The 267136-nt window shown below is 48.3% G+C and overlaps 8 protein-coding genes, 1 long non-coding RNA gene and 89 other non-coding genes across 99 annotated transcripts; 96 read left to right on the top strand and 2 right to left on the bottom strand.

Annotated features, from left to right (window-relative positions):
• Positions 1–18045: 18045 nt before the first annotated feature.
• Positions 18046–19669, bottom strand: LOC144139458 (uncharacterized). Its single transcript, XM_077671794.1, has 2 exons — positions 19255–19669; positions 18046–18868 (listed from the first exon to the last, which is right to left on the bottom strand). Exons 1-2 carry the CDS (start codon positions 19600–19602, stop codon positions 18200–18202), a joined length of 1017 nt encoding a protein of 338 aa, XP_077527920.1. The 5' UTR covers positions 19603–19669; the 3' UTR covers positions 18046–18199.
• A 36004-nt stretch (positions 19670–55673) lies between these two features.
• On the bottom strand, positions 55674–58821 carry LOC144138750 (uncharacterized). Its single transcript, XR_013315959.1, has 2 exons — positions 58453–58821; positions 55674–57052 (listed from the first exon to the last, which is right to left on the bottom strand). It is a non-coding gene; the product is annotated as an uncharacterized LOC144138750 (long non-coding RNA).
• A 40432-nt stretch (positions 58822–99253) lies between these two features.
• On the top strand, positions 99254–110207 carry LOC144139940 (uncharacterized). Its single transcript, XM_077672164.1, has 7 exons — positions 99254–99358; positions 101550–101622; positions 103643–103731; positions 104825–104929; positions 105825–105863; positions 105942–105992; positions 110076–110207. The coding sequence occupies exons 1-7, from the start codon at positions 99299–99301 to the stop codon at positions 110205–110207; spliced, it is 549 nt and encodes a 182-aa protein (XP_077528290.1). The 5' UTR covers positions 99254–99298.
• Positions 110208–125465: 15258 nt separating this feature from the next.
• Positions 125466–178620, top strand: LOC144139457 (putative sodium-dependent multivitamin transporter). Of its 2 annotated transcripts, XM_077671792.1 has the most exons (16): positions 125466–126059; positions 127984–128247; positions 131156–131221; positions 133578–133629; positions 145895–145962; positions 150903–151060; positions 151699–151839; positions 151905–152034; positions 155604–155692; positions 156310–156419; positions 158724–158791; positions 158867–158953; positions 164805–164983; positions 168730–168836; positions 172861–172955; positions 178464–178620. In XM_077671792.1, exons 1-16 carry the CDS (start codon positions 125940–125942, stop codon positions 178599–178601), a joined length of 1872 nt encoding a protein of 623 aa, XP_077527918.1. In that variant the 5' UTR covers positions 125466–125939; the 3' UTR covers positions 178602–178620. The 2 variants fall into 2 exon arrangements, with proteins under 2 accessions (XP_077527918.1, XP_077527919.1); XM_077671793.1 differs by lacking the exon at positions 131156–131221.
• Positions 178621–189309: 10689 nt separating this feature from the next.
• On the top strand, positions 189310–189383 carry Trnai-aau (transfer RNA isoleucine (anticodon AAU)). Its single transcript has one exon. It is a non-coding gene; the product is annotated as a tRNA-Ile (tRNA).
• A 1348-nt stretch (positions 189384–190731) lies between these two features.
• Trnai-aau (transfer RNA isoleucine (anticodon AAU)) lies at positions 190732–190805 on the top strand. The gene has a single exon. It is a non-coding gene; the product is annotated as a tRNA-Ile (tRNA).
• Positions 190806–190983: 178 nt separating this feature from the next.
• Positions 190984–191057, top strand: Trnai-aau (transfer RNA isoleucine (anticodon AAU)). The gene has a single exon. It is a non-coding gene; the product is annotated as a tRNA-Ile (tRNA).
• A 175-nt stretch (positions 191058–191232) lies between these two features.
• Positions 191233–191306, top strand: Trnai-aau (transfer RNA isoleucine (anticodon AAU)). The gene has a single exon. It is a non-coding gene; the product is annotated as a tRNA-Ile (tRNA).
• A 175-nt stretch (positions 191307–191481) lies between these two features.
• On the top strand, positions 191482–191555 carry Trnai-aau (transfer RNA isoleucine (anticodon AAU)). The gene has a single exon. It is a non-coding gene; the product is annotated as a tRNA-Ile (tRNA).
• A 175-nt stretch (positions 191556–191730) lies between these two features.
• Positions 191731–191804, top strand: Trnai-aau (transfer RNA isoleucine (anticodon AAU)). The gene has a single exon. It is a non-coding gene; the product is annotated as a tRNA-Ile (tRNA).
• Positions 191805–191979: 175 nt separating this feature from the next.
• Positions 191980–192053, top strand: Trnai-aau (transfer RNA isoleucine (anticodon AAU)). The gene has a single exon. It is a non-coding gene; the product is annotated as a tRNA-Ile (tRNA).
• A 175-nt stretch (positions 192054–192228) lies between these two features.
• Trnai-aau (transfer RNA isoleucine (anticodon AAU)) lies at positions 192229–192302 on the top strand. Its single transcript has one exon. It is a non-coding gene; the product is annotated as a tRNA-Ile (tRNA).
• Positions 192303–192477: 175 nt separating this feature from the next.
• Positions 192478–192551, top strand: Trnai-aau (transfer RNA isoleucine (anticodon AAU)). Its single transcript has one exon. It is a non-coding gene; the product is annotated as a tRNA-Ile (tRNA).
• Positions 192552–192726: 175 nt separating this feature from the next.
• Trnai-aau (transfer RNA isoleucine (anticodon AAU)) lies at positions 192727–192800 on the top strand. Its single transcript has one exon. It is a non-coding gene; the product is annotated as a tRNA-Ile (tRNA).
• A 175-nt stretch (positions 192801–192975) lies between these two features.
• On the top strand, positions 192976–193049 carry Trnai-aau (transfer RNA isoleucine (anticodon AAU)). Its single transcript has one exon. It is a non-coding gene; the product is annotated as a tRNA-Ile (tRNA).
• Positions 193050–193224: 175 nt separating this feature from the next.
• Trnai-aau (transfer RNA isoleucine (anticodon AAU)) lies at positions 193225–193298 on the top strand. Its single transcript has one exon. It is a non-coding gene; the product is annotated as a tRNA-Ile (tRNA).
• Positions 193299–193473: 175 nt separating this feature from the next.
• Positions 193474–193547, top strand: Trnai-aau (transfer RNA isoleucine (anticodon AAU)). The gene has a single exon. It is a non-coding gene; the product is annotated as a tRNA-Ile (tRNA).
• Positions 193548–193722: 175 nt separating this feature from the next.
• On the top strand, positions 193723–193796 carry Trnai-aau (transfer RNA isoleucine (anticodon AAU)). Its single transcript has one exon. It is a non-coding gene; the product is annotated as a tRNA-Ile (tRNA).
• A 175-nt stretch (positions 193797–193971) lies between these two features.
• Positions 193972–194045, top strand: Trnai-aau (transfer RNA isoleucine (anticodon AAU)). Its single transcript has one exon. It is a non-coding gene; the product is annotated as a tRNA-Ile (tRNA).
• A 175-nt stretch (positions 194046–194220) lies between these two features.
• Positions 194221–194294, top strand: Trnai-aau (transfer RNA isoleucine (anticodon AAU)). Its single transcript has one exon. It is a non-coding gene; the product is annotated as a tRNA-Ile (tRNA).
• A 228-nt stretch (positions 194295–194522) lies between these two features.
• Positions 194523–196385, top strand: LOC144139939 (uncharacterized). The gene is made up of 2 exons (XM_077672163.1): positions 194523–195654; positions 196379–196385. Exons 1-2 carry the CDS (start codon positions 194543–194545, stop codon positions 196383–196385), a joined length of 1119 nt encoding a protein of 372 aa, XP_077528289.1. The 5' UTR covers positions 194523–194542.
• Positions 196386–197808: 1423 nt separating this feature from the next.
• Positions 197809–199375, top strand: LOC144139456 (uncharacterized). The gene has a single exon (XM_077671790.1). The coding sequence runs from the start codon at positions 197978–197980 to the stop codon at positions 199250–199252; it is 1275 nt and encodes a 424-aa protein (XP_077527916.1). The 5' UTR covers positions 197809–197977; the 3' UTR covers positions 199253–199375.
• A 33-nt stretch (positions 199376–199408) lies between these two features.
• Positions 199409–199482, top strand: Trnai-aau (transfer RNA isoleucine (anticodon AAU)). Its single transcript has one exon. It is a non-coding gene; the product is annotated as a tRNA-Ile (tRNA).
• A 175-nt stretch (positions 199483–199657) lies between these two features.
• Positions 199658–199731, top strand: Trnai-aau (transfer RNA isoleucine (anticodon AAU)). Its single transcript has one exon. It is a non-coding gene; the product is annotated as a tRNA-Ile (tRNA).
• Positions 199732–199906: 175 nt separating this feature from the next.
• Positions 199907–199980, top strand: Trnai-aau (transfer RNA isoleucine (anticodon AAU)). Its single transcript has one exon. It is a non-coding gene; the product is annotated as a tRNA-Ile (tRNA).
• Positions 199981–200155: 175 nt separating this feature from the next.
• Positions 200156–200229, top strand: Trnai-aau (transfer RNA isoleucine (anticodon AAU)). The gene has a single exon. It is a non-coding gene; the product is annotated as a tRNA-Ile (tRNA).
• Positions 200230–200404: 175 nt separating this feature from the next.
• On the top strand, positions 200405–200478 carry Trnai-aau (transfer RNA isoleucine (anticodon AAU)). The gene has a single exon. It is a non-coding gene; the product is annotated as a tRNA-Ile (tRNA).
• A 175-nt stretch (positions 200479–200653) lies between these two features.
• Trnai-aau (transfer RNA isoleucine (anticodon AAU)) lies at positions 200654–200727 on the top strand. The gene has a single exon. It is a non-coding gene; the product is annotated as a tRNA-Ile (tRNA).
• A 175-nt stretch (positions 200728–200902) lies between these two features.
• Trnai-aau (transfer RNA isoleucine (anticodon AAU)) lies at positions 200903–200976 on the top strand. The gene has a single exon. It is a non-coding gene; the product is annotated as a tRNA-Ile (tRNA).
• A 5538-nt stretch (positions 200977–206514) lies between these two features.
• Positions 206515–206588, top strand: Trnai-aau (transfer RNA isoleucine (anticodon AAU)). Its single transcript has one exon. It is a non-coding gene; the product is annotated as a tRNA-Ile (tRNA).
• A 175-nt stretch (positions 206589–206763) lies between these two features.
• Trnai-aau (transfer RNA isoleucine (anticodon AAU)) lies at positions 206764–206837 on the top strand. Its single transcript has one exon. It is a non-coding gene; the product is annotated as a tRNA-Ile (tRNA).
• Positions 206838–207065: 228 nt separating this feature from the next.
• On the top strand, positions 207066–209993 carry LOC144139938 (uncharacterized). The gene is made up of 2 exons (XM_077672162.1): positions 207066–207983; positions 209986–209993. The coding sequence occupies exons 1-2, from the start codon at positions 207086–207088 to the stop codon at positions 209991–209993; spliced, it is 906 nt and encodes a 301-aa protein (XP_077528288.1). The 5' UTR covers positions 207066–207085.
• A 1945-nt stretch (positions 209994–211938) lies between these two features.
• Trnai-aau (transfer RNA isoleucine (anticodon AAU)) lies at positions 211939–212012 on the top strand. The gene has a single exon. It is a non-coding gene; the product is annotated as a tRNA-Ile (tRNA).
• Positions 212013–212187: 175 nt separating this feature from the next.
• Trnai-aau (transfer RNA isoleucine (anticodon AAU)) lies at positions 212188–212261 on the top strand. The gene has a single exon. It is a non-coding gene; the product is annotated as a tRNA-Ile (tRNA).
• A 175-nt stretch (positions 212262–212436) lies between these two features.
• Trnai-aau (transfer RNA isoleucine (anticodon AAU)) lies at positions 212437–212510 on the top strand. The gene has a single exon. It is a non-coding gene; the product is annotated as a tRNA-Ile (tRNA).
• Positions 212511–212685: 175 nt separating this feature from the next.
• On the top strand, positions 212686–212759 carry Trnai-aau (transfer RNA isoleucine (anticodon AAU)). Its single transcript has one exon. It is a non-coding gene; the product is annotated as a tRNA-Ile (tRNA).
• Positions 212760–212934: 175 nt separating this feature from the next.
• On the top strand, positions 212935–213008 carry Trnai-aau (transfer RNA isoleucine (anticodon AAU)). Its single transcript has one exon. It is a non-coding gene; the product is annotated as a tRNA-Ile (tRNA).
• Positions 213009–213183: 175 nt separating this feature from the next.
• On the top strand, positions 213184–213257 carry Trnai-aau (transfer RNA isoleucine (anticodon AAU)). Its single transcript has one exon. It is a non-coding gene; the product is annotated as a tRNA-Ile (tRNA).
• Positions 213258–213432: 175 nt separating this feature from the next.
• Positions 213433–213506, top strand: Trnai-aau (transfer RNA isoleucine (anticodon AAU)). Its single transcript has one exon. It is a non-coding gene; the product is annotated as a tRNA-Ile (tRNA).
• A 175-nt stretch (positions 213507–213681) lies between these two features.
• Trnai-aau (transfer RNA isoleucine (anticodon AAU)) lies at positions 213682–213755 on the top strand. Its single transcript has one exon. It is a non-coding gene; the product is annotated as a tRNA-Ile (tRNA).
• A 175-nt stretch (positions 213756–213930) lies between these two features.
• Positions 213931–214004, top strand: Trnai-aau (transfer RNA isoleucine (anticodon AAU)). Its single transcript has one exon. It is a non-coding gene; the product is annotated as a tRNA-Ile (tRNA).
• Positions 214005–214179: 175 nt separating this feature from the next.
• Trnai-aau (transfer RNA isoleucine (anticodon AAU)) lies at positions 214180–214253 on the top strand. The gene has a single exon. It is a non-coding gene; the product is annotated as a tRNA-Ile (tRNA).
• A 175-nt stretch (positions 214254–214428) lies between these two features.
• Positions 214429–214502, top strand: Trnai-aau (transfer RNA isoleucine (anticodon AAU)). Its single transcript has one exon. It is a non-coding gene; the product is annotated as a tRNA-Ile (tRNA).
• A 175-nt stretch (positions 214503–214677) lies between these two features.
• On the top strand, positions 214678–214751 carry Trnai-aau (transfer RNA isoleucine (anticodon AAU)). Its single transcript has one exon. It is a non-coding gene; the product is annotated as a tRNA-Ile (tRNA).
• Positions 214752–214926: 175 nt separating this feature from the next.
• On the top strand, positions 214927–215000 carry Trnai-aau (transfer RNA isoleucine (anticodon AAU)). The gene has a single exon. It is a non-coding gene; the product is annotated as a tRNA-Ile (tRNA).
• Positions 215001–215175: 175 nt separating this feature from the next.
• Positions 215176–215249, top strand: Trnai-aau (transfer RNA isoleucine (anticodon AAU)). Its single transcript has one exon. It is a non-coding gene; the product is annotated as a tRNA-Ile (tRNA).
• A 175-nt stretch (positions 215250–215424) lies between these two features.
• Trnai-aau (transfer RNA isoleucine (anticodon AAU)) lies at positions 215425–215498 on the top strand. The gene has a single exon. It is a non-coding gene; the product is annotated as a tRNA-Ile (tRNA).
• A 175-nt stretch (positions 215499–215673) lies between these two features.
• On the top strand, positions 215674–215747 carry Trnai-aau (transfer RNA isoleucine (anticodon AAU)). Its single transcript has one exon. It is a non-coding gene; the product is annotated as a tRNA-Ile (tRNA).
• A 175-nt stretch (positions 215748–215922) lies between these two features.
• Positions 215923–215996, top strand: Trnai-aau (transfer RNA isoleucine (anticodon AAU)). Its single transcript has one exon. It is a non-coding gene; the product is annotated as a tRNA-Ile (tRNA).
• Positions 215997–216171: 175 nt separating this feature from the next.
• Trnai-aau (transfer RNA isoleucine (anticodon AAU)) lies at positions 216172–216245 on the top strand. Its single transcript has one exon. It is a non-coding gene; the product is annotated as a tRNA-Ile (tRNA).
• A 175-nt stretch (positions 216246–216420) lies between these two features.
• On the top strand, positions 216421–216494 carry Trnai-aau (transfer RNA isoleucine (anticodon AAU)). Its single transcript has one exon. It is a non-coding gene; the product is annotated as a tRNA-Ile (tRNA).
• Positions 216495–216669: 175 nt separating this feature from the next.
• Positions 216670–216743, top strand: Trnai-aau (transfer RNA isoleucine (anticodon AAU)). The gene has a single exon. It is a non-coding gene; the product is annotated as a tRNA-Ile (tRNA).
• A 175-nt stretch (positions 216744–216918) lies between these two features.
• Positions 216919–216992, top strand: Trnai-aau (transfer RNA isoleucine (anticodon AAU)). The gene has a single exon. It is a non-coding gene; the product is annotated as a tRNA-Ile (tRNA).
• A 175-nt stretch (positions 216993–217167) lies between these two features.
• Trnai-aau (transfer RNA isoleucine (anticodon AAU)) lies at positions 217168–217241 on the top strand. Its single transcript has one exon. It is a non-coding gene; the product is annotated as a tRNA-Ile (tRNA).
• Positions 217242–217416: 175 nt separating this feature from the next.
• On the top strand, positions 217417–217490 carry Trnai-aau (transfer RNA isoleucine (anticodon AAU)). The gene has a single exon. It is a non-coding gene; the product is annotated as a tRNA-Ile (tRNA).
• Positions 217491–217665: 175 nt separating this feature from the next.
• Positions 217666–217739, top strand: Trnai-aau (transfer RNA isoleucine (anticodon AAU)). Its single transcript has one exon. It is a non-coding gene; the product is annotated as a tRNA-Ile (tRNA).
• Positions 217740–217914: 175 nt separating this feature from the next.
• Trnai-aau (transfer RNA isoleucine (anticodon AAU)) lies at positions 217915–217988 on the top strand. The gene has a single exon. It is a non-coding gene; the product is annotated as a tRNA-Ile (tRNA).
• A 240-nt stretch (positions 217989–218228) lies between these two features.
• Positions 218229–219839, top strand: LOC144139455 (uncharacterized). Its single transcript, XM_077671789.1, has one exon. It carries the CDS (start codon positions 218243–218245, stop codon positions 219455–219457), a length of 1215 nt encoding a protein of 404 aa, XP_077527915.1. The 5' UTR covers positions 218229–218242; the 3' UTR covers positions 219458–219839.
• A 3335-nt stretch (positions 219840–223174) lies between these two features.
• Positions 223175–223248, top strand: Trnai-aau (transfer RNA isoleucine (anticodon AAU)). Its single transcript has one exon. It is a non-coding gene; the product is annotated as a tRNA-Ile (tRNA).
• A 175-nt stretch (positions 223249–223423) lies between these two features.
• Positions 223424–223497, top strand: Trnai-aau (transfer RNA isoleucine (anticodon AAU)). Its single transcript has one exon. It is a non-coding gene; the product is annotated as a tRNA-Ile (tRNA).
• A 175-nt stretch (positions 223498–223672) lies between these two features.
• Positions 223673–223746, top strand: Trnai-aau (transfer RNA isoleucine (anticodon AAU)). Its single transcript has one exon. It is a non-coding gene; the product is annotated as a tRNA-Ile (tRNA).
• Positions 223747–223921: 175 nt separating this feature from the next.
• Trnai-aau (transfer RNA isoleucine (anticodon AAU)) lies at positions 223922–223995 on the top strand. Its single transcript has one exon. It is a non-coding gene; the product is annotated as a tRNA-Ile (tRNA).
• A 175-nt stretch (positions 223996–224170) lies between these two features.
• On the top strand, positions 224171–224244 carry Trnai-aau (transfer RNA isoleucine (anticodon AAU)). Its single transcript has one exon. It is a non-coding gene; the product is annotated as a tRNA-Ile (tRNA).
• Positions 224245–224419: 175 nt separating this feature from the next.
• Trnai-aau (transfer RNA isoleucine (anticodon AAU)) lies at positions 224420–224493 on the top strand. Its single transcript has one exon. It is a non-coding gene; the product is annotated as a tRNA-Ile (tRNA).
• Positions 224494–224668: 175 nt separating this feature from the next.
• Positions 224669–224742, top strand: Trnai-aau (transfer RNA isoleucine (anticodon AAU)). The gene has a single exon. It is a non-coding gene; the product is annotated as a tRNA-Ile (tRNA).
• Positions 224743–224917: 175 nt separating this feature from the next.
• Trnai-aau (transfer RNA isoleucine (anticodon AAU)) lies at positions 224918–224991 on the top strand. Its single transcript has one exon. It is a non-coding gene; the product is annotated as a tRNA-Ile (tRNA).
• Positions 224992–225166: 175 nt separating this feature from the next.
• Positions 225167–225240, top strand: Trnai-aau (transfer RNA isoleucine (anticodon AAU)). The gene has a single exon. It is a non-coding gene; the product is annotated as a tRNA-Ile (tRNA).
• Positions 225241–225415: 175 nt separating this feature from the next.
• Trnai-aau (transfer RNA isoleucine (anticodon AAU)) lies at positions 225416–225489 on the top strand. Its single transcript has one exon. It is a non-coding gene; the product is annotated as a tRNA-Ile (tRNA).
• Positions 225490–225664: 175 nt separating this feature from the next.
• Positions 225665–225738, top strand: Trnai-aau (transfer RNA isoleucine (anticodon AAU)). Its single transcript has one exon. It is a non-coding gene; the product is annotated as a tRNA-Ile (tRNA).
• A 175-nt stretch (positions 225739–225913) lies between these two features.
• Positions 225914–225987, top strand: Trnai-aau (transfer RNA isoleucine (anticodon AAU)). Its single transcript has one exon. It is a non-coding gene; the product is annotated as a tRNA-Ile (tRNA).
• Positions 225988–226162: 175 nt separating this feature from the next.
• Positions 226163–226236, top strand: Trnai-aau (transfer RNA isoleucine (anticodon AAU)). Its single transcript has one exon. It is a non-coding gene; the product is annotated as a tRNA-Ile (tRNA).
• A 175-nt stretch (positions 226237–226411) lies between these two features.
• On the top strand, positions 226412–226485 carry Trnai-aau (transfer RNA isoleucine (anticodon AAU)). Its single transcript has one exon. It is a non-coding gene; the product is annotated as a tRNA-Ile (tRNA).
• Positions 226486–226660: 175 nt separating this feature from the next.
• Positions 226661–226734, top strand: Trnai-aau (transfer RNA isoleucine (anticodon AAU)). The gene has a single exon. It is a non-coding gene; the product is annotated as a tRNA-Ile (tRNA).
• A 175-nt stretch (positions 226735–226909) lies between these two features.
• Trnai-aau (transfer RNA isoleucine (anticodon AAU)) lies at positions 226910–226983 on the top strand. Its single transcript has one exon. It is a non-coding gene; the product is annotated as a tRNA-Ile (tRNA).
• A 5109-nt stretch (positions 226984–232092) lies between these two features.
• On the top strand, positions 232093–232166 carry Trnai-aau (transfer RNA isoleucine (anticodon AAU)). Its single transcript has one exon. It is a non-coding gene; the product is annotated as a tRNA-Ile (tRNA).
• Positions 232167–232341: 175 nt separating this feature from the next.
• Positions 232342–232415, top strand: Trnai-aau (transfer RNA isoleucine (anticodon AAU)). Its single transcript has one exon. It is a non-coding gene; the product is annotated as a tRNA-Ile (tRNA).
• Positions 232416–232590: 175 nt separating this feature from the next.
• On the top strand, positions 232591–232664 carry Trnai-aau (transfer RNA isoleucine (anticodon AAU)). Its single transcript has one exon. It is a non-coding gene; the product is annotated as a tRNA-Ile (tRNA).
• Positions 232665–232839: 175 nt separating this feature from the next.
• Positions 232840–232913, top strand: Trnan-auu (transfer RNA asparagine (anticodon AUU)). The gene has a single exon. It is a non-coding gene; the product is annotated as a tRNA-Asn (tRNA).
• A 175-nt stretch (positions 232914–233088) lies between these two features.
• Trnai-aau (transfer RNA isoleucine (anticodon AAU)) lies at positions 233089–233162 on the top strand. Its single transcript has one exon. It is a non-coding gene; the product is annotated as a tRNA-Ile (tRNA).
• A 175-nt stretch (positions 233163–233337) lies between these two features.
• On the top strand, positions 233338–233411 carry Trnai-aau (transfer RNA isoleucine (anticodon AAU)). The gene has a single exon. It is a non-coding gene; the product is annotated as a tRNA-Ile (tRNA).
• Positions 233412–238683: 5272 nt separating this feature from the next.
• On the top strand, positions 238684–238757 carry Trnai-aau (transfer RNA isoleucine (anticodon AAU)). Its single transcript has one exon. It is a non-coding gene; the product is annotated as a tRNA-Ile (tRNA).
• Positions 238758–238932: 175 nt separating this feature from the next.
• Trnai-aau (transfer RNA isoleucine (anticodon AAU)) lies at positions 238933–239006 on the top strand. Its single transcript has one exon. It is a non-coding gene; the product is annotated as a tRNA-Ile (tRNA).
• A 2378-nt stretch (positions 239007–241384) lies between these two features.
• On the top strand, positions 241385–241458 carry Trnai-aau (transfer RNA isoleucine (anticodon AAU)). The gene has a single exon. It is a non-coding gene; the product is annotated as a tRNA-Ile (tRNA).
• A 175-nt stretch (positions 241459–241633) lies between these two features.
• Positions 241634–241707, top strand: Trnai-aau (transfer RNA isoleucine (anticodon AAU)). Its single transcript has one exon. It is a non-coding gene; the product is annotated as a tRNA-Ile (tRNA).
• Positions 241708–241882: 175 nt separating this feature from the next.
• On the top strand, positions 241883–241956 carry Trnai-aau (transfer RNA isoleucine (anticodon AAU)). Its single transcript has one exon. It is a non-coding gene; the product is annotated as a tRNA-Ile (tRNA).
• A 175-nt stretch (positions 241957–242131) lies between these two features.
• Positions 242132–242205, top strand: Trnai-aau (transfer RNA isoleucine (anticodon AAU)). Its single transcript has one exon. It is a non-coding gene; the product is annotated as a tRNA-Ile (tRNA).
• Positions 242206–242380: 175 nt separating this feature from the next.
• On the top strand, positions 242381–242454 carry Trnai-aau (transfer RNA isoleucine (anticodon AAU)). The gene has a single exon. It is a non-coding gene; the product is annotated as a tRNA-Ile (tRNA).
• Positions 242455–242629: 175 nt separating this feature from the next.
• Trnai-aau (transfer RNA isoleucine (anticodon AAU)) lies at positions 242630–242703 on the top strand. The gene has a single exon. It is a non-coding gene; the product is annotated as a tRNA-Ile (tRNA).
• A 175-nt stretch (positions 242704–242878) lies between these two features.
• On the top strand, positions 242879–242952 carry Trnai-aau (transfer RNA isoleucine (anticodon AAU)). The gene has a single exon. It is a non-coding gene; the product is annotated as a tRNA-Ile (tRNA).
• Positions 242953–243127: 175 nt separating this feature from the next.
• Trnai-aau (transfer RNA isoleucine (anticodon AAU)) lies at positions 243128–243201 on the top strand. The gene has a single exon. It is a non-coding gene; the product is annotated as a tRNA-Ile (tRNA).
• A 175-nt stretch (positions 243202–243376) lies between these two features.
• Positions 243377–243450, top strand: Trnai-aau (transfer RNA isoleucine (anticodon AAU)). The gene has a single exon. It is a non-coding gene; the product is annotated as a tRNA-Ile (tRNA).
• A 216-nt stretch (positions 243451–243666) lies between these two features.
• Positions 243667–248567, top strand: LOC144138749 (uncharacterized). The gene has a single exon (XM_077671163.1). It carries the CDS (start codon positions 243681–243683, stop codon positions 244881–244883), a length of 1203 nt encoding a protein of 400 aa, XP_077527289.1. The 5' UTR covers positions 243667–243680; the 3' UTR covers positions 244884–248567.
• Positions 248568–248573: 6 nt separating this feature from the next.
• Trnai-aau (transfer RNA isoleucine (anticodon AAU)) lies at positions 248574–248647 on the top strand. The gene has a single exon. It is a non-coding gene; the product is annotated as a tRNA-Ile (tRNA).
• Positions 248648–248670: 23 nt separating this feature from the next.
• On the top strand, positions 248671–248744 carry Trnai-aau (transfer RNA isoleucine (anticodon AAU)). Its single transcript has one exon. It is a non-coding gene; the product is annotated as a tRNA-Ile (tRNA).
• A 175-nt stretch (positions 248745–248919) lies between these two features.
• Trnai-aau (transfer RNA isoleucine (anticodon AAU)) lies at positions 248920–248993 on the top strand. Its single transcript has one exon. It is a non-coding gene; the product is annotated as a tRNA-Ile (tRNA).
• Positions 248994–249168: 175 nt separating this feature from the next.
• Trnai-aau (transfer RNA isoleucine (anticodon AAU)) lies at positions 249169–249242 on the top strand. Its single transcript has one exon. It is a non-coding gene; the product is annotated as a tRNA-Ile (tRNA).
• Positions 249243–249265: 23 nt separating this feature from the next.
• On the top strand, positions 249266–249339 carry Trnai-aau (transfer RNA isoleucine (anticodon AAU)). The gene has a single exon. It is a non-coding gene; the product is annotated as a tRNA-Ile (tRNA).
• A 175-nt stretch (positions 249340–249514) lies between these two features.
• Trnai-aau (transfer RNA isoleucine (anticodon AAU)) lies at positions 249515–249588 on the top strand. The gene has a single exon. It is a non-coding gene; the product is annotated as a tRNA-Ile (tRNA).
• The last annotated feature ends 17548 nt before the right edge of the window (positions 249589–267136 follow it).

Raw genomic sequence — 267136 nt, 5'->3', positions numbered from 1 at the left:
TTGCAGGCACCTCATCCATAGGGTATGACCTATCCTGTTCCTTTGTTCCAGGCGGGTGAAACAGCGGAGGAAAACGCCCTAACACCATCAAAAACTGCGCGCTTACATCATTCTCTCGATTAAAACTGTCATGATGCCATTTGCAAAGGTATTCATAATGCCGAGTTGCGAACTTGCAAAACTCCCCGCGCGTACAGTCCGATTCTCTATGCGTAGAGTCCGACCGGCCCGTGGATGCATGGCCCCCACCTGGAAGCAGACAGGGAACAAATTTGTTGAAAATCCCACAATGTCCGTTAAAGGCAGATCTGGTGTATATGTCCACAGAAAGTTGAAGCAATAAACAGCTGTTTGCGGCTAATGCCAGCAAAACGTTCACCCAAGGCGATGCCGCGGCGTTGCCCTGGGACCCTGGGTGAACTCTTCGTGCCGTCAGTATCCACCGTTCCAATTTGTGTTGGTTGCCACCAATGGAACTTGCAGATGCGTGAATATCGTGGACGCTGGTATTGGTGCGAGCTCTTTATCTGATGAAGCATGTACCTACTGCGACATTTCCGAGAGAGACTTTCAGCACGGGCTGAGCCATGCCGGTCTCTAGCGCTTGCTGTCACACACCGAAGAGTGGGAAAGAGGTTTACCTTTGCCCACATTTTCCCTGCGTGGTCAGTAACTCCGTTATTTTATGTTTGTTCTCGTTTGTTGTAGTTTTGTTTTACGCCACTGTACCTTGCGCATGAAGCTCCGTGAATTAGTTTTGGTTTCGTGGCCGCCCCGACCTCCTGAATTCCCGTACCCGATCAAATTGATTAAATGTTCCCGCACACTCCGGTCGCTATTTCCAAGCGTTTAATGAAGTCTCTCTCTCTCTCTCTCTCTCTTTTTTTTTTTGCCTTCTCAGAGCCGCTCTGAGCAGCTCCAAGCAGCCCAAAACTGCTCCCGACATATGGGCAAATAAAATACGGAGCTGCTTGGAGCTGCTCAGAACCGCTTTGAGCAGACAAAAAAAAAAAAGAGACCAATTGTTCCTCTTGTGCAGGAGCAAGGCTGATTGAACCGGTAGCATATACTTCCCGAGGCGTATGGGATGTGTGGGATGCAGCGGTTTGTCACAAATAAATTGTGTGCACGGATCGGAGTTCTAGCTTTTCATGGAAGGGCCAACTGCCCTCAAATTTCAGCTCGGTCAAATTTACTTTGAACGTGCAGTACGTACCACCATACCAACTGGGACATGATTTGTCGCCCCGTGGAATGCGTTGTTGCGAATCGGCCCGCCGCCATACTTTCCTGCAACCCTCCTCGGCTGTGCGGCGAAGCCTCCACTACGTGCGCCTTTCAGACAAGCCCCACCGTGTCGGTGACTCGTGTTTTCACGTCTCGGTTGGGGGTAGTGACGATCTCGTTACTGAGCAAGCCGATTTCGTCCTGCCACCAGCTCAGGTAACCGACCTGGAGCAACGGTCACCGGAGCTCGTTGAGATTCCGGTGATGCGGGCAAATGAGCCGTCTTTTGAGACAGGGCAGCTTGGATGTAGTGTAGTCCTGGCAGCGAGAAAGGAGAACGGGAACACGCTTCGGTCTTCGCCTGCTGAGGCTGTCGCCGAAAGCGCAAGGGACGACGAGGTAGTGACTGTTGGGAACTACAAGGTGTCTAACAGACTAGTCATGCCCTTGTCACTCTGATGCTCCCGACGATAGGCCAACATCGGCTGAGCTAGTTGAGAATCCGATGTCGCCTGCGCCTGAGCCGAAGTCGGGAACCAACCAGCTTAGAGGAGAGAATGTAAACGCGTTCCGACGTTTGCTTGCCCAACGCGTTCGTGAAAAGGCGAGCAAGAAGGATAGAGGGAAAACTTCCGCGCGCACTTGTGGCGCGTGTTTCAGTGCGGGCACGTCAAGGGGCAAGGCCATCAGCTCACATCGCGCCAAGGGAACGCCGCCTCCACGAAGGAGTGCGCGCCTCTCGTTCGAATGCTGGGAAATCCCGCTCGCTCCTCGCGCTCGACCTTTGTCGAAAACGGCCGGTGTCCTTTCACGCGGTCGCAGCAGCTTTCAGCGAACGGGCGCACCTAAAGTGCGGTACAAAAAGGGGAACCTGAATGGCAATGCTGATGGCTTAAGGTAGACGCCTGACTTTCTCAATTCCATTGTTTTTCCTGGAGCAGGTTTCGCCCTTTACGATTACGTTTCTTTTTGTGTGGGACATTTCCAATCACGCGAAATGTCACCTTTCAGGTTTGTGCACTTGTCTAAAGTACTGCTGGGCTAAAATATAACTAGTGCAGTTAGTTATTAGCGTATTTTATCGCAACTAAAAGCCTGGTAGAGCTTCCGTGTGGATTTGTCTTCGCACTTGCTGGCGATGCTGTTGTGTCTTCCTGTGTTGTTCTGTTGCTTGCCTGACCAAGCCAGAGACGTTCTTGGGGCGTCCAGTGCCCGGCCCGGAGAAGCTCCAGCACGGTGTCGTATAGCCCAGGCCTGGAGTCGAGCGTCTGCCGAGCACTTCACTGTTACGGATCGGCCCGCCGCCGTACTTTCCTGCAACCCTCCTCGGCTGTGCGGCGAAGCCTCCACTACGTGCGCCTTTCAGACAAGCCCCACCGTGTCGGTGACTCATGTTTTCACGTCTCGACAAGCCCGGGTCAGACGCTTCGCTTTCGGCGCGTTTCAAACTTCGACGGTTACCGGCGAAGCACGTCTCAACGCGCTTCAAGGACACAGGCCCCGCGATCGCAGCGGAGTCCTCCTCTCTCCCCTCTCTCGGGCTCAGCGTGCGCCGGTACTACTGACTGCTCACGAACTCTGGAAAGAGTGTTGTGTGTGTGTCTGTGACGTTCGTGGCGTGTGCACTATCTAGAGGGAACGCTGTTTTGACCGTTAATGCTTTTGGGTATAAATATGACCCCCGCAAGCGCTATAACCCATTCCTGCTTGAGCAGTGGATCATTGCTGTCACTCTGCTCGAGTCCTGTACTGTTACCTCGCCCGTCGGGGCATTGTTCTTTGGCTTCGGCTCACCTCTCGCTATGAAGTAAGCAGTTACGTTAGCCCACGGCTTCTGGACTTCTTCACGGCTACAACAGCGGCTGGCCGCTCGCTTCACACCACGCTACCAAACGTATGTCGGAGGCGACGGAGCTCGGCTCGGGTCGGCCCACACGGTCGCAACAACGGGTTGTCAGCGGTGGGATGACAACGACGTCGCAACAGCGTCATTAATTAGTTATAAGTGTTTAAAATAGCCCCGCCGCAGGTGAAACTGCACCTGCCGGCGAATCGCGCAAACAGCCAGAAGTGACACTGCGGCTGGCCCTGCGTTTTCCTACGGCCAGCCAGGAGAACCGGTCGAGCTCCGCTGGGCGCGCTTCTAGGGCTGCGGCGAGGGGCGAAGCGTATCGCGCAGGATTTCCCCGGCCGGTCGGCCGCGTGCCCCCGCTCGCTTGCCGGCTGGGCAGGCTGGAACGTCACTTCGGCCCTCTCCTCAGTTTCGCTTTCAAGATCTCCCATTCTTGATGGTCGTTTGCGCCACATGTACGCGTATTTCTGCTGGCATATTTTATATCTTACAGTATTTTTAGGCAGCCTATACGGAAATTACGCTTTCAGGAAGCTAAAATTTTGAGTGCAGTTTACATTTAAGTTGCATTGCGTGGAAGGTGAATGGGAAATGATGTAGCTTTGCACAAAGAGCATTAATGTTGGAAACCGGTTTCTAAAATTAAGCGTATAACGGCAAAGAGAAACGCAAGATAGAAAATGGTCCTGTAAAACCGTAAGCCCTTCCTCAAAAAGGAAGAGAGAGAGAGAGAGAGAGAGAGAGAGAGAGAGAGAGCCGAGCAAATGACGGTGCCAAGAGGGGTTTCAAATGATCGCGTCCGAGGGACTGTGAAGGTTACACGGCATTTTAGGCACGCAATGAAAAGGCTCCAGGAGCGATTGCCAGTAAAGCGTATACGTTTAAGGTGAAGGGAAGAAGCTGCACATGGGACAAATAGTATGTGGCACGACATTACCCCAAAGGTTGTACGACAGAAAAGAAATAAATAGCACTCAGCAGAAACAGCAATCGATCGTGCAGAAAAACAGAAAAAATGAGATACAACTGTACAGAGAGATGTCACCCTTACACAAGAGCTATATATGGCGTTCATCAAAAAGCGACAAGGTTTCTTTTCAATAGGTATTATTATGACTTTCCCGGGAGGTTTTTATTTAGGCAGGTCTTCCATTCAAGTACTTGATGACTTCTTGTCAATGATGCTCTTTCAAGTGACATGGTAATACCGGTGTACGACTTACATTCCTTTTTTTTACTTTGCGCAAGCAGTAAATAAAAAACTGAAATTCCTGCCTGAAGACAGGGTCACCTGCTCCTCTGTCGAAACCTTTATGTAGCTTGTTTTTGATAAGGTCTGGCAAAAATAATTCACCGAACTTAAGCGGTCATCTCCTGTCAGCTGTATTGTGTAAACTTGTGTTTTTCTACTTTCATCGTCGGCAGTAATGCTCAAGTTGGGCTGCCTGTAACTCATAAATTATACCTTACAGGCTCCACTACGGGACATTGAATAAGGGGGCATGCACATGGAATAAACGATCCCCATGGGTGAACCAATACATTGGGAGTACCAAAAGGCTGCATTGTAAATAACTGTATAGCGGTATAACACGGTGTTTTACAGTTTCATTGCCTGTTTTAAGGAGAAATGTATGCAAAATTTTGAGAAAAGCTGGAGTTTGCGGTGTTTGTGTTTAAATTTAGAAAGTTTTGCAGAAATGTGCCATTTTATAATTTTATAAACCGTGCTAGAGGAAACTTAATTTGTAGGTGCAGTTGGAACATGTATTTCATATTATGTATTGTTTTTAATCCTCTTGGTCAATGTAATCTTGAGATAAGAGGCTCCGAAGAAAACAGCAGTATAGTGCCTGGCCAGTTTTAGAAACTATCTTTTTTATACTTTTCAGTGACGGAGGCCTTGGCAAGCATCTTCTCGCACTAGCTACGTGAATATGCTGGGCACAATTCTAATACCCGTCATCTTCTATCGCTGTGAAATTTGGAATAAACAAGACTGGAAACTGTTTTTTTTTACATTTCGAAAACAAAATAGGGCTGGAGCATGGCAAGGAATAATTGGGAGGACGATATACGAGCACAGTTATCTTCCCCTGTCACTCATCTGGTTTTTGTCATCATCATCATCATCACCATCCTATCCATGCCCACTGCAGGGCAAAGTCCTCTCCCATGGATCTCCAAGTATCCCGGTTCTGTGCTAACTGCGACCAATTTATCCCCGCAAAATTCTTGGTCTCATCTGCCCATCTAACCTTCTGCCGCGTTTGCCTTCTCTAGGGATCCACTCTGTTACCCTTAATGACCAACGGTTATCTTGCCTTCGCATTACATGCCCTGCCCACGTCCATTTCTTCTTTTTAACTTCTACTAATATGTCCTTAACACGCGTTTGTTCTCTGATCCACTACGCTCTCTTCTTGTCCCTTAATGTTACTTCTATCATCTTCCGTTGCATTGCACGCTGAGTCGTCCTCAATTTAAGTTCAGCCCTCTTAGTGAGCCTCCAAGTTCCTGCCCCGTAGGTGAGTACCGGTAAGATGCAGCTTTCATACACTTTCTTCTTCAGGGACAATGGTAGGCTGCCATTCATTATCTGAGAATGCCTGCCGAATGCACTCCAATCTTTTTAAAGGGACCCTGCAACACTTGCCATCGACTACTAGTAATGTACTTTGGGATAAAGTCTATTGTCCCAGAAATCTCCTCCCGCAAGAATTATGAAAATCCGTTCACAATTAACGAAACTACGCGCGATGAGAAATCGCGCATAATCGTTCCCTCTCAACTCGACCGCGGGCAACGCGACGAAAGCTGCGCGCTCTCTCCCGGAGAGGGGGGTGGCTCGCGGCGTTCTTTTCGGCGGCCTTCGATATATCCCATGCCGGGTAGTTTTCTCCTTTTCTCCGCAACGCGGAGGGGCCTATTTCCGGTCTGGTGCCACAAAAAAGCAGGCATGGGTGCCTGCTCGCAAGTGCGCGCTCGGGCTGGTAGGGCGTTTTTGAAGCAATAAACGTTTGTAGTCGAGTGGTCCCGTTGAAAGGGAAGTATTGAGCTCATCACTAAAACTCCGCGCGCACTCAAAACACAAAAGAAACGGCAAAACTGTGCCTACAGGTTCAGGCATAGAAGAGGTTCGTACACAGCGATGACGACGACGGAAATGGGAGAATCTCCCCGCGAAGTTGACCAGTGACAGCCGATCGGGCAGCCGTGGCCTATGTGACGTCCCTCGGGCCATGCATAATGAGGACAACTGAAGAGAGAGCGGTTTGTTTTTCCGCGTCTTTCACATCGATTTGCGCGCTCACCGCTTCACGTGCACGTGTAATATTTGGCTCAGGTATTCCTGGCAGTGTAATCTAAACGTTGCACAGGTTTACTTGCACTGTTCAAAGAGTGTTGCAGGGTCCCTTTAAAGCAAAGCTTTACTACTTTCCTCCATCGAAGGCGAAGATACTTTTGCGTGCTTGGCAAACTGTGCATTGAAGGAATTTTCCCTCTCGTCAATCAGCTTAATTACCCCTTTGTTCCGCGCCGATGCTTAAATTCTAACGGATGCGGTTCGTGGAATGGATCTGGAAAGTCCGCGAGGCATCGCTCCGCCACCTCCACAAGGAAATGGCAAATGTAAGTTAAGATGAACAAACGAACGGTGTGTAGCGGACATAAGTATTACGAATCACCCGCGTGTTCATGCAAGGCAATTCGTACTGTAAGATAGGCCAACGCCGTTTGTGTACTAACTTTTCTCTGAACTGCACACTCACTGGACGTCTTCGAGGAGGCTCGTAGCGGAGCTTGTCGACGGTGGGCGCCTGGCAGCCATCGAGAGGGAAAAGTCCTTACCGGAAGACCCAGCACTCCGCTGATGGCGACGACGAAGATGGTGGCCTCGGACGTGGTGGTGGTTTCAGTCAAATGGCCCTTACCGACTCAGGGGGATTGCCCAGGAAATAGGTGCTTTACCGAGAGAAACTATACCGGTTTTGGGGGGAGAATAAAAATGTTTAAATATTAGAATGCATTAAAGGTACACGTCTACAGAAATAAAATTGAGGAGAGTGTAAACAAAAGTAAAAAGGCGTTAAAAAACACAACTGCGAAACATTCACCCCTCCGTCTAACGACGACGATGGTTGAACGCGAAGCTTCCTCCTGATAAATTCTTTGGTTGGCCAATCCCACACAGCGCATATGTGCTACTCTGGAGGTAATACCCACAGCAACCCTGCAGGGTGTGCACTCCGTAGGCCTAACGTTTGGGTTTGGGGCGTGCGGCGCGAATCGGTACCTGCTGCTTGTCGAAATGGAGCCATCCGATAGACGCAGGCTTCATAACGCGAAAGACCCAGGTTTTACTCCGGCCACGGGAAGAGCCTTTTCCTTTCGCTTCACCCACGATCATTCATCACCAGCGTCAGAGAAAGTTGGATTTCCTGCAGTACATATTGGCGTGCAACAGCGCCAGTGAGGACACGTACTAAAGCTTCGCTTTGAAGAAATTAGAATAATAATACTTTATTAGCATACATATGTTCCGGGAGACCCAAGCCTGCAAGGGCCGCAGAAGGCAGTGTGCCCTTACCAATAGGCCTGCGGGCCCAGCCTGGATCCCAAGAAAGTATGCATGACGGAGCGAGAATGTAGTGCAGACGAAGCAGTAAGCAAAACTTGCGTAGGTTTGAAAGGGAAATCCGGCAGGGCTAGACGACAGCTACGACAAAGATCCCCGTGGTCAACTTTCGCCCCGAAGGACAAAATTAGTGTAGAATACAGTAGCATGTTTAGCCGGTTGCATGTGCATATGGAGGAGAACCGTTGGCAGGAGAGGAAAAAAAGATAGATAGTTTCTGGTTCATTGTACAATGCACGTAGAAGCGAAGGGGCCAGCCGCGCGCGGTTTAGTCGCGCCCTCCTCGCCATCGAAATTCGGCAAGACAAGCGGGGTGATTTATTGATCAAACTTCCGATTATGCCGTTCTTATTCCATTGAAGATTTTGTTTTCTAAAAAATTGCGCCCACCTCCCCGCCAGGGGAACCCTGTGTAGATGCGACGCATCGTGGGGTTCACTTGGTGTTTCCGTTAAATTGATTCTGAAATCGCGTGAAACGTGTCGGGAACGCGTATGATTAATATGTTTTATGATTATTATTATGTTTTATTGGCCAATCTTGGTCAATCTCTCTAAGTGGTATGCTTGGGGCTTCGCTGTCGCAACGACCTTTACTCCATCATCATCATCATCAGCCTATCTACGCCCACTGCAGGGCAAAGGCCTCTCCCATTATTCTACAATTACCTCGGTCATGTGCCAACTGTGACAAATTTATCCCCGCAAACTTCTTAATCTCATCTGCCCATCTAACTTTCTGCCGCCCCCTGCAACGCTTGCCTTCTCTAGGGATCCACTCTGTTACCCTTAATGACCAGCGGTTATCTTGCCTTCGCATTACATGCCCTGCCCACGTCCATTTCTTCTTTTTAACTTCTACTAATATGTCCTTAACACGTGTTTGTTCCCTGACCCACTCCGCTCTCTTCTTGTCCCTAAATGTTACAGCTATCATTTTACGCTCCATTGCCCGCTGAGTCGTTCTCAATTTAAGTTGAACCTTCTTAGTGAGCCTCCAAGTTTCTGCCCCGTAGGGGAGTACCGGTAAGATGCAGCTGTCATACACTTTCTTCTTCAGCGACAATGGTAGGCTGCTATTCATTATCTGAGAATGTCTGCCATATGCACCCCACCCCATTCTGATCCTTCTAATTATCTCTGCCTCATGGTTGGGATCTCGGGTCACAACTTGGCCTAAGTAGATATATTCGCTTACCACTTCCACTGCCTCGCCACCTATCTCAAACTGCTGTGCTGTCCCGAGGTTATTGATCATTACTTTAGTTTTCTGCATATTAATTTTCAGGCCCACGGTTCTACTCTGTTCGGCCAGTGCGGAAAGCATGCTTTGCAATTCGTCCCCCGAGTTACTTAGCAAGGCAACGTCATCAGCAAATTTGAGGTTACTGAGGTATTCTCCATTAACCCTTACTCCCACCTGTTCCCAATCCAACCATTTGAATACTTCTTGTAAACACGCTGTGAATAAAATTGGAGCGATTGTGTCTCCTTGTCTGACGCCCTTCCTTATAGGTATTTTACTGCTCTCCTTATGGAGGATGATGGTAGCTGTGGACCCACTGTAGATATCCTCTAGTATTCTTACATAATGCTCATCTACCCCCATGGTTCCGTAATGCCTGAATGACTGCTAGGGTTTCGACCGAGTCAAATGCTTTCTCATAATCTATGAAGGCTATATATAGGGGTTCAGCATACTCAGCGCACTTTCTATCATCGTTGCTCCATCATTGTTGCTGTAAGTGGGAGCTTCTTTTCTTTTATTTCAAGTGTTAATCATTGCCCCATCATGCGTTGTATCAGTAGCATCTTGACGTAGTTTGAATGAGTCAAGGATATAAGGCGCGTTCGTATCATTTAATTCTGTCTCGGTTTTGTGGCGCAGTGGGAAAAGAACCCTAACCTCGCGTTCCGCCCACAGGGTCGTGGGATTGAAACCGGGCGCCGCCAACTATTTTTTTTTTATAGTGTAGGGGGAGGGGCGGACGACAACAACGCCGACGACGCTGCATGGACAAGGCGAGTGAATGAGATGCAGTCGCATCTAAAATTAATCATATAGGTTGGGCTCCCTTGAGCTAAATGAACCAACGGTATTCTCTTTAAGTTATGCGGGGTCTTGCCTAGGATACTCTTGGCGTGTTAAAGTGACCCCACCTAACATCGCAGCAGAAAAACAGCATGCCCACCCCGTATACCCACAATCAAGCGTTTGCTACGCGGACCCACAACGAAGCCTTTTTCCTGGATTGGGCTCTAGTCCCGCATTCCTTGCGTTTGCCCCGTGTGCATATTTCTCTCATGCTCCACGCCTATTTTCGCGCTTGGAAAATGTGCGTAACTTGTCAAAGTATCAGCGCCAACCAGTAAACCCGCAGCTTGACGTGTTTGGCAGGTGCTTAGACTTAACGTATGCCGTATTTTCGCGCGCATGACCCGCCCCTGCTGTTTAATACGACTTCGACTGGTGTACACAGAGGCAAACAGACGGGTGACTCCAGCTACAGCGAACACGGTTTATTACTACTCAGCGTTTTTTTCTTCTTCCTTCTCCAGCCGCGCGGTAGCAGCGCCGCGGCGGCCGGCCGTACAACATCTCCTTCCGAAAGAAACGAGGCTATGTAGAAATAGGAGCCATCTCTCCAGTCGAAGAGCCAACCAAATGGAGCGCGCCAATGGTGGTCGTGCCCAAGCCCTCAGGAGACGTGCGAATTTGCGTTGACTTCGCAGAGCTCAACCGCTTTGTTCTCCGAGAATGGCATCCGCTTCCATCTGTAGAACACACACTTGGGCTTCTCTCTGGGGCGAAAGTGTTTTCAAAGCTGGACGCCAACTCCGGATTTTGGCAATTCAGCTCGCGGAAGAGAGCAAGGAGTTTACGACGTTCATAACGCCATTTCGAAGGTTCAAGTTTAACCGGCTCCCATTTGGTATCGCCTCGGCGCCAGAACTGTTCCAGAGGCAGATGGCTACCATCCTGCAAGGTACGAGTCGTGTCATATGTCACATGGACGACATCCTTGTATGGGGAGCCACACAAGAGGAGCACAACGAGTCTCTTCGTCAAGTACTGCGGAGGCTCGCGGGAGCTGGCGTCACACTCAACGAGAGCAAATGCACGTTCTGCGCTACAGAATTGACATACCTGGGACACAAGATTGGACAGCAAGGTATCAGGCCTCATGAGTCCAAAATCACAGCAGTTACGCAAATGACACCACCCACAAACAGAACAGAGCTACAGAGGATACTTGGTAGGGCCACATATCTTGCTCGGTTCGTTCCGAATCTCGCAGACATCTTGCAGCCCCTCACGCTGCTGCTGTCGAAGAAACAGGAGTTTTTGTGGGGTGCGCCGCAACAAGTAGCGTTCGACAACTGGAAGAAGCTTCTGTCTAGTAGACCAGTTCTTGCCGTCTACGACCCCGCAAAAGAGACAGTAGTCACGGCAGATGCTTCCTCTTTCGGACTCGGCGCCGTTCTTCGCCAGCGGCAGACAACAGGGAACTATGCAGTAATCGCTTACGCATCTCGACTTTTGACAGACACTGAAAAACGCTACGCACAGATCGAGAAAGAGGCGCTTGCACTTGTGTGGGGATGCGAGAAATTATCGGACTACCTCGTTGGAAAGCAATTTCTCCTAGAAACTGACCACAAGCCTCTCGTGCCTATTTTCAACTCGAAGAATCTTGATGACCTCACACCAAGGCTACAGAGACTCCGCATGCGCATGATGCGTTACAGTTACATCGTGACCTCCGTACCTGGCAAGGAGCTTTTGGCTGTCGATGCTCTCTCTCGCTCACCGCTCCAATCCACCGTCCCATCCGCAGAATCCCGTGAGCTGGTTGAGGAAATAGATGCCTTTGTCAGGCAGCTCACGGCAAACGTTCCAATCAAGCCAGCCTGTCTCGAGCTGCTTCGGAATAGTCGGAGAGCTGACCAACTGTGCTGTCAACTGCAGAAATTCTGCAGCAAGGGGTGGCCTCCCCAGAGAGATCTACACCAAGAGGTGAAGCAATTTCGCCATCAACTAAATGTTGAAAATGACCTCCTCTTGTGCGGAACAAGAGTAGTAGTCCCAGTCGCCTGCCAGGCTCACATTTTGCGCCTGCTACACGAAGGACACTTCGGAATATCAAAAACCCTTGCAAAGGCCAACGATACGGTTTGGTGGCCGGGCATATCAAGGGACATCGAACAAACTGTCCTTACTTGTCGGAAATGCGTGGAGACAACAATAAACCGGAAAATGCCGCTTCAACCTACACCTTTCCCGGAAAGGCCCTGGCAGCGGGTGGCTATGGACCTGTTCTACCAAAGCAACAAAGGGTGGTTGATAATCGTCGACTACTACTCCAGGCACCCTGAAATCGCGCTGCTGAACAAGCTTACTGCAGCTGAGGTGATCAACAAGTCAGTCTTTTCACGCCATGGGATTCCTGAGGTAGTTGTCTCAGACAACGGCCCGCAGTTTTCCCGCGTAAGAGGATCCGAGTTCGCAGACTCTGCGCGAGACTATGGTTTTCAACTCATAACCTCCAGTCCCCACTACCCACAGAGCAATGGATTGGCGGAAGCTGCCGTCAAGATCATCAAGACATCTATGTCCAAGACGCAGGACCCGTATATTACCTTGCTGGCCTACAGGACTACACCATTAAAGAACGGCTACAGCCCTTCCCAACTCCTCATGGGTCGCCGCTTGCGCACCAAGTTCTCTGAGGCAACCAGAGCATTACTTCCTACAACGCACGATACGCTCGCAGTCCGGAAGTTCGAAACAGAAAGCCGGGAGAACCAACGCGAATATTACAACAGTCGTCACGGTGTCCGGGATCTATAGTTGATCTTCTGAACGGCGAAGAAGTTTGGGTGAGCGACATGCAGAAGAAAGGCAAGGTAGTGGACACCGCCTCTGAACCAAGGTCTTACATCGTGGACACTGGGGATAGCGTTGTGCGTCGCAACCGCACTCACTTGGTACCCTTGCCACGAATGCAAGAGTTTACGCCACCTGCGGAGCAAGCACAAGAAGAAGCCGGTGCAGTGACGCATTGCCAAGACACATCGCATGGCCACACCTGAAGCGGTCACTGCACCATCCCGCCGAAAAAATACATAGCCTATGTTCTTTCTAAAGAAGAACCTACATAGCCTCGTTTCTTTCGGAAGGAGATGTTGTACGGCCGGCCGCCGCGGCGCTGCTACCGCGCGGCTGGAGAAGGAAGAAGAAGAAAACGCTGAGTGGTAATAAACCGTGTTCGCTGTAGCTGGAGTCACCCGTCTGTTCGCCTCTGTGTACACCAGTCGAAGTCGTATTAAACACCTGCATATAATCCTCACCCCCACTTTCAGCACGCCGGAAGAGAAAGAATAAAATCCTCGCGTATTGCCCGCACATTTGATACAGGAAGGGCTGCACCAAAGCTACCGCTCAAGCAACACATCACATACTATGTAGACAGAAAAGGCGTAAAATTCACTTGTTAAAGTGCGCTCGTTCATGTTTTTTCTTCCTTGTCCCTGTATGTTTCGCGCAATCGCTGACATGGAAGGCTTAGTCAGTGTTACTGCATGGGAGCTTCACGGCATAACTCGCATTGCCATGAAGCTGCACTAAAGAAAAAATTCCCGCGTTTTATCCGCATTTCCTACCCCCCCCCCCGTCTTTCCTACTTTGCCACCGATATTTTCGCATTTTTGGTGCGTGTTATACGCGCGAAAATACGGTAGGTATTTGATCAGACATCCCGTTTTGGCCGGGCAGGTCCCGTTTTTCCAGTCAGCTTCTGCCGTCCGGTCTTTTGTCCAAGTAAATAATCATGCCCCGTTTTCGCAAAGCTGCATAGTTTCAAAATTGGCGCCCAGCAAGTTTGAAAACCAAAAGTGTTCCTGCCCGTTACGAGTATATTTTACAAATATGACCCCAGATGTTTTAAAATATTTACCAAGAGAGTAAAATTTAGATTTATTCTTACCGAAGAACGCTTTGAAGTTTCTTCCAGAAGACAACTTTGAAGAGGCATTATTTCACCAGTGCACCATTTTTAAGTGGTAAATAATTGAAAAGAAACTAGAATTTCTGACCTCTTCATGTATCTTGGTCTCTGAGAGATGGGTGTAAGCCTTTAAAAAGGTGGCGACATGAGGAGTACGCTGCGCGGAGATTTCTCGCGTCGCGGAAATGGGCCTGCGTTTCCCTGGAACCACTGCTCTAGTATAATGCGCGTTTTATTGTTTTTTTTTTTTTGCATTGTGAAGTAGACGTGGACTTCAACCGGCTGTCAACACTGCGTGCAGTTTTACTTTGCGGCTGGACGATCTGTACAAGTGCGAAGCACTTTACCACCGAGTCTTGCGGTATAAAAAATTAAATCGTCGGCAAAATACAGCAACGAAGGATCCGCAACGGGACCTTCGAACTGAATGCATGTAATTGAAATGTGGGTGGGCTTGTTCCCTCGGCCTGAATGAGGGCTTAGTTCAAAACGCAAGGTTTTAAATGAGAGCAGTTCTCGCATCAAAATGTTTTCTCCCTATCTCAACCTTTTGTGTTTTGTACGCTCCCCCCGCTGTGTGTCCTGTTTTCTACCTCCAGGAATACGGTCACCCTACGTATAGGGCTTAACGTATAAGCAGATTAAGCCCGAAGTATCACGAGAAAGACTCGTGCTACGTGTACAATACTCGCAGTGACGCCTTCCGCGCCAAGAGGAGGATCAGCCGACTGCATGATGATGCACAGGGACAAATTCCGCTCTCTCTCTAGTTGTACCACCCGAGCGAAATGGACAGCATACTGCCGTTCTAGTTACGTTGGCCGTGCCCACTGTTGCGTACGGGAAGGCCGACCCGAGCCGAGCTCCGTCACCCCTGACATACGTGTGGTAGCGTGGTGTGAAGCGAGCGGCCATCCGCTGTAGCAGCCGTGAAGAAGTCCAGAAGCTGTAGGCTAACGTAACTGTTTACTTTATAGCGAGAGGTGAGCCGAAGCCAAAGAACAATGCCCCAACGGGAGAGGTTACAGTACAGGACTCGAGCAGAGTGACAGCATTGATTCACTGCTCAAACAGGAATGAAACTACAGCGCTTGGGAGGGGTCTATTTATACTCAAAGCGCTAACGGTCAAAACAAGCGTTCCCTCTAGATTGTGCACACGCCACGAATTCACAAACACACACAACACTCTTTCCAGAGTTCGTGAGCAGTCGGTAGTAGCCGCGCACGCTGAGTCCGAGAGAGGGGAAAGAGGAGGACTCCGCTAAGGACGCGGGGCCAGCGGGGCTTCCGTGTCCTTGGGGTGCGGTGAAGCCTGCCTCGTCGGCGACCGCCGAAGTTTTGAAACGCGCCGAAAGATAGGCGCCAGAGAACCAGGCTTGTGGAGACTCGAAAGCATGAGTCACCGACACGGGGGGACTCGCTTGAAAGGCGTACGTCGTGGAGGCTTCGCCGCACAGCCGAGGAGTGTTGAAACAAAGCCCAACGGCGGGCTCAATCGTAACACTACCTATTAAACCGAGCTCTTTTTTGGGAATAAGCGCGAAAACGACGACACAGAAAAGAACGCCGTTTTGTGCCCCTTGGGCGCCGTCCTGTGTTCCTTTCTACGTGTCGTCGTTTTTCGCGCTTATTCCCCAAAAGTATCACCAACTCTCCCAACTTTTAATTTTGTTAAACCGAGCTCTCCTGTTTAGGTCCCATGGTACCTGTTGGAACTTTCTATGAAGACAAGGACGAAGCAGGCGCCGAGCTCGACAGATGAATAGGCGATGAAGAAGACGACGACTGGGCGAGGCATCAAAATGGTTTTTTGGAAGACGGTTCTCTCTAAATAGTGCAAATATATCTGCTTTTCCCAGATGACGGCCTCCTCCCTTGCCTCCCTGGACGTTCTTGCAAAGTACCGATTACTCTGAACTCTAGTACCGATTATTGGCGCAAGCAGAGGAAGGGATGTGGCGCGGGAGTCCGGTTTTATGCCCCAAAATCCGTGGTTTACGGAAATCTGGGCACAGGAGGAAAAGGAGGGGGGCTGCAGATGGACGAGGCCTTTTTTATACTAACAAGAGACGATGCATCAAGTTTACGCGGCATCGACGTCTGCTCTCACCACGACGATTGGCCAGTTTCCAATATCCCCGAACCAGAAGCTTAATGAAGAAAACAAGAATCGTGCGCCGATATTTCTGCACGCACAAAGGATCCACAAGTTGACAGCATTAATTCGGCGCCCCACACGACGGTGCGCCTCATAGCCGAAGTGTTGCTTCGGGGCCAAAATTTCGAAAAAAAAAAAATGAAGCGAAGAAAGCAACCGGAAGGGCATTGAGTACCTGGTGCATCGCAGTTTTTGATTGTTTCTCTATTCCGAATTCATTTTTTTTTTCGTTTTGTTTTTTCTCAATATCACGTTCTCCTTCTCTACCGCCGGTGTATACGGTTCACCAATACTTTCAGCCTTGCGTGGATACTTGGGTAAAAAGAAAGCCGGGTGCAGCGGCCATTGCCTACATTATTTCGAGATTATACTGAATAGCAGCGCTCTTAAGACATCGTTAGTCAATTTACCGTAGTTAGCGCCCCTAGTGTCCAGCATTACTTTTCGCTCCAAACCACGCAAAGCTACACGGCTTGATTTGCAAACCGCGCCGCTTGGTAAACCTCGCGCTGGGATGAAAAAAACGGCTTCGCCGCAACACACATGGCTGTTAGCGGAAAAATACCATTGCAATGACTTTTGGAGGAGTATCGACAGAGTATATATATGGTTTAAATTATTTGCCTCGTAATTAGGAGCGTTTAATGGTACACATTGAGGACGTCAACACATTAAAAAACCGTGGTTTTTCCCTCACCCCCTTTCTTTGTGCCTTCATTGCGCAGACAGACGATACACAAGACGAGGACACCACGAGCGCTTTGTGTATCGTCTGTCTGCGCCTTAAACATGAATCAGATCCGAAAGCTCAACTTTCCGTTCTACCACTCTTTCATTACTTGGGATCGCGCGATTTTTATATGTATATAATGATGCGAACAGCTCCGCACCGTCGGTGTCGTGAGGAATCAGAAGCAATTAAGTGATCCCAATTTCGCTGCTTCGGTTGAGGCCCGGAATCAGGGGGTCTCACCAGAGCTCCCGCATCGCTTTGAACACAAACCAAACTGGTAAATAATACGTGTGTAACTTTGCTCACACCTTTCGGGCACCGGTTCAGGGCGAGAGTATTTCGCTCGAGTTTAGTTCGTTTTCTAATGACCAGAAAAATGTAACGTTTCACAACGTGGTTCACATCGTTCGAATAGGTCTGCTAACCATTTCGGCATTCCACGCTTATTCATGCCGGAATATTTCGATATGGTAACAGGCAAGGTACGGTGCCAAACAATTGGTATTGTTCCGAGTTAAAATCACAGCAAACGGGAGTTTCATTTTCTACCATACTCGCGCCGAAAATGCGCGTCAGCTTTAAAGCGCTCTGGACACCTGGCTGGGCCCGCCGGAGATGCTAGGCGGCTGATAGTTGTCGTGATAGTTTTTGCCCACATTATTGTCAGCTCCTTTCAAGACACTTCGTCTTTGTCTTAAGTGTCATTTTGACAGTGGCAGCTACCCGAACCGTTCTGCTATTTCACTAACTACGCGGCCGCCATGTTTCTTTGTACCATTTGTACCAAATTTACGGTTACTATAACTGACCAAATTTTGACAGCTTAGTATCATACTTCGAGTCGGAATCGCTATCTGAAGGTGAAAAGCGCGTTGGTGGCACGCGCTCAGCACTAACGTAAGGGGAAAGGGTATTTTTCATGTGGAATAGGGGCCCTTGAAAGGAGATTTACTGACAGAATCAAGACGTCGAGGAAAACAGTGGTGCCGCCATGTTTATCGTCGCCGTGAACAGTGAAATGGACCCTTTTCCAGTAGCAGCGCGCTGGCTGCCGGTCAGCCATTCTTGGCAGGCGCAGGCTATGTTGTCTAGCATTGCTACGTTATATTTTCTCTTTCGGCAGCTAGTGGCGGGTTCGTAAGTGTAGAGAGGCTAGAAGGCTTCCTCTATAGTAAGTTCACACGAAATTGGCTGTCCGAAGAAAGCGGCAAAAGGCTTTTGAGGCTGACTACGCTGCGACAACATACATAGCTGCGACAACTACGCCGAGCCCTGGCGGCCGCAAAGACCGGTGCTAGAAAAAGGTGAATAACTACGTCCCACATGCAGAAAGGAGGAGTTTAGCGGGTCACTCTCAGCTCAGGGCGAGAAGCGACTTCCGCCGATGTGAACAGAGAGCCACGTGTTCAGGTCATCACCATCGTCGTTTATTTACACAATATATGTACAGCGCCAGCACATGTTGCGGCATCGGAGGAAACTATTTACATGACTAGATTGCGAATATTGCGGACGAAGGGGTCCGGTCGTCGTGTAGAATAAATAACAAACACTTTTAGGACAAAGACTGGGGCAGGTCTTTTACAGGACCTGGCTGAGCTGCGAGCTGCCAAGCTGGGCCAGGTACTTGGGGTTGACCTGGCACGAGGCGTAGTGAGACCGGCACGAACCGCCGCTGCGTCCGACACGAGAAGCCTCCTTGTACGGCGCCACGGGCGAAGAGGAGGTCGGCCGGAGGCCGTCGAAGAACTGCACCACCTTGCGCCCGTACAGGCCGTACTCGCGCGGCGACGCCGACATGGCGCAGACCATGAGTGCGATGCAGTGGCCCTCGTCGTTGGAGCGGATGAACTGGAAGTAGCGGCCCATCACGCCGGAGTCCAGGGACCGCTGGGGACGAGGGTGCGCCGCCGGGACGGTGGTCGCGTTCTGCACTGGCGCGGCGCCGCCAAGATCGCCGGAAGATTCGAATGAAACTCCGGAGTCCTTGCCGTGGCCGACGCGGATGCCGCCCTTGATGAAGCCGGTGGCGTACTTGGGGCCGGTCAAGATTGAGCCGGGCTTGCTGAGCGAGTTGAGGAAGGCCATCTTGGAATGGATCAGGTCCGGGACGACGATCTTGGGCATGATGATCTGGGGCACGACCACCTTCGGGACCACGACGCTGGGGACGACCACCTTGGGGAACGGGGGCAGCGTGGGGAGGCGAATCGCGGGCTTGGTCACTCCTGGCAGCCATTCCACCTTAACCTGCGAAGAGGGTTGAGAACGACGTTGAGAAAAAGCAATGCTCAAAGATTGTGAACTAAAAACGGAGCGCAGAACATATCTTATACACAATGCAGAGAGAAATGGGCCAGCCAGCACACCAAAAAGAAGTTCACGGGGATTAAGTTTACGGCCCCTAAGAATTATGCCGCGGGAGAGGAACAAATACAGCGCAAAAGGGTCAACAGCATACTGACACTACGAGAAGCTTGCTTCCTGGCTAGGCGGTAACTTTATACTGAGAACGAACAAACCTCTCATGTGCACTGCTGCAAATTTTCAAATACGAGAAACTCGGCAGTTCAATTGAAGCTTAGCTGAGAGCAAAGCAAAAAAGCAAGGACTGGAGGTAAAATGGAGAGACTTACGTCGTTGTCGATCTCGACCGGGTTGGGAGCGGCGGTGACGGCCACGGCCCTCTCCAGGCCCGTCCAATCGTGTCCCTCCCGAGCAGGCGCGGCGGGCTGTTCGTAGCGGTCGAGCTGCGAGTCGTAGGCCAGCGTGGCCCGGAAGGAGCGGTTGCCGGTGATCATGGCGAGCGCTTTGGTGGCCAGGGACAGCTTGTAGGCGACCAGGCTCTGGGCGGCGTCCTTGGCCAGGTTGCCGGCCCAGATGAAGGGCGCGAACATGAGGCCCAGCTTGGCCTCGGAACCCGGCGGAGTCGTGCAGAGCAGCATGGCGGCGAGGACGACGAACATGGCGCAGACCAGCTTCATGGTGACGGGAGATGAGCAGGTACTGGAGCTGGCGATGAGACGAAGACGAGGTGATCTCCGTGGTCCGCGCAGCTGCTTATAAAGGCCCTGCTGGTCGCCTATTGGCTGGCTTGGACAGTGGGGACAGGGGAAAGGGTGACCACCTTCTCAAGCTAAGTTTCTCTTTACTCTATGCATCCTCACTCTCTGCACCGGATCACGCCACCTTCTTTTACCCGGCGGCAAAAGCAGGTGTCATGCCCGGCTTATCACTCCCTCACCAGGAACAACCAATCACGGCTCCCCTTCCCTCCCTCTCTTAGTCGTGCTGCCTGAACGAAGCCTGAACTGACCTTCATCCCTCGGGGAAAAGGAGGGAAGGGGAATGACGTTGCTCCCCGGCCTGTGAGGGGGAGGGAGCCGGACGTTTTGCGCACGCACGGACCCAGTTTGAACCGGTTATGCCAAGGACCATCGAAAAGCTGCATGTTCGAAATTAAAACACGTGTTTCATTAGTGAACCACAACCAACAAGGATAATTAAACTCACTGGGAATTAAGAAATGCGTCTCTGAGGATTCATAAGGCACGCAGAAGTATCGCAGGGTCTTCCAATGCAATCTGATCTAAACAAACACGAAGTGAATATTATTAGCGCTAGTAACGTTTTGCCGAAACAATGCGTGTGGTTTTATTTGTGCTTTCGTTTTAAGCATGGCGGTAAAAAGAATGTGCCCTTATACGTAACACCACTTGCGGGCGTCAACGCGTGGGGGCAAGTGGGTTGACTACGACCAGGAAGAAAAACACGTGGACCTTTGTTCATCCTTTTTGTCAGCTCGTATACACGGGCACCATTAAAATTGTGTACACAACGAAAAAAAGAAACGTAAACGCATATTAGCCTGATGTTTCCGGTGACTCGTAACCATTTTTTTTTCGGGGTTACAAGGACAATTGGTTATGGCATAATGATGGTGCGCGCAAGCCTGACTCCTGTGAACATCGCAGCTGTTGGGTTAAATTTTGTAGGGGTTCGAACAGTTTACCGAACGCTGTTTTATCGAACGCCGTTTTATCGTATTTTGTATTTATTCGACGATATACTCAACTATTAAAAAGGTAATGTTTCGGTGCCTAACCCTGTTTATTTATTTCTATCGACTGTAAGCGTCACAGGCAAGATGCAGCAGGTGTCGTTTCAGGCAAACATGTGCTTTTTCTTTATTGAGACAATACTGCAGGCCAGGATTAGGCCCAAGCAGGAGTGGGAAAGTGGTTACATATTATGTCAGCCAAAAGTAATTATACAATCTCTAAGAAGCATGGACAAAAATGACAGACAGAATATTACTACACACGAAAAAGCTGCTCAATTAGTTTTATTCGGTTACAAGGGTTATTTAAAAGCTGTTCTTGATTACCATAACCTTAACTAGCGCCGCATACGTGCCTTTGTCTGTCCAGCTTGTCGGCGATCGGTGACGTGGCAGTAATATTGCAAAATAATGAACAGACAAAGCAAAAATTACGCCATGTGCAACTATTAGCGTGGCATAACTGTTTACGGCGCTGCCTCACCAGTGCTACAGACTATAAATGCGGCCTTTCTAATCCCATCGCTTATTGGGGAAAATTGGGAGCGAATTAAGAAATTTGTGTTAAAAAAAAAAAAAAAACACGGTGGCCTCCTTCTTGCGACCCCTTCAAAATAACGACGGCGTTCTCGTTGAGGACGCTGAATTTTATGAAAACGTGACTGGGGGAAATAGCAGCAGGTGGTTAGAAGAAGACGCTTGTATAAGCAGCAACGACACAACAAAAAAGCGCACCGGCCATTCGATCACAACGCCAACCGTTGAAGCTCCAAGACAAAGAAACAATGGTGTTTATATGTATATAACTAAGCTACAGCAAATGCAAAGTTATTGAGGTGGGCGCACAACGTAACAAAAAAAAAAGACTTCTGGGGTGGTGGGGCGGTTGCTCTTATACTAAAAAAACAAGGGGACATTTTTACGTTTGGCAGTTATATTAACAATACCGGCTTGGAGTGGGCAGGCGTGATCGGCGGTTTCATCATCCCTCATTACGACGGGATTAGTGTCCGCGCACCGACGCAAGGAGGGATGCACAGTGGTCCTGAAAATAAGTGAAGAAGAGGCTAAGAAGTTGGTATCGGATAAAAACCAACAAGGATTTGAGGTTGCACACAACGTAATAGTATTTGTGTCACAGCTATGGCTTTGTCCTAAAATGCGCCGAGACTGAACAGAGGAAGCAGTGCTATGCAGAAATTAAGCGCGGGGAATTCGAATAAAAGGCATAGAGGGGAAAAGACGTGCAGTCGCATTCAGAGCAACTTGCCCGTAGAAAGGGTTGCGCTTTACTTCGGTTTGTAGCAAAAGACGTTTATATTAAACGTTGAACGGTACGCAAGTACCCCAAGCGTAAGAAATCCTCCCCGCTGTGCTTTTTATAGCACAAGTGGCCGCCTAGTTGACCATAGAGCATTACCCCGAGTAATGAAGACAAAGTGGCCTTCCCTCAACGTGTTTTTCTTTTCCTTTTTGAGCGCGATCGATCACCCTCGAAACCTCCGGGCTTGAAAGGGGCCTGGGTTACCACATTGTGCATTTTGTTCATATTCATATTGAGGGAATTGAATGTGAATGTTACCAGGATTAACATTAATCACCGTAAAAGGTATGACATTGGATGCGACGTGTGGATGGACCAACAACAGCCATAACGTGCTTCAATTCAGAATGTAACCGGAGTAGTGAGTGCGTTTTATTGTTTAGATGTTGCATAAAGAATTCGGTTTCATGCACGTTAGAAACTAGGAATACGTCAGTAATTTTTATTGCACGGGAATAAAGGAGGGTGTTTTAAGGCTGAAGGCGCAGCGATACATGTTCTACTGAACGCCAAACATCTCAGTAGAAAAAATTCAATCGTTGCAATGCAGCAGGCGAGTTCAAATTTATTGCACGGTGTTTCGTTTGGTTAGCCAAAAATATTTGCGGTGTCAATATGGCCTTTGGGGTCAAGTATCGCCGTCAAGCCAACGGCCATTTTTTTGCTGCCGCACATTTTTGTCGGGAGGGAAGACGTCAGCGGTGATTCACCTACCACCTACCAACCCAGACAGCTGTGAACAATTAGGAACGTTCTTGAAGGCCAAATTGTGTCCCCCCTTCCCCCATCCTTCTACTCTTGAGGTTGAGAAGAAACAACCACAAAGTAAAAAAAAGTATTTCGGGTGTCCTCCCTTTGTTCGCTTATCACCAGTATCAGGAGGGTTCTGCCTTGGAACCGATTGTGGGGCGCGGCCTGCAGTGGAAGCCAGTCTGCGGGAAGTTTCGGAGGGCACGTCGTTTCAGTTTTGAAGGGACGATAACCCCTGTGTCTTTGTTCACTAGTCGGAAGGCCCTGAGGATACGTTAAAAGTCCTGGAAATAGCAATTATCGGTGGTCATACGGATACCACGTGTAGCTGGTGGGCTTCTTCACAGCTTTCGTTCTTGTCACCTGCACACAGCAAAGAAAAGGAATAAATAAAGAAAAACCAAAAAGGGGTGTGGGGAGGCAGCTGAGGTTGTGTTTTTTTCCCCTTGCAGACGATTTTCCCCTTGCAGGCGCGCCGGAAATGGAGATAACCAAAGTAGGCAGGAGTTTGCTATTTCTAGGAAACAGTACGTCTTCTTTCGTGACCTTTCCATGCGCGACCCGTCGGTGGGGAGATATGAATCGCAGGAATTTTGATGATACACCAACGCTAAATGAACAACACACTCGTTGTAGCGATTGCATACACGCGTGCGAATACTACGCGCCCCAAATGTAGGCGTCTTGATTTATTAATGAAGGGTTCAGTAGTAACCATTTGGCCCATAATCTGCAGTGAGAGGCCAAGAATTTCCGTAAACGAAAAAAAAAAAAACGGAAATACCGAGCAAACCTTCGGCCCTTGACACTTTTTTTGAGCTGCCTTTTTTCCCCAAGAAACCTCGAAGAAATGCGATTTAATGGAGAACCATTTGATCGAACCTCTGTTTATCAAACCAGCAAAAGTGCACCCTTGGTCAAAATTTTCTAGGCGGATCCTAAGCCTTCTGGACAGCAAATAACTCAAAGAATAAGCTTTACCTTTAAATGTGACAACAAAATTTCATTAAAGTGAGAAAGAACGTTTTCTCAACCTTTCCTGCATAAAAAGTTTCAGCCTCACTCGGGCCGTAAGCTTGTACATTGGATTTTTTGCGGCCTGCGCGTTTCCTGTTTGGCATAGAAAAGTTTGACAAGGATTTAACGTTTGATCGAAATTGTAATTGCTAGAAGAGACAGCTAAATCTGTATGCTCCGGTCTACTAATTTTTTATTCTTTTAGTCATCTTGCAAAGGCTTCCTATTAGGGGTCCGGACAGTTTATGGAACACCGTTTTATCGAACGCCGTTTTATCGACGGGCATTTTATCGAAGCCGTTTGTGTTATTGATAATCTCAGCAGAGCGTTTTGTATGTAACTGCACTTCCAAAGTTTCGCTTGCCTTTTAAATTTTCCAATTGTAACCGCGGTGATAAATTTAAGACCTTACAGCGAGATAAAATAAGTAAGAGAAATTAAGGTCAGGTGAAATATGAAACATGAAAATTATAAGTAGGCCAATTAACATGCAAGTTGCAATAACCAAAATGCGAAAATATCAGATCTGCTCGAAGAAACGCATGTTTTAGAAGGCGAAGAATTGAGGGAATGCAGAGTTGCTTTTTAGTCTCAGAAATAAGCACGAAAGAAATAAGCACGCAACAAGTTTTTTTTATAAAAATTCCCCGCATTTCCCCGAGGGGAAGAATGTGAAAGTGCGAATGCACGAGTTGAATTTGCGCGGTTCGGTAATGTTCGCGAAAGAGAGATCACACACACACACACAAGTACAAAGAAAGAAAGATGCATTTATTCACAGACACCTATTTGTGTTGTCGTTGTACTTGATTGCTAGAGCGGATCTCAGCTTTGAAATTTCGTGTCAGTACTCCTTTAAGCGGGTGCATTAGCCCTTCTCACGCCCGATTCCTGGCCAATCCCCCACGTGGGTATGTGCCATGTCAGCAGGAACAACAACAAGAATGAGCCATGGGGACGCTGCCAGGCAGCGCGCGCACATCTGCCCCCGTTGCTAGGGAAGACGAGGAGCGCGCGCACCCGCAGCTGTTGCTATGCGGACTACGGCGGCTGACGCTTCAGGCTCGCTTAAGAAGTGCATTCGCACTTAAAAGGCCTTGGTATACCGTCTTCGATTAGAAATCTTCAATGAAACTAAACGTCCGTACATGAAAGTTCTTCCGAGAAGCTGTTCACCTCCCAACCAACGAAACGTTACAAATGAATCTCAACGCAGATATGGAACACAAAAAAACCCGTCATATTTGCGCGGAGCCTAGGGTCAGCAAGTTATCAATCGCTGTTTTATCGTACTGCGGTTCACCGAAGGACATTTCATCAAAATCGTTTCATCAAACGCGCTTCTCCGAAGCCTGTTTATTTTTTTTTTTTCACAATGCAACAGTTCTTTTTTAAAAAAATAATTTCTGTGTATTTTCTTTATGTTTCTCTGCCAACAAAACTTCCCTCCCCAAATTTTGTTATTCTTTTAATTGCGCGGCTGCAACTGTTATGAAGAATCTTCGTCTCGGTCGAGCTCCCCTTTTGCCGGTGTAGCACATCACGGCACTCAACTTACCCCTTTAATTCTTCTACTCCCGGTTTATTTCCTCACAATTACCGTTAGTGAACAGTTCAGCGAGAAAATAGACAAGTACTAGAAAAGACACAACACAAGACCGCTTTTCTTTACTTTGTTTATTTTCTAGTCCCTGTCTTTTCCGCCCTGAATGTACATAATGGAACAATACCTAGGCCTCTCAATCACGTTACTGTTAATGAAGCTTGAAAAATTTCGTGTTCTTCCTTTCCCAACTAAAAAAAGGGAAGAAATAAAGACCGGGAGACTACCCGCTCCAACAACGCTGTGGAATGTTTAACGCCAATATAAAATAAACAAACAGGGCTAAAAGTTACTACTCATTTTCGAAGAAAATCCTATTTGCATGGTAAAAAACAAAATTAAAGTGGGCTCACCAACCCACATCTCTCCTCAAACCTCAGCCATGGTTGAGAATTTGGGCAGATATCACCAAGAGCTTTTACAAGAAGCGATAAAGGCCCTCGTTTTTCTTTCTCTTGCAATTACTGCTGATTCATTTGTCAACCACGTTCTACGCGCGTACGTCACTCGTTAACGCTTCTGCACCCAGAGTGAATAAAGCCAGCTCGAAAGCTTTCGCTTTTTTTATCGGCCCTAGCGATTACCCTAGTTGCTAGGGGTTACCAATACTTGTACTACCATTTTCAACAGCTTCTTTACGAGGTGGAGGGAAGTCAGTTGTTAGTCACAAAGTGAGTCACCATAACCCATCCAATTTGACCCGCCTTTATCTCACGCTCTCCTTCCGTCTCACTCTGTACCTACGAATATGGCGTGGTTTGTACTCCCACGGGATCCGGACAGTTTATCGAACGCCGTTTTATCGAACGCCGTTTTTTCGAAGCCCTTTTATCGAAGCCGTTTTATCGAAAGTGTTTTTCCCGGCATTGTTGTGTAACAAAACTTGCAGTACATTTTTAGTTTTCTCTTCGCTATGTAATTTGCAAATCTTTCCACCGCGAGTCTATGTAACTGAATTTGTAGTCTTTTATTTCCTTCCTTTGTGATGCGCGAAATTTGTCTCCACAAATTTTGTTCTGTTCATTGCGCTGGTAATACTATACCATAAGGAATCCTCCTGTATCTCTATTTCACCCTCTGATCCGAAGCATATCACGGCATTGTGGCGTATGGACTAGGATGCCTCGATATCCTTCGTACTTTTTTGTACACGCCGCTTTTGTATCTAATCTAATTTAATTATTTCGCCGCGTATGTTCTACATAATTAAGGCACTTCTTGGTGCTTGTGAGTCCAATGTCAGAAACCTAACTGGAAAGCTAGCAAAAGTCTCTCCCGATTTCTGCATTCCTAATTATTAATGGGCACTGAGTTCAGTTGCTAAGAGGTTTCCAAGCCTTGTCCTACTGCTCTCGAAGGCTTGGTCAGAAGTGACATAAAACGTTAGTTACAAAATTAGTCACCATACTACAGATTGGTTCGTTTTCATCTCTCCCCCCCCCTCACCCCCCCCCCCCCCCCGTTACACCCCAGCATGTATGAGGTTTTTAGCCGGAACTCTTTTACCTATTTATCAACATAAAAAACACCAAGATAAAAGTAGTAAATATTAAAAGTAAAGAAATCGTGGAGGTATACTCAATACAGCGCCGTCGACCGATTACCTGGAAAGCAAAATGCGAAATTGAAAAAAAAAAAAGGGAACGAGCAAACAAAATTTGATATGCCCTGTGCGATTAGCTGAACAATGCACACACAAAAAAATACGCTGTCTGGTCTGGCGTGTTCCTCCAAGGCCACCAAAGAACCTCAAGGCTGGTGAATTGTAGGAGCGGCGTGAGAGTGTTGACGCATAAGTAGGGAATTTGATTAAGGAAAAGCGGAAATTGTGATTGGATGGGCGATCGTCCAGTTGTCCTAGGTTGCCCATGACGTACGACGACATGTCATGTCCATGGTCCATGGTTGTCCATGGTTGTCCAGTTGTCCATGACGTACGACGACATGTCATACGTGACGAGTTCACCTATGGCGAGTTGGCTGTGACGGGTTCACTTGTGATGAGCTCTGCTAGACTACACCACCTCTGTTGGGGCTTCACTTTCACTGTCGAAACCCCCCTCCCTGTTCCATTCATATAGCCCTAGTCTTTCCCAAGTTCTGGGCACAATATTTCTCCAGATGCAAACAATGTGACCACATGGTCCAAGCGGGGGTCACCAGCAAACCCAAGTGACTGGAAAAATTGGGGGAGGACAAGACTATGGATCACGTAACGATGAACCATGGCGCAAAGGATATACTTGGCAACACTAGTCTAAATACACCGATCTAAGGAATACTGCGCACGGGGTTAGGGTTGCTTCTATAGTGGCAGATTTTGTAATATAAACAAGGGGGACATAGATGCTTAAGGGAAATCAATGAAGACACAAAAAAATTAAAAGAAGTGCTAAAGAAACAAACGTAATCGAAACCACGTGAAAGAGCGTCAACAGTATAGGCAGGTTTTTGAATGTAATGCGCGGCAGAGACAATGTAGAATTAAGCTATCTGCAGATTAGGTTAGTGCGATAGCCAGTTAAACAAAATATACTCCACAAATTGCAACGAAAACAATTACAACGAGAACCGCAAAACCACACTTTCGATAAAACGATAAAACTAACCTAATCTGCAGATATCTTAATTCTACATTGTCTCTGTCGTTCATTACATACCCATATATGTTGACGCGTCTTTCCCGTGTTTTCAATCACCTTTGTATCATTAGGATTTTTTCAAAAAATTTTACGTCTTCATTGATTGCACTCAAGTATGTATGTCCGCCTTGTTTTTACTACAGGGCTGCTATAGTAGCAGCCCTAACCCCGTGCCCAATATCCCTTACGTGTGTATCGGTGTATTTAGGATGGTGTTGCCAAATATATCCTTGCGCCATGGTTCATCATTACGTGATCCAAAGTTTTTTCCTCCCCAACTTTTCTAGTCACGTGGTTTTCACGCGACTCCTACTTGGACCATGTGGTCACATTGTTTTGCATCTGGAGAAAATTCGTGCCAAGAACTTTGGAAAGATTAGCTCTTTATAAATAGAACGGGAGGGGGGGGGGAGGGGTGGTCCGACAGTGAAAGTGAGGCCCCAATTGAGGTGGTGGAGCCTGGGAGAACTCGCCACAAGTGAATCTGTCACAGCCAACTCGTCATACGTGAACTCGTCAAGTAGGACAAGTCGTCATAGGTCATATCGCACCAGGGAAACTCGTAACCTAGCACAACTGGACAATTCCATACCGTACCAATTTACGTTTTTTATCAACCATGCTGAAACAAAATACAATACAGGATTTCGTATAATTCCCTACTTCTGCGTGAACACTCTTTTGCCCCTTCTTCGATTCACAAACCTTACGTTTCCTTGGTGACCTTGAAGAAACACGCCAGACCAGATAGCGCATTTTGTAGGTTTTTGTGTGCTTTGTTCAGCTAATCGCACGGGCCATATTAGATTTTTTTTTCTCTCGTTCTCAACTTTTTGTTCAATTTTCTCTTTATATTTTTATTTCCAAGTTATCGGGTGATGGCGCTGTATTGAGTAGACCTTCGCGATTTTTCCATTTCTGTGTTTAATATTTTGACCTTACTGTTTTTTGTGCCTTTTTTTAAACAGAACAAAAAAGTTGTGGAGGCAAATTTCGCGCATCACAAAAACAAACACCACGATGGAAATAAAAGACAACTAGTACAAAGACTACAACTTCTGTTAAATAGGCTCGCTGCGGAGACAAGATTTGCAAATTACACAGCGAGGAGGAAACTAAAAAACGAACAGGAAATTTTGTTGAACGAAAAGGCAGGGAAAAGCACTTTCGATAAAACGGCTTCGATAAAACGTCCGTCGATAAAACGGCGTTCGATAAAACGGCGTTCGATAAACTGTCCGGATATTCAGGTTCCCAGACAGTTTATCGAACGCCGTTTTATCGAACGCCGTCTTATCGAAAAAATGCCCGTTTTATCGAACGCCGTTTTATCGAATGCCGTTTTATCGAACCACCTACGTCCGTTTTATCGAAAGTGCGGGTTTGCGGCTTTCATTGTAATTTTCGGTGTTTATATTGTTTAACTGGCCATCGCATTAACCTAAACTGCAGTAACCTTCATTCTACATTGTCTCTGTCGTGCATTACATTTTACCGTGTTTTCGTGTTTACCGTGCGCCTTTACCGTGTTTTCGATCACCTTTGTTTTATTAAATTATTTTTATTTTTTGAGTCTATTGAATTCACTCAAGCATGTATGACCTCCTTGTTTATATTACAGAATTTGCCCCTATAGTACCAACCCTAACCCCGATGCGCAATATTCCTTAGATGTGTATCGGCGTGTTTAGGTTAGTGGTGCCAAATATATCCCTTGCGCCATGGTTCATCATTACGTCATCCAGAGTCTTGTCCCCCCTAATTGTTCTAGTCACGTGGTTTACACGCGACTCCTACTTGGACATTGGGGTCACATTGTTTGCATCTGGAGAAATATTGGGCCAAGAACTTCTGAAAGATTAGTGCTATACGACTGGAACAGGGGCGTTCCGACCGTGATAGTGAGACCCCAACAGAGGTGGTGGAGTCTAGGAGAACTCGTCAAAAGGGAACCCGTCACAGCCAACTCATCATAGATGAACTCGTCAAGTAGGACAAGTCGTCAGAGGTCATCTCGCACTAGGAAAACTCGTAAGCTAGTACAACTGGACAATTGCCCATCCCGTCACAATTTACGTTTTTTGTTAATCATGCTCAAATAAAAAAAATACAGGATTTCGTATACTTTTCTACTTTTGCGTCAACACTCTTAGCCCGCCTTTCGATTCACCAACCTTACGTTTTCGTGGTGGCCTTAAAGGAACGCGCCCGACCAGGAAACGCATTTCGTTGGTTTTTGTGTACTTTGTTCAGGTAATCGCATGGGCCATAGTATTGCTCGTCCCCATTTTTTTTTTATTTTTCCATTTTCATTTACAGGTAATCGGGTCATGGCGTTGTATTTTGAGTAGACCATGATTTCTCTATTTTTGGTGTTTACTATTTTGATCTTAGTGTTTTTATGCTTTATGATAAAAAGGCAAAAGTATGCACCCCAGCAGACATGGTGGGGTGCAACCGGAGGAAGATGAAAACGAACCAACCTGCAGTACGGTGACAATTTTGTAACTCACGTTTTTCTCGTTAGTTCATGCAAGGCATCGAGAACAGTTGTACAAGGCTTGGTAACCTCTTAGCAATTGAACTAAGTAATTAAAAATTAGGAATGCAGAAATCAGGAGAGACTTTTGCTAGCGTTCAAGTTAAGCTTTTGACATTGGACCCTCAAGCGCCAAGAAGTGCCTTTTTTATGTACAACATACGCGGCGAAATAATTAGATTATGTGTCGACACAAAAGTGGTGTATACAAAAAGGTACGAAGCATATCGAGGCATTTTAATCAATACGCCACAATGACGTGATATGCTTCGGATCAGAGGGGATAGAGACACAAGGAGATTCGTTATGGCAGTACCAATTGCGCAATGAACGCAACAAAAAATTCTGGTGACATTTTTCGCGCATCACAAAAACAAAAAATTACAAATTTGCAAATTACATAGCAAGGAGGAAATTAAAAAAAAACGTACTGGAAATTCTGTTACTCGAAAAGGCCGAGAAGAATACTTTCGATAAAACGGTTTCGATAAAACGTCCGTCGATGAAACGGCGTTCGATAAAACGGCGTTCGATAAAACGACTTCGATAAAACGGCGTTCGATAAAACGGCGTTCGATAAACTGTCCGGATCCCCATAAAGAGCTGTTTTTTTTTACTTTGGGGGGAAGGGCGGGAGAGGTCAGCGCGAACTGCGCTTCTTCAAGTGGTGATCGTCAGAGGTGTTGTGTGGGGTACTTCCGTATTTTCGCGCGTATAACCTGCCCTTGCACAAACCCGCACCCCCCACTTTGAGTCTGGGAATAAAACAATAACTCCCGCAAGGCTTGAACCATAGCTAAGCTGAAGGATTTTTTTTTCTATGTAAACACTGAAGGACAGACCACCAGGCATTGCATTAGGTTTGAAATTGCTTATTTGTTGATTTGATTGATTGTGAGGGTTTAACGCGCCGATGCTGCAGGGAATGAGGCGCACTGTAGCGGATGGCTGCGAATTCATTTTGAACCCCTGGGGATCTTTAATATGCGAGCGCCGAAATCTCGAAAACACGGACGTTTTCGCTTTTCAGCAACATCAGAAAAGCGGCCGCCGCGGCCGGGAATCGAACCCGCTTCCTTGGGCTCAACAGCAGAACGTCATGTCCACTGCGCAACCGGGGCGGGTAATTGTTTGTTAACATGTTCCGTTGTCGCTTTTCAAAGTACCAAGATGTCAACGATCGCATCGCAAGAATCATTGCTGATCACGACAGCGGAGCCCCAGTCAACACGCTTCGGAATAGTGCCCGCACCATCCGCTTCTCAACTGATGCACTGAACAACGTCGGAACCCAGCGCTGAAGACGCCTACACAACGAGGCAGCGAGGCAACAGTGCAAATAGTACAACAGTACAAAGCGAGTGCAATTAACATTTTTTAGGTATTTCATGCACAACCTGTGCACTGCGTCATTCATAACAATTTGTTTACTTTTTTCTGCGTGCCATTTAATACAAATTTGGATGCGATTATCATTTTAATATAATTAACTCGGTATGACGGCATAATCACCTAACTTTCTACGTCAAAAATTTTGAAAGAACACTTGCTCGCCTATATCATTTTTATATAGGCGACGTATAGCAGGCGGAAGCATCGCTTTAACGTTCCAAAATAAGCTCGTAATGCGAGTTTTCCGCGTGACGAATATTCCAGCGACACGAGAATTCCTCGAACGAAATGCCCTGTGGCGAGTTGGCATTCCTGACCAGTTTACCTGTGACGAGTTGGCCTATGACGAGTGGACTTGTGACGAGTGGGCCTAGACCCAAAATATGTACAGGTGGTTCCCAGACAGTTTATCAAACGCCGTTTTATCAAAAAAAAATGCCCGTTTTATCGAACGCGGTTTTATCGAATGCCGTTTTATCGAACCACCTACACCCGTTTTATCGAAAGTGTGGTTTTGCGGCTTTGATTGTAATTTTCGGGGTTTATTTTGTTTAACTGGCCATCGCGTTAACCTAACCTGCAGTTAGCTTCATTCTACATTGTCTCTGCGGTGCATTGCATACAAAAATCTGCCTATGTATGTCGACGTGTCTTTCCCGTGTTTTTGATCACCTTTGTTTTATTCGATTTTTTTTATTTTTGTGTCTTCCTTGACTGCACTTAAGCATGTATGTCCCCCTTGTTTATATTACAGAATTCGCAACTATAGTAGTAACTATTATAGCAACCCCGTGCGCAATATTTCTTACATGTACAGTATCGGTGTATTTAGGTTGGTGTTGCCAAATGCCCTTCGCCATGGTTCATCATTACGGGATCCAGTATTGTCCTTCCCCAATTTTTCACGTGGTTTGCACACGACTCCTACTCGGACCATGTAGTCACGTTGTTTGTATCTGGAGAAGTATCGTGCCAAGAACTTTCGAAAGATTGCTGCTATATAAATGCAACACGGGGAGGATGGTGGGCCAACAATGAAATTAAGTGAAATCCCAACAGAGGCGGTAGAGTCTAAGAGAACTCGTCACAAGTGAACCCGTCACGGCCAACTTGTCATAGGCGAACTCAAGTAGGACAGGTCGTCATAGCATCTGTTGATCATGCTCAAATAAAAAAAAAATACCGGGCTTTGTATAATTTTCTACTTATGCGTCGGCACTCTTACGTCCCTCCTTCGATTCACCAACCTTACGTTTGCTTGGTGGCCTTGGAGGAACACCCCGGACCAAACAGGGCATTTTGTCGGTTTTTGTATGCTTCGTTCAGCTAATCGCACGGGCCATATTAGATTTTGTTTGCTCGTTGTCAATTTTTTTTTCAATTTTACATTTTTATTTCCAGGTAATCGGGCTACTCAAGGTGCTGTATTGAGTAGACCTTCACGATTTCTCTCTTTTTGGTGTTTACTATTTTGATCGTAATGTTTTTTATGCGTTATGATAAAAAGGTAAAACAGAATGGGCTAAAAACCCCCGACACGCTGGGGTGCAACGAAGGGAGGGAGAGATGCAAACGAACCAACCTGTAGCATGGTGACTAATTTTGTAACTAACTTTTTTCTCATTAGTTCTAAGCAAGGCATCGAGAACAGTAGGATGAGGCTTGGTGACCTCTTAGCAACTGAACTCAGGGCCCATTAAGAATTAGGAAGGCAGGAATCGGGAAAGACTTTTGCTGGCGTTCCAGTTAAGTTTTTGAGAGAGAGAGAGAGAGAGAGAGAGAGAGAGAGAGAGAGAGAGAGAGAGAGAGAGAGAGAGAGAGAGTTACTTTATTTAGTAGCCCGATAATTTATCAGACGGTCGGCAGCCGAATCCAGCTTGGATCCGACGGCGGCGTCTATGGCCGGGCCGTTCATGACATTGGATTCACAAGCGCCAAGAAGTGCCTTACTGACGTAGAACATACGCGGCGAAATAACTAGATTGTGTGTCGACACGAAAGTGGTGTATACAAGAAAGTACGATATCGAGGCATTTTCCTTGCTAGAGGTGGGCGCCGCCATTTGCTTTTTTGTGACCAGACGCTAGCGCCGTCTATGAAGCGACCGCCGAAACCTCCGCGCTGGGCCGCGGCCTCCGCGATCGGCGTCCGGCGGCGCGCCGTTGCTCCGGCCGTCCCAATCGCCCGGAGAGAGCGTAAGTTGAAAAGGGGGCGTGGCCGCGTATGCGGCCGCACCGCGGCGCGCGCAGCCGATGGTTGGAACGAAAGCCATGTATGCTGGAACGCTCATCGAAATGGCTTTTCGTCAACTTTCGCGCTTCCTATCACAATAAAAAGAAAGCATAGCTGATTTTATGGGTGCAAAGCGGCTCATAGAACCTGAAAATGCATTTATTTTAGCTGCGATTGCAGCAATGCGACTTATTTAACATGGGCTGTGCTGCTTTATGCCCTCGACGCACGGACAATATTCGCTACCACCGATGGGAAATTTCTGGCACCGAAATAACGTTCGGTTCGCTAAAATGTCATTATTTTTTCGGGTATTTCTTATCCCGGCTTATGTATTTTATATAGTCTGCATGGATAATGCAGTTCAGTAGAGCGTGGGGCGCGATCGCGTCGTACCCACGACAGATGGCTGTGCTCTTATCTAGCCTTCGAATTAATGCCTGTTTGGCAGAAAAGCACCCGTCTTATTTTTAGAATTAACGCGTTTAAGGAGATTACATTGAGCGATAGCCTCAAGGATGTGGCAATCTGCTCAACACATGCGCGTTAAGCAAGTAATGGTTTCAATTTCAGTCGCAACAAATTTAAAAAACTTAGTCAGGTGCACTCTGATTTCATTGTATTCTTAAACGTATTTCGGTGGCCACAGGCAAGCCCATTTTTCCTATTTTGGAATGAATACCCGGCACATTTAAATTTTCAATTACTGATTTCCAAGCACGTCTATGTGCTAAGCAATGATGACAGCTTTCATGTTTGTTTTGGACATTATCCACTTATGTACACACTAAAAGTTGGAAACCAAATTAGTACTGCACACTCGTTCAAGAGCTGCATAGTTTATTAAACAGTTATTTACAAACTATATTGCACTTACATTCACAAATCTACACTTTCAAGGCATCTGCATGTCTTCAAAAACGGAACAGTTCACACACGAAGCACTTTGTGATGCAGGGGCTTGGGCACCAGTTTTTTGCGGTACGCGGCTTTGTCCGTGACAGTTGCCCCAACATTGGCAAGCAGTGGCTGAAAAAAAAGTGTAAAAGTCAAACGATGGTTTATGCCGAGATTTCGGTAAAAAAAAAATCCATATTTTGCACCAACGCCAGTTGCATTGAATCCTTTAATTAAAGTCGGATGCGGCGCTTCAATGAATGCTATTCGGGATATTCGAAAGTTATTCGAAGCTTTTTCTCAGCCCATCGCTGTCGTTTTTCTCGATCACATAAATCTAGATCAGCTCCAGCCTGCGAGCAACGAGTGCTCGCAGGCTGGAGCGCCGAAAGCTTCACAATATTTTGCGCACCATTTCAGCAGTGTAATATTCAGGCCAGCCTTTACAGCTGCTTACATGCGCGGGTTCTTCAAATGACTTACAACGCGCCGCAAATAGCTGCATGCCGCAAACAACGAATATAAATATCTTGTCGTAAATAAAAAAAAGCATGGGCAAAATCATATGATCAATAGGCTGCATAACACGTGTTCCGTGAACGAGGCTTCAAACACGAAATATACAAAAATTAAATTTCTAAAAATAACTGCCGAAAATCAAACACGGCACCTGTATAAAAATGCAATCACTGCGCTTGATTGTTGTCCATAACCCACCCTACGCGGAAATAAAAATATAACGGCTGTTCCAGCAGGCAGGCACCCGATAATTCGCTCGCCGAAAAGTTCTCGTCCCCAAATGTCCCCGCACCGAAATGTCATGCACTGATCACAGCGCAACAATCACAGCGCGATTAACTTTTCACGGCACAGTGACATACCTGGGTTTTAGTGTTGTTCCTCGAAGCTCCTAGACAAGCGGACTTCATGATCTGGTCGTTCGGTTGGTCAGCTTAACAAAAATAAAGCTGCAACACAGTTCTGCCTGATCCCGGCAGCGAAGAAACGCAGCAACAAAGGCTCCGCAAAGCCGTCCAGGGGAGCCGGTGCAAGCTTCCCAACCATCGGCTAACACCGCCACCTCGCGGCGCGTTCAGGCGTTAGCCGCATTACATGTTTTTGCTGAGGGACGCGCCGAATGGGACGGCCGGAGCAACGGCGCGCCGCCGGACGCCGATCGCGGAGGCCGTGGCTGGGCTGTTAAGTGCGCCGTTCTTTGCGTGCGTCTGCTAGGTATCCGTGCATTACCGAGTGAACCGTAGTGGTTTGGCGTTAAGTTAGCGGTTGCAGCGCTTGTGTGTGTGTGTTCTGTTTTGTTTTCATCATCTGCGGACGGATTTTAGGTCCTAATCTGCGGCCAGAGCGGGAAATTCCGACCCCGGCTGTTGCGAGCCGCAGTAGCAGTGTGGTGGTGGTGCCGGTGGTGCTCCGCAGTTGCGCGATGCAAACGAACCGGTATTGCACCGACTGACATAGAAATCGATAACGGGGAGTAAATACGTGTTTTCAATGCCACCGTGCTTGTTATGCTCACCGATTAGTCATGTTTACGGAAGCGCGGACGTCGAATGCGGAGTGCGCACAGCATATGGATTCACGGTGATCCGTGCTCGCGATGGACTTCCGACGAGGCGATTATATTGCAAGATTATAAGAAAGATTATATTGCAATGCAATATAATCTTTCTTAACTAGACTTATGCCGGTTACTGACGAAACGAAATTACCCGGGCGGAAAAATAACACGACCGCACAACCAGTCAAATTACTATTCGAAGGTTGAGCAAAAGGGTTGACGTTCGGGCGAGTTAATGTTGGTTGATCATGATCGTGATCATGATTGACCTAACTCTGCGCAGCGCATGTGGCCTGTCGCTCGGAGCCCATCTTTGTGAAACCGCTGCTTGCACCACAAATGCTTTACGCGACCAGCAGTAGCTGTTTTGTAATTGTAATACTTTAGATTCCGTGGCAACGCAAAAGGATTAGAAGCTTTTCATTTGACCGCGTTGTGAACAGGTTCCAAATGCAGCGTTCACGCGTATTTCGAGCTGCGTTTCCACATTTGGCTGCCTGCTTATCCTGCTATCGACCAGCATGCAGTGTGCGATGGAGAAAGTTATCCTTTCATATAGTTTGGCAGTGTAATGCGTTGGCCTGAAAAAAAGTAAACAAAACGTCGTGATTTTAAAGGTTAGATTAGATGAAACGGGGATTGTTTAATGCCAATCGCCTGTAATGACCAAACAATATATGGTATTTTAAATTGACTACAAGGAACCAGAAGTTATTGTAGTGTTGTATAGTATCGCCGCTCGTGAAAGATCCCCAAGTGGTCAAAATTAACCCGCAGCCCTCCACTACGGCGCGCCTCATCACCCATGAAGTGTCGGGGCGTTAAACACCATAATGAATGAATGAATGAATCAATCACCCAACCAATCAATGCTGTATTGTAAAGGATAAAGTTGCTTCTAACATTTCAGGGGGTTCCGTTGCCTGTCGCAGCTTTGCGTGTCATAAATGGATTTTGCTCCGTCTGCTTGCCGTGCAAGTGCACCCAACAAACCCTGGAGTTGGTCGTTGGTACAAAGTCGTTGCGATTTATCAACGGAATCCACCGATATCTCAACTCGGTGTGCGTTGGGAAGCGATGCCGCAAAAACACGCCGCACCCGCACTGCATTTTCTCCAGGCAGTGCCGTGCACATGCGTGCTGTCAGCGACTGTTTCTCGCTTTCTCTGGTTGTTCAATAACCCACCACCGCGCAGTGCTGACCAAGCGACGTTTGCGCCTTGAACGGCATCGCATCATGGGCTAAAACAGTTGAAAGTTCCGCAAAAACTAAGCACACGGTGCGAAATACTCCTGAACTACGCAGCGGAGCACACCGCGCCGAGCGATGTTAGCAGCCCAGCGCGCTCAGGCAACGCTGGTCGGCCGCCGAGAGAACTGGTTTGAGAGTATTTTCCTCCTTTCCCGGCTGCTTATGGAAAATGGTGTATACGCCACAATGCTGTGATATGCTTCGGGTCAGAGTGGGGCTAGAGACACAAGCAGATTCGTTATGGCAGTACCACCTGCGCAATGGACAGAACAAAAAAATTCTGGAGAGAAATTTCGGGCATCTCAAAAACAAGAAAAGCACGCTGGAAATAGAAGACAACTACTATTACAAAGACTACAAATTCTGTTAAATAGGCTCACTTCGGAGACAAGATTTGCAAATCACATAGCGAGGAGGAAACTAAAAAATGTACTGCAAATTTTGTTACAAGAAAAGGCCGGAAAAAAACACTTTCGATAAAACGGCGTCGATGAAACGGGGTTCGATAAAACGGCGTTCGATAAACAATGCGGCGTTCGATAAAACGGCGTTCGATAAACAATGCGGCGTTCGATAAAAATACAGTGCACAAGCTTACGTCCCTAGAGACGCTGAAACTTTTTGTGCCGGAAAGGTAGAGAAAACACTTTTTTTTCTTGCTGTCATGAAATATGGTTGTCACATTTAAAGGTAAAGCTTATTCGCTCTTTCCAGCGGCGCTAGTGACGCCGCGCGGAATTTGTCCGAAGCCGGGAGACGGTGATCGGCGGACCGGTCGCTCCGGCGGAGGGGGCCGGAGGCATTAGCGCGGCCTCGCAGATGCAAAAGGAAAATAGTAATCGGCAATGCCATATAAATAATCGGAAAATATAGGCTGAACGAGCTTTCATATTCTCTAATGAAAGAGTTTTGGGCCTCATCGGTGTCTGCTGCAGAGTAAACCGGGTCTTTCGGACCCACCCGTGCGTACGTACGTGGTGCTGAAATTATTCTTTACGGAATTACGGCTGCCACATTTAATAGTTCTTTGCTGTGAGGGCGCCGATTTTGTAGGATTTTTGTATAACCTTGTGATCGTCTTTTTCGGGTACTATTTACATTTACTGCCTCATAATGTTCCAATCATTCTTCACTTATCTGTTGTTAAAATGGCTCAATTCCACTGCTTTCGAACAATAGGCAGCAGAGGCTGTTCAATCCGCTTTCTTTTATTTTCAAATAAGAAACAAATGAAAACTTTTTGCACACGAAGGCGAGGAGAAAATGTAGTCATGCGTTTATTGATTGATTTATTATTGATTTATATTGGAATAATTATGTTGAAGCAAGATGCTTTAGGAATGACAATATTATAACTTGTTCAAATGCGAGCTCTTGCAATTGCATATGATAACCCCCGTTTTTGTTTTGGTAAAAAGCATCGGCGCACTTAATAATCTTACCGGCCGTGAAATCAACATAACGTAATTTCAGCCAATTATCAGAAGCCAAAAGCGCACCCGTAAACTACTGCCTGTATTTTCATGTACGCTTCAAGGGTCTAGGAGAACTCGTCAAAAGTGAACTTGTCGCAGCCAACTCGTCATAGGTGAATTCGTCACATAGGGCAAGTCGTCATAGGCCATCTCGCACAAGGGAAACTCGTAAACTAGGGCAACTGGACACTGGACCAACTCGTCACAATTTACGTTTTTCGTCTATCATGTTCAAATGAAAGAGTACAGAAGCTTGTATATTTCTCATCTTATGCGTAAACATTCTTACACTCCTCCTTCAATTCACCCCCCTTAATGTTTCCTTTGTCGCCTTCGAGGAATGCGACAGCCAGACAGCGTATCTTAATTTTTTTTGTGCAGCTAATTACGTGAGCCTTTTATATTAGATGTCGTTTGCCCGTTCTCTTTTTTCTAATACATTTTTTTAATTTTTGTTAATTAAGTGACAGCGCTGTATTGGGATTGCGATTTCGTTCTGTGTTTTCGCTTTTTAGTATTTTGATCTTTTGTTTTCATGCCTGCTGACAAACGATGATTTTCAAGCTGGGTAACTTTCATTTTGTTAATCTTCATATCACCTGAAAGTCAAGGCTGGACTTAAAAGTTGACCCCCCCCCCCCCCCCCCACACACACACACTCACACAAAAAAGTGTGACGAATATTTTTTAGAAGGAGAAGAAAAGCAAAAAAATAAACCGGAAGTTGTGCTGAAACAAAAAAGCCAATTTCAACCAGCACCTTCAAACAAATAAGAGGCCAACATTTTTCCCTATTTATAGATATATACACAAGCAGGCAAAAAAACCTTCAAAAGATAACGCAAAAAGAAAGAAAAGAAAAGAAAAGAAAACACGAAGAAAGAAAAAGTTGACCCCCCCCCCCTCCACAGAAAAAGCCTGACGAATATTTTTTGGAAGGAGAAGAAAAAAAAATAAACCCGAAAAGAAACCCCTTACCAAGTAAAAAAATGTGAATTTCTATTTGCAACAAGAAGGGAAATAAAAAGGGGATAGAGGAGCATGTGTTAAAATAGAAAAACCATTTCAACCAAACCACCGCCTGCAAACTAACAAAAGCAGGGGACCCCCCGAACTCTGAAGAGGTCAACCTGGGAGTAATTATAAGATTAGAAACCACTAACTTCCTCTCCCCATTTCCTCGACGTCGGCCAAAAATGGAACCGTGAGACGACTTTTCCTAGCACGAGAAAGTCAGTGCGACCACTTTTCCTAGTACGGGATCACCTAGAACGAGATGCCCTATTTGACCAGTTTCCCTATGACCAGTTTTCCTAGGACGAGTTGGCTGCGACGAGTGGGCCGGTTCCCACGCTTCAATATCACACGCCATGGTGTATGCTACATGCACGCGTAAATACGTAGGCTTATAATATTTTATTTCATATAATGCTAACACGTTCGTTTGTACAACCCTTGATATGACGTAATGGGAGCCTCGTCTACGCGGTTTTACTGCCCAAAGTCATAACTAGGTTTTACAACAGCCAAGCAAAACACCGCAATACGCACATATCGCCCTTGCATGGTACGGATGGGCTTCTGCTTGTGCACACAGGGAAGAAATGAACACGTTTAAAATAAAACGCACACTGCGATGACGCTCACTGTAATAATGTCCCAAAACTTAGCGTTGCACATTGTGTTGCAGGTTGTTTGCCCAATGAGCCGGGATTCTTCTCAAACCACTCCCGTGCGGCCTGAGCCATGCACAGCGGACTGCCTCGCACGCAGCGCTTTTTACACCGGTACAGACACCCTGAAACGAATCGAATGTTGCCTCGCAATCAGCACCGTATACCTGTGTTTATTTTTTTTAGAAAGTAGCTGTTTCAAGCACAACTACGGGCTTTTAGGCCGCTACTGATGCTGGCGCGCATGCTGCCACGGGGGCCTGATCACCGTCTCGTCCGCCATTGCCGTTTTCCGCAGCGCCACCTGTAGGGGCTGGAAAGAGCGGATTCTTTGAATTCTTTGCGGCCCAGAAGGCTCAGGATCGGCCTAGAAAATTTTGTCAGAGGGTGTGCTTTGCTGGTAGGATAAACAGAAGTTCGATCAAATGTTTCTCCATTAAATCGGCACTTTGACGTATAGTCGCTGAGCAGGTTTTTGGGACAAAAAGGCGGCTGAAAAAAAAAGTGTCAAGAGCCGAAGGTGTGCTTCGCTATAACTCGGTATTTGTGTTTACGCAAATTCTTGGCCTCTCCCTGCCAAAATGGTTACCACTGAACTCTTGCTTTATAAATCAAGACGCGCACATTTGTGGTGCCTAGTATTCGCCCGCGTGTAAGCAATCACCACAACGAGTGCGTCCATCATTTAGCGTTGGTGTGTCATCAAAATTCCTGCGATTGATATCAACGCACCGACGGGTCGCGCATGAACAGGTCCTAAAAGAAGACATACTCTTTCCTAGAAGAAACAAACTCCTGCCAGCGCCTGTCTACTTTGCTTATCTCCATTTCCGGCGCGCCGGTGTCCCATTAACGAGAATCGTCTGCAAGGGGGGGAAAAAACGAAACCCCAGTCTGCGTGCCCCCACACCCCTTTTTTTCGTTTTTTTTTTATTCCTTTTTTTTGGTGTGTTCAGGGGACAGGAATGAAAGCTGTGCAGAAGCACACCAGCAACAACGTGGTAGGCATATGACTACCGATAATTGCTATTTCCAGGACTTCTAACGTAGACATCGGGCCTTCCAACTAGTGAACAAAGACACAGGGGTTATCGTCCCTTCAAAACTGAAACGACGTGCTCTCCGAAACTTCCCGGAGACTGGCTTCCACTGCAGGCCGCGCCCCACAATCGGTTCTAAGGCAGAGCCCTCCTGATACTGGTGATAAGCGAACAAAGGGAGGACACCCGAAATACTTTTTTTTTACTTTGTGGTTGTTTCTTCTCAACCTCAAGAGTAGAAGGATGGGGGAAGGGGGGACACAATTTGGCCTTCAAGAACGTTCCTAATTGTTCACAGCTGTCTGGGTTGGTAGGGGGTAGGTGAATCACCGCTGACGTCTTCCCTCCCGACAAAAATGTGCGGCAGCGAAAAAATGGCCGTTGGCTTCACGGCGATACTTGACCCGAAAGGCCATATTGGCACCGGAAATATTTTTGGCTAACTAAACGAAACACCCGTGAAATAAATTTGAACTCGCCTGCTGCATTGCAACTATTGAATTTTTTCTACTGAGATGTTTGGCGTTCTGTAGCACGTGTATCGCTGCGCCTTCAGCCTTAAACACCCTCCTTTATTCCCGTGCAATAAAAATTACTGACGTGTTCCTAGTTTCTAACGTGTATGAATCCGAATTCTTTATGCAACATATAAAAAATAAAACGCACTCACTACTACGGTTACACTCTGAATTGAAGCACGTTATGGCTGTTGTTGGTCCATCCACACGTCGCATCCAATGTCATACCTTTTATGGTAATCAATGTTAATCCTAGTAACATTCACATCAAATTCAATCAATATGAAGATGAATAAAATGCACACCATTGCCCACATTAAATTCAATCAATATGATAACCCAGGTCCCTTTCAAGCCCGGAGGTTTCAAGGGTGATCGTAAGGAAAAGAAAAGCACGTTGAATGAAGGCGACTTGGTTTTCATTACTCGGGGTAATGCTCTAGTCAACTAAGCGGCCACATTGTGCTATAAAAAGCACAGCGGGGAGGATTTCTTACGCTCGGGGCACTTCCGTACCGTTCAGCGTTTAATATAAACGTCTCTTGCTACAAACAGAAGTAAAGCGCAAGCGTATCTACGGGCAAGGTGCTCTGAATGCGACTGCACGTGTTTTCCCCTCTATGCCTTTTATTCAAATTCCCCGCGATTAATTTCTGCATAGCACTGCTTCCTCTGTTCAGTCTCGGCGCATTTTAAGACAAAGCCATAGCTGTGACACAAATACTATTACGTTGTGTGCTACCTCAAATCCTTGTTGGTTTTTATCCGATAGCCAACTTCTTAGCCTCTTCTTCACTTATTTTCAGGACCACTGTGCATCCCTCATTGCGCCGGTGCGCGGACATTAATCCCGTCGCAATGAGGGATGATGAAACCGCCGATCACGCCTGTACACTCCAAGCCGGTATTGTTAATGTAACTGCAAAACCTAAAAATGTCCCCTTGTTTTTTTAGTATAAGAGCAACCGCCCCACCACCCCCAGAAGTTCTTTTTTTTTGTTACGTTGTGCGCCCACCTCAATAACTTTGCGTTTGCTGTAGCTTAGTTATGTATAAACACCACCGTTTCTTTGTCTTGGAGCTTCAACGGTTGGCGGAGTGATCGAATGGCCGGTGCGCTGTTTTGTTGTGTCGTTGCTGCTTATACAAGCGTGTTCTTCTAACCACCTGCTGCTATTTCCCCTAGTCACGTTCTCGTAAAATCCAGCATCCTCAACGACAACGGCGTCGTTATTTTGAAGGGGTCGCAAGAAGGAGGCCGCCGTGTTTTTTTTTTTAACACACATTTCTTAATTCGTTCACAATTTTCCCCAATAAGCGATGGGATTAGAAAGGCCGTACTTATAATCTGGAGCACTGGCGAGGCAGCGCCGTTAACAGTTACGCCACGCTAATAGTTGCACATGGCGTAATTTTTGCTTTGTCTGTTCATTATTTTGCAATATTACTGCCACGTCACCGATCGCCGACAAGCTGGACAGACAAAGGCACGTATGCGGCGCTAGTTAAAGGTTATGGTAATCAAGAACAGCTTTTAAATAACCCTTGTAACCGAATAAAACTAATTGAGCAGCTTTTTTATGTGCAGTAATATTCTGTCTGTCATTTTTGTCCATGCTTCTTAGAGATTGGATAATTACTTTTGGCTGACATATTATGTAAGCACTTTCCCACTCCTGCTTGGGCCTAATCCTGGCCTATAGTATTGTCTCAATAAAGAAAAAGTACATGTTTGCCTGAAACGACATTTGCTGCATCTCGTCTGTGACGCCTACAGTCGATAGAAATAAATATACAGGGGTAGGCACAGAAACATTACCTTTTTTATAGTTGAGTATATCGTCGAATAAGTACAAAATACGATAAAACGGCATTCGATAAAGCAGCGTTCAGTAAATTGTTCGAACCCCTACAAAATATAACCCAACAGCTGAAATGTCCGCAGGAGTCAGGCTTGTGCACATCATCATTATGCCATAACCAAATTGTCCTTGTAACCCCGAAAAAAATGGCTGAGTCACCGGAAACATCAGGCTCATATGAGTGCGTTTACGTTTCTTTTTTTCGTTGTGTACACAATTTTAATGGTGCCCGTGTATACGAGCTTACAAAAAGGATGAAGCAAGGACCACGTGTTTTTCTTTCTAATCGTAGTCAACCCACTTGCCCCCACGCGTTGATGCCCGCTAGTGGTGTTACGTATAAGGCACTCTTGCTCCGTGGTATAAGGGCACATTCTTTTTACCGCCATGCTTAAAGCGAAAGCACAAATAAAGCCATACGCATTGTGTCGGCAAAACGTTACTAGCGCTGATAATATTCACTTAGTGTTTGTTTTGATCAGATTGCATTGGAAGACCCTGCGATACTTCTGCGTGCCTTATGAACCCTCAGAGACGCATTTCTTAATTCCCAGTGAGTTTAATTATCCCTGTTGGTTGTGGTTCACTAATGAAACACGTGTTTTAATTTCGAACATGCAGCTTTTCGATGGTCCTTGGCATAACCGGTTCAAACTGGGTCCGTGCGTGCGCAAAACGTCCGGCTCCCTCCCCCTCACAGGCCGGGGAGCAACGTCATTCCCCTTCCCTCATTTTCCCCGAGGGTTGAAGGTCAGTTCAGGCTTCGTTCAGGCAGCACGACTAAGAGAGGGAGGGAAGGGGAGCCGTGATTGGTTGTTCCTGGTGAGGGAGTGATAAGCCGGGCATGACACCTGCTTCTGCCGCCGGGTAAAAGAAGGTGGCGTGATCCGGCGCAGAGAGTGAGGATGCAATGAGTAAAGAGAAACTTAGCTTGAAGAGAAAGGTAACACGTGCTGGCAATGCACGGCGGCCTTGGCATTAGCAACAAAGCAAAAGAACGCAGGACTTTTCTGGCGTTTCAAGGAAGTACCGTGTTTTTCATGACCCTGGCCACCACTTTACAAAAGACGAACGTTCTTAATTATTTACATTGAACGTGAACAGCGTCACGGGGTCGAACGAAAGTAGGTGGGTGCTCGGAACCAGGAAAATGCAGTATAATGTATTTTGGCTATTCTTTTTCCCATCGTTAACCATATCAAGCAGTAGGGGCTAAAAAAAAAAAACGAATCAAACTTGGACGCATAGCTTTCACGAGGGCAAAAAGGTTTAATTGTACCTGTGCCGTGATCAACACACTTCAAAATAGTTTAATTTGGCAGCGACTTTTTTGTGCCTGTCTAAAAATCTAGGGCGGCAAAAATGCCTTGCGTCAAAGCTGACTCTACCGTCCATGCTCAGCTGAAACTCTTGCCATGATCAACGGGAGGAAGTAATAATCAACTTCCATTATTACTCGCGCGAAAGCATTGTGCAGAAGAAAAAGGATTGGTTCACGCTTACGCCACCTTGCAGTCGTCGCACTCGTGGTGCGATGATTGAGTCTCCTCACATCGTAAAATAGCGTCAGCGGGCCAATCAGGTAGCGATAGCGTCTTCGACTTTTTTCTCAAATCTGTATTTGCGTTTAGTCACTCTTTTAATGCCGTACAGGTTTTCGAACGCAATGACAAACAAAAACAAAAGTGCTTGTTGAACCTTTCACTACGGTTCATTTGGTCTACGTTCAGTGCGACCACGCGGTTCGTATTTTTTTTTTTTTTTTTTAAGTGCGTATGCACTTCTTAAGCGACCCTGAACCTACGTCCACCGGCGATGTCCGCGCTCGTGCGAATGCACATGGCACATACCCACGTGGGGGATTGGCCAGGAATCTCCTCGTCTTCCTTGGCAACGGGGGGAGATGGGCGCGCGCTGCCTGGCCGCTGACATGGCACATACCCACGTGGGAGATTGGCCAAGAATCGGGCGTGAGAAGGGCTAATGCACCCGCTTAAAGGAGTACTGACACGAAATTTCAAAGCTGAGATCCGCTCTAGCAATCAAGTACAACGACAACACAAATAGGTGTCTGTGAATAAATGCATCTTTCTTTCTTTGTAGTTGTGTGTGTGTGTGATCTCTCTTTCGCGAACATTACCGAACCGCGCAAATTCAACTCGTGCATTCGCACTTTCACATTCTTCCCCTCGGGGAAATGCGGGGAATTTTTTTAGGTGAGGCATCTTTTATTTCCTTTTGCCGTACGTAGGAGCACAACGCTGTTCGTGTCAGCCCGTTTAATGTCTCTTTAAACCAACTGTAGTTTTAATAAAACCTCACAGTAGGGATGGCCATTAAAGAGAATCCATTGCGGTATCGGGGACGCAACATGATGATAATGACGATGATTAAAGAGCTCCCCTTCGAGTCGGGGTGACGGCATGCGCCATCTCGCCTACGTTATTCATTTCATTAAATTTAGCTAGCCCAACATTCTTATTTCTCTTTTCATCAGCGCGAGTCTGGGCCCTCTTTGTGAACAAAAAAAAAAAAACTACATAAGCAGTGATCACTGATTCCTTGCCGTCGCAGCTGTAACGACACCGGTAGAAATCGGAAGGGCGAGGGTAGCAGGTGAGGGCGCGGGAGGAAAAGGCAACAAAAGGACAGCTTTGGAGGAAGGGGAGGTGAAGGTGTTGACAGCCGAACCCCGTGACCCGTGGTGACCACTTAGCTGGACTTTCATTCTGGCCGGTCTCGTACCGGCAGCCAATGAGAACACCAGTCTCCCCGGCTACAAGACTCGTGCACGCTCTCCCGCTTTCCCTTCCGAAGTTGAGGGGGAGGAGATGGCTTGGCAGGGCCTGGCCGTCACCCCTATAAAGGGTGGCGTCTTCAAGGCTCGCCACAGCACAACAGGCGTACACCAGGAGAGAAGACGGAGCGCTGGTAAGATTCTGCGACGAAAATTTCTTCTTTAGGCTCTCTGACGTTTCGCTGTTCAGTTCCGGTTGTAGTTTGTTCTTGTCGTACTGGTGAATCTGCATGACAGAAGACTTTGCGAATAGTAGTGCTCTGCCTGGCGGCAAAACTTTTTTTCCAAATAGTCATAGTCGCATTTCAGCCGTTGCTTTCTTCGTGGAAGATACCTTTCTCTCTTGTCCGAGCAATCTCTTGCTGGAACTATTGCATGGCCTCGAGATACTGCGTGTTTCTGTGCTGGGCACTCTACCCTGCGGGGATTTTCAAGGCTGGCTCTTGTCCAGCATTTGCGTGCTCGGTCGGCGTTAAATGTTCATCGCCACCGAGCATCCACGTTGTACGACACGAGACGCTCCATCGTCTGGTGTCGCTCCTCCCCATCACCCTGTGTACCAGGCCTGTCTGTGGCAGACCCTCGTAGTAGTATGTTTGTGCGCTACCTCTGTCAGCGTAGATTAATCCCTGGTTATTGCGCTGCAACTGCGTGTCAGCTAGCTGCCCGGTTTCCGTGCAAATGGATTCTCGCTCGTTTCAACCCGCCTCCTGCATCGGTCGCACTTATCGGGCGAATGGGTTCCGGTAGGCGTCGACGTCTGAATCGTCAACCGGGCTCTATCCGCTACGACAGGTGACGCCCTATTTCAACCGGTATCTGCGGTGAAATTCCTCCACGACTTTCACAAGCCTAGCATGCGGATTGCCGTAGGTGGGCCCCCGGTTATGTCTGTTGGAGAATTCATTAATGGGGATTCACCTGCGCCTATTCGTGCGCTGATTTCCACGACCTTGCTTCATGTTTTCGAAGTATGGATTCAGAGCTTTCGTTTGCGTCGGCGTAGCTCTTCTCTTCGTCTGCCTTAACCGCATCGTCGCCTCGAGCGCGCTTGGATTCGGCGAATGGGACCCCGGCCGTCGTTGATGTGGTATCGACATCGGGGCTTATTCGTCCAGACCCAGGACGCTGCCTGTCTCCTGCTTCCATTTCACCTACTGTCCCAGTCCCTTCTACTTGATTGGAGATACAACCCATGTGTACCCGGATCCGGCAAATAGAACCCCGTGTCGACGTCTGTAGTTATCGTTGTGGGGAGTCTATTTGTCCATATCCTGGACGCTGCGTCACTTCGCCGTTCCTTTCTGCTGTTTGCGGGTAGCTGTCTTTGCTTATTCGCATCGGTTGCGACTTTTGAGCTGATTGCAAGGAGACCCGCTTTTACATGTTTGCAATGAGCATGTTCTCCACATAGGCGACGATTTAGCCCGCCCGAACATAATCGCGATGGGCGCGCTTTGTGGACTGGGCTTCCCTCTGCTACAAGATTCTGCGCGTTCCCGTTGTCGAGTGAATGGTCCTCGATCGGCGTTAATGTGGCGACGTTGATGAGGCCCAATCGCTACGACACGTGGCGCCTAAACCAGCTGTCATCGCATCAGCGGACTTCTTTTTGACTGAGGATGCTTGTGCTCGACGTCTTCTGCATTCGACCGAACGCCAACCCAAGCCCACTCGGATCGAGGTGAATTGGGCCTCGGTGACGTTCATTCTGTATCGTAGCGAGGCTTGAGTCGCCCACGACCCGTAGAGCTGCATCACTTCCGGAATGTTCGCTGCCTCAGCCTCCGCATTTCCTGTTCCGTCGGTCCTTGACTTCTTCAGAGGGGCGGTTACGCTGCAGCACGATTATGATCACTTTGACGCCTTTAGTGCTAAACTTATTCGTGCCTTCAGACTCCTACCGACTCATTGGTGGTTTTTGCAAGCCTGTGCTGCCACTCTCGAAGCACGGGCATTCAGTTGGTGCTGCCTTGTATGCCATCATCGGGGCCCGTTCTTCAGTGGCTCACGCGTGCGTCGATCATGTGGCAGGCCTGCAACTGCATGTTTCCTTGTTTTGGCTGATTGCAAGGAGACCCGCCTTTTCCTGTTCTCAATGAGCATGTTCACCGTATCCGCTGTGATTTAGCATGTGCGAGCATAACCCCGAGGGGCGCGTTTTGTGGAGCTGGTCTTCCCTGTGCTGAGCTATTCTGCGCGTTTCCATTGTCCAGCGAATGGCCCTCGGTCGGCGTTCATGTGGAAACGACGCTGAGGTCCATCCGCTACGACACGTGACTCCTAAACCAGCTGGAATCCATCTCTGGGTCGTCGACTGCACACGTTACGCTTCAGTTTTGCTGCATTCGACCGGCCTCCAACCCAAGCCCACTCGGGTTGAGGCGAATCGGGCCGCGGTGGCGTTGATTTCCTATCGTTGTGCGGCCGATTCGTCGCGACCCGGGGGGCTGCCTAATGTTCGCGGCCCCAGCCGCTCCGTTTCTTGTTCAGTAGGTCGCGTTAACGCACGTCGTCGTTCTGAATTCTCCGGGGTGGTGTGCTAAGGTGACTCGTCCTAGATTTTCTGTATTTTTCTCGTCCGTCTCTTGTTGGTTTGTTGCCCCTAACTTGACAAATTGTGCCACTAATTTTTATGTCTGGAATATGCCAGCGTTCTTCTAGTAGGACAAAGTTCAGGATAGGTTCCCGCGTTGTCATCTTCGCTTCCTTCGAGCATTGCCTTGATGCACGCTGCGGTAAATGTTCATATACGGTCTGCCCGATGTTAACGCTAATCGCCACTGTCGGATCCCTTCCTTCGGACGCGTTCATTGAACGCAACCGTCGTGTACGTTCAGTCCCCCCGCCTAAATGTGCCTTGCGCTGTGGCTGGAGTTGCCCTGTCGACGTTGATTTGTGCTCGTCACGGGACACCTCTTGCGCATAGCGTGAGCCACTACTGCATCGATCCCGTTCTAGGAATGCCTGGCGTACGACAATTGCTATGTCCTTGGTGCGTGCTTTCGGCGCATGCTTGTTGCGGTGCTGTCCATTCTTCATCTGCAAGTCCTAAGACTGCGCAGTCCTGTAGAACATATGAATCCTCGGTCGGTGTTGACTACAGAATCGTCACCGAGTTTCACTTGCTGGCGCTTATCATCGACCGTTCGCCGCTCGGCCATTTTCAAGTTTATCAGTGGTTCTCTTCTAGAGCCGTACACCACCGCGCTGTTTCTGAACGGCATCTTTGGCATTTCTTCCGCATCCGTCGCTTCATCCGCAAGAACAGCATGGCCTACATTCTACACCACGTCTCTTCTTGCCCTCATTCACCGCCTCCCGAATGAGGTGTGCATTTGTCGAGCGCGTGGATCTCCTTATTTGACGTCTCCGAATAGTCACAGGGGCTCTCGTCGTTATGTCGCGTTACGTACCGTATCCACTATTCTCCGACAGTGGATGTGTGGCACGTGGATTGCCGTGCATGGGTGTCCGCTCGTGTTCATCGCTCAGCGAACTAAAGCGATTTCGGATCCGGCGAATGGGACCCTGGTCGTCATTGTCTGGTATCGACACCGAGGCCTATTCGTCCAGACCCGTGCCGCTGTGCCACCGCACCTGCGACGTGGAGCCTCGCTTAAATACTTTCGAAGCGTGGCTGTAGAATCTTTACGCGGCGGCTGTCTTGACACTTCTCTAACCGCCGTGTTCTAGTTATTCCCCCGGGTCCTCGCCTCCATCATTGTGCTGCCAGTCAGGAAGCACAGGCACCGGGTTGGTGCTGATCATTTATGCATGTCACCGTCGGTGCCTGTACTTGCAGAGTGGCGCACGTGGTCACCTCTACATCTTCACTTCACCTGTCGTGCCTGAATTTGTGGCCTCGCAAATGTCGCCTTCGAACTTTTCAATGTCTGGCATGCAGTTTGTCGTAGGTGGGTCCCTTGAATGTGTGTTATGAATCGCATCCGGGTTCCATCTGCGATGAATCGCGTGCTGTGCTGCATCTCCAGCTTTATTTGCTCGCAGATAGGTTGCCAGCACCACGGCTTGCCGTAGTTAATTGCGCTGTGCAACTAAGCACGCTCTTGTCGAAACTAGCGCAACAACAGAACGGGGCCCCTTTGCCACGGGTCCTCGCGCACCGAAATTAGCTGTTCAGCCAATCAGTGTGTCGGCTGTTTGGCATTTTCAGGTTGGGTAGTGATCTTGCATCCTTTGCATTTATCCCGGATCCATCGCTTCAGCCTCATCAGCAGCATATCTGCAGTATTCTGCAGTATACTATTCTCGCTTTTCTGCCGCGCGCAGCGCACAGCGAACCAAAGCGGTTTCGTATCCGGCGATTGGGACCCAAGTCGTCTTTGTTCTAGTGTAGACACATGGGCCCATTCGTCGAGACCCGTTCCGCTGTATCACTCCGGCTTCGGTTCTAACCATGCCGCGGCACCTACGACGTGCTAGCATCCTATAATTACTTCGAAGCATCACTGCATGAATGCCCCATCTTTCACGCTGTGAACGTCCACACACTTCCAGCTCCGCGCTTCGCTAACCGCCGTGTTTTAGTTATTCCTCCGGGTTCCACCTTTACCCGCAGCACTGTGCTGCCAGTTTGGAAGCACAGACCCCGGTTGATGCTGCTCTTATAGCAGTGCCTCTTCTTCTCCAGTGGCGCACGTGGTCACTTCTTCATCTGTGACGTTCTTGCCTGAATTCATCGCCGCGTGGATGTCTGCTCCGCACTTCTAGACGTCTAAGGTTTACTTTCTGGCGACATCCGTGGTCGTCGCTCCTCCAACCCGTGACTTATTCGTTTCAGCGGTTTGAGTTGCTCGCTTTGCTGTGGCGTGCATCGACCAGCGAACCACAGCAGTTTCGGGTCCGGCGAATGGGACACCGGTCGCCTTTGGTCTACTGTAGGCATCGGTGCCTACAGTAGACCCGTTCGTCCAGACCCGTTCCGCTGTATCCCTTCGGCTTCCGTACTAACGGGCGCGCAAGCCGCGGCACCTACGACGTGCTAGGACCCTACAATTACTTCGAAGCGTCACTGCATGGATGCCCCACATTTCACCACCTCCAGGTGGTTCTATAGCTGCCATGTTTTTGTCATTGCTCCGGCTCCCATCTTTACCTTCATCATTGTGCTGCCAGTCTGGAAGCACAGGCAGGTGGTTGATGCTGCTCTGTACATGTCATCACTGCTGCCGGTGTTTCCCAAGTGGCGCACGTGGTCACCTCTACATCTGTTACGTTCCTGCCTGAATTCCTCGCAGCTTGAATGTCTGCTTCGCACTTCTAGATGTCTGGCACGCTGACTCTTGCAGACGGGTGCCTGGAATGCGTGTTATAAAAATCGCATTCAGGGTCCGTCTGCGAGGATTCGTGTGCTGTGTTGCACGTCAGGCCTTATTTTCTTGCAGATACATTGCTAGCACCACTCGCTGTTTCACCAGCAGCATGTCTTCATTCCGTTTCGTTTGTAGTGATAACTTATTGTGCTCGACAACCGGGCGCGCACTTGTCATAGCGCAAGGAAACAGGACGAAAGAACGCGAGTGCTACGGACCGGCCCCCTTCGGTACGACAAGCCGTGCGCCACTTTAGGTGTTCAGCCGAATAGCACGTCGGCTGTATAGGTGTCATGCGCATTGGCGTGGATGGGTACCTGGTGCGAGTGTTCTAAAATTCACAACTGGTACACATACACGCCTATTTGTGTGTCCTATTCCACCGTTCCCGCCGTTTGCAAGCACAACTAGCATGATGTCCTTGGAGGCTTCTCTTTTTTTCCGGTCGAAAGCATGCCTGAATATCGGTCACGTGTTTCGGCCAACTTGCTTCCCTCTCGCAACTTCGCTTGGCCGGGCATCAGAGGGTAAACGTGCACTTTCGTACAAGCGAGCAAATCGTGTGTGCTCGATTTGCTCCTTGATTAATCTCTCCGCTAAGAAAACCCAAGCATGCTCGGATCCGGCGAATGGGACTACGGTCGTCGTTGATCTCGCATCGACACCGTTGCCCATTCGTCGAGACCCTGGACGCTGCGTCGCTTCGGCTTTCGTTCGCCTCTGCCGCGACATGTCCTCTCGCTTTGTCCGTAGGGTCATCCAGGTTCCCCTTGCATTGCGCCGGCTCGTCGAAGCAAACTTTTCTTTGCCGCTCTTGTAATTGCCTTACTCGTTTTCTTTTTACCAGGTTGTGGTCATGGCCCAGGAGTGGGGCGCCTTCTGAATGGTGACATCCTTGGCTGGACCCCGCATGAACGTCTACTGCGGGGACACAGTGATGCCAGTCTGGACGCACGGGCGCACGGCTGATGTTGACTTGCTGAGGCCCGTTCGTCAGTAGTGGTGCACGAGGTCAGCTCTGTATCCAGGTTCCTTCACTTGGTCCGTGTACGCCATCGCGGTCTTCTCTTTCGCATTGCTTCCCCTACTGTCTAAAGAAACCCATACTTTCGTGCCAATAAAGATTTACTTTGCGGGAATGTTTACTTTGTTATTATTTTTGGCGTCTGCCCTGACGTGGCGACTGCCACCGCAATAGCGTGTGCACAGGTTAAGGTTAGCGTGGCATGCGGTAGTTTGTATCGAAATAATTGCAGGGCCCCATAGTTGATATATGCAGGGCCCCATAGTTGATATATCGTATGCTGTTTAAGGTGTTTACGCTTAAGCTCACATGATGATCTGGCTTGGTCATCGACGGAAACACCCCAGAAAACATTTCTTGTTCGCCACTGGTGCAATGCAAAAACGTTTGTGTGTGTGTGTGGGGGGGGGGGGGGGGTTGGGTAGGTTTAGACAGTCGATGGTTTATATAGTTTAAATGTAGATCATCGTGCGATCCACTCGAACAGACAAGATTGTTTACGTAGACAAGACGCCTAATTCAGTGAAAGCTTGTCAATACGAACTTAAATAATTCAAATTTACGGATAATTAGAGAGAGAGAGAGTAAATACTTATTCGTCACGCGGAGACTCATGTTGGCTTATTAGAAGTGTGCGATTCGGTCCGCCCAACAGAGCCATGGCCAGGAATGTTTTTCGGATAGGGAAGGGAGGCACTTGACCGCTCTTGAAAGAAAAGTGCCACTACTTTCATTTGAGGATGGTGCCTAAATTCAGTAATTATTCTGGGTTAAAATTTATGCGTTCAAATTATGCAAGATTCTCTATATATTCTATATAGAATATATACGACTGATTGGTCTCAATATTGTTTGATAAAAACAAGAGAGCAGTACTCGGCTAGCGCTAAAAATAAAAGAAAGACGAACAATAAAGAGATGGGTCACACTGTTGCGCACACTGGCTTCCCCTAGCCAGTTATCACATGGCGTTGCGTCATAGGCAAATTGGTAACAGGCCGATTCGTCACAGTGGAACATTCGTCATAGGCCGGTTCGACAGATTGGGAAGTTCGTCATGGGTGCGACAAAACAAATGTTGACGGTTTTTTTTAATCCAGAAGGGCATATGGGTCCCAGCGAAGTAGATAGGACCCTCAACGACTCAAAAGAGGCATTTGCAACAGGCGGACAGGAAGCACAAAAAGAAAATGGCCGCGTATCTGGTCCTTTCGTGGCAAATGTCGACGAAAGACGATAGTCGACTTGCGCCCTGGCCTGACAGGCGCCCATAGCCCTGCAAAGTAAATGCCTCCCTTCTCTTTCCCGCTCACCTCTCATGCTGTTCCTCTCCCGCCTCCTTCCTCCCAAGATAACAGGCTAGTGGTTTGCTCAAGTCGATTTAAATTTACTGCGTTCCACTGCTCCAAGTCAGGTGTCTCGATACCACCCTACTACAACGTTTATAAATAAATGTTGCCCTACTCCACGAGCGTTCCAAGCGGAGCGGGAGATGAACTTTTGTTGGTGTTGCACGGCCTCCGCGATCGGCGTCCGGCGGCGCGCCGTTGCCGCCGGCAGCCGATCGCGGAGGCCGTGGGTGTTGCACGGCCGGGCTGGAGGAGCGGCGGGCGCGCAGTTTCATACGGCCTGCGCTTCGGGCATAGAGAAAGAAATACTGGTAAGAGTGGACACTCCCATAGAGCCCTGCGGCCGAATGACTGTACTGTAGTGTAGCGCACCGAGCGGACGGAGAGCCAAACTACTAACCATACTTTCGTACGTTCACTTCCGGTTTCGGTTTCGCGGACACCGATTTTGGCGGGTAGTTTGAAGGACTGGAAAGCGCTGCTCACAGCGACGGGCATCGGTACGGTATTCGGACGCTTTCATGCAATAATTAGTGTTTATTTGAATATATCATTCTCAGGCTTAGTGCCCGTATGCTTTTACAAAAAAAAACCTTTTTCTGAAAACGTGAAATTGCAATTTACAGTACCACTCACACTTGGTTAAGAATTCTGTCGCGTGTTCACATGTTGCCGAGCCATAAAAGAGACACACCATAAATGAAGAAATATTTATTGCATGGCACTAAACGGAACAAGTTCAAATTGTCATCATTCTTTGCAACACACATATAATAATAAACAGTGAGTAATACACAACAGAGACAATACACAGTAGTGAGAGGAAAATTCGCTTCCAGGAATGAAAAAAAAATGCACACAACCACACAAAGGATTTTTTCTCCACAGTAATTGAAAATGCAGAAAACCCAGAAACTCAGCCATCCACAGGTTTACTTGTATCTACGACACCCTCAGACTCTATGCGCTGTTGCAGTCATACAAAAATATCAACCATAACATAATCTAGACACTCGGATACTTGCAACTGTTTACAACCACTATCTCCGCAGATAATTTTCTTAGTCTGGCAATTTCTCCAGTTAGGATGTGAAAGAAGGTAAAAACTTTGGCTTTGATGGCCTCGCTTATTTGATGAACGCTAATGAGATCTATTGCCTCGGGGCAACTTCAAATCACTAGCAGTAATTGAACAGAAATCCCATTTATGTGGAGATGCACACGCAAAAGGTTAAGAGGAAAAAAAATCACCTTCCTATTGGTTCCTTGCAAGGGTGCATTTTCCCAAGAAGCCGGGTTACCTTCCGAAAGCGTTGCCTTCCCAGTAAAGGCAAAGGGCCAGGCGGGGATATTTTAGGTACGTGCACGTAGTCAACCGACAGGTTCCAGGCTCGATTAAGGCACACAAATTCATGCCTTCCGCTGTCAATACGAACAGTCTAATATAAGAAACAGGGAAGCAGTATATGCTTCTTGTGTATGAGACAATGGTGGCACATTACAGAATCCCATAAGCATTTGACAACGTAGGTCCCAACATGGTTCTCTTCATCTAGGCCAGTCCGACAACAGGCAGCACGTATGGTGACAAACGACATTTAGCATGACCTCTTACCCTGGCAGTCTTCATAATGTAAAAGGGTTTTTGTGAATGTACTGTTTTCACAATATTACAACTAGCAGCAACAATAACTTGCGAGTTTGGAGACTGTATACGCTGTTAGTGGTTTTAATGATATGAGGCATGTCACTGATAAAAAACCGTTTGTTCCTTGAGTCAACGATAGTCTTTTCAGTGGTCACGCCTTATTGAGTGCCGAGACTTGCGTTAGATTTTAGGTGCTAATGGCAAGGTTCAACAGATGGAATACAGTTGCGGTATCCCTCAGAAGCATCAATAAGGTAGCAAGAAGCATTGCAGGCAGTCATCAATACAACTGAATAACTCTGGGAGAACAGTTGGCACAGCCACTTTTGTGAGTCCTGTGAGGGCACGATTCATGAAGTGCTTGCACCATGTTTGGTATGACGAATGCAGCTGGCTGGTTGGCTCTGTCTTGAGGGCACCTGTAGACCTGCACAGGTGATAGGTGATACAGTACACAAACTGCTTGCAATGACAGATGATATGCGAATAGTCTGTAAATTTCACTGCAACTAGTATTCAAGTATTGCCTCCAGTGCATGCCACCTATTTAAAACACAAGTTCTCTTATTCTATTCAGCAATCATGCGGTCAAGCTATTAGCAACACTTAAAATATGGGTCTTTGTAATTTCGCAACACTGGTTAGGCACATTCTTAATGCAATTCACCTATTGTTTGGGTTAACAAGAATAATAACGCTGCTCACATAGCCTGAATCCTTTTGTCTTTTTTTGTAAAATCAGGACGAAGAGCGAGAGCGAGCTGAACGTTAAACAAACCTGTTGCCCCACGGGCTCGCGAAAGAAACGCATCCCGAGAACGGGCACCTGGCGAAAGTATATTTGGGCGCTGTGTGGGCACCATGGCAAGCAGCAGTGAGCGTCGTACTGAGTACTACTGACCGCCAAAGGCCATGCCTTAAAAAGATATGACAAGAAACACAGAGTTCCGACTGAATAGGTGCAATCTGCGCAATACGTGTTTAATGAAACTAGCCAAAATATGACCAGAGAAAAGAGAGCAAAGGCTTCAAAAAACGGCAAGTGTGGAACAGTTGTATGCAATGCCTGCGATACCGGAATTGATATACGATGTAGAACGAAGACCAAATTTGAAGGTTTCAATGCACTGCGCACTCACCCCGCCTCGAGCAAAGCTGTTATCTGCCGACGAAAGACGCGTTTTTTCCGTACCTGCCGCGCCACAGCGAAGCGACGAGCGCGCGTTATCGGCGTCGGCGAGCGGGTTCGCTTTGTACGCAGGCAGCTTGGTATACACCCATGTGTAAAACTTACGATGAGTGTATGCCTGCTGGTTATGCCCATGGGCCAAATTAATGCAGATTCGGCTACTTCGCCGTGTTCGTTAGCCCGGACGGCTTTGCAGCGCATCACGGCCATAATAGCAGTAACAGTTGGCCAATCTAGCAATGGCTAGCTAGTATAATACAACGCAGCCTGCGGCTCACGTAATTCAGTGCAGCGACAGCGCATAACGCCTGCTTCGCCTACGGACCGCCGGCCGGCCGGCCACTTCCGCAACTCACAGCCGTCGTTTGCGGCAGGTAAACGCTACGTGCGACGACGGGCGCGTACCGCTGGCATCCCTCAGCGCTAGATAAAACGGCACAACCAGCCTAAAATACCATTACGTCCAGCTAAAAAATGGTGTCTTACGCCTTTCCGGGGCGTTTCCAAAGCGCTTATCTTAAAGACGCAGCACTAGCTATGCCTGATTCCCTGAGGTTACGCAGTGCTCGCAGCGTTTGCAGTACAAGGAAACGTAAATATGATACGCCACACCAGCACTTTAAAAAAGAAAGTCTCACCTTTCGTTCAGGATGCAAAACCGATGTCGCAAATAAAGCGCTAGGCGTTTCCTTCTCAACAACAGAGGTTAGCACGAGGCTGCAGAAACGCACGTGCAAACGCTGCCGAAAGAGCCAAATGGCGGCTTGCGCTTGCGGCTTGGCGGCTTGGCCAGGCTTGGCGCAAAGAAGCCACAAAAATTTACATTGACAGCCATTCAACTCATTACACAAATAAAAATGTGTAGTCTAATGTGTAACAAAATTTTAAAAGTATAATATTGTGTGTTAGCTTAATTTTAAATATATAGTTTTTTACCACTTGCGCCGACTGCCGGACGGCGCGCGAGTCAGGCCACTCGGCCGCGATAAGCCCGTGTGTCCACTCTTCTAATTTTTTATTTCTCTATGCTTCGGGTATAGTTCCCACCTTTCACCGCCGCTAGTTTGAGGCGCTTCGGACCAACCCTCGCCAGTTGACCCACAGCACGGGCGGGGTAGAGGAGCGGTGCGCGCGGATTTGGCGCTGCCCTAGCCCTGCCGTGGCTACAGGTGATACCTGCCAGTGTTAATTTACATGGGCGTTCTTAAAATAGTTGATTCCTTACCCCCTTCTGAATTTTCGCTCTATTAGGGTCAAACAGCCTAACATTATCATTCGGAAGCGCCGAATCAAACATTTGAAAGAAACATTTCAACGCGGGGCGCATGACGAAAAATATGCGAGGTCTTCATATCTTATCTGCGACTGTATTATATGAAAATGGTGAGACAGGCAAATAAACACGGCACTTTCCGTGACTAAATATCATTTCTTATTTTTTTATTTTTCCTTTCGGATGATGTCTTGGTTTGCACACGCACAGGGCACGACCAGTGACGCGAATGATTTCCCGTCGAGGGAGATAGGGTTATCGCTTAGCTAAACGTGATTCTGCTATTCACGCTCCGGTCGGGCTGAGCGGCCCGCCGGCAGCGAAGCGCACTGCCAAAAACACACAGCTGCTCGGCCAGAGGCGATGCGTCGACTAACAGAAAGGCGGGTTGGAAGGGCAGAGGGTTGGTTCGAAGCGCCCCCACTGTAAAGAATCTGCTGTATTGGTTCCTTCTTGGGTGCGCAGGCCGTATGAAAGTGCGCGCTCGCCGCTGCTCCAGTCCGGCCGTGGGTGTTGCCGTGTAATTTCTCAAACGCCGCCAGGGGCGCGGGCAGCAGGAGGCGACGGGTTTCTGCAGTGTACGCAGAATAGATCATCATTTGCTGTCGCAAAAACCAGGCATCCATGAATCGTTTAATAAATTCATGTTCTGCTTTATGTTTGGGTAATCTCTTGCTCAACAATGGTGACAAGTGTGAACATTAACAGCGGGCTTAGACGTTTAGATTTGGCTGTGGGTACATGACACTATTGTGCAGCTTTTGTTTCCTTCGGACGGGTGGCTGAATCGAGTCACAGACAGACTAAAATTCCTGCGTTTAAGTAGCCCAAGAAAGACTATCGTCTTTGAAAACCTCTTGGCAGAGGGTTCCCGAAGGAGCATTTGTGTGCCCTTCTTCATTGATACGGTCGGCTTGTGTGTCCTTCAGGCCCACACAACGACGGAAAGATATGAAATGAGACTTTTGACAATTACACGCCATTCAGAAAAGATTGTTAGAACCGCTTGGTTTTAGCCTAGCGTGTTCTCTCTCTCTCTCTCTCTCTCTCTCTCTCTCTCTATCTATCTATCTATCTATCTATCTATCTATCTATCTATCTATCTATCTATCTATCTATCTATCTATCTATCTATCTATCTATCTATCTATCTATCTATCGCTATCTCTCACTCTCTCTCTATTTCAGCTGTACAATCAGCGCCCCTTCCCCCTGTTGTAGGTGACTCGTGTCCTTGAGATGAATGCGTAAACGGAAAGATACGTAGACGAAAAGTTACAGCCTTTGAATACTGAATGCTAGCCAAAGAAGCCTGTGGAGTTCACGTGATTACAGCTTAAAATATTTTCTTTTCCCCCCTTTCGGATAATCAGGAAGTGATAAAGAATAATGGGAGTGTCGAGTGGTGGTCAGATGATGCGGGGATAAAAAACTTTATTTTGTTATCATATGAAATAATTCTGAGTTTACTGTAGCTATGGCCGGGATACCCAGGCTGCGATATGCCGTCAAGGCTCTCTTTAGCAATTCTTGCTCGTGTCCAAGGTCCGGAGCGGCGAGACGAGGCATCCACTGCTCAAAATATGAGAAAGGGTAAGATGTAGGGTTGGAATGTGTTGCCACTCCCATACCTGGTGGTACAGGGTGCCGGGCTTGGGGCAGAAATTGCGAAGGGAGGGATACTCAGTGGGGTAGATAGAATGTAGGGGGTTCTGCGATTGAACACTCACGCTTTCGCAATCACTACATCATAGGAATGCTCAGACGTCCTTGCAATTTTTGTAGCGAAAGCTACAGTACGCCACCTCGGGCAGTCTTCACGGGGTGACCAGTTTTGACCTTGAGAGCTAGAGGTCAAACCACACCCCCTTCCACAAGCACCCGGATTGGAGCAGCGCCCGATGGCGGGGAGAGATAGGTGAGGAGGGAACGGAGAAGCGCGCGGGACCCGTGCCGCCACCTGGCGGAGGAAAGCGAGGACGCCGCCGCCGCAGCGATAAGCGCGCGCGACGAAGGAAAGCTACGCGCGCGCAGAGCCGTGTGCGATGGAGTAGGACGAACATCCTGCTGCGCTCGCCCACACAGCGGTGGCGCTTAAACAACGCCGTGAGGCGAAGAGGAAACACGCTACTGTTGCGTCCAGCTTCGCTACCTTCAAGACTTACGCGTTAGTGTGAGCTTCCTTCATTTTTTTCTTCCACCTAAGCAAATGCTGCTTTGGTCTCTTGAGTGGACACACCACATCCACCAGACAACCGCAGAAAACACGTTTTGTTTCCATGCATGTATGTACGCCTGCGCATGAGCGAGCGTTAACGGTATACGATAACCATTCAGCGATATTTTGTTCCAATGTAGGTAAAATCACGGTAGTCCCGGTGGTATGCAGAACGTTAATTAAACGTGTCGATATGCCGCGCTCCACCTCTGAACTGATCTAAGAGATGCCAAACCACTTTGCTCACCAAAAGCATATGCAGAATCGAGCTAGAAGAACATTTTACAGCAACAGAATCACGAGTCGTAACGTATATTCGTCTTTGCTAGGGCTCGAACGCAAGGCATTCGGTACAAAACCCAGGATTCTACCCCTAGGATACTGAGGCCGAATGGCGGTGTTCCTTTAGAAGGAGTGTGTGAGAACAAGCCCGTGGGTACAAGCATGGCACCGGAAATGCCGGACTTGTACCCACCGGGGAACGGAATCTCTCTACCACCTACCATGGAACATCAATGTCTATTGCGCAGTACAACTGAGCCCGAGGCCGCAACTTTTATTGCAGGCCCTGGCGTCTTTTTTTGTGTTTACTGCAGCAAACAACCATAAACCCCCGTGTGTGCGATATTCCAGGCGTACTAAAGACGCTGCCCCTATGAGAAGTTAAAGGGACCCCGAAAAGCTTTGTTAAGGTGGCAATCAAATGCATTCAGGTGGTAGAACACATAGCAGCGAGCCGACCGCGGCTGACACAACGGCGATCGCGGCTGACGCAACGGTGAAGGCGCCCCCTGATTCGCCCAATCGCCGGTGAGGTCGGCCGCCGGCGTCGTCACTGTTATTGGCTTCCGGCTGCTCTCCCTCCTTCCTGCGCGAACCCGAGACAAAGGCGGGTCCGCAGCGATTGACGCGTGCCTAGGCGCAGGAATGTAGCTAGCGCAGAACGGAAGTCGAGCGTCGCGATGTCACATGGCTATTCCCAGTGTTTCCAGCTGCTTTGAAGGAAGCAGAGAGGGAGGAGGAGTCGATGGGCAAGTGGGGAGAGGTGCATTTAATTGCTTCTGGCGCAGCTAATACTGAATGTAGATCAATAATTCCAAACGGCATTGCATCGCTATATTGGTGCTACGCGACAATACAGGCCCTTTGTAACTTTTACAGAAGGCTTTTCTGGGTCCCTTTAAATGGATCTGTCGCCCACTAGTGCGCTGGCAAGTGTTTTTAGGGCGCAGCCCTTTGGCGGCTGTCTATGGGCTGAGCCGTGTTGTCGGCGTAACCGAGCGAACGATGGCAAGACCAACGAGTGAAAGAAAAAGCGAATGATGAAAGGATGCAAAGGAGGAGAGTGACGCGAAATTGGGAGGGGATGGGACAGTGTGCTGTGCCTATATTCACTTAAGTGCTTGCTTAAGGCGTTCGCTTAAGTGCTCGCTTTAGACGCAGTTCACGGTCCCTTCGTGAGACGCACTTCGCTCCGCCAACGTAGAGGTTTATCATCGCTGCCGTCGAAAGAACCCATGAGTGAGTACTGCCTCAGCGCACTGCTGCTGCGCCGAAATATCGCACTATAGGCAGTATCGTCATCGCCAGCCAATTTTTTGTCCTTGAAATTTTCAACTGTAGACTTCGTTTCGATTTATCTGCAAGCCTGAATAAGAGTGAAATTATCTATCAGGTAATCAAAAGTCGTGTTTGTATTGAAACGTACAGCCCCTGGGTAACAAAGTTTATAACCCACCAGTACGAATGGCAAAGGTTTTTCTTTTTTTGCTCAGGTTATCTACCGAAGACTTCATTTTATTTTATCTGAAAGTCTAAATAAAAGTCTAAACATTAGCAGGGGCTTAGCTAGGCTATGCCAGGATATACGTAGTGTGAGCTAAGGTTCAGCTGGGTATTCTTAGGTTTCCTGGTCGTCTAGGATTAGCTGATTATCATGCACAGTGCTGCTAAAACGATTTCCAATTCAATACAATTCAATCCAATTTAATCCGATCAAATTCAATCCTATCCTATTTAATCCAATCGAATTCAGTCACGGCAGCGGCGGCGGCTCGGGCGCGCCAGCTGTGTGCCGTGCGACGTCACTCCTCCTCGCGCATGCGCAGCACGGCTCTCCAGGAACCACACGAAACTGCTCAACCTCGGCCAGTTTAGCTCACGCTACAATAGCGGCATCAGACCATTAGAGCTCGTGTTTGTATGGGGATGTAATAAAGGCTCGTGCAGTGGTAACAACCCTTCGCTAACAAAGTTCACCCGTCACCGCTCTCTCTCTCTCTCTCTCTCTCTCTCTCTCTCTCTCTCTCTTCCTTACAAACCTGAAGCTTCCTTTTAGCAAGCAGCAGAGGGCATAGGCTTATATCGGGACGGAGGAGGAGGAGGAATAAACGTCCCTATGAAGAAGTTCGCCTTGGGGAAGAGTCCTTATTCCAGGACCCCTTGAGACCGTCCGGCTTCTTGGGGAAACAAAGGAAATTAAGACAAGGATCGCGTAACCTCGAGACAGTTAGCAAGGCTGTTCGATACTGAATTTAGGCCCAGTGAAGCCCGGGTCCTCACAAACGCTGCGATGGGTCCTCTATAAGATCGCCGGTTGCCCTAAGGCTCAGGCTTCCCCAAGCTATTCCGAAGCCACGGCTATGACGGCCCTTATCGCTATCATCGCAACCCTTCAAATACGCCCCGCCGTTTGGCGAACATGACCTACAGCAGTCTTCTCGAGAGCAAAACTAAAAAAAAAGAAAGGGGATGATTCCTCTAGTGATGGTAGAAAAGAAAGTACAATGATAGTTGATTCCAATGCACACTCACACGTACGCGCAAAGGTGCATGCGAGTGGAAGCCAAATCCTACCACACCAATTTACCACCCTCGCATAAAACTACAGCAGCTAGTGGGATAACACAGAAATTATTAGTACAATTATGTACTATGCCGGGTTGTACAGCTGGTTACTTTAGGTATGCACGACCACAAAGTTAATTCCTGCGCCGCCTCCCACGCAGTACTTCAGGGCAGCCACCCAGTCCGGGGGCCGCGCCACCGGCCAAACCAATACGTCATAAAAAATACCCTTTATGATTGGCTTCGAGTCTTTGTGACGAACGTGACAGCCAATCAGAACAGGCACTCACGAAGATGACGATCGAGTACAAATGAAAACAGCGTCCTGACTTGCTCTCGGCACTTCGGGCTCTTCCACGTCACGGAAGAAGGGAAGGAAACGGGAGGGAGTGATTTCAGTGTTAATTATTTATTTCTCAGCAAATAAGGGCTGGCTCTGGGACGGGTGATGGGATAGGTTGGCGCTGTATAGAGGTTTCCAACGCCTCTATCTTCTTTTGCAAGTCGGCGTTTTGTTATTAATCTCCTTGAGTAGTTGTGTGAGTTCGGATGCCGGTTGTGTGTGTGGTGGTTGCGTGGCGGGCGTTATGACTAGGAGAGGGGGAAACACTGGAGCAGCGGGAGCATTAGCAACTGTGGCTGTCCAACTTACCTTCTGCGCTGTTGGTCCTTGCGTAGCGGTGTGACGGGCCGTCCAAGCTTTTGGGATCGTTGGGATTAACCTCTTAGGGCAGTCCTTCCCAGCGGTGGTGTGGGGCAGGTTACATTCATGGAAGAAAAGGTGCTGCCACAAGTTATGAGCCTCATACCAGAGTACACCCAAGTCCTCAACAAGCTAATCTCCGAAACTGCTGAAAATATGCACGGTCTCATCAACCAAATCGCGTCGCGACTGTGAGCATTAGAAAACCAGTCACCTTAAGAAATTTTACTCCCGTCGCTAGAATCTCGGATTACCCAGTTGGAGACCTCCATTGAAAAAGCCCACAAAAAGCCACGCCAAGATGGCTTCCAGTAGCCTCAGATGAAGCAGTACGCTAGCGACTCTCCACCGTCATCATAATCCACTCCTGATGAATGATGGTAAAATTAAATGAAATAAAAATCTATCAATGGAACTTCCGGTCATTCAGAAGTAAGAAAGCCCAATTAGAACACTACATGCAGGCATCGCCTGCAGAAATTCTCGTTCTTCAGGAAACGGATACGCCACAACCTACCTTGCGTGGCTATGAAAAAATCAAAGAACGGCGGTGTTAGTTAATAAGACTTGACGGCCCACGAGCGTTTGATAGCTTCATCCATCGCCCATACCTTCATAGAAATCATTCCGGTGAAGCCTGGCCAGCGGAGTCTATTCATCCTTAACATAAACAGCCCACCAAACCAGCCCCTTACGGAGATCAACCCACTTCTGGCGAAGGCAATCAAGAAGGGAGGCCCAAACCCCTTAGTGTTCCTTGGGGATTGCAACGCACCTCATCACTTCTGGGGCTACACACAGGCAACTCAGAAGGGAACGGCGTTGCTGCAAGCAACACAAAATTTCCAGCTTGTGCTTTGCAACGACCTAACCTATCCCACGAGACTGGGAACAAGTCTGTCGAGGGACACCATTCCAGATCTTACATTTGTACGACATGTCACCCAATTTGATTGGCAACGGCTACCGGACAATCTTGGGAGCGACCACTATATCGTCACCCTGACACTGGCTCAAGGCACCCTACGCCGCGGCCTAGGACAAGCCAAGCTCACAGACTGGCCCGCGATTCGGCAAGATTCGAGTGAGTTACCACCTGTAGAAGAAAATCTTGAACTGTGGACAGCAAAGATAGAGGAACTGGTACAAGGCCACACCAAAACTGTAACTTTGACGACTCAAACACCGGTTATTGACACTCACCTCTACCATCTATGGGCAGCACGAAGAGGACTAATCAAACGCTGGAAACCCAGAAAAACCAACCGAAAGCTAAAACTAAAAATAGCTCGAATTACTAAAGAGGCAGCAGAGTATGCCCTAACACTGCAAAAGCTAAATTGGAGAACATTTTGTAGTCAATTAAGTGGCACGTTGAGCACTAAAAGAACGTGGAAGATACTACGACATCTACTGGGCTCAGAACCATCCAAGACCTCGACGCAACAGCAGATCCAACGCCTGGTGCATAACCACACAAACCCACCGGACCAATTATTGCAAACTATACAAAACAAACTATTCGGCGCAGAACAGCGGCAACAAAATCACCCTCCGTACCAAGGCGAACCAAACGCAAGCATAGACGCCCCTTTTACAATGCGAGAGCTACAGCGGGCACTTGCGCGTCCGACGCGTAACACCACGCCAGGTAAGGACAGAATTACCAATAAACTACTACGAAACCTGAACGATGACACGCAGTAGTCCATCCTGGCACTTTTCAACAAACATTGGCTAGCCGGCACCCTACCAGCACGGTGGAGGCACGCCGACATAACGCTAATTCCTAAACCTCACAAACGAATCAGCATTGAAAACCTTCGACCGATCTCGCTTACATCATGCGTTGGAAGGCTCTTCGAACACCTGGTGAACCGTAGACTGACAGAACATATTGGCGATAATAGCCTCTACCCTCACACAATATTCGGATTCCGCGCCCATCTGTCTACCCAGGACGTATTGCTGCAGCTGAAAGAACAAATTATAGACAACCTCAGCAAAACCACCCGAGGGTACCATCCTGGCTTTAGACGTTCCAGGCGCCTTCGACAACGTCACTCACGAAGCGATGCTTCAAGGACTCCGAGACACCAACTGCGGAGAAGCGACGTACAACTTTGTACGAGCGTTCCTGTCAGGCCGTACCGCTAAAATTCCACGGCGTCCAATACAAACGGGCACATTCTCAACACCGTCGAAAGACACGCCTCAAGGCTCCGTTATTTCTCCCTTACTATTTAATATTGCCCTGCTTCAACTGCCTTCCCAGCTTTCAGAGCTCCCCGAACTACATCACACCTTTTACGCCGATGATGGGCGAACACGGGATCAGCTCGAGAACAGCAGGACACACTTCAACAGGTCATAGACTGCGTGACGGAGTACTTGGAAAGACGGGGCCTTGCGTGAGCCCCTACCAAGTCAATTTTACTGGTCCTTCGGGCACGCACACGAGGCGGACCACCCAACCCAATCGTCAGCATCGCATCCAGCCCGGTACCTCAAGTCACATCACTTCGCATTTTGGGAGTACCATTTCATGCAGACGGCCCTGGTCCCGACTTACTACCACAACTAAACACAACGGTCATGCAGTTGATGCACTTGATCCGACGGATCTGCACCCAGCAGAGCGGACTTAAAGAACAGGACACCTGCTGCATTGCTCAGGCACTGCTGACAAGCCGCATAGCCTATGGTACCCCATACGTCCAACTACGCCCCAAGGAACAGTCTAAAATAGATGCCCTAATTCAAAAATCGTACAAGCTGGCCCAGGGACTTCCCGCTTTTACACATACAGACAACCTTCTCCAGCTTGTACTCCATAACAGATTGAGCACAATTCTGGAAGCGCAACGAGCAAGCCAACTAAATCGACTAGCTCTAACTCCAACGGGCCGCATGGTTCTGGACAAACTGGTCTACCCGATCCCTGCACCATCTGACGCGCCCACCCGGATCCCATCAAACATACGAACCAACATCAAAGTAGCCCCCATTCCAAGACACATGCACCCGGAATACAACAAAGGGAGAGAGCAGGCAAGAACAAGATACTTACCATATTTACCCGATTCTAACGCGCACTTTTTTTCCGAAAAAATAGGCCGAAAAATCGCATGCGCGTTAGAATCGGATACAAAACCGAAACTGCCGAAACAGGAGAAATTTCGTCCCACCCATGGCCATCGCCATCTCAAGATTGCGCCAAAGCTTTTAGCAACGATTTTTCGGGCGCAGCAAGCCTAGGCGCCTAGGCTTTTCTATCGGAGTTCACACAAATCGTCAAATCGTTTCACTTGCGCGCTTGATAACAGCAATGGCAGCAGCGGCTCCCACGCGTTCAAAACGAGCGGTCGGCTGAAGCGCAACCTCTGGAGAAGCTCTCGGGATGGGCGTGCGAGGCGTGGGCCATGATCCCATAGACCATGGTTGAACGTTCGTTCAGAAGTGTGGCATCGCGAACGCGCTTGAAAGCATCGAGGCCGAGATGTTGTGGTCAGCGGAGAGCGACGAGGAGTGAGATGAGCGAGATTACTTCGGGAAATAAATCGCCCATTTCTCTCGCATTCGTTTGTCTCGGTCACAAAGTCCCATGCGCGTTACAATCGGAGGTGCAAGTTTCGGTTTTTTTGCCAGGAAAATCGGGTGCGCGTTAGAATCGGGGGCGCGTTAGAATCGGGTAAATACGGTAAGCAATAAATTCACCGACAACCCGAATGTCTATTATACAGACATCGCAAGAAATCCCGACCGCCAGGCCCACGTTGCAGTGGTCGTGGGTTGCGAAGGGACATCAATCTCAGCTGCAATAGTCCGAACAACCGACACCGATGTCGCAGAAGAGACAGCCATCGCCCTAGCGGCCCCCTCCAGCAAAAAGCAAATTATTATAGTCATCACTGACTCGCAATAGGCGTGCCGGCATTACCTATCAGGACGAATATCTCCGCATGCGCTCACACTTCTAAAACACGCCAAAACTCTCCCGACCATTCACATTGTTTGGACGCCTGGTCATGCCTCCCTCCCCGGGAATGAGGCGGCTCACGCCGCTGCCCGCGACATTTTACACCGGGCATTCCCGAGGGAGGCCGACGACACACCTCCAATCGCCTCGTCCAGCCAGTCAGTCTCAAAAACATACACGGACATCTTATATCATTATCGCCGGGAGCGCCTCCTTTACCCTCCTCGTCACCCGTCACTCAATACACAGGACTCTCGAATCTGGCGCAGAATCCAAACACAGACATACTACAACATGGCAGTTTTACATCATATTTCACCGACTGTTTTTCCCCACAACTGCACAACATGCAATACACCAAACACCACCTATCACCTCGTATGAGAGTGCGTCAAACATCCCAACCCAATTCCATCACCTACATTGGAGCAGTGGGAGGACAGGCTGACCAGCTTCCAGCTCGAGGATCAGGAGTACCTGATCTTCCGGGCGAGGGCTGCTGGGGGGCCTGAAGGCGGCCTGGACTGAGGCCACCGCCCACTCTCCTTTCCCCCTCTCCTTTCCCTTAGAAAAATAAATGTTGTTCCTCCTCCTCCTCAGCAAATAAGGCGTTGTCGGACGCCGAACAAAAGCAGAGTGAGCTACAAAAGGTATGATCTTTCAGTTAAGGAAAAAAGTTACTCAACCTTTAGCGTCTCTTTAAAATTACCAAAAACGGCGGAACACGGGAGGGAGAAGTGCCAAACTCAATTTATTTATTCCTCAGAAAAAAAGTTATACAACAAAAAATGTTACAACAAAAAAGTTATCCTGCCTGCATGTCCTTTTGACGGAATTAATTTAAGTCGCAGAATATTTACACCGAATAAGATAATTTTAATAACTAAGACAACAAGATTGGGGCCTGCCTCTGCGCCAGATGAGCCTCTTAAGGGAGATCATTCGCAAAATGTGATTTGAATTGTCTAACACGGTTCAGTTGCGAAACAGAAGGTGGAGGAGGACGATAAACTTTTTTAAGAGCATCGTAATGGGGTGTGGGGTCCTCAGTCCAGGACTCTATTGGAGACCCTGCCGCCACGGCCCTTCCCACCAGCCTAAGCTGGGAATCGAAATCGGAGCTGGAGAGCTCCCTCTCCCAACGCTCACGGGAAGGGTGCGCGATTCTTTGAGTCCTAGGGTTTGCCGAACACTCCCATACTATGTGGTACAGGGTGCCCGGGGTACGAGCGTATTTGTGCACAGCGGGAAGTATATTGCGTTGGATGAAGCAAGTGGAGTTTGGTCGGATAAGGAAAGGTATTTTTTTGGAGGTGCCGCAGGCAGTGCTCCTGTCCTTTGTTTAGAGATTCATGAGCGGGGGGATAGATCATTCTTTGGTACTGATAGTATTCCGTTATCTCTTGATATCTAACCAAATGACACGCAGTCTCTAGCGAACAGCCTCGTGTCGCCTAGCGGGATAGAAGTTCAAATAATGAATATCGGAATTTGTTCTCCTAAAGCGTGCTTTTACGGATGGCAGGTGGACATAAGGTGAAGCCAGGTTTGCGGGAAAGGCGAGACAGTTCAGTTTGCCACTTCCGACGCAAAACTACGGTGATTTAAAAAAAGTAAAGAAAAGCTCGTTGCAAGAATTGGCGTACTGGTCCCTCCGGAACAACTTGCCTAAGCCACTAGGTACTGCTCGCATATTCAAAGATAGGTTCATCAGCTTAAAGGAACACTGAAGTGATTTGTAAACATTGCGGGATTGCGAGCGCAAATTGTAGTCCGGAGTCCCTAGGCCCCATTTCAACCACTCTGAGCGCGTTTACGCGAATTTATTTAGTAGAAAAATCGATTCGAAAATGCTGTCCTCCACTCTGCACCCTCGCCCATTTTCTGTGGCGTTTTCGTGTGACGTCGGGAGGAGATGAGCTGGCAATTGGCTGCGCTACTTCATCGCTCACCGGCCTTCAGACAGAGTCAGTCGGCCCAGCGTTTCGTCCGCCGGTCGCCGACGGGTCGTCGCAATTCATTCGTTCAGTTGAAACGACGCCAGGACACGTTTGTGAATGGAAGAATGTGCCTTTCTTTACTTCGTTAGTTTGTACACTGTATCTAGCTCCAAGTCAAGGTCGCTTCACACAAGCGCTGCACAAGCGCACATGCGACGCTTCGCTGACTGGTACGCCAGTAGGAAAATATAAGGCCCCTTGAAGGCGGGAGAAGAGTCAGCGAAGTCAATATAGGTATTAAGGAAATAAAATCAACTGATACTTTTAACGTACAGTGTAAAACTAGGGTGCGGGAAGCACTTTCTTGCGCTGGGCGAACAAGCACAGCTTTCAGCAGCACAACTACGCACTTGGGAACGCTTTTCCGTCTAAGAAATGCAATTGCTAGACGTGAGATATTGTGGAAACTTGGGGGACGCTTACTGCACGAGCGCAATACAAAAAATAGTCACCTAAGCTGCTTGAAATGCCAGAACTAAATAAAAGACTAAACTGGTTATACATTATATACCATATATTCCCAAGGTCGGCAGCGCTCGCCCGTGGCCCAGTGGTCTGGAGCGCTAGGTATGTCATTGCAAGAGTTTTGCAAGTCGCGAGTTCGAATCCCCTCGGGTACATTTGTTTTAAAGACGATAGTCTTTCTTGGGCTACTTAAACCAAGAAATTTTGGTCTGTCTGTCCGTCTGTCTGTATGTAACTCGATTCAGCCACCCGGCCAATGTAAAATGCTTACTGCGCAATAGTTTTATATACTCACAGCCAAATGTAAATGTCTAAGCCCGGTTTATATGTTCATACTTGTCAACTTTGTTGAACAAGAACAAGGCATTACGCAAATATAAGACAGGGAATTAGTACACAAGGGATATTTACAGAGTTTCTTTATTAAAAAATTCATGGGTGCTTGGTTTTTCGATAGCAAATGATATTCAACACATACTGCAGAAAACCGCCGCCTCTTGGCGGCATATGAAAAATCTTGCGGCAACAGCAACGAAAGGTTCCACTAGCTAGGTTCCACGTTCTGCTTGGAACACACGTGGAGCACGGCCACGCTCTTCAAATCGTCTTGAGCGAACCTTTTGTGTGTTTACTTTGGGATGAGCGCGACGGAACAGGAACAGCATGAGAGGTGAGCGGGAAAGCGAAGGGGGGCATTTTTTTGGCAAATGCCTACAAAGAATATCGTCTTTTGACGACATTTGCAACGAAAGGAGCAGATACGCGGCCATTTGTTTATATAAGTTAACTTTTTCGTTTTCCGCCGATGTTTTCTGTGCTGAGTTCACCTTTTTTTGGGGCCGCAACGTTCATTGCACCACGAACTAGTTCACAGAACGCGCGCAGGCTGACATTGGTGCGCTAGCGAGTTTTTGTTGGCGTGCTGTTGCCATAAGCAACGACTGCTTGCGGGCAGTGGCCACAGGCCAGAATCGGCAGACCCTTGGCCTGGTGCGAACACGCTTTTTACGATACAGGCATGCCATCAAGCTCTAAAAATGGGGGAAAAGCGCTTGGCATTTGAGCGTCTGCGGGGACGCGGAGGGCGTTCATCCACTGCGTAGGCATCGGCTAGTGATTGCTACGATTCCAAGCCGTCATGGGAGGCTTATCTTATACATTTTGCAGCCGACAACATGGCAGAAGCGCGGGACGACGATTACTGATGTATTGAGAATGCCCATCCAACGATGCCGTCGGATGTCAAGCACGTTGTTTTACAGAACCAAAACCGAAACTTGTTTGGTTGCTAACCTTGGGCATCGTCCAATCACGGTGCGCCTCCTCCCGTCCTCACAGCCTTTAGTTGGTGCGGCCGCCACAAACCGCGTATGGTAGTTTTAAAGACGATAGTCTTTCTTGGGCTACTTAAACCCAGAAATTTTGGTCTGTCTGTCTGTCCGTCTGTCTGTCTGTGACTCGATTAAGCCACGCGGCCAAAGCAAAATAATGCCTGCGCAATAGTCTTATATAGTCACAGCTAAAGCTACCCGTCTATGTCCGGTGTAATGTTCATACTTGTCAACATTGTTGAAGAAGAACAAGACGTTACGCAAATATGAGACAACAAATCAATACAGAAGTGATATTTGCAGTGTTCCTTTATAAGAAATCAAACACGCTTGACTTTTGCGAAATTAAATACTTCATCAACTGCGGAAAAAGAATTCACTCCGCCGTCGCCTGCTGTCGCCCGCGCCACTATAGCTTCTGGCGCCATTTTAAGAAATCAACCGGCAACAGTTGCGCAAGGTTCCACTAGATAGGTTTCACGTTCTGCTTGCAACGCACGTGGAGTAGGGAAACGCGGTTCTATAAACGTTGAAGTAGGGCGCCTCGATTAACGCTTGTCTTCGCCGTACGGCAGCGTTCGCATCGAGACACCCGGTTTGGAGAAGTGGAACGCGGGAAATTTAAAATGCTTTAAGCAAACATTTGGCGTCTTTACCTTGGGAGGAGCGCGACGCAAGAGGAACAACATGAGAGGTTAGCGGGAAAGCGAAGGGAGGCATTTACTTCGCAAAAGCCGATAAAGACGATAGTCTTTTGACGGCATTTTTTTCTTCGCCAATTTTTTTCTTCTTTCGTGCTTTGTAAAATAATTACCGAGTTGTCAACCGGATAAACGATGAAAAGAGTGCTAATTTGAGCCAGTCTACGCAGTGCAAGCAAAAAAGCAAAAACGGGAGCTTGACAAATTCACTGCAGTGTCCCTTTAACGTTTGTACTTGAAAACTTTATCAGAATTTAGCTTTTCAGTCAACGCTTCTTGCGAAGCATTTAGGGCTGTAAGGGAAGAATTAATGAATAAATAAATAAATGGCACTATTGGAAACGAGTTCCTATGCCCTGGCTGGACATTGGGGTCACGGACTAAGAACAAAAGAAAACGTTCCTGGTGCCAAGATCACGGTGCGAATTGTAGGTGTTCTAGCTTCCTCGCAGGGCATGGCATCCTCATACTGAAATTTCAGTACAAGATCACCTGGACTGCTGACATGTATGTATGTATGTATGTACGCATGTATGCATGTACAGGGTGTACAGCTTCAACGAAGGTAGCATTTTGTGCTCTAGTTTTTGACACCTGGAACAACGACGTTACTTACCTCTTTATTCAGAAAATAAATGCAAACAATTTTTTTGCCTATGGGAAAATGGCAGCCGAGTTCGACGTGCGATGCGAGCCAGTGAAAGCTGATCTTTGAACGACGGCGCCACCTGTGGTGTGCAGAGCGAAGGGGACCATGTGGATTCACGCTCCTTCCACGGCAGGAATTAAGGGCCAAATGGGGTTGCAGACGATCAGAAAATGGGAAATGAGGTTTTCTCATAGTCTCCTACCGCATTTGGCTCCTTCCACGGTAGGAAGGAGTCAAATGAGGTAGCAGACGATCAGAAAATGTAAAAGCAAGTGAGGAAACAAATCCAACGTTTATTGGCAACGCCGAACTGTGGGAATATTTTATTATGATTGCTACCCGCTTTTATGCAACTGTTTGTGATTATCCTAAAACGAGGGACGAAGGGGATTTTCTGATCGTCTGCTACCCCATTTGCCTCCTTCCTACCATAAATCCCCATCGTCTATTTCGCTTGATTGTGGCTCTATTCTTAGATGCGAAGCAGCTTATGGTAGCGCCTGTTCCCTCCGCCGTTGTGTGGGCGCCGTTGTGCGGCGTCCACACCCCCACTGCGCATGCCTGGCCAGGCACTGCTGATAATTATTGTGGCAGGATGCCCCTAGGGATTGGTCAACCAAAGAATCCGTCACGAGATAGCTTCGCTTTCAACCACCATCGTCATCTTCCCGTAGGGGAACCTACTCCCGCAACGCCGCGATGAGTGCCACGGGCAACGCCGCCGGTAACGCCACCTGCAACGCCAGCGTCAACGCCAGTGTCAGCGCCGCGGATAGCGCCGCCGAGAAAAGGGCACAGCAAGAAGAACAAGAACAAGAAGGAGCAGCACCTCCTTTTACCGTGATCGTCCACCCGGAACACGAAGACGCCGACCTCATACCGAGCCAAGACTTGGTGAGCCCGATCAAACACGTGAGTCCGTGCGCGGCCATGCGCAAGCGCCAGGACATCATGGACCGGGACGAATACTACAACTTGATGAGGATGACAAACGCGGAACAACATGAGCTACTGCGCGAGATCATCCACCGGCAGACGACGCCATCAGCACCTTCGTTACGGGTCTTCTTCACCGGACCGGCCGGTTGCGGCACGACGTTCGTCCTCCGGCTTGCCATGGACCTCTACAACCGGTGCAGCAACATGTCTAGCATCTTTTCCAAAAGACCAGCTTGTGTGTGACATACACGCTTTACATCTCCAAGCTCTCCAAGCGCACCATCACATTGCACTTCAGTGGATTCCAGCCCATTGTGGGATAACTGGCAATGTGAAGGCGGACATTGCTGCATCCGTTGCGCATAAGCATAATGGATCGGCAATAGCTATACCATTCTCCAGGAAAGATGCATCTATACTTGCATCCAGCGTGGCATGGAACATGCAGCGTGCAGCCTGGGATGACGTATCACGTCATTACGCGCCGTTATATTTCATAGATCCCAACTGCAAATTTAAAATGCCACCAGGACTCTCCAACCGGGTACAAGCAATCCTACATCGCATGCGGTTGAATGTCGCATACACGCGCAACTTCCTCTTCAAGATAAAACAGGCTACGTCGCCACTCTGCCCACACTGTGATGTGCGAGAAACCCTGCAGCACCTGCTCTGTGAATGTGCTCGATTCAGTGCTCAAAGAGTATCCCTCGCAGTGACTTTGGGACTGCCGCTTTCCGTGGAAATGCAGCTAAAGGACGTTTTAGGACCATGGGCTTGTCCCAAACGTGCTTTACGGGCTACCAAAGCTCTGATAGAGTACCTGCAACACACAGGTCTAGACCAGTCGCTGTGAATAACTCGCCGTATCTGTACGCATCAACTTCTTGGACATCATCGCCATCATCTTCATCACGTCATCAACTGGCGTAGCAAGTTAGGCATTTTAGCCCAGCTAACATCGCCAGATTTCATTAAAGATCGCTCTCTCTCTCAGCAACACCGAAGGTCGATGGCCACAAAATGGCGTGGCACTGTTGAACTGAACGTTTCAGAAGAAGACGAAGACCAGCTAGCTTTTGTGGAAGTTGGGAGCCATCCTGGAAGCGTCTGCTGGGACAGTCATTTGATGACTACCGAGCTCTGTTCATTTCCATGACCGACGATGAAGATTCACTCCACGACGAGTTCGGGTAGGCCCGTTCGTCACATGGAGTTTCGTCATAGGCCGGTTCGTAATAGGCCGCTTGGTCACATAGGATCATTCGTCATAGGACATTTTGTCACTAAGGATAGTTCGTCACACGAACAGTAAAACAAAATTTGCAGCGTGTTTTTTAGACGTCAGTGGTGATAGGCATCACTGATTATCGTTTGTACATGTTGCGTGTTCGTTACTGAGTAAGAACGTGTAATTATAATTAATTTGCACACGTTGTTCTCACAAACTACATGATTCTCGCAATCCCTTTTCGGCAATGTGGAGCTAAGACGTTTTGTGCTATATCTTTCCCTACCCGCGTGACACATTTCTTTTGGAAGGAGAAGTAAGACGAAAAAGACACAGCGTGTTCAACCAAAATATAATTTCAACCACCACCTGCAAAAAACAAACCAACCAAATGCCAAAGGCACAACCTGGTACAAATTATCGGGAATGAGCCCACTCGTCACAAGCCCACTCGTCACCGGAAAACTCGTCATAGGCCAACTCGTCACACCGGCCCTTTGGTACAGTGCCATCTCGAAATAGGAACTCTCGTGGAAGGCGCCTTTTCGTCGTATGGATTTCGTTACACCGCGACCGGGTGAACAAAAGCCTAGAAGTCCTGACCGGAAAATGGCGTTGAAAGCCGGTCTGAGGCTGGTTTCTACAATGGTAAACTCGTTACGGCTGTTTAGGAGCGCGTGTGGAGGTCTGTGTGACCAGCAGGTGTGCAAAAAGAGCTGTTTTTTTTTCTTTGGAGGGAAGGGGAGGGGTTGGAGAGGTCAGCGCGACCTGCACTTCAAGTGCTGATTGTCAGGGGTGTTGACGTGGTGTACATCCGTATTTTCGCGCTTATAACCTGCCCTTGCATACAGCCCGCACCCCCACTTTCAGTCTGGGGATAAAAAAAATAAACATTGGCGAAGCTTCCCCCAACTCGCGCAAGGCTTGAACCATAGCTAAGCCGGAGGATTTCTTTCTATGTAAACACTGAATGACACATCACCAGGCATTGCATTAGCTTTGAAATTGTTTATTTGCTGATTTGATTGATTGTGGGGGTTCGGGGTGACGGGTGACGGGGTGACGGGGTGCGCCGTAGTGGAGGGCTCCGAATTCATTTTGACCACCTGGGGATGTTTAATGTGTGTGCGTCGGAATCTCGAACACACGGACGTTTTCGCTTTTCGCCTCCATCAGAAAAGCGGCCGCCGCGGCCCGGAATCAAACCCGCTTCCTTGGGCTCAACAGAACAACGTCATATCCACTGCGCCACCGCGGTGGGTAATTGTATTTTTCAATAATATTAATCTTTATTTCACCGCACTGTATACATATTCGGGCCAGCCCAAGCCAAAAATGTCTTGTGGGGCCTTTTGTTAGCATGTTCCGTTGTCGCTTTTAACGGTGGTAGTTGTAGTCATCGTCGGACAGCACGGCCCACGGCTTGCACGCAAATATCAAGATGTCAACGATCGCATCGCAAGAATCCTGGCTGATCACGACGGCTGAACCCCAGATCAATACACCCAGCGTTGAAGACGCCTACACAACGAGTCAGCGAGACAACAGTGCAATAGTACAAATAGTACAACAGTATAAAGCGAGTGCAATAAGCATTTTTTTATTTCATGTACGACCTATTCACTGCGTCATTTATCACAATTTGTTTACTTTTTGTGCTTGCCATGTAATACAAATTTGCATGCTATTATCATTTTACTATAATTAACTTGGCATGACGGCATATTTACCTAACTTCCTACGTCAAAAACTTTCAAAGTTTCAAAACACTTCAAGACTTTCAAAAGCACTCGCTAGCCTACATCATTTTTAAATGAATGACGTATATATAGCAGGCGGAAACATCGTTTTAACGTTCCAAAACAAGCTCGCAATGCGAGTTTTCCGTGTGACGAATATTCCGGTGATACGAGAATTCCTAGTACGAAATGCCCTGTGACGAGTTGGCATTCCTGACCAGTTTACCTGTGACGAGTTGGCCTATGACGAGTGGACTTGTGACGAGTGGGCCTAGACCCTGTAGAAACCAGCCTCAGACCGGGTTTCAACGATATTTTCCGGTCAGGACTTCTAGGCTTTTGTTCACCCGGCCGCGGTGTAACGAAATCCATGCGACGAAAAGGCGCCTTGCAGGAGAGTTTCTATCTCGAGATGGCACTGTACCAAAAGGCCGGTGTGACCAGTTGGCCTATGACGAGTTTTCCTGTGACGAGTGGGCTTGTGACGAGTGGGCTCGTTCCCAAAAATTATTTGGGCTGTGTGAACGTGCGTTGGCGCTGCACAAAAAAATATGTCCCGGGGACAGAGGTGACAACCGATGAAACGAACCTTCGGTGTTCCATATTTCTTTCGAGAAAAAAATCGTGCTTGGCAACGATGCTTTTTTTTTTTTACAAAGAAGCTTCGGTTTATCGCTTTCAATTAGATATCTTCAATGAAACGTCCGTACATAAAACTCCGTCTCAGAAGCTGTTCACCTCCCAATCAACGGAACGTTACAAATGAATCTCAACAATAATATGGCACACAAAAAACACGTCATATTTGCTTCGAGCCTGGGGTCGACAAGTTATCAATCGCTGTTTTAGCGAACAGTGGTTCACCGAGGTATCTTTAATTGAAGTCGTTTTATCGAACGCGCTTCCCCGAAGCCTACATATTTTTTCCAAAATGCAACAGTTCTTATTTTAAAAAGAATTTCCCGTGTATTTGTTTACGTCTCCCTGCTAACAAAACTTCTCTCCACATTTTTTGTTATTCTGTTCATTGCGCGGCTGCAACGAACGAATCGAATCTTCGTCTCGCTCGAGCTCCCCTGTTGCCGGTAGCACATCAGGGCACTCAACCCTACCCCTTTACTTCTTGCACTCTCGGTTTATTTCCTCACAATTACCGTTAACGAACAGTTCAGCGAGAAAATAGACGAGTACTAGAAAAGACACAACGCAACAGCGCTTTTCTTTCCTTTGTTTCTTTTTCTAGTCTCTATATATTTCCGCCCTGAACTGTACATTATCAACTATTCCAGTCAATTACGTTACTGTTAATGAAGTTTGAAAAATTTCGTGCTTTCCCTTCCCCCCTTAAAAAAAGGAAAGAAATAAAGACCGGGAGACTATCAGCTCCAACAACGCTATGAAACGTTTATATAAAACAAACAGGGTTAAAAGTCAACACTGACTCTGATGGAGGCGAACAGCAAAAAACGCCCGTGTGTACGAGATTTCGGCGTACGTTAAAGATCCCCAGGTGGTCGAAATTAATCCGGAGCCCTCCATTACGGCGCGCCTCATCGCCTGCGCTGCGTCGGCACGTTAAACCCTACAATTAAATCAAAATTCAACAAAGAAAAGCCTATTTGCAACTTAAAAACAAAAACAACATTAAAGTGTGCTTAAAAACCCACATCTCTCCTCCCCAAACCTCAGCCGATGTTGAGAATCTGGGCAGATATCACAAAGAGCCTTTACAAGAAGCGATAAAGGTCCACGTTTTTCTTTCTCTTGCAATTACTGCTGCTTAACGTATTAACGCTACTGCACCCAGAGTGAATAAAGCCAGCTCGAAAGCTTCCGCTTTCTTTATCGGCCCTAGCGATTACCCTAGTTGCTAGGGGATACTTGTACTACCATTCTCAACAGCTTCAACTTCTTTACGAGGTGGAGGGAAGTCAGTTGTTAGTCACAAAGTGAGTCACCATAAGACATCCAATTTAACCGGCCTTTATCTCACGCTCTCCCTCCATCTCACTCTGTACCCACGAATAGCGCGTGGTTTGTACTCCCACACTTTCGTTTTTTTTTTGCTTCGCACCATGTGTTCTGGCAATCCATATCGTTCGGATGCGTCACCCACTCTTTTGAATCACAGCTACACTTGCAGAGATGACTTGGAAGGCGAAACACCCGATGCACGATACCAATCACCAGCTTGAATTTGCGCTCTATTAGTGTTTCCTAGGCTTTGAATCTAATGATTACAATGCTTTGTCCCATTTTTTTGTATGACGCCACCGCCGTGGTGGCCCAGAACAAAAAAAAAGAAAAAAGAAAACAACTGCGACGGCTCAGCCGGTAAGACGTAGTGCTGGTGTACCCAAGGACGTGGGTTCGATCCCTGCCGCTTTCCTGAAGGCGGCGAAAAGCGAAAATGCCCGTGTGTTCGAGATTTAGACTCACATTAAGGATACCCGGGGTGCCAAATTACATCCGCAGCCCTGCACTAAGGCGCACCTCCTAACCCAGGCGTAGCTTCGGCGCTTTAACCACCCAAAACTTCAATTTTCTCTAAGGAGTAGTTACACGAAATTTCAAAGCTGAGATAACTATGTAAAATGCTTCCTTTTTACCAGGAGATATCTCCTAGCGAATTTCAGCCGTAACCGTTCAATATAACATATTTTAAATCCATTTTAATCTTTGCCCGCACGAGAAAGCCCACAGCGGGCCAGCATGACATCATCTGCTGCTTGCCTGAAACCATCACCTTCAGACTTGTAAAATACAGGAGGCGATGCCCCAACTTCCGACGTCGGGGCTCCCGTGACGTAGCCGACGGGCTGGCTGGGGTTGGCGCGCGCTGCTACGCTTGTGTATCACGTCATGGTTTCGGGACTGACGTCATGCTGCCCGGGCGCGTGGGGATGGTGAAAACCTCAGCCGGTCTGTTGCGCGCGCGTCCAGACAGCCAGCGGTGCGACAAGAATGGTGACGTCATGGGTGCTCTCCTGTCATGGCGTCCGCTCGGCGTTCGTTTTGTCGAGTATTCTTTCCTCCATGGTTTTGTTGAACGCAGTGTCGAGAGTGCCGTCCGACGGCTCTTTAGCTGGCCCTTGCAGTGCCGTCCGACGGCGCTGCAAGCGTATGCTCCCGTGCCGTCCGGCCGATGCGGCGTTTGAGAGACTCCTGTACAGAGCTCTCAGCACACGGCCAGCACGAAAGAAAAGAAAAGTGCTCAGTTCCTTATGACGCATCAGCCAGCTCAACATCGGACGCTCGCGGGCGGTTATATAAGCCGTTGTGTTAATGTATCCCTGTGAGCAAGCGAGCCGTAACGAATTAGGTGCAATGTGCGCGTACTCATTCCCACTGGCGACTTAGCCCGCCACGTCGCAAGGCGATGACGCGGCCTTCGCTATGCTTCGCTTTTAGTCGCTTTGCGACGGCGGAGCCGATCGCTCGTCCCTCGTCGCGCGACGACATCGCAAAACCGGATAGTTAATCAGGGCTGCAGAGTCACCTGACGTAGTCGGTAAAAAACGTTTTTTTACCATTCCGCAATGGCAAACAGCGGCGAGGCGCCGCCCAGTCTAAGTTGGCCCGGCCCGCCAAGGGAGGCCCGCTCGGCCGGCAAGCAGCATCCCGTGCTCACCGGCGCTTTGGTCAGTGGCTTTAGCGTACACATGTACTACCAATCGACGAACAGCGTGCGACTCACCAGTGCGCAGAAACTACTTTGACTTGACAGAGCAAGCTTCTTTATTATTAGCATACATATATTCTGGGAGACCCAAGCCTGCAAGGGCCGCAGAAGGCAGTGTGCCCATACCAATAGGCCTGCGGGCTTCATCTTCGTAGGTATAGCTGGATCCATAGCGGGACAGTATATAGCTAACTTGCAGCCTTGTCGTGCCTCTATCAGCGAGTAGTAAGCACCCATAGAGTTTCAACGTGGAGTTCGTAGGTGCCAGAACTTTTGCGTCTGTGAAAAGAAGCGAACTTTGCGGTCTGCGATACAGGTGTGGCGTGAAAGCAAACGTGTGTATTTCTTGCTGTAATAAGATGTTGAAAAGGGTCTGCTTGAGTTCGTTATTTTCGGCTCTTCGCGCTACCCGCAATGCTTTGGGTACTATTCTAAATAAAGTCGCATCATCTCTCGTCGCAAGTGTGAACACCGCCGCATCGCGCGACACGCGTCGCGCGATGCGGCGGTGTTCACACCGAGTCACTGGGTGAGCGCACATTGCACCTTGGTTTCGGCTTGCTTGTTCACAGCTAGGGATACATTTACACAACGTCTTATATAATCACCCGCGAGCGTCCGATCTTGAGCTGCATCGTAAGAAACTTCTTTTATTTCGTATGGGTATTTTAAGACGACTGAAGCTCGAAGGCGTGGCACTGGCCGTGTGCTGAAAGCTCCGCCGCTCAAGCGCCGGACTGGCCGGACGGCACGGGAGCATAAGCTTGCAGCGCCGTCGCACGGCACTGCAAGGCCCCGCTAAAGAGCCGTCGGACGGCACTCTAGACACTGCGTTTGTCGCAACTGACGTGAAGAAATGACGCCGTAAATGATTATTTACGCTGCGATCGACAGTATAATGTGCCATTCAATGATTAGCGGCCTGGTAGGCACCGATCGCAGCGAAAAAAAAAAAAAAAAAACGTGATACGAAAATTTCGTATCAGTAGTCCTTGAACGCTCGAGGGGAAAACGAACGTAGATGCACCGTATGCAATAGTTGTGGCTGACTAAGGAGCAGTAGTTGCCAAGGGTAGCTCTAGGACGGTAAGAATGCGGTTGCAGAACACATCCCTCTCAGGTTTACGGAACGACTAAAGACTGAACTTACAAAAAGAGTCAAATCGTAAAATCGTATCAAATCGTAAATCAAATCGTACAGCCTAGCCTAAACAAGCTCTGATAAAACCTTAATTTTGTCATTGCAATTAACAGAACGCGCCGAGACCCTTATGTTTTCAGTCACTTTCAGCCGATCACCTCTCCCCCTCTAAAGAAACGAAAGCGAAAACAAAATTTATTCGAATGCACAGTGTGGATGTGATTGCGCAGCAAAGTCAAGGGATTGCAAGACAAAACCGTCACGACTGACCAGGCGCAGTCCACAACAGTGCAAAAAAAAAAAAAAAACAAGTTCTTGTGATTTGCAATTCAGCTTTTAAGCTAATAAGCGCAATATAATTTCGAAAGATGCACTCCCGCCCTCTCTTTTATCCGCTGAACCTTATTCCCCCACTGCAGGGTAGCTAACCGGGATCTACACCTGGTTAACCTCCAAGCCTTTCCGTCCGTGATTTATCTCTCTCTCAAAAGGATACAGTTTAGAACTAGCAGACAAAACACGGTGGCTTCCTGACGCTGCTGAATGGCTTAGGGGTGGCGGCTTAGTATTATGTGTACGATGAATTATGCAATATAAACACAAAGCGGAAACTGCCCAAAGCAATTAGAAAATTCCGTCCAGGTTTTGTAAGCACCGAGTGTGTAATGCCACTTGACATATGTGGATTTGTTCATCTGCTTTGTGTTTAACTTGTTAATACTCACGTTCCGTTATCTGTGTACGCTTTCAAAGTCGCATTGAATGGCATTATTGTGAGGGTGATATTGGTGCATCGCTTTGAAACAAGTTTGTTTGTTTGTTTATTGAACTTCTGACAATAAAATTGCCAAGGTGCTGAGGCAAAAGGCGATTGAGGCATTGCAGTCGCCCCAGGTGCAGCGGCTGCCGCCAAAGACGACTGCAATACTCGCCTGACTAGGCCCCTAGCACCTGACAGCACAAGAGACAGAAGAAGCAGCTATACATGCCAAAATACATACAACAAGCATGCACACTTCCGGTTTAACAACAGCAACATATGCCAAAATAAAGCATACTAAGAAGACATAACTGAAGAGAATTACACGCTTTTCTTGCTTAACAAAATGTAACAGAAATAAAATTACCGTGCCCACTCTTCGTTTTTGCGCAGAAAAAGTAATATAGCGTAAAAAATCTCAAAGTCAACAGATCTACAAGAAAAATATTACACATCATGGAGAAAATACATTTTGGTTTTCCGTTTAAAAGCGTATACCGAGGAAGTGTGTTCAACCATGTCAAATAGTACAGGGTGATTGTTCAAAAGATTAGGAATTTGACATTTAAGTGTATGAGTGCCATAATTAGTTCTAGTTCGTGCTTTTATAAAGTTTTATGCCGGAAATTATATGCCACTTCAGTGTTATGAAATTAAAAAGAAAAAGCTCTGGGTTAGTATTGAACTCTAGAAAAATCGTTTCAGCCAGTCGTTGATTATACAATGACTGAACATCAAGTATGCAATCTTGTTGAAAGTATGTGTATGTATTGGTATAGTTTGAGATTATGAATGAACCGCAGACCCTTTTTTTGCATGCGATGCAAGCCAACCATGAGTGATTTTGACGCAACTCCCCATACAAGTAAGCAATAATGTAACCGTGCGTGCACATAGGCAAAATAAAGTTGCTCTTTTATTCTCGTAGGCAAAAGGGCTCTAAATTTACTTAACATGTTACTGTAATATTCCACTTCTTTCCCTAATAACAGTGTTCAATAGAAAAAAAAAACGTTGATAAATGTTCCGCAGCAAAAAAAAAAAAAAAAAAAGAAAAAGAAAAAAGAAAATCACCTCTTTTGTGTGTGTGTGTGTGTGTGTGGTTAGTTTCCTGCACTGGGGAGGGTTCAGTGTATGGACGGAAAAAAATTGTACTGCTTATCATAAAATTCAATCGAAGTGTGATGTTTCACCAACTGCCTGGTCACTTTACAAGCACTGCGTGCTTATATTGACCAGAAAATTAATACTGTATACAGGACTTGGATGAATGAACGAATGAATGAATGAATGAATGAATGAATGAATGAATGAATGAATGAAGGGGCCACTAATACAAAACACAACCTCGTTCAGTTTGAAAGATTTAGCATTGGGTAAGTCACTCAGCTCCATCCCAGTTACGACAGACGTTCATTAACCGAGAAAACGCAAGAAATATCGAAACCCTTTCAAATTTGGCGCTACAGTGACGTGTTATGGGCAGGAGTGACGTAATATGAGCCAGTACTAAAAGCATAGCTTTTAGCGTGTTAATCGTACGTTTGCATCGCAGGTATCCACCACTGCAGGCTATTGACCCGCACTGTAACTTCCACTTTCCACGCGGCATCAACAAGCGGTGTGAAGGAGGAAGAGAGGAGATAGCCTTTATTACACCAGGAAGACGCTAGGTCAAGTGGGGAAAGCGGGAGTAGATGGTGGGATGTTCGTAGCGTGGGACATCTCGAAAATAAACCGTTCAAGTAGCAGCTGGTTGGCTCCTTAAGGAGTGTTGCACCAACTGCGCCTGAATGTAGCATTTAATCGGAGTTTTAAGTTCAAGATAGGTTGGGACGATTCCCCCTGTGCCGGACTTGCGCTGTGCGCGAGACTGCAAATCACTTGCTGCGCTTCAGCCCTCGATTCGCTGCTGCGCGAAAAACTGCAGCGAGCTCCCTCTCTCCTGTACGCTATGGAGGCAGTCTGGAACATCGTCATTTTCTTCGGCCCTGGGCCAATAGTGCTGGCAGTACTTTAGGCACAAAAGTTCGGCTTTGGTTCCTACGAGACACTGAACTGGACTAATTTCTCTAGATCACAGACAGAGCAAGTGCGTCGCGATATCTACTCTTTCGCACTGTGGCGTTCATCTATTTATTTTTCTTGGGTTGGTGTTGTTACTCATTTTTCTCGCGTCGTTTACGTTTCATTTTGATTCAGCGTTTCCATTAACGATTTTCTTTTCAACTGTATTTTTATGTCCGGACTCTGCTGGCAGCATTTTTTTGTTTTTCTTTTCTTTTTTCAACGTTTCTTGTTTGTCTTCTTCCTGCTGTACCCCTAATGTCTAATATTCACCACTCATCAATGTAGTCACCCCCGTCTGGCGCAGCAAGCCTTGTCCCTAGCAGTGCTGACCTCACCAGTTCACATCAAAGAGCATTCTCTCTCTCTCTGAAGTAATACGATCAAACTATACCAAAGGTATCACTTCAGTCTCACAGTCATTTAGTCATTTTTCATGCCGGTGACTTTCGTCGGCGACCGCCAATCGCGTGAACAAGATTCTGTGTCGTCACAGAGAAACAGCAAAAAATTGACTGTGCAGTCACCACTGCTGCAGTGATTTTCCCTTATGTCTCCATTATTTCTTAGAAGTTTGCGATAAAATTCCTGCCATTGCTGTAGGACAGAGCAGTCCTTTTATTCAGCCAAACTTGTCCTAATACTGCGATTGATGGTTATCAATAACACGTCCTTAGGTAAAACGTTCCACGGTTATGTAGTGACTCGAGCAGTCCAACGTCATTTAATTTGTTCGTGGGATAATTTCAATAAGGCACGAGTTACTGCTGTTTTGTGCAACCGTACTCCTCCCGTAGATGTTCATGCAGGAGTTGACAGCAGACGGCAACTCTGTGACGTTAACTAACTGAAATTCGGCGTGATATGAGTCATCTATACACGGCCAATAGAGCATATATTTTTCTTCAGGTTGTATACACAAAATAACTGATTCTCAGCCATGAGCGCGCCGGGGACCCCTTTCGGTCTTGCGAAAGGAATGAAATGTATGTTGATCGGGGCCATAATGTGAAATAACTTGCACTTGCAACTTACGTGGCCCACACCGCTATTTAATGCCCGTCTCTCGTGTCTGAATTTCATGAGGATGCCTCCCATAATGTTAAACAATTTCTCCTGGAATAGTCTTCTAAAACACCCATATGTTGCCTTTTCTGGGTGTGTTTTTTTTCTTCTCTTTCATAGCTGGCGTGTTGTGCAAAAAACAGACTTTAAAATACAAGTGCCACGCGGAGAAGCGAAACGTACATGTCATGCGGCGAAGCCACCTTTTCGCATTGCCAGGAAGTTCTGGCAAAATGGAGAAAAGAATGGCGGGGGCAACGTGTTTCAGGAGGCTTCGCGGATTCCTCAAATGCTCTTGCGTGCCCTCTGGGGTCCTCGGACTCCCGTTTGAGAATCAGTGGACTAAATAAACAGCTACGGAGCAGATTGCTTGATTGACTGATTATCAATGACTCCCCTCTGCATGGTAGAACACTTTAGAGGAAATACCTAAGGTGGAGTAAGTTTCTGCGAGGGAACGCTGAACATCCACTTAAAATTTATTTAGTTATTTATTTATTTATTTATTTATTTTCAATACTGCTAGTCTCATTCAGAGACCATACCAGGTGGGCGTACAGATTGTACATGCAGGTGGTACATAAATAAATATCAGCGCAGAAAACAGAAACAGGAATGTAGTGAAATTGATTGATTGATTGTAGGGTTTAACGCACCGACGCAACGCAGACGATGAGGCGCGCCGTAGTGGAGGGCTCCGGATTAATTTTGACCACCTGGGGATCTTTATCGTGCGCCGAAATCTCGTACACACGGGCGTTTTTGCTTTTCGCCTCCATCAGAAAAGCGGCCGCCGCAGCCGGGAATCGAACCCGCGACCTCGTGCTCAGCAGCGCAACGCCTTAGCCACTGAGCCACCGCGGCGGGTTCTGTAGTGAAATGGCAGTCATCACGAAGTATAAGAGGTAAAATATACACAGTAGGTTTCTTTTATTTATAGTTAGGAAGAATACGGAGCTGAAATTCTTGAAAAACACACTTCTAGCACCTATACATATCCGCACTTATAAAAAAACGCATAAACAAGTCACACTTTCTAACCTCTGACAAGACAAAGAAACCAACAGCAAAAAGAAGAGAAATTGGGCATGAAATGCAGTTGTTCGCAGGCTAATAATAGCACATTTGCAAACACTCCAGTTAACACTTATATACTCCACTGATACGCTTTCACTGGTGGCGCAATGCCTCTGGGGATGCGAGTGTTACCGCACTAACAGAACATATTTTCTAATTTGGAGGCAAAGTCGGACCATTTAGAATTAATTAGTGGAGGAATCTAAACAACTCTATTCCCTTATCGCAAGAAGAAAAAAGGAGTGCTTGAACGTGTCATTGCTGTAGGAGTACTCTTTCAGTGTGTGTGGATGTTTGTTCCGGGTAACGCGGTAGTCTGACGGACGTATGTACAGTGCGGTCCACTCTTAAAGGGAAACGGCGAGCGCGTGGCCGCAGCGCTCCGCGAAGCGCCGGGGCCGAGAAGTGGCGAGATTCGGAGACAGCCGGCGCATGCGCACACGGCCCGCACTGGGCGGGAGCAGCCGCACGTCGTCTGCTACAGCGCTCCGCCGGGCCGTTTATCTTCCGAGAGCTGGATAATCCTGTTCTCGAATGATGGAATAATCAGAAAAAAAAAAAACTGCAGTTGATTCCTTTGTCAGAGGAATCAGTGAAACACGAAAGTGAAATGTGCAACGAAATCTGCAGCTGAGAATGATTTGAGGGTCGGCGGCTGTCTTGTGGGTGTGCTTGGCGAGCGACGTCCTGGTGGCGGGTCGTTTCGGCAAAGGTGTACTGGCGTCATTTCTGTGACGGATATGACGTCAGGGAAATCTTGGTGTATCGTGGCATAAAACACTTTCCTGTTAAAATATAAAACCCCATTAAAAACAACGCTGTGTCTAAAGGTATGTCGGACGTACCCGCAGCATTTCTTAAAGATACGTCGGACGTACCCGCAAAATTTCTTAAAGATACGTCGGACGTACCCGCAAGACTTTTTTTAAGATACTTCGGACATATCCGCGAAACTTTTTTAAGTACGTCGATGTATTCGGTTTCACTCGGCCCAAACATGCAGCGTACGTTCAGCGTTTTCTCGCGTCGACGTCGCGTCGCCAGAAATGCATGGCGACGCGAGCTGAAACTCGAGCGACGCCGATGTCTACGCTCGCCAGATATCGGCGTCGACGCAGCGCGAGAGAGCATCGGAAAGCGAGCGGCAGCGTCTGTCTTCGCGTGGTTTGGGGTCGTTCCTTTCAGCAGAAAACAATCAATTTCTTTTTAACTTATGGTAATCGGTTGCCTGCGACAAATTGCAAGCTATTTCTGTTGGCAAGCGCTCATCCATTTGTGGCTTGTTCGGCTTTCATCGGGGAGATCGGGGATCTGCGATAGCTTTGTGTGAGTTAAATGAGGGAGCTCTGGTTACATCGCATCCAGTATTAGCATAATGTGGCTTGTCAGCAAGATCGGTGCGTGACGAGCAAGCGTTATCAACGCCAGAATTCTGGCGCATTCCATTCCATTCGTAGCTCCCGTGGCTTGCGCAGGGGAGACCGGGGATGTGCGATAGCTTTTTTGACTCAAATAAGGGAGCTGTGGTTTCATCGCTTGTAGCACTAGCATTATTGTCCTCGGCTCCAAGATCCGTGTGCAAGAAGCAAGCGTTACCACTGCTCAAATCTCTCAAATACGACCAAAAGAAAGCACACCCGACACTATTCGTGGGCAGCCTCAGTTGGTACCGAACTCTTCAAACCTCCTCGCCTCTTCGCGTGGTCGAGCGGTTGAGGGCCGGGCTTCTGTTTTGAAAGTCCATAGTTCGAATCCGAGCAAAAACAGTATTTTTTTTTGGTGAGGGTTTGATCAGTTTTTTTTTGCAGAGTACAGACAGGGTGCCAGAGTACCCTGCCTTTCAACCTACAAATGACGTTCGACGGTAACCTCAGTATCAAGGCAGCGCTGAAATTTGTTTTGCTTACAATTTGAATTCATGAACGTGCAGTCAGTACGCAACATGAAGTTTAAATCAAGTAGCAACTAAAGAAGTTTTGCGAGGTGCGTCTTCGTTTAACATTCTATCTTATTTTGTTCTGATTTGACCATGATGGCTCGAGATACATTTCGCAGCATTTCAATATTTGCCCGCCAACATAGCAATAAATGAAGACTCCAAGTGATTTTTTTTTGCTAAAGCTAAAGTCTTGATAATTGCAGTTCAAGAAGCGACAATAACTGCTCATAAACGACCTCAACCGGATGGTATACGTGTCCAGCAACGCCCGCCGACGCAGCGACTGGCGCGCGACTTCGTTGGTCTCCTGTGGGCCCGCGCGCTGACGCCGAACGACGCCGACGCTCGCGCGACGCGTGATTTCGCGTCCATGTGGTTAGGGCTTTAAACAGAAACATATGAGGGGAAAAAAAAGAAAGATACTCGCGTCACACATGATTTTGTTTCCTTCTTGCGAGAACCCGTAGTGGGCCGCATTCGACCTCTGACCTCAGCGAAGGCTCTAACCGCCCCTTCAAATAAGGTCCAACTAGAGAACACGAGGAAAAAAAATACATTCTGCGTCAGGTTAGGCATCGTTAGATTGTTGGCTTATATACAGCAAACGCGTGATGGTTTTGCCGTCGATGGTTCGAGATAACCACGCTAGTTTCGAGGAACGCCGCTTTCGAGCCACTCTGAGCCCAGTACGTCCGACGTATCTTTAAGAAATCTTGCGGGTACGTCTGACGTACCTTTAGACACAGCGTAAAAACAACCCTAAGTATAACGTACTCTTTAGTACTAAATGTTGCTTCCCCGCAAAAAGACCCTGTGTGGAAGCGTGCACCCTTTACAGGCCGCTTGCTTCATACTACTGGCGTCACTTCCGTGACAGATGACATCACTAAAATATTTGTGTATCCCGAAAAAAAAAAACACTTTCATGTTAAAAAAATCACGAATACATTTTTTTGCCCTCTCTGTGAAAATAAGCGCATTCTCTTGCAGAACGTACTTTTATATTATATTACAGGTGAAAGCCCCTTCTTTTCATTTACAACTGAGCCAGCATTGTAGTTTATTCATTGCCCCTTTAATATGGTAACCTGAGCTCAGCCATGGAGTGGCTTGCCATTGTTGTGGGACATAGCGCTAAGGTACCTTGACCACACATTTTTAACAGCGGAGCTGTTCCAGTGCTGGTCTTGACGCTGGTGTCGTGTCGCGCTGCCTCTGGAGCAGGTTTGTCTGCCCCTAAAAAAAATAAACCGTTCCAAGTATAGAAAAAAACAATTAAAAAAAAGGTGCAAACGCCTTCATATTTTTATTCGACTGCTTAAATTTCCCCTAAAAATGTCTTTCTAGCAATGCACCAAGTTTGTAGGTGAAGCCGACTTTCATAAAATCGGTGTAAGCTTGGGTTTTGTAGCTTTCTCGCAATGCGTGTTGCGCAGTGAAGCATAGTCATCTACGGAAAGAGAATGATTACAGAAAACGGCTCTAACTCTTGTGTTATTGAAAGTATCCCGAAACAAATTATATGAAAATTAGCCAATAATACGAATCCGCCATTACGCGGAGTTTAATTTAGTTTTCACAATTAGTAAGCTCACAGTGAAGTTGTAAACATTACAGAATTACTGTCGGTTGTGAATGTATAGTCACCTACGGGTGGATTACTGTTTCAGAAATGGCTGGAAGTGTTGTTTTGCCAGAAGTATACGAAAAAAATTGTGAGAATGAGCCGCCAAGACGACTCTAACATGACGCACAAGAATTTCAGCAGATTTCACCTGGGTAGGAACTGGGTTTACTTTTATATTTACAGGGTGATCGAAGTTAAGTCGACATGTTTTTTTTTTTTAAATTAGGCACTTAGATTTACATGACAACCACCCCTACAGTAACGTTTGGTGCCCAGGGGGACACAGAATTAGGTGGCAATTATTGACGTCGGTGGCTTAATTAACTATAATTGAACAATTAACTTTTTAATGGCTGCAGTAAGCAGGCATGTTTGCATTGAACAGTTGGACGGAATTGTGTTTCCACGCAGTTTCATTTAGCAGAATTCTTCTAGCGCATCCGTACTCTGAGATATCGAAATGCGAAATTTAATTGCCGTTCGCATGATTACGCTTGCTGGAGGGCGAAGGCCGGCCTACTTCAACGTTTATAGAACCGCGTTTCCCTACTCCACGTGCGTTGCAAGCAGAACGTGGAACCTACCTAGTGGAATCTTGAGTAACTGTTGCCGGTTGATTTCTTAAAATGGCCCCAGAAGCTATAGTGGCGCGGGCGACAGCAGGCGACGGCGGAGTGAATTATTTTTCTGGAGTTGATGAAGTATGTAATTTCGCAAATTCAAGCATGTTTGATTTTTTTATAAAGGAACACTGCAAATATCACTTCTGTATTGATTTGTTGTCTCATATTTGCGTATGTCTTGTTCTTCTTCAACAATGTTGACAAGTATGAACATTCCACCGTACATAGACGGGTAGATTTAGCTGTGACTATATAAGACTATTGCGCAGGCATTGTTTTGCTTTGGCCGGACATCGATGCGCGTAGCGCAAGACAGTATTTTAGAGAGGCAATGAGTGAATACGTGGAAAATCAAAAATATGTGTCGAATCCGCCCGAATGTCTTGCAGACATGGAATCGTTGGTACACCTAAGGGACTTTTAAACACATGACGTCAACCAAAGTCAGGTTGACGGCTGTCTGTGAATGAATGTCTGTGTTCTGTATGTGCCAAAGCAGGCAATAAAGAAAAAAAAAAAGGTGGCTGAATCGGGTCACAGACAGACAGACGGACAGACAGACATACAGAAATACAGACAGACCAAAATTTATGGGTTTAAGTAGCCCAAGAAAGACTATCGTCTTTAAAATAACGCGTTCGAAATGACGCACAACAGCTCCAGCATATGAAATTAAACAAGCACAAAAAGAACAGAACTCCCGCTGGCGGAGTTTCAGGCGAGGGCGCGCGAGCATTGCGAAGCCTGTAAATTTGAATTGCATGGGGTGGCAGCAGTGAGCGGATAACGGCGCTGCGGCCCATTATTCCTAATTACTGCTTTGCACTTTCGACAGCTTTCACATTGAGTGGAACGGCTTTAATTTTTTTGTGTGTGTTTTGAGTGCTATGTGTGTACGCTGACCGGCTAAGAGAGTGAACTTTTACAGGGTGGGGGCGGGGGGCACGGGACGTGTTTTTTTCTGCATTCCCTTAACATCAACAAGATCATTTTTCGGATACCTTCCGCACTCTCCGGAAACTGCTTACGCAGTTTATGACTTTCGCAGCAATGCAAACTTGGAGTTACCATGCTGATAAATTTGTTTTTCTGCTGGTCTCTGTTGCGTCACTGTCACCCATAATCCGCAACTGTAGTGTAAATTTTAAAGTTTTTCAATATCGTCACGTAGCTAACGACGACGCAGGTTTTGTTCAGAGAAGAAACGTTTATTAGAGCGAACTCGTGCTGCACAAAAAACTCAAACAGAATACAAGCGGCGTAGAAGCAGTCAACGAAGTGACGTGCGCAGACTGGCGTCGGCGATTGGAATGCCATTAATCGCTTGGCGTTAATCCTTGTAGAACCGTCGAATCATAACTAGAAGATTGGTAATGAACGACGAACATTCTATTCGGGTTACGACAGGCGATTCGCTTTTCCTATCAAATTAGCCTGCGCAGCATAAAAAAAAAAGAGACAGAAACACGTTTTCAGTACATAGATAAGACAGCTGTGCGCGACCAGACGCTGGCAACAAAATACAGAAATAAACAAACCAAGGGTTATTGATTGATTGTGGTGTTTAACGCACCGACACAACGCAGGCGATGAGGCGCGCCGTAGTAGAGGGCTGGAGGCGAAAAGCAAAAACGCCCGTGTGCACGAGGTTTCGGCGCACGTTAAAGATCCCCAGGTGGTCCAAATTAACCCGGAGCCCTCCACTACGGCGCGCCTCATCGCCTGCGTTGCGTCGGCGCGTTAAGCCCTACAATCAATCAATCGTAGTGGAGGGCTCCGGATTAATTTTGACCATCTGGGGATCTTCAACATGCGCCGAAATCTCGTACACACGGGCGTTTTCGCTTTTCGCCTCCATCAGAAAAGCGGCCGCCACGGCCGGAAATCGAACCCGCTTCCTCGTGCTATTACACGCCGTGCTTCCTCGTGCTATTAAAATCGACTCGGCTATTACACGCAAATGCTTTGATGGCAAAATATTTGTTTATGAGCCCTATATGATGTTTGATATAAACTATGATGGCTCAACAGCATTTTAGTAAGTACCTCCCGAAGATCTCTTGTATTCTTATTGCGCGCTATACCCCGAACTCCTTTAAAGTCCGCTTCAGACGAATGATTTGCTATGAAGGCATTCTTCAAGAGCCAATATAAGTAACTTGATATCAACGTGCGAATACCATAGCTTTTTTAATTAAAGGCATTTCCGTATACGACGCAAGGCCCTGCCAGGGTTAACCTTGCTACTTCAAATGATGGTGAAAATATTGTGAAGTTTAAATGACCAAAAAATAAGCACACGCCCGGCCGCACACACAGGCACACACACAAAGGATGTAGTGGAGAAGAGAGACATAATATGTCGTCCAGTCCGGATGCTTTTAGGAAGCGGGGTTTGAATCCCTACACCTCACGGTGTTTGCATATCCAGGGGCGTAAAGTCTTTCACGGAAAGGTCTGTCGCGTGTATTACGCTTCGCACCGTTGTTCACGTTGACGAGAAGCGCGGGCAAACACAGAACGCCTGTTCAGTGCCCTCCCGCACATCGCAAAGGTGATGACACGAGTAAGAGTTTGGAAAGGAGGTGCCTGGTGAAGGCTGCTTTGAGGCGCAGGCGATGTATAATTCCCTCGATTGATCTGGATAAACCGTGCGGCATACGAAACGCACATTGCGAGTGGACTGCGTAAATTGAGGTTCACTGCGGGTCCGGGTTCCGCCAGTGCTTAGTGCTGCAATTGCGTGCGCCATCCCAAGGCGCCAACTGATCCATTGGCGCTTTCCTCAAAGAAAGGTAGTCGTGCTGTTGAGATCGTGGAATGGCCTTCGCGTGCGAGCCGACACAAGATGACATTCTTTTCTGTATATGGCCATGCTTCGCTGTGCAACACTTAATGCAACAAAGCCAGTTTGCAAAAGCCAAGCTCGCGCTAATTTACCTAAAGTAGGCTGCACCTTTAGACAGAAGGGCATTGCTAGGAAGACATTTTAGAGAGCAGCTGCTGTGGTTTTGAGTCGCCGTCGGCCTTGGTGCGATAGAGCTAACGAAGAGGACACCGAATATAGGCGAGGTTGAGCGAGCAGGCAAGCTCAGGAGAAAAGTATGGCGAAAGTGAGAAGGGGAGAAGGGGAGGGATAAAATGCGGAGGCCCCGCGAGACATGCTCGGCGGTGGCAACCCGCTGCGAGATGACTCCAGAATAAGGCGCGCCGTCGTGCGTTCGCTGATGACGCGATCACTCGACGCGATGACTAGAATCTGCTGGATCCATGCCGTATACAGGTTTACTGCATCTACAGTGTGGTAATGGGTCGCAATTTCTGGCGATACAGAGCGAAACGTATACGGATTACCCGAGGGCTGACATTTGCGAGCCGTGGGCCGTACCCGCAGTGCCTGCAGGAGGCAAGGCAGAAGACAACAAGGTGTAAAGGGTACGAACCAAGATAGCTTTAAAGAAACGGCGTAAAATCACAGCCATTTTTGTTTCACGAGCCAACAAGGTTATGCTTTCACGGCGTTTTTGTAGCGCCATCTTTTGGATGCTTGTTTTCGGTCGACGCAAGCAATATATCTTGTTTTTTGTCCCAACAGCTGCAGTATGCGCTCTGCGAGAATTCGGTGACTATAACGGATTTATAATATACCTTTACACAATTCTGCAGGGTCGTAGGCCAGACGGGACGGTGCCTCAACTCCGGCCTACGGGAACACTGTAACAAGGCACGGAAAGGCAAAGATAGTGATTAGGCTATTGATTGCCAACAGTGCGACGACTGCGAGCCTCTGTACGATGCGTGCTCCGTCATATTCCGAAACGCTGATCAGCGCATACGAGAGATTGTTGAGGCCGCGGAAATGCAGCGGGTAGGTGACTGGGTCAGTACGACGTCCATATCTTTGAGCTCGAAAGACGTGGTGGGCTGCGGAGTGACGTGATAAACTTCGTAGTCGTTTGAGCGTATTCTTCTTTTCTGTTTATATGTACTGTTGTTGTTATTAAAATTCAGTTGTATGTAGCGCTGGTCATCGTCTTCCACCTCCTGTGTTTTCTTTGCTGCGCTTAACGGAGTTATAATGGAGTACCAACTAGCTCGTACCTATACGTTGTTAAACTATGTTAATTGGAAGTCGTACGCATTCGAACAACATATTAAGTGAGCTGATTTGATCGACTGTGGTGTTTAACGCGCCGACGCAACGCAGGTGATGAGGCGCGCCGTAGTGGAGGGCTCCGGATTAATTTTGACCACCTGGGGATCTTTAATGTGCGCCGAAATCTCCTACACACAGGCGTTTTCGATTTTCGGTTCCATCAGAAAAGCGGCCGCCGCGGCCGGGAATTGAACCAGGGTCCTCGTTCTCAGCAGCACAACGCTTTAGCCACTGAGCCACCGCGGCCTTGCCTTTCGCCTTCCCTATCCCTGCCGCTCTGACACATGACAAAAGGGATGAAGGAAGGGAGGGATGCATTTAATGATAAGGAGAAGCGGAACAGCTCCACCTCATCCGACGCATCTCACAGAAGTCTGGTGGCTCCTGTTCCAAAATGGCCCGTCTATTGTGCGGTCTGTACACCAGCCTCGGCTTGTTTACCAGGCCCAATTCCAACACCTGAACTAGGCGGAGTGGGCTCGACTTGAGGCAATTAACTGAGACTCAAAGCGTGCGATTACGTGCCTCCCTAGGATAACACCGATCCCTCCTCTTCAGGCTGAAGCTCAAGTTAACACCTTGGATGAGCTTCTCCATCAGCGTCGGTCCGCCCGCATGCATAAACTCACCTTTGTTGCTGAGGCAGCGGCGTTAGGAAACTACGTGGGTCGTTCACTACCCGCATCTCTAGCCTGCGTCGTTACGAGGCCACCTTGGCTATACCACCAGGTGACCGACAACAGGCCACTAACGCGACTTCACAAGCGATCCAACAGACATTCTGACACGCTTTTCGCGGTCGCACAAAAACTGGCGACTGAGTCTCAACCCCAGGTATTGCAGGCATTTGTGGATGCTGGGGCAAAGGACGACGTGGTGAATACAACACTACAGTGTCCTTATCACCGAGAGTCCTGCGAAACGTGCTTCTACGAAACACGCCGCACCCTGCCGTCTATGCTGGCCGAGCTTACTGCCATTCCGGGACGGCTTGCAAGCACTAACTCCTGCTCTTCATCAAGCCCCTGGAGGTACTACTTTACAAATTTATACAGACTTCACGGCGGCCACACGTGATCTACGTCGAGTAAATAACAACTCAGCTATCTCGAGGGACATTCATGATACACTGGATGGGTACCCCTGCCCTGTGGGACTGCCGTTGGTCCGGCGAAATATGCTCCACGCTCACATTGCGGCGGATTGGTTCTCGCGAGGCTCAAAACTCGGCAGCTAGCATAAGAAAAGCAAAAAAAAGTGAGACAAAATAACCGTTTTTCAGTAGCTCAAGGTACTTTTTTGCGTGGACACTGTAAAAAACTTCATCCCGCTCAGACTGTGACAGCCACCTTGCGAAGGCCACATCCTCCTTCAAGTAAACAAGAAGGCCGGCCTGTTTTGCAGAAGGAACTTTGTTCTGCTGCAATTTCACGTTCTCATGATCCGGTCTGTTTAGTTTCCAATGCCACAAGGAGACAGATAAGGGTAACTCGGGTTCGAAGCCTAGAACAATGCTTTTTTAAACTAGGATTTCTGCGCAAGCGAGATTACCGATTTATTAGAGCCGATTTTTAGCTCCACGGTTATAAGGAATATCGGATATAACGTACTAATTTACTGCCCCGATACTACTCCGTTATAACGAGATTCAACTGTATATCTGTTTCCACATCATGTTCAACTTCGCATGTAAGATAAACTATAGATACCAACACCCATCGAAGTGGACACTGCATTTAAAGAAGGAATAGCTTGAATTGTATAGGGGATTACAGCACCAAACAAACATTATAACCCTGTCCCTCTGGAAACAGAGGTGCACCTGAAAGTTGACCTCAGTGAAAACGAGAACCACCAAAATCGACACGCAATAACAGCAAAACGAAAACGAAAACAGTTCTTCCAAAATAAAAAAAAAAGGCAATGGCCAGAATGAAAGGCCAAAACCATCCATCGTCAAGAACTAAAGACTTTCATTTCGCTGAACTCTACCCACGCGTAAAGGTTTTACGTCCTATTGTATGAAAAATGTGTAGTGAAGGCTAGCTGCCCCGTTCCGCGAAAAAAAGCGTCGCTATCGTTGTAGTTGTCGGGTCAAGAAAATAGAAAATGGTCGCCGCTGTAAAGGGTTAATAGTAGAACACGCTAGTGGTTCGATGAGATTTGAACCTTGGTCAGCACAGTATTATCTCTGTGCTTTCGTAATGAGGCGTCTCTCCCTTTATCTATCTCTCTCCCAATTGTGCTATCTCCGCACGTTTCCCGTGCAGAAGAAAAGTTGTTATTGTTTCTTGGCGGCACACACGCTTGGGGGATTGGCCATGAATCGAGAGGTTTGAGGGGCTAATATACTGACTGCACAAAATTCACAGAACTTAGAATTGGAAGCGCTAAAGTTGTCGAATGGAGGATGCCTCGCGAAGAAACGAAAGCGATGGATCAGGCCCAATGATCGTGTTGCAGAAAAGGAGCTGGGGGGAGTAATCCCCCCCAAAAGATAAAAAAAAAAAAAAACGAAAGCGAAGAAAAAGACGCGAATACAATGTGACAGCGAAGGACTTTCTTTTGAATAGCAGCACTCTTCCACCTTCAAAGCACTCAGAAGGCTTAAATGCCCCAATAATTTTCATTTATTGTTTTTGTTTTAATTGTTATCTGGACAACGTTGTTGAGTTATTAGTGTTTTAAATTATTGCTTTCGAATCGCTAGGTTAGGTGGCTACGTGAGGTTAGATGAAGAAAGGTTGGCAGACCCGGCGTCTCTTGAGAAATGCCGGTGGATGAGCGCTTACTCAGACAGACCGTACCAATAAAGGCTTATATTAAGACACAGCGTACCAATAAAGGCTGTTCATCATCATCATTTGCACACGCGTATTGCGGACACCACTGAACAAATTTCCCGAGCGGGCAGTCGATTTAAAAAAGAAACACATATTTTCCTTGACACCCTTCCTAAAGCGTCAGGGAAATGCCTTACGCGAGCTCGCAGTATGAGACTCTCTCCTGCATTTTATATTCCAGCCCACCGCTTTTCCCCTGCTATTTCCCACCCACACCTATCATGAACCGTAGTTTCTCGCTACCTCTAGGGATGTTTAATGCTGTTTCAAGAGACCCCCAGTTGTTTTTATTTCAAAAAGCTTCGGAACGCTCTGACAATTGGCGGATTCTCATTGCGTATGTAACTTGAGCACCATCATCATCACCGTACCAGCACTGTGATCACAGGGCTCCCGAACACCGCACAACGAGGCTGTCCGTGGGACAACATGCTCTCCAAGTTCTGCTCCGAGATGCCCTATGTTGGCATGGTGGTCTTCCTCTATGCGGTAAGCGGAGCGCTCTTTTTGCAACGATTCTCCTTCCGCTAGCAACTAAGTGGTCGTGATCACGCAGTGGCTGGGAATCATGAGCTGCCCACTAGGCTTATATCAGCGCTCCCTGACATGCTCGCAAGAAATATTGGCTACCCATCCCTTAACAAAACAGCGAATAAAGAGCGCAACCCAAAAATATTAGGGGCAAAACCCCTTAGGGGGTGGGGCTGTTGACGTTTCCTGTCGTCGTCGTTGTCGTTGTAATCGTCGTTCATCTCGTGTAGTTACGGTACTGAAACACCGGGACACTCGTTTACGCCTCGCGCTGGAGCGCTTGGTAAAGTGCACTAAAAATAATTAGCAGTGGCTTAGCTCGGCTATGCCAGAATATACGTAGCGGTAGTTAAGGTTCAGCTGGTTATTTCCTGGTTGTCTAGGATCAGCTTGATTATCATACTTACTGCTGCTTCAATGACACACACACAGTATACGCATTATGGGACACAGGTATATTTATCAAGCGGGCCCGGCGCAGCGTCACCAATCGTCCCAGAGCTAAGCTGGTTCCACAGACGCCCGCCAGCGTTGCTGCGACGCACGAGCCATCGGTTCCACACCAGGCCACCCCTCGTATGATCAAGTGGACCGGGCCACCGCAAGCCGTGCTTGCGCCGCACGGCTCTCCAGGAGCCGCGCGAAACCGCTCAATCTCCGCCAGTGTAGCTCACGCTACAAAAATATCAGGACACTCGTTTACTCCTCGCACTAGAGAGCTTCGTGGTTCAAAGACAAGAGACTTTTACAGCAAAGCTTTATACCTGTACCCCTGAAAGGTTTCATCTCCACACGCCGTGGTGGCTCAGTGGCTAAGTTGTTGCGCTGCTGAGCAACAACGCCCGTGTGTACGAGATTTCGGCGCACGTTAAAGATCCCCAGGTGGTCAAAATTATTCCGGAGCCCTCCACTATGGCGCGCCTTATCGCCTGCGTTGCGTCGGCGCGTTAAACCCTACAATCAACCAATCGTTTTCATCTCCGCTGGCGAAAACGCGAAGGCGCCAAGAATACACTTATACACTGCATGCTTCGCGCTCCCCAGGCTTCACGTTAGTGGATAGGTGGCCCGAGATTTTTTCCATCATACGACTGAATTGTGTGCTGTGTTGCTCCAGAATTGCCCTACTCCTTGACGAACAACATTGCACGATACCTTTTTACGGTACTTTTAATGGTTCAATCGCAGTGGGACAGGTTTTCAGGTTTGTGCGTAACACAGACTCGGCACTCACGGCGACTCCTGCAGGCCGAAGTCAAGCTTCTTTGGGATTGCTAGAGTATGGGTGAATTTTGTATCCCATTCTGCACTCATTCTGGGATACAATCTGCGCGCGCACACACACGCACGCACGCACGCACGCACGCACGCACGCACGCATGCACAAACACACACACACACACACGCACACACACACGCACACACACACGCGCGCGCGCACGCCGACACACACGTGCGCGCACACACACACACACACACACGCACAAACACACACGCACACACACACGCACACGAACACGCACACACACCGAATTACCTTACCAATTCGAGTCACAGTCCGGGGGTTAAAAAGAGTGTCACCTTCACCTTGTGTTGTCAGAGGGGCACTGGCTACCACCCGGAAGCATCAGAGATAGTTGTTCTAATGATAAATACCGCCGAAAAGAAGGGGGGGGGGACAAAGCCGCCCAGATTGCCGAAATGGTACGGCATCCTAGATCTAATCTGAAGGCGTGGGTTTGGGCCCACTCTGGACGCGTGTTTTTCCTCCCTTTATTTCCTATAAAACAATTAAAAATGTTATAGACTGCGGGCCTTTTCTGTATTTCCTCAACGAGCCCGTCATTTATATATATATATATATATATATATATATATATATATATATATATATATATATATATATATATATATATATATATATATATATATATATATATATATTGTAAGTGTGGGTATGATGGGTGTGCGTGCGTTTGCGTGCGTGCGTGTGCTTATAAACGTTAATTTTCTGCGGAATAGGCAGCCTAAGTGGTTTCTTGTGGACGCAGCTAATGGCAATCGTTTCGGTTCTTTCCCTGTTGCATGGCTGTCACTTTTCTGCTGCAAATTCATTCACATTTTCTCTCTCTTGTTCTCTGCGCTCAAGGTGGCCAACTTCCTGGCTTTGGTGGGCGAAACGACATACTTCCTGGCGTCAGTTTTCGAGAAGGATGCAGACAGTGAGTTAATCAGCATCTTAATGTTTCTCCAGTACTGAAATCAACTGGATTAAAGCGAATATATCACCGGTTGTTGATTCCTCCATTCGAAGGAATTAGTGAGGGTTAATAGAAAGCGCCCGTGTTGTGTACTTCTTAAGTCTCTTAGCGCTTTAAATATTAATCAGATTCAATTATATCAGTTTTTTGTTCGACTGGAGAGCCCAAGATACGATGACAGAGTATTCAGAGCACCCCTGATACGCTCCTTTTTATATGGGGCCTTATGGCAGCGAAAATTGAATGACACGTCTGAGGGCAACGATGGTGTATCATTCCAATCTTCTCGGCGCGCATGCACCACTGGGGCACCTTTTAAGCCTACACTGGCTACAGTCAGTCTACGCTTAGTACACTTAGGCCAATCAACGTGACGTCGCCCATGTGGCTACACCAGTGGAGGCATAAAGAATAGCCATACTTCCATCACCAGGACCAGGATCGGGCTACTACAGCCTTGTTTTTTTCCCCATGGACTAAGGAGCCTGATGACCTTCCCTTCATTCCAAGATAATGATATTGGTGACGATTATCAAACCACTCCTTCACTTGATGAGGAGCAGGAGTTGGAGCTGGTGGTGATGGCGTCGATCGCACTGCATCGTTACATGCGCATGCACGGGGAATTTTCCGGCGGGCAAATGGTAGATCACACTCAAAGCTAGTCCTAGCTAAGAAAACATGAGAGATAAAGAAAAGCGAATTTTCAAACAGAAATGTGATAGCAGCATATAACCCCTCAACAATAAATATTCGAAGTTATTTAAGCGTAGCCGGGTCATTTCTGGTTAAAATCGGAGTGGCGGGACTTTGTTAAGTACGCACGGTTAAATTTAGTGCAGGGGGCTAGCAACGGTTGAAGCCCTCAACGGTTTCACCGGTTGAGGGCTTCAACCGGTGAAACGGTTGAAGCCCTCCGTGCTTGCTTGCGCCGGAGTCTGGGTGCCGCATGAGGAGTTAGAACGATGTCCCTCCCTCCCCCCCCCCTTTTATATCAATTCTCATCTGGTCCGTAATCTTGATTAGTATTTAATCAGAAAGTCACAGCCTCTAACAGAAAAATACGTTTGAAACAAAGTCACAGTCCCTAACATAAACAGACGTTCTGTTTTCAACACAGAAACTTTTTAATTCTTCCTATATTGCCCTTGTTGCAGAACTGTGAGGGATGGATACATCTGTAAATTGTGTATATTGACGCCAATGCTGACGCAGTTGTTCTAGAAGTCAGTTTTAGCGCACAAACACATTCGTCGTGTAGTCAGACCGACCAATAAAAATGAGTGCTTAAACGTTTTCGCCGTTCCCTTATATCTTGTTCGACGGGGATGGCAGAATTTATTACGCAGGTCATGATCTATCATCACCATCATCCGACGCGTTAACCGCTAAAAAACGCTCCAGTTCTTGTCTGCTCATTAATGAACTCTTAGTGCTACTTGTTGCTCAATTCTACCGCTGCCATTCAGACTTGTGTATGCCTGTTTACGAATCAACTACGTGCTACACCACGATGGACAAAGGGTTCATTTTCACGCACAAGTTTATTTCTGTGCGGCGAATAAGCAGGTTAAAAACACAAAAGACTTAAATGCCGCACCGTAATGGAGGATTCCCTTTACGGCTTTGCCACAGAAAGCCACCACTCTTGACAGCGCGACTTCATAAACTGGCTTGGGCACAAAAATGATGCAGCCCCGTCTAGATAGGATGAAATAATACATAGCAGACACATCGACACAGAAAACAAGGACTTGCCCTTTCAATTCGGCAGGCACATCCTATCGGTTATCTTGGTGCTTTTGCGCTTGCTCCTGGCAGATTTCTGTATCTGCGAGTCCAGTACCCCACAGGCAATGAGCTTCAGCGAATGAGAGCTTCTTCAAGCGCCTGCTCGAATAGTTTCAAGCAGGGTTGCTTCAGGCGCTAGTGACCGGTCACTTAACTGCTTGCAATGTTTCTCTCTCTCTCTTTTTCTTAGAGCCAGACTATCCCCGCACGGGCGTGTACGCCTGTGTGCGCGTGATCACGATGGTGATGTGTGCTTGGTGGATCAGGTCGGCCAACCAGGCAAGTGACGTCGACAGCAGTAGACAGCCTGCCCATTGTCCCCTATTACAACGCAGCTTATTCTGTTATGCTTTTCACCCTTTTGGGGAGGCAGTCGCAGATATGAAAAAGAGGTGCACGACGCTTAGTATGGATGCCCGTCTTATCCGCTCAAAGCTTCATCTAGCTAGCTCTACTGCGCATGTCACTTCACAGATATCACCTCCCGTAAAGTTTCATACATCCTCACGGCCACCTATTCTGAAATGCCTTCCTTCCGAATCACTGGTTTTTAATTTCCGTCCGAGTTCATCCCTGTAGTTTACACACCGGGGTGTCTGAGTGATGAAGCCGTTGGGATACTTTGACGACGGCACAGGTGTACCTACCGGTCGTAACAGCTGTGTTTCTGAATAAGGCAAAAAATGAAGGTGGATGTGTCGAGATTTCGGCGCGCGTTTAATATCTCTACGCTTTCTAAGTTGTATCACAGCCCTGCACCGCAGCGAGCTCCATATGCCCGATACTGCAGCGGTACCTCAATTTGAATCGGCATTTGACGTAAGTGAAGCGAAGCGACTAATTATGGCGGGGGGTAAAGAAGGTACTTTTTTTGTTGTACAAAAAGTGGCGTGGACCAATCCGTGCTTCCTGGCGTCTTAAAAAACACGCATGCGAGTGACGGCGAAAAATTAACTCGCCTGAAATCACACCAGTTGTACTTTCCATTTACGCGCCTAGCTCGACGTGACATTCAAGATAGGAGCCGTCAACGTTTCGGGGTAAACGTCGGTTGGCGAAGCTTCACGACCGGTGCGGAATTGTGTAGAAAGCGACTTCACTGTATAACTTCATGAAGAGAACACTCGGAGAAACAACTACGAGCATAGCAATGAAATTTTAGGTGGAGGGGTGTTAGATAGAGCTCATGGAAGTCGAACCATGTCCCCAGTTCTGCCACTCGGCCTTCCCAGCTTCAGGTTTGCACTTGACCGACTTGGATATTGTGAAAGCCAAGTGTGGGCATGTGTGTCGCGTCAATGACAGCCGGCAGGTAACTTCTACAAGCGCGTCGTTCCGGCGGTGAGTGCGAGCGTTCTTACTCTGGTTGCAGGTCCGTACGACAAGAATGAAAATCGCATTCGCGTGGATCGTGATCCGGGCTGTGGCCCACGCGGCGTACGCTTACGGACACGTTTTCTATGAGCTCTTCCTCCTGGTGAGATGTTTTTTCCACTGAACTTAGCTTGCATTGATTCTTAAACCCGTTCTCGATAAGGGCTGTTTTGCAATTTTCTATGAAGACACGCAGTCATGTCTGTGTCTTCTACTCTGCTTAGTCTTTCGCCTTCCATCGTGCTCCTGCCTCAATGCATCTTTTGGAATACGTGTACTTCATGCATGTGAAAGTCTTCAAGGGGCTATGAAGACAAAACCCAACATTGTTCAGTTTGAAAGAATGGCCTTTGGTAACTCATTCAGCTCCATTGAAGCCACAAGAAACGCTGCCTCAATAAAAAAAAAACGCACAAAATATTTAAGAACGTACCCATTTCGCACCAAATTGACGTAATATTGACATAAGTGAAGAATTATAGGCCAAAATTAACCATATTTTGTAATTTCTTTGACTGCATGTTAGCATTCAAGCGGTGCAACCACACGGAACTTGAGACCCACTACGGTCGCTCAGGGATGCTTATCGGCTGTGGCTTTGGTCAGCTCCAGCCAATCGCCCGAACAAGATTCTGTGATGTCATAACGACTTCGCCAGAAAGTGGATAGGAAGTCGCCACTGCTTCATCTGTTTTCCTTTATCTCCCTGATTTCTTCGAAGTTCGCCATAGGATCGGTGCCGTTGTTATCGGAGCGAGCAGTCCTTTTAGCGACTAAAGTGGCATTGTGGGTTCACGAAAGTGTAAATCGTGACGGAGTTTAGAGTTAGCTTTGTGTAATTATCTATTTAGTGCCCGGTACTCCTCTTGGTGCTGTGAAGGTTGTCTTGGTTTCGAAATCTCTTAACGTGACAGTTTACATGTGCCCTTAACGCGTTCCCTAAGCGCTACATTTTCATTTGTTGGAATATCATCTATGTTTCTTTCAACCTTGTGCAGCCGGACCCCCTGGTCGACTTCTGGGACCATCCTCGGACGGTATGTGTGCGCACTCATTTTTAAGACCTAATGCATGGTGATTTGCTGCGATGCCCAACCTCTGGTTTTCCCCCGCAGTTCTCGCTTGAAGTACAAACTTCCAGCGCAACGGCGTGGCTTCTCGGTGAGGTGAGTATAGACTTGCTTCAGCAGAGCTTTGCATATGATGTCCGTGTTTACGCCCGTGCGACAAGCCTTAAGCAGCCACGTCGCAGACAAGTCGGTGCTGTGTGAATGAAACTCTATATACGCGGCAATGCCCACACTGCACGCATGGTAAACGGGAAGAATGCATCTTCCGACCCACATCTACCACCACCACCAGGAATATATTGGAAATGAGACAGAGATCAAAATACGAGCTGTGCGTGGAAGCCTCCAACACCTACAACACAATTATTTGTGGGGGGTTTAAAGGGGCACCGTCCGGGGAAGCCCCCGGCTTTAGGTCTTAGCTTTAGCTCAGCTCTTTCAGAGCCGAATGCACCTTAGGGAGAGTAGACAACTGGGTGGACGAGAGGGATTACTTCTGGGGCAGGAAATGTACGTGAAATGGGCGAGCTCGTCACCTATCATGAAGGAAGGGGCCGGATGCGGGATATCTCCACCTTTCCGATGGTAGTTTGCTCTGAACTAGACCCCTAGAGATGAGACGTGAAACCAGTTCGGAACCACAGTGGACGAATCTGTTTGGGTTATTTTCTCGAGAGCTGACCAAACGGCCAGCTCTTTAGTTTCTCGCGTTGTGGTGTGTGAGGCTATTTGCGGAGCGGTTGACATGGAGTTGGAGGCTGGGCACTCGCAACATGTGTACACACTGGGCGTGCCACTTGCCTGAAAGGTGATTCCGCAGAGGCGCTTCGTTGTACGGGCCTACGCTGGGCGCCCGTGAAGCAGTTCGGCCATGCTGCTAGCAGCAAGGAGCGTAAGCTGAAATAGTGAATCGCCAACACAGCGGTTTATAAGCTACTCACAACAGTAGAGGGCTGACGGTTGAAGACCAGCGCCACGAATGATCTTCCAAAACCGGATGGTCCTCGAAGTATCTGCGGCGGTGTTTTCACGGCCAACGTTAGCTGCGGTAAGCTACGGTCGGAGGTGCTCTTGTCAGGAACCGTGCCTGATGGCGAGTGCCTATCACAACGGCTCCCATGGCTCAGGCCGTGCGGCGGTAAACCGGTGCCACAGGCGGCCCCCTAAAAGCCAAAGATCCTTTCAGAGGGCTCAAGCGTGGCAGGGTCCTGTCCGTAAACCTTGCTCTGCGGGAGTGGTGTCCGCCGCAGCCGTCGGCAGCTGCCTCTGGGAAAAAGGGCCCGTCGGGAGGCGCGCATGCCCGTTCTAAGCAATTGCCCGGGCCACCGCGCACAGGTCTGCGCAGGAGTAATCGCACAACTCATTCCTGGTGTGCGTTAGCCTGTATAGAAAGATAGAGAACCAGAAATTACTTCATTGTTTGGCCAGGATGGGGTCAGGGGTGAGTTCGGTTGGAGTCACTTACTTTGCTCTGCCGCCCACGGCAGGGAGCTCCTGGACCTTGCCGGCGGCCTCGGCCATCCGGACAGCCCAACGCTGAGACTCGGCGTCCGAGCTGAGCAGTACGATCTCCCACTGCTCGGGTGTAGTTATCGTTCTTGCTATATCTCTGGTGATGATAGTAGAGCAGACCTAGAGCATGTGTTTCAGGTCAGCCCTTAATGTCGAGTTTTTACATGCGTCCCTGCGTAGTTCTGGATAGTGACTATACTGTACCGGGTTGAGGTACATCCCTGTCTGTAGTAGTCTCCATCAAAGTAATTGTTTTGTCTATTGTTTTGTGTGCTTTAGGGTATTTCAGCCTCCATAATCGGTAATGATATATGATCTGTCTTTAAGTGGCCACATTTAGTTGCCGGTTCTTCTGGGCTAGAGCTCACCTGTTAGTCCGGCTATGTTTGAGCGTCCTCATTGCCGGATAGGGCTGTGTGAGCTGGTGCCGATATATTTGCACTTTTCTAAGCCTTGCTCCACTGTATCCGTCCACAAGTTTCAGTGCTCCAGCTCATATACGTACTCTCTCGAAGTTTCTGAGTACTGTTTCGGAGTCACTTATTGTATGTCTTGCTTGGGTTGATGCTAAGACCAATGCAATGACAGCTTCTTCCCCAGTCTCAGGTCTGCTTGCGTGAACTGATCCTGAAGTTATCAGGTTGCTGTTCCCGACAACCGCCGTTATTGCCCTGGCGGTGCGGTCCATGTAGTCAGAAGTGTCGACTTTTATCGCGTCCTTTGTCTTTTTAAAGCGTTTGTTAATAGCTTCGGCTCTTTGCTGTCTGCGCCCTTGGTTATGCACTGGGTGCATGTTGCTAGGTAAGGGAGGAACGTGCGCATGCGCTTGTCCGGCGGAGAAAGGTCACTTTATTTCCATGTTGCGAGTAAATCAATTTGGGGGGGATATCAGCACATATCTTCCAATCTCGCTTTTTGTGAGCCGCTGCAATGGGGAGTTTCCTTGTGCTTGAATCAGCTCGTCGAGTACATTGTGCACCTCTAAAGCCTCGATTTTTTCCGGCGTCGTTACGGCGTCAGTAGGGTTTGCTTTTACACTTTTTTTAAAACATGATGTTCATCTTTGTTCTTTTGTCTGTCTGAGGTGAGATGAATATTGCTGTCTAGAACGTCCTACAGTGCACGAGGACCTGAATCATTCTGATTAGATTAGCTTCCCTGATTCCTTGGTGCGCATTTGCGACTGCAGAGATCAATCTGGTCGTCTGAAATACGCTATTTCCTGCATTCTGATGGCTTCGTTGTTATAATAATTCGCATGAATCCGTAGTTCCAAAACTTCGATCACCGGCACTATTGAGCCCACATATTTCTGAACAATATGCGAAGCGGAGATAGTTTGCATGCATATCTTTTGACGGGTTCAGCTAATTCGCCATTAGGAAAGTTTAAATACTCGCCCATCCCTACGCGTGGACCACAAGCATACGTCAGCAAGTTTTTTCCCCGTTTTTTGAAACTACTTTTACGCGTTGCTCTTTTGAAGCGTAAATCATTCAACGCAACCGTGCCATTTGCCACGTTTTCTGACTCCAACAGTCGCCGCTAGTCGTGAGTAGACTCTTCTACTCATAATGGCCTTGAAATGTTCGGTTGCCTTGGAACCATAAACTCGTGAAGATGGCGCGTGAAAATAATCGTGACTCTCGTTGAACGCAGCCCCTTGAAATGTAATGCGTCTCCGTTTGCTACCACTAATAATTTATAAGCATGAAATCTTCACTAAGCATGCAATGTTTAAAACCTCATAAGTTGCTATTTGAAAACTGCTTTTCGTTGTGTACTGAATACCGACGCTCTTTACACACGTTCAAAGAGAATCATGAAAGCGTCGCGGAACAAGCCATTGCTTGTGACATGTTTTAGACTCACTTGACGTTAGAACGAATTAACCTTACGGTAAATCTTATGAGTTGTCGGAAAAATTTCGGCGGGACGAATTTCTCACGTGTTCTCGCGTGATTGGCTGCGGGTCCGCTTTTTTCGTGGCGTTCTCGGGCCACAGAAAGCCACATTACGCCGAGTAGGAAATATTTCTCACCGGAACTTCTCCTGTACCCCTGTTGGCAACCTCTCAATTTCTGTTACATGCTGTTTCTTAATACGAAAGCCTTATTTAAAAATTGGGAGAATCGGCGTCGTTGTCATTGCAGTTGTTGTTGTAAGGGAATTGAACCGGGTCTCCCGAGTAGGATCCCAGTTACCGCCGCGGTGGTACAGCCCGTTGCCGGCGGCGGAATAGAGGTTAGGCTACTGCCTGTCCATGACTGTTGAACGTGATGGAACGTGAGTATGACAGGTACGCGCTTGTCGTTTACAACCCTGATTCAGGAAAATCTGTGGCGGGAAGAGTCGCTAGCCTCTCTGCAGAATTAACACCAGCAGACGAACATACGAAAGCGTGGAAATAGACGCAAAGCGAACGCAGCAAGGAGGAGCCTGTCGAAGTATTTCGCGAAGAAATACATAGAGGAAAAAGCGCGCAAGGAGACGCAAATACGATGTAGAAGTAACGAGCTATTTGTATAACCGGGCTTTCGCATTCAAAGCACGCAGTTCCCCGAGAAATCTTTGTAATAAGCTAATTGGCAAGTCCTGGTATACTCGTGGTGCTTGTAAATGTTGTCGTGCAAGTTCTCGGGCAAGTGTTCTGTGTCCTGTACGCAGGCTTTTGTCCTATCGAGGATGTACGCGTTCCACCGCCTGGCGACGGCCCCCGCCGAATCTAAACTGATCCTGGAGGAGGAGGAGTACAAGCAGCCGGCTGAAGTAGGGGAGGCTGTCTTTGGCGACCAATGATCCACACTGATGTTGCCGCCTGGGATGATTAAAGTGTCATGAGTTTGAGTCTTTTCAGCACGCCTACTGACTCCGTTACTGCCAGCCTCGAGGCGTGGGATCGCAAGCATAGGTTTTGTGTAGTTACTTGAACTGGATAGCGTGGTGATATAAAGGGGTATCGTATCTTGACAAAAAAAAAATAGAACAACGAGGAGTACACCAAAGTCAAACGAGTGTATTTAGGAATCCTCCCCTAGGAGGTTCCTGACAGCCTCAATGTACTTACCAGAAAAGAAATTATTTCAAGATGGACGCCCACTCCACACCCTCACGGCAGTCTTGTTTAAAAACCCCCAACCGCGTACAACGTATATTCGAAGATGTACCTTTTGTGAAAAATTGCTCGTCCCAATCTTTATATCTGGACGCGCTGCCCGATCGCAACTCCCAACACTATACTACATTCCATGTGACGACACACACGCACACGCACGCACGCACGAACACACACACACACCCGCACGTGCAGGCACACACGCACACACACGCACCCACACACACACAAACGCACTCGGGCACAGCGCACACGCACACACGCGCACACGGGCACACCCACGCGCACGCACACGCACACGCGCACATTCACACCCGCATACACGCGCATACGCACGCACGCCCGCACCCGCACACACACGCACACACTCACAAACGCACGCACGTGCGCGCACACACACGTGCACGCGCACACAGGCGCACACACGCAAGCACAAGCACGCGCAAACACGCACGCACACATACATACCCCTCGCATACACACGCACTTATGAGCACGTGCGCACACGCACGCACAGACCCACACGCAAGCATGCACGCACACACTCAAACGCACGCACGCAGACGCACGCACACTCGCACGCGCACACGCACGCAGGCACGCATGCACACACACGCACGTACACACGCGCACACGGGCACACACAAGCGCACACACGCACACACCCACGCACGTCTGCAGATGCACACGCACTCGCGCACGCGAACGCGCACACGAACACGCATGCGCACGCAGACACTCGCGCACACACACACACATGGGCGCATGCACACATACACACGCGCACACACACACATGGGCGCATGCACACATACACACGAACACACGCACACACGCGCACATACACGCACACGCACACACGCGCACACGCACGTATGCACCATACATATATGCGCGCGCACACACACATGCACGCACACGCACGCACGCACGCATTCACACACACGGACACACGCGCACGTGCACACACGCACGTACACACGCACGCACGCGCACGCACACGCACGCGCACACACGAACATGCACGCGCCCGCACACACACGCACACACACGGACGCACGCACACACACACGGACACGCGCACGCACGCGCGCACATACACGTACAGGCACACAACACACGTACACAACACACGCACGCACGGGCACACGCACGCCGCACTCACGAACGCGCACACGCACGCATGCTCCACACACACATGCACTCACACGCACCTACAGACATGCATACGCACGCGCTCATGCACGCCCACTCGCACGCGCACGCGCACGCACCCGCACACACGCACGCATGCACGCACGGAGGCACGCACACACACACGCACACGCGCACGCACATGCAAATACACGCACTTGAGCACGCACACAACACGCACGCATGCACATGCACGCGCACACAACAAACACGCACAGTACTCACACGCACGCCGGCACGCACCCCCGCATGCGCACGCACGCAAACGCACACGCACGCACGCACACACACGCGCAAACACGCGCGCACGCGCACACGCATGCACACGCACGCACAGACACTTACAAACCCACACACACGCGCGCACGTACGTGCACGTGCGCACACCCAAACGGACACGCACAGGCGCTTCACGCGTGCACACACGGACACGCGCACGCACACGCACGCACGCACGCACGCGCAGACGCACACTCACGTATACACACTCGCATTCGCACACGCAGGCACACGCACATGTACGCACACACACACGCACGCCGCACTCACGCGCACACGCACACGCATGCGCAATGCACACACACATACACAAATGCACACGCACGCACACTCACACGCGCACACGCACGCGTACACACACACGCATGCACTACACACACATGCACACATACATGCACACGCACACGCCCGCATACTCGCACGCACGCGCACGCACGCACCACACATACACATGCACGCGCACGAATGTACGCACAGACACGCATATACACACGCACACAAGAACATACTGGGCTCCCTTTAAATCGTGTGAAGGGACTTTTCTGGGCTGTTTATATAGAAGATAAACTCAATTATCCACGGGCTCAGCTGAAGAGAGAGAGAGAGAGAGAAAGAGAGAGAGAGAGAAACACTTTATTGAGCCTTCTCAGGTCTAAGGGTCTCTATTGTGGCCCCCAGGTTGTGCCGAGTGGCGACTTCGGTACCTCTGTTGACCACAGCGGTTTGCCCCTCTTGGTCTGAGTTCCCCAGCACCTTCTCCCACCCCTTCACAAGTAATTGAAGGAAACGGCTCTTTCTTGTCGGGTCGCCAGCTCAAAGTTCGGGTGGACAACGTGCTCAGAAGTCCAAGAAGTGTCAGTGCCGAAGTGCCCCAACGTGTAGTGCTTAGTCCGCTGCTCTTCAACCTCGTGCTGTCGGGCCTGCCTGATCGCATACCAACGGACCTAGAACACAGCTCATGCATTTCCGTTTATGCGGATGATTTTGTACTATGGAACCGAGGACGAAAGCATCAGAGCAGCCAAATCAAGAAATCTCTGCAACGAGCGTTGGATGCGATTTCGGAGTATACCACGGCAATCGGACTGCGGCTTTCCACTACCAAGTCAAGCTATGATATTCCACCCCACCCTAGAGCACGGTATTGAATTCGCCGTTGGAAGTTTACGGCTCACAGCTGCAATGGAAGACGCAGTTCAGATATCTTGGACTTACTATTGACCATCGCCTGACCTGGGGCCCAGCAATCAAACAGCTACTCGGGCAGTCCAGTCCGTGTCCTAAAAGCCATCCGTCAACTCCTGGCCAAGGGGCGTGGGTGCTCACACACTTGGGGACTTCGAATTTACGATGCTATAGTGTGGTCTAGAGTCCTCTATGCAATGCCCAGTGTCATCGTCAAGCCAACACGGTGGAAGAAACGGTGGAGGAAACTTGAGACCCAGCACAAGAATGCACTTCGGACCGCTCTAGTGTTGCCACGCTCGTCGCAATGCGCTGGCACTCTTGCTGAAGCCGGTGCCTGGCCGGTGCGAGCAGAACCTCATCAACCGGAAAGTAGCCATCCTCTCTGATTCGAAGGCTGCCCTCCTGAGGCTCGACCGGGCCCACCTCAGCTGTCTCGCTGTACAGACTTCCCAGCAAACTGCACAGCCTCAGCGCCAAAGGCCTTAACATCCATCTGCAATGGCTGCCTGCTCACGTAGGCATCAAGGGAAATGAGGAGGCTGATCACCTGGCCAAAGGAGCGCATCATCCAACCACTCCGATAAGTCAAGCAATCAGGCTCCTGGACATCGCGGGGTACTTTATCCGAAGGGACCTCCAAACCGTTCACCCTGACACCTGAGCTGCATCCGGCAAGGCACCGCACGCACTTAGTTCGAAGGAACTGATCCGAGCTGACCGTGCTCTCCTTCTTCGTCTGCGAATCGGCTCTGACCGCTGCGCGGAAGGAAGTCAAAGGCTTGGCATCGCTAGTTCACCCACCTGCCCACACTGTCCTGCAATAGAGACACTCGCGCATGCACTGTGTGAGTGTCCACAAGATTCGCAGGCTCGATCCGCGCTGAGAGCGTCATATGCGAAACTGGGCTGCCTTCGTGCACATCATCAAACCTGTTGTTTCCGGAATGTCACACATCAAATCGCGAAAAAGCGTCCCGTGCCCTGCTGGACTTGGGCACGGCTATGAAGCTGCCAGTGCTGTCCATGCTGCGCGGCTTGTGAACCATCATCTTCTTCTCCCTTGCTATCTTTCTTTCTGTCCACCCTCTTTTCTGTCTATCCTCCTCCCAGACTCAGTCTTGATTGACGTGCCCTCAACCCGAGAGGCAGCTGTTATAGGCTGAGTTGACCAACGTGTCTCTTCCAATAAAGCAACACTCTCTCTCTCTCTCTCTCTCCGTTTTGCGCGGTATTGCAAAGCAAATGCCATTAAAGTATGTGCAGTGTTTTATTCATTAGCAACCCTTTATTCATTAGCACCCCTTTCATCGTCGTCTTCCGACGGCACAGCCCTACAGGGAAAATTCTCTTGTAGCGCGTCATCACCTTGGTAGACCTGCGCTTCCACGTGAGCTTGTCCGGCGGCCGTCTTCACGAATTGATTGTGAAGGGATGGCTTGACAGATTCGTCGTCATCGTCTTCAGCTCGGCGGACCCGTGAGCGCCGGTCGCTACACGACGACGACCCGCCGCGGTGGCTCAGTGGCTAAGGCGTTGTGCTGCTGAGCACGAGGTCGCGGGTTCGATTACCGGCCGCGGCGGCCGCTTTTCTGATGGAGTCGAAAAGCAAAAACGCCCGTGTGTACGAGATTTCGGCGCACGTTAAAGATCCCCAGGTGGTCAAAATTAATCCGGAGCCCTCCACTACGGCGCGCCTCATCGCCTGCGTTGGGGAGGCTATCATCATCACCATCACCGGTGGTACTCGCTTCACATCGGGTCCGCAGTTTTTCGATGATTGTGCCGGCTTATCACCTTGTGGACCAAAAATGCTTGCCCCAAGTGTTCCGTGAAATCATCAGGACCACGAGGATACCCGCCTTTGAGGTAGGGGACCATTTTTGAGGACTTTAAGGACAATTTTGTGCTCACCCGAGCCGAGCCGTTGCTAAGCCTAGACGTGTTCCATCGGCCGCTGGGCTTCGCCGCCGCCTGCGCCGACGGGCGGTCGCTGCTGGAACGGGCATTGTTCCGAAATCTACCAGCATCATGGCCACTTCCATGAGTGTTGAAGTAGAGGGGGAGGATATTAACCCCGAAGAAGTCACCAGGACCCTGGGATGGCGCATCGCCGGTGAACGCAAGTCGCGCCCGCGTCAACGAGACCTAGGCCTGTCCAAAGAACTTCAGTCAAAACTCTCCAGTACTGGTCGTGGACCCGAGAATGCCAAATGCAAGTTAATCGAGGGAGCGCGTATGCCTGCGTTGCCGCGAGAAGATACTAAGATTGTGGTGAGGCCACGCGGGGGTCTCAACATCAGCAAGGTCGGCCATGTGGAAGTTGGCCGAGCCATTTATGCTGCGGCGGGAGTCTCTAAAGAAGAACGGATCCGGGACGTGATATGTCCGAATTACCAACAAAACATCGTTATCATCAGTACTTCGGAGAGAAAACGCTAACCGATACGTGAGAGTCACCCAAATTGTCGTCCAAGGCAACAAGCACGAGGTCAGCGCCTATGAATCGGCCCCACACGGCATGAGCAAGGGAGTCATACGAGGCGTCCCCCTCGGAGACGCGGTTCAAGAAATCAACGAGAACATCGTCACCGAATTTAATCCCACTGCTGTAGAGGCCAACCGCATCGCCAATACGACGTCTGTGGTGATCGCCTTCAATGGACCCAAGGTGCCGAATTACGTTCGATACGGGGGCCTGCTCGCCAAATGCTCGTTTTACAGGGAGCAGATAGATATCTGCTACAAGTGTGGTCGCCTGGGTCACCGCATGGATGTTTGCCCGAATCCGACAGACCGGATTGGCCGAGGATGCGGTGCTCCAAATCCCGATGAACAGCATACGTGTACCCCCAAGTGTGACCTCTGCGGAGGCAAACATTTGACCGCAGACAAGGTGTGCAAAGCTCGCTTCAAGATCCCGTACGTGGTACGGAAACGTCAGTGGGAGCGGAGGAACGCCAACACGTCACCAGAAGCCTGCAAACCACCACGTCAGGAGGGACCAGCTACGTCAGGGAACCGGAGCCGCTCTCTATCCCGTGACGACAGGAAAGGGCGGAGCAACCTCAAGGCCGGGCTCGAGAGCGTCGTCGCCGGGTGACGTGGCCGGGAGCAGCTGCAGCGGGCGCCACCGGGAGTCGCGCTCAAGGTCAAAGACCCGGGGACAGACGCCAGCCAAGAACGCCGCTAAACAGGTGGGCTGGGCAGATAGATCTCCTATCGCTCTTAGCAACAATGATTTCCCTACACTTCCCAGTACCCCTAAGAAAGATTGTGAGGAATGCACGCAACTCAAAGCGCTTATAGTTAGGCAGAATCAGCAAATCAGCGAGCTTCTTGCGCGCATGGAGGCGTTAGAAAAATAAAAAAGCAGCGAGGATGACACAAAACGCAAAATTGCCAAGAGGGACGCTCAGTCAGAGCCCCCTGTGACAGCTATGGAGGCAGAGAAAATTGAATCGCGTCCATCGGAGGAGCCAGCGTGGGCCGAGCCCATTCAAGCCCTCACAGCGATGGTCACACAGCTTACCAGCCAGCTCGGCTTGGTAACGTCCAGGATGGCCAAGTTCGACACGCTCGAGGCTAATGTCAACCAGTTGATTCTAACCACCCAGAAAGCCAAAAAGGGAGCGCCGTATGGAAAACCATGCATGGGAAGTAGTCTCACGACCACCAGCCTGAGCCAAGATGGAGGACAGTCGTAAGAACAGGAAGGGAGATACAACGACCTTGGTCCAATGGAACTGTCGAGGAATAAAGGACAAAATAGGGGAATTGCAGCAGTACATATATAATGCGGAAGACAAGCCGGATATCCTTGCAGTACAAGAAACGAATTCGCGACCGAAACTCCCTGGGTACATCACATACACCGATCCCAGTGAGAAAAGCACGGCAATCCTCGTTCGAAGCAATATAGCTGCTACGCAACACATGACTGGCCAGAGAGGGTGTGAACATGTTCTATTGGAAATCCACAGCAGAAGCATAGGAAGCAAAGACAACATCTTTATACTCAACGCGTACTGCCGGCCCTCTAAGAAGGACCTAGACATAGAGGGCACGTTACTCGACAGCAAGAGAGAGGCGGGCAGCCGGCCTTTATTGATATTAGGAAATTTCAATGCGCCTCACTCGATATGGGGCTACAAATTCTGCTCAAAGAGAGGCAGGATGCTGGTGAACCTCATGGATCAGCACAACCTAGCCCTCCTCAACGAACCAGACACTCCCACCCGCATGGGTACAAGTACGTCCCGTGACACCACTCCAGACCTTACCCTACTGAGGGGAACTTTAGACGTGTCGTGGCGGAACACGGGGGTAAACCTGGGTTCGGACCACGATATACTAAACATCACGATCAGGGGGCCCATGTTCAAGGCAAGAATGGGAACAGCAAAGCTAACTGACTGGGACAAGCTTCGACAAAGGCAAGCAGCCGACGAAGATGAGAACATGAACAGCACCAGACCATATGGGGAATGGGCCAAGGAGCAAATCGAGCTGGTAGCGAAATATACCCAGAAAATTGCGACCACACTACAGACACCCTTTGTGGACGCAAGGCTTGTCCACTTCTGAGAAGCTCGACACAGCCTCACCAGACGCTGGAAGAAACAACGACACAACAGGAAACTTCGCAGACGCATCCATGAGCTCAACAAGCAAGCTGCTGAATACGCGACCCAGCTGTGCAAAGAGAACTGGCTGAGCGTGTGTGACGGTCTACAGGGCACCCTGTCTACCAGGAAGACGTGGTCTCTCCTCCGTCACCTGATCGACCCTCTCAGCAGCAAAAGCGCCACTAATCGAAGCCTCATACGCACCCTCAACAACTATACTGGCGGTGTCGATGAACTCATCAACGACCTGAAGGCCAAGTACCTGAAAACTGAGAAGGGAGACATCGCACCTCAGGACTATGCAGGACCTACCAACGAAGCAATAGACGAACCATTCACCGACACCGAATTGGTCGCGGCAATCTCCGAGAGCAATAAGGCCAGCGCGCCAGGACCCGATACCATTACCTACAAGTTACTCAACAACCTCGGGGACAAGGCCCGCAGAGAGCTGCTCCAGTACACTAACCAAGTCTGGGAGACTGGCAAACTCCCACCGGAATGGAAAGAGGCAGAAGTCCGCTTCATACCCAAGCCTGGGAAGACACCTCACATTGACAACATGCGACCGATATCCCTCACGTCCTGCGTGGGGAAGATCATGGAACGTATGGTACTCAAGAGGTTGCAGCGACATCTGGATGCCACCGACCAGATGCCGGAGACAATGTATGGCTTCAGGCAACACCTAGGCACCCAAGATGTTCTCATACAACTTAACGAGCTAGTAATCAAGCGGGCAACGAAACAGGCGCCCCGAGCGATACTAGCGCTCGATCTCAAAGGTGCCTTTGGCAACGTGATGCATGATAGTGTCCTCCGCAACCTACGCAACACGGGTTGCGGAGTGAGAGCGTACAACTATATCCGAGACTTTCTTAGCAACCGAACGGCCATGATCAGAATAGGAGAGAAGACATCCCAACCGATCTTACTGGGGGATAGAGGAACACCGCAAGGTTCAGTTCTCTCCCCACTCCTGTTCAACATTGCTCTCCTGCCGTTGCCCAAACTTCTCGAGTCCATTGATGGCCTGGGACATGCATTGTATGCCGACGACATCACCCTCTGGACTGCGAGAGCAGGATCGGATGGATGGATCGAAGACACGCTCCAAAAAGCAGCTGAGACGGTTAACAGCTATGTGAAGGCCTGTGGCCTTTGCTGTTCGCCTCAAAAGTCGGAGCTGACCATTGTTAGACCACGTACATCAGGGAAACGATCAGAAACCATTGGAATCACTCTAGAAGGGATCCGCATCCTTCCGGTACCTCAACTCAGGATCCTAGGCCTCTTGATCCAGGCAGACGGCAAGGCAACGGCTATGATCAGGAAAATCAAGCTCGCGTCAGACCAGATCTTGAGCATGATCAGGCGAGTGGCCAACAGGCGGAGGGGTCTGAAAGAATCAGACACATTGCGCCTCGTTCAGGCCTTTGTTACCTCAAGAATTATCTACGCAGCGCCGTATATGCAACTCCTGAAAAATGATGTAATACAACTTGACACAATAATCAGGAAAGCCACAAAGCAGGCCCTGGGTATTCCCACAAACTCGTCCACAACAAAATTACTACAAATGGCAGTCCACAACACAGTAGCCGAGCTTATAGAAGCCCACCTGTCCAATCAAAAGGTCCGCCTTAGCCATACCAAGGCGGGCAGAAGCGTCCTCCGCAAGATCGGATGGGAGCAATCCCACTATACCTGCCACGGCCAATTACCCGAAGAGTGGACTGAGAAGATGGAAAGCAAACCATTACCGCGCAACATGAACCCCACAAGGCACGCCGGACGGCGCGACGCCCGGGCCAGAGCCCTCTCCAGGACCCTGGAGGAAGACGACACTGTCCTCTACACAGACGCCTCCCTGCCCAAACACTCCACATGGGCAACGGTCGCGGTCACCGGGTTGGACAAGCTGGTCACCTGCGCATCGATCAACACTCCACCTTCAGAGGAAGCAGAAGAAGTGGCGATAGCCCTCGCACTCCTGCAACCTAACGTCACCAAGATCGTTACGGACTCACAAGCTGCGTACAAGAACTACAGATCTGGCTGGGTGTCCCTTGCGGCTCTAAAACTCCTCGAAAAAGCTAGGCCTCCTAAACAAAAGATCGAATTAGTTTGGGTCCCGGCCCACTCCTCTGTTGAGGGCAACGAATATGCTCATCAACAGGCCCGAGCGCTGAACTCCCGGGCCACCGAGGAGGAGGGAAGGGGATGGCAACCCATCACCAGCTACACAGATATAGTCAAATATTACAGGGACGGTAGGAAGACATTCCCACACCCCCACCACTCCTTGACTAGAGCAGAACAAGCAATATACAGGCAAATACAGGCAGGCTCCTTTCCTCACCCCTGCCTCCAGAATAAAATGTACCCTGAAATCTACAAGAACAGATGCCCTCACTGCAATCTACTAGGCACTCTCCAGCACGTCATAGGAGAGTGCAATTTCTCCAAAGACCGCCCACCACCTATACCCATAAGTAATTCGCCTACTATCCTCACCGTTGACGAGCGATGGGAGATCTTGCTATCCAGCCCCGCCCTGGAAGACCAGCTCCGACTGATCCACAGGGGCCAGGCGGCCCTGGAAGCATATGGAACCCGTGAAGAGGGAGCCACCCCATCGGGCGCTTAACGCGCTCTGTCTGACAATAAAAGTTCTCCTCCTCGCCTGCGTTGCGTCGGCGCGTTAAATCCTACAATCAATTATCAACACGACGACGACGACGAAGGCGAGAGCTCCTGATGTGGCGGAAGCACACGCGAAAGCCTGGACGTCACCGGGCGGTCGCCGCGAGGCACGCGCTCACGTGGCTCGAGGTTTTCTGTCTACGTCAGAGACTAGGCGCCTACCCTGTTAGCCGCTCTTCTTGTACACAGACGAAATAAGAGCCTATTGCAAAATCTCGCATAGCCTTTTCTTGCAAATTCCTGCATAGTGCACACTTTCATTCCTGTATTTGTTGTGCAGTTATTCTGATCAACAATTTTTTTTTCTCCAAAATTTAGTCTCCTAAATCGGGCACATTAGCCCCAATATATCTCCCGATCCTGGCCAATCCCCCAAGTGGGTATGCGCCACAAAAAAGGAACAACAACAACAACAACTACGCCGGAAGGATTTGTGTCGCCCTATAAAGCTCTGTTGTTAAAAAATTGAAGGGCATTCTGCCCTTAGAATGGGGGTGAGCAGCGGAGGTGTAAAATCATCGTCTTCTCCTACGACGTTCCCGATCGTTTTGTTATCACTATCATATACGCCGAGGGGCGTACTCGTCTCTGCAGACACATTTCTGCACCAAGTATTTTGAACTAGCGTCAGATAAGCCGGCGACGACGATGCGGCATCGTGAGCAGAATGAACATAATAACTTTTGCCAGCATATCCTAAGAACAAGCCTTCAAAATATTAGGAATGGCAATCCCGTCGAGCCTGACCGATCGGCGTTACCATTGCCACCACTGCATTCACCCCCACTGCATTTAACTTCGTACCCCATTAGAGCCAATATTTTATTTTGCGTGAATTTCTGTAACCTATACCTTTCCACTTAGAAACACAAATACGCTAAAGCGTTACACGCACTCTTCGTACCCTCTGTAAAAAAAATGTGTGTTAAACCCCAACCACCTTAACTTCACAAAAGGCGGCAAGAGGGCACTTGTTCCAGTGTCTTCAGAACCACCACCCCTCTCCCCCGCCCGCTCCAAACCAACCTGAAGCCCAGCACTTGTTAAAGCCATCCACAAAACAGAAAGAATACATAAAATACGTGAGATGTTTCAAAAAATGAGTCAAGGAATCGCAGGTGTTACGCGAATGGTTTATTAAAACAAAAATACTAGCTCTAATTCTAAAAAATAAACTTCCAAAGCATGATATCAATAGAGAACGATTGTCATCAGAGCGGTGCATTGTTATCAACAATGGTATGCGTTCCACGAAATTAAAAGAAAAATTTCAGAGCCCTTCCACCCGAGAACAGAGAAGTGCCACAAAAGGCAAATGACGGTGTGTTATGATACGAATGGAAAATAAAACAGGCTGTTTTAAAGCTAAAGAAAAAGGAAGTAAAGCGTATTTTTGCCGGAAACTCGTAGTTTGATTGTACTTGCTGTATTCGGGTTTACATTGGGGATTTGCTATGTTGAATTATAAGCACAGTGGACCGATTTCTACACTAGGGACACACACGAGTGTTGGGTAGGGACAATGGCGTTTTATTACAGCGTAGCTATGCCAATCACGGCGCAGGCTCTAGTGCGGCGCGTAGGTGACTGCCTACGACCGTGCATCATTCTTCAATTTGTGGGGCAGAGACGCACCGTTACATAAGAGCCGGCGATGGTGGAGAGCAGTGTAAAGTGTGGCTTTAACCACACTCCTTGCACAAAAAGTGGGAAAGCCAGCCGACAAGGACCAACAGCTCACACCGGTATCCTTAAAGCCGGCTCCACCTTTAAACCCAATGGCTCTGCTGGGAAGATACTTTTTAGGGGCAATATAAGATTATTACTATGAGAGGAAGATGAAGGGCGCGGTGCTACATGACCCTCGGTTTCCAGCCCCGGCGACGAAGCTATGTTTCGGCGCAGCCTGCGGGCAGCGCGGGCTCCCCATGGGCACTTTGTAAATAATGTAAACAATCGCTTATCACCTACAACCGTAGTTCGTGCCACTTGTCCTGCCGGCACGTACCAATACGAAAATATGGAGGCCTTAGGATATGTTTTATTTTTATGAAATTTTTTTTTTCATACGCAGAACACACGCCACTGAGTAAACTGAGCCTGAGGAGCGGACGAGACGCAGCCGCCCCTTACCGACGATCAGCGTAGGTCGACTGCAAGAGTTAACCTTAATGCAAAACAGATGGAAAACCAAGTCCCCGAGTTCTCGTTCACACGAGCGCGAGAACTGGGGGGGGGGGGGGGGGGGGGGGGATTGGGCATGCAGGCTCCGTGCGCTGGTGTGGTGACGAGACGGGCACCTGACCAAGCAGCGCCACCTCTGCCCATTGGAGGCGTTGAACGGACGTTGATATCGCCAGCGCACTGTCCACGCAGTGCCCGCGCTACGGTGCGATTAATAATTGCCCAAACCAGCGCGCTCGTTTGGACCGTTTTTGAACATTTTTGAACTTATAGAAAGAATTTGTTTTAATATTGCTGGGTAAAGAATTCCAAAAAGATATCGCTGAAAACTGTATTCTATGTGTACCATAATTAGATCGAATGTTAGGAAGCAAGAAATTGTTTTTACTCGAAAAACGCGTGTTCTTCGTATTAGTAATCATGCGAACCGGGAAAACGTCTAATACGAGTTTATTATTAAGAATTTTGAAAAATAAGATACCGAGGCTGTAGCGATAAATTTGAGTTAGAGGCAAAACCCGAAGCTGTTGAAATAGTGGAAAGGAGGAATATCGACGGGGTGCAGAGTTGATGACGCGAATAGTTTGATTCTGTAATGTAACGAGGGGTAACAAATGAGTGGCGTAAGAGGTACCCCGGGATGTTATAGAGTAGGTTGAATGACATAGAGTAGGTTGAATGACAGTGAACTAAAACAAAGTATAAGCCCAGAAGGATTTGAGTGTCAAAATAAAATCCAATCCAAGCCAACCCAAGCCAATCCAATCCAATACCCCTCGCGAGAGAGTGTTCGCTATCAGAGAGGAGAGGGGGTGAGCGGCGGAGAGCGCAGCTCGCGCGGCGAGGAGAATGGGGGAGGGGTGTGGACGGAAAACAACAATGCCGTATGGAGGGACAAGGCGAGTGAATGAGATGCAGTCGCATCTAAAATAAAAAAGGTGCTTAAACACACTACTAACGCTAAACGTTACTTCTATTGGCTCCACAGCATTACGTCCCTAAGAGAAAATCAAAACATCCCCCTCGCGAGGGGCACGATCAAATAACGCGGCGAGAGAGGGTGTTGCGAGCGGAGAGAAGGCGAGGAGGACGCGGGGGAGAGGGCGCACCTGTGGCCGACGGTTGAATGAGTCAAGGATATAAGGCGCGTGCGTAACCTTCCATTCTGTGTCGGCATTGTGGAGCAGTCGGTAGAGCGCCGTGTACCTTGCGTTCCGCCCGCAGAGTCGTGGGATCGAAACCTCGCGCCGGAAGACATTATTTTTTTATATAGTGTAGGGGGAGCGATGCGGACTGCGGGATGCGGACTACGGACGCCAACGCGGGTGACATCGTGAGTTACTGAAATGCTCTGCATTTAAAAACTCCCCCCACCTCCCCGAAAGGGATCGTGCGGAAATGCGAATGCATTGGGTGCACCGATGAGTGCGCTGCGGCAAGCAGTCACGGAGAGGGGCGCGCGCTCCACTGCATTTATATATATTTTTCCGAGCGCAGCGAGCGGAGAGAGGGTACGCCGCGCTCCTCCTCTCCACTCACTCTCCGCTACTCCGCCCGAGCTCCGCGATGCGAGCGCCCTCACACGCCGAGCGCGCTCCTCCTCTCCCCTTGCCCTCCGCTACTCCCGCCCGAGCTACGCCGTGCTCCGGTTGCTAGGCGCGCCACAGCTGTTGCTAGGCGCACGCCGGCCAACGCACGACAACCCCCGACTAAGAAATGCATTCGCATTTAATATGGGCGCGCCCGAATCAATGCCCTTATACCGAAAGGCGCCTTTAAAAAGGCGTATTTCGGTATAAGACGCGCTTTAAATTGAAATTGAAATTGAAATTTCATTTATAAGAAAAGTGTAAAACGTGGTATAGCCAGCTCACGCCGCGAACGATTTTACTGCGCCCGGGAGGAGCTACAGGAGCCACCGGGTACAAGTTAAGAACGGCAGTAGCTCACGTAATGTATCACGCCGCCGAAGCAACGGAGCCGGATGTCTACGCGCGCGCAACCTTCTTTCAGACAGTCAAGTAGAAAAAAAAAAAACAATGCAACGATGCTTCACTGCACGGATATTGCCATTCGATGGCATACTGAGGTTAAAATGAATATTGTAAACCCGCTTCTTTACGGGTCTGTATCCGCTGCCATGGTATAGTAGATGATGTGAACAGGAGTACTGCTACATATGCGTGCTGCCCTGCGGTATGATATCATACCGCATTTGTTATCAGCAGGACCCCTTACTGGCTGCGTATTCTTTCGGAGGGCACAAGCGGCCTATGTAATTCGAACGTGCGCGTCACTCGAAGACACGCAAACACACAAAAAATGAGTTCCCAAAAGCGAGGCTAGTAGGAATACAAAATCACAGGCTCAACATGCGATGCACTGCGCGGGTGACGCGATGCGAGCGTTCACACACAAACACAACATAAGCACACGCTTACACGAACGCATGCAGGCAAGCACACGCACAGACGGACTCCCAAATCCACTGAAACAGAGACACAGCTTTTAGTTCCAGGAAAATGTGGAAAAAAAAAGATGCGGCTAATTTTGCACTTTTAGTTGAGGAAACCGTGCACCCAGGTCTCCACTGGAAAAAATATTTGTATACTGGGCGCCCTTTCAACAACACGGCTGCTGAAAGGAGCTGCGTTTCCTCCAACGCAGCTGCGGTTTCGGGGTGCCTCGCACGGGCTGAAAACGCTCCGAGCGCGATCGGAGTCAAGGGCTTCACAACGTTGAGGTAGCACAACCTGCCATCGCAGCTGCATTCCAACTTTGCTCATAACGAAGCACCAGGCATGTGCACAGCCTCGAAAACAGAAGTGTTGTGACTCCCAGTCTGCCATCCGTGTTCAAACCAATCCTGGTGTGCACAGAGGAGTGTTACTCTAGCTTGCGAGCTCAAGTACTGACCTTGATCGAGTTAGTTGTGCTTTGCTTGTAACCAACGCAACTAAATCACATTGCCTAAGTTACTCTGACAGGGCGGCGATGGGCCAGAGTCCTTAATGTACTGAGTGCAAAGGAGTAACTCAGCTTGTGCATATCCTCAACGAAGGAGTGAGGAGCTTTATTTTATTTCCACCAATCTCCTCGTAACTGTATTTCTTTCGAGGGCTCACTGGTTCGCGCCTTTCGAAAAAGATCGTTGGGAAGATCGCCTAGAAGTAGGCTTAACGAGAAGAACAGCACAGCACCCAGGACGTTCTAGACGGGAAAGCCGGAAGTGGCCTGGGCATGTCCTCCCCGGCGGGAAAAAGCCTCGACGCCGCTGACTGCGCAGTCTTTGGAGTGCTCACAATTCTCGGATACGCTGTGGGCCTGTACTTCTCCTTGGTTCGTCGGCGGAGTTTGCAAGCAAGTATATCTTCGTAGCAGCTGTATCTAAGCTGCAGCAGCAACTGAGACCTTTTCGGGCGTCGTGCACGGCAGTAGGACTATTCGTTGAAAGGCAATTCGTAGTAGGTCAACCCACAGTAGTGTAATTCGTATTAAGGCAATTTGTCGAAATCACGATTAGTCGTATCGACGAATGTGCTAAAAAACTGTGAAGTGGGCTAGTTGGTACCGATTCATTCTACTACTGTGCGAAACAAAAGACTAACAACACAATTCTATTGAGGAAGCAAGCAATCTATGTATAATAAAAGAATGATTCGCGCCTGCGCAGAATTAACGTATTGTACATAAAAAAATGATAAAAATTATGCAAAAGACATTCATCAAGCTTCGCCGCTTGTATAGTATCTCACGAGGACCATTTGTTCCTCTTATCTATAATAAAGCAGAGTTATTTCGGTGTTCTAGAGTATACTGCTACATAGCCATGGAAGACGCAGGGTTCTTCAAGGAACACAGTTTATTGAGGCGAACTTGCGCTCCACAAATACCTCAAATGAACACAAGCATCGAAGAACCAGTCCGACGTCCACAGACGTTCTTGGGCGAATCGAACGCCATGGCGTTTCCTCTGCCCAAATTTATCTATGGTGCTCTCGTTACTAAAAATGTCGATTTAGACCAAGAGAATTTTAGATTAAACGAGAGCATATCTAGTAGATGATTTGCTCAGTGCTTCGGTTCACAGTGCAAAAAAATCCGTAGCGAACCGTCATTTTCCGGCATCTTTCAGCTGATAGCGATCGACTGCGAAAAAAAGATGCTTGGACAAGTTATTTTATACCAGATATATCCTGTAGGCCATTAAATGGATTTTATAGGGAGTATTACGCACCAAGGCGTAACCAATGCAAATAGTTATTCCAAAACAAAGGAAGTCAACCATTGATCAGAATAGAAACGTTTGACGCAGTTTTCATGCTGCTGTCCTAATTGAAGCGCGAAATGCGGCATCATATATTTTCCGTATTCTCCGTACATACGGAATTCATACCGACAATGATTTAGAAGTTCTGGTGGTCGTACAGAGTTAAAACCGGAGTCCATCGTTTTTAATGCAATAGCGTACTTAATTATCACGTGTTCTCCATAATTCCGTATTTACGGAACGTTTCAGAAGGGTAGTGTTTATATTGTTGCTACTAATATGACTTCTGCTCCTGTTAGTGCTAGCACTACTACTATACATACTGTTTCTCTTTCTTCTTTAGTACTGCTACTATTACTGTTACTATTTACTGTTACTAATGCAACTACTACTACTGTTGCCACTGTTCCTACTAGTACTACTACTACTTGATTCATTGCCTGAGCAATGATTATACGGTTTGAAGATATTAAAACTGTAGAATTTCAGGCAAAGATTTGTGCAAGGTTTTTCTGGCAGCACTTAAAACGTGTGACGACTGTGATACCACAGGCCAACCAGGGTGAGGCCACCACATGAAAAAAGTACTGTTCTCCGTACGCGACGCCAGGCCACGTCGAGGCGGAGCCGTCACCCGGCTCCTGCCTACTGCAGGGTTTGTTTCAATAAAGTCCTTTCCAGTCCAGTCCAGTCTATTTTCCATTGCGTCCCTGTTGTGTCTCTGTAAAACCCCTGTCAACACTCCTCTCTCGAAAAAAAAAGAAGTTCGATTGTGCTTAGATTGGGGACCCCCTTAAATTCCACGTGAATTTACTTTCGACAAAAGGCTTTGCGAATGCCTGGAATTATTAGCTTGCCCACTCAAAATTTCAGTTACAAATCCGCCGAAGCGTTAATCCCGGTTAGAGAGGGACCGATTTCCAAGATAAAGCCCCGCAGCTGGAGGCTTTCTTTTGCTGTTGATGTACCTCCACCCTGGAAGAACAATACGGGCATGTATCCTTCCCTTCAAAGGCTTCGTCCGGTTTATCTCGGGAACACACGGCCGCCGAGCTGGAAGCGTTTCTCGGTGGCCGCAGCCTGCCCGCTGCAGCGCTGGCCGTCTCCGTCTTGGCGTCCGTGGTGAACGGCGTGTCCATTGTGGGCTTCGTCGGGCACCACTACGCGCACGGCTTCCACGTGCTCTGGAACTTGTGCTGGGTGCCGCTGGCGTCGCTGTTCGTGGCCACTGGGCTCGTGCCCCTACTGTACGGGATGCGGGTGACGTCCATCTTTCAGGTGGGTTGACTCGACAAGTGGGGGCAAGCGAGGCGCTCATGCTGGCAGCAAAACAGATGGAAAATGGGCTGAGGAAAAGAAGAAAGGATGAAAGATGTATTGGTGGAGCGTGTTGTAAAGTGAAAACATCAACAGAAGTTGTTGCTGAGAGAGTTGGTTCGTACTTGAATGAACAGAAAACGTGGCGCTAAACACACGTGGACAAAGACAAGATGCGACAGACACAGGCGCCACAGGCGTACCTTGACTTCGTCCACGTCTGTTTAGCGCCACGCTTTCTTTTCATTCAAGTATGAAACCGCCATATAGCACTGTTTTATAGTATGCGCTTGTATCGCCCACCGTGCTGGACCCAGTGCCTCCACTCTGGAATAAATAAATAAATAAATAAATAAATAAATAAATAAATAAATAAATAAATAAATAATGAAAAATAAGAAATAGACAGATAGATAGATGTAACTTTATTAGGGAAAGGGCTGGCTCAGAGGCCTATAGGAATGGTAGGGCGGAAAAGGAAGGAGTAAAATTAAGAAATAAATAAGAAATAAATAAGAAGTAAAAATTAAATAAAAAATACAGGCGGACCTTTGGGGAATGCGTGAGTTTCTGACTTCTGCCCCTCCCAGACATGAGGCTCAGTTTAAGCGCGCTTAGCTCTGGCCACAGAAGCCCACAATACGGCGTTTCTCGCACGCCCCTAGCACCCCATGCCAACCGTGCTTTGTGTCCCAACCGTCTCGGTGGTCGGCCTCTCGTCGCTGTCATTCGGAAAGCGTTCACGCGTCTCTGCACTCCGGGTACACTCCGTTTTACAACACCTACAAGCAGTGACGGAACGCGCCCAGACGCCGTGCAACGGGCGCGTCTTCCACGGCTTGCATTTGACGCCTCTTAGGAAGGTTTTGGTAGCTACGCGGACGGAGCGCCACCGCAGCCAGTATCGCTTCGTGCTCGTCTTGACGCACCCATTTCCGCACGCGCTCTATCGTTCCGTGTTCTCCTGGCACTCGGTTTCCGCGGATCAACGGTGCAAATTTTTGCCTACATGCCCCATCTATTGTTCACGCCTACTGATCACGCATTAGTAAGTAATTATTGCTCACTCAGTAATAACCCCACAATATATCGCCCAATGCTGCTTTACTGTTCGTAACTTATTATTGCGGGAGCAATAGACATCACATGTGGGCAAAAAATCGCACCGTTGGTCCGCGGGCGCCGATTGCCAGAAGAAGACGGAACGACAGAGCGCGTGCGGAAATGCGGGACGCCATGCCGAGCACCGAGCCGGGAGCGGCATTGGTTACCGTGGTGCTGTGTTAGCACTACCACTTTCTCAACTGGTTTCGTCACCGCCTGTACGTTTGGTAAAATGGAGTGTAATGGGTGCAGGGTAGAGTGGGCCGCAAATAAGGATGGAATGGGAATCACAGCGAAAAAATTCCGATGACAGCGGACAACACAAAGAAGCTGTAGGCAGCCGGTGCATCTGCTGAAGCGAGCAGAGGACCAATGAGACGGCTAGAACGCAAAACACGGCTAACAGGGTGTACCAGGTGCGTGGAAGAAACATTTTGCTGGCTTGTAAAGCCGTAGCAAGTCTTGCGCATCGAGCCCATTCTCATATTGGAGTGTAACAAGATATAGGTGCTGACGCAGTGTTGAAGATCCGCCAGTGGGTCCACCATTTTGCCTTAGTTCAGCGGAGTAGCCACAAATATCTTTGGGGAAGTGTTACGCGCCTCCGGTAAAAACCAAACAAAGGAAAGCGATCCAGCGCCCCAGCAAAAATTTAATCATTGTCGGCTTTAATACACCGACACCCCGCTTATTTTCGTATTTACATTATAGTACTAGTCGATTCGCATAGGCGAAAAAAAGAGTAAAATGAAAGGGACGGAAGGCAGATGTGGCGCTCACAAAATTTCTGGGGTGTTCTGACACCGAAAAACCCCCGCATGCTTCACTGCCATCCTAGTTATATCCAGCTTATAACAAGAACCAACTTCTAAGCACAAAACTCACGGTTCTACAAATAACAGGCACGGTACGTTCAACATTGGTTTATATCGGTTCCAAAATGATGTGCCGACTTTTCTTATCTGTAGTTTTGAGGTGGGTGTTTCCCTCCGTTTCAAGGGAAACCAACTAATTTATTACTGTGCTTTGGGCTTAAAGGAGCCATGAAGACAAAATACAAGTTCGGTTCATTAGAAAGACTGCTTAGTCCTGATAACAATGATACCAAAATCATCGCAATCTTCGAACAAATAACGGAGACATTAAAGAAAATGTGTGAAGCAGTCGCGACCCCCTAGCCAATTTCCCGCAACTTTTCTATGACGTCACGGAACCTTGTTGGTGCAATTGGCGGCCGCCTAACTGACCTGTCGCGACGACACATGACTGGACGTCTGTAATGGGGCCTCTAGTTCCATTTACCGCATCACTTGAATGCTAACGTGCAGTTAACGCACTGGAAATTATGTTTTATTGTTGGCCCGTATGACGTCATTCTTGCTCATAACACGTCACTGTGGCGGAAAATTTGAACGTTTTTAAATAATTCTTGCTTTTTTTTCGTTAAAAAACATCTTTTGTGGCTGTAATGGAGCTGAGTGAGATACTGAATTCTAGTTCTTTCAAATTAAACGAAGTTGTATTTTCTCTTCATGGCTCCTTTTATCAAAATTGCAGGTGTCATCTATAAAGCAGCTCTCGAAATTTATCGCTGTCAAGAAAATAGTATATAGAGATATGTGCGCATTTTTTGCATGACATGTGTGAGTTTATCCCATTTCGAAATCAGATTATAGTCACTCTCGCGAACCCAACTGCTCGCTCACCATATTTATGTAATCATCCATGTTTCATTCAAATTTCATTTTATTTTTATAAATTTTAGTACCTGCGTCTCCGCTTTGACAACAAGGTCGGCATCACGGCGTGCGTCATTTACTTCTTTCTAAGCGTAAGTAATTCAACCTAACTTCTCTTTTGTGAAGTGACAAAAGCGCGAAGCAATTACGGTATTAAAACTAACACAAACAACACGATTGAAAGCACGCGAGCCCCGCCTTACTCATTTATGGTCGAATTGAAATCTCGCATAATCTAACAGCCGCTTATAATTTCAATTACTTTTAAGCACGCGTCCGAATGTTGTTTTTTGCATGAAGTGGGGGGGGGGGGATATGTCGTATAAAATTTTGATGGCGAAATGTCTCTGGCCGCTATGCAAATTGATGAGCTTGCTTTCCCAAAAATTGCGAACATATTTTTTTTATGAAATATTGAAAGCCACAATGAAGGGCACCTCAAGTTTTATCATTTACTCCATATTATTATTGCTGTTGCAATCCGCAGTCTTGCTAGTAAATACCTTTTTTCGAGAAATTCGCGATATTGGGTACTAAAATATCCCCTTCATCTATAGATATTACAGCGTTTACAAAGTGAAAGAGTTGCTAGAGGGGCAAGAGTGCAACTACAATTATCTAAAAACATTAGAGATCAATAATAGTACTTTTGTTGTACAAACTTTAAAGCGAATTTGTTTATTAATATGAAAACTGCTGACTGTAATAAATAAGACTCCGGAAAGAAAAACGCCGTACTGGCGTCATCAGTTGTAGTCGGGGGTTCGATCACGGACGAAGGAAACGGCACACATCACTCAGGTACGGTGAGAGTCAATCAGGTTCATTGAAACAGCTGTGAGGTGAAGTACCACGGCCCATCTTTCGTGAGTGCAAATCCCTCTGTGCCTACACTTGCAAAACAAATGTACCGAAATTTCGGCAATATTAAATATTGTTAAGCAGTCATCATTGCATAGCGCAAAAAGCGAAACTGCCGTCTGTGTAGTTTCCAATCAGTTTCGCGATACATTATTAACAGCATCACTGGTTTTCGGTTCAAAGACGGGTGATCACGTGTTTCGTTGATATAAACAACATTTCTTTTTAAAATAGCTGCAACAGTTTTCCAACTTTTTCATAATCTCAAACGCTTTCTGAATGTAGTCAACAAGCGCTTCTAGTATTTAGATTAGGCGGCCACAAAGTACCTCAGCCTAATATTACTACGCCATCAGAAAACTTGTAAACTTGCTCAGAAAATTTTTTTCTCCTTATCGCCGTGGGCGTGGTTTGCGCGCTTGAATGACGTCGTTCACATGGTATCGCTGCTATTGCCTAGCTCTTTTTCAGTGGCAGAAATGAACGCATTTGACAGCCATTTAAAAAAATGGCAACAAAAGCAGAGCACGTAGGCGCTACAGGATATGCCTGCTGCGACGAATAAAAATGACAACATAGTTCTAATTCACAAAAACGGTGACAGTCAAGACCTTATGAATTACAGGCTGATCAGCGTACACAAGCTTTTTAGAGTGTTACATTCGGGAAGGCGTCCTCGAACCGGGCTCCGTCGCCTCCGTCATTTGAGGTAGCATGGTGGTGAGCAGCCAGCAAAAGTTGCTGCCTTGGTGATGACGACTGGAAAATGAACGCAAACTTACCTGGTTTATTGCATAGCGAGAGATTAGCCGAGGCAATACAGGAAGAACACCAATCCGGTCGACGTTACAGTACAGTACTCGAGCTGAGTGACAGCACGGATTCGCTGCAGTAAAATGAATGCGAACTATCCAACGAGATGGCAGTTTATACACAGTAGCCATAATAGCTGCGCGGCTTCCACAATGCTACTGTGCCCACGGCCCTAAAATAGCAGGAACACACACTCTTTCGAGAGTTCGTGAGGGGCTGGCAGTAGCGGCGCTGGTTGAGTCTTACAGAGGGGGGAGAGGCTATCTCTGCTGGGGCGCGGACTTCGGCGGGGCACGACTCTGCATGTAGACCCGTTGGCTGTCGCTGCAACGGTTTGAGTCACCGAGAGCGAGGCGCCCACGCACTGGCCGTTCTCCGGCAAGCTGTAACTTGTCCGAGGCAGCTTTCTTACACAGCACCAGAGCACTCCGCAAAATCCAGTATGCGCGAACATGGTAGCGGCACACGGAATCGTAACAAGAGGTATTCGCTAACTGCATAAGCAGCCGCCTAGATTTCTAACAAGCGAAAATGACGCATTGACGCTCTGTGATGACGAGAACATATAGATTTCGGAGTGTGCTTCCAGGTACGGAAAAAAGAGGGAAAACGTTTTTGTACAGTGCTATACGGGCTCCGTTAAAGTAACAATCATATCAGAACACAAGCTACCTTTCTCTTTGGGGGGTTAGATTCTAGTGAAATGGTTTCAAGGCTCCATTAGTGTTAGAAATCCCGAACGTCGGTCAATAAATCTCTGCTTCTTTATTTCAGCAAACTCTCGGCGCCGTAGGTATCTACAGTGCTGGAATCGGAATTTCAACAAGTGAGTTAATTGTTAAGTTGTGTCCTGAATAGCTTAATGTGCAATGGTCGAGTTAAAATACATTCCTAATGGAGAGCGCGGTGATGACGACCCGCGTTTGGACAGCTCACTCACAAACACGGGATTTTTGTTTGTGTAAAACATTGAGTGCAGTGCATTCACATGTCTTACACATATATTTCCTCTTTCCGGCTTCATTCACGCGAAATGTTTCGGGTTTCCCAGCCCTGACTTTTCGGTTTAAAGGGGTGGGAGCAAAAGATCGAGAACACAGTCGCACTTGACGAATGGCACAAAAACTGTCGCCTCTCCATACAGTGGAGTAATAGAACAACGCCACACGAGCGCACACAGACAGACAGACAGACAGACAGACAGACAGACAGACAGACAGACAGACAGACAGACAGACAGACAGACAGACAGACAGACAGACAGACAGACAGACAGACAGACAGACAGACACACAGGCAGACAGACAGACAGACAGACAGAAAGCGGAAAAAAACAGTCCCCCTTACCGGGCTCCCCCAGAGGACCCCCAAAACAGCTTCAACTCGCTTGCCGGAAGCGCACAAAAACCGTCGACCGGGACCCATTCTCACCCAGACACTCGGTCACCCATAAAGACTGACAGAACAACACTGGACGACCCTCTTCCAAGACATTGAGGCAGCGCTTCGGGATGACTGGTAGCAGGAACCCCTCCTTAGCGGTGCGGGAGCCTTTAAAGAAGGGCAAATAAGCAGGGTGTCGAACCGGAACCAGAACCGAACCGAAAACCGGAACCGAACCCGAATTTTTGCCCGGAACCAGAACTGAACCGGAACCGTATTTTTTCCACCAATTTGGAACTGAACCCGAACCGGAACGAATCGAAGGAACCGTTCCGAACCGGTTCCGGGTCCTCAAAAATGTGATTTCTAGTTTTCCATTTTGGTACCCTACCTTGCGTCTGAAGATATTTTGCCCCTCGCCAGACAGAACCATGAAATATTTTGCGTAGTCTGCAGTTCCCAAGACCCATCATGTTGTCTTCTAATTATTGCCCTCAATTTAATGTAAAGTTGTCCGTATATACTATCAGTTTGCGTTAGGTACTGCCCATTTCTCGCAATTATCTTTTACATTTAGCATAACTTTACTTATAACGCATATTACGAGGCAACATATCATGAAATATTCTTCATGGTTTCTATCTACATGGTGTTTAAAATCGTGTAAAGTTTTCAATGTGTTGTTAATTCGCATGCATCCCTATCCGCTTGTGAAGGCCTTCAGGGACACCATCAACAATAAATCCACATCTTCCACTTATTCTAGTTTGAATGGGCAGTTATATACAAACAGCACTGAGACACAAACACTCGCAGTTCTCAAAATTAACGTCACTTTTTCTTGTATACAGTGCCGTTGTGTCCTTTGGTTACTGCTCTAAGAGAACATGAGATATAAAAAAATGGGGAATCCTAATTTCCACTTTTAAAGTATATTTGATAGCATTTTCATGTTATCTTGAATCTGCTAAACCTTAAACTTATAAGGCGGATGGATTGAAGTCGATTAGTGCGGGTTAGTGGGTAGACTGGGGTGAATTAGTTAGGTGAGTGAATGAGCTTATGTGAATTAGTTGGACTGGTGTGTTGATTAGTTTGGATTAAAGGAATTAGTGGGTCAGTAAAGGCGGATTCGACGGTCGGACCAAGCATGATATCTTTGGGGTCCTTCGCATTTGGAAATTTTGCAGCGTTCTCCTTCTCGACCAATCAGGAAATTTTGTCCCGCACAAAGTAGCCGCAAAGTTATGTGACGACCGCCTGAATGCTATGAAAGGTCTTTCTTTATGCCCGTATTGCGCCATTATGTTGTTGCTATATTAAAATTGACATGTCGGACTAAAGTTAATAACTAATTGCCTAATGCATATTTTATATTCGTCAAAGGGTTTTCAAAACGTGTGTATATATGAGGGGAGACAGTTGGAAAGAAGCTAAACTGCAAGAAAAAAAGGGAGGAACGATCAACTGGTTTGATGCAGGAGACGCCCGATAGCATTCTTCTATACATTCTCTTTCTTTGTGTTACGGTTCTGTAGCCTCCCACAGGTGTAGCATCTCAACCCCCGAACACAGCCCCCTCTAAGCTGAGGAGGCGGCGATAGCACGTGCGCTTAGCCAAAGCGGCGCCAAAACTCTCATAACAGACTCTTAGCAGGCGTGGCCCAACTTTGCTAACAGTCGATTGCATGTTACAAAACTTCCTATGATCATTCAGAGACCACCAACGAGACCAGTCACGATTGTATGGGCACCAAAGGGCGCTACTGTCTACATCCGCACTAAAATAATCCTATACATCCGAGCTAATTTTTAAATCTATCAATATGACAGTGAAGATGCGAAAAAAGTTGAAAAGAGTTATAAAATGAGAACACACAAAAAATACGTGCAAAACAGTCCACAATAAAAATGTCATTACAGTGAGTTCCAGAACTATGCAAAATTAGTTGGTGCATCAATGACCCTTTTCTCACCACATGCAGACCCATGGACACAACGATCACTCTAAAACAAATCAACCAGAAATAAACCGGCTAGAAGTGACACAAAACCACAATAGTTCAAATAAACAGTACTTGGCGGTAAAGTAAAGACTATCACGCACTACAGTTTGCACCGCTTTTCACATTGTACAGTCATTCACTTTAAATACACTGCACTGCGCTGCCGTGTCTGCATCACTGTGGTCCAAAACTAGAGTTCATCATTCACCAAACCACACTTAGATGACGTATGAGCTACTACTAACGCGTATTAGGCCGATGGGAAAGTCTCCACAGATCACCTGACTGCTGTATTACACTGCGCAACACATCACCACACAAGTCACGTGACCGCTTATGACTTCGTCTCTTGTTGAAGTTGGCTTCCAGAAAGACAGGCGAGGTAGTCAAACTTCAGGTACAGACCTAGCCACGTAGTCTACCAGGTCTGCAAGGATTTTAATTGCAGCGTTGTCATTAAGTAGAGATCTCAGGTGTGGTGGTTCCAGGGGGTGCCTTGTGAGCCTCTGCAATTTGTGGATGTAGGCTCTTGTTTTAACGCAGTCCAATAAGTAATGAGCCACAGATGAGGCACTGTGTCCTAAAAAACACTGGGAATTGTTCTGTAATTGCAGGCGGTAAAAGTAGTGCGGGAAACGTCCATGGCCTGTTAACAATGTGGTCAGTTTCCTGGGGGGCGGGAAACACCTCAGTATATCCAAAACACTCGGTGTCCATCGATACAGTTCTGTACTGCAGTGATTGGTCGACCAGGAATTCTGCCACACTAAGCGACCAGCTTTTAGTAAAGCAGAACGCACCATGTGCTTAGTGATTTTGCCGTGCACATCTACACATCGCGTTGCGGCGTGAGTTGCTATGATGTCAACAAGTTCATTTCCCCAGACTCCAGAGTGACTGGGGACGTGGTATATATGTACTGGTACGATGGATGCAAGAGAGCTGATGTTGTTCTTGAGGATTTGGATGCTGCTTGAAATGGTGAAAGGGTTGTTCAGGGCCATGAGTAGGGAGAGGCAGTCTGTATATATGTGCAACGGAAAAGTGGGTGTGTTACAGAAGAAATACTGGATTAGTTGGTGCAGGGCTATTGTATCAGCATTGAAAGAACTAGTGGGGGAAACCAAGCGGAATCTTTGGACGGCTTGTAGGGTTTCAAGGTCTGAAAAAACGACAAATGCAGCACCAGCAGACGTAAAGGTGTGGGAGCCATCTGTATACGCATGGAGTCCCGGTCGTGACATGATGTGAGGTACCTGTTGGACGCTCAAGCGCTGGAAGGGAATGTTAGTTCGTCGTGCCGGATGAATTGAAGATAAGTCAATGGGAAAGTCAATTTCAGACGGGTTAACTGTAAGTGTGTGAAACGTAATGGTTTGCTGCCGGTGAAACAGAAGGAATAATCGAGTTTGAATATCCAGGTGAATGCTCAGCGGCAGAACATTTGCAATCACCTCGAGGGCAGCAGTGCGAGTGGTGGTGTATGCTCCTGTAACAGCAAATAAAGGAGATCTCATTAGATAATGCACACGAGCGTTTAAGCTGTCGTGTTGGTGTGTGTACCACCACGCAGGAGCTGCATATGTTGCCACAGGCAGTACAACGTGTAGATAAAGTTCTCGCAAGTGATCTCTGTTCCCGTAAGTATGCATTCGGGCAAATTTCGTTAAGGCCGCCGTCATTTTTTCCATACGTTCTTTCAAATAATTTGTATGAGCCACAAATGTCAAGTGACGATCAAACATGACACCTAATATTTTTAGTTCGGTGACGTGCTTAATACTGACCCCGCCCAGTCTCACGGTTGGCTTACGTATCGCTCCTCGCTCCCCACGACGAGATACGAGCAGACAGGCACATTTTGCGGGATTCAGTACCAACTTGACACCTTGACACCATCGATGTACTCTCTTCAGCGCCTCCTCCGCAATGCCTTCCAATTGTTTTCTCGTACGACCCTTCATTAGAACTATGGTGTCATCAGCGTATGCCTGTATGTACGCATCTTCTGGCATACCCAATTTGAGTAAATCATACACACAGGCATTTCACAGCAAAGGACTCAGTGGAGATCCTTGAGGGCTGCCTTTTGTTGTCGTTGCCTGTATCTCTCCCGAAAACGTCTTATAATGAACTGTACGACCTTTCAAAAACGATGACAGAAGATTGTAAATGTTGGAAGGGCAGTTATGAGTTCGGAAGAAATAAAGCAGAGCAGGATGCCAGATGGAATCAAAAGCCCCTTCAAAGTCGAGAGAGAGGATTAAGGCAAGACTTCCCTCATCTCTACACTGCTGCAGCTGTAATCGAAGAGCATATAGAGCAGAAGTGGAGGTTTGTCCTTGAGTAAATCCGTATTGATTGGGGTGGAGGAGTTGCGCCCCGTGCATGAAAAAATAAAGACGTGTCTTTAGCATCCGTTCCAAGACTTTGCCAAAAATAGAGGTGATGCAAATTGTCCTTATGATTTTGGTTCTTGCGGAGGACGACCAGGCTTCAGGAGAAAGGTAACCCTGGCTTTCTTACAGTGCGGTGGGAAGTGGCCGAGGTGTAAAGCACCATTAAATATCAAAAGCAAAAACGGAGATGCGAAAAGAAATAACAGTTGCATCATGTAGGTCGTGATACAATCAAGTCCTGCAGCAGAGTTAGGGTTCAAATCTCTGATTGCCTTTTGAAGTTCCGTAATAGTGAAATCATCATCGTGGGATGGCGTTGCATACGTGTTTCTTGTAACGAATATTCTTAAGGCACGTTGAGCGAGCGTGTCATTTTGAGTTGAGTCAGTTGGCAGGAGCCGCTCCAGAAGAGGTCGTCGTCGGAAGTCAAGAGGGCCGGAAGTGCCTATCGGGAGGACCATTTTTGAAAAGCAGTGGTGAAAGGGAGGCCGAAGATATTTTTCCTTGACGCCATTGTGCAATTTCTTCGAATGGCAATTTCTTCAGCTTGCTCTATTCTGCATCTATATCTGGCCAGAGACCTATAATAGATAAAACGGAGATCATTCCTTAATAGCGGATCGCGGCATCTTTGATATCTTCGGCGTAGTGTGCGAACAGTAGATCTTTCTTTGGCTAGTTCATCAGTCCACCAAATATTGCCGTTAAATTTTGTAGGTGCACGTTCATGTTTTTGTTTTAACCTAAAAATGTTTTTATAGAAACAGTCTAAAGTATTGTCGAGTAGGTCCGGTGACGCCACGTGCTGCGGGTTCAAGTCGTTAAGCCAAGGGTCCTCAACGAGCTCTTCCACGAGTCGTCTTCCTCCAGTCTTGGTCAGGCGTTTCTGTCGGGAAAGAGAAGACGATCGAAGGCCAAACTCGATATATCTGTGTTCCGAAAGTGTAGGGGTGTCTCGAACCTTCCAGAAGGTTTCCCTTGTCCAGATAGGTCCAGCAACTAAAGTGATGTCAATCCAGGTATCAGCATATGGCTTTGCGTATGTCGGTTAAATGCCGAGTGTGAATAAATTTCGCTAGCTCATCTCCACGGCTGTTCAAAACGGTGCCACCCCATAGTGGGTTTCTTGAGTTAAAGTCTCCGGCGATTGCAACGTTTACCATAGGATGACTGTCTAAAATTCCTTCTATGGATGTTAATATATAAGAAAGGGGTACTGATGGTGCTGCATAAACTCCTATCAATAACAACGCCAGCTTGTCAGATTGCAGCTGCAGAGCCACGATGTATGGTGAGATGGAAATAGGGAACACGTCGAACCTGGGCCGTGGAATAATCACCACACAACGGGGTGTGTGTGGGTGACAAAACCTATGCCAGCTTTCTGGTAATCCTGGAATCGTAGATCCACGAGCATATGGATCACACATCACTGTCACGTCAACGTCATTCGATTTTATAAAATCTACAAGGTGACCGCTGGCGGCACGGGTGTGGTCAAGGTTCGCTTGAAGGAATATCAATGAAGCCATTTCACATTTTTGAAGGTCCGGGCGTTAAAACAGGAGATAATTCAATGAAAAACTGAAATAGCTATAACACATTCACAGTTCTTAGTAGGCGAAAAATAACAACACAGAAAGTTTTTGTTTGTAGGTAAGTGAGTGCAGTTAAATGAGTAATATATTTCCATTGTGATATTTACGAAGTTGCGGAGTGAGCGGGCGTGGCGTCCTCATAAATTGTTTTGGCACGCAGTCTTGTAATGCGCGAGGCAATAGTAGAAAAGCACGGCTCGTTGAACGTGTGATCAGGGCGTCTACCCGCCGCGCGGCACTCACGGCATACCACCTTATTTTTATCTGTGAGCGTGCATTCTGCTGCAGAGTGGTTTTCAGCGCAGTAAGGGCAACAGACATTATCCGAAGTACAACGGGTATATACATGACCATACGAACAGCACCGGTTGCAAGCAGCAACATAGAAGTTTTCTTTTATAGAGCAGGAGGTCCAGCCAATAAGGAGACGGTCTCGGTCTTTCAGTAGTTTGTACACAGAAGGGGAAACCTCGATAATGTGTACATTATTGCCAGAACGATCTTTGAAGCAGGTGCGATGTCTAAAGCCTTCTTCAGGTATGTCCAGATCATTGCGAGCGTTAATGTTCGCTCTCAAAATTCCAGCAGTTATACTAGGATCCACTCCAGATATTTTGAACTGAAGCATACGGCGGGGCAGGCGAGAAATTCTGAGCGCTGTTTTTAACTGCAAGTGGTTCTCGAGTGCCTTTTCCAAGTTATCTATGGAGGTGCGGTCGGCAGACACGACGGTGAGCCCCGATCTTGTAGGGATTAATTTAACTTGTTTTACTCCAATTCCAGAGGGGTCTTTACCAAACGTAGACTTGAGGAGTCATATTGTATCAGGTCCGGGATGACCAGACGGCAGAACCGGAGAAAGAAAAAGAACATGACTGGGGTCGTTCATGAATGCGGCGGTCTGCTGCATGTTGTTGGACTGACGAGTGCCATTTGCCTCTGGAAAGTTGGGACCAACAGACCCGCTGCTCCGAGCCGTTTGATCATTTCTGAGAACGTCCACATATGAAACGTGCGGTGGTGTTGGCAAGTGTGAATCCTGGGTCCCACCTTGTTTAGCGTCTGCCACCTGAGTACGTAGTTCTTCAATTCTACCCTCGGCACGAGAGAGCTGTGTAGAGAGAGCGATGACCAAGATCTGCATATCAAAAAACATTTCCATCACTTTTTCTCGTACCGAGACGTTGATCTTATTCCGAGAGTCAGACAAAATGTTCATTAGAATTTTCCCCACTTCGGTGTTCTTGTTGATGTGTTCACTGGAAAATTCGGCACCATCGGTGACCAATCTCCCCAGCAGTTGGTTGCAGGAAACACGAGAACATGATTGCTCGATGTCAACAGGCGGGGGATTGTCCACAGCATCCTGATGTGGATCATGGCTGGGATTGCCCACAGTTAAAAGAGAGTGGATGGAGCCACGGTCAGCGATTACAGCTACCGTTTCACTACTCTCTTGGTAATTGACAGAACTTCGGGATGGCATGGATCGAACCGTTTCGTGTCGCAGAGATTGCATCGTCTGATTCAGATACTCCATGAAGGGTGAACTCTAAAAGAGGGGGCGGAGCAATACTCCTTCGGCGACCAACGGCTGTTAAGCCTAACCGGGCCCCACAGTCCTTGCAAACCTAACAGGTCTCCAGAATCAGTAGCAAGCGCTCACCCTCTTGTCTCCAGATATTCATGATCCCGATGCAATGGTCGGAGAAGGTCAGGAACCAGTTGAATGACTTCAAAAGATCATGACAGCACAGAACGCAAAATTCCGCACCTCTTCTTCATCTGCCTCGGGACTTCGCCCGATAGCATTCTTCAATACCTTCTCTTTCTTTGTGTTACCGTTCTGCAGCCTCCCACAGGTGCAGCATCTCAACCTCCGAAAACAGCCCCCTCTAAGCTGAGGAAGCGGCGATAGCACGTGCGCTTAGCCAAAGCGGCGCCAAAACTCTCATAACAGACTCTTAGCGGGCGTGGCCCAACTTTCCCAACGGTCGATTGCATGTTACAAAACTTCCGACGATCAATCAGAGACCACCAACGAGACCAGTCACGATTGTATGGGCACCAGCTCATACTGGCATTCCCGGCAAACAAGATCACCAACCTCGTGGGTCGAGATTTAACTCGCTTAGCCAGCGCTGATGAAGCTCGGCCCGAGTGCATGCATCCTGCAGTCATAGACCAGGAAGTTACTCAGCACTATGACCTCGTCCATAGAACGTATTCCTCCCCGCACAAATCGCTACCGATTAACCAGGAAAGATTACTCCGTACCCTGTGGGCATACACCTTCCCACACAAAACCAGACTTCACCTCTTTGACGCGACACAACTCTCTTCATTTCGTTGCTTCTGTAGAGAGCCTGGGAACCTTATACACATAGTAGGCGGCTGCAACAAGTATGCCGTAGATCCATCCAACCTCCACGTTTCCATAGAGAATTGGGAGACAGCCATGGCCAGCTCCGGCCTGGAAGATCAGTTGCTCTTGATGGAAACGGCTGTCGATTCGGCCCCCTCGAATGAGGACGCCTCTCTGAAACTTTGCCTCGATTGAATTAAACTTCATTTTCTCTCCCTCTCTATACAAGTGATGATTACTGCTGCTTGTGACTTCACTTGGCTATCATCTTTCCTAGAGCCCAATCGCTGTCATTGGTCGCTGAAGGGCCATTAGCAAGTTGCTATCTCCAGTGGTTCCCTATCCAATGCCGTCTTATACACGCCGTCCAATGAGTTTTTATAGCCATTCTTTCTTTCTAACAGCTCCGTTAGCAGATAAAAGATGAGCAGAAGGAAATTTCCTTAAATGCCACCTGCCACAATTGGCAGTCGGCGCCACATACTCGTCACACTACCATAGAAAACATTTTGCAGGTACAGTTAAATGAGCTCTTCAACACTTTAGATAAACTCGCCGCGGTGGCTCAGTGGCTACGGCGTTGCGCTGCTGAGCACGCAGACGCGGTTTAGATACCCGGCCGCGGCGGCCGCTTTTCTGATGGAAGCGAACAGCGAAAACGTCCGTGTGTCCGAAATTTCGGCGCACGTAAAGATCCCCAGTTGGTCAAAATTAATCCGGAGCCCTCCACTATGGCGCGCCTCGTCGTCGGCGTTGCGTCGGCGCGTTAAACCCAACAATAAATAAATAAATAAATAAATAAATAAATAAATAAATAAATAAAAAAATAAATAAATAAATAAATAAATAAATAAAAAAGCAGTAAATAAATAAATCAAGACTTTCGATAAACGCTTTCACTCTTCTTCGCATCTGGAAGCACTGCAAAAACTATCGCTATTGCCAGCACAGAGCAACAGTGCGTGATTTGCTCGTCGCTGCGGATACACCTTCTGTTTCTGCTTCGCTTTTGTGGCTTTTTTTCAAGTGGCTATCAAATGCGTTCTATTCTTCAACTTAAGGAAAGCCGGCAAATAGCCGCTACACCGGTGTAATGACGTCATTCAGCGGTCGAAGAACGCGAAGACCGGGAAGGAGAGAAAAATATTTTGAGCAAGTTTCTGTGTTATCTGGCGAGGAGAGAGCAGTGATTTTTGGCTGGGGCACATTGCGACCCCGTAATCTAATGTGTTGGTTGACTACTTCCTGCAAGCACTCAAGATTTAGAAAAAAGTTGAAAAAAGTGTTGCAGGGTCGCTTTAGTTTGGCGAAGACAAAATATCTGGACAAAGAAACCTTCATTATGACTTTGTTTTTATGCCGACTTGATAAGGAAGCGAAAAACGAGCACAAAAAATTAACAGAAAGAAACACGCCTGTTTTTTTCTTCGAACCCATTTGAACCCGTTTGAACCGGTTCGAACCGGTTCGAACCGGAACGGAATGGTGCTCTGGAACTGAACTTGAACCGAACCCGAAAGGCTTGAACCCGAACCCGAACCAAACCCGAAAAAATTCCGGTTCGACACCCTGCAAGCACGTTTTCTCTCTCCTCTCTCTCCCCTTCCCCATACAATATCAGGAACATGGAATGGTGCCTCATGGCGTTTGAACGTGTGAGCTTCATGACGCCGTGACACGAACATTGCGCGTGATCGCACAAGACAGCAACAGCGGACGAAATTCGAGTGCAGGCCGTTTTCTCTCGTAGTGGCCTGCTTTAAAGCGTCAGCACCCTCACACCATGCACATACTCGCTAGCCAATCTGGTCTTGAGCAGCAGACCATGGTGCAACACGGAATTGTGACCACCATATCGGTGAACCGGTTTTCACAAAATAAATGCATTGAGGTGGGGTAGTGGTTAACCGTTGGTGAATTTGGAGTATAAATGTTTTCATGGGACATTGATGGATGACGCTCCACGGCGTCGTGGTCCACAGTCGATGACGACGACGACGACTAGAGAGTGGCTGGCGTGCAGCTTGAGCGGGCCCGGTGATGACCGCCATGTACATGCTTTAAATACGTTGGTCGCACCTGTTTGTAAATACATTACGTCCCCATCAGCAATTGGTGGTCCCATCTGTTCTGCCTACAGGCAACAATATATCGATTAAAATATATGCAGTTGACCCTCGTTATGACGAAGCTTTCGGGAACAAAAATTGATTTCGTTATAGCCGATATTTTGTTCAATTGGATTATGATTTGCTGGCTATGCACCGCGGTGGGAACCACGAAACACTCCGAACAAAGCGAATTTGTCAAAATGAGGGTTTAGCATATCAGATTATTATATTAAGCTATAAACCAGGCATTAAAATGTACTAAGAACTTTCTCCTTCAACCTGACAAAGCAAGGGGGTCAAACGCCATGGGCCGGAATGGCCCAGCGCTGAAACGCCCTGCTCTCAACTGTCCGTCCACGGCAACAAGACAAAAGCGCTTATGTCGCAGCATGTGCAGCACCCCACCACAAAACTCTCTGTGTGGCTCTTATTTTTTGTACCCAGGCAATAAGGCGAATTAGAGAGTTGCTTATCAGAAAAGTGTAGTCAAAATGCAACTGCACCGTTGTTAATAACATGTCACCCAATTCAGTTGAATAATATAAAATCTTAGCTATTGTATTTCTAACCGTGAGCCCTTACTTTAACTAGTTAGAGAGTTAGCATTGCATTTTTCAATAGCTCGTTACCTCATTGCGCCCCACCCATGCGCGAAAGAGGTTTCGATCATGGCGTGTCGGAGGCAGAAAGGAACAAAATGAATCATTTGTCCATCAAGATGTTGTTATAACCTTGTTGCAGCGTCAAGCGTGATGGAATAAAATTTCGGGGCCAGGCTGAGACGTCGTGCAGATGCGGGATGAAATAGTCTTTGAAGTTCGTAAAACACAGCGCGTCGGCACGAAAAAGCTGCACGCCAAGACGTTCGAGACCCTAGTTTCAGCAGTACAAGAGGGTCAGTGTAATTTGAACTCGAATGCGCAGTAGTAATGGACGCAATACTGTGTTGAACAACCTAAATAAAAGTGTCGCAAATCAGCCCAATTACGTAGCATATAGCTTTGGTCAAAGCTGGGTGCGTTTAAGAAAATCGTCGAAATTACGACACAAACGATCAGAGACGGATAAGCAGCAGCGTTCACGGGATTAGGTATAACCAAGGAGGTTAAAAAAATGCAATTTTGTTTAACCTCCTTGGGTATAACTAACCCTGCTAATGTCTGTCGAACATACCTGTGACCAATGTGATTCGGCTGTTTATACAGTCGATTGCGGTCATTTTATTGCAGTGTTTTCGGTGCCCCTGGCGTACTCAAATGTAGCCATTGGCCTGGCTGGAACCGTCTACACAGCTTTGGTATGTGTCACCTTTTTTTGAGCTCATCTTGAGCGATTGCGAAAATTCGATTGCCACTTCTTAAAGGTAGTCGAGAGAAGCGTGAAAGCTTCGTCACTTCAAAGCTTTGTCAAAGTGCGTCCAACCTTCGCCGTCCAACCTTCGTCCAACCTTGTCAAAGTGCGTCATCTTCAAACATTCAAAGATCCAAATAGCAAACAAAGAATGAACTCATGCGATGGTTTTTTGCGCACTAAGTAAACGCATTCGTGAACGATCAAAATGAATACCGATACGTGCTTTATGAGACAAAGGTAAACTATTGGACAGGACGCCATCGGTCACACTAAGAAAGCTTTCGCTTTAGAATTAAACAATGCTATGTTGCAGACTGAGTTTAGGTGCGTGAGCACAGATGTGCCCCTTGCGCAACGCATCAAAACGAGGGCTAACGCAGGAAGCTCCACGCCAGTCACACGGCGTCGTACCAAGTGGCACACCAGGGCCTCCGTAATCAGCTCCGTTGCCGAGCTGCCGCGGTTTGTGGAGGTCGTGCCCGTGCGCACTCATAGATAAACGCACGGATCAATGCGCTACATTTCCGCATTCGTCCGCTGTACAGACGCGGTTGCTGACAACACGGGCCCTCGGTCCTCTCCACCGTTTGTTGTGCCGCGGCTCAGTGCTGGCGCTGTACTATTCCTAATTCTCGCCTCACCGACGATTTCAGGCACGTCTGACGCCGAAGATTTTTGCGCTTTGAGCTTCCTATGCTTACGCATATAAAAATGCAACATTCAATCCGTGCATTGCGTACTTCTTACGTACTCCCGGTGGAGACTTCGCGCAGAAATAGCGACTTGCTAAGAACCTTGAAAGAAAAAAAAAATAAGTCCGCCCAACGAGTCACGGAAGGAAGCGTGATGGCTAGGAGTAACGTGTAGCGACGGGAAGCAAGCGCCCAGGACTTAGTTCTTTATTTATTCAATACTGCAGGCTTGAGAGCCCATGCCCAGGCTCGAGAGCTAACACTGCTTCTCGCCCACGCTTGTGGCCCCCGCCTGTGGCCCACGCATGGCAAGCGCGAGCTGCACGTCCAGTAGTGTACTGCCGACCATAACCAACGTAAAGTGCAGCCGGCTGGTTTTCCGGACAAGGTTGGGGAAGGTGTTCGATTGTATTCGTCATCACGCAGCCGACTGCCATCTGTTGAGGGAAGAGTGTTGTTCAGTGTACCGGTGAGGCCAAGCCTGTAGTGGTGCGTTATCTCCCTGTGCGTAACTAGCCTGTCTCTGCTCCCCGTGATCGTAGGGATGTCTTCGTGGAGGTCAGTTTGGTTGCCGAAATATCGGGCTGCCTCATGGGTCAGTTCATTTCTAGACATGGACGAGTTTACAGGTAGTGCGGAGAAACAACATGTGGGCCGCCATATTAACCGAGTGTATACCGAGAGAGGGGGTTAGAAGCAGGCCGATGGAGAGATGAGATAGAGAAATTAGGCGGCAAGGAATAGAGTCGGTGAGCAGAAGAACAGGAGACGCCTTCGTCTTGCAGTGAGAAAAAAAGGGTTGATGATGACGATGATGATGACGACGGTAATGATATTATAAATGATTCAGTCTGTAGTGTTTCTGACCCCCTAAAGGTTACTACAAGTTCTATCATCTCTTCGCTCGTTACCACCGGGTGCACGGCATATGTGGAGCATGCAGCAGGCCTCGTTGTAAGGCGTCTTCTCAACGTCGCCGAAAGACTGCCGTACACTATGCGTGGCTAGAGGGGCGCACGGGCTGGTTGGGACCGGCTGCAATCCATTCGGTGAAAGTACTGTTCGGCATAGTGAACCGCGTCAAGGGATCCTTCGCCGCACGGGATTGTTGAGGCCGGCGCCTCCAAAGGGCCCCTCGTACATTGGCCTTCGTACTTATGGGGCCCCGATGCGTGATTGGCAAACGTGGCTGAACTAGCGCCATCTACGTGTTCACTTAGAACACCCTTTCCATTCTCTTGAGCAACAGGTACACAGGCTTCCCTGTTCGGCCTCTGGGACCTAGGGGTGGAGTGTTAGGTTTTCACGCTAACGGCCTGGGCTAGAGTCCGCATGGTCCCACTTTTTTTTCGTTTAAAACATTTTTTTGCTGCAACTTGAGCTTTTTGGTTATTTCTATGCATTCTTGTCAGAAATAAGGATGCTTTGGTAAACTTTACGTCGTTTTAGCCCAGGAACACGTTTATACCTGTTCGGTTCTTGTAACGATGAGCAAACGAGGCGAACGGGGTTGTGTCTAGGAGACAAGGTTTTTCGAATATGCGGCCCGGCCTTGTGTGCCTTGGGCGCGGGAGAGGGGACTGCAGACGCGGGAATTGTGCAGAGAGTTGCATTACTTTTCCGAGTTACTGTACTTTGTGGCCAGCGACCAGTAAATGCGGTTGCTGCTGTGGCAAAGGAAAAAGAAACGGGGGCTTCGTTGGCGGGAATCCAGCGCAAACAACATTTTCAATCTACAACAAAACTGGCTGTGTATGAAAGTGTACGTACCTCAAATGCGGGTCCAAATTACAATACATACATGATAAATGGTTTCATCACGTAAATTTCTCGTTCAGTGGGCTAAGTGGCATGCAAAATTATAAAAAAACTATGTGAAAACCCTAATATCGGAAAACCGAAGAAAAAAATAGTACACGCCGTTTAGCCATGCTTATTGCGGATTATCGTGGGAAAGTAGCATACATACTTGCTTATGAACCATTGCGCATTGCCCCTGTGCGAGTATGGAATGCTGGTAGCCTTCAGAGTACGTGCGCGTGATTCAAGCACGAGTGCATAAGTGTGATACTAGGAATCGGTTTACCAACCCATTGAGTGCTTGATGCATGCTCCAGCGTCCGTAGCGACGGACTCCGCAGCATCGTACATTCCAGCTTAAAACCGTGACTGAATACGAAACTACCATAATTTGCGAATCTCAACGTACGTGCCACTTAGCTCGAATACCCCAGAAACTGTCGGTTATACGTGGAGATTAGGCCTAACGTTTCGCCTTGAGGTCTTACGACGTCAACCACGGTACCCGCATCTGGATGCGCAATAAGTGTTGTTGATGAGGGAGTAATAGATGACCAATTGAGTGACAAAGTTAACATTGGCACCGGGAGCCGCAAACGAGCTCCTCGAGAAACGTTCCATAGCACGAGGCGTTCCTCAGCGCAAGCTTAAACTCGGCAGTAGTGAAGCGAGGCCATGCCCGCTATTACACCGCAGATGACGGGAGCGGAAGAACGCAGCCGAACTAGCCGACAGAAAAGCAGTTAAATCCATCATTATAGTCAATTCTTCCATTACATGGTGGCAGAAACGATCAGCGGCGCAACGTGTAGGAGAAGATCGAAGCCATTCGAAAGCTTTAAAAGAGTAGTGACACGAAATTTGAAAGCTGAGATAACCATGTAAAACGCTTCCTTTTTATCAGGAGATATCTCCCAGGAAGTTTCAGCAGCAAACGTTCAGCGAAACATTTAAAATTCACTTTAATCTTCGCCCACACGAGAAAGCCCAGAGCGGACCGACATGACATCATCTGCTACTTGGCCCAAACTGCCGACGTCGGACGAAGCCGACGCGCTGGGTGTGGTGGGCGCGCGCTCCTCGGGCGTGTGTACACGTCATGGTTTTGGGACTAACGTCATGCTGCCCGGGCCTGTGGGGACGGCGAAGACCTCGGCCAGTCTGGGCGCGCGCGTGCGCTCGCTCGCGCGCGCTTGCAGAGCGGCAGCGATACGGCAAGAATGGTGACGTCACGTGATACCTCCTGTCATGGCGGACGCTGGGCGTTCGTTTTGTCGAAACCGAAACAGGCACGAATAAATGACGCCGTAAATGAAAGTTTACAGTGCGCTCGACCGCCTAATCTGTCATTCTATGGTTAGTGGGCTGGTAGGCACGCATAGCAGGAAAAAAAATGTAACAAGGAAATTTCGAGTCAGTACTCCTTTAAGGCGGATAGCGAAGCAATACCCCTCAAGAGCCTCAAGCAGGAAGATTACGACGACCTTTGGAAACGCGAGGCGGAACTAAAGCGTCTCATGCGTTCAATGCTTCCACATTCACAAACCGTAACAAATTCTTGGTTGTCCTAGACAGATTATAACGGTTCATGAAGTTAAACCTCAAATAGGCACGTTAGACGCGTAATATAAATATACATTGATTCTGTAGCCTTCACGTTGGTCTTTACGACGTGCCATGCAGTGTCACACTCATTGTGCGTCGAAATGCGGGTACCGTGGTTGACAATATGTTAGGCCTCAGGGCGTGAGGTTAGGACTAACGTCGGTCGGTACCTGTCAGCGTCGCCCCTACCCTGTGCTGTGTATCAACATTTGCGCGAGTTAGTTAAAAACCAGAAAATACAGGAAGATCCACGATTAAGGTTTCTTGTAGTGAGCGAGCGATCGAGAGAGAGAGGGTAATTTTAATGAATGGAAGAAAAACGCAGCGGTCGGCTTGACCATATAGGCTCTGTCCTGCTACGTCGGTGAGAAAAAGGTAAGGGGAAAGAGCATGGATATAGAGGGTGACAAGTGTTACGACTATAAGATAAAGATTGGGGTATAACCATATACAAAAGATGCCAACACCGTGTACAGTGCTTGTTCAATATTTCACCACAACGGGGCCTGGGCTACGACCTAGCTGCCAAACCGCTGCTTTTCTGGAACGCCAGCACTGCCTTCAACGCTTTGTTTGAACGCAGAGGATCTGGCGAGGATGCCCACATGACATCCTGAGACCATGCCCAGCTAGTCTAACAGGGCCGACGAGTAGACGAGCTACCGCGATATCGGCCGAGGGAGGACAGTAGTGCTTTTCAACTGAAACAGATCGCAGAGATACGCATACTATTTTATTGTGGACGTTCGTCTTCTACCTGACAGCAGCGCTCATTCTCTCGCCACAGGGAGGCCTGCGCAGTGTTGTGTGGGCAGACTGCATTCAAGCTGCGGTAATGACCGCGGCTCCCTTGACCATGATCGGAAAGGTCCTCTATGACTCGGGTAGAGTTGTGCCTCCACTCAAACCTATGAGTGAATTCAATGCTACAGAGTACATGTTTCGGTGAGTGCTACACTTTTGTTTCTGTCTTTAATCGATTCCACACTGTGCCACCATCAAACATTTTTCTGAGCTAGAAAATTGCACCATAATTCCGCGTTTAAAATAGGGAAATTTCTCTCTGGATGGCGGAATGACCAGTCCATTCTTTTAATTAAATTGCTAGAGCCCAGCGTGTACAAGTCACAAGAAAGTTTGTCAACTAGGAGGCAAGGACTCTAAACAAATTATAACTATACAAAAATATTGATACGAACAATCAAAAGTTAATAATATTAATCGCACGTTTGGCAAACCTAAAGACTTGCCCTATAGCTTAACGTTTTTCCTATTCAAGATGTTAGTAGTAACAGGCACGGTTACTTACAGAGGTTATAAAGGACCTGTACGCTTTCGGAACGTATAGTGTGCGTATGTACCGAGAGGGGGCACCCCTGCTTCTTTGGATTATGTTATGCGAAGAGGATTAAAGCCTGGAGGTCATTTGCCCGTACGCGGCGTGGTGTGTGATTCGGTGTCGACGTGGCACGTGCTTGCGGGATGTCCATTACCTGTCCAGATTTTCTCAGCCTAGAAGGAACTAAGCCTGAATTTCCCCCCAAGCTCGTTTGTCAAATTAACGACTTCTACTCCTGCCCCAGAACAAACTTCGACGCAACGAGCGACGAGAACTTCTGGAGTTGCTTGCTTCCAACGCTGCCTCACATTCTCATGAGGATGGGCTTCGACCAGATGGCAGTGCAGAGGTTTATGGCAGCCAGGACAGAGCGCCAAGCTAAGAGGTGAGTTATCTATCCAGCATTCACGAGTCATTTTTCAGTGGCATCCATGCTGTTGTTCCCTCCAGAATAGCCGTTGCTGGCGCGGCGTCCGTCGTTTCCTTCTTTATATTGCAAGGATGCACAGGATTGGCCATGGTCTACTGGTACAGGGACTGCGATCCGGTCCGGCAAGGCGTCATACAAAGCTATGATCAGGTGACCGTGCTTTATGCATATTCACGCAAGATGGCGCACAGGCGGCATTTGTCGGCTGAGTGACGGTCGAGTGTTAGTGTGGATTCTATTTCCCGCTGGCCACTCATCCGCCTTGTGTTCTGAGCAAGCCACGAGCTGACCACGACAAAAAAAAGTGACTGTGTGTCTTTCAGCGAGTAGTCACCTGAGTACCATTTGGTTGTGGGTTTTGTGGTGGAAATATTGTTCGGTGTAACTCAAGCTACAACGCAGTATAAAACACACACAAGGAAAAGAAAGGGACATACGCAGCGCTGTCATTTCTTGTCCTTGTGTGTGTGTTTTACACCGCGCTGTAGCAAGAGTTATCTGGAACCAACCAGCCCAGACTCCAACCTTACAAAGTAATATTCGGTGGCCGGTGCGGTATAACTCGCTCAATTTTTTCAGGAAAACATCGTTGGGGCGGTCATCGATCGCCGTGTTGGACGTGTTATAACCTTTGTCGGGACCCTTCACAGTTTTAGTACCCACAGGTAGAATCACCCGCGGCGTTGCGTATTGTGTAGTGCAAGCAGACTGTCCCGGACAAAACGCATTGTTCGGCGCAATCATGCGCTAAAGCGCACTGAACTTTGATGCTGCCAGCGCCACCTCGTATCGTTTTCTGACGGCACACGCGCTTTTCCTTCTGTGCCCTTCCAAGCGCCATTTCCCTTTGAATAAGCGAGCTATTCAAGGCGTTCACGGCGCGACCGCACGAGTCGCTGGCTTGACCTTGGCGGTGCTTTGCTTTCTGAGGCTACAGCAGATTGCTTGCGAACGAAGAGCTTTGTGGGGAAGTACACACGAAATGATAGGGTATGCGTGGTCTGCAGAAAAGAAACAGAAACTATGGGGCACATAGTGTTAGAATGCGACGGTATCCATACAAATCTACACGAGGGAAATATTCGGCTTCCAGAAGCCCTAGGATTTAAAGGTAGCACAGAGAGAGTTAACGTCAAGGCTGTCGAGGCGACGAAAAGAAGATTAAAATGCTGGATTACGAAAATCAGAGAGGGAAGTATTGCCTGGGACAGCTACCAGTTGTAACATAAAAAATAAGTATTTTGTGCCTGACCTAAGAGCAGCGCTAGTGTTAAACGAAGAGTATAACTCATACATATATTAGTTTCTTTTGGTAAGGTGACACGTAATTCCCCGCTACAAAGCGGATACAACTAGTAATCATTATCATCATCAATATCTGAGCTTCAATATCCGACTGACGGTGCGAGGAACGAGCCGTTTTATGCGTTTGTAGTTAGGATAATAGGGCTTTCGCGGTAAAAGCAAACAATTATTCAGCAGTGGAGCCACGGTACCACCTAGCGTGAATTCACGGAAGCGTACTTCACAGAAATGGAGGAGCTTGTGGCCTTGTTCACAAGGCTGCAACGGGAGCGTACCGCATAGAGATAGTGCAGCGGTAAGGGAGCGCATCCAAGACTGCTGGCGCAGTGACTTCGCTGCGACTTTCGAGAAAATCCGGCGGTTTACATGTCGTAGAGGCTGTAAAAATTGGGTTCACTGCACTTCTGTTGCTGCAGTGTAACAGCGGTTTGTGTCTGCGGTCTAAGTTTTCCTTCTCAAAACTATAGATGCAGTTTTCGGCAGTCTTGTCGCTGATGACTGAAAAATTTTGAATAAAAATAGCGCGAAGACGGGGACAAAGACAGGAATGCAAAACGCGAGTGCTTACAGCTTTAGAAACCTTACAATAAATGAGGCAATAAAAGAAAACAACGGTGTTGACGTTGCTTAAGAAACAAAAACGAATTGACGTGAACAAATTGGTGCAGCTTACACTAGTGGTGCAAGGCTGGTGAAACAGCAGGGCTGGAGGCCCCTCTCCCTCCGTCGGAGACCCGGCTGCGTATTCCCAAGCCATATCCCGTAGGGGCCCATGCAAAAAAATGTGGTAGCAAAAAAATGCGGCCCAGGAAACGCACACAAACTTCTCATCTATCTCCAAAAGTGGATCTCGAAAAGTTACATTTTTTGCCGCTATTTGAACTCCCCGATCCCTATCCCAAAGGTAGTGTGCCGTGGAGATAACTGTTTTAAATGCAGAGCATTTCTTTAACTCACATGTAGCGTCCGCCGTGCGTCCGCAACAGCTCAGCGCGCAGGCGCGCCCTCTCCCCCACTCCTCCTCTCCCGCATCACGCTACCCTCCTCGCTCTCAACAACAGGTGCGCACCCCTCCCCCTACACTATATAAAAAAAATAATACATACCGGCGCCTGGTTTCGATTCCATGACCCTGCGGGCGGAACGCAAGATGACGTAGGTGCTCTACCCACTGCGCCACAAAGCCGACACAGAATGGAAGGCTACGAACGCGCCTCATATCCTTGACTCATTCAAACTACGTCAAGAAGCTGCTGATACAACGCATTCACTACCTGTGGGCGGAACGCGAGGTACATGGTGCTCTTCCCACTGCGCCACAAAACCGACACAGAATCAAAGGCTACGAACGCGCCTTATATCCTTGACTCATTCAAACAACGTCAAGAAGCTGCTGATACAACGCATTCACTACCACCAACTGCCCAAACACTAAACGTTAACGCAATACACCCACCCCCTATGCGACGCATTTACTCGAGTCCCCCTCGCGGGGAGATGGGCCCTTTTTTTAGCTAGTTTTATCTCTGCTGCGACTACCGTGGCCTCAGGCTCATGCACAGCTACTCATTAGTCCCATCGAAAAGAATATACGTGTCTTATGCAGCAAAATTTGTGCGTGCATGAAGTACAAATTGTTAAAAACAACTAATCGACATTGGCAACAGTGTGAGTGGTAGCACGCATGATTACTGATATCAAACTCCGCCTTTAGGGCTTCAGTGCAGAGACTGAGGTCAATAGCTTTTTACAGAAGACACATATCAAGTTCCTCGAGTACTTCAGAAGCTGTACAATCCAACTTCTACTTAGCCCAGTGCGAACACAGTGTGCGAACAGTGTGTTCGCACTGTGCGAACACACTCAGACCAGCGCTCCGTGGTTCTCGTCGGCGCCCATGCAGGGCGCAGCGATGCAGTTCGGCCACCGATTCCGTGCTCCGTTTACTTCTGCGCGGACCTGTACATCCTGTAAACAGTAACCTGAATATAAGTGCTAATACACTGTAAATACTGCTCTACATCGTATCACTACCTTCGCCGACTTCCTGAGTGTCGAATGCCGAGTGTAGTGAATAAATTAAAGGAAAGAAAAACAACTTCTGCGGTAAAGCCCCGTAAAATTGCTTTTGTTGTTGCATGAAAGCCTGAAAAGTGCGTAAAATGCCCAAGAATAGTATTTGAAGTGAATATAATTTGTATTCCATTGCAAGCTTTGGATACTGTTATTTGTGTCCACGAAAATTACCTGAAATGATTAAGCAATCAGTATTGGCCTTATTTTCGTCTGCACGAGACCCTGGCAGCAACACAAATGTTTACAAAAGGTTTCTTTACAACCACTTTCTGAGGCGAGCCGCCTTAATTACCAACTATATCTGGCTTTGCGTCGGACCTAACCATCTTGTTTTTCAGATTGTTCCTTATTACGTAAGGGAAAGCCTGTCAGATGTGACAGTGTTACGGGGGTTGTTCTTGGCTGGACTCCTTGGAGCTTCAACAAGGTTAGAAAAGAGCAATATGTAGGGTATTTTTTGTTTGCCTTTCCTCCTACACTTAATTCGTCACCGCGTTAGTTGTAACTCACACTGGTTTGTGCATGCAGCGAACATAAGCATTCATATGCCTTGCGTGACCATTAGTTTCGCGTAAAAACAGGCTGAAGCTTCACTTCACGCAGGTAAAATGTGTCATGAAGTATTCAAGTCATGAAACACGCTATGTCATGGCTGAAATCTTTTTTCGCATCTCTTCTTGCCTCTGTCTTTAGCTTTCTCCTCTGCAATTTTTCGTACTGCACTAATATTTTCCTTAGGAAATTAACTTGGGCGACCCTGATCAAGATGAAGATAATCCGTAAGGAACAAATCCTACTGCAATTTCTGCGCCATCCCCGTAGTTCAGGCCCTGGAGTATGCCCGTATCTCACAGATCAATGCTGAGTAACTCCAGAAGTTCGTTTTGCACGATGCTCACCAAGGCTGGTTCCTCACAAAGACAAATTCAAGCAAAACCCGCGGCAATTCTGTGCGCGCAATTAAATAGTGTCTTGCCCTTTGCCACCATCTGTCACGTTCTGTCGCACAGCCGGGCCTTCTGGTTTATTCTGCATTTTTCGTAGTACGGTCTCATCGGTGGTCAACTCCCACGCAGCCACCTTCTACACTGACATCGTGGCTCCAAGCATCCAACTGAGCGAGTGGAAGGCAGTCTTCGTGATGCGACTGCTTGGTACACACTGTCAACCATTTTCTTTTCTACATTAAGCGAGGGAGCAAACTCAAACAGAAATGTGAAATTTTGATTTTGTTTTCCGCTGCTCACTTCTACGTACAATTCAACGCAACCATTTCGTCGCGCAGAGCGCCTTGTCTGTGATTCCACAGTTGTGGTGCAGTCAGGGCAGTCAGGCGGTCCAGCGTTTCCAAAGGACAACATGATCATGCGGGCTGGCCGAGCCCTTTACGTTAATCTAACTATAGCCTTCGTATGCGGATTTGTCGTGATTCCTTGCGCCAAACCCCCTCAGAGGTCCAGTTCTACCCTTAGTAACAAAATTGCGGCTTGCAGTGATAAGCTGCCCTTGACAAACACACCAATAGTCTGTCCAAAGTAACGGAAAAAAAATTTCGCTATTAAAAGAACAAATTCTTAACGAGAAGCACCCGGGCATGAGTTCTGGGTGAGACTGAAAAAAAAAAAAAAAAACAGCGGGCACTTTACTTTGTGAAGTTGGTATAGCTGAGTAATTACGCTATATGTAATTAGATCAATTACGTGACTACTTGACTGTCACGTAGATCGTTTGTTCAAAAACAGAAAGATGTACAATTTGCTTTGTGTTTGAATTGCGTTTGCATTTGTTTTGGCTTTTTCACTTTCACTTTTTGGCGAAATTTTTTCTCCGGTGCGATCAAAGATATGCGTTCGCTTTGGCGGCATGCGCTTGTTCTTCTTGTTGACTCTTTTACTCTCACTTGGATTGTTTACTCTCAGTTTTTGGGAATAGCTTTTCCGCGCGGACACCATAAAATACCGGATCATAACTGCAGTCAGTTTCGATGTAATAAAACTGACTATCCCTGTAGTTCACGCGGGCCAGGCGCACTGAATGAGAGAGAGAGAGAGATAGAGATAGAGAGAGAGAGAGAGAGAGAGAGAGAGAGAGAGAGAGAGAGAGAGAGAGAGAGAGAGAGAGAGAGAGAGAGAGAGAGAGAGAGAGAATAGACATTTTAATTTCGAGCTTAACGGTGCAGGATGATGAGAGCACCGGTGGGGGGCGACCGCTAGTCCGGGATGCCCTGGTCCTTGCTGGCTGCTCGTACCCTCTCTATCACCATGCGCTGGGTCGAGAGGTACTAGGTGGACAGCCGGTCCACCCACTGCTCGTACGTGGGACGGGCATTGGGTGTGAGGGATGGGGATTGTTGTCACTTCCAGACCAGATGGTACAGGGTGCCCGGCTTGGGGCAAAAGTGGCAGGTACTATAATACTGGGTGGGATAGATATGGTGAAGGAGGGTAGTATGCGGGTAGGAGTCATCCTTAATCCTGGATAATAGGAGAATAAAAAAAATAGCTAGCTAGTGCAGGTAGGTCCACTCGTTTGAAGTCCAAATGCTATAGAAAAAGATGCAATGGTGACCGGACTCTGTACGCATTAAATTTACCAAGTCCAGCGGGTTCAGTATTTTCATCTATTAAAAGAGTTAAATATGCTTACTTGAATGGGCTGGGTACATAACATGTTGTGAATATAACTGGAATATGTTGTGTTCCAATCGTTCAGTCGACGCAACAATGCCAGAAAGAGTAAACTTTTCTTCGAACGAAATTAAACGTTTCTAGGCAAGAAAAATCCTTTTTGATTCTCTAGCTTCTCCTGAACGCAGGGGCTAGAGAGTGTTTGTTATTCATGCAGCTCGAAGTTATTGGACATACTTAAAACACAAACGTTGAAAACTTCTGAAGGATGATGATTTCAGTACGCATTGTTATTTGAGTCGTCGTAGAAGGACTGTGTGCAAATACTATATTACCGTGCGTGCTCTTTACTCTTCAATCATTTTAAATGTTGCTTTTTTAAATTCAGCAGGGATAAAGTGCTCCTCGTAAGATGAATGACAGCATTTTTAGGTGTGCACTGAATTTAAAGAGACAAAGTTTCTGTGACATATTGCAGATGCTCACGCCACAAAACAGAAAATTGTCATCAGTTCTTAATTTTCCCCATCTGCTAAATAATTACATTCTTATTCGTAGTAACAGCGCAAACAACGCGAGATGAAAAAAAGGTGGCACAAACACAGCGCTAACCACTGATTTTTATTGCTTTTGCCAGTGGTGTCTATACAAGCATAAAACCACCGGGCAGAAGCAATAGAAGTCAGTTGTTAGTCAGCCCTGTGTTTGCGCCCCCCGCCACCCCCCTTTTCTCTTCGTCTCATGTTATTTTTGCTGTTACTACGAATATGTGCAAACGCACCCAATCGTCCGCTTTAGCTGCAATAATTACAAAACTAGATTCCTTTCCAGCATTTGCCAGTGGAACGATAATGACCCTGTATGCAGTTGCAATACCATACATGGGGACGGCTGCACGGGTAGGTACAATACTCCCCTAATTTTTTTTGCCTTTTAGTTCTAAGCGCATCATGTGACAATGTGTTCCCGCGCAGTTGTTTATGTCTTTCTACGCTTCGTGTTCCGGTCCTTTCACTGGGATTGTGCTTCTTGCCCTATCATCGCCGTGGATAAACGCGAAGGTAAGGTGTTTTTACCGGGTTCAGAAAAGAAGGCGGTGTTAAGGCGATTAGCGCACGGTTGTGGCGCGTCTGTTACGGTCGCGGTTGAAGAGTCGGGGCTCAGTGGGTACGGGGATGGAGGCAACGGGCGTCTCCTCGGTACGGGGATGACGGTCCGCAAACATTAAAGGGGCACTGACACAAACATTTTGCGTATGTTCTTTTTTTTGCGATAAGTAGCTAATGACCTATTTATCACGTATAGAAATGTCATTTGCTTCAGCGCGTGATGGTTGTTTGACAAGAGACGTTTTCAATGTGGCCAGTCGCAGTTTCGGATGCCACGAAAGGCTGGATTTGGTATATAAACAAGCTGCCCACGTGACTGCCGGACGGATGTCTCAGAGCAGAGCTGCCGTAGCACTGTGGATTCCGCGTCGGGGGCAGTTTCGGTGAATGCCCCTACGTCAGCCACTTAATTAAAAAATTCTCCCACCTCCCCTCGCGGGAACCCCTGTGTAGATGCGACGCATACGGGGTTCCGTTGTTGTTTCCGTTAGGTTGATTCTCCCATCGCGTGAAACGTGCCGTGAACCCCCTGCCGCGGCTATGACGCAACGTGGCGCGGCTATGACGCAACACAATCCAACACAATCCACTTTAATCCAATTCAATCAAAATCCAATCCAATCCAATCCAATCCAATCCAATCCAATCCAATCCAATCCAATCCAACCCAACCCAACCCAAGCCAATCCAATCGAATCCAATCCAATGCCCCTCGCGAGAGAGAGGGGGGTAAAGCGAGCTCCGAGACCGTACGAATCGTGGGCGCTGACATGATACAATTCCCATCGTTGCCAGATCAATTGTATTCAGTTTTGTAAAAAGTTGTTCGTTAATTATTTAACTAAAACAAAGAACTGAAGCAAAACAGTTGCAAATAATTGCCTCAGTAATTAAAACTAGCTCTAAAAAAACTTTTAGTGTAATTAAGCTCTAATTTGCGAACAAAAGGAAGTGCGTAGCTCAGTTTTGGTTTCGATTTCTTTAAGTGTGCTAGGAAGTGGCGAGGCCCTTGCGCCTGACTTGCGCAGTGTGTGTGCGTATGCAGTATCCAGCTCAGATCTGCGTGCGTGCAAAACGCGTACAACTGGTACAACTCGGATGCACGCGCTGAGAAAGTGCCTCCCCGGGCGCTTGCGAGGCTGTCATTCGTTTCTTCACGTTAAACACCCTGTCTATTGCCCCTGAACTGACGCCGGAACAGCGATTCCGATCTGACCTTGACGACCGCAAGGTTCACTACATGCTACGGAGTGGCAGCCAGCGATTGTTCCCGTTGGAAGAGAAATAAAAGGAACTTTTATAATTGTTCGGTTCCAGTTGTTTTATTCATGGAACTTTTTACAGCTCTCCGTGCTTCGAACTTTCGCGCAAACGTTCGTGAAGGTAGAACGAAAAAATAGGTAACGAAATGCGGTTTCTTTTTTAATCAATCACAATAAGTCAACAAGTCAATGTTCTCTCCTCGCGCGCTCTGTGCGGCACATTACTGCCCATTCAGTCCCGCAAGCTTTCCCTTTGAAGTGGTGGAAAGCAGCTAGAACTTGACGAATACAGACGGAAAAGAAAACGGGACACGTCGCTGACTGTATTTCGCATACTCCCTTGGCATGCATTCTGCCACTCCGTTGGCCTGCGATCGACCGCGCTCTTTCGTTCCTGTGCTTCAAAGGGCCGCGACTCACCGGCAATATCAGCGTTGGCCATTGCAATAACGTTTTTCTTTTTTTGTGTGTGTCAACAAAGGTTTTACATTCAGCTACAAAGCCACAGTTCTTCACTTCACTTCATTTGAAAAGCATTGAGCGACTCGCAAAATGTCACAGAATGGCAAACAAATCAGCACAGCGCAAAAATGCACGGAGATCATGACGGAAATTCATTTTTTCTGTGCGCCCCAGTACGGATCAGCTGATTCCTTGACGTCCTCGCGCATGCGATCAGTCGCATTCGAGCTTGCGCGCAAGTGTTGTGTGAGCGTTGCCACACCTTGCTCAAATAGTCTCAGTACATATAAGTCACACGCTAAACCGAAAACACGTCGGTTACCTACCCACAGGAGATAAACTACGCAATGCTGTCGACGCCGCCTACACAAAATCCGCCTGGCCAGCGGTCCGCCATGTTACAATTAATCCCGGCATGCTTCGCTAGCCGGACGCGGAAACGCCACAGTAGCCCGTTGCCAGATTACAACCCATCGCTTTCGCCGTTTTTAGTAAGCAAAAACTCAGCTGGCAACCTTCAAATCGTTGTATCATGTCTGCCACTGTGTGTCGTACGGTTCCAATACATTGGCTCAGCGGCGCGCTTTCCCTCTAGAGTCAGTATATTATCTCTATGCGAGAGAGTGTTCGCTATCGGAGAGGAGAGGGGGTGAGTGGCGGAGAGCGCAGCTCGCGCGGCGAGGAGAATGGGGGAGGAGTGGACGACAACAACGCCGACGCTGCATGGACAAGGCGAGTGAATGAGATGCAGTCGCATCTAAAATTGTAATTTATCCCTCTTTTACAGGAACCGCTAAAACACGAAAGTTAAAGCTGCCTTCATAGGAGCAGTTGAATGTTAAAGAATCTCCTTCATGTGCGTAGGGTTCGCGAGCCTGTCCCCGCCAGACAAAGTGACGCCGACACTCAAGAAAAAAAAAAAAAAACATAAAAACAACCGGTTTATTCCGGGCAACAAATCCAAAAATGACACAGAAACAACAGCTTGAAACACAACGGTCATGGTAACAACGCCACAGCGTAAACTGCTTCAATTCACGCGCGTCCACCGTATACGAAGGCGCTGGCGTCGAGACGCCAACTGTCGGCGCTCATTAATGTCATGATGCACTACTTCGCTTCGCCTCTCCTAGACGACAGCACCACCCTAAAGTCATAAGGAGGGACATCAGGCGCATTCGTAGAGCTGCTCTCGTCTCCGCTCATAGAGCAGTCTGTAGAGCACCACGTACCGCGCGTTGCGGCGATAGGGCTCGAGAGGGCATCGGTTCGAATCCGGGCGGCGCAGCGTCAATGATACTTTTTTCTGGCGACACCACTTCCGTGACGGGCATTACGGGAGTGAAATCTTGGTGTACCGGTCATAAAACAGTTTTGTGTTAAAAAATTACTCCCATCTCCCCTTGCGGGAACCCCTGTGTAGATGCGACGCATAGGGGGTTCCGTTGTTGTTTCCGTATGGTTGATTCTCCCAACGCGTGAAACGTGCCGTGAACCCCCTGCCGCGGCTATGACGCAACGTGGCGCGGCTATGACGCAACACAATCCACTTTAATCCACTCCAATCCAATCCAATCCAATCCATTCCAAGCCAAGCCAAGCCAATCCAATCGAACCCAATCCAATGCCCCTCGCGATAGAGTGTTCGCTATCGAAGAGGAGAGGGGGTGAGCGGCGGAGAGCGCAGCTCGAGCGGCGAGGAGAATGGGGGAGGGGTGTGGACGGACAACGACAACGCCGTATGGAGGGACAAGGCGAGTGAATGAGACGCCGTCGCATCTAAAAGCGACCGTGGATGTGATGCAGGCGCCGCGAGTGAAAATTGCTTCCGCGGCTAGAGAACGACGCTCTAAACAGTGGAGGGAGACGCACGCTGGGAGCAGCCGGCAGGTCTGCCTACAGGTCCGCCTACAGATGTGTTCGGCTTAACACTGCGGAAGATATTCGATGGCCGCTTTCGTAAGCGGTGCAGAGGACGATTTTTAATGCAATTCACCAGAGCATGATTAACTCCTTCCTCGCATGTGCTGCCTTGTTGGGAACTTGAGTGCCATTTTGTGCAGCGGTAACAAGCTATCGCTCGAGCTACCTGCGCCGGCCTGTGCCACTTCCCGGCCGTGTCCGCCGCCTGCGCAGCGACCGCGCGGCTCGCTCATTGCGCTTCTCGTGTCTCTGGCACGCTTTAGAATCCAGCGTAATACATAGCAATAAAAACAGAGTGCCTGGTATCACGGTAGAACTTACGTGGCGGCCAGCTGCCTGATGAGCCAACGAAATCCCGGTGCCACCGCCGCGCGCTTAGAGCCTGGCGGCCGAAGAGCGTACAAAAATCTCCCACCTCCCCTCGCGGGAACACCTGTGTAGATGCGACGCATAGGGGGTTCACGTTGCAGCGTTGGACTGCGGAGGAACGGCGCTGGAACGATGGAGCGGAGCGGCGCAGGCACCGCGTTTTATAGCGCGCATAACGGTGAGGGGACGCGCCGGCGCCAGTGCGTCTGCCGCGGCTATGACGCAACGCAATCCAACACAATCCACTTTAATCCAATCCAATCCAATCCAATCCAACCCAATCCAATCCAAGCCCATCCAATCCAAGCCAATCCAATCGAATCCAATCCAATGCTCCTCGCGAGAGAGTGTTCGCTATCGGAGAGGAGAGGGGGTGAGCGGCGGAGAGCGAAGCTGGCGCGGCGAGGAGATTGGGGGAGGGGCGGACGCCGACAACAATGACGCCGACGCCGGATGGAGGGACAAGGCGGGTGAATGAGATGCGTGGCATCTAAAGACACGTGAACGCACGGCATCTTGGACATTCGGGCCCTAAAGAAGTGTCACGCAGAACAGGAACATCATCGAAAACAGTGAAACATGGCGCAGACTGGGAATGTACGCTGGGTAGGTTGGCTGGAATACGTCAGTGAAGGCAACCCGCATGGCGGCACTGAAATGCGAGGGCGTCGTCAGAACCACGCCCACAGGTGACGAGTGAACAAAAATGCCACACGCGCTTTCGTCTCAACACTGCATTGTCATGATACCCGTGCAATCCTTGGAAACGTTGCTACTTGAACTCCGCTGTGCAGTTCAACACAGTGACATTAATGACGATGAAAAGCTTCGCTTGACGTCGATTCACCCACATGCAGGTATCCGCCATATTTTGAAGTGTATAATCTACACTAGTGATTTGAATAAAACACTTCAATTTTTCTTACAGGTATCTTGCTTAATGTAAATATATTTTTTCTATTTTGAAAAACTATTTCCAGACCATAGGGATGGTAGGGCGCATGTTGGAATTTTCTTGCTGTCCGGCACAAAGATGGGTATTGATGTTTTTTAAATTAAATTCCCGTGGGTAGTGTTAAACCAAATGGAACTTGCCTTACGGAATGACTGCTGCGTCCGGGCCGAAGAACTAGGAAAAATGCTGTTGTCGTCAATACTTGGTAGTCAGCCATAACATAACATAGTGCTGTCACCCGTTTTATTTCAGGGTTATATGTTTTATGTCGCTTATTCCGCAGTTCTGAACCAGCCACATCCTAATTTCAATGGAGGATATGATCAGGCATTTCATTACTTTATTTTCGAGAATGGTTGTCGCAGGTGAACTGGAGGGAGCATAGAGCAAGGATTACCATTGTTTTAAATTGAAAACGAGTTTCTAATATCTGCATTAGAAATTCTGACGCAAGAATTGCACCAATTAGTTACATTCAGATGCGAAACTATGAAAAAAGTTTGAAAACCGATCAATAATCTTTTATTGCCACATAAGTACGCTGGGTCAAGTGGGAGAAAGGGTATGGAAAAAGAAGGCACGCACAAAAATTGGTCTTATTTTAACTACTATAATGCTGCAGCTTAAACTAGCTGGAGCATTACAATAGTTTTAAAATAAGAAGGGCACTCGAAAAACCCCACGTAACGTAAAATGTTAATTTCCTTTACACAACGCTTCCTCAAAGTAAATTTGAAAAATTCAATATGCTTTGAGGTAATCTAAAAGGGTAGCTCCTTCCTGCCGTGACTACAGAAAATGTGTCGTAACACTGATGCTTTTATACATCCAGGGAGCAGCGTGGGGAAGTCTACTGGTTTGTGTTCTCCAGCTATGGCATGCTGTGGGAAGAAGCATATCCGGCATGGCAAGGCCACCGGTGTTATCCGGAACCCTAGACCGGTGCCCACCGATTAATGACACTGAAACGGAACCTGGTTTCACCCCAGATAGCACACCATTGTCTCAAAGGTTCGTTTGAAATACTACACCAGCTTTCAGGCGATGCGCTTCATTGGGCTTCGCGGCCAACGAGAACATCACGTTTGGTTACCAGCTTGTCTTTACTTCACACCAAGCTTATTTCAAGCAGCACAAACTCGCGGCTACAAAGTAGCAACGCGTGAGGATGGATGCTATGTTAACTGCTAAGGTTCTCTGCTTTTCAGACGTGCTGTTTTGTCGCCGTGCTGTTCTGTCGCATGCGCTTTTGTCGTTGTGCCTATTTGTCGCTGTTCTCGTCAGTCGCCTGTTGTTTTGTAGCGTGGTTTTTTGACGCGGTGTTCTGAACTCGCGATGTGCCCTTTTGTCTCGTGCTGTTATGTGCGTATTCTTCTGTCGGTATATCGTTACGTTTCGAAGTATGATTTCTGACTTGTTCTGAGGGCTCCGCCCTAATTGCCAAGGAAGAGGTTTAATGTCTTTCAACTTTCGCCCTCGGCACCTCAATTTAAGCTGTTTTTTTTTGGAGAATCTTATTACTCTAGGTGAAAACTGAGAAAGCGCCTGGCAGCGTGTTTTTGACCTTGAAGCAAGTGCTTCGTGCGGTCAAGGTCAAGCAAATGCACGTGCAATTCCCCGCAGTGTTGGAAACGACACCGCCCCGCTTCGGCCATGTGCACCTACCACCCCGCTTCACGGTGGTGACAGCTTCCGCAGTGAAAGTGTCTAATCGTTCGTTCGCCCTAAGGGGGAGGTTGCAAAAGGGGAAATAGAGGGAAAGAGTGAGGGCGCGTACCATCAGAAAATGATACCAGGAGGTGATGGCTGCATCAAACGTCATTGTGTGGTAGCCCCTACAGCAGTACTGCAACGAGTAGCGTCCCCACGCACTCCTAGTCACGGGGGATTACAATGCGCCACATACCACATGAGGGTATCCCCACAGCACCCGCGAAGGACAGTGCCTCTGGGATCATATACAGGCACTCCGCTTTGTGATTGAATCGGACCCGCAGACCCCAACGCGTGTGGGTAACAGCGTTCAGAGGGACTCCTCCTCGGTCGGACCTCGCGCTCACGTTGAACGCCCCTCCGACAGCCTGGGCCAACCTGACCCACACACTAGGCAGCGATCATTTCATAATTCAAACCACGCTGTCCTTAAGCAAACACTCTCATACTCGTCTCCGCAGGACCCACTTACCCAACTGGGACAAATTCCGAGAAGTGCGGCGTGGTCACGACGACCCGGTAATCTCACCGCTAGGCCTCGAGCGCTGGGTCCAGCAAATGGTAGCTTGTGTCCGAAAAACCAGTACTCCCCTTGACCCGTGCATACCGGCGCAAACGGTCGACCCACACCTACAACATCTTTGAGCAGCGTACTGCGGCATACAGCGCCGATGGCGGAAGCTAAAGCATAATAGGAAACTTCGGCTTAGGGTAGCTCGTTTCGAAGCAGAAATTCTCGAATACTCAGCTGAGGTTACCCGTAACCGATGGTTTGAGATCTGTGACGGCATTAAAGGCACCCTAGGCATGAAACGCACTTGATCCCTTCTAAGGCATCTTTTATATCCTACGGGCCCTAAGACGGAACAACGCAACCGCCTCACAGTTATATTACAGAAATTCTCGGGTGATAACGAACAACTCCTGCGCACATTGTGCACGCATTACATCCCCACTGGTCCTTCGATTGCATTCGCGTCTTTCCGCGGCTGGCCTAATCAAACACTGGATGCATCCATCATGGAAGCAGCATTGAGAAGCGCTCTCCTACTGATTCGGCCAGGATCCGCACCCGGTGCAGATGGCGTGACGAACCAACTTCTCCGTAACCTAGACGATCCGTCTATTAGGGCCCTGACTGCTTACTTTAATTATTACTGGGCTCAACGCACCCTTCCCCCCGCACGGAAACATGCCTCCATAACATTAATTCCTAAGCCAGGTAAACCACTTACCATAGAACACCTTGGCCCCATATCTCTTACTTCGTGTATGGGCAAAGTACTAGAACACGTAATTCTTAAGAGACTAACCACTCACATCACGAGCATAGAGGCCTTTCCCCCAACAGTTCTGGGGTTCGGACCTAAACTGTCCACCCAAGATGTGCTCCTCCAGCTACATCAAGATATAATTTCCCAACCACCTAAACACGACGCAGCCGCGGTCCTTGCACTCGATTTGACGAAAGCGTTCGATAGAGTCTCCCACACTGCCATCCTCAAAGGCCTAGAGTCTATCCACCCGGGAGAGCACATCTATAACTACGTGCGGGATTTCCTCACTGCAGGCACCACCGTACTTCAGGTAGGCGAGCTCCGTTCTAATTGTATCCACCTTCCTTCCATAGGAACATCCCAAGGTTCCGTATTGTCCCCTCTCCTGTTCAATTTAGCAATACTGAACATCCCCAAAAAGCTAGATTAGGTACCTGGTCTCAGATGCAGTCTGTATGCCGACGACATTACGATGTGGGTACCTGGAGGTTGCGATGCTCAGATAGAAGCCATCCTTAAACAGGGTGCCCATATTGTGGAGACAGAGGCGCAACTCGTTGGGTTATCCTGCTCTCCAGAAAAATCTGCCCTGCTCATTCTGCCTGCCCGGTCTTGCCGTGATTTACGAAACAGAAGTTTCCCTCGGCAACTGGGTCATCCCAGAAGTGCAAACCCTAAAGGTGCTAGGCCTTGTTAGACAACGCAGTCGAGCAAACGGTCAATTCCTTTCCCTGCTTAACTCTCAAGTAAATCAAACGATTGGCCTAATTCGTCGAATCGCTAGCCGGCACCACGGGCTCAAGGAGAGAGAACGAATCCGTCTAGTTCAGGCTTTTATCATCAGTCGGATCACGTACTCTCTTCCATGCCTTAAGCTTACCACCTCCGACATAGACAAAATTGACTGCCTCATCCGAAAGGCATACAAGGCAGCATTACAAATCCCCCTCCACTCGTCCACTGCCACACTCGCCTCGTGCCCACGAGCTACTAGAGGCCCATCGTATTAATCAGTTACGCCGCCTCTCCACCACTTACCCCGGTCGGAACATCATTCACCGCTTACGAATTGGCACCCCAGTGATGGTAGAAAGCGAAGCTTTGTTGCCTCGAGACATCCGAGACTGCCTCCACATACGTACCCTGCCACGCAATATGCACCCAGTACATCACGCGGAGCGCAGGTGCCAGCGCCCGTGCGCTTACAGATAAATACCCCATCTTCCCCACCACCATGTATGTTGACGCCGCGGAGCACCGGCACGCGGACGGCGTCGCTCTGGCAGTAGTTACCCACCCTAGCACCGTGCTCTAGCACCCCAGCACCGTGCTCAAAGGTGCCTTTTGTTTCCTCTTCACATGCCCTGCAAGGTGCAAATAGCTGACAACTCCAGGATGTTTCAGCATACACACGTCTACGCTTCCTTTCCCGCACCCCAGATGCTGAAAACCCCTGACATTCTTGCTGGGCGTGATACTGTTTTTTCATTGCACGAAAACACCTCACGCACCCACAAAGCAAAACCACACGCCTCGCACAAATCTGTCAGAGGTAATTCTTACGAGGGATACTCGTCATTTGCTTTACATAAAACGCACTTACAGATTATAAACATCGGGCAGTGAAAGGTGGGCTAAGTGCAATATGTCTATGTCATCACATGGTTGTCTAATAGCTACCTGTTGCCAAATTGTTTTGAGCTGTGTTATATTTTTTGACGCTGGTGTACCTGCCAAGCACTCTAACTTTGCTCCCTCAACTTCCAGCACCACGAACAACGTGTTTTTGCTGTACCGGATGTCCTTTTACTGGAGCGCGTTTCTCGGTGCGTTGCTGACGTTGTTTCTCGGGACGTTGTTCAGCCTGGCCACTGGTGAACCTTCTATTTCTTCTATTTCTGTGCAGCAATTGTTTTGTTTTTAAGTGGTCACGGGACATCGCTGTCTTGGTGGATTAATCTGTGATGACCGGGCCTTGATAATGAAGCTATGAAGTGATGCAATACACCAGAGCAAAAGATGGGGAGATAAGTTAACTAAACGGATATGTCGATGAATTGTAATATAAATCGACGTATCTTCTCTTTGAACTATAAAAAAGCGGTCGCACCAAATAACTGCATTTACAATGTGGATTGGTGCGCTCCGGTCATAAAAAATAAAACTGTTACCATCCTACTCGCTGCGAGCAAAAGCAATCCGTAGGTTTCAATGTGTGTTTTGAAATCGTGGTAACATTCTACACGCACAGTTACAATGAACAGCCTGGAATATGAAAGGCTTAGGGTGAAAGTACAAAAAAAAAATCTGAGATATCCTTCTGGGTTATTGTGACTTTATAAAGCAGTGGAAGTATATAGGCGCAGAAAAGCGCAGAAAAACGCACCTATTTCTGAAACTGTCAATATGTTTCATAGTTGAGCATATAGCATTCGCCTTCCCTTAAAGTATGAGTTTCATGCAATCTTAATGTCTTCGGAAATTGCAATTAGTTCGCGCAAAGTATTCTGGAGTTAAACAGGCATGGGAGGGTCCCTCCCCTCTGATGTACGATCAGAGCATGACGTACAACCTCTCCCTGTCCTTCCGGAAGGCAGAACAGACTGTACCTGCGAGACCCCTGCATCCTCTATCGGTGGGTCCGAGAACCCGTTTCTGTGAAGCCACCAGCGTGTCTGAAAACCTGCTCCTACCCCTTTGCATGGAGTAAGAACAAGACAGGAGAAAAAAAATTACACCATCTTCCCGTAGGGGAACCCTGAGTAGTATGCAAAGCAGCCATGGGGTCGATTCAAGTGCCCATTAGTTTTAAGTTCGTCGTTTTTGTTAAGTTGAGGTACGTAGCTACCGTTATATTTACAGTTGGTTTCCATGGTAACTACCACACTTTTAACTTACCGGAACTACGAAATGGGAAATTGCGTTGAGCCCATGGCTGTTTCGCATACTACTCAGGGTTCCCCTACGGGAAGATGGTGTAATTTTATTAGATGCGACGGGGCTATGTCCCTCCCTTGTCGTTGTTGCGCCGTCTACACCCCCACGGCGCATTCTCGGCTTGATGAACGCCCGTTGGTGTCTTACCCTTTAATGGCTCCTGGAGCGACAGTGTTACTGGTATCTTCCTGGGCCGACCCGAGATGAGCCGGGCATGCGCAGTGGGGGTGTGGACGGCGCCACAACAAGGGAGGGCAGAGCCCTGACCATGAGATGCTGGAGTGACAGTGCTGCCGGTGTCTTCCTCGGCCGGCACGAGACGACCACGCTTCCCCTTAAAGGGCTCCTGAAGCGGCAGTATTGTCGGCGTCTTCCTGGGCCGGCGGATGGATGGACGACGGACGGCGGACGACGGAGCCAAGAGCATGAGATGCTTTGTTTGCATCTAAAACGGCGCTTCCTAGGGCGGAGAGATAACACCGCAAGCGCTTGGCCAAGGTTAAGCTAGCGGATTCTGTCGCAGGAGAAGAAACTGCGCGACCGCCGCGATCGGTATTTCACTACACAGTTACGGAATGAATTGTGGCCCCTATCATTTCGTTGATGAGATGCCGCTGCCCTCTTCTGTGCCGTCACAGCTACGAAGCTTTGTAGTTCGCGTTCGTTTTCATTGTGACGTTAACTGGTCGCTCGCCAGCACTTGCCGCAAGGGACCATTTCACCTCCTGTATATATTCTTGACCTGTGCCCCTGCGTGGCACGCGACCTACAGCATACGGACAAAAATGCTTGGCCTACAACGGCTGCGCTGTTCAAAAAACACGTCAATAGATTCACGACGCCCGAAAAAGCTAGAGCGGTGCGTCTTAGCTCGCCCGAGCTTATCGCCGACACTGTTGACCTTTTCTTAACTTTTTCACCCTAGACTCCGCTATTTAATCTATGGGCTGTGCTAGCGGCACTACAATTGGCGCAGTCGACAGGACAATCTGACTACGCATGTGAAGCACAGCGAAAAACATGTCCTTATCTTATCAGAGGTAACTAGGTGAAAAGATCTAAAGCCGTGGAAGTCGGCGATGCGCTCTTTAAGCTGGTACGACGTATGTTCCATAGACTAGCAGTTGGTTCATCTCATAGGGTCGAGTGTTCATGTGCGAATCAATAGCTGGCGGACCTCGACAGAGTTTCGGAATTGCTTTTTTTGTGCGGGAGGACTAGATGTGACGTTTCTAAAGAAAGCCTTAAGGGCACAGGGTAAGGCGAAATTTTGAAAAAAATGACTTTTTGTTTTTCTTCGCAATTATGGAAGTTCTTTGTGCACATTTTCCATATGCACATTTCTTGTGCATTTCTTGTGCATTTCTTGTGCATATTTATTGTGCATAGGAAAATGTGCAATTCCTTGTGCACATTTTCCATATTCACACTTGCCTTAAAAAGTCTTATGTCTCGCTAAAAAGCAGTTTTCCCGTAAGCAAGTAGTAAGTGCCCCCATCCTCTTAAGAATGTTCTTAGGGTTTATTGTCATTTTTTTTTTCATCAAAAAATTTCCAGTTCCATATCAAAACGCTTTTATGGAACCAACTGCATTAAGAAATTCCTTAGCAACCATTGCATAGCTGATTTTTTAGCGAGGGCAATCCAAAGACCCGGTTGTACATTTTTTCCACATTTGCCCTCCGAAGCTGCGCACAAAAAAACATCTTTTTTGGGCTTCACACTCTAAGATTGCAACATTGGATACTGTTCTTTCATTAAATGATGATAGCAACACATGAGCCAGCATTTTGAAATCATTCTGACCAAAACCTGGGTGCACAACCACCATCAAGTGGCTTAAAGAGGTTGACCACAAGCAAAATACTTTGTGAATAGATCTGTACGATGGTGCACCAAATAGTCAAGGAAGGACAGACGACCGGTTGAAAAGCAAAAAAATGACTTTGACAGTGATGATGAAGCTGGTGCTTTTTAAATAAATGGCTTCAGTGGTGTTTTTGGCAAAAACGTATTGTTTTTCACCTCTTTTTTTACTTTAAACTCAACTATCTCAAAACAGTGTTTTTTCTTACATAGGTACCATTATTTCCTGAATCTTCCAGGACAACGAACTGATTTTTTTTCCCTGTCATCTACATAACTTGTCACACCTGCTGTACTAGAATTGAAAATATGCACGTAACCGTTTTTTTTTTTGTACACAACTTTTAATACTAAAATAATGCTAAAATTTAGGTACCAACAGACAAAAAATTATAAAAACTAATTTTTTTAAGGATGTTCATAATTCTAGTACAGTTAAAAGAGCACAAAATTTGAAAGAAAATGATATATACGTTATGTAGATACCTTTTTAGATGCCTAGAAAAATGTACCTCAAAATGGCCAAAAATGCATGGGAAGTATAGGGCTTACCCTGTGCCCTTAATTCCGACGTGATTTTAAAACCTCCTGAGCGAAAGAATGGCGCTCCACCAAAAAAAAAAAAAGGAGCGTGCTTCTGTGTTGCTAGACAACGCTCAGGTGCGTCGGGCATGCGCAGAGAAGCCTGCCTGCCGCCAACGAAGGCGAGTCCTTTCCGTTCTTCATGCCCTTTTTTGCATTTCTGATTTCTTATTCTTGTCTTTCTACTGCCTCGTTCCGGGGTCGCTGCCCGCCTCTGACAAAGTTCCTCGCTTCCTGCGGGAGCATACAGAGGAACTATACTGGCAGACACGTGGGCACGATCTGAAGCTCCTGCACTAACTCTGAAATCACCGTCAGAACGGCTCCAATTTTAAGACGAAAATTAGGGCCCCGGGTGTCGTGGAACGCGTTGATAAGTACAGAAAATGGGACTGTGAGTCGGGGATCGCGCACCAGAAAAGAATGTGTTCGGTATTCTGAGTGTACGTTACGGTGGAATGCGCTTCAATTACTGTGTTTACAAGACGCGTGACTGGCGCCCTTTCTTTTCAGGAGGCATGGGAAGTTGCACAAAGAATTTGCCCCTGACAAGTCCTCTGTTTATTCGCTTTTGGAAGCGCTTCAAGTTCTTTGATGAGAAATTTCAGGTGAGCAGGGGATGTTAAGAAGTTAGCAATACGTTTAAGGGGAGTATTACACGCGATTGAGATGAGCCTTACGAGCAGCATACACGCTTAGATAACAAAATAGAATGCATATTTTAGCAACAGATTTGGTTTACTGAGACGTAGCTCTCATTTTCCAATTATTCACGCTGTAAGAATCACATTGCGACTTATGAATGTTACCGTCCGTGGTATGCGTTGGTCTGTACTTCTATTCGGGCGGACAGATGTTTCTTGTATGCGTACGCGAAATGAACACTCGATAAAGTTGTAGGGGTTGCTTGTCGGTACCACTTGCAATGTGTAACGGGTCGATGAACGTAATATAGGTCGACCCAGGCTTTTTTCCACTCTGTAACTGTAACGAAACACAAAGGAAAACACGTGAGTATTGCCCGTGATTTACCTGGCAACGAAAAATACGGGTGGTGAAGACAACGTAGACTGGACAGGCGCTAACCTATATATACTTTGTGTTCGCCGTCCGTGTTCTTCATTGTGCTTCAAATTGGGGGAACTATTCATTAACCAGCCTAGCAGGAAGTTGTACTATGCGAGTACAATAGGTCGACCTGATAATTAGGCTCCAAAGCGCAAAACATGTCAATACAAGTTGTTCCTTCTTCGTTGACGGAACTGCACGCCTGGTCATCCTCATTACGCGATGGGATAGGATAGTTGGTGGGTACGTTTTTGGAGGCCTATGAAGGCCTTCATTTTATGTTGAACAATCATTCGGTGAGTAGCGTTCGTGGAGTCTAAGTTCACACGTAGTTTGTATTCGGTGCGCTAGTACGAAAGCGGGCAAGAAAAAATATGCCGTATACCCTAGCTGGGAAAAACATCCCAATCGCTGGATGCACGCAGGGGCGCGCGCGCAGATTTCCACATGAGAGGGAATAAATTCTCATCACAGCAGCCCCCACCCCGCCCCCGTCCTGGCACCCTGAAAAATTACCTCTTCACTGCGCGAAAAGGCATTTTCCAGCCGCCACATACCGTAGGGGTGATTTCGCCTGCAAGCAGGGTCAGCTTCCCAAGCGTTGTACAAGGGTGTAGCGCCAGGCTGGGGAATCGCTTGTACCGATATTACCGGTAGTTGCCCGGAGCCACTAAAGAATATGCATGAATGCACACAGCGCCTTCCACAGCCAGAGTGGACGCTCAACTCGGTAACCGCCTGTGGCAGGAGAGCCTCGCTAGCCATTGAAGCGTAAATTTACGATTAAAATGCAAAGTATTCGCGTTCCAGAAAATTTCGCGAATTTTTCATATCTCAAAATTTCCAGAAATTTGGTGTGGGTGAAAACAATGGGTGCTACTGTGTGTGAGTGAAAGGGGAGGTCTTCATCAGATACTAAGCATATAAACGTGCGGTTGAGGCTTTGAGATCGGTGCACTTTTACATTAAAATTGATCATTGATAGCCCCGTCGCTGTCTCGTCAGAAGCAAATGCATAGCCAAGAGATACAAGCGACATAACTGAAGCTATTGTTCTGCATGTTCAAAATGTCATCACAAATTTTACGCCTTTGGTTAGCAGTCAGGTGGGAGCCATGGCCACCTTGCCCGTCCTCCTCACTTTTTCTTTGAACGCATATGGCTGCATGCGCAACAGTCTACTGCAGCAGTTATATACACAGCAAGACCCCATTCATTCGCGTTTCACGGCACCGGAGAGAATGTCCGAATTAACCGAGTGCCCGAATCATCGCAAGCACGGTCATAACTATTCCAAATGCTTTCACTAACACCAAACGTTTATTTTCAAAAAAAGATTAGCAGTGGCTTAGCTCGGCTATGACAGGATATACGTAGCGTGAGCTAAGGTTCAGCTAGTTATTTTTAGTTTTCCTGGTTGTCTAGGATTAGCTGATTATCATGCTTACTGCCGCTAAAACGATTTTAATTCAATCCAATCCACTCCAGTCCAGCCCGATCCAGTCCAGTCCAATCACTGCTCTTCGCGCATGCGCAGCACGACTCGCCAGGAACCACGCGAAACGGTTATCAAGCGGGTCCGGTGCAGCGTCAGACTTGGCTACTGCGCAATGGAGGCGCACAGCTGGGCACGCGCCGTCGCCAGTGCGTTTGCTGCGGCTATGATGTCACTCCTCTGGAATACGGAGACCGGCGCATGTGCAGACCCATTTCTCTACACACTCGTACTCCAATTAAATTGGATTTCAAATCCAATCCAATCCAAATCGATTGAATCCAATCCAAATCCAATCCAGTCCAATCCAATGCTGCTCGCGCTTGCGCAGCACTGTCCACGGTCCACGCGAAACTGCTCAACCTCGGCCAGCGTAGCTTACGCTAAAAAAATTGAGTAATTGTCGTTTTCTTCGAGGAGTACATGCGCAAGGAAATCACTATTTTCCGAACAGCCTGGAGGTGGTTCTGTCCGCGCTCACTGTGCGGCGAACCCATGTAAATTTCTTTTAAAACCCTAAAAGCAGATGTATACACAAGCTCGTTCGTAGCCTGTTCCGATCTCGAATTTTTGTAGCGCAAGCTACAACGCTATCTCGGGCTGTCTTCACGGGATGACCAGTCTCGTCCTTGAGCGCTAGACGTCATACCACACCCCTCTTCACAAGCGCCCGACACAGAGCAGCGCTGGGGTGGGGAGGGGGGGGGGGGGGGGGTAGGCGAGGACGGAAAGGAGACGTGCGCTGGACATGGCGCAGGAAGGCGAGGAGGCCGCCGCAGCAACGATAAGCGCGCGCCACGAAGGAAGGCCACGAGGCCACGTGCGGCGCAGAACCATGTGCGAAGAGGAAGACGAACTTCCACTCGTGGTCCCTCGTACAGCGGCGAGGCTTAAACAACGCAGTGAGGCAAAAAAGAGGAAAAACTCTACCGTTGCGTACAGCTTCGCTAGCTTCAAGTCTTACGCACTAGTGTGTGCTTCCTTCATTTTTTTATGTGCGCCTATGATATCTGCTGCGAATCCGAAATAGCTGAAGCATGGCCGTGGCGCAATGCGCTGCTGTTTTTCACCTGAAGTTTCATTGATTGTTGGGCTTAATGCACCGACGCAACGTAGGCGATGAGGCACGCCGTAGTGGAGGGCTCCGGATTAAACTTGACCACCTGGGAATCTTTAGCGTGCGCCCAAAATCTCGCACAGTTAGCACAGTCGCAGTTAGCACAGGACCGGGATAATTGGAGAATAATGCGAGAGGCCTTCGCCGTTCGGTGGGCGTGGATTGGCTGGTGATAACGATGATGACGATTATGAAATCTTGTACACCGGCATTTTTGCTCTTCGCCTCCATCAGAAAAGTGGCCGGGAATCGAACCCGCGACCCCGTGCTTAGCAGCGCAACGCCTTAGCCACAAGCCACCGCGGCGGATATCGCCACCTGAGGTCGCTGGGGAGTCCAAATTAGCGGGCATATCCCTACGAATTGATTATATATATATATATATATATATATATATATATATATATATATCAATATATATAGTGAATCAGAATAGGAAATGAGGGGCTCGTTGAAATAAGACAGAAAATAAGGGTTGGCAATCAAGAAAGCCTCGGAAAGCAAAGGGGACGATGTGGTAGGTCATTGAAACAGATAAAGAATTTGGAAAGAAAGAAAGTGGAGCAAAAATGCCCGCCAGGTGGGATCCGAACCTACGACCTCCAGAATACCGGTCTGGTGCGATAACTACTACGCTACCGGCGGGGCTATTTTTCCCTTCCACTTTCTTGGGTATTTATGTCAACGTAATTTCTCCTGTGCTTGGGGGTGGTAGCCAGCGCCACTCCGACTTCTCGGGCTGGAGGGGACCTTCTTTTTAACCCCCGGGCCGTGACTGGAGTGTCTACGACATGTCGAGAGTGGTCAACAAGCGTTGATCCCTATTTGTTTTGTCCGCTTTCTTTCTTTCCAAATTCTTTATCTGTTTCAATGACCTACCATATCCTCCCCTTTGCTTTCCGAGGTTTTCTTGACTGCCGACCCTTATTTTCTGTCTTATTTCAACGAGCCCCTCCTTTCCTATTCTGATTCGCTACATGCATAGCGAGGGACTCTGTTCTGGCAGTCCTGGTGCCATAGGGTGCTTAAGAGGGCTCAACGCTGGTCGACCACTCTCGACATATCGTAGACACTCGAGTCACGGCCCGGGGGTTAAAAAGAAGGTCCCCTCCAGCCCGAGAAGTCGGAGTGGCGCTGGCTACCACCCCCAAGCACAGGAGAAATTACGTTGACATAAATACCCAAGAAAGTGGAAGGGAAAAATAGCCCCGCCGGTAGCGTAGTAGTTATCGCACCAGACCGGTATTCTGGAGGTCGTAGGTTCGGATCCCACCTGGCGGGCATTTTTGCTCCACTTTCTTTCTTTCCAAATTCTTTATCTGTTTCAATGACCTACCATATCCTCCCCTTTGCTTTCCGAGGTTTTCTTGACTGCCAACCCTTATTTCCTATATATATATATAATATATACATAGTTTTTAGTCATAGAACAATGCAGAATATGGGCGGTACCAGGCGCCGTGTCGGAATTAACTAAAAGTTTGAACGGGGGCCGAATTAAAGGGTTGTTTTTTTCTGTATTTATAGATATGTTGATTCGTATCCGCCTTTTGTGGACTTTATTATTACTATTGATGTAATGTGTAAAGCGAAAAAGGTTCAAGCGATGCTGGAAAGAAACTATAGCTATACGTCCGTTGTTTACTTGGGCGCTTTGCACATAATTCTGTACCAGTATTTCATATTAGTAAGGGCTCGTACGAGTCTGTGTAACGCAGTTCTACATGAAAACGATGTTAGGACAGGAGAGCAGGTCGCGAGCACGACGAAAGCAGCGCTTCATGTCGTTATCCTCCGGTGGTAGAACCCGTCCTAAGTGTGCTTACATTGAAATCATAGTAGTATTCGCTCTTTACTCGTTGAGCCACGCTCTGGCGAGTGCCGTGAAAACCTCTAATTAGTACTTAACCTGCGATAGGCTACGATGACTTCTTCGCGCCTCTCTCCTTGCGTGGTTGTCACAATTCAAGAAAACAAAACGCAGAATCACGAGGAAGGACCAGTATAATCAATTGATGCGGGATGCTGCCCCTGTAGAGGAGTTCAGGCGAGTGTACACTGGCGCAGATAGGCGACCTCCAGTGCGCATGCGCGGCTGACACTCGTGACTACTAGCTAGGTCCTTGAGGGTATTAGTTTCTGTTTCCTGAGAAGAAAAGCTGTAGTTTAGTACGCGTTGGTCTAGTTCCATTTTCTGCTCACTGTATAAGTCTGCGTTGGTTCATGTGCCCCAACTACCTGGCCTCTGAATTTTACTATACAAGGCATTTGTGCCGTACCGATGCGCGCTAGCCAGATGATTCCAATTGCGAAATTGTTACAAAACATGGAAGCTCTCGTCGTCACTGCCATTCTTTGGGTGGTGCCATTTACTGCACGAAGAAGCCCATTTGAAAGGGTGTATTTACTTTGTACGTTTTCATTCTCCCCTAACAGTGTCAAGAAGAAAAGAGACGAGACTTCCGAGCAAAGCGGGCTGAACAGCCTTGTGAAGACGAGCTCGTTGCATTGTCCGCTCCTTTACCGGCGTCCAATAACAACGATGAGCTACAGGTTCAAGGAGGCGTTAGTTGAGGTGCACGCGGGCCATTAAAGAACGTTGTTATGTAATAACATTTGAAAGGGTGTTTACTGTTTACTCCTCCAAACGATTGGGCGTTACTGCGCTTGGGAACTACTTTAAAATGTTTCCTTCCTTTTTAAAGACGATAGCTTGTCTTGGTGTACACAAACCCGAAAATTTTGGCCTGTCTCTCCCTTCGATTAAGCCTCCCGCCCAAAAGCAGAAAAATACTTGAACGAGATGTTCATATAGGCAAAACTTCCCCAAAGCACTAAATCGGGAAACACTTCATACCTCTCAACATTCTTCCGAAAAAATTAATATATATTTCTCATATCTGAGGAAAAACATCAATGCATAAATGGTATGTGCAGTGTTCTTTCAATTATATATACATAGTAGCTTATTTTTGCGATAATACATAAATATACGCCTCCAAAAATTGTTTGACCCCAAAAAACAAAAAAAGCGCCCGCGTTCGTAGATTCTGCTTCGTGGCTGCATTAGGAGTACCAAGGTGACGAAAGATCCCAGTAGGTGGTGCGTTAGCAGTGAGTTGACTGTAGAAAACCTGAAATTGTTACCGTCAATTGAATTGCAATTGCTAAAATTGAATTGACTGCAGCAAACCTTCACCATGCTTATCGTGGAAGGAACGACACGGGAGGGGAAAAGCGCGACAAGGGGGGGGGGGTTGATAAGATAGACATTTACGTGTCAGTGGCGACACAGGACTATGGTCTTCGACAACATTTTTGTCAATTTTCTCCTGCACGCGGGATGGATAATGATTGATATAAATCCTCGCTTGGACACACCCACCAAACTTGGCTTATTTCCATACTCATCGCGATTTGTGACTATCCTAAACAAGAGTTGTTCAGTAGACACCGGCGGGAAACTCCGCTTCAGAATCGCCCAAATGGCCACATGATTCTCATACGCAATAATGTTCTTTCTTCATCAGCAGACAAGTTCCGTCCTTGTTCCTGCTATCAAACAATACAGACTACAAAACATGACTCTCGTGTAAAGTTTGAGCACGAATGGTGACGCGGTTTACTTAGAGAACATTTTTAAGGACCCTAATTTATCGTCGACACGCCCTGTATATTTTTATTTTTTTAGAACCTTGACTTTTGGCCCGGTTAATTAACCGTGTGACGCACATGCACACAGACCGACATACAAACATTTCTGTGTGTAGATTACACAAGCAAAACTGTCGTCTGAAAATCTTCGGCGTTTTATCATTACGGTCGTCCACGCAGACAGGCACACACACAAAGAACTTTTATTGAGGTTCTGAGGAACAACGTTGGGACACCCCCGCATGGGCATCCAGTGTAGTTTAGGACCACCCCCATGTAAGGAGAGAAAGGCCGTGGACCACCGCCCTTTTTGTACGCCCCCACATTGAGAGCTAGGAGCTGGACGGAGAGGTCACCGCCTATAAGACCTTACTCCCAGTCCTCTTTGTTATTAAATGCAGCGTTACGTAATGCGGGGACCTCCAGAGCATATGATATAACCAGCAATACGTCTAGCCGAAGTCCGCCAGTGCGGTTCAATATTAAATGCATTGCAATTCAACGAAGAGCGGTTCAGGCAGCACTTGAGTACAGGAGGAAGTTCCCGGCACGCTCCCCGACATTTTCGCTTTGGTGACCCAGACACCACGAATACAAAACATTTTGTGCTGGCCACGCATCCTGGCATCTTTTTCCTAAACCCGGGTGCGAACCCAGTTAGCGATTCAGCACTTGAGGAAAGGTGAAACGTCTTGCACATTTTCTCCCAGATATTGTGGTGTCTTCGCTGTCTGTGGACGCAGCCCGAAGCCCGCGAGGTTTCCTCAAAGAAGTGGTTGACACAATTCGCTTCTTACAGGCTCGGTTTAGCCTTGAGTACATATTTACTGCTACGCGCGAGTCTATTTCTGATGCCCTGGTTTCTGGGCTTTTTCCCGCACCCTTATATCGAGTTCTGTACCTACAGTGTCCGTACCAGGATGTCCTCAATAGAGTGTGTAAAATGTGTGTTCCGCCAGGTGTTAAAGCATTTTTCTTCAAATTACACACTGGCACGCTCCCTGTTAAAACTTGGATGAAAGATCGGGGTCTGTTTATAGCTTGGTCGACAGACTGTCGGCTCTGTACTCGACCAGAGACAATTGATCACTGCTTTGTAGACTGCAGAGATGCTGTCTTTTTCTGGGACATTCTACAGCGAACGCTAAAAAAAGACATGGATATTACGCCTTTCTCTATCCGATTTTTGCCATTCGGCTATCCTGGTGAGCCACCTTATGACATGTTCGTGTTGATTGGTTTGTACAGTCTGTGGCGATGCCGCTTATGTGATAGGCATGCTGAGCCACCAAGATCAACTAAGCCTTATTTCCGAGAAACTGTGGCATTTGTACATAGTGTGTATAGTTCGCTTGACCAACCACCTGACTGGTTCCCTCTTTTGAACGCTTGTGTGTGTTTGCCTGAATTTTGATGTATATTTGCTTCTCATAACTTCAGGGTATTCTTTTGTTTGCTTGTATTCGTCGTACTGCAACGTCTGAGCGTATTTTCCCATGTAATAAAGAAAAAAAAAAAAGGCCCGCTAGCTCGATTCCACTTCCGGCCACCTAGGTGAGCGGACGTGTGAACATGAGCTCTCCTAGAGCGGATGCAGCATCCCGTCAGGGTTGCGGAAACAGGAATGCTGCTAACGAAGACCAGGAGTATCAAGTCATGCTGCCAAGTATCCCATCAGGTCGTTCGGTAAATAATACTGTGTTTTTGCACGGAGACCTCAGGGCCCGGCCTTATCGTGTAGAAGATTTCCGGGACACTTTGATTCATCTGAAGCTGCTCCCAGATGTGCTCGCGCTGGGGGCGTATCAGATGAATCACGTTTGGGCGATAACGTTCAGCAGCGCAGACGCAACAAGGAAAATGGTGCAAGCTAAGGAAGTCACCGTGAAAGGACACCGCTGCGTCGTTATCGACCCCAGCAACCAGGATGTGCGGTTTAAGCTGCATTGGCTGCTGTACAACGTCCCGGACGACGACGTGCGCGTTGCCCTTGCCGCGTACGGCAAGGTTGTCAGCGTGACGAGGGACCGCTGGCGTGTTCACGGCGTCGTCGACAAAGGTTCGACGACTCGCTGGGTGACGCTTCAGCTCAAGCCAGGTGTCAAGGCCGATGACCTACCGCATCAGCTTCGCGTCGCCGGTGACCAAGCCCTGCTTGTGGTGCCTGGACGGGCGCCCATGTGTCTGCGTTGCCACTGCTCCGGTCATGTACGACGTGAGTGCCGTGTGCCGCGCTGTGGTGTTTGTCGTCGGCTTGGCCACGACGATACCCAGTGCGTGAAAACGTACGCGAATGTGGCAGGGCCCGTGACGAACGAGGAAGACTCCGAACTCGTCATGGACGAAGCGGAGGCGGAAGCTGCTGCGGGAGGTGGAGGGGAAACGCCGCCCACCGAACCACCTGTAACACAGGTGGACCCCGCAACGAAGGAACCGGCCCTGCAAGGCGCTCCTGCTCCTGAAGGTGTCACCGGAGAGCGAATCAATGACGGCGACCCAATGGACGAGTCGGGGACGCTGAAAATCAACTCACGCGGCGAGAGTGATAACGACGAAGACAAGTTGGAAGCAGTGGTTAAAAGGCCGCGCAAGGAGGACAGCAGCAGCGGTGAGAAGCCTTCGGCTACCACGTCTGCGGAACCGGCAAGGGAAACGTTCGCGCGACGGTCTTCCTTCAAGCCGAAACCCAATGTAACAAAGGACCGTGCGGCGGCGGCAACGCCCCCACATTAGCGGGCAACGGCTACGAGTGTTGTGTGTTGAGGCGCTGAACCATGTGAACGTGAACCACCTTCGACGCGGAAAGGCAAGCCCCGAACACGAAGTGCAACACGTTGGTAAGGTCAAGCATGACTGCAAATATTACTCCGGTCATTGCGCTAAGTGTTCTTGGGGAAAATGTGTCTAGTACCGGTACATTTTATTGGTTGATAAAGTGTTTTGTGTGCCCCTAACCTATTGTAAATGGCCGATAAAAGTCATGCATTGTGTGTGGGCACGCTAAATGTTCGCGGGTTGTCGGCCAGGCGCAGGCAGTACCAGCTTAGTCGACTGCTTCTCGACGAAGGTTTAGATTTGGTGGCCGTTCAGGAGACCAAAGTCGAGAGCCAAGAGCATACAGATCGGATGGTCCAGCCATTTACAACACGATACTACGTTTGTGTGAGCCACGCTATAGGTATGTCCGCTGGTTGCGTAATTTTTGTTAGAAACAGTCTAGGTATTGATAGAGGTGGTTGTAACGAGTGAGGTGGGACGGTTTGTTGTTGTTGATTTTTTGTACATTGAATGCCGTTGGCGTATTATTTGTGTTTATGCTCCTAATAAGGAAAATGATCGAAATGTTTTTTTTTCAATCAGTAGAACCGTTTTTGAAGTGTGACAGACGTGTAATATTCTTGGGTGATTTTAACTGTGTGTGCTCTACTGAAGATCGTTCCAAGAATTCAGCCACGCGTGATAAGAGTGCTTTGTTGTTGTCCACAATGACTGGTACCCATTGCCTAGAGGATGTAGGACTCACACTCAGGAGCGGAGTTACCCCTCGCTACACGCATTTTCAGCGCGAGTGTCATGCCCGACTCGACCGGGCCTACGTGTCATTAGAGTTAGTTCCACTGATCAGCTCATATGAAGTAAAGCATGTGTCATTTAGTGACCATAGCTTAGTAATGTTCACTGTGGGAGTAAAGAAAAAAATGACCAATTTTAACTGGGACCTGTGGAAGTTCAATACAAAGCTGCTAAATGATGAGAAATTCGTGGAATGTGTAGAGGGACAGTTAGAAAAACTATTGTCATGTCAAACGAACAGCTACAGTCTAAAAATGTAGGTCTTACCTGCCTTCACCTAAATATTCGATCAGGGCGGCATAAGGAAGAGGAACTTCTTGTCTTTCTCAATGAATTTGTTTTCAAATTTGATATAATTATGCTGACGGAAACATGGTACTCCTCGAACGAGGAAGTTTACAGGTTTGAAGGTTATCAAAGTTTCTTCATAAATAGACAGCACAAGCAAGGTGGTGGTATCGAAATTCTTATAAGGAATGAATTTCAATGTGAAATAATTTCGGAGCTTTCATTCATAACTGACGATTTCGAATGTCTGGCTCTGGTGTCAAACAAAAATATTTACAGCGTCATGTACCGGCCGCCGAACAGTCAGATAAGCAATTTCATCACCCACTTTGAGCGCCTCTTAAACTACGCGACTGAAAATCATCTTGAATTAATACTTGGTGGTGACTTCAATATCGATATAAAGAAAACTGGCCCAGCGCAGGAGTCGTTTCGCTTAACGATAGAATCAAACGGTTTTGCGATTTGCAGTGAAACGCCAACACGTGTCACACTTCAGACAGAAAGTGTACTAGATCTTTTTATTACCAATACAAACAGTACCGAAGTGTTATCTGGCGTTGTTTGCTCCAGCATAAGTGACCATTTCCCCATTTATCTTTTCTTAGAACGTCATGATAACAGGACGCATGCGAAAGTAGCAGCGACAGCAGGCATTCAAAACATAACACAAGATACTTTGCATTCTTTCCATTCCCGCCTCATGAACGAAAGCTGGGCCGACGTATTGTCCTGCGAAACTGCCGATTCTGCGTACGACAAGTTTTTATCAGTTTTTAAACGTGTTTACCATGAAAGTTTTAAAGAAAGAACTTTTAAAACGAATAGTAAAAATCGCAAACCTTGGATCAACGAAGAATGCTTGAGAAGAATAAGACAGAAGAATAAGTTATACAAGAAATTTCTTAAAACAAGGCTAATTTCAGATCTACAAAAGTTTAAGCAATATCGCAACAAGTTGAACTCATTTCTAAAAAACGAAAAGCGGTGTTACTTGCATAGTCAGTTTCAGCAAGATGCCTGCAAAGGCAGTGCAGATGTATGGAGAAAGATTAACAAGCTTCTTAATGTGAAAGCGCACCCCCCTCCTGTCGAAGAACTCGTGTCTCATGGCCACCGTGTGCGCGGAATAGAACTTGCTGAACAATTCAATACATTTTTCAAACAAGTTGTCATGAGAACGCATTGCCCCACAACTAGCGGTCATGCAATACCTAGAAACCCCAAAAGCATATTTTTTGAACCAACAGATCAAAGTGAAATTGAGGCAATATTTGTTTCTCTCCCGAACAGTAAAACTCGTGACGTTGACGACATGCAAATTGGTCCAGTCAAATACGTAATCAACACTATCGCCCCGGTTCTAAGTTTTATATACAATTTAGCCTTATCAACAGGTTGCTTTCCGAAGCTTATGCAAGTTTCAAAGGTTGTAGTGCTTTTTAAAGGTGGTGATAGAAATGAGATGTCCAACTATAGACCCATTTCTATTCTACCGGTTTTTTCAAAAGGATTGGAAAAAGTAATCTATAAAAGACTCGCTAACTTTTGTAACAAATTCGAACTAATAAGTGCAGCGCAGTATGGCTTTCGTCCCAAAAGGTCTACTGAAACAGCTCTGCTAATGCAAAAAGGAATAATCCTTGACGCACTCGAAAATAAACAACTGTGTATGGGTGTATTTGTAGACTTCTCGAAGGCTTTTGACCGCCTAAATCATCAGACCCTCCTCCAAAAATTAGAGTTATATGGCATCCGTGGCATCGCGTCTGATCTTCTTAAATCATATCTAGAACACAGGTTACAATGCGTAACAATAGGAAAGAACCTCTCTACTCTTCAACAAATAACCACTGGTGTTCCGCAAGGAAGCATTTCAGGCCCGCTATTATTTATTCTGTACGTGAATGACATAACATGTATTAGTGACAAACCACATTACATTTTATATGCGGACGACACAACCCTCCTATTCAAAGGCACAGATATACCCTCTCTAATTTCAAATATAAATGGCGTTTTAGAAAAGTTGAACTCGTGGAGTACAGCAAATTCCTTACTCATAAATAGTAAAAAAACGAAAGCCGTGTTATTTCATTCAAGACAGAGTGTTGTTTCAGTGGACCGCAGCATCATAATGGATAACGCTATCACACAGGTCGTAGACACCGTAAAAACATTAGGCGTTATTTTCCACAAAAACATGAGCTGGGACAATCACATAAACTTAGTCTTAAGTAGGTTAGGAAAATCTGTCGGAATACTCGCCAAAGTTCGCTCCTTCTTTCCATTATCTGTAAAACTCCTATTGTACAACGCGTTGTTTGTATCACATGTGAATTATTGCTTCCTTATCTGGGGCAATACAACAAACTCTAACATACAGAAAATGTACCTGCTCCAAAAGAAAGCAGTGCGCCACATAGCAAACGTTGACTACCTTGCCCACACCAAGGAGTTGTTCACGCGTTTTAAAATTGTACCTGTTCCTAACTTATATAAATTTTGCCTGGCGACGCGTTATAAAAAAATCTGTTGCTAATTGTGAAGAAAGTTTCTTACAAATGCTATCCCTTAAACCAAACCCCGTAACTTACACGTTTCGAAAGCAACAATTTTGGTACCTTCCATTTTGCCGTACTGAGCATGGACGGCAGATGATAAGGTATGTCTTACCGAGGCTACTAAATGATTTCATATCAGACGGTTTCTGCCTACAAGAAGCTAGTGCTCGCGCTACACGAGAGCACTTCCTGTAACATTTCTTTTACTGTTTTCAAACTGCCACTTGTTATGCCGATTTCGTTTTTCATAAATATTGCTGTTGTGCATTGCTATATATTATGCTCTATTTCTTGTTGACTCAGATAATGTTTGAGTGTCTAAGTAGTTGTGTAATATGGGTTATTTTATAAAGACAGTGTTTTTATCCAATGTTTTACCAATGGAGTGCATGTACCGCTTGTCCCATGAAGCGTCTGTATTGCTGAGGGTGGGAGATGTGCCCTTGATGTATGCCTTGTACCCAAGGGGGGCTCGGGTTTCCTCAAGTGAAACCTGTTCGCTTTTTGCCCGAGCCTACCCGCATCACTGTGATGCAAATAAACTGATTTGATTTGATTTGATTTGATGTGGGAAGAAGTAAAAAGTAATATAAAACTTATGGCAATAGAAAAAGGAAGCATCCTTCGCTATGACGAAAGGAAAAAAGAAAACGAACTGAAAGCACAACTCCTCTATCTCACAGAAATAGAAAGCACCCAGCCTGGTACGTTTTTAAATGAAATAAAAGACGTGAAAAACCAACTAGAAGTTATAGACACGGAAAGGTATCGGGCCGCAATGATCCGTTCTAGAAGCGAAAAATTGTGGGCGGGCGAAGCACCAAATAAAAGGGCTCTCAGTGATGAAAAAAGATACGCAACAAAAAATGAGATTAAATGCATACAGTATAAGAACCAAGTAACGGATGACAAAAAAATAATTGAACAGGCTTTTATTGAACACTATCACGAATTGTTCGGTAAGAAAAGGCAAACAGAAGAAGGGTTTGCAAATAATTTTCTGATGCGCATGCCCAGATTAGAAGACGAAGTTAGGCAGAGCTTGGAGCAAGTTATAAGCGTGGAAGAGATAAAGGACGCAATCGATGCACTCGCCCCTGGAAAATCGCCCGGACCAGACGGTTTGGGGGCGGAATTTTATAAGGCCTTCAAGCACATGATAGCTCCAATCTTGCACGCCGTTATTGAGGAGTCGTATTCATTAAAGCGTGTGCCCCGGTCTTTCACAACAGCCAATATGGTTTTGATTCCAAAAACGGATAACCCAGAAAAACTCATATCGGTGGGGTCTTATCGTCCGATAAGCCTCACCAATGTAGATTACAAGATCTATATGAAGGTACTAGCAAAAAGAATGCAAACAATCATAAGAGAAGTAGCTGGCCCCCACCAGACGTGCGGTATTAAAGGACGGAATATTGCGACGAATGTGCACGTTGCGCGGAGTGTGCTAGAATGCTGCGACGCGTTTGAGAGCCGAGTAGCTATGATGCAGATAGATTTAGCTAAGGCATTCGACAGGGTATCGCATGAAATATTATTTGATGTGTTAAAGCACGTGAATGTCGGAAGTGTTATTCTAGAAGGGGTAAAAATGGTGTATAACGAATGTACTACCCGCATTGTTATAAATAGGACTCTTACGGAAAGTATACCTGTTCGATCGTCCGTAAGGCAGGGCTGCCCGTTAAGTCCGTTATTATTTGCAATTTATTTGGAGCCTTTCTGTTTAAGTGTCATTAACGATGAAAGTGTAAGGGGCTTTCAACTACATACCAAGGAAGTTAAAATTCTTGCATACGCAGACGACATAGCGGTGTTTTGCACAGACAGTGAAAGTGTATTGAAGGTTGAGGAAAACGTCAGAAAGTACTGCACGCAGACTGGGAGTGCAATAAATTGGGAGAAGAGCGCTGGTTTCTGGCACGGTTGCTGGCAGAGCCCGCCCGATTACTTTGCAAACATGCGGTGGACAACGCTGCCGACGGCGTACTTGGGAGTGCCACTGGAATGTTACAAAGAAAGTACGGAATATTGGGCAGGGGAAACGAAAAAAATGAACGAGAAGGTGCAGGCGTGGCAGGGACGAGATTTTTCCATGTTTGCGCGTGCGTTTGTTTGCAATGTGTTTTTAGTTGCTAAAGTTTGGTATGTGTTACAAGTGCTATTCATGTCTCGCGTCAGTGTTCAAAAAATACACAGAGTGTTCGCAACGTTTATTTGGGGATCTAGTTGGGAGCGAACCAGCCGAACCAACTTATTTCGATCGGTGCAGTGCGGAGGGCTTGGCCTTGCCCACCTATTTATTCGGCAACTTGTTTCACGCTTTATTTTCTTGCGTGATCAAAGTGACCCTTTCCTGCGTACTGTTATACAGGTGCGTCTTCAAAGCCACCTGCCTGAATTCATTGTATCATCTACTCAGTGCATGGGATGGTCCGTAACAGGGTACTTGAGTGAAGTTATTTCGTCGTATCGTTTTCTAATAGTTCGATTTTCGAGAGAGTATCTGAGCACAATTACAAGAAAAAAGTTGTACAGTGATTTGGTGGACACATTGTTGCCTGTTCCCCTTTACCGTGCAAACTACATTGGCAAGGAAGGCCAGGATGTGTTGAAAAGGGTGAAAAAAATGCCAGTTAAACCATCAGTTAAGACTTTCTTTTTCAAGCTGCATACAAACACATTGTCAGTTAAAACGTGGTTGCATGAAAAGGGCCTTTTTGTTCCATGGAGCACGGACTGTCGCCTTTGCAAAACACCAGAAACCGTGGAACATGTATTCATTGATTGTTGGGACGCCGTGTTTCACTGGGATGTCTTGAAGAGAACCCTAAAGAAAGAACTGCCTATCAGTGCACACGGTATCCGCTACTTACCGGTTGATAACACAGAAATGCCAGTCGACCTGATAATGCTATTGAGCCTCCACGCAATGTGGAAAACGAGAACAGCAGTAGATAATGCAGATTTGCATGCACGCCCGGTACGGAAAAACTTCATTGAAAGTGTGTGTTATATACGTGATGTTTTTCAAGCCCAAAACGACCCCCCTGAGTGGACAAAAGTTCTGGATGAATTGGCGTGCCTAAAAAACTTCTAGGCACTACATTCCGGCCAGTGTGTGGCTGATGTGTCTGGTGTGTCTGATGTGTATTTATATTTTGTTCTGGAAAGTGAACAGGCAATAAAGAAAAAAAAAAGGCCCGCTAGCTCAGTTGGTTAGAGCGTCGTGCTAATAACGCGAAGGTCGTAGGTTCGATCCCTGCGCGGGCCACTTCTTTTTTTTCATTCTGAACCTAGTTTTTTCGCTGTGGCTGTATAAAGGTCATTCAAGGGCCCAGCATGGGAAAATACAAAACATTTTTTGCTGGCCACGCATCCTGGGACCTTTTTCCTAAACCCGGGTGCGAACCCAGTTAGCGATTCAGCACTTGAGGAAAGGCGGAGTGTACGGCCCGCTAGCTCAGTTGGTTAGAAGCGAATGGTGTACGGGGTGATGTCGATGTCCTTTTTTAGTGTCCGCTGCAAAACGTCCCAGAAGAACACAGCGTCCCGGCACAACACAAAACAATGATCAATTGTCTCTGGTTGATTACAGAGGCGACAATTGTCCGACCAAGGAATAGACATTCCTTTTTCGCGCAGCCATGTCTTAACTGGGAGTGTGGAAGAATGAAGCTTGAAGAAAAATGTCTTTGCATTTGGCGGGATACACATGCTCATTACGCGTTTTAAAACATTGCTTTTCTGGTGGCCTAAGTAAGGCTGGCGATAAACAGGCACCGGGAATAGACTTTCAATAAGAGTGTTCGTCATAGTTTTCCTTGACATGCTGAACAGATATTCCAAGGAAAACCGCGCGGTAAGAAAGTTAAACGACTCCACGACCTCTTTGAGAAATCCCCATGGAGGCTTCGTATTGACCTCGCCCGTACATACAAGCAAAAAAGGCAAATGGAAACTTATGCGCTGCTGAAGTACAGTCAGTAAAAGTGGGTGATCAACCAATTTGTAGAAGAAAAAACGAGACACAAGTTGGTGCACAAACATTCGCTCCTGCCATTTGAAGATGTTAATCGGGTGCCATATGACGTTTTCGTTCTCCTAGGATTGTTTAGCTTGTGGAAGTGCCGTATGACTGATCGGCATGCGGAACCCCCTAGGCCGACCAAGTGTATTTTTCGGGAACAGGCGGCGTTGGTGCGGAGCGTTTATGCTGCGCAGAGTGATCCACCAGAGTGGCTGCCTCTTTTGGATGCGTGCGTTTTCTTGCCTGAGTTTTGATCTTTGTTCGACTGTCTGTTAGTGCTTAAATTGTGTGTTAAGTGTCTCGTCTTTTGAAGTTTTCTAACATTTCCATGCATTAAAGAAAAAAAAAATAGCTCAGTTGGTTAGAGCGTCGTGCTAATAACGCGAAGGTCGTAGGTTCGATCCCTGCGCGGGCCAGGATTTTTTTCATTCTGAGCCTAGTTTTTTCGCTGTGGCTGTATAAAGGTCATTCAAGGGCCCAGCATGGGCAAATACAAAACATTTTGTGCTGGCCACGCATCCTGGGACCTTTTTCCTAAACCCGGGTGCGAACCCAGTTAGCGATTCAGCACTTGAGGAAAGGCGGAGTGTCCGGCCCGCTAGCTCAGTTGGTTAGAGCGTTGTGCTAATAACGCGAAGGTCGTAGGTTCGATCCCTGCACGGGCCACTTCTTTTTTTTCATTCTGAGCCTAGTTTTTTCGCTGTGGCTGTATAAAGGTCATTCAAGGGCCCAGCATGGGCGAATACAAAACATTTTGTGCTGGCCACGCATCCTGGGACCTTTTTCCTAAGCCCGGGTACGAACCCATTTAGCGATTCAGCACTTGAGGAAAGGTGAAGTGTCGGGCCCGCTAGCTCAGTTGGTTAGAGCGTCGTGCTAATAACGCGACGGTCGTAGGTTCGATCCCTGCGCGGGCCAGGATTTTTTTCATTCTGAACCTAGTTTTTCCCTGTGGCTGTATAAAGGTCATTCAGGGGCCCAGCACGGGCGAATACAAAACATTTTGTGCCGGCCACGCATCCTGAGACTTTTTTCCTAAGCCCGGGTACGAACCCATTTAGCGATTCAGCACTTGAGGAAAGGTGAAGTGTCGGGCCCGCTAGCTCAGTTGGTTAGAGCGTCGTGCTAATAACGCGAAGGTCGTAGGTTCGATCCCTGCGCGGGCCAGGATTTTTTTCATTCTGAACCTACTTTTTCCCTGTGGCTGTATAAAGGTCATTCAGGGGCCCAGCACGGGCGAATACAAAACATTTTGTGCCGGCCACGCATCCTGGGAGTTTTTTCCTAAGCCCGGGTACGAACCCATTTAGCGATTCAGCACTTGAGGAAAGGTGTAGTGTTGGGCCCGCTAGCTCAGTTGGTTGGAGCGTCGTGCTAATAACGGGAAGGTCGTAGGTTCGATCCCTGAGCGGGCCAGGATTTTTTTCATTCTGAACCTAGTTTTTCCCTGTGGCTGTATAAAGGTCATTCAGGGGCCCAGCACGGGCGAATACAAAACATTTTGTGCCGGCCACGCATCCTGAGACTTTTGTCCTAAGCCCGGGTACGAACCCATTTAGCGATTCAGCACTTGAGGAAAGGTGAAGTGTCGGGCCCGCTAGCTCAGTTGGTTAGAGCGTCGTGCTAATAACGCGAAGGTCGTAGGTTCGATCCCTGCGCGGGCCAGGATTTTTTTCATTGTGAACCTAGTTTTTCCCTGTGGCTGTATAAAGGTCATTCAGGGGCCCAGCACGGGCGAATACAAAACATTTTGTGCCGGCCACGCATCCTGGGAGTTTTTTCCTAAGCCCGGGTACGAACCCATTTAGCGATTCAGCACTTGAGGAAAGGTGAAGTGTCGGGCTCGCTAGCTCAGTTGGTTAGAGCGTCGTGCTAATAACGCGAAGGTCGTAGGTTCGATCCCTGCGCGGGCCGGGATTTTTTTCATTCTGAACCTAGTTTTTCCCTGTGGCTGTATAAAGGTCATTCAGGGGCCCAGCACGGGCGAATACAAAACATTTTGTGCCGGCCACGCATCCTGAGACTTTTTTCCTAAGCCCGGGTACGAACCCATTTAGCGATTCAGCACTTGAGGAAAGGTGAAGTGTCGGGCCCGCTAGCTCAGTTGGTTAGAGCGACGTGCTAATAACGCGAATGTCGTAGGTTCGATCCCTGCGCGGGCCAGGATTTTTTTCATTCTGACCCTAGTTTTTCCCTGTGGCTGTATAAAGGTCATTCAGGGGCCCAGCACGGGCGAATACAAAACATTTTGTGCCGGCCACGCATCCTGAGACTTTTTTCCTAAGCCCGGGTATGAACCCATTTAGCGATTGAGCACTTGAGGAAAGGTGAAGTGTCGGGCCCGCTAGCTTAGTTGGTTAGAGCGTCGTGCTAATAACGCGAAGGTCGTATGTTCGATGCCTGCGCTGGCCAGGATTTTTTTCATTCTGAACCTAGTTTTTCCCTGTGGCTGTATAAAGGTCATTCAGGGGCCCAGCACGGGCGAATACAAAACATTTTGTGCCGGCCACGCATCCTGGGACTTTTTTCCTAAGCCCGGGTACGAACCCATTTAGCGATTCAGCACTTGAGGAAAGGTGAAGTGTCGGGCCCGCTAGCTCAGTTGGTTAGAGCGTCGTGCTAATAACGCGAAGGTCGTAGGTTCGATCCCTGCGCGGGCCAAGATTTTTTTCATTCTGAACCTAGTTTTTCCCTGTGGCTGTATAAAGGTCATTCAGGGGCCCAGCACGGGCGAATACAAAACATTTTGTGCCGGCCACGCATCCTGAGACTTTTTTCCTAAGCCCGGGTATGAACCCATTTAGCGATTCAGCACTTGAGGAAAGGTGAAGTGTCGGGCCCGCTAGCTCAGTTGGTTAGAGCGTCGTGCTAATAACGCGAAGGTCGTAGGTTCGATCCCTGCGCGGGCCAGGATTTTTTTCATTCTGAACCTAGTTTTTCCCTGTGGCTGTATAAAGGTCATTCAGGGGCCCAGCACGGGCGAATACAAAACATTTTGTGCCGGCCACGCATCCTGAGACTTTTTTCCTAAGCCCGGGTACGAACCCATTTAGCGATTCAGCACTTGAGGAAAGGTGAAGTGTCGGGCCCGCTAGCTCAGTTGGTTAGAGCGTCGTGCTAATAACGCGAAGGTCGTAGGTTCGATCCCTGCGCGGGCCAGGATTTTTTTCATTCTGAACCTAGTTTTTCCCTGTGGCTGTATAAAGGTCAATCAGGGGCCCAGCACGGGCGAATACAAAACATTTTGTGCCGGCCACGCATCCTGAGACTTTTTTCCTAAGCCCGGGTACGAACCCATTTAGCGATTCAGCACTTGAGGAAAGGTGAAGTGTCGGGCCCGCTAGCTCAGTTGGTTAGAGCGTCGTGCTAATAACGCGAAGGTCGTAGGTTCGATCCCTGCGCGGGCCAGGATTTTTTTCATTCTGAACCTAGTTTTTCCCTGTGGCTGTATAAAGGTCATTCAGGGGCCCAGCACGGGCGAATACAAAACATTTTGTGCCGGCCACGCATCCTGAGACTTTTTTCCTAAGCCCGGGTATGAACCCATTTAGCGATTGAGCACTTGAGGAAAGGTGAAGTGTCGGGCCCGCTAGCTTAGTTGGTTAGAGCGTCGTGCTAATAACGCGAAGGTCGTATGTTCGATCCCTGCGCTGGCCAGGATTTTTTTCATTCTGAACCTAGTTTTTCCCTGTGGCTGTATAAAGGTCATTCAGGGGCCCAGCACGGGCGAATACAAAACATTTTGTGCCGGCCACGCATCCTGGGACTTTTTTCCTAAGCCCGGGTACGAACCCATTTAGCGATTCAGCACTTGAGGAAAGGTGAAGTGTCGGGCCCGCTAGCTCAGTTGGTTAGAGCGTCGTGCTAATAACGCGACGGTCGTAGGTTCGATCCCTGCGCGGGCCAGGATTTTTTTCATTCTGAACCTAGTTTTTCCCTGTGGCTGTATAAAGGTCATTCAGGGGCCCAGCACGGGCGAATACAAAACAGTTTGTGCCGGCCACGCATCCTGAGAATTTTTTCCTAAGCCCGGGTACGAACCCATTTAGCGATTCAGCACTTGAGGAAAGGTGAAGTGTCGGGCCCGCTAGCTCAGTTGGTTAGAGCGTCGTGCTAATAACGCGAAGGTCGTAGGTTCGATCCCTGTGGGGGCCAGGATTTTTTTCATTCTGAACCTAGTTTTTCCCCGTGGCTGTATAAAGGTCATTCAGGGGCCCAGCACGGGCGAATACAAAACATTTTGTGCCGGCCACGCATCCTGAGACTTTTTTCCTAAGTCCGGGTATGAACCCATTTAGCGATTCAGCACTTGAGGAAAGGTGAAGTGTCGGGCCCGCTAGCTCAGTTGGATAGCTCAGTGGTCATTCCACTTCCGGCTGCCAAGCTGTGAAGGTGCGGAAAGGATGAGCTCCGATAGCTCGTTATCGGCGGCCGCCGGCCGCGGTTTATCTGTTTCTTCGGACGAATACCGTGTTTTACTGCCTCCGCTGCCAACTGGAAATGCTGCGCTTAACACTGTGTTTTTGCACTGTGATGTGTCCGGGCGGCCATACCGCATCAACGACTTCGAAGACGAGATGGAACGACTGGGAGTGATCCAGGATGTGGCGTCGATTGGAGCCTATCAAATGAACCATGTGTGGGCTGTGTCGACGCACTCCGCGGCAGCCAAGCACCGCCTAGTTGCTGCGAAAGAACTTCGTATCAAGGGCAAGAAATGTCTCGTGCTCGACCCCAACGATGGCGAAATTCGCATCAAGATCCACTGGCTGCCGTACCAGCTTAGCGATGACGTCGTGCGGAAGGCCCTCGAGCCTTTCGGAAAAGTTGACCGCATCACAAGAGAGACTTGGCCAACAAGCAAGTTCAAGGGAGCCCAAACGTCGATAAGGTCAGTAACCATAACCTTGAAGAATGGGTACACGACCGAAACATTGCCGCATCAGCTGCGTATCCAGGGAGGCAATGCCCTTGTGATAGTGCCCGGACGATCGCCTTTGTGCCTGAGGTGCAAGAGGAATGGGCATATCAGAAAGAACTGCCGCATACCGCGGTGCTCCGAATGCCGTAGGTTCGGGCATGAGGCTCCGGATTGCCGGAAGACCTACGCGATGGTCACGGGAGGCAAGAGTGAGGAGGAAGACACAGAAGCCGTTATGGATGAGGAAGAAGCTGAGGAGGCAGCGGCCTCCCCCCCACTGCACGAAGACCAGCCGACGTTGGAGACAACGCAAAGCCCGCCTGTAGCTTCGCCACCTCCTGAGGTGTCAATGGAGGCGCCTAGGAAACCCGGAGAATACGGTGAGCCCGAAAAACCCCCGCAAAACGAACTTTCTGTCAGCATGCCGACTACGTCGACCACAAAAGACAGCGTGATAGGCGTAGAGCCTCAATATGAAGTCTCGCGAGAACAGGCGAAGGAAACTGCGCTGTCAGGAAGGGAAGCGGAGGAAGTGACTGAATTTCCAGCCTTGTCGCCGATTGAACCAGAAGCAGAAGATGAACTAAATGAGGCGTCAGGAAGGAAAACCGCTCATGTAAAAAATAAGTGGAACGCGCCCACTAAAAGAAGGGCTCGCTTTAACCCCGCGCCACGCGTACCCATAGAAATACGACGTCGAAAGCGTTCCGTTTAACCGGCCAACGTAACTAGGCGCGCCATTCGCAAATAGAAAGGAAAGAAAAAGAATCTTTATTTTTTGCAAATGCCCTTCCTAAAACTCGCAACCTTCAACTGCCTAAGCCTTGTAGGCCGTATGCGCAAGCAGTGGCTCTTAAACCAGCTTTTGCAGGAAGGAATCGACATAGCATTCCTTCAAGAAACAAAATTAGCCTCAAACGAGCAGCTAGATAGCGCGGCTCGATTCTTTCACAATCGCTTTCACTGTCACTTCTCGCCCGCGTGCGGGCGCAGCGCAGGAAGTGCAATCATGATAAGGAAAAGGCCGGCTTTAACCGTGTATCCTGAATATGAAAGGGATCACAGCGGGCGTGTTTGCAGTGTCGATTTAATACTTCGTGGCGAGCAATACAGGCTTATCTCAATCCATGCACCAAATGACCCGCCGCAACGGACAGAATATTTCACGAAGCTCAGGCAGTATCTTGACACCCCATGCCGCACCGTTCTCGCGGGTGACTTCAACTGCGTACTGCAGGCGCGTGACTGCTCAAAAAGAAGGCCAGCTGACCCCAGTTTGAAGGAGTTGCAAAAGCTCTTACGCGATTTTGACTTGCAGGACGTAGCAGATGGCACACCAGCCCTCGCCCCTGCATTCACGCACTGGCAGGGGGACTGCCATGCGCGACTAGATCGCGTGTACGTATCGAGTGAGCTTATGTGCATGAACGTCTCCTCCCGAGTAACGCCAGTGGCGTTCTCTGACCACGGCTTTGTCACTGTCACATTTGAGAACGGCGACCACCGAAGGACCAAGCAAACTGCCAAACCTTCTTGGCAATTATGGAAACTTAACGAAAGCCTTTTAGACGAGGAGGATGTGGTCTCAGGGATTAAAGCTATAATCATGCAGGTACGAGAGCGGGGCGAGGTAAACGCCATAGCGTGGGAAGAAGTGAAAGAAGAATGCAAAATGTTTCTTGTGGCGAAAGGGCAGGAAAAAGCGGCTCTAAAAAGGGAAAGAAAAAACGTTTTAATGCGCACGCTTCGAAGTCTCATTGAAGCGGAAAATTCCGAACCGGGAAAGTTTATGACAGATATTAGAGAATGCAAAGGACAGCTCCTATCAATTTTGGAAGCCGACTATAAAGGCGCTATGATTCGTTGTCGACTCGAAGCACAACAGAGGGACGAGGAACCGATCAAGATTTTTAGAACGAAAGAAAGGCAACATGCTGCACGAAACAGAATAGAGGCGGTGCAAGATGGCGACGACATTCTTACCAGCCAAGACGACTTTGTAAGGGCGTTCACAGGGATGTACAAAAGTCTGTTCGAAGAGAAAGATGGCGTACACAGTCGGGGGTGCGCGTTTAATTATGCTGATCTGTTGCCAAAGGTCAGCGATGATATTAGAGAGGAAACAAATGAAAGCATTTCCGAGTCTGAAGTTGAATGGGCCATTAAAAAGCTGAAGCCTAGGAAAACGCCCGGTATCGACGGCCTAGGAAGTGCATTTTACAAGAAGTTTGCATCGGATTTGGTGCCAATTCTTTGTTCCGTGTACGAAGACATACTGAAGCGGGATCTGATGCCTCCCTCCATGAGGCAAGGCCTGACGGTCCTAATCCCAAAAAAGCACTCCAACCGTGTCCCGACCCCGGGCGACTTCCGCCCCATCAGCCTTCTGACGACTGATTACAAATTGCTGGCAAAAATTATGGCGAAGCGACTCGACGTAGCGCTCAGTGAGGTCATAGGGGGCCACCAAGCATATGGTATCGAAGGGCGGCGCATCTCGGATAATCTGCACACAATGCGCGTGCTGTGTGAAACAACATCGGTACACGGAGACAAGGCCGCGGTGCTAAAGGTGGATTTAAGTAAGGCCTTCGACCGTGTTGATCACGACTTTCTTTTTGGGCTGCTTAAAGCTTGCAACATCGGGGAACGTCTTCTGAAGTACATCGCCGTTTGCTATAGGGAGGTGTCAACGCGCCTTGTCATCAACGGACAAACAACGGACAAGATACTCGTTAACAGGTCGGTGCGACAAGGATGTCCGCTGTCACCGATACTTTTCGCACTTTACCTTGAACCTCTCTGTCGTTCCATTCTGAACGACAATACTGTCGGTGGCGTCAGCCTGGCAGACGAGACCGTGAAAGTGCTCGCCTATGCTGATGATCTGACCCTCGTGTGTGCTTCCAAAGAGGAGATGCGCAAAGCGGTGCAACATGTGTCGGAATTCTGCAATGTGTCTGGTGCAAAAGTGAATCGTGACAAGTGTTCGGGTGCATGGTTGGGTGATTGGGACGCCAAGCCAACGAGCTTCTTGGACATGCAGTGGTCTGACCAAGTCGGCATGTATCTCGGCGTTTGTTTTGATACCACCAATCTGCAAAATGGACAAAACACCATCAGTCTAAACGGACTAGCAGCAAAGGTGCGTGCGTGGCATGGGAGAACCATACCACTTGGAAATCGTGCGTTTGTGTGCAACACAGTTTTCTTTCCTGCTGTTTGGTATGCTGCTCAAGTGATGCCATGCCTACCAGCCGATGTGAATCGAGTGCATAGATTCTTTGCCACGTTTATTTGGGAGTCTCGCTTTGAACGAATGAGGAGGAGTAACCTGTTTCTAAGTTTAGCCAAAGGTGGTCTGGGATTGGTCAATGTTGAGGTAAAGCTCAAAGTTCAGAGGTACCTTTTTTTTCGCAGGCAGAATAGGCCTCTAATGTTGAACTCATTTGCTAAGCTGGGCTGTGGGTTTTTGAGAGACTGGCTTAAAGATGCTGGTGTAGGACCAAGGTCACGAGTGCTAAAGTTTTACAGGGAGCTGGAACAGGCGGTCCGGTTTTTCGAAGAGAGGTTCTCACGGGACTACTTAATGGAAGTGAAAAGAAAATCACTGTACTGGGACACGATTGACATGCTTTTTCCAGCTCCGCTCTACCGGTCACGAATGGATAGTACATTAGTGTCAGACGTCTTGAAACGATTACCACGGCTTCCTGTTAAGGTCGCCGTCAAGGATTTTTTTATCAGGTTTCACGTGGAAGTTCTGCCGGTAAAGCCATGGCTGGCAAACAAAGGTTTCTTTGTTCCGTGGTCAACCAACTGTGATCTCTGCCCTTACGCAGAGTCCCTTCAGCACGTGTTCCTCTTTTGCACGAACGCAGCGCATTTCTGGCATGAGGTCAGATCAGCATTTGGAATTTCTCTGTATCCAACTTGGAAAGATGTGAAGTTTCTCACAAGTGAGGAATTCCGAGATGACAAATGTGTGGAAATTGTCCTGCTGTTGGGATTGTATGCAATTTGGCGGTCTCGCACGGATCACGTCCTTTGTTTGGAGGGAGCAAAGTCCGCGTGGACGCATTTTTGTGACGCGTTTGCCTACACCAGCTCTCTGTTAAAAAGTGCAGACGACGAGCTATCCAGCAAGTGGAAAGTAATGGAGGCGCAATTGCACAGACGCGTCCATCCGTGATTTCAAGATGAACCAGTGTATCTGTGTGTTGCACTTCGCTGAGTGTACTCTGTTATGTCAACGGTCTCTGATGTATAAAGGCAAAGACTGCCTTTTTACTATGTACATAGCACCCGATTTTAAATAAAGCTTAAAATAAAAAAAAAAAAAAAAAAGGGCCCGCTAGCTCAGTTGGTTAGAGCGTCGTGCTAATAACGCGAAGGTCGTAGGTTCGATCCCTGCGCGGGCCAGGATTTTTTTCATTCTGAACCTAGTTTTTCCCTGTGGCTGTATAAAGGTCATTCAGGGGCCCAGCACGGGCGAATACAAAACATTTTGTGCCGGCCACGCATCCTGAGACTTTTTTCCTAAGCCCGGGTACGAACCCATTTAGCGATTCAGCACTTGAGGAAAGGTGAAGTGTCGGGCCCGCTAGCTCAGTTGGTTAGAGCGTCGTGCTAATAACGCGAAGGTCGTAGGTTCGATCCCTGCGCGGGCCAGGATTTTTTTCATTCTGAACCTAGTTTTTCCCTGTGGCTGTATAAAGGTCATTCAGGGGCCCAGCACGGGCGAATACAAAACATTTTGTGCCGGCCACGCATCCTGAGACTTTTTTCCTAAGCCCGGGTATGAACCGATTTAGCGTTTCAGCACTTGAGGAAAGGTGAAGTGTCGGGCCCGCTAGCTCAGTTGGTTAGAGCGTCGTGCTAATAACGCGAAGGTCGTAGGTTCGATCCCTGCGCGGGCCAGGATTTTTTTCATTCTGAACCTAGTTTTTCCCTGTGGCTGTATAAAGGTCATTCAGGGGCCCAGCACGGGCGAATACAAAACATTTTGTGCCGGCCACGCATCCTGAGACTTTTTTCCTAAGCCCGGGTATGAACCGATTTAGCGATTCAGCACTTGAGGAAAGGTGAAGTGTCGGGCCCGCTAGCTCAGTTGGTTAGAGCGTCGTGCTAATAACGCGAAGGTCGTAGGTTCGATCCCTGCGCGGGCCAGGATTTTTTTCATTCTGAACCTAGTTTTTCCCTGTGGCTGTATAAAGGTCATTCAGGGGCCCAGCACGGGCGAATACAAAACAGTTTGTGCCGGCCACGCATCCTGAGAATTTTTTCCTAAGCCCGGGTACGAACCCATTTAGCGATTCAGCACTTGAGGAAAGGTGAAGTGTAGGGCCCGCTAGCTCAGTTGGTTAGAGCGTCGTGCTAATAACGCGAAGGTCGTAGGTTCGATCCCTGTGGGGGCCAGGATTTTTTTCATTCTGAACCTAGTTTTTCCCCGTGGCTGTATAAAGGTCATTCAGGGGCCCAGCACGGGCGAATACAAAACATTTTGTGCCGGCCACGCATCCTGAGACTTTTTTCCTAAGCCCGGGTATGAACCCATTTAGCGATTCAGCACTTGAGGAAAGGTGAAGTGTCGGGCCCGCTAGCTCAGTTGGTTAGAGCGTCGTGCTAATAACGCGGAGGTCGTAGGTTCGATCCCTGCGCGGGCCAGGATTTTTTTCATTCTGAACCTAGTTTTTCCCTGTGGCTGTATAAAGGTCATTCAGGGGCCCAGCACAAGCGAATACAAAACATTTTGTGCCGGCCACGCATCCTGAGACTTTTTTCCTAAGCCCGGGTACGAACCCATTTAGCGATTCAGCACTTGAGGAAAGGTGAAGTGTCGGGCCCGCTAGCTCAGTTGGTTAGAGCGTCGTGCTAATAACGCGAAGGTCGTAGGTTCGATCCCTGCGCGGGCCAGGATTTTTTTCATTCTGAACCTAGTTTTTCCCTGTGGCTGTATAAAGGTCATTCAGGGGCCCAGCACGGGCGAATACAAAACATTTTGTGCCGGCCACGCATCCTGAGACTTTTTTCCTAAGCCCGGGTATGAACCCATTTAGCGATTCAGCACTTGAGGAAAGGTGAAGTGTCGGGCCCGCTAGCTCATTCTGCTTCCGGTAGCGCTGGCGTGCGGTCGCAAAATGTCGAGCTCCGCCCAAGGAGCGGCTTCAGCGGGCCTGTCGGCCCGCGGTAATAGGATATATGCCCAGGATGCTGATGATTACCAAGTACTTTTTCCACAGTTTCCTTCAGGTCAGTCGGTTTTAAACACGGTTTTTCTTCATGCCGACATGCGTGCCCGGCCTTACCGCGTTGAGGACTTTCGGGACGTTTTGGCTCGTCTGGAACTGCTCCCCGACGTCGTGGCGTTGGGGGCGTACCAGATGAGTCACGTTTGGGCAGTGACGTTCAAGTCGGCGGAGGGTGTAAAGAAGATTTCTGCGCTCACTGATATCAAGGTGAAGGATCGTCGGTGCCTTGTTATCGACCCGTCGAATCAAGAAGCCCGCCTCAAGCTTCACTGGCTGCTGCACAACGTGCCGGACGACGCCGTTCGCGCTGCGCTGGCGCCCTACGGTCGTGTCGGCGAGGTGCGCAGGGAGCGGTGGCGCGTCGAAGGCATCCAAGACAAGGGCTCGACACTTCGTACGGTGACCCTCAAGTTGAAGGCGTTCGTGACCATCGACGACCTGCCGCACGAACTTCGTGTGGCGGGTGACAAGGCCCTCGTCGTCGTCGCCGGAAGGGCCCCGCAGTGCTTACGTTGCAACCTCAAGGGGCACGTCAGGCGAGAATGCAAGTTTCCAAAGTGTTCTTCATGCCGTCGCTTCGGGCATGATGCAAGCGCCTGCGTTAAGTCCTATGCCAGCGTCACCGGTCCAGCGAGGGAGGACGACCTCCGGGAAAACCTCATGGACGATGCAGAAGCGGAGGAGACAGCTGCAGGAGTAGCCGACAAGGCGGTGAAGGAGTCGACGTCGGCGGGGCGGGTCGAGGCCGAGGCTGGCCAGCGCGTTCCTGAAAAGGAGCAGCCGGTCGAGCCGAAGACGCCTCCCCCTCACGTCTCGTCGAACGAGGACAACGGAACCGGAGCGGCAAGTCAGGGGACGACGGAGGTGTCGGCTCTAGCAGCCGAAGCAGTGCAAATGGACCTGAGTGTGGCCGTGGCAAAGCGACAACGCGAAGGCAACGACACAGAGCAGGGTGACGGACTCACCAGCAGCGAGGAGCCCCCGGCAAGGCGGTTTCAGTGAGACGTCCGAGCTTCAAGCCGAAGCCCAACGTCCCACCAGACCGTACGAAAACTCCGGCTCCGCCCACCTAGCCAGCACGTCACTACGAAAGGCAGTCGCCGTCCTGTTCCTCAGTGTTTGTTGTTGCGCTGCTGTCTTGAATCGCCAACGAACTAAACGCAACAGTGTAGTTGGGTCAAGGCAGTATTTTTGGAGGGGGTATTGTGTTCCTGATGCTTATGCTTTGATATTTAGGTTTGGCTTGGGGGAGGGTGGCAGTGTGTATTGCAGCGGCCGTGAATCCCGCAGGCCATACGAATGTCTCATAAGTGCGGGATTTTGGAGCGTGTATGGGATGTTTGCAGTTGACAAAGCGTCTTTCTTTTTCGTGCTGCATGAATTTAAGTGTTGTGCGATAAGTCTAGCTCCCTCCTAAACATGGTTTACTTGAGCAAACCAATGCGCATTGCCACGCTTAACGTCAGGGAATTTTCGGATCGGAGACGTCAAAATCAGGTGTATCGACTCGTAACAGATGAGGATTTGGACATCGTGGCCTTGCAAGAGACCAAAGTTGGGAGGGAGGACCAGACGGATCGTATGGTGCGGCCCTTTATTGCGCGCTATGATGTGTGCGTGTCGCATGCGGTCGGGTTTTCTGCGGGTTGCGCACTTCTAATTCGGAGAAGCTTAGGGGCCGCTCTAAAGACTGTCACCGCCTCGGAAACGGGGCGGTATGTTGTGTGCGACTTGGAGTATTGTTCCAATGAATGGCGTGTAATGTGTTTCTACGGGCCCACCAATACAGCCGAAAGGAAGGCTTTCTTTGAAGAAATGCGTCCATGGTGTGAGACGGAACGACTCTTAATTTTAATGGGCGATTATAATTGTGTTTGCTCAGCGCGCGACAAAAGCAGCACGACCAATTTCAGAGACGCCAGTACGGTGGTACTGAATGAGATAGTAGCCGGCTGCGCCCTGGAAGATGCAGGTGATAGCATGAGCAATGCAGGCACCGTTCGCTATACACACTTTCAGGGCAATAGTCATGCGGGGCTCGACAGGGTGTATCTTTCCGTAGAACTCGTACGTGAATGTGACAAATACGAAGTGACCCCTGTTTCATTTAGCGACCATTGTCTGGTGTCGTTAACACTAGACAGGGTCGCTAAACGTGAAAACGCGTTCTCCTGGGGTTTGTGGAAAATGAACAACAAACTTCTGCAAGATGATAAATTTGTCGAGGCGGTTGACGCATGCGCACGGACCTCATTTAGCAGCTCAGGAGTGACGAACTTCATTCGGAAGTGGGAGCTGTTCAAACAAGAAGTTAAGCTAAAAGGCCTTGAACGTTCTTCTGCAATGAAGAGCGACGAGAAAAAGAAAGAAGCCACGCTACGAAGTAATCTCGACGCTCTTATTGTAGCAGAATGTAGATCGCCGGGGACGTGCAGAGATGACATACAGAATGTTAAAGCAAAGCTCGAGGTCTTAGATCAGGGCAAATATCATGGCGCGCTTGTTCGCGCAAGAGCAGAAAAGATGCTGCTGGGAGAGGCGCCGACCAAAAGAGCCTTGTGCTCCGAGAAAAAGTACGCTCGCAGAAATGCGATAGCGGAAATAGAAAGCGAAGGCGTCTTGTACAAGGACCAAGCCAGCATAGAACGCTATTTTTGTAACTTTTACGACAAGCTGTTTGCACGTCACGCTATTGATGTCGTGGCGTTTAAGGATGAATTTTTGAGATTGTTGCCATGCCTAAACAAAGAGGTGTCAGCACTGCTCGAAACAGACATAACGGAGAATGAAGTAAGAAAAGCTATAGAGGAGTTGAGCCCGGGAAAGACGCCTGGCCCCGATGGGCTAAGCGCTGCATTCTATAAAAAGTTTAAAGAGTGCCTAAGTCCAGTGTTGTGTACGTTATACGCTGAGGCGTATCAGAATGGTGTGCTGCCACCGTCTTTTCATGAGTCGCACACCATTTTTATTCCTAAGTCAGATGATGACGCCAAACTCCGAACTGTATCTGGGTATCGCCCAATCAGTCTCACTAATGTAGACTATAAGATTTTAATGAAAATTCTGGCGAGTCGTTTGCAGACTGTTATTAGGGACATCGTTGGACCGCATCAAACATGCGGTATAAAGGGGCGGTCGATAGTAACGAACATTCATACTGCTCGAAGTGTTCTTGAGTGTTGCGACAGCACTCAAGGTTCTCTAGCAATGCTCCAGGTAGACCTGGAGAAGGCGTTCGATCAGGTATCACACGAGCTCCTTATAGCCATGTTAGAGCATATAAATGTAGGGGCTGTTATTCTTCAAGGAGTGCGCATGGCGTATAGTGGGTGTTCAACTAGCCTCGTTGTGAACAAGTCGCTCAGCAAAGCAGTGCAGGTTCAACGTGGCGTACGTCAGGGTTGCCCATTGTCCCCATTGCTTTTCTGTGTATATGTAGAAGCGTTTTGTTTGAGTGTTATTGGAAGCAAAACCATCAACGGCTTTCGACTACAGTCGTGTGAGGTGCGTGTGTTGGCCTATGCCGACGACATTGCACTTTTCTTTATTGATAAAAGCAGCATAAGCGAAGCTGTAAAGACACTAAAGGCCTTTTGTAAATACAGTGCCAGCAGTGTGAACTGGCAAAAATGTTTAGGTTTCTGGCACGGCCAATGGGAAGAAGCCCCGGAGGTGTTTGAAAGCATAAGCTGGCAGACGACGCCAACCAAATACTTAGGTGTGCCTCTCGAAAACTACGAGGACAGTGATCCCTATTGGCGCAGACAGACAGCTGAATTGCGCGATAGAGCAGAAAAATGGCAAGGCACTGGGCTCTCCATTTTTGCAAGAGGCTCAGTCTGCAATGTGTTCTTAATAAGTAAAATATGGTACGTGCTCCAGGTGTTACACTGTTCGCGTGCGCATGTGCAGGCGTTGCACCGCGTTTTCGCCGTGTTAATTTGGGAGTCCACGTGGGAAAAAACAAGTCGAACGAACTTGTTTCGGCGCGTGCGTAGCGGGGGCCTTTCCTTGTCTCATTTGTTTTTACGACAGGTTGTCAATCGTTTTCTCTTCCTTCGGGATGTACAAGACCCCTTTTTGCGTACTGTTTGCCAAATGAAGTTGTCTGTGGTGTTACCCGATTTTGTTATAGCGTCAGCACGTTTCCCTGTCTTGACAATGAAGGGATACTTCCGCGAAGTTGTTCAAGCGACCCAGTTTTTGCGTGCCCGCTTCACGATGGAATACCTATGTAGCGTAACGCGGAAAAAATTGTATAATGATCTCGTTGACTCTGTATTTCCAGTTCCACTGTACCGGTCAATGTACCGTGCAGGGCCAGGCCAGGATGTGCTTAAACGCGTGAAATCTATGGCGGTACCGCCATGGGTTAAAACGTTCTTTTTTAAGCTCCACGCGGGTGTCCTACCAGTCAAAACGTGGCAAAAAGAGAAAGGACTGTACGTTCCGTGGGGGGTTGACTGTTATCCGTGCAAAAAGCTGGAGACAGTAGAACACGTGTTTTTAGAATGTTGGGATGGGGTCTTTTTTTGGGACGTGCTTCAGAGGACTTTGAAGAAAGATTTCCCTCTAGACGCCTACGGTATCAGGTTTATACCCATCGACAATGACGGCGGGTTGCCGTATGATGTGGTGATGGTTTTGGCTCTGCACAGCATTTGGAAATCTCGCATGGCTATACGCCACCGCGATGTTGATGCTAAGCGTTCCAAGGAATACTTTGGAGAAACTGTTCGTTTGATTGTAGAGGTTTGGAAGACTCAGCCTGACCCCCCGGAATGGCTTCCAGTAATGGAGTCGCTGACAAACCTTAAGCAGTTTTAGCCATTTCCTGCTAGCAAAAGACTGTTAGCAGTTTTATCAGTGTATGTTACAGCTTTGTGTACCTGTTTTTCTTGCTTTGTGTGCTTGTTCTCTGTCAAAGTGTGGCAATAAAGAAAAAAAAAAAAAAAAAAAGCTAGCTCAGTTGGTTAGAGCGTCGTGCTAATAACGCGAAGGTCGTAGGTTCGATCCCTGCGCGGGCCAGGATTTTTTTCATTCTGAACCTAGTTTTTCCCTGTGGCTGTATAAAGGTCATTCAGGGGCCCAGCACGGGCGAATACAAAACATTTTGTGCCGGCCACGCATCCTGAGACTTTTTTCGTAAGCCCGGGTATGAACCCATTTAGCGATTCAGCACTTGAGGAAAGGTGAAGTGTCGGGCCCGCTAGCTCAGTTGGTTAGAGCGTCGTGCTAATAACGCGAAGGTCGTAGGTTCGATCCCTGCGCGGGCCAGGATTTTTTTCATTCTGAACCTAGTTTTTCCCTGTGGCTGTATAAAGGTCATTCAGGGGCCCAGCACGGGCGAATACAAAACAGTTTGTGCCGGCCACGCATCCTGAGAATTTTTTCCTAAGCCCGGGTACGAACCCATTTAGCGATTCAGCACTTGAGGAAAGGTGAAGTGTCGGGCCCGCTAGCTCAGTTGGTTAGAGCGTCGTGCTAATAACGCGAAGGTCGTAGGTTCGATCCCTGTGGGGGCCAGGATTTTTTTCATTCTGAACCTAGTTTTTCCCCGTGGCTGTATAAAGGTCATTCAGGGGCCCAGCACGGGCGAATACAAAACATTTTGTGCCGGCCACGCATCCTGAGACTTTTTTCCTAAGCCCGGGTATGAACCCATTTAGCGATTCAGCACTTGAGGAAAGGTGAAGTGTCGGGCCCGCTAGCTCAGTTGGATAGCTCAGTGGTCATTCCACTTCCGGCTGCCAAGCTGTGAAGGTGCGGAAAGGATGAGCTCCGATAGCTCGTTATCGGCGGCCGCCGGCCGCGGTTTATCTGTTTCTTCGGACGAATACCGTGTTTTACTGCCTCCGCTGCCAACTGGAAATGCTGCGCTTAACACTGTGTTTTTGCACTGTGATGTGTCCGGGCGGCCATACCGCATCAACGACTTCGAAGACGAGATGGAACGACTGGGAGTGATCCAGGATGTGGCGTCGATTGGAGCCTATCAAATGAACCATGTGTGGGCTGTGTCGACGCACTCCGCGGCAGCCAAGCACCGCCTAGTTGCTGCGAAAGAACTTCGTATCAAGGGCAAGAAATGTCTCGTGCTCGACCCCAACGATGGCGAAATTCGCATCAAGATCCACTGGCTGCCGTACCAGCTTAGCGATGACGTCGTGCGGAAGGCCCTCGAGCCTTTCGGAAAAGTTGACCGCATCACAAGAGAGACTTGGCCAACAAGCAAGTTCAAGGGAGCCCAAACGTCGATAAGGTCAGTAACCATAACCTTGAAGAATGGGTACACGACCGAAACATTGCCGCATCAGCTGCGTATCCAGGGAGGCAATGCCCTTGTGATAGTGCCCGGACGATCGCCTTTGTGCCTGAGGTGCAAGAGGAATGGGCATATCAGAAAGAACTGCCGCATACCGCGGTGCTCCGAATGCCGTAGGTTCGGGCATGAGGCTCCGGATTGCCGGAAGACCTACGCGATGGTCACGGGAGGCAAGAGTGAGGAGGAAGACACAGAAGCCGTTATGGATGAGGAAGAAGCTGAGGAGGCAGCGGCCTCCCCCCCACTGCACGAAGACCAGCCGACGTTGGAGACAACGCAAAGCCCGCCTGTAGCTTCGCCACCTCCTGAGGTGTCAATGGAGGTGCCTAGGAAACCCGGAGAATACGGTGAGCCCGAAAAACCCCCGCAAAACGAACTTTCTGTCAGCATGCCGACTACGTCGACCACAAAAGACAGCGTGATAGGCGTAGAGCCTCAATATGAAGTCTCGCGAGAACAGGCGAAGGAAACTGCGCTGTCAGGAAGGGAAGCGGAGGAAGTGACTGAATTTCCAGCCTTGTCGCCGATTGAACCAGAAGCAGAAGATGAACTAAATGAGGCGTCAGGAAGGAAAACCGCTCATGTAAAAAATAAGTGGAACGCGCCCACTAAAAGAAGGGCTCGCTTTAACCCCGCGCCACGCGTACCCATAGAAATACGACGTCGAAAGCGTTCCGTTTAACCGGCCAACGTAACTAGGCGCGCCATTCGCAAATAGAAAGGAAAGAAAAAGAATCTTTATTTTTTGCAAATGCCCTTCCTAAAACTCGCAACCTTCAACTGCCTAAGCCTTGTAGGCCGTATGCGCAAGCAGTGGCTCTTAAACCAGCTTTTGCAGGAAGGAATCGACATAGCATTCCTTCAAGAAACAAAATTAGCCTCAAACGAGCAGCTAGATAGCGCGGCTCGATTCTTTCACAATCGCTTTCACTGTCACTTCTCGCCCGCGTGCGGGCGCAGCGCAGGAAGTGCAATCATGATAAGGAAAAGGCCGGCTTTAACCGTGTATCCTGAATATGAAAGGGATCACAGCGGGCGTGTTTGCAGTGTCGATTTAATACTTCGTGGCGAGCAATACAGGCTTATCTCAATCCATGCACCAAATGACCCGCCGCAACGGACAGAATATTTCACGAAGCTCAGGCAGTATCTTGACACCCCATGCCGCACCGTTCTCGCGGGTGACTTCAACTGCGTACTGCAGGCGCGTGACTGCTCAAAAAGAAGGCCAGCTGACCCCAGTTTGAAGGAGTTGCAAAAGCTCTTACGCGATTTTGACTTGCAGGACGTAGCAGATGGCACACCAGCCCTCGCCCCTGCATTCACGCACTGGCAGGGGGACTGCCATGCGCGACTAGATCGCGTGTACGTATCGAGTGAGCTTATGTGCATGAACGTCTCCTCCCGAGTAACGCCAGTGGCGTTCTCTGACCACGGCTTTGTCACTGTCACATTTGAGAACGGCGACCACCGAAGGACCAAGCAAACTGCCAAACCTTCTTGGCAATTATGGAAACTTAACGAAAGCCTTTTAGACGAGGAGGATGTGGTCTCAGGGATTAAAGCTATAATCACGCAGGTACGAGAGCGGGGCGAGGTAAACGCCATAGCGTGGGAAGAAGTGAAAGAAGAATGCAAAATGTTTCTTGTGGCGAAAGGGCAGGAAAAAGCGGCTCTAAAAAGGGAAAGAAAAAACGTTTTAATGCGCACGCTTCGAAGTCTCATTGAAGCGGAAAATTCCGAACCGGGAAAGTTTATGACAGATATTAGAGAATGCAAAGGACAGCTCCTATCAATTTTGGAAGCCGACTATAAAGGCGCTATGATTCGTTGTCGACTCGAAGCACAACAGAGGGACGAGGAACCGATCAAGATTTTTAGAACGAAAGAAAGGCAACATGCTGCACGAAACAGAATAGAGGCGGTGCAAGATGGCGACGACATTCTTACCAGCCAAGACGACTTTGTAAGGGCGTTCACAGGGATGTACAAAAGTCTGTTCGAAGAGAAAGATGGCGTACACAGTCGGGGGTGCGCGTTTAATTATGCTGATCTGTTGCCAAAGGTCAGCGATGATATTAGAGAGGAAACAAATGAAAGCATTTCCGAGTCTGAAGTTGAATGGGCCATTAAAAAGCTGAAGCCTAGGAAAACGCCCGGTATCGACGGCCTAGGAAGTGCATTTTACAAGAAGTTTGCATCGGATTTGGTGCCAATTCTTTGTTCCGTGTACGAAGACATACTGAAGCGGGATCTGATGCCTCCCTCCATGAGGCAAGGCCTGACGGTCCTAATCCCAAAAAAGCACTCCAACCGTGTCCCGACCCCGGGCGACTTCCGCCCCATCAGCCTTCTGACGACTGATTACAAATTGCTGGCAAAAATTATGGCGAAGCGACTCGACGTAGCGCTCAGTGAGGTCATAGGGGGCCACCAAGCATATGGTATCGAAGGGCGGCGCATCTCGGATAATCTGCACACAATGCGCGTGCTGTGTGAAACAACATCGGTACACGGAGACAAGGCCGCGGTGCTAAAGGTGGATTTAAGTAAGGCCTTCGACCGTGTTGATCACGACTTTCTTTTTGGGCTGCTTAAAGCTTGCAACATCGGGGAACGTCTTCTGAAGTACATCGCCGTTTGCTATAGGGAGGTGTCAACGCGCCTTGTCATCAACGGACAAACAACGGACAAGATACTCGTTAACAGGTCGGTGCGACAAGGATGTCCGCTGTCACCGATACTTTTCGCACTTTACCTTGAACCTCTCTGTCGTTCCATTCTGAACGACAATACTGTCGGTGGCGTCAGCCTGGCAGACGAGACCGTGAAAGTGCTCGCCTATGCTGATGATCTGACCCTCGTGTGTGCTTCCAAAGAGGAGATGCGCAAAGCGGTGCAACATGTGTCGGAATTCTGCAATGTGTCTGGTGCAAAAGTGAATCGTGACAAGTGTTCGGGTGCATGGTTGGGTGATTGGGACGCCAAGCCAACGAGCTTCTTGGACATGCAGTGGTCTGACCAAGTCGGCATGTATCTCGGCGTTTGTTTTGATACCACCAATCTGCAAAATGGACAAAACACCATCAGTCTAAACGGACTAGCAGCAAAGGTGCGTGCGTGGCATGGGAGAACCATACCACTTGGAAATCGTGCGTTTGTGTGCAACACAGTTTTCTTTCCTGCTGTTTGGTATGCTGCTCAAGTGATGCCATGCCTACCAGCCGATGTGAATCGAGTGCATAGATTCTTTGCCACGTTTATTTGGGAGTCTCGCTTTGAACGAATGAGGAGGAGTAACCTGTTTCTAAGTTTAGCCAAAGGTGGTCTGGGATTGGTCAATGTTGAGGTAAAGCTCAAAGTTCAGAGGTACCTTTTTTTTCGCAGGCAGAATAGGCCTCTAATGTTGAACTCATTTGCTAAGCTGGGCTGTGGGTTTTTGAGAGACTGGCTTAAAGATGCTGGTGTAGGACCAAGGTCACGAGTGCTAAAGTTTTACAGGGAGCTGGAACAGGCGGTCCGGTTTTTCGAAGAGAGGTTCTCACGGGACTACTTAATGGAAGTGAAAAGAAAATCACTGTACTGGGACACGATTGACATGCTTTTTCCAGCTCCGCTCTACCGGTCACGAATGGATAGTACATTAGTGTCAGACGTCTTGAAACGATTACCACGGCTTCCTGTTAAGGTCGCCGTCAAGGATTTTTTTATCAGGTTTCACGTGGAAGTTCTGCCGGTAAAGCCATGGCTGGCAAACAAAGGTTTCTTTGTTCCGTGGTCAACCAACTGTGATCTCTGCCCTTACGCAGAGTCCCTTCAGCACGTGTTCCTCTTTTGCACGAACGCAGCGCATTTCTGGCATGAGGTCAGATCAGCATTTGGAATTTCTCTGTATCCAACTTGGAAAGATGTGAAGTTTCTCACAAGTGAGGAATTCCGAGATGACAAATGTGTGGAAATTGTCCTGCTGTTGGGATTGTATGCAATTTGGCGGTCTCGCACGGATCACGTCCTTTGTTTGGCAGGAGCAAAGTCCGCGTGGACGCATTTTTGTGACGCGTTTGCCTACACCAGCTCTCTGTTAAAAAGTGCAGACGACGAGCTATCCAGCAAGTGGAAAGTAATGGAGGCGCAATTGCACAGACGCGTCCATCCGTGATTTCAAGATGAACCAGTGTATCTGTGTGTTGCACTTCGCTGAGTGTACTCTGTTATGTCAACGGTCTCTGATGTATAAAGGCAAAGACTGCCTTTTTACTATGTACATAGCACCCCATTTTAAATAAAACTTAAAAAAAAAAAGGCCCGCTAGCTCAGTTGGTTAGAGCGTCGTGCTAATAACGCGAACGTCGTAGGTTCGATCCCTGCGTGGGCCACTTCTTTTTTTATTCTGAAACCTAGTGCTCGCCGTGGCTTTATAAAGGTCGTTCAAGGACCCAACACGAGCGAATACAAAACATTTTGTGGTGGCCACGCATCCTGGGGCCTTTTTCCTAAACCCGGGTCTGAACCCAGTTAGCGATTCAGCACTTGAGGAAAGGTAAAGTGTCCGGCCCGCTAGCTCAGTTGGTTAGAGCGTCGTGCTAATAACGCGAAGGTCGTAGGTTCGATCCCTGCGTGGGCCACTTCTTTTTTTATTCTGAAACCTAGTGCTCGCCGTGGCTGTATAAAGGTCGTTCAAGGACCCAACACGAGCGAATACAAAACATTTTGTGGTGGCCACGCATCCTGGGGCCTTTTTCCTAAACCCGGGTCTGAACCCAGTTAGCGATTCAGCACTTGAGGAAAGGTAAAGTGTCCGGCCCGCTAGCTCAGTTGGTTAGAGCGTCGTGCTAATAACGCGAAGGTCGTAGGTTCGATCCCTGCGTGGGCCACTTCTTTTTTTATTCTGAAACCTAGTGCTCGCCGTGGCTGTATAAAGGTCGTTTAAGGACCCAACACGAGCGAATACGAAACATTTTGTGGTGGCCACGCATCCTGGGGCCTTTTTCCTAAACCCGGGTCTGAACCCAGTTAGCGATTCAGCACTTGAGGAAAGGTAAAGTGTCCGGCCCGCTAGCTCAGTTGGTTAGAGCGTCGTGCTAATAACGCGAAGGTCGTAGGTTCGATCCCTGCGTGGGCCACTTCTTTTTTTATTCTGAAACCTAGTGCTCGCCGTGGCTGTATAAAGGTCGTTTAAGGACCCAACACGAGCGAATACGAAACATTTTGTGGTGGCCACGCATCCTGGGGCCTTTTTCCTAAACCCGGGTCTGAACCCAGTTAGCGATTCAGCACTTGAGGAAAGGTAAAGTGTCCGGCCCGCTAGCTCAGTTGGTTAGAGCGTCGTGCTAATAACGCGAAGGTCGTAGGTTCGATCCCTGGGCGGGCCACTTCTTTTTTTATTCTGAAACCTAGTGCTCGCCGTGGCTGTATAAAGGTCGTTCAAGGACCCAACACGAGCGAATACAAAACATTTTGTGGTGGCCACGCATCCAGGGGCCTTTTTCCTAAACCCGGGTCTGAACCCAGTTAGCGATTCAGCACTTGAGGAAAGGTAAAGTGTCCGGCCCGCTAGCTCAGTTGGTTAGAGCGTCGTGCTAATAACGGGAAGGTCGTAGGTTCGATCCCTGGGCGGGCCACTTCTTTTTTTATTCTGAAACCTAGTGCTCGCCGTGGCTGTATAAAGGTCGTTCAAGGACCCAACACGAGCGAATACAAAACATTTTGTGGTGGCCACGCATCCTGGGGCCTTTTTCCTAAACCCGGGTCTGAACCCAGTTAGCGATTCAGCACTTGAGGAAAGGTAAAGTGTCCGTCCCGCTAGCTCAGTTGGTTAGAGCGTCGTGCTAATAACGCGAAGGTCGTAGGTTCGATCCCTGGGCGGGCCACTTCTTTTTTTATTCTGAAACCTAGTGCTCGCCGTGGCTGTATAAAGGTCGTTCAAGGACCCAACACGAGCGAATACAAAACATTTTGTGGTGGCCACGCATCCTGGGGCCTTTTTCCTAAACCCGGGTCTGAACCCAGTTAGCGATTCAGCACTTGAGGAAAGGTAAAGTGTCCGGCCCGCTAGCTCAGTTGGTTAGAGCGTCGTGCTAATAACGCGAAGGTCGTAGGTTCGATCCCTGGGCGGGCCACTTTTTTTTTTATTCTGAAACCTAGTGCTCGCCGTGGCTGTATAAAGGTCGTTCAAGGACCCAACACGAGCGAATACAAAACATTTTGTGGTGGCCACGCATCCTGGGGCCTTTTTCCTAAACCCGGGTCTGAACCCAGTTAGCGATTCAGCACTTGAGGAAAGGTAAAGTGTCCGGCCCGCTAGCTCAGTTGGTTAGAGCGTCGTGCTAATAACGGGAAGGTCGTAGGTTCGATCCCTGGGCGGGCAACTTCTTTTTTTATTCTGAAACCTAGTGCTCGCCGTGGCTGTATAAAGGTCGTTCAAGGACCCAACACGAGCGAATACAAAACATTTTGTGGTGGCCACGCATCCTGGGGCCTTTTTCCTAAACCCGGGTCTGAACCCAGTTAGCGATTCAGCACTTGAGGAAAGGTAAAGTGTCCGGCCCGCTAGCTCAGTTGGTTAGAGCGTCGTGCTAATAACGCGAACGTCGTAGGTTCGATCCCTGCGTGGGCCACTTCTTTTTTCATTCTGAAACCTAGTGCTCGCCGTGGCTTTATAAAGGTCGTTCAAGGACCCAACACGAGCGAATACAAAACATTTTGTGGTGGCCACGCATCCTGGGGCCTTTTTCCTAAACCCGGGTCTGAACCCAGTTAGCGATTCAGCACTTGAGGAAAGGTAAAGTGTCCGGCCCGCTAGCTCAGTTGGTTAGAGCGTCGTGCTAATAACGCGAAGGTCGTAGGTTCGATCCCTGCGTGGGCCACTTCTTTTTTTATTCTGAAACCTAGTGCTCGCCGTGGCTGTATAAAGGTCGTTCAAGGACCCAACACGAGCGAATACAAAACATTTTGTGGTGGCCACGCATCCTGGGGCCTTTTTCCTAAACCCGGGTCTGAACCCAGTTAGCGATTCAGCACTTGAGGAAAGGTAAAGTGTCCGGCCCGCTAGCTCAGTTGGTTAGAGCGTCGTGCTAATAACGCGAAGGTCGTAGGTTCGATCCCTGCGTGGGCCACTTCTTTTTTTATTCTGAAACCTAGTGCTCGCCGTGGCTGTATAAAGGTCGTTCAAGGACCCAACACGAGCGAATACAAAACATTTTGTGGTGGCCACGCATCCTGGGGCCTTTTTCCTAAACCCGGGTCTGAACCCAGTTAGCGATTCAGCACTTGAGGAAAGGTAAAGTGTCCGGCCCGCTAGCTCAGTTGGTTAGAGCGTCGTGCTAATAACGCGAACGTCGTAGGTTCGATCCCTGCGTGGGCCACTTCTTTTTTCATTCTGAAACCTAGTGCTCGCCGTGGCTGTATAAAGGTCGTTCAAGGACCCAACACGAGCGAATACAAAACATTTTGTGGTGGCCACGCATCCTGGGGCCTTTTTCCTAAACCCGGGTCTGAACCCAGTTAGCGATTCAGCACTTGAGGAAAGGTAAAGTGTCCGGCCCGCTAGCTCAGTTGGTTAGAGCGTCGTGCTAATAACGCGAAGGTCGTAGGTTCGATCCCTGCGTGGGCCACTTCTTTTTTTATTCTGAAACCTAGTGCTCGCCGTGGCTGTATAAAGGTCGTTCAAGGACCCAACACGAGCGAATACAAAACATTTTGTGGTGGCCACGCATCCTGGGGCCTTTTTCCTAAACCCGGGTCTGAACCCAGTTAGCGATTCAGCACTTGAGGAAAGGTAAAGTGTCCGGCCCGCTAGCTCAGTTGGTTAGAGCGTCGTGCTAATAACGCGAAGGTCGTAGGTTCGATCCCTGCGTGGGCCACTTCTTTTTTTATTCTGAAACCTAGTGCTCGCCGTGGCTGTATAAAGGTCGTTCAAGGACCCAACACGAGCGAATACAAAACATTTTGTGGTGGCCACGCATCCTGGGGCCTTTTTCCTAAACCCGGGTCTGAACCCAGTTAGCGATTCAGCACTCGAGGAAAGGTAAAGTGTCCGGCCCGCTAGCTCAGTTGGTTAGAGCGTCGTGCTAATAACGCGAACGTCGTAGGTTCGATCCCTGCGTGGGCCACTTCTTTTTTCATTCTGAAACCTAGTGCTCGCCGTGGCTTTATAAAGGTCGTTCAAGGACCCAACACGAGCGAATACAAAACATTTTGTGGTGGCCACGCATCCTGGGGCCTTTTTCCTAAACCCGGGTCTGAACCCAGTTAGCGATTCAGCACTTGAGGAAAGGTAAAGTGTCCGGCCCGCTAGCTCAGTTGGTTAGAGCGTCGTGCTAATAACGCGAAGGTCGTAGGTTCGATCCCTGCGTGGGCCACTTCTTTTTTTATTCTGAAACCTAGTGCTCGCCGTGGCTGTATAAAGGTCGTTCAAGGACCCAACACGAGCGAATACAAAACATTTTGTGGTGGCCACGCATCCTGGGGCCTTTTTCCTAAACCCGGGTCTGAACCCAGTTAGCGATTCAGCACTTGAGGAAAGGTAAAGTGTCCGGCCCGCTAGCTCAGTTGGTTAGAGCGTCGTGCTAATAACGCGAAGGTCGTAGGTTCGATCCCTGCGTGGGCCACTTCTTTTTTCATTCTGAAACCTAGTGCTCGCCGTGGCTTTATAAAGGTCGTTCAAGGACCCAACACGAGCGAATACAAAACATTTTGTGGTGGCCACGCATCCTGGGGCCTTTTTCCTAAACCCGGGTCTGAACCCAGTTAGCGATTCAGCACTTGAGGAAAGGTAAAGTGTCCGGCCCGCTAGCTCTGTTGGTTAGAGCGTCGTGCTAATAACGCGAAGGTCGTAGGTTCGATCCCTGCGTGGGCCACTTCTTTTTTTATTCTGAAACCTAGTGCTCGCCGTGGCTGTATAAAGGTCGTTCAAGGACCCAACACGAGCGAATACAAAACATTTTGTGGTGGCCACGCATCCTGGGGCCTTTTTCCTAAACCCGGGTCTGAACCCAGTTAGCGATTCAGCACTTGAGGAAAGGTAAAGTGTCCGGCCCGCTAGCTCAGTTGGTTAGAGCGTCGTGCTAATAACGCGAAGGTCGTAGGTTCGATCCCTGCGTGGGCCACTTCTTTTTTTATTCTGAAACCTAGTGCTCGCCGTGGCTGTATAAAGGTCGTTCAAGGACCCAACACGAGCGAATACAAAACATTTTGTGGTGGCCACGCATCCTGGGGCCTTTTTCCTAAACCCGGGTCTGAACCCAGTTAGCGATTCAGCACTTGAGGAAAGGTAAAGTGTCCGGCCCGCTAGCTCAGTTGGTTAGAGCGTCGTGCTAATAACGCGAACGTCGTAGGTTCGATCCCTGCGTGGGCCACTTCTTTTTTTATTCTGAAACCTAGTGCTCGCCGTGGCTTTATAAAGGTCGTTCAAGGACCCAACACGAGCGAATACAAAACATTTTGTGGTGGCCACGCATCCTGGGGCCTTTTTCCTAAACCCGGGTCTGAACCCAGTTAGCGATTCAGCACTTGAGGAAAGGTAAAGTGTCCGGCCCGCTAGCTCAGTTGGTTAGAGCGTCGTGCTAATAACGCGAAGGTCGTAGGTTCGATCCCTGCGTGGGCCACTTCTTTTTTTATTCTGAAACCTAGTGCTCGCCGTGGCTGTATAAAGGTCGTTCAAGGACCCAACACGAGCGAATACAAAACATTTTGTGGTGGCCACGCATCCTGGGGCCTTGTTCCTAAACCCGGGTCTGAACCCAGTTAGCGATTCAGCACTTGAGGAAAGGTAAAGTGTCCGGCCCGCTAGCTCAGTTGGTTAGAGCGTCGTGCTAATAACGGGAAGGTCGTAGGTTCGATCCCTGGGCGGGCCACTTCTTTTTTTATTCTGAAACCTAGTGCTCGCCGTGGCTGTATAAAGGTCGTTTAAGGACCCAACACGAGCGAATACGAAACATTTTGTGGTGGCCACGCATCCTGGGGCCTTTTTCCTAAACCCGGGTCTGAACCCAGTTAGCGATTCAGCACTTGAGGAAAGGTAAAGTGTCCGGCCCGCTAGCTCAGTTTGTTAGAGCGTCGTGCTAATAACGCGAAGGTCGTAGGTTCGATCCCTGCGTGGGCCACTTCTTTTTTTATTCTGAAACCTAGTGCTCGCCGTGGCTGTATAAAGGTCGTTCAAGGACCCAACACGAGCGAATACAAAACATTTTGTGGTGGCCACGCATCCTGGGGCCTTTTTCCTAAACCCGGGTCTGAACCCAGTTAGCGATTCAGCACTTGAGGAAAGGTAAAGTGTCCGGCCCGCTAGCTCAGTTGGTTAGAGCGTCGTGCTAATAACAGGAAGGTCGTAGGTTCGATCCCTGCGTGGGCCACTTCTTTTTTTATTCTGAAACCTAGTGCTCGCCGTGGCTGTATAAAGGTCGTTCAAGGACCCAACACGAGCGAATACAAAACATTTTGTGGTGGCCACGCATCCTGGGGCCTTTTTCCTAAACCCGGGTCTGAACCCAGTTAGCGATTCAGCACTTGAGGAAAGGTAAAGTGTCCGGCCCGCTAGCTCAGTTGGGTCGCGTCCGTGGCTTGGTCGGGGATTCCACTTCCGGCCACCGCCGAGAGCGGACGCACGATGGAAAGCTCCGCCGGAGCAAGTTTTGCGGCCCTTGAGGGCCGCGGTTCCAGGGTTTCTGCTTCGGACAACGAAGGTTATCGAGTCATGCTGCCAAGTCTTCCTACAGGTCGTACAGTAGTTAATACAGTTTTTTTGCACGGTGACGTTGATACCAGGCCTTACAGAGTTGAGGATTTTCGTGACGCGCTCGGTCATTTGGCACTGCTCCCGGACGTTATCGCTCTGGGGGCGTATCAAATGAATCACGTGTGGGCTGTCACATTCAAGAACGCTGAAGCGGTGAAGAAAATCCTCGCTATCACGGAAATGAAAGTGAAAGGCCGGCGCTGCTTGATTATCGACCCGACGAACCAGGACGTAAGGATCAAAATTCACTGGGTGTTGTACGGCGTGACCGACGAAGAAGTGCGCGTCGCCCTGGCCCCGTACGGCAAAGTGACTAACGTGACAAGAGAGCGCTGGCGCGTTCACGGCGTCGTCGACAAGGGATCGACGACTCGATTGGTAACGTTGCAGCTGAAGGCTGGTGATACAGTGGAGGACCTTCCCCATCAGCTTCGAATAGCCGGAGAACAGGCCCTCGTCGTGGTGCCGGGAAGGGCGCCTAAGTGTCTTCGCTGTCACACCACCGGGCATGTGCGTCGCGAGTGTCGCGTACCGCGTTGTGGACTTTGTCGTCGCTTCGGCCACGACGAGTCCAACTGCGTACGCACTTACGCTAACGTAGCTGGACCCGGGGGGCACGAGGATATGTCCGAGTTCGTAATGGATGAGGCGGAGGCGGAAGACGTCGCCACGGTGGATGGCGACAATGCGAAGAGGGATGAGACGCCCACTGAGGCGGACAACATCGAGCGCGACGTCGAGGCAATGCAAGGACAAGACGAACCAGGGCAATCAAAAGCGGCAGCTACTGAAGCAGCGCATGCCCCTGAAGATGAAGATGGCATGCATATCCAGGCTGAAGAGCCGGGAAAAGGTGACGTCAAGGTCAAGAGGAGTGACGAGGAGGGCGACGACGAAGCAGCTTCAAAGCGGCCGCGTAAAGAAAGAAAAGACACTGCGGGCACAAGGGCCGTCAACGTCAGCGAACAGACGACTGCGAAGGAGCCTTACGTGAGGCGTTCGTCGCTTCACGTAAAGCCCAACGTAAACGCCGACAGGAAACTCGCTGCAACACCGCATTCACAGTGCAAAAATCGTGGGAAGTAGGCGGAACTCAGACTCCTGACAGTGGGCAGCTCCCGACGCTGGTTGTGTGGACGTGCAGCAGTGTACTACCCCACGAGTATGGTGGACCAACGTGGAAAAAAAAAAGAAAGCCCCTTCACAACAGTGATAGTGAATCCTTGTGTCGCCAAGCCAGAGCACGGATGTACGCACCGCTATCAACTGCAAGGTATGCGCAGTTCAAATTGGCTCGCTCGTAACTCGTAATGCCAGTGACGATTACGGAAGCCCTACGGGTCGCGACATTGAATGTGCGCGGTCTATCAGCGAGGCGCCGACAGTACCAGTTGAGCCGCCTGTCTCTTGAGGAAGGGCTAGACGTATTGGCTTTACAAGAGACTAAAGTAGCAACACAAGAGCAGGCCGATCGAATGGTGCAACCATTTACAGGACGTTACAATGTTTGTGTGTGTCACGCGGCTGGTACATCGGGGGGGTGCGCCCTTTTGTTTAGGAACAGCTTGGATATGCAAATCGAAGCCGTGTTGGCATGCGAAAGTGGTCGTTTGGTTGTTGCTGATGTTTTTTTCAGTGGCTTAAGTTGGAGGTTCATATGTGTCTATGCTCCAAACAATTCGAACGAGCGTGCAAACTTTTTTGAGCAGCTTGAAGGTTATCTCAAGTGTGATCGATTGATTGTGATACTGGGGGATTTCAACTGTGTATGTTCTGCACACGATCGCTCTACAAACGTGCCTGTGCGGGATAGGAGTGCCAACCTGCTTAGTCGACTGACCCAGGAGTGTCAAATCGAAGACGTGGGTTCTGTGTTTACACCCGGAACTGTGTGTAAATTCACTCACTTCCAACGCGAGAGCAATGCTAGACTAGATAGAGCATACGTGTCCATTGAACTGGTGCCGTCATGCAATAGCTATGACGTAAAACACGTATCTTTTACGGACCACAGCCTTGTGTTGTTTACGTTAGGCAGGAAAAAAGAAAGTGCAAAGTTCAATTGGGAGCTATGGAAATTTAATGAACGGTTGCTCGAGGATGGCGAGTTCGTGAAAAGCGTACAAAGTGAAATAGCGAAAACGTTGTCAGCAGTACCAGAAAGCTACTGCGTCGTATGGGAAGAATTTAAAAGTCGCGTCAAAATGATTGCAATCGAAAGAGGAGGCAGTATCCGGCGCAGTGAACGGAAAGCCGAAAATGAACTACGTAACCAGCTTGACGAACTAATCAGCCTGGAGAACGAGCAGCCAGGAAAATGGTTAGACGAAATAAGGGGTGTGAAAAATAAACTGGAAATAATGGACGACGTTAAGTACCGGGCGGCAATGATAAGAGCACGAGCGGAAAAACTGTGGGCTGGGGAGAAACCTAGCAAGCGTGCTTTAGGCGATGAAAAGAGATACGCAACAAAAAACGAAATAAAACAGATAAACTTCCGAAACGAAGCTACAGGTGACAAAGAAAGCATAGAAAGTGCATTCGTCGAGCACTACAGTAAATTGTTTGGGCGAGAGAGACTAATACAACCTGGTTTTGCGAACTGTTTCCTGGCGCACATGCCGCGATTAGAAGACGACGTACGAACACGATTAGAGGAGCCAATCACGTTGCAGGAAATCGAAGCGGCAATTGACGAATTAGCGGCGGGAAAGTCACCAGGCCCTGACGGCCTGGGAGCAGCGTTTTATCGAGCCTTTAAGAAAGAATTGGCACTTATGGTGTACGCCGTGATCCGGGAAGCATACGAAAAGAAGCGACTACCGAAGTCTTTTCAAGTAGCACACATGGTCTTGATACCAAAAACCGACGACCCAGATAAGCTGTTGTGGGTGGGGTCATATCGCCCGATAAGCCTCACCAACGTGGATTACAAAATATTTACCAAAGTCTTAGCGAAAAGAATACAAACAGTTATCAAGGACTTAGTGGGGCCGCACCAGACATGCGGAATCAAGGGGCGTACCATTGCTACAAATATACACGTAGCGCGGAGTGTCCTTGAATGTGTTGACGCTTTCGAAAGCCGGGTAGCCATGCTCCAAATAGACTTAGCAAAGGCTTTCGATCTTGTTTCCCACGAAATCTTGTTTTCTGTGTTGGAATTTGTAAATTTAGGCACCACAATAATACAGGGTGTTAAGATGGCTTATTCCGATTGTGTTACACGGATTATAGTCAATAAAAACCTTACCGAAGGCATAAACGTCCGCTCCTCGGTAAGGCAAGGGTGTCCGTTGAGCCCCTTGCTTTTTGCCCTGTACTTAGAGCCTTTCCTGTTGAGACTGATAAGAAATGAGAATATAAGCGGGTTTCGACTAGAGCAGGCTCAAGTTAAGGTTCTGGCCTACGCGGATGATATCGCAGTTTTCTGCACTGACAAAGAGAGCGTTGTAGAAGTGGTCAGTATTGCAGACTCCTTTTGCCGTCAAACTGGAAGTGAAATAAACTGGGAAAAATGTACTGGGTTTTGGCACGGCAACTGGGATTACACACCGCAACTTTTCGCTAATACACAGTGGACAGCCTTGCCTGGGCGGTATTTAGGGGTGCCCCTAGAACACTACGTAGACACTGCGCAATACTGGGGGGAAGAAATAGAGAAGATAAAGGAAAAAACGGAAGGTTGGCAAGGTCGAGGCTTATCAGTGTTCACGCGTGCTACAGTATGTAACCTTTTTCTGACCGCTAAAGTCTGGTACGTGCTTCAAGTGCTGTGTATGACACGAGTGAATGTACAAAAACTGCACAGGGCGTTTGCAGTGTTTATATGGGCATCAAGCTGGGAGAGGACCAGCCGAACCAATTTGTTTCGTTCGGTTAAGAGTGGGGGCCTGGGCTTGTCGCATTTGTTCATTCGCCAACTAGTGTCACGTTTTATGTTTCTGCGAGACCAGACGGACCTTTTTTTGCGCACAATATTACAGGTGCGTCTTCGAAGATACCTCCCGGAATTTATAGTATCGACAGGTGGTGAGAGCGGTCGGGCCGTCAGAGGGTACCTCAGGGAGGTTGTCGTGGCTTTCCGGTTCCTAACAGTCCGTTTTTCTATGGAGTATCTGAGTGCAGTAAATCGGAAAAAGTTGTATAGAGACCTTGTAGATACGTTGATGCCTGTGCCGCTTTACAGGTCGTTATACCAAGGCAATACGGGCCAAGATGTCCTTAAGAGAGTTAAAAAGATGCCTGTAAGGCCTTGTGTAAAGTCCTTTTTCTTTAAACTGCACACACATACTTTGACAGTAAGCACATGGATGGAGGAAAAAGGGTTCTTCGTTCCGTGGACCACAAATTGTAGACTGTGCCGGAAACCGGAAACCATAGAGCATGCATTTATTGAATGTTGGGATCCAATATTTCACTGGGATGTCTTACAAAGGACACTTAAAAAGGAGTTGCCTATAACTCCACATGGTATACGGTACCTTCCCATAGAAAATGAAAATGGCGTACCTTATGACATGTTTATGCTGCTAGGACTGCACAGCCTGTGGAAGACAAGGATAGCTGTGAACAACGCAGATGTGAACGCTCGCCCTGTGCGCGAAAACTTCATTGAGAGCATTGCGTATATTCGCGATATTTTTGTGACCCAGGCTGAGCCGCCTGAGTGGACGGAAATTCTTGATGCTCTTGTTTGTCTGAAAAAGTTTTGAGGTCAATGATCAGCCAAAGATAGGCTGAAGTGTTTGTATTGAATATGTGTACTTTGGAACAGGCAATAAATAAAAAAAAAAAAAAAAAAGCCCGCTAGCTCAGTTGGTTAGAGCGTCGTGCTAATAACGGGAAGGTCGTAGGTTCGATCCCTGGGCGGGCAACTTCTTTTTTTATTCTGAAACCTAGTGCTCGCCGTGGCTGTATAAAGGTCGTTCAAGGACCCAACACGAGCGAATACAAAACATTTTGTGGTGGCCACGCATCCTGGGGCCTTTTTCCTAAACCCGGGTCTGAACCCAGTTAGCGATTCAGCACTTGAGGAAAGGTAAAGTGTCCGGCCCGCTAGCTCAGTTGGTTAGAGCGTCGTGCTAATAACGCGAAGGTCGTAGGTTCGATCCCTGCATGGGCCACTTTTTTTTTTATTCTGAAACCTAGTGCTCGCCGTGGCTGTATAAAGGTCGTTCAAGGACCCAACACGAGCGAATACAAAACATTTTGTGGTGGCCACGCATCCTGGGGCCTTTTTCCTAAACCCGGGTCTGAACCCAGTTAGCGATTCAGCACTTGAGGAAAGGTAAAGTGTCCGGCCCGCTAGCTCAGTTGGTTAGAGCGTCGTGCTAATAACGCGAAGGTCGTAGGTTCGATCCCTGCGTGGGCCACTTCTTTTTTTATTCTGAAACCTAGTGCTCGCCGTGGCTGTATAAAGGTCGTTCAAGGACCCAACACGAGCGAATACAAAACATTTTGTGGTGGCCACGCATCCTGGGGCCTTTTTCCTAAACCCGGGTCTGAACCCAGTTAGCGATTCAGCACTTGAGGAAAGGTAAAGTGTCCGGCCCGCTAGCTCTGTTGGTTAGAGCGTCGTGCTAATAACGCGAACGTCGTAGGTTCGATCCCTGCGTGGGCCACTTCTTTTTTCATTCTGAAACCTAGTGCTCACCGTGGCTGTATAAAGGTCGTTCAAGGACCCAACACGAGCGAATACAAAACATTTTGTGGTGGCCACGCATCCTGGGGCCTTTTTCCTAAACCCGGGTCTGAACCCAGTTAGCGATTCAGCACTTGAGGAAAGGTAAAGTGTCCGGCCCGCTAGCTCAGTTGGTTAGAGCGTCGTGCTAATAACGCGAAGGTCGTAGGTTCGATCCCTGCGTGGGCCACTTCTTTTTTTATTCTGAAACCTAGTGCTCGCCGTGGCTGTATAAAGGTCGTTCAAGGACCCAACACGAGCGAATACAAAACATTTTGTGGTGGCCACGCATCCTGGGGCCTTTTTCCTAAACCCGGGTCTGAACCCAGTTAGCGATTCAGCACTTGAGGAAAGGTAAAGTGTCCGGCCCGCTAGCTCAGTTGGTTAGAGCGTCGTGCTAATAACGGGAAGGTCGTAGGTTCGATCCCTGGGCGGGCCACTTCTTTTTTTATTCTGAAACCTAGTGCTCGCCGTGGCTGTATAAAGGTCGTTTAAGGACCCAACACGAGCGAATACGAAACATTTTGTGGTGGCCACGCATCCTGGGGCCTTTTTCCTAAACCCGGGTCTGAACCCAGTTAGCGATTCAGCACTTGAGGAAAGGTAAAGTGTCCGGCCCGCTAGCTCAGTTGGTTAGAGCGTCGTGCTAATAACGCGAAGGTCGTAGGTTCGATCCCTGCGTGGGCCACTTCTTTTTTTATTCTGAAACCTAGTGCTCGCCGTGGCTGTATAAAGGTCGTTCAAGGACCCAACACGAGCGAATACAAAACATTTTGTGGTGGCCACGCATCCTGGGGCCTTTTTCCTAAACCCGGGTCTGAACCCAGTTAGCGATTCAGCACTTGAGGAAAGGTAAAGTGTCCGGCCCGCTAGCTCAGTTGGTTAGAGCGTCGTGCTAATAACAGGAAGGTCGTAGGTTCGATCCCTGCGTGGGCCACTTCTTTTTTTATTCTGAAACCTAGTGCTCGCCGTGGCTGTATAAAGGTCGTTCAAGGACCCAACACGAGCGAATACAAAACATTTTGTGGTGGCCACGCATCCTGGGGCCTTTTTCCTAAACCCGGGTCTGAACCCAGTTAGCGATTCAGCACTTGAGGAAAGGTAAAGTGTCCGGCCCGCTAGCTCAGTTGGTTAGAGCGTCGTGCTAATAACGGGAAGGTCGTAGGTTCGATCCCTGGGCGGGCCACTTCTTTTTTTATTCTGAAACCTAGTGCTCGCCGTGGCTGTATAAAGGTCGTTTAAGGACCCAACACGAGCGAATACGAAACATTTTGTGGTGGCCACGCATCCTGGGGCCTTTTTCCTAAACCCGGGTCTGAACCCAGTTAGCGATTCAGCACTTGAGGAAAGGTAAAGTGTCCGGCCCGCTAGCTCAGTTGGTTAGAGCGTCGTGCTAATAACGGGAAGGTCGTAGGTTCGATCCCTGCGTGGGCCACTTCTTTTTTTATTCTGAAACCCAGTGCTCGCCGTGGCTGTATAAAGGTCGTTCAAGGACCCAACACGAGCGAATACAAAACATTTTGTGGTGGCCACGCATCCTGGGGCCTTTTTCCTAAACCCGGGTCTGAACCCAGTTAGCGATTCAGCACTTGAGGAAAGGTAAAGTGTCCGGCCCGCTAGCTCAGTTGGTTAGAGCGTCGTGCTAATAACGCGAAGGTCGTAGGTTCGATCCCTGCGTGGGCCACTTCTTTTTTTATTCTGAAACCTAGTGCTCGCCGTGGCTGTATAAAGGTCGTTTAAGGACCCAACACGAGCGAATACGAAACATTTTGTGGTGGCCACGCATCCTGGGGCCTTTTTCCTAAACCCGGGTCTGAACCCAGTTAGCGATTCAGCACTTGAGGAAAGGTAAAGTGTCCGGCCCACTAGCTCAGTTGGTTAGAGCGTCGTGCTAATAACGGGAAGGTCGTAGGTTCGATCCCTGGGCGGGCCACTTCTTTTTTTATTCTGAAACCTAGTGCTCGCCGTGGCTGTATAAAGGTCGTTTAAGGACCCAAAACGAGCGAATACGAAACATTTTGTGGTGGCCACGCATCCTGGGGCCTTTTTCCTAAACCCGGGTCTGAACCCAGTTAGCGATTCAGCACTTGAGGAAAGGTAAAGTGTCCGGCCCGCTAGCTCAGTTGGTTAGAGCGTCGTGCTAATAACGCGAAGGTCGTAGGTTCGATCCCTGGGCGGGCCACTTCTTTTTTTATTCTGAAACCTAGTGCTCGCCGTGGCTGTATAAAGGTCGTTCAAGGACCCAACACGAGCGAATACAAAACATTTTGTGGTGGCCACGCATCCTGGGGCCTTTTTCCTAAACCCGGGTCTGAACCCAGTTAGCGATTCAGCACTTGAGGAAAGGTAAAGTGTCCGGCCCGCTAGCTCAGTTGGTTAGAGCGTCGTGCTAATAACGGGAAGGTCGTAGGTTCGATCCCTGGGCGGGCCACTTCTTTTTTTATTCTGAAACCTAGTGCTCGCCGTGGCTGTATAAAGGTCGTTCAAGGACCCAACACGAGCGAATACAAAACATTTTGTGGTGGCCACGCATCCTGGGGCCTTTTTCCTAAACCCGGGTCTGAACCCAGTTAGCGATTCAGCACTTGAGGAAAGGTAAAGTGTCCGGCCCGCTAGCTCAGTTGGTTAGAGCGTCGTGCTAATAACGCGAAGGTCGTAGGTTCGATCCCTGGGCGGGCCACTTCTTTTTTTATTCTGAAACCTAGTGCTCGCCGTGGCTGTATAAAGGTCGTTCAAGGACCCAACACGAGCGAATACAAAACATTTTGTGGTGGCCACGCATCCTGGGGCCTTTTTCCTAAACCCGGGTCTGAACCCAGTTAGCGATTCAGCACTTGAGGAAAGGTAAAGTGTCCGGCCCGCTAGCTCAGTTGGTTAGAGCGTCGTGCTAATAACGCGAAGGTCGTAGGTTCGATCCCTGCGTGGGCCACTTCTTTTTTTATTCTGAAACCTAGTGCTCGCCGTGGCTGTATAAAGGTCGTTCAAGGACCCAACACGAGCGAATACAAAACATTTTGTGGTGGCCACGCATCCTGGGGCCTTTTTCCTAAACCCGGGTCTGAACCCAGTTAGCGATTCAGCACTTGAGGAAAGGTAAAGTGTCCGGTTTCGTGGCTCTCACATTCCACTTCCGGCTTCCGAGCGGAGCGGTTGTGCGATGGCTGGCTCCGAGCCAGGTGTTTCAGCGGCTTTGTCCAGCCGCGGTGCCCGGTTTGCTGGTGCGCCTTCGGGCTACCGGTTTCTTCTACCGTCGATACCGTCCGAAGACTCGATGAGGGCGTGCCTAATTTTGCACTGCGACCTTGGTGGACGGCCCTACCGGATTGACGACTTTCGCACGCCGTTCCTTCTGTTGGGCGTGCTGAAGGACATCGCCGGTATTGGGCCTTTTCAAATGGGTCACGTTTGGCTCATTAAGTTGAAGACTCCCGAGGCTCGTCAGCGACTTCTGGACTCGGGCGGACTTCAAGTAAAGGGGCGGTACTGCGCAGTCATCGACCCGATACAACAAGAAGTTACGGTGAAAGTGCATTGGGTGCCCTTCCACGTCGCCGACGCTGCCTTAGCGAGAGTGTTCGCTGACTTCGGCGCAGTGAAAGACGTCCGACAAGACGCCTGGGGCGCGGCCGGTTTTGAAGCCGCCGAGTCGACTACGCGCCTCGTACGTATGATGTTGCGTGAGGACTTAACACCGGACGACCTCCCGCACATGCTCCGTTTTTACGGAGGTTCCATCCTGGTCGTCGTGCCCGGTCGGGCGCCTCAGTGCCTTCGCTGCCGACGTACCGGCCACATTCGTAAGGACTGTCGCACCCCGCGGTGCTCAAAGTGCAAAACGTTTGGCCACCTGGCCGAAGAATGCGTACGCACCTACGCGAATGTGACTGGCAATCCTGAAGAGGCGGAGGTCCTTCCCGAAGTCATGGACGACGAAGAGGCTGAACTTGCTGCTTCGGCAACTACCGGTACGACGAAGCCTCCTGCCAAAGAAGGTGACGAGGCGGTAGGCGGAAACGCCCCCTTCGACGCCCCACCAAACACCAAGAACGTCGCCATCAACGAGGCAGCAGGAGCAACCAAGACGATACACGGCGAGGGCAACGGCACCGAAGAAAAAGAAGGCAACCACTCCACCCAGAAACTGCTGGACTCCAACGATGACGAAGACCAGGCTACTCCACGAGCCGCCACCTCAACGGACACGCAACAGAGCGACGGTTCTCCAGCGGTGGCAGCTACCGCTGGCGACGACTCCACCACGTCACAGGCTACCACTGCTGCCGCAGCTGCAAAGCGGCCGCGAGAATCACCGGGGCTCAACGAAGAACAACGCCTGAAGCAGCTCGAACGTGAGTGGTCTGTAGTGGCCAGCAAAAACAAAAAAAGCAAACTACCGGCCCAGCAGAATCGCTCTGCTAGCGTATCCCGCCCTTTTAGAATGTAGATGTAACCTCGAATGTAAACGCCTTGGTGTCTGTGTGAGTGACTCCCCTTTTTTCAATGCTGAATAGTGGCCCTTTCAAATTAGCAACCTTAAACGTCAGAGGACTTGGTTCTAAGAAGCGAAGGTTTCAACTTAAGACGCTGCTGGAGGCACAGCAAATTGATATCTTAGGCGTCCAAGAAACTAAAGTTGAGAGTGAATCGCACACAGACACCATGGTCGAACCCTTTCTAGATTCGTATCATGTTGCTGTCAGTCACGCCCAGGGAACGGCAGGGGGATGTTGTATGTTTTTGAAAAAAGCGCTTATCTCTGTGATAGACCAGGTTCAAAGCTCTCCAGAAGGTCGCTTTGTCTGCTGTGATTTTAATTACGCTGAGCACCCTTTTCGGGCAGTTTGTGTTTATGCTCCAACGAAAACCAGCCAACGCCGTGTCTTTTTTGAAGAAGTGGTTAGATTAGTAGACTGTGAAAAGTGTGTCCTTTTCTTCGGAGATTTCAATTGTGTCTACACGCCTGCGGACCGTGCCAATCAAAATGTACCATCAGATTCCAGCGCCCTTTTTTTAGAACAGTGTATGAACGACTCCTGTCTTGAAGACGTTACAAATCTAGCTAACGCGACACGAACCGCCAGATACACACATTATCAAGGCGCAAGCCACGCCCGTTTAGATAGGATCTACGTCTCGGCGGAACTAGCTCCTTCTTGCATGGACTACGCAGTCGACGCGGTTTCTTTCTCGGATCATTGCTTGGTTTCCGTATGCGTTGGCGGAAAAAAACAGAGGCAAGCAAAGTTTAACTGGGACCTTTGGAAAATGAATGATAAACTGTTAAAAGATGATAAGTTCCAAGCCACAGTTGTTGCAAGAAAAACAGAACTGGTAAATTTCGGCAACAAAAACATCGTGGAAGAATGGGAATCCTTTAAGCAGGAAATCAAGATAGCCGCGATTGATCGTTCCACGGAGATAAAATTTAATGATAGAAAAGAAGAAAAAGAACTCCGTGACTTGTTGCAGCTTATAACAGTTGAAGAAGCCAAAGCGCCGGGACTGTTTACTGAGGATTTGCGCACAACAAAGGCAAAGATAGAACGCATCGAGGTAGAAAAATACAAGGGCGCGGCGATAAGGGCTCGCACGGAAAGACTAATAGGCGGTGAAATGCCAACGAAACGGTCGTTGGCAGACGAAAGGAGTCATGCGCGAAGGAACGAAATTCACAATATTGAGCACGAAGGAATATTTTTGACAGAACAAGTCGAAATAGAAGGGGCTTTTACAAAACATTACGAACACCTTTTCTCGTGCAAAACACCGAACCAAGAGTTTGAGCAGTCCTTTTTAACTCTGATGTCCCAACTAGACCCCCATGTAACAGATGAACTGCAAAGTCCGATTACTGTAAAGGAAATAGAAGATTCAATCGATAGTTTAAATATCGGTAAGTCGCCTGGCCCTGATGGGCTAGGCGCTGCCTTTTATAAGGCATTTAAAATCCAACTGGCACCTATTTTAGGTACTGTTCTTGAAGAGTCCTTTAATAGGGGTTCCCTGCCCCCATCGTTTTCTCAAGCCCACACCATTTTAATCCCGAAAAGCAATGATCCAGAACAGCTTGTGAAAATCACGGGATACAGGCCGATAACATTAACTAACACGGACTATAAGATCTTCATGAAGGTAATCACAAAACGTATGCAAGCAGTAATTACAACCTTAGTTGGGCCCCACCAAACATGCGGAATTAAGGGCCGAAGCATAACTACTAACATTCATGTAGCAAGAAGTATCCTGGAATCTTGCGACATAGATTACAGGAAGGTGGCTATGTTACAGATAGATTTTCAAAAGGCATTTGACAGGGTCTGTCATGAGGTCCTTTTTAAAATACTTGAACATGTCCGAATCGGAAAATTAATTTTACAAGGAGTGAAAATGGCATATAAGGATTGTACAACAAGAATTTTGATTAATGGCCAGTTAACGAGTCCAATTAAAGTGCAGGCATCAGTGCGTCAAGGGTGTGCCCTGTCGTCCCTTCTTTTCGCCCTCTATCTTGAACCCCTGTGTGCAAGAATAAATCAAGACAATCAGATACAGGGCTACACTTTACAATCCTGTGAAGTTAAGGTGATGGCATATGCTGATGATGTGGTTTATTTTTGTGTGAATAAGGAGAGTGTCCGTACTGCCCTATGTATCACCCAAGAGTTTTGTAGTATGACTTGTAGTTCCATTAACATAGGCAAATGTACTGGGCTGTGGCACGGAGAATGGTTAAATGCCCCGAATGTTTTTGAAAACGTCACCTGGTCAACGCAGCCAACTAAGTATCTGGGGGTACCCTTTGACCAGTATCGAGACAGCACGAAATACTGGAACGAAAGAGCACAGGAAATGCGCGCGCAAACGGCCAAGTGGGAGGGCCGTGGCCTGTCCATCTTTTCCCGAGCAACAGTTTGTAATGTTTTCCTTGTCTCTAAAATCTGGTATGTCATGCAGGCCCTTTCTTGTTCTCGACTGAATGTGCAGAAGTTTCACCGCATATTCGCGGTGTTTGTTTGGCAGTCGACTTATGAAAGGACGAGCAGGAACAACTTATTCAGAAAAGTTAGAAGCGGAGGCCTGTCACTCTCGCATCTTTTTGTGAGACAACTTGTTTCCCGCTTTTTGTTTTTGCGTGATCAGGCCGACCCGTTTATCCGCACCTTTTTACAGGTCACGGTAGCGAGTGCTTTGCCCGACCTTCTAGTGACGTCAGCGGACGCTACACGTTTTTCGGTTAGTCTCTTTCTGAGAGAAGTTGTTTTCTCCTGTCGTTTTCTAATGGCGCGTTTTTCTAGAGAATTTTTGTCTACTGTAAACCGTAAAAATTTGTCGCGTGACCTCATCGATTGTCTATTCCCTGAACCGATGTACCGTTCCTTGTATAGTGGCGGATCCGGACATGATGTTCTACGGAGAGTGAAAAGAATGCTAGTGCCAGGTCCTGTTAAAACGTTCTTCTTCAAATTGCACACTAATACGCTACCAGTAAAAACGTGGATGTTAGAAAAAGGTTTATTTTTGCCATGGGGTGCCGACTGTACACTATGTAAAAAACCGGAAAGTGTCGAGCATGTCTTTATAGATTGTTGGGACGCTGTTTTTTTTTGGGATGTCCTGCAACGTACCGTGAAAAAAGATCTTCCCCTTACCCCACATGGAATTCGTTTCCTGGATGTCAAACCAGATGTTCTACCATACGACCTGTTTTTTGTATTGGGTTTGCACAGCATATGGAAGAGTAGAATGGAGGTACGGAATGCAGATGTCAATGCAAAGTCTGTTGGAAACCACTTTGTTGAACATGTGTGTAAGCTCCGCGAAGTGTTTTTGAAGCTGGAATACGAAGACGAAGTGATATCTGTTATGAACGAACTAGCTGTACTAAAAGTTCACAAAAACGTAACCGCCAGCTAAAAGCGCGGCGGTTTTGATGTATGTTCCTTTCCTTTCTCAGCCCTGAGGGCTGATTGTGTAGTACTTGTTGTGTTGTGCCCAGACGGCAATAAAGAAAAAAAAAAAAAAAAAAAGTAAAGTGTCCGGCCCGCTAGCTCAGTTGGTTAGAGCGTCGTGCTAATAACGGGAAGGTCGTAGGTTCGATCCCTGGGCGGGCAACTTCTTTTTTTATTCTGAAACCTAGTGCTCGCCGTGGCTGTATAAAGGTCGTTCAAGGACCCAACACGAGCGAATACAAAACATTTTGTGGTGGCCACGCATCCTGGGGCCTTTTTCCTAAACCCGGGTCTGAACCCAGTTAGCGATTCAGCACTTGAGGAAAGGTAAAGTGTCCGGCCCGCTAGCTCAGTTGGTTAGAGCGTCGTGCTAATAACGCGAAGGTCGTAGGTTCGATCCCTGGGCGGGCCACTTCTTTTTTTATTCTGAAACCTAGTGCTCGCCGTGGCTGTATAAAGGTCGTTCAAGGACCCAACACGAGCGAATACAAAACATTTTGTGGTGGCCACGCATCCTGGGGCCTTTTTCCTAAACCCGGGTCTGAACCCAGTTAGCGATTCAGCACTTGAGGAAAGGTAAAGTGTCCGGCCCGCTAGCTCAGTTGGTTAGAGCGTCGTGCTAATAACGCGAAGGTCGTAGGCTCGATCCCTGCGTGGGCCACTTCTTTTTTTATTCTGAAACCTAGTGCTCGCCGTGGCTGTATAAAGGTCGTTCAAGGACCCAACACGAGCGAATACAAAACATTTTGTGGTGGCCACGCATCCTGGGGCCTTTTTCCTAAACCCGGGTCTGAACCCAGTTAGCGATTCAGCACTTGAGGAAAGGTAAAGTGTCCGGCCCGCTAGCTCAGTTGGTTAGAGCGTCGTGCTATTAACGGGAAGGTCGTAGGTTCGATCCCTGGGCGGGCAACTTCTTTTTTTATTCTGAAACCTAGTGCTCGCCGTGGCTGTATAAAGGTCGTTCAAGGACCCAACACGAGCGAATACAAAACATTTTGTGGTGGCCACGCATCCTGGGGCCTTTTTCCTAAACCCGGGTCTGAACCCAGTTAGCGATTCAGCACTTGAGGAAAGGTAAAGTGTCCGGCCCGCTAGCTCAGTTGGTTAGAGCGTCGTGCTAATAACGGGAAGGTCGTAGGTTCGATCCCTGGGCGGGCCACTTCTTTTTTTATTCTGAAACCTAGTGCTCGCCGTGGCTGTATAAAGGTCGTTCAAGGACCCAACACGAGCGAATACAAAACATTTTGTGGTGGCCACGCATCCTGGGGCCTTTTTCCTAAACCCGGGTCTGAACCCAGTTAGCGATTCAGCACTTGAGGAAAGGAAAAGTGTCCGGCCCGCTAGCTCAGTTGGTTAGAGCGTCGTGCTAATAACGCGAAGGTCGTAGGTTCGATCCCTGCGTGGGCCACTTCTTTTTTTATTCTGAAACCTAGTGCTCGCCGTGGCTGTATAAAGGTCGTTCAAGGACCCAACACGAGCGAATACAAAACATTTTGTGGTGGCCACGCATCCTGGGGCCTTTTTCCTAAACCCGGGTCTGAACCCAGTTAGCGATTCAGCACTTGAGGAAAGGTAAAGTGTCCGGCCCGCTAGCTCAGTGGATTCCACTTCCGGCCACCGCGGTGTGCGGACGTGTTTTTCATGAGCTCTTCGAGAGCGGATTTTGCGGCCCACCAGGGTCGCGGAAACAGGACCATGGAAAGTATTTCTCAGGAATACCAAGTTCTTCTGCCGACTCTGCCAACAGGTCGTACTGTTTCGAATACTTTATTTTTTCACGCTGATATGAAAGCAAGGCCATACCGGGTGGAAGATTTTCGTGACATGCTGATAAGATTGGGAGCGCTCGCCGACGTTGCCGCGTTGGGGGCGTTTCAAATGAATCATGTTTGGGCTGTCACGTTCAAGAATGCCGAAGCACTGAAGAAAACGCTAGCTGCGAAGGAGGTGACGGTGAAGGAAAGGCGGTGTATCATCGTCGACCCCAGCAACCAAGACATTCGGCTCAAGCTGCACTGGGTTTTGCATAACGTGACCGACGACGATGTGCGGGTGGCTCTTGCGCCCTACGGAAAAGTGACCGAAGTAGCGAGGGAGCGGTGGCGAGTTCGCGGCTGTTCCGAGCAAGCGTCAACGACGCGGTCCGTGTCGCTCAAACTGAAGGCCGGGCTTAAAGTGGAGGACCTGCCTCATCAGCTACGTGTCGCGGGGGACAATGCGCTGGTCGCTGTCCCGGGTAGGCCCCCCATGTGCCTACGCTGTCGCGGCACAGGTCACGTCCGCAGGGAATGTCGAGTGCCCCGCTGTGAAACGTGTAGACACTTCGGTCATGACGCCGACGCTTGCGTCAAGACTTACGCAAGTGTCACTGGTCCAGCGGTCGTCGACGAAGCGTCGGAGCACCTCATGGATGAAGCCGATGCGGAAGAAGCAGCCAGGGCACGAGAGGAGGAACCCGGTGCAGCGGCAATAGACGTCAAGGACGACGCCAAGGGTGAAAAGGGCAGCGACAAGGGGGAGGACGAGGCAAAGGGGGACGGCGGCCGAGCCACCACCCCCGAGCTTCAACTACCCGGACTAGGAGCCAAAGAGCAGCCAGAAGGCAAGCAGTGCGGTGAACCACAAATTGTGGAAGTGCTGTCCGCTACTGCAACCCAGCGAGCCGGCCCCACCAGCGACGGAAGCCAACCTCCTGTAAGCGACGACTTGCAAGGAACACCACCACAGGACGAGGCAGACGCTGAAATGGCCGACGTCAACGGCGCGAGTGGCAAACGGGTCCGGGACGACAATGACGATGACGACGACGAAGGCTCCGGGAACACTAGTGCGTGTGAACTGTCTGCGGAAACCGGGGTTCGGCGTCGACCGAAACTGAAGGTGAGACCGAACATTCCAACGGAGAGACATAAGAGTGCATCGAAGCCCCCAAAGAAATGAGGGCGGACACGTGGCGAAAGCAGACTTGTAATGGCAGTCTCAAAGCCCTCAACGATCTTCCAAAGCGCCCTCGAGGTATGCCACCATCACGAGGTTTTTTGGGTTTGGGTGTGTGTGTGTGTGTATGCTTGCGTGTGTGTGTGTGTGCGTGGGTGGGTGGGTGTAGTGGGTTACGAACAGTGTATTGAGAGATGCAGCGAAATTTCTGCTCCTAGTCTGTGTCATTAATCGAGACATCAATGGATAAAACAGCATTGCGAATAGGTACGATAAACGTTCGGGGTTTGGCGGCCAGAAGGAGGCAGTGCCAGCTGAGTAGGCTCTTTATTGAACATGACCTTGACCTAATCGCCATTCAAGAGACCAAGGTAGAAACTGAGGAGCAGACGGAGCAGATTATTTCGCAGTTTCGAGGAAACTACAACGTGTGTGTTTGCCATGCTGTGGGTACGTCAGGGGGCTGTTTACTTTTACTGCGGAATAGCCTTGGTATTGTGGAAGAAAGTGTAACGGCAGGCGATGACGGCAGACTGGTTGTGTGCGATTTCTTTTTGTCGGAAATGTACTGGCGTGTTGTATGTGTATATGCACCAAACAAAGAGAATGATAGAAAATTGTTTTTTGAGCGAGTGGAGAACTTTTTACGCACCGACAGGAATGTTGTACTCCTTGGAGATTTTAACTGCGTATGTAACGCTGAAGATAGAGTAAAGGGGCGGCCTGTCAGGGACAAAAGCGCCATTTTCCTGAATGAACTGGTACACGAGTATGAGTTAGAAGATGTTGGCTCGGCTCTGGCCAGTGGCCGGCCGCCAGAATACACGCACTTCCAAAACCAGAGTCATGCGAGGCTGGACAGGCTGTACGCATCGCTGAAGCTTATACCATGTTGCACAAGTTACAATGTCAATCAAGTATCCTTTAGTGACCACGCGTTGGTGACGCTTACGATGGGTAAAAAGCAAAAAAAGGCGAGATTTAATTGGAATCTCTGGAAGCTTAACGCAAAGCTACTCGAAGACGAAAAGTTTGTCGACATAGTAAATGAGCGGGTGCACGAGTTTATCGGAAAAGGTGATGATGTTATTGTTCGGTGGGAGCAGTTTAAGAATGACGTGAAAATGAAAGCAATAGAGCGTGCGAGTGTACTACGGTACAATGAAAAGAAAAAAGAGGAAGAGCTGCAGACGCAATTGAAGTTTTTGCTAAGCCAGGAATGCGCAGCGCCTGGAATATTTAGTAAAGAAATCAAAGAAGTGAAAAATGCCCTCGAGGTTATCGACATCGAAAGATACAGGGGGGCAATGATACGCGCACGCGCGGAACGGTTATGGTCAAATGAGACACCGACGAAGCGAGCGTTAGGGGAAGAAAAAAGGTATGCGAAACGCAACGAAATCACTAGGATACGATGCGGAAATGAAGTTACTGAAGACAGCGACCTGATAGAACGCGAATTTGTTCAGCACTATCGAGGTCTTTTTAGTCATCAAAGTTGGTTTAAAGATGACTATGAAAGTAAATTTTTGTCTCTTATGCCAAAGTTAGATGAAGAGGTCAAGGCGAGACTGGAGGAACCGATAAGTGTTAGCGAAATAGAAAAGGCAATCGATGAACTGGGAAAGGGCAAGTCACCAGGGCCGGACGGCATCAGCGCCGCTTTTTACAAAACGTTCAAGAAAGATTTAGCGGTGATATTGCACGCGGTGTTTACGAGAGCGTACGAGTGTAAAAAAATGCCGCCGTCCTTTCAAAGAAGTCACATCGTCTTAATTCCCAAAAGCGACGATCCAGAGAAGCTGCTGCAAGTCGAGTGTTACCGACCGATTAGTCTTACCAATGTCGATTACAAGATCCTAATGAAAATTTTGGCAAGCAGGTTACAATTAGTCATTAAAGAAATAGTGGGGCCACACCAAACATGTGGGATTAAAGGAAGGACAATTTACACAAACATTCATGTGGCGCGAAGTATATTAGAGATGATTGATGCACTCGGTGGTAAAGTGGCAATGTTACAAATTGACCTCGAAAAGGCTTTTGATAGGGTGGGGCACGAAGTGTTGTTCAGCATTTTGCGCCATGTGAACCTAGGGTCGGTCATTTTAGAAGGCGTGACGATGGCATACAAGCAGTGCACAGCAAACCTAGTGATAAACAAAAACGTGAGTCAGAGCTTCCCCGTTCTGTCATCGGTACGGCAAGGGTGCCCCTTGAGTCCGTTGCTTTTTGCGATTTATCTCGAACCCTTTTGTTTGAAAATACGGGAAAATAGTTCTGTACACGGGATCAGGCTCCAGTCAAGTGAAGTGAAAGTACTGTCGTACGCGGATGACATTGCCGTGTTTTGCGTGGACACAGATAGCGTGAAGGAGACTGTAAAAGAAGCCTCCTTGTTTTGTGAAGTGACTGGGAGCAAAATTAATTGGAAAAAATGTTCAGGTTTCTGGCACGGGGATTGGGAAACCACGCCGTCCACATTTGCAAACGTCCAGTGGAGTGTGTGTCCAGTTAAGTATTTAGGCGTGCCACTTGAGTGCTACAGAGACCCAGATGAGTACTGGAAGGAGCAAATTGAGGCTACGCGAGAGAAAACGCTCAAGGGGGGTGGACGGGACTTGTCTATGTTTGAACGCTCGACCGTATGTAACGTGTTTCTTGTTGCGAAGGTAATGTATGTTCTACAAGCCCTGTGTATGTCAAGAACTATAGTTCAGAAGTTACACCGAGTGTTCGCGGTGTTTTTGTGGCGGTCAACTTGGGAAAGAACAAGTCGCACGAACCTTTTTCGTTCAGCGAAGGCAGGGGGTTTGGGCCTTGTACATCTGTTTCTGCGACAAGTGGTCGCACGGTTCATGTTCTTTCGTGATGAAGGCGATCCTTTTTTGCGCCATGTTATTCAGACAAGGCTATCGCACACTCTCCCTGAGTTTATTGTGTCAACTAGTCAAGCAAGACCAGTGTCTGTGAGAGGGTTTTTGAGTGAAGTTGTGCGTGCCGTCAAACTCCTCAAAGTGCGATTTTCGACAGAATACCTGAGTGTTGTCACGCGGAAACGTCTGTACAAAGATCTTGTTGATGTATGCTTGCCCGTGCCAATATACCGGTCGCTGTACCCAACTGGAAAAGGCAAAGATGTTCTTCAAAGAATTAAGAAAATGCCAGTTAGAGCACACTGCAAAACGTTCTTTTTCCAGTTGCATAGTGGCACTCTTCCTGTGAATCCTTGGTTGGAAGAAAAGGGGTTATTTGTCTACGGGTCCGTAAACTGTCGTTTGTGCAAAAAAATAGAAACAGTTGAACACATCTTCCTGGATTGCTGGGACGCAGTATTTCATTGGGACATTCTGCAGAGGACTTTGAAAAAGAACCTGCCACTTTCTCCTTACGGCATTAGGTACCTTCCAACGGAACATGAAGGGGGAGTGCCCTATGACATGATCATGCTCCTTTCTCTACATAGTTTGTGGAGAGTTCGTATGGCGGTCAGGCATGCTGATGCCAATGCTAGACCCGTCAGGGAATACTTTATTGAATGTATAACGTACATCAGGGAAGTTTACCGAGCGCAAGTAGACCCACCTGAGTGGATCACAACATTAGATAGCCTGGCATCATTGAAAAAATTTTAGTTCTTCACGCAGCATAAGAGAGGCTGCTGTTTCACATTCATCCACCAAGCGTTGTCTGTCGATTGTATCATGTCACAAGCAGGCAATAAAGAAAAAAAAAAAAAAAAAGGCCCGCTAGCTCAGTTGGTTAGAGCGTCGTGCTAATAACGGGAAGGTCGTAGGTTCGATCCCTGGGCGGGCCACTTCTTTTTTTATTCTGAAACCTAGTGCTCGCCGTGGCTGTATAAAGGTCGTTCAAGGACCCAACACGAGCGAATACAAAACATTTTGTGGTGGCCACGCATCCTGGGGCCTTTTTCCTAAACCCGGGTCTGAACCCAGTTAGCGATTCAGCACTTGAGGAAAGGTAAAGTGTCCGGCCCGCTAGCTCAGTTGGTTAGAGCGTCGTGCTAATTACGCGAAGGTCGTAGGTTCGATCCCTGGGCGGGCCACTTCTTTTTTTATTCTGAAACCTAGTGCTCGCCGTGGCTGTATAAAGGTCGTTCAAGGACCCAACACGAGCGAATACAAAACATTTTGTGGTGGCCACGCATCCTGGGGCCTTTTTCCTAAACCCGGGTCTGAACCCAGTTAGCGATTCAGCACTTGAGGAAAGGTAAAGTGTCCGGCCCCCTAGCTCAGTGAGGTCAAGGCGAGACTGGAGGAACCGATAAGTGTTAGCGAAATAGAAAAGGCAATCGATGAACTGGGAAAGGGCAAGTCACCAGGGCCGGACGGCATCAGCGCCGCTTTTTACAAAACGTTCAAGAAAGATTTAGCGGTGATATTGCACGCGGTGTTTACGAGAACGTACGAGTGTAAAAAAATGCCGCCGTCCTTTCAAAGAAGTCACATCGTCTTAATTCCCAAAAGCGACGATCCAGAGAAGCTGCTGCAAGTCGAGTGTTACCGACCGATTAGTCTTACCAATGTCGATTACAAGATCTTAATGAAAATTTTGGCAAGCAGGTTACAATTAGTCATTAAAGAAATAGTGGGGCCACACCAAACATGTGGGATTAAAGGAAGGACAATTTACACAAACATTCATGTGGCGCGAAGTATATTAGAGATGATTGATGCACTCGGTGGTAAAGTGGCAATGTTACAAATTGACCTCGAAAAGGCTTTTGATAGGGTGGGGCACGAAGTGTTGTTCAGCATTTTGCGCCATGTGAACCTAGGGTCGGTCATTTTAGAAGGCGTGACGATGGCATACAAGCAGTGCACAGCAAACCTAGTGATAAACAAAAACGTGAGTCAGAGCTTCCCCGTTCTGTCATCGGTACGGCAAGGGTGCCCCTTGAGTCCGTTGCTTTTTGCGATTTATCTCGAACCCTTTTGTTTGAAAATACGGGAAAATAGTTCTGTACACGGGATCAGGCTCCAGTCAAGTGAAGTGAAAGTACTGTCGTACGCGGATGACATTGCCGTGTTTTGCGTGGACACCGATAGCGTGAAGGAGACTGTAAAAGAAGCCTCCTTGTTTTGTGAAGTGACTGGGAGCAAAATTAATTGGAAAAAAATGTTCAGGTTTCTGGCACGGGGATTGGGAAACCACGCCGTCCACATTTGCAAACGTCCAGTGGAGTGTGTGTCCAGTTAAGTATTTAGGCGTGCCACTTGAGTGCTACAGAGACCCAGATGAGTACTGGAAGGAGCAAATTGAGGCTACACGAGAGAAAACGCTCAAGTGGGGTGGACGGGACTTGTCTATGTTTGCACGCTCGACCGTATGTAACGTGTTTCTTGTTGCGAAGGTAATGTATGTTCTACAAGCCCTGTGTATGTCAAGAACTATAGTTCAGAAGTTACACCGAGTGTTCGCGGTGTTTTTGTGGCGGTCAACTTGGGAAAGAACGAGTCGCACGAACCTTTTTCGTTCAGCGAAGGCAGGGGGTTTGGGCCTTGTACATCTGTTTCTGCGACAAGTGGTCGCACGGTTCATGTTCTTTCGTGATGAAAGCGATCCTTTTTTGCGCCATGTGATTCAGACAAGGCTATCGCACACTCTCCCTGAGTTTGTTGTGTCAACTAATCAAGCAAGACCAGTGTCTGTGAGAGGGTTTTTGAGTGAAGTTGTGCGTGCCGTCAAACTCCTCAAAGTGCGATTTTCGACAGAATACCAGAGTGTTGTCACGCGGAAACGTCTGTACAAAGATCTTGTTGATGTATGTTTGCCCGTGCCAATATACCGGTCGCTGTATCCAACTGGAAAAGGCAAAGATGTTCTTCAAAGAATTAAGAAAATGCCAGTTAGAGCACACTGCAAAACGTTCTTTTTCCAGTTGCATAGTGGCACTCTTCCTGTGAATCCTTGGTTGGAAGAAAAGGGGTTATTTGTCTACGGGTCCGTAAACTGTCGTTTGTGCAAAAAAATAGAAACAGTTGAACACATCTTCCTGGATTGCTGGGACGCAGTATTTCATTGGGACATTCTGCAGAGGACTTTGAAAAAGAACCTGCCACTTTCTCCTTACGGCATTAGGTACCTTCCAACGGAAAATGAAGGGGGAGTGCCCTATGACATGATCATGCTCCTTTCTCTACATAGTTTGTGGAGAGTTCGTATGGCGGTCAGGCATGCTGATGCCAATGCTAGACCCGTCAGGGAATACTTTATTGAATGTATAACGTACATCAGGGAAGTTTACCGAGCGCAAGTAGACCCACCTGAATGGATCACAACATTAGATAGCCTGGCATCATTGAAAAAATTTTAGTTCTTCACGCAGCATAAGAGAGGCTGCTGTTTCACATTCATCCACCAAGCGTTGTGTCTGTCGAATTGTATCATGTCACAAGCAGGCAATAAAGAAAAAAAAAAAAAGGCCCGCTAGCTCAGTTGGTTAGAGCGTCGTGCTAATAACGGGAAGGTCGTAGGTTCGATCCCTGGGCGGGCCACTTCTTTTTTTATTCTGAAACCTAGTGCTCGCCGTGGCTGTATAAAGGTCGTTCAAGGACCCAACACGAGCGAATACAAAACATTTTGTGGTGGCCACGCATCCTGGGGCCTTTTTCCTAAACCCGGGTCTGAACCCAGTTAGCGATTCAGCACTTGAGGAAAGGTAAAGTGTCCGGCCCGCTAGCTCAGTTGGTTAGAGCGTCGTGCTAATAACGCGAAGGTCGTAGGTTCGATCCCTGGGCGGGCCACTTCTTTTTTTATTCTGAAACCTAGTGCTCGCCGTGGCTGTATAAAGGTCGTTCAAGGACCCAACACGAGCGAATACGAAACATTTTGTGGTGGCCACGCATCCTGGGGCCTTTTTCCTAAACCCGGGTCTGAACCCAGTTAGCGATTCAGCACTTGAGGAAAGGTAAAGTGTCCGGCCCGCTAGCTCAGTTGGTTAGAGCGTCGTGCTAATAACGGGAAGGTCGTAGGTTCGATCCCTGGGCGGGCCACTTCTTTTTTTATTCTGAAACCTAGTGCTCGCCGTGGCTGTATAAAGGTCGTTTAAGGACCCAACACGAGCGAATACGAAACATTTTGTGGTGGCCACGCATCCTGGGGCCTTTTTCCTAAACCCGGGTCTGAACCCAGTTAGCGATTCAGCACTTGAGGAAAGGTAAAGTGTCCGGCCCGCTAGCTCAGTTGGTTAGAGCGTCGTGCTAATAACGCGAAGGTCGTAGGTTCGATCCCTGGGCGGGCCACTTCTTTTTTTATTCTGAAACCTAGTGCTCGCCGTGGCTGTATAAAGGTCGTTCAAGGACCCAACACGAGCGAATACAAAACATTTTGTGGTGGCCACGCATCCTGGGGCCTTTTTCCTAAACCCGGGTCTGAACCCAGTTAGCGATTCAGCACTTGAGGAAAGGTAAAGTGTCCGGCCCGCTAGCTCAGTTGGTTAGAGCGTCGTGCTAATAACGGGAAGGTCGTAGGTTCGATCCCTGGGCGGGCCACTTCTTTTTTTATTCTGAAACCTAGTGCTCGCCGTGGCTGTATAAAGGTCGTTCAAGGACCCAACACGAGCGAATACAAAACATTTTGTGGTGGCCACGCATCCTGGGGCCTTTTTCCTAAACCCGGGTCTGAACCCAGTTAGCGATTCAGCACTTGAGGAAAGGTAAAGTGTCCGGCCCGCTAGCTCAGTTGGTTAGAGCGTCGTGCTAATAACGCGAAGGTCGTAGGTTCGATCCCTGGGCGGGCCACTTCTTTTTTTATTCTGAAACCTAGTGCTCGCCGTGGCTGTATAAAGGTCGTTCAAGGACCCAACACGAGCGAATACAAAACATTTTGTGGTGGCCACGCATCCTGGGGCCTTTTTCCTAAACCCGGGTCTGAACCCAGTTAGCGATTCAGCACTTGAGGAAAGGTAAAGTGTCCGGCCCGCTAGCTCAGTTGGTTAGAGCGTCGTGCTAATAACGCGAAGGTCGTAGGTTCGATCCCTGGGCGGGCCACTTCTTTTTTTATTCTGAAACCTAGTGCTCGCCGTGGCTGTATAAAGGTCGTTCAAGGACCCAACACGAGCGAATACAAAACATTTTGTGGTGGCCACGCATCCTGGGGCCTTTTTCCTAAACCCGGGTCTGAACCCAGTTAGCGATTCAGCACTTGAGGAAAGGTAAAGTGTCCGGCCCGCTAGCTCAGTTGGTTAGAGCGTCGTGCTAATAACGGGAAGGTCGTAGGTTCGATCCCTGGGCGGGCCACTTCTTTTTTTATTCTGAAACCTAGTGCTCGCAGTGGCTGTATAAAGGTCGTTCAAGGACCCAACACGAGCGAATACAAAACATTTTGTGGTGGCCACGCATCCTGGGGCCTTTTTCCTAAACCCGGGTCTGAACCCAGTTAGCGATTCAGCACTTGAGGAAAGGTAAAGTGTCCGGCCCGCTAGCTCAGTTGGTTAGAGCGTCGTGCTAATAACGCAAAGGTCGTAGGTTCGATCCCTGCGCGGGCCACTTCTTTTTTTATTCTGAAACCTAGTGCTCGCCGTGGCTGTATAAAGGTCGTTCAAGTACCCAACACGAGCGAATACAAAACATTTTGTGGTGGCCACGCATCCCGGGGCCTTTTTCCTAAACCCGGGTCTGAACCCAGTTAGCGATTCAGCACTTGAGGAAAGGTAAAGTGTCCGGCCCGCTAGCTCAGTTGGATTCCACTTCCGGCCACCGTGGCGGACGGACGTGTGATGTCGAGCTCCCAAGTTGGAGCGGCCGTTGCGGCCTCGGGCCGCGGTAACAGGACAACGGATGCTGAAACCAGGGACTATCAGATAATTCTGCCTCAACTGCCAACAGGTCGGTTCGTTTTGAACACCGTATTTTTGCACGCCGATGTTAAAGCGAGACCTTATCGAGTAGAAGATTTCCGCGACACGCTCGCACGTTTAGAACTGCTCCCCGACGTGATAGCGTTGGGGGCGTTCCAAATGAATCACGTGTGGGCGGTGACATTCAAGGACGCCGAGAGTGCCAAGAAATTGGTAGCTTTACGCGACGTGAAAGTGAAGGACTTGCGCTGCATGGTCATCGACCCGGGTAACCAAGTGCTTCGGGTAAAGGTGCACTGGGTGCTTTACGGTGTTCCGGACGACCTTGTGCGTGCGGCTTTTGCCCCTTTTGGGGTGGTGACGGAAGTCGCAAGGGACCGCTGGCGGGTGTCCGGATGCAACGAGAAAGGCACGACGACGCGCCTTGTGTCGCTCAAGCTCAAGGCTGGCATGACCCCTGACGATGTGCCCCATCAGCTGCGCATCGCCGGTGACAACGCCCTCGTCGTCGTCCCGGGACGCCTGCCACTCTGCCTGCGCTGTCACCGTTCGGGCCACGTACGGCGGGAGTGCCGTGTGCCGCGCTGCACGCGTTGTCGGCGTTTCGGCCACGACGACAGCCAGTGCGTGCAAACGTACGCCAGCGTCGCCGGACCCGCGGGGGGTGACGACAAGTCGGAACACCTCATGGACGAAGCAGAAGCGGAAGAGGTTGCCGCTGGAGGGGGAGGGGACGTGCCAGCGCCGACACCTGCAGCCCCCGTTCAAGTTACCGGCAAGGATCCTCAAGTGCAACAAAACGAGGCGCAGAACCTTAACCAAGAAGTTCCAGCCTTCACGGAAGTCGCCAAAGAAAGCGGCTCCGAAGACAACCAAGCGGGCGGTGCTAAGGACGACGACGACGACATCGTCACAATGGACACCAGCAAAGAACCAGCCGGCAGCACCTGCGGTAAACGGGTCCGCGAGAGCAACGCCGGCCCGACCGATGAAGGCAACGCGACTCCCGACGAGCCGCCTCCGAAAGCACCGCCTGGGCGGCGTTCGACGCTTCGGCCCAAGCCCAACGTTCCACCAGACAAGAGGGCACCTGAGACGACGCCGGCAGCAACGCCTACGTAGCTGCTACAATGGTGTGGATAGGCACTGACGGATTGGACTTACGTGGGCACCCTTTCGGACTCTGAGGTATGCGCTTTAGAGACACAATTGTTTAAAAACACCCTACGGCTTAAAGTTGACTTTTCTTTTCTGTGCACCTGTGTTAGCATCAATCGGTCTGTTTGAACATTAGATGGAACACAAATTGAACAGAGCTTTGCGAATTGCCACGTTAAACGTACGTGGCTTGGCCGCAAAAAGGCGGCAGTATCAGGTGAACCGCCTTTTCTTGGAAAACGACCTTGACATCATTGCGGTCCAAGAAACCAAAATAGAAAGCGAAGACCAAACAGACCGAATGGTGGATCAATTTAAAGCACGTTATTATGTATGTGTCGCTCATGCCGTAGGCCGATCGGGGGGCTGTGCCTTATTCATTAGAAATTCAGTTGGGTTTGACGTGCAACCTTTTTTCTCATGCGAAAGTGGCCGTCTGATAGTGTGCGACATTAACTTGTCTACGACAAATTTTCGAATCATTTGTGTGTACGCGCCGAATATACAGCTGGAAAGAAAAGATTTCTTTCAACAATTCGAAAGATTTCTTGATACTGAAGGTTACGTCATACTGCTAGGCGATTTCAATTGTGTATGCAACGCAGATGATAGAGCAGCCAATGTGATGGTCCGTGACTCCAGTGCGCTATTGTTAAACACAATGGTCCACGAAAATAACTTGGAGGACATTGGCCGAACACTTACGGCGGGAATGGCAAGTCAGTACACACACTTCCAGAACGGTAGTCAAGCCAGACTGGATAGAATTTACGTTTCCACAGATATAGTCCCTCATTGTAACAATTATCAGATAAAGCATGTTTGCTTTAGTGACCACAGCTTAGTGACACTAGTTATTGGAACGGAGAAAAGAAAACCCAAGTTTAATTGGGAACTGTGGAAGTTTAATGCTAAGTTATTACACGACGAGGTGTTTTCGAATAGAGTAAAAGAGAAAATTAAACTACTGTTCATAGAAAATGATGAGAACATAGGCATAGAGTGGGAAACTTTTAAACAAGAAGTGAAAATGGACGCCATAGAAAGGTCGGCAGTGTTACGGCAAAAAGACAAAGAGAAAGAAAATGAACTGCTTACTGAACTCCAGTTTCTCTTGAGCGCGCAGAATGCGCACTTGGAAAATAACGCTACCCAAGTGAAACAAGTAAAGGCCGAGTTAGAGCACATAGACGCTGAAAAATATAAAGGGGCAATAATAAGAGCCCGCGCAGAGAAGTTATGGCTTGGGGAACGACCAACAAAACGTGCTTTGTGTGACGAAAACAGATACGCAACTCGAAACGAGATAAAAGCGGTTGAATACGATGGCTGTATTGCGCGTGATAGTGAAACCATCCAGCGTGCCTTTTACGAGCATTATCGCGATCTGTTAGGGCGGAAGCGGGACTATGAAGACGGTTTTCGGCATCATTTTCTGCAGCAAATGCCGAAGCTGGATTCGGAAATTAGAACAAAACTGGAAGAGCCCATAACCCTAGCTGAGATAGAGCAAGCCATTGACGATTTGAGCTCTGATAAGACCCCTGGTCCAGACGGCATAGGAGCCTGTTTTTATAAAGCCTTTAGGGCGGAGTTGGCAATCGTCCTTTACCGTGTTCTCGCGCAATCGTACGAGAAGAAGCAACTGCCACCATCATTTTGTCAGTCGCACCTTGTGTTAATCCCGAAGTCTGATGATCCCGTCAAACTTTTATCGGTAAAGGGTTACCGGCCAATTAGTCTCACTAATGTGGACTATAAGGTCTATATGAAAGTATTGGCCAGACGAGTACAGGGTATTATAACATCTATAGTGGGGCCCCACCAAACATGTGGAATAATGGGGCGCTCAATAATGACTAACATACACGTGGCCAGAAGCATTTTAGAATGTGTGGATGCTTTTGGAGGGCAAGTGGCTATTCTGCAGCTAGATTGGGAAAAAGCGTTCGATTGTGTCGCCCATGATATTCTTTTTGAAATACTCGAACATGTCAACATCGGTTCAGTTATACTAGAAGGTGTCAAAATGAGTTACATCCAGAGCACAACAAGTGTCATCGTTAACAAAACACTCACTGAACGGATTGCGATACGTTCCTCAATTAAGCAAGGCTGCCCACTGGCACCGCTGCTTTTCGCGATATACCTTGAGCCTTTCTGTTTAAGTGTCTTAAACAGCGATGATGTGTGCGGATACCGGCTGACTTCAAGTGAAGTTAAAATATTGGCCTATGCCGATGATGTTGCCGTCATATGTCAGGACAAACCAAGCATTACCGCTGCTGTACAAAAAGCAAAACTCTTTGGCAAACATACCGGAAGCATGGTAAACTGGGGCAAATGCCTCGGATTTTGGCATGGTGAATGGGAAGCCCCGGAACAAACATACGAAAACGTCCAGTGGACCATCACGCCCTCCAGGTACCTTGGTGTGCCACTAGATCACTACCGCGACACAGATACTTTCTGGGCAGAGCAAATCCAGCTCATCCGGGAAAAGACGATGAAGTGGGGCGGACGCGATTTATCGATGTTTGCCCGAGCAACGGTATGTAATATTTTTCTAGTTGCCAAGGTGTGGTATGTGTTACAGGTTCTTTTCATGACGCGGTTAAACATACAACGGTTGCACAGAGTGTTTGCAATTTTTGTTTGAGGCTCCACGTGGGAGCGCATGAGCCGTTCCAATTTGTTTCTTCCTGTTAAGTCGGGGGGTCTGGGACTTGTGCATTTATTTTTGAGACAAGTGGTGTCACGTTTTTTGTTTCTAAGAGACCAAAGTGATAGCTTCCTACGGACAATGATTCAGATAAGACTGCGAGAGGCACTACCTGATTTCATTGTTTCTACAAGCGCTGTACCAAGGACCAGCCTTCGAGGATTTCTGCGTGAAGTTGTATGGTCGTATAAATTTCTAAAGGCGCGGTTTTCACAGGAGTATCTCAGCGGTGTATCACGTAGAAAACTGTATAAAGATGTCATTGAAATATCCTTACCTGTTCCCGTCTACAGACCCATAGGTATTAATCCCACTTCAATGAATGTCTTAAAGCGAGTCAAAAAGATGCCGGTGAAGGCATCAGCCAAAAGTTTCTTTTTTCAGCTGCACACTGGGACACTGCCCGTGAAACCATGGTTGCAGGAAAGAGGTATTTTCGTTCCTTGGGACGTAAACTGTGTTTTTTGCCATAGGCCAGAAACAGTTGAGCACATATTCTTGGATTGTTCAGATGCCGTTTTCCATTGGGACATCCTACAGAGAACACTTAAAAAGGCATTACCAATCACACCCTTTGGTATACGGTTCTTGCCTACCGATAATGAAGACGGTGTCCCTCTGGACATGTTTATGCTTCTGAGCCTGCATAGTTTATGGAGGCCCCGTATGGATGTTAGGCATGCTAACCCAAACGGGCGGGCTGCTAAGGACTACTTCACTGAGAGTGTGACCTACATCCGAGATGTGTACAAACTCAAGGAGGCTATGCCAAACTGGATGCACTTATTGGATGACCTTGTAACCATGAGACGGTTTTAACTCAGCTGCACCTACCACAGTGTATTGGTTGGTGTTATTTTACCTTGTACTGTTTGTAAGCATGTCCTTTTGTTTTGTTCTATTGTACCAAGCAGGTAATAAAGAAAAAAAAAGGCCCGCTAGCTCAGTTGGTTAGAGCGTCGTGCTAATAACGCGAAGGTCGTAGGTTCGATCCCTGGGCGGGCCACTTCTTTTATTATTCTGAAACCTAGCCCGCTAGCTCAGTTGGTTAGAGCGTCGTGCTAATAACGCGAAGGTCGTAGGTTCGATCCCTGGGCGGGCCACTTCTTTTTTTATTCTGAAACCTAGTGCTCGCCGTGGCTGTATAAAGGTCGTTCAAGGACCCAACACGAGCGAATACGAAACATTTTGTGGTGGCCACGCATCCTGGGGCCTTTTTCCTAAACCCGGGTCTGAACCCAGTTAGCGATTCAGCACTTGAGGAAAGGTAAAGTGTCCGGCCCGCTAGCTCAGTTGGTTAGAGCGTCGTGCTAATAACGCGAAGGTCGTAGGTTCGATCCCTGGGCGGGCCACTTCTTTTTTTATTCTGAAACCTAGTGCTCGCCGTGGCTGTATAAAGGTCGTTCAAGGACCCAACACGAAAGAATACGAAACATTTTGTGGTGGCCACGCATCCTGGGGCCTTTTTCCTAAACCCGGGTCTGAACCCAGTTAGCGATTCAGCACTTGAGGAAAGGTAAAGTGTCCGGCCTGCTAGCTCAGTTGGTTAGAGCGTCGTGCTAATAACGCGAAGGTCGTAGGTTCGATCCCTGCGCGGGCCACTTCTTTTTTTATTCTGAAACCTAGCCCGCTAGCTCAGTTGGTTAGAGCGTCGTGCTAATAACGCGAAGGTCGTAGGTTCGATCCCTGGGCGGGCCACTTCTTTTTTTATTCTGAAACCTAGTGCTCGCCGTGGCTGTATAAAGGTCGTTCAAGGACCCAACACGAGCGAATACGAAACATTTCGTGGTGGCCACGCATCCCGGGGCCTTTTTCCTAAACCCGGGTCTGAACCCAGTTAGCGATTCAGCACTTGAGGAAAGGTAAAGTGTCCGGCCCGCTAGCTCAGTTGGTTAGAGCGTCGTGCTAATAACGCGAAGGTCGTAGGTTCGATCCCTGGGCGGGCCACTTCTTTTTTTATTCTGAAACCTAGTGTTCGCCGTGGCTGTATAAAGGTCGTTCAAGGACCCAACACGAGCGAATACAAAACATTTTGTGGTGGCCACGCATCCTGGCACCTTTTAAATGCAGAGCATTTCTTAGCCTCGCCTGTTCCTGAGTCGGACGGTGTCAACAGTTTCGCGTCCGCAGCAGGTGCGCCTCTCCTTCCCTCCTCTCTCTCAACAGCAGCTGGCGCGCTCATGCGTCGTAGTCAGCCCGTTCGCTCCGTCGCGGTCTCGGCGTAACAGGTGCGTGATAGCAGCGCGGTGGGGCGTGGAAGGGTGCGCGCTGATTGCGCATGCGTGCTCTCTCCCCCGTACTGCTCTCCCTCTACTGCGCGCGCTGCAAATATAGCGGCTAGCTGTCGCTCGTGCTTCAGGTTTTTATACGTTCGAATTGGCAAACGCCTTTTGCTTTTCATTCCTGTGCATGACAGGGCGTGCGCAGACGCTCTGTGAACGCAAAACGGCCAAATGCTGAGACGAAGCCCCGCAGTGTCTCGGAAATTCTGAATGTCGTGATTTTTCAAACGCTTCTACGAACATTTTATATAAAAAATTGTTGATTGAGCGGTAACTCACGAAATGCAGAGCAGCACATATCTCCTTGCCCTCTTCGGTTCACATTCTTATAAAAAAAAGTTATGTAATTCCTGCGTTCCCGGCTCGTGCATTGAGAGGCATTGACAAGAATTTTTTTGGATTAACCGCTACGGTGGCTCAGTGGCTAAGGCGTTGATCTGTTGAGCACGAGGATGCGGGTTCGTTCCCCGGCCTCTTCGGCCGCTTTACTGATGGAGGCGAAAAGCAAGAACGCCCGTGTGTACGAGATTTCGGCTCACGTTAAAGATCCCCAGGTGGTCAAAATTAATCCGGAGCCCTCCACTACGGTGTGCCTCATCGCCTGCGTCTCTTCGGCGAGTTAAGCCCTGCTATCAATCAAATCAGTTTTTGTGGTTTTGAGCAATATTATTTCACAGTTCTTTTCCTTTACTGAATCGAATACCCTGGGTAAAATATAAACAGCCTGGGACGCGTGGAACGTACTTTAATGTGACCTGGCGTTGTTTGTGTTTCAATGCAAATTGTAATAAGAGCGAGTGCAAAAATTGCGGCGTTTCATTTACCCGGAATAATGTGTTTGTTTGTTTCGAATCTTGCACATCTATGCGTATTTTCTTGTTTTATTTTGCATAAACCTAGTTGGAATTTAGCTAGTGTTTCGTGTTTTCCTTCATCCGGTGTTAATGTTCGCTGGAAGTACGAGTTCCTAAGAACATACTTTAATTTGACCTCTTTATCGCGCCAACAAACCGCACACGGAGAGGCGCGCAGAACATAGATACCAGCGTGGCCTCATACCAGGGTAGGAAAAAGTTGATGTATCTGAAGGCCTCCTACGTTTCGCATTAACTCGTGACGTCACTTTACACGGGCAGCCCGGCGAGCGGTGGCTGGGCACTGTCACGTTCGTCATCCGTTGCACGTAGCCAGAGTTACAGGCATAGCGGCTTCCCAGAAAGGTACCCTTCCCCCAAAAAATTGGCCGCGTATCTGCTCCTTTCGTTGCAAATGCCTTCAAAAGACGATAGTCTTTATCGGCTATTGCGAAGTAAATGCCTCCCTTCGCTTTGCCGCTCACCTCTCATGTTGTTCCTCTTGCGTCGCGCTCCTCCCAAGGTAAAGACGCCAAAGGTTTGCTTAAATCATTTTAAATTTCCCGCGTTCCACTGCTCCAAACCGGGTGTCTCGATGCGAACGCTGCTGTACGGCGGACACGCGCGTTAATCGAGGCGCCCTACTTCAACGTTTATAGAACCGCGTTTCCCTACTCCACGTGCGTTGCAAGCAGGACGTGGAACCTATCTAGTGGAACCTTGCGTAACTGTTGCCGGTTGATTTCTTAAAATGGCGCAAGAAGCTATAGTGGCGCGGGCGACAGTAGGCGACGGCGAAGTGAATTCTTTTTCTGCAGTTGATGAAGTATTTAATTTCGCAAAAGCAAGCATGTTTGATTTTTTATAAAGGAACACTGCAAATATCACTTCTGTATTGATTTGCTGTCTTATATTTGCGTAATGTCTTGTTCTTCTTCAACAATGTTGACAAGTATGAACCTTACACCGGACATAGACGGGTAGATTTAGCTGTGACTATATAAGACTAATGGGCAGGCATCGTTTTGCTTTGGCCGGGTGGCTGAATCCAGTTACAGACAGACAGAAGGACAGACAGACAGACAGAAATACAGACACAGACATACAGACAGACCAAAATTAAGTAGCCCAAGAAAGACTATCGTCTTTAAAAATGTTCCACATGGGGCAAAGGAGCCGATAATATAGCCTTGAATCGCCGTAGAAGTCGCCATTGGGAATTTTATTGAAAGGCGTGATGAAACACCCGCCGCGCTGATAGGCCTAAACGCCTTCAGACAGCTGAGCCGATCAGCTGCTACGGCGGGGCGGTCGAAACAACGCCTCTGCCGGCTTCCCCGGTGTTGTGACGTCTGCACAAGACGGTGAGGTCATGGCGTGGCTCGGTCATACGCGTCCTCCTGGCTGGAAGTGATGGAACCCAAAAATAACCATTTTGAGGCCATTCTAGGTACATAATACCGCGTTTTGAGGTATTTCAATCGCTGTTTCGAGATCGATAGGCAATTGAGCATCAATAAAAGTAATAAAACGGGAACATAAAAATTTGTCGTCAGTACTCCTTTTAAAATGCCAATTGCAGAATCTACTTACTTGCAAAGCCCTTTTTAGACGTACCGTTGACACTACGTATCTCTGCGAATTTGTTCGATTATAAAACTAGCTATTTTTCATGTAAAGCGCTGTTATGCATGCTGTAGTCACACTTTGGACCTATTAAAGTACCTATATGTGCTTAAAATTCTGCCTCTGACAAGGGTCACAGAACTAACATTAGCCCGTACACATTGTCAGCATTTCACACGAAAATAAGCCACGATGGAACAGAACACGTAGGGCAGCATAGGAGGGGAGCATTTTATAAGAGGACAAAATTTTATAACAACGGGTATACTTTTCCCGATCATGGCATCATTGAATTTTACAAGTACATGGCTATGCACATCGCAGCGTGCTAACTTAAATCTGTGATGCATCGTGGCGCTACTGCGTTGTTCAAAGGTAGCTGAAATCCGTTTGAAGCATGGCCATACCTAATCAGTCGCCCGCGAAACATGAAGCCACCTTCACCGAAGTGCCCCCGAAGATGGAGGTAGGTAGCAGACTGAGGCAGCCCAGGCTAACTTATTCCCGCACCCCCAAGCAGCAACAAGGAGGAAGTGCAGTGCCAGCCTCTGCACACATCCAGCGACTCTTGACAGAGGGCAAATCAACGGGGAATCACTGGGCCATTTCTGTCGAGTGTGGCTTAGCGATGGTACTGCCAGCTATTTGTGCTGAACAGTCCGTTAGTACCTAAAATTTAAAAGGTCCCGGAAAGAGGTTTGGCCGAAACATGGGTGTTCACATTTTCAGGGATACCAATGTCTTAGTAACCCCCTCCAGCAAGAATTTTGTTAATGCGATGAGTATTAGTGGAGTTATGGTTAATCAAAACATCGCATTTTCGCCCATCGCCGCTAGGCTAAGACGTAAGGGGGAGGGGGAAGATGGAAGTAAGGGGCCCGAAACTGCGTGACTAGGGGTGTGTTATATAGAGACATACCAATTTCGCAAAATACACACATCAGTGTTTTGTCCTCTGAGAGTACAATTGCCTTCTTATATATACAGAGCACGAGATTAAAAGTGAGTAAAGCGGGCCTAGGACTTAAACGGCGCATTGACGTTTGATATGGTAGTTCCACAGTTCAACCAAAAAGTTTGGTTTTGGATTCGCGCAAACCAGGCCACTTATAAGGTAAAAAAAACGAAACACCTTCCTGAGCTCTGAACCTCCGACTTTGGCTAAGCGGGCGTGAGGGTTCAGTGCACTGCACAACGAAACAACTGAAAATTGCGCGGAAATAACCTGTACACGACGTTGAGACCTGCACTTTGTGTTACACCAATGTTTTGTACCTGATTTCAAAGATTCTTGTCTGGTTAACTGACCATTTCTTGAACAGCTAAGCCGTAAGGTTCCATAAAGCCCCACTGGCCTCTAGCTGGCCTCTAGCTGGCCTCTAGCCAGCTGGCTAGAGTGCTGGCCTCTAGCAACAGCAGTCTTGGAGCTAGACTGCGAATAATCCCTGCGAGAATAGGGCTCGCCGTGGTTGTTTTACGCTTTACGCTAAAAACTTTGGTCGATATTGATCCCTTATTACCTAATAAACCCTCCGTAACTCCTCTTCTGCTCTTTATTGAGCTTATATATTCTACAAGCGTTGCTGGTCGCACACGAATATGCAGTTTGCAACTCCGGGAAACGAATTGTTGCCAAAGCGAACGGCTGAAGCGTCGTAAGCCGAAATACGGATTGCATGTGTTTTGCTGTATGAACTTTATGGACCTTACTTTCTTCGTAAAAGAGGAGAAACCAAAGGCCGAGACGTTCCGGGGACACTGCGGGGGCTGGTTCTATTTTCAAAGATGGCGAATGAGTCAAAGACGAAGCAGCTCGTGCTATAGCTGCTCACGCGAATACGGGCACCGATGATGATGATCTCTTAGGTGCAGCAATGATGACACATAAAGTTTCTGCAATGTTCATTACACTCTAGGAACTAACAGAACAGAGCCGCATTCATTACGCCACGAATGTTGTCGAGGCGCATGTTGTCGCTTCGCGATCGATTCCCGTGCGGCCGATCGGCATTGTTGGCGTCTTTGGTTCGCGAGCGAGTCACACCACGCGGACATTCGATCGGCCAACGTATTCGTGTCGCTGTCGGCGTCATGTGAGAGGGCGGTCTGTCAACTCAGAAGTCGGCGTCGCCACCGGGTCATCCTCGTGCCGGCCTACCCAACGTGCCTTAACGAGAAGCGTGGTGATAAGATAAATATGGATGAACACGATATCGTCAAGCGTGCTGCAGAAAGCGCTACTTAACCAAAGGCACCGCCGCGACCCATCGACGCTGAGCACACGACGACGCTTCTGTTCGGCGGAAGTGAGAAAGAAAGCCGTCCAATTGCAAGATTTCTACTTCGTGACGCACATGGGAGAACCGATGACGTACGTGCGGGAAAATGGCGGAGCCGAAAACACGCTGGAAAGGGTGAGAACGCGGCAACAAACTTTGCAACAAAAGTGTGAGCTTACCGCTGCACGCAAAATGTTATACGTGGCATAGATGATGTTCACCAACCAACCTAACGATTGCGCTAATTCATTTAGTGTGCTCAAAACGCCTTTCAGGACACCTTCAATTCAACACTCCTTGCCACAACAGTTAAAAGAACGCTGAATAAGTGTTAACTTTGCCCAGATATTATTACTTCTAGCATTGTCTATTAAAACGTAGTCTCTTAATATTCAACTGTATAAAACAGATTTTTTTGTTGCGCTCAGAACTACCACGCTTAACTCATGACTCAGCAAAGAAACCGGTACTATAATGCACTGACGTCTTGTGGTATTTGGTAAGTTTCTGTCTTTTAAATATGAATTTGGTGCTCATGATCTGTTCGCTGACGCATACTTCACGGAAGTGACACCTTCTGGGAATGATCACTTTCACCCCGCGGGCGAGCGAGTACAGTTACCTTACACGTCCTCGAACCGGGTTGACGGTGGAGTTTCGCGTAAAAGAAAGGTGAGTTGGGCAAAAGTTTTCTCAACATTGCCTGCGCATTCTAAATTCTTAAAGTGATTGTTACAATTTTAGCTCAGCGCAGTATTTTTGGAAACCACTTTATATCACTGTGAAGCGGTAGCAAATTTCTTATTTCCCTCCCAGCTTTTAAATGCTCTATTTCAATCTATTTATAGGGTCTCCTAAATAACTAAATATCCTTTATGCAGGGATGTACAAGTCTTCATTATTCATGAATGAGATGTCTCCCTCGAGGATTTAGTTTAAGAGAGCCGATGGTTTCTTCAATGGGAATTCGGAAATTTCTGGTCAGAAACTGCCTAACAATTTCCTTTCACACTTTTTAAGTAAACTTTTACCACACGCCGGGTTACCAGAAGTTTTATATAAAGGAAAACTTAAGCAGCAGACATTGCTAATAAAACAGCATTATTCTATGTATACAGCCCTTGAACACCCAAACCTCTTCAGTGTACATGCTGGTTAACACTTTTCTTTCACACGTCCTTTAGTTTATATTTAACACACCTAAGATTAACAGACGTACTATGTAAATAACATTTATACATCGGATGTTGCTAAAAATACAGCTACATACTTGTCGCTCCGTCTCCCAGTCACAAATTGGGCAGCCCGTGCCACGGTGCTGGAGTTTCGCCGTGCTGTGTCTAGGACCAGAAACCACTCCTTGTGAATGTGCTCCTCTGATCTAAATAATGAAAAAACGGTTGGATGCTGATGCTCAGAAGTACGTAGTTTTCTGGAATTCCACGAGACAGGCTTCCAGCGAAGACTTCAGCTTGGGCCGAACTATAGGATGATACTTCAACCCTGCTAATGTTGCGACTGCACTTCACTGCATTTGCCAGGTGCTCTGCTCCGTGTTTGCCGAGCCAGGACACCACACGAAGATGACGTATGCTTCTATTCTCAGAAAGCGACCGGAATATCACCATCCGCGTATCATCTGGATGGTCTATTATTTGGCGTGTCCAGAGACACAGACTTCTGAGAGCAGGCGTCGTGCTAAAGTACTTCGCTATAGCCAATGAGAGTTCTTGTGTGATGTGATTTTCCTCCAAAAGCAGGCTAAAGGATGTAATGTGAGTCAGTTCAGGCAGCTGGTTAAAAGTATGCAGTAGTGCATTTTGAGAGGTCAGTGAAGATACCGTAGTCGTTGTAATGGCCTTACACTTCAAGACGTCCACAGCGTTGTCAGCACTGCAGGAATCAAAGTTCACCTTGCCTTCAGCTCCGCTACGCATTAGAGCGTCGCAGATTGGCTGCAAACAGCACGTGGTGATGTTGCGTCCTTCTAGTGTCAGCTTTCGTAGCTTATTTTAAGTGCGAATGCACTTTATAAGCGACCCCAAACCATCCACCGCCGGCGGCGGCGGCGGCGGCGGCGGCGGCGTCCGCAGTGCTCCTCTATATTTAAAAAAGAAACAGCATCCGGCGCCAGGTTTCGATCCTAGGACTTTGCGGCCTCAGCGCGACGCTCTACCGACCAAGCCACGGACGCGACGCTGATATCAGTGTTAGTGACGCGCCTTATATCTTTAACGCATTCAAACTACATCGTCAGCGGCGTGCGTTGGCGACTCAGCGGCGTTATAGCGGCTTGATAACTGCGTGGTGTACACGTGATACTACAAACCCGATGGAAGAGATGGAAGAGAAGGCGGCGAGGCGGTGGGCTGCGGGGGCCGAGCGCAAGCGCCGCAAGCGGGCCGACAACCGTGCATTCGCACTTTCACATTCTCCCCCTCGGGGAAATGCGGGGGAATTTTTCCTTGGTAATATGCCGAAGAATGATTCCCACCACTCGTCCTTCCAATGAAAGAGGGGCAGTGTCACTTCCTCCACGTTGTCGTTTGACTCCAGCACCTCCATCCAACAATCCCAATCCTCATCAAAAAGGAGCGCGGGATACGTGTACCAATCAAAGCAAGCATTTAGGTATGAAACGTGCACACTCCGTAACGTAACATTTTTAAAGGCGAGTGCCGCTACTTGCTGCGAGGTGTGAGTCGGAATATGGAACCTTATGCCAATGTAAGGCTGGATGAAAAGATGCAGTTTCGAGACAGTGCTGTTTTCCAAGAGGCCTTCGTGAAGAAACCGCAGGGTGTTCTGTAGCAAATTCTCAGTTCTGAAGTTCAATGTCCTCAGCGTGGCGGTGTTTGTGAGAAAATCAGCGAACATGGCAGCATTTTCCGAAGAAGTTACAATGGAACCATGGACGGAGAGCTCCTTCAGAGTGACATTTTTTCTGAGGGCTGTCAAAAACTGTTTTATGTATGAGCAATCGTCAGAAACCTCGGGAACCTTGAGTACAGAAAGGGACAGGCTACTGACAAGTAACCTTGATACAGATTTCAGGAATTCCAGCTCCTCCAGTTCTGTCAAGGTAGAGATCAGTGTCCAAAAAAACTCGCCGTTAGCGTAGCCCTCTACCGTTATGTTTAGGCTCCTTATGAACGGGCTGCCCCAAAGGGCTTGCAGAAAAGGCGACTTGTGCTTCTCCAAGTCTTCGATGTCGATGTCTTTAGCAACTAAAGACCAGTGCCCCGTCAGCAACGAAAAAAGTACTGCTCTCGCCTGGTGCAACACCTCTTCAGACACTTCTTCAATGTAGCCATGCAAGCTGTCCAAAACAGAGCTGGCCACGAGTTCCCGACAAATCCCTTATCCTTAATCGAAGCGGGTAGAGGCACTCGTTCCAAACTGACAGGCTATTGGTGATCTGACAAGTGGGCGTCGCTGTGGCCGTGCAAGCCAGTCTGCGGCTGATGATGGCGCCGGTAATCATCCCTCTGGCATTCTGAAGGTTGGCAGGGCGGAAGCCAGTTGGTGTCCCTTGCGCCGTCGGGCCAAGTGGAATTAAGTGACTTCGACGGTCGGCCATTGCCCCACCTGCAAAATTTTTGAAATGATTGTTTACCCATGGAACAAAAACATTCATGTCTTGTGAACGCTTGGTCAGCAAAGCCGTGAAATCTGCCAGACATTTACTCACATGAACGTTTTCTGAGCGCACTGAGTAATACATCTCTTGTCGCACGTCTAGTCATTCCCACCAAACTACACTGAATCGCATTGACGCTTAACTCATTACCGCAGATCACAAACTGGTGGCTTAACTGAACACGTAGTTCATTTTTATGAAATGTACGAGCCTCTCAACCCAAGGATGACAAAGGTCTCGCAGCTACAGAAGGTGGGGCACTGCGGCAGGTTCAAACCAACACCTTCCCCAGCAAATGAGGCCTAACACACTCTTTTCCAGAAGAGAAGAAGACACAGAGAGCGAACACCCTTTGCATGGGCTCTGCAGATTTTCACCTTTTTTTTGCTGAAATTCAACTCGGGGACTGATTTCAACACCAGGACCTGTTGCAACTCGTCATCGTGCACCGGAGGACAGCATTTTTGCTTCTGTGGGTGTTTTTTTCGCCGAATGTCGGACTCTTTCCGCTACTAGGTGTGCTAAGCCTACTTCGAGCGCTTTATGAGCAGCTCGAGAGCGCCCAATGTCGGACTCGACCGTCGCCGCTGGGGACCGCTCTGCGGACTCAGCGAGCCTGAACGCAAGTGAACCTGAAGATATGATGGCCGAAGAATCAAGTCAGAGAGATCATGAGGAGCTCACATCGGACTCCATCACGGATTCAACGTGGATCGACGTCGTCAACAGGGCCCAGCGACGACGCCAGCGGAAAGCAGCGCACCAGGTAGCCGTAACAACATCCACTGCAGCGCCATCGCACCAGCCTCTACGCAGATCCGCACCAAAGCCAAGTCCGTTTCCCAGGGACGATTATAAGCTAGTTTTACGTCCCCAGGGTGGCCTGAAAATTGCCAATGTAGACTGGGCTGAAATTTCTCTCGCCTTGCTCAACTCCGTCAATTTCACTTGGCGGCAGGCCAACCTAAAAGTTCGTTTTGACGCCACACAGAACACTGCAACAATTAGCACTCCATTCGAGAACGCAGCGAAGCCTTTGAACCAAGTGAAGCAAATTAAGTTGGGCAACGTAAGCCACCCCGTACAAGTCTATGGCCTCGCTCCTGATGACTCGGTCAAATGGCTCATCCGAGGAGTGCCGCTACGTTTCTCGGAGGCGGAACTCTTGCAAATATAGATCAATCCAAGCATGAAATATACGCATGCAGACGATTGGGTCAATCTAACCTGGTCGTCATCACATTCGCTGGCGGCAAAGTCCCTTATTACATAACCCTTTTCGGAGCAGAATACCCGTGCTCGCTGTACAAAAAGATGGTTCCGGTCTGCGACGTCTGCCATGAAGTCGGACATAGGGCGACGGCATGTCCCCAGCCAAATGTGAATGCGTGCCACCGGTGCGGCTTACGCGATCCCCAGGCTGGCCATGCCTGTCAACCCCACTGCATCCTCTGCGGAGGCTCCCACCTGACAGCTTCCAAGGGCTGCCCGAAACGCTTCAGGGTACCGTTCGTGCTGAAGCAAGGAGAGTCTGCGAAGCGCCGTTTGGAAGAGCGGCCCAGCAAACCACGTTACGTCGTGCAGATATCCCGGAGACGTCAGCAATCGACATTGCAGATGTCCAGGAGACGTACCGTTGGGGTCAGAGTTACATATATTCAACGTCCCTACAACTGCAAAAAACCCATCCAAATCACACAAAGGAATACGTACAATAGACGTCTCAGGGTACTTTTATATGCTGTTTACGGGACGTTACCTTAGTGGTACGTCTTATGCATATTGTAGTGGTACGCATGCAAGACGTATATAGATGTCTGTTCTACATTGGTTTTCTGTCTTTGGCACAAGCATTAGTTTTTATATTCATGACTTGTGTGCGTTAGTATGATATTGTTGAGATGAACCTGTATGCCTAAAATTTACATTCTTTATACATTATTTGGAAGTTTGGCCAGCCCCCTTTTCAAGGTTGCCTACGTGTTGTGGGCATTTATACTTCAAATACATGTCTTACTACCTATTCAGCACTGTTTGCAGTTACTTGTCACCTTGCTTCTAGATTAATGTGTTTCCACTTTTGAAGTGCTGCATAATGCATGAAGTCTCATATGTGAAGTGCCAAGCTGAACACACACTCTCGCAGAAGCACACGAAGCACAGCTTTAAACAAGAAATGTCGCATCGAAAACAAGAGGCAGTAAGTAACAGCAAACCAGTCCTGATCAGCACAAGCGCCCTGGACACTAAGGCAACCACAGTAGCGTCATCGAATTGTACCATACAGCACGGCTGTACAGGCCTTCTGCAAATAAACTATCACAGAAACAATACAAAAATTAAACTAATTAAAATGACAGTCTCCCATCCTATCTGTTAGTACCTGCAGCTGGGTAGTAAGAACGCTTTCAAAGTACACATAAAACACAAAAGAGTTCAGGTAAAACAGTTTATATTGAATCCCAAATTATGTAATATGCTTTCGCAACACGAACACTTTAATTTTCATTCCTATCTGCCCTGGTCCACAGGGTCCACATTGTACAATTACAAGAATAGTACAAATATTCATGACTATAAATAAGTCACACACAGCAGAAAGGTTGACAAAAATAGGAAGAAAAGCAAACATGTAAACACAGGGTACAAGCACAAGATAGCTATGCAACTTGAAAAAATTTCCCCGCACTTCCCCGAGGGGAAGAATGTGAAAGTGCGAATGCAGGAGTTGAATTTGCGCGGTTCGGTAATGTTCGCGAAAGAGAGATCACACACACACACAACTACAAAGAAAGAAAGATGCATTTATTCACAGACACCTATTTGTGTTGTCGTTGTACTTGATTGCTAGAGCGGATCTCAGCTTTGAAATTTCGTGTCAGTAGTCCTTTAAGCGGGTGCATTAGCCCTTCTCACGCCCGATTCCTGGCCAATCCCCCACGTGGGTATGTGCCATGTCAGCGGCCAGGCAGCGCGCGCCCATCTCCCCCCGTTGCCAAGGAAGACGAGGAGATTCCTGGCCAATCCCCCACGTGGGTATGTGCCATGTCGCCCATTTCCCCCCGTTGCCAAGGAAGACGAGGAGCGCGCGCACCCGCAGCTGTTGCTATGTGGACGGACGGCGGTCACCGGAATTCAGGGTCGCTTATAAAGTGCATTCGCACTTGATATCGCACAGTAAAATAATTGGGTGAAAAACAACGCAAGAAAAGTGTGAAAACAAAGAAATGATTGAATGGTGGTTATAAAAACACATCACATTTGCGAAACTAAATAGTTCACATGTAGTGAAAAGTTTGTGGAACAATAAAACAAAAGCACCTCGGAAACACAGAAGTGGTGTTGAGTGGTGGTTGTGAGTGCCATACAAATTTAAGCTACTTTAAACAAACCAACATCTAGGGAAATGGTTATGATCTATAGAAAAGGTGTGTATAAAGAAATGACTGTACGGCGGTTACAAGTGCAGTGGAAATTTACGTGATGAAATGATTCACACTTAGTGACATGGCAGGACAACAATAAAAAAACAAAACACTTTAGAAACAACTTATTGAATTTTGGTTAGGAAAACAAAAAGTTACACTATTTCAATATTTCACACAAAGTGATAAGATTTGGGAACAAACGAAAAAACTGGGAACACAGAAATGATTGATATTAGTTACAAGAAAACAGATTTACACGACTACGTGAATCTCACCAAGTGATACGCTCAAAGAACAATAACACAAAATAAAAACGCATGGAAGCACGGAAATGATTCAATGGTGGTTGAATGGTGCATGCCTCCACCATCAGTTATGGTAGGGATTCTTGAACAGTTAGTGTTCTTAGTTTTCGTGCCAGAAACTGCCCAAATGGTTGCAGATCAGATTGGTTGGAAAGTGAGTAAAATTTCATGGTCCAAAGGCTGAAAGAAATTTAATACCTTTTCCAGCAATAAAAACTAAGAAGCCGCAGGTTGTCGACAAAGCTGATATTTGCACAGGTTGTGACTGACAATAAAAATCTGGGCACCATACATTGTCTGGTGAAAGAATTTGGTGTCTCTAACAACACGAAGATATCTAGTTACACACAATGCAGGATGCCACTCACAGGTGGAAAAAACCGTGCTTCTCCTTTTCCCAAACCAGGAGGACTCCTGCACCAAGTTGACCGTCATCAGTAGCTTGAGCACGCGCCTTGTGCAGACTGTTACAGTAGCACCTTCCTTGCAAGCCAGTTCTTCAATCTAGGCATAGGTACAGGAAAATCTGTGTTAAAATTGTTAATACAGCTTTTTAAGAGTGGTTTAATACAGAATGGCCGCCTACCATTATCCCTGAAAAAGACAGTGTATGACAGCTGCATTTTACCGGTACTCACCTACGGGGCAGAAACTTCCAGGCTCACTGAAAGGGTCTAACTTAAATTAAGGACGACTTAGCAGGCTATAGAACGCTAACAGATGAGTGTAACATTAAGGGACAGGAAGAGAGCGGAGTGGAAATAGTTTAATGTCAGCACGGGCACTACTAAGGCAACCTTAACACAAACTATGACAGCTAATGTGAAATACCACTATATATAAGATCTATATTTCGTGAATGGGGACCCTGAGGACATTTTATCCCAGCTACAGGTCCCATCTAAACTTGCAAAATATTTTTCTGTGTCTATCCTAACTGCTTGGTGGATTGAAGTGACAATATATACACGGATGAATCCATGTCCCCAAAATGTGGCAAAAGGAAACATGCACAAACCCGGACAGCGTCACTGCCATGGACGTATACTTCCTGCAGCAGAATGGCGAGCTGGGCGAGTTGGTATATATGCATAACTAAGCCTTTAAAAAGCACATCACTGAAAAACTCGTCATGTTGTCCTGTTCGCTTGTCCTGCCAGGCCTACATTTTTAGTTGAAGTATACGTTGTACAGCAGGAAGCATCAAATTAGTGCAAGAAATTTTTACAGCACAATTACATTCACACATAGTCTAAGTTGCACCAGTCAGCAGCCTGCAGCATGTAAGTTATTAGCAAGCGACAGGCCAGACACCATAATCATACTCTGCCTTAAACCTACGAAATCCCAAATACTGTGTGACTCTGATCACCAAGGTGTGTTACACACTAAATTCACTAAGCTGAAAATTCCATAAGTGACAAAAATTTAACAGCCATTCTTGAATATTTTTACTCGGTTCTGAATGGTTATTTACGTTTGCAATGCTGCAGTAAAAGTACGAAGCACAACCAGCGCTGCTCATACTACTGTAACAGTTACGACATGCGTGTAGTTATGACGTTACAAATAAATTCGGGTTGCATACACGTTGTTCATTCCAACATTTCACGACCAAACTGAGCGTTCGAAAAGATTGATCACTCAATAGAAATGCGAAAAAAGCATCCAGATGGCATTTTATTCTAATGCTGTACTCTCGGAATTCACTCGATTTATTATTTTATTTTAATGCTACACGCACGGCAATCATTAAATTTATTGTGCACGTTTTTTAACCGAAAACTATTATGACGAAAAAAAAAAACGGCAACTGCCGAAACGAAACAAAAACCAATATCACGCTAAAACTACACGATGTGCGTGTAACGTAAACACGCTTATATTCGCACACGAACCTATTTTCGCACTAAGGTCGAGAACTGGGCCAGTTGGTATACATTCATTCTGAGGGAGCTGCGCTGCTCCCTCAGAATGATTATATTCGCACTCTCCAGCTTCCCTTATTTCATTTCATATCAAAACATTCGCCTAGCAAAACAGGACAGAACACAAACAGTTCACCAAACACAGGGCTAGAAATTGCGCGAGAATTGCTTCTGTTTACAAACGCAGCAGCCAGGTACAAAGGTCTACCGACAAATCTCCGCAACGCACGAAGCGAGTCCTTCAAATCGTTAGGGCTAACCGCTTACGCGTACCGAAGTTCGAGAGCCACTCTGCTACGTTAAATACATATGACAAGAAAACAAGGTTCACTAGTACTCACTTACCTCCACTACTTGGAAGTATTTCTTCGTCCGGTAGATGAATCCATGGTAGTCAAATCACCGAAATAACGAAAGTTGAAGGCGTGCACACCCGTGCCGTCACCGGCCTGTAGCAGGCGTATCGATACGGAGTGCAGTTAATAAACTGTCGGACGATCGGACCTGCCGCGCAGCGATTTCCTGTCTCGTGTTCGTCCGAAGGAAAAACTAGTTTCTAGAAGACACAAACCTTGATAAAACGCGTTGCGAAATAGATGCCCAAGTTATTGGTAAATACAGATATTAATTTCCAATTATATACAAGAAAAGCTTGAGCGTGGGTATTTTTTAAATAAAACAGTAATTGTACCGATAATATAGATTACGGAATTTAAGGCAATTTCAGGGTCTGCGGTGGCAATACAGCTTCCGTGGGGTTGTGGGCGCCGTAATTTTACGGTTTGTTCTGAGGCCGCAACCACTTCCAGTGTATTTTTTTCGCGCGTCGACATCGCCCCGCGTTGACAGCGTCGGCAAAATGCACGGCGACGTGAGCTGACGCGGGAGGAGGAGGAGGAGGAGAAAACTTTACTGAACAGGTAGATCGAGCTTCGAAGTGGGCGGGGTCCTCAGTCTAAAACTCCGTTGGTGCGGCCTGCCGTCTTCGCCCTTTCAGCGAGCCAAAGCTGCTTACTTAGGCCCGAGCTGACAAGTTCACTCTCCCATTGCTCCTATGTAGCTAGGCCGATGTCTATGCTGCTCGCCAGATATCAGCGTCGATGCAGCGCTAGAAAGCATGCGAAAGCAGGCGGCATTGTCCGGATTCCATGTCTATCTCCTGGTTTGGGGTCATTAGGTTCGCAGAAAACAATCATTTTTTTAACGTGCGGTAATTTGGTGCCTTTAGGCAAATTACAAGCTATTTCTGTTCGAAAGTGCGCATTCCTCCGTGGCTAGCTTGGCTTTCATCGGGGAGATTGGGGGTTTGGGAGAGTTCTTTGCGAGTAAAATACGGGCGCTCTGGCTACATCACTTGTAGTGTCAGCATGATGTGCTTGTCTGCAAGACCGGTGCGTAACGAACAGAGTTTATCAACGCCAGAAATCTAGCGGTGCATGCAATTTCATTCGCGGCTACCGTAGCTTGAATAGGGGGATCGATGAAGCACGATAGCTTTTCTTGGCTTAAATAAGGGAGCTTCGGTTACATCACTTGCAGTATTAGGCTCGCCTCCAAGATCGGTGCGGAAGAAACAAGCGTTAGCACTGCTGAAATTTGTCAAATATGACCGAAACGAATCACCCCACAATATTCCTTGGCAGCCTCTGTTAGGTTACGAAATTTTCCGGCGTGGTCGAGTGGATTGGAGCTTAGGTGCTGGTGTTGTGTTTTGACAGTCTATGGTTCGAATCTTGGCAAAACCTGACGGTTTTTTTTAGTTTTTTTTCCCAATGAGGGTGTCATCGACTTTTTTTCTCCAGGCAAAAAAAGGCAGAGTACCTTGCTGTTTAACCTACAAGTGACGTTTGACGGTAACCTCAGTATCAAGGCAGCCCCGAAATTGGTTTTGCTCACACTTTGAATTCATGAAGCTGCAGTCGGTACGTAACATCAAGGTTAAATCAAGTAACAAGTAAAGTTGTGCTAATTGCATCTTCGTTCATCATCCTATCTTATTTTGTTCAGATTTGACAACAAGGACCCCCGTCCCCCCCCCCCCTCCCCCCACCAAAAAAAAAACAACCTTACAAGGCTCATTGGCAACGTCGCTTGTAAACGAATTCTGCACTAAGTCCCTGCCTCTTTCCGTGAGGTTCAGTATTGGACTACTGTTTTGAAGGTCAAAGGTTCAAAGCAATAGTGGTGGAACACATACGAAACCCCTCGGTAACTTCAATACAGTACGCCTGCGGAGAGTTTGAAAATAAAGTATAGCAGCTATAGCTAAAATAAATGTAACGGCGATAAACATGTTCGAAGTAAAAAAACGGACATACCAGCAACGTCTGAACAATGTCAGCAAAATATGTCTAAATTCCGTCCCCAAATGAAGCAGCAGCAACATCGAGAGTACGTCTTTAGCAAAGTTGAAAGAACGTCCGACATTAAGGTACCAGCAGCGTTATCTCAACATCCAAAAATTTTCATTAAAATATTGCACGTTGTACGGATGTCTAATAGAGATACTGCTGGGACATAAACGTTCGGATCTTTTTGGACGTCGCAGAGATGTTAGTGGTTTGCTGGGGGACCACGAGGGCCGACCTGGATCCACAGCACAGAAGTCGAGACCGCTTCAGTACCCACTTCCAGAGACGGGAAAGCCGTTCGGGTTCCAGGTCCACTTCCAGGAACAGGAGATCCATGCCAGGCACGCGAGATAGGCAGACCTTCCAACATGCACGGGGCCGCAACAGGTCTACAACTCCGCAGCGAAGGCCGTCTCGGGACCGGTCACCGGCGGGCACGGATTCCACAGCTTCGGGCAGCAGCAGCAGCAGCACCCGGCGGGTGTCGAGGTCGACATCCAAGTCCCGGAACCCCACGCCAGCGAGGAGCAACCCCAAACAGGTGGGATGGGCAGATCGATCTCCCATCGCATACCAGAGCGAGTTTCCCCAGTTAGGGCAGGAAAGTAAACAACGCTGTCAAGAATGCGTGGAACTTAAGTCCCTGATAGCGAAACAGACGGAGCAAATAGAGAAACAAAACCAGTTTGTTCTGTGTTCTGTGCTTTGGCGATCTCCCTTTCGCCTAGCCATATAAAGCTTGGCTTTAAAACATGTAGGTATCAAACCGTCCCAGTTAGACCTACACGTTTTAAAGCCAAGC

This window comes from Haemaphysalis longicornis, unplaced genomic scaffold, assembly GCF_048455015.1.
Source record: "Haemaphysalis longicornis isolate Haplotype H1 unplaced genomic scaffold, Haemaphysalis longicornis Haplotype H1 scaffold_5, whole genome shotgun sequence".
In the NCBI taxonomy this organism is placed as follows: Eukaryota; Metazoa; Arthropoda; class Arachnida; order Ixodida; family Ixodidae; genus Haemaphysalis; species Haemaphysalis longicornis.
The sequence above is the reverse complement of the archived record's forward strand: the minus strand, read 5'-3'. Positions and strand labels throughout refer to the sequence as shown.

Bases quoted from the DNA above. Each gene is read 5' to 3' on its own strand.
- LOC144139455 (XM_077671789.1), top strand. From the start codon at position 218,243: ATGGAAAGCTCCGCCGGAGCAAGTTTTGCGGCCCTTGAGGGCCGCGGT.
- LOC144139458 (XM_077671794.1), bottom strand. From the start codon at position 19,602: ATGAAGCTGGTCTGCGCCATGTTCGTCGTCCTCGCCGCCATGCTGCTC. The intron at 18,869-19,254 runs GTAAGTCTCTCC...CCCTCTTCGCAG, and splicing joins CGGTCGAGATCGACAACGAC to GTTAAGGTGGAATGGCTGCC.
- LOC144139940 (XM_077672164.1), top strand. From the start codon at position 99,299: ATGCTCTCCAAGTTCTGCTCCGAGATGCCCTATGTTGGCATGGTGGTC. The intron at 99,359-101,549 runs GTAAGCGGAGCG...TCTGCGCTCAAG, and splicing joins TGGTGGTCTTCCTCTATGCG to GTGGCCAACTTCCTGGCTTT. The intron at 105,993-110,075 runs GTGAGTATAGAC...TCCTGTACGCAG, and splicing joins CGGCGTGGCTTCTCGGTGAG to GCTTTTGTCCTATCGAGGAT.
- LOC144139938 (XM_077672162.1), top strand. From the start codon at position 207,086: ATGAGCTCCGATAGCTCGTTATCGGCGGCCGCCGGCCGCGGTTTATCT.
- LOC144139456 (XM_077671790.1), top strand. From the start codon at position 197,978: ATGCGCAAAGCGGTGCAACATGTGTCGGAATTCTGCAATGTGTCTGGT.
- LOC144138749 (XM_077671163.1), top strand. From the start codon at position 243,681: ATGTCGAGCTCCCAAGTTGGAGCGGCCGTTGCGGCCTCGGGCCGCGGT.
- LOC144139457 (XM_077671792.1), top strand. From the start codon at position 125,940: ATGTCCTCCCCGGCGGGAAAAAGCCTCGACGCCGCTGACTGCGCAGTC. The intron at 133,630-145,894 runs GTGAGTTAATTG...ATTTTATTGCAG, and splicing joins TGGAATCGGAATTTCAACAA to TGTTTTCGGTGCCCCTGGCG. The intron at 156,420-158,723 runs GTACACACTGTC...ATTCCTTTCCAG, and splicing joins CTTCGTGATGCGACTGCTTG to CATTTGCCAGTGGAACGATA.
- LOC144139939 (XM_077672163.1), top strand. From the start codon at position 194,543: ATGAGCTCCGATAGCTCGTTATCGGCGGCCGCCGGCCGCGGTTTATCT.